The sequence below is a fragment of the Macaca fascicularis genome, chromosome 15, assembly GCF_037993035.2.
Source record: "Macaca fascicularis isolate 582-1 chromosome 15, T2T-MFA8v1.1".
NCBI classification, from domain to species: domain Eukaryota; kingdom Metazoa; phylum Chordata; class Mammalia; order Primates; family Cercopithecidae; genus Macaca; species Macaca fascicularis.
This window is the reverse complement of record NC_088389.1, coordinates 3,456,142-3,726,091: the sequence shown is the minus strand read 5'-3', so window position 1 is coordinate 3,726,091 and position 269,950 is coordinate 3,456,142. Positions and strand designations below refer to the sequence as shown.

At 54.6% G+C, this 269,950-nt stretch overlaps 4 protein-coding genes and 1 long non-coding RNA gene across 53 annotated transcripts; 3 read left to right on the top strand and 2 right to left on the bottom strand.

Annotated features, from left to right (window-relative positions):
- The first annotated feature begins 9,059 nt into the window (after positions 1-9,059).
- LCN9 (lipocalin 9) lies at positions 9,060-12,642 on the top strand. Of its 3 annotated transcripts, none has more exons than XM_065529869.2 (7): positions 9,060-9,168; positions 9,874-10,010; positions 10,432-10,505; positions 10,958-11,068; positions 11,361-11,462; positions 11,570-11,617; positions 12,106-12,642. In XM_065529869.2, the coding sequence occupies exons 1-6, from the start codon at positions 9,073-9,075 to the stop codon at positions 11,590-11,592; spliced, it is 543 nt and encodes a 180-aa protein (XP_065385941.1). In that variant the 5' UTR covers positions 9,060-9,072; the 3' UTR covers positions 11,593-11,617; positions 12,106-12,642. The 3 variants fall into 3 exon arrangements, with proteins under 3 accessions (XP_065385941.1, XP_005580513.2, XP_045230145.1); XM_005580456.5 differs by having other exon boundaries at positions 12,085-12,642; XM_045374210.2 differs by lacking the exons at positions 11,570-11,617; positions 12,106-12,642 and having other exon boundaries at positions 11,398-11,453.
- A 9,535-nt stretch (positions 12,643-22,177) lies between these two features.
- Positions 22,178-28,276, bottom strand: SOHLH1 (spermatogenesis and oogenesis specific basic helix-loop-helix 1). Its single transcript, XM_005580453.3, has 8 exons — positions 28,198-28,276; positions 27,786-27,920; positions 27,083-27,230; positions 26,265-26,386; positions 25,371-25,564; positions 23,800-24,013; positions 23,143-23,213; positions 22,178-22,585 (listed from the first exon to the last, which is right to left on the bottom strand). The coding sequence occupies exons 1-8, from the start codon at positions 28,260-28,262 to the stop codon at positions 22,368-22,370; spliced, it is 1,167 nt and encodes a 388-aa protein (XP_005580510.3). The 5' UTR covers positions 28,263-28,276; the 3' UTR covers positions 22,178-22,367.
- A 3,157-nt stretch (positions 28,277-31,433) lies between these two features.
- Positions 31,434-124,622, top strand: KCNT1 (potassium sodium-activated channel subfamily T member 1). Of its 20 annotated transcripts, none has more exons than XR_012424109.1 (32): positions 31,434-31,617; positions 44,402-44,545; positions 79,201-79,280; positions 80,038-80,137; positions 83,361-83,417; positions 84,366-84,414; positions 85,753-85,812; positions 86,546-86,620; positions 86,688-86,771; positions 87,653-87,747; positions 88,927-89,107; positions 94,605-94,769; positions 95,071-95,207; positions 97,757-97,820; positions 97,976-98,084; positions 98,870-98,978; positions 99,220-99,369; positions 99,774-100,012; positions 101,573-101,807; positions 104,418-104,523; positions 106,418-106,590; positions 107,756-107,827; positions 108,036-108,170; positions 108,890-109,001; positions 113,957-114,058; positions 114,456-114,539; positions 114,681-114,809; positions 115,258-115,511; positions 116,163-116,487; positions 118,052-118,114; positions 121,736-121,820; positions 121,967-124,622. XR_012424109.1 is itself a non-coding variant. In XM_045374206.2 (32 exons), exons 1-32 carry the CDS (start codon positions 31,508-31,510, stop codon positions 122,085-122,087), a joined length of 3,771 nt encoding a protein of 1,256 aa, XP_045230141.2. In that variant the 5' UTR covers positions 31,434-31,507; the 3' UTR covers positions 122,088-124,622. The 20 variants fall into 20 exon arrangements, 16 of the variants coding, with proteins under 16 accessions (XP_045230141.2, XP_045230140.2, XP_065385939.1 ...); XR_012424107.1 differs by having other exon boundaries at positions 97,667-97,820; XM_045374206.2 differs by having other exon boundaries at positions 115,258-115,278.
- Positions 124,623-140,170: 15,548 nt separating this feature from the next.
- On the bottom strand, positions 140,171-241,053 carry CAMSAP1 (calmodulin regulated spectrin associated protein 1). Of its 27 annotated transcripts, none has more exons than XM_074016023.1 (19): positions 240,800-241,053; positions 240,494-240,653; positions 215,392-215,654; positions 214,232-214,393; positions 198,791-198,871; positions 197,668-197,700; positions 194,819-194,960; positions 182,450-182,589; positions 182,266-182,362; positions 161,954-162,131; positions 157,706-157,797; positions 156,877-156,961; positions 153,466-156,019; positions 151,392-151,528; positions 150,792-151,000; positions 150,364-150,466; positions 147,980-148,095; positions 147,169-147,287; positions 140,171-143,306 (listed from the first exon to the last, which is right to left on the bottom strand). In XM_074016023.1, exons 2-19 carry the CDS (start codon positions 240,651-240,653, stop codon positions 143,004-143,006), a joined length of 4,974 nt encoding a protein of 1,657 aa, XP_073872124.1. In that variant the 5' UTR covers positions 240,800-241,053; the 3' UTR covers positions 140,171-143,003. The 27 variants fall into 27 exon arrangements, with proteins under 27 accessions (XP_073872124.1, XP_073872123.1, XP_073872127.1 ...); XM_074016022.1 differs by lacking the exon at positions 197,668-197,700 and adding an exon at positions 196,134-196,193; XM_074016026.1 differs by lacking the exon at positions 197,668-197,700 and adding an exon at positions 196,134-196,193 and having other exon boundaries at positions 153,466-155,887.
- Positions 241,054-241,301: 248 nt separating this feature from the next.
- LOC123569206 (uncharacterized) lies at positions 241,302-244,753 on the top strand. Of its 2 annotated transcripts, none has more exons than XR_010581327.2 (3): positions 241,302-242,264; positions 243,644-243,751; positions 243,954-244,753. It is a non-coding gene; the product is annotated as an uncharacterized lncRNA (long non-coding RNA). The 2 variants fall into 2 exon arrangements; XR_010581326.2 differs by having other exon boundaries at positions 241,302-242,341.
- The last annotated feature ends 25,197 nt before the right edge of the window (positions 244,754-269,950 follow it).

The following is a 269,950-nucleotide window of genomic DNA, read 5'->3' as shown; positions in this document are numbered from 1 at the left end:
ATATATTATAATATATAATATTTATATATAACATAAATATTATAATATATTATATAAATATTATAATATTAAATGATATAATATAATTATAATTATAATTAATTATATAATATATATTATATATAATTATAATATATATTATATATAATAAATATAATATATAATTATAATATTATAATTATATTATATATTATATATAATTACATATAATTAGTCCTTATTTTTTTTTTTTTTTTTTTTGAGACAGAGTCTCGCTCTGCCGCCCAGGCTGGAGTGCAGTGGCGTGATCTTGGCTCACTGCAAGCTCCGCCTCCCGGGTTCACGCCATTCTCCTGCCTCAGCCTCCCGAGTAGCTGGGACTACAGGCACCCGCCACCTCGCCCGGCTAGTTTTTTTGTATTTTTTTTTTAGTAGAGACGGGGTTTCACCGTGTTAGCCAGGATGGTCTCGATCTCCTGACCTCGTGATCCGCCCGTCTCGGCCTCCCAAAGTGCTGGGATTACAGGCTTGAGCCACCGCGCCCGGCCAATTAGTCCTTATTATACATACTTATATATAATTAGTCCTTATTATATATACTTATATATAATTAGTCCTTATTATATATAATTATCTATAATTAGTCCCTATGATATATAATAGAAAATATAATTATATATAATTATGTATAAGGACTAATTATATGTAATTATATATAATTATAATATTTAATTAATATTATATATTATACATTAATATATAATAAATATATTATTTAATAACAATTAAATATTATTAACAATAGTTATTTGCGTAAGTCCGATAAGAATTTATTTTCTTTTATAACAGGGCATAATTGGAGACACTGCCCTATAGAGCCAATAAAAGTCCCTTGGAAAAACTGGCCCCATGTCACTGACTTGTGACAAGACTGTCACTTCCTGACAGATCTAGGAACCCCAGAAACAGTCTGTGTTCTGTGTCTTTCTCCAGAGACGACTTTGAGGGCTTCAGTGGTTAAAGAAGAGAAGCAGGCTGGCCCGGGAAAGGCGCCCAGATCCTTCCTCCCACCCCTTTCCCAATGGCTCCTTCTACTCCCATCCCTCATTCATCCTTTCTTTCATATTGATGAGGCCTGTTATGCCTGTGTGTGCCAGACCCTCGGACTTTAGGGGTGCCCTGCCCACCTCTCCTGTGCGTTAAGTACCTGACAGGCTAGGGCTGAAGGCAGGTTTTGAGTAGGAAAATAGAAGATCTCTAAAAGTTCCTGAAACAGAGGCAGAGAAGGGGTAGTGATGGATTTGGGGAAGGACATGGGTGCCTAGAGAGGACAGCTAATGATGACTATCTCTTGGGTAGGAAAGGGGCGGGGGGGACTCCTCCACCAAACAGATCCCTGTCTGAGCACAGCATGGGAAGCTGCGGGGAAAAGTCTCCACCTACACCCCAGACAACATCTACTGTCACTTTAGCTGCAAATCCACCTGCCCGAAAACCTTCTGGCCTACCTCATGTGAAAAGGGAATTCATCTACTCAGATATGCCCTTGTAAGTTCCACTCTGTCTCAACAGAAGGGAAACCAAGCAAGATGCAGGAGGGCACAGCCCTGGGCCATCTAGTGCCAAGGCAGCTGCTCAGGTGGGGCCCTCTGTCCAGCTGGCGGGGACTCAGCGGCGGAGAAGGCCTGTCTGGATGGTGTTGAGGGCTCATCTTCCTAGCAGGCTGCTCAATCATGAACACCCTGTTGATTCTCCGGGAGGGCACAATCGGGGCAGCCGGGCAGGCTGGATCCAGCCCCACCTCTGAAATGCCCTGTCCTAGGGAGGAGTGACTCGGTCAGGACTGCTTCTCAGCAGCCACGGGCAAAGCTCAGGGCAGATTCCACTTCTCCACAGGCCTCTCGCCACACAGGGAATGAGAGGAAGCCCCTGCCCTGAATCTCTGCCCTCCACCTCTCCAAGCTTAGTGCTGACGCCGTCCCTGTCTCACTGGCCTCTGCCTCCTCTCTGTGCCTGGCCATGCACCTCCTCATTGCTGCCTCTGCAGCACTGCACCTTCCGTCCCTCTGCCTGGTCACCCTTCCCGGGTCTTGCCGAGGCTCCTTCACGCAGAGGCCACAGCACGAGAAGCATCCTCCCCTCTGACGTCTCCGGAGGAGGCTCTGCTGCCCCCCGAGTTCCTGAGAATCCCTCGCCCTCACCCAGACCCTCTGCCTGGGGCCCTCAATGCTTTCACCTCCCTCCTCTGTCCTCAGACTCAGAAAGCACAGCAGGGTGGGAGCTGGTCAGAGGCGGCACATGCTGCCCATCAGGTTTCCCCAGGGAACTTGACAAAAGAGGGCTTGGTGGGGGTGGGTGCCCCTCTCTAAGCTCGAGGGGTCAAGCAAGTAGATCCCAGATGGGAGGGCCCCAGGGTGCTGCGTGCAGAGCGGCCCCAGGCTGGACCCCCCAGCCAGGCTGACCACTGAGCACACCCTGTGTCCAGGGTTGTGAATGTCCATCCTCTGGGCCCCTCCTGGAACCAGGCTTCAGCCTCCCTCCTGGGACACTTGGAGGGTCCCCTCCAGAGCATGGCCTCTGCAGGTGTGGGCAGCATCATTTTCCTGGCCAATGAGAGGAGCTGGAGTTAGGGCAGATGTGGCTCCACGCTGTTGTGGCAGGGCCAGGTTTCACTGACAGCTGACCAGGCAGGTCCCCTTAACAACTTTCAGCACTGACTGAGTGATTACGTCAAATATTAAAAGCTGGCCGGGCGCGGTGGCTCGCACCTGTGATCCCAGCACTTTGCAAGGCTGAGGCAGGCGGATCACCTGAGGTCAGGAGTTCAAGACCAGCCTGCTCAACATGATGAAACCCCCATCTCTACTAAAAACACAAAAATTAGCCGGGCGTGGTGGCTCGTGCCTGTAATCCCAGCTACTTGTGAGGCTGAGGCAGGAGAATTGCTTGAACCCGGGAGGCAGGGAGGCAGAGATTGCAGTGAGCCAAGATCACGCCACTGCACTCCAGCCTGGGTGACAGAGCAAGACTCTGTCTAAAAAAAAAAAATTAAAATTAAAATTAGCCGGGCACGGTGGCTCAAGCCCGTAATCCCAGCACTTTGGGAGGCTGAGATGGGTGGATCATGAGGTCAGGAGATCGAGACCATCCTGGCTAACACGATGAAACCCCGTCTCTACTAAAAAATACAAAAAACTAGCTGGGCGTGGTGGCGGGCGCCTGTAGTCCCAGCTACTCGGAGGCTGAGGCAGGAGAATGGCGTAAACCCGGGAGGCGGAGCTTGCAGTGAGCTGAGATCCGGCCACTGCACTCCAGCCTGGGCGACAGAGTGAGACTCCATCTCAAAAAAAAAAAAAAAAAAAAAAAAAATTAAAATTAAGAGGTGAGAGAGCCAGCACCCTTCTACAAAGGTTAGAATGTAACAAAAGCCCACCAAGAGTTTTGCCCAGGCCTTTCCTGGGCCTTGAAGCATGACAAGATAATGAAGGAATTCTTAACGGGACCCATTTAGGATTTAACAAGTTTTATTGGGGTCTAAAGAAATGCCCCCAACCTCCATGATTTAGCAGGAGATGAGATAAGGGTAATCACCCCAGCACCTGGACCCCCCTAAATTAGGTAAATTTACTGAGGCTCCAGAGGAAGGTCTTTAGGACTCAGGCTTTAGTTATAGATTAGAAGGAATTTATCACGTATGTTTTAGGGGAATGCACACTTACACATAGACCCATAGCTTCAAAGGTATATAAGCTCTGGAAAACTTAGTAATTTTGAGTTGATCTGGTGCTATTTTCCCAGCCTGCTCCCTGTTCCCATTTACAGAAGCAAATTCCCTTCTTTCCCAGTTCGTCTGCATCTCATTATCAAGCCGTGAGAATTAGCTGCCCAACCCCAGTTCAGCCTGGGTACAATTTGGCGAGCCAGCCGGGAGAAAGCGGCTAAGCGGCTTCGTAGGTATGGCCGGATTTTGTCGGATTTGGATTCCTAACTATGGATTCATGGGAAAGCCCTTAGGAGCTGTGGAAAGGGGCCTAGCACGATCCTTTCGAGTGGGAAGAAAGGCACCAACATTTGATCAACAATTGAAGTGTGAGTGAATCTCCACCCCCGCCTTAGGGCTTCCAAATCCTCCTCAGCCCTTCCAACTGAATGTGCACGAGAGACGGTTTGACACTTGGAGTCTCAACGCAAAGGTGAGGCGAAGCGTTACAACCCAGAGCGTACGTTTCAAAGCAGCTTGCCTCGGTAGCCAAGGGCTGGCTGGACCCCCTGCCTTCGAGCAGTTGTTGCTGCTTGCCTGCTACTCGAGGGAGCCGAGATGCCGACCGTGTTAGTGTTACTGGAGCAAAAAGGAGGTTATTGGCTGACAGCAGGCCAACTGGGTAAAGCTATCAAGCCATACTTTTAGACGACCCCAAAGTAAAGCTGCAAACCACCGGAACTCTAACCCCTGTTCCATTATTCCCTCCCACCGAGGAGCCTGAGAAACCCTACATAACTGTCTAGAGGTCGTAGACCAAGTGATCTCCGGCCACCCCGACCTAAAGGCTGTCGCCCTCCCGTGCACAGACTGGACCTTGTTTGCAGACGGGAGTAGCTTGGTCACCGACGGGAAGAGAAACACCACGTATGCTGTGGTGACCTCCTCAGAGGTAACAGAGGCAAGAACTTCATCGGCAGGCACCTTGATGCAGAAGGTGGAGTCAATTGCCCTTAAAACTGTCCCAAGTTAAGAGCGCCAACATATACGCTGAGTCCAAGTACGCATTCATGATAGCTCACGCACACAGAGTTATCTGGAGGGAAGGAGCGTGGTTAAGGGCGGATAACCAAAGTTAAAAATGCTCAGCAAGTGTTAGAATTGTTAGAGGTGGGGCGGGAGCGGTGGCTCACGCCTGTAATCCCAGCACTTTGGGAGGCCGAGGCAGGTGGATCACTTGAGGTCAGGAGTTCGAGACCAGCCTAGCCGACATGGTGAAACCCCGTCTCTACTAAAAATACAAAAATTAGCCGGGCGCGGTGGTGCGTGCCTATAATCCCAGCTACTCGGGAGGCTGAGGCAAAACAATCTCTTGAACTGAGGAAGCGGAGGTTGCAGTGAGCCAAAATCGTGCCACCGCACTCCAGCCTGGGCAGCAGAGGGAGACTCCGTCTCAAAAAGAAAAAAAAAAAAAAAGAGTTAGAAGCGATAAAGGCCCCACAGGAAATAGCCGTAATGCATTGCCCCGGCCATCAACGCAGTAATTCCAAAGCGGCAAGGGGCAATGCTTTCGCAGACCGCACCACTGGGCATTCAGCCAGTGATAGCATCGAAATCCAGGCTCCCTTAATTCCCCAAATAGACTCCGTGGCCCTGGAGCCCCGGTACGCTTCTGAAGATGAAAAGGCTGCAGAAGATAAGGGATTCAAACTAAATGAGGAGGCGTGGAGGCATAGAGAGGAAACAGCACAGGCATAGTCTGGGCAGCAGTGCGTCTCGTCCGCCCGCTGTTAAAGTACGTTCACGATAGCCCGCACTTTGAGAGAGACGCTTCGCTGGCCTTTGTACAAAATTATTTGAAAGGGAAAGGACTAAAGGCCCACTTAGAGAATATCATTTAACACTGTCATCTGTGCGCCCGGAATGAGCCTAATAATCATAGCCAGGGGCAGCCTGGGCAACAAGAAAGAGGAAGGTACTCACTAGAAAACCAGCAAATAGACTTTACACAGATGCCACCAGCCCCTGGGGATGCAAATACCTCCTAGTTCTAGCGGGGACTTTCTCTGGCTGGGAGGAAGCGTGCCCATGTCGCTCTGAACAAGCAACTGAAGTAAAGTTTTGCTGAAGGAAAGCATACCACGATACGGGCTCCCTGACGTAATCCAAAATGATAATGGGCCTTCACTCACCTCTGAGATAACTCAACAAATGAACAAAGCATTGGAAATAAAGCGGATGCTGCACTCAGCATGAAGACCTCAATCTTCTGGACAAACTCAGAGAATGAACCGCAGCCTAAAAACATTCATTGCCAAGTTGTGTCAAGAGGCTCCACTGAAAAGGACTCAGGTACTTAGCATAGCACTGCTCCCTGTAAGTGGGATTAAAATAAGTCCCTGTGAAACTGTCTCTGGCAGACCCTTTGCAGCTAATCTGTCTCAGGCCACCAAAGTGCCCCTAGATAGGGAGTTGGCTGTTAAGAATCATGTTGCTGACCTTAGGACAAACTCTTAACGTTTTGCATAAGTTCGCTTCCAACAGGGATGCGGTGAATTCCACAGACACCTGCCACCCACTCCTACCTGGCAATCAAGTACTGCTGAGGGAATGGAAGGAAGCCACGACGGGAGAAATGGAAGGGCCCTACCACGTGCTCCTGACCATGGGCGCGGCGCTGAAGCTGGCAGGCATCAATCCTTGGGTCCATCACACGCGAGTGGAAAGACCCTTGCCGGCCGAGAGCTCTGCAGCAGAGGAGTCTCCCGCCGCGGCTGGGCAGCAGAACCCCTAAAAGGCCTGAAGTTTCCATTCAGAAAATACCAGGACTTTCTCTTCTAGCGCTCTGTCTTGCGATGCCTCTCATCATTCCTGCTCTTACCTCTCATCTTCCCTTACACTGGGCACAGGACTATGAGGATAACCTACAGCCAACCTCCTGCAGGGTCTGTGGCCTCTCACCCCTTTCCAGCACCTCAGGGCTGCCTTGGCGGGGGTCGCCCATCCAGGGGAAGGACTGGATTTACCGGCAAACCTTTCTGGGAAATCTAAAATCTCGGACTGGGTCACAAATGACAGGAGTCACCAGGGCAAATGTCTCAGAGTGGCCCATAAACAAAACTTTAGACGGCCCAGGGCACACAAGGCCATTCTCAGTAAACAAAACAAGGGATGATGCAACGGCTTTAACTATGCCCTTGCCGAGTCTAAAGGTGGATGTCCAGGCTATTGTACCACAAAATGTCTGGTATAAAAACTGCACTCTAGGCCTCCTGTGGGCACAGGGACCCTGGTAAAAACCATCCAGAATCCAGCCAATCTCCCACCTATGCTTAACAGATGGACCAGGTCAGTCTTTCACAGGGACGATCATCTGGCCGCAATCTTTATGCCCTCAGTAGGCTTAGAAAGGGTCATACGGCAGCCGGAGGCTAATTTTCCTCAGCGAGCCTTAAACGACAGTCTCCAAAGTGTTTCCCGTGTGAATGCTGAAATGCACCGTAGGTGGAAAGCTATCTCGCAAAATCAAACGGCCCTAGATATTCTAACAGCAGCCGGGGGGACCCTGCGCCCTCATCAGAACCCAATGTTGCATGTATGTACCTGATAATCCCGGGAATATTTCTCCGGCATTAAAGGCTCTGCATCCACAGATGCAGGTCACCTCCAGTCCTAGGCTATCGGTTAATGGCCGGATCGCATCATGGCTTAGCGGAGGGCCTCCCTAGGGGCTGAACATCCTTCGCAGACCAGGCCATCCTTGCAGGCACCGGCATCGTTTACGTTGCAGAATGTATTGCTGTTGCATATTGTTCCAAAACATCCCTCCAGTACATACTTTTTCAGCAGGTGCTGCCTCTAGGCCCCCGAAACAGAGAGTACTACTGGGAACAAAGCAACCTCCTTCACTCCAACACTGCATTCGGTGCCCCGTAACAAGGACCTCCTATCAGCAGGAAATAGCCAGAAAGACTATAATGCGGCCGGGCGCGGTGGCTCAAGCCTGTAATCCCAGCACTTTGGGAGGCCGAGACGGGTGGATCACGAGGTCAGAAGATCGAGACCATCCTGGCTAACACGGTGAAACCCCGTCTCTACTAAAAAATACAAAAAACTAGCCGGGCGAGGTGGCGGGCGCCTGTAGTCCCAGCTACTCGGGAGGCTGAGGCAGGAGAATGGCGTGAACCCGGGAGGCGGGGCTTGCAGTGAGCTGAGATCCGGCCACTGCACTCCAGCCTGGGCGACAGAGCAAGACTCCGTCTCAAAAAAAAAAAAAAGACTATAATGCCCCATCCCCCCATGATTCTCATAATAAATACATATACAAGCATGATAGCAATCATGCATAATTCGACAGTGGGGACTGCAGCAGGCCAGGTCTCACTAACGGCTGAACAGGCCGGCCTCCATGACAACCGTCTCAGCACTGACTGAGTGGTGATTAAAGATTAAAAGCTGAGAGAGCCAGCGCCCTTCAACAAAGGCTGGAATGTAACAAAAGCCCACCAAGAGTTTTGTCCAGGCCCTTCCTGGGCCTTAAAGCATGACAAGATAATGAAGGAAATCTTAACGGGACCTGTTTAGGATTAAACAAGTTTTATTGGGGTCTAAAGGAATGCCCCCAAACTTCCATGATTCAGCAGGAGATGAGATAAGGGTAATCACCCCAGCACCTGGACCCCCCTAAATTAGGTAAATTTACTGAGGCTCCAGAGGAAGATCTTCAGGACTCAGGCCTTAGTTATAGATTAGCAGAAGTTCATCACTTCTGTCTTTAGATGAATGCACACGTACACGTAGACATACAGCTTCGAAGGTATATAAGCTCTGGGAAACTGCAATTTTGAGTTGGTCTGGTACTATTTTCCCGGCCTTCTCCCTGTACCTAGGGACAGAAGCAAACTCTCTACTTTCCCAGCTCGTCCACATCCCATTACTGGACTGAGAGACTAAGGAGAGAATAAGCACCAGGCCCTCAGTTGAGTCTGGGGACATGGTGACTCACGATAGGCTCTGGCCCCAGATGCTGTGCTGGGGAAGGAGCGGGAGGGGGCGGGAGGGGAACAGGGACACCCTGTACTCTGCGGACACAGCCACCATGGGTCCTCTTGCAGGCTGAGAGAGAGGCTGTCCCCTGCCTTTGGGACAGGGTGCCTGCCTCCAGCGAGGGGACAGCAGGTCCCTTTGTCCACAGATCCAGGAAGCTCCCACAAGGGAGTGGGTGATCTTCCCACGGTGGACAGGGCACCAGCCTCAAGGCCTTTGGCTGCATGCCCAGTGGGCACAGGATGTGTGTGGACGGGCCAGGGAGTGGGCCGCCCCGTGGGGCTGGAAGCCACAGGGCAGCAGGGTATAAAGAGGGTGGGCCAAGGGCTGAGGCATCCACGGCAAGGATGGCTCTGCTTCTGCTGAGCCTGGGGCTGAGCATCATCGCGGCCCAGGAGTTCAATCCCCGCGCCGTTGTGCAGAGGAACTACAACATGGCCAGGGTGCGTCTGCGTTGGGGTCTGTGGGGAAGGGGCCAGACTTCAAGGCAATGGTCCTCCCCCAGCCTGGGGTCTCTGACCTGTGACCAGGGCGGCTGGTCCAAGGGGAGCCCACTTCTCCTCCCCAGGCTGTGACAGCAGCCTGGTAGGGCAGGGGTTACTCCGGGAGGGTCAGGCCGGGGAGGCCTGGGAGGGCAGGGGTTACTCTGGGAGGGTTGGGCAGGGGAGGCCTGGGAGGGTGACTGGGGTCCTGAAAGGTTAGAAGGGGCCCTGGGAGGGCAGAGGGGAAACCTGGAGAGTGGAGTGGTGGCCAGCAGGGAGATGGGGGCCCTAAGAGGACAGAGGGGTTCCTAGAAGTAGAAGGGAGACCTGGGGAAAAGAGGAGGACTTGGTGGGAGAGGGTGGAGAGGGGGGCCTTGAGAGGACAGAGGGGAACCGGGGGGGGGCAGAGGGGAGACCTGGGGTGGGCAGAGGGGGCCCTGGAAGGGCAGAGGGCATTCTGTGAGCAGAGGGGGGACCTTGGGGGCAAAGAGGGGGGATATGGGGACAGAGGGGAGACCTGGGGGCAGAGACGGCCCTGGAAGGGCAGAGGGGATCTGGCTGGGAGCCAGATGCTCAGGGGCCAGGCCCTGGGAGGGAAGACTGTGGGCACTAAGCATCCCCAGAGCTGTCCCACAGCCCCCACCCACTGGAACTCTTTGTCTTCAGATTTCGGGGGTCTGGTATTCTATTTTCATGGCCTCAGATGACCTGAATCGGATTAAAGAAAACGGGGACTTGCGGGTCTTCGTCCGGAATATAGAACATTTGAAGAACGGCAGCCTAAAATTTGATTTTGAATTCATGTGCGTGTTGCCCATCTCAGCTGGCATCAGGAAGACCCATGCCCCTGCCACCCCAACGCATACTCTCACTCTTGCACACACAGGCTCGCACACTCAGACTCACACTCTGGCGAGAGCCTGAGCCTGTGCGTGTGACCCCTGGGGGCGGGGTGAGGTGGGAGCAGGGACTTGGTCGACCTGGCGCCGTGCTCTCCCCTAAACATGGAGATGAAATCGCCCCCCTTCCGAGGCTGGGGTGAGGCTTGAGGAGATGAGGGTGTTGGGTGGGCTGCAGCGGGGCCCAGCCCGAGAACTCAGGGCTGTGGAATGAGGCCCAGGCACTGGGAGGGGGAGCCTGTGTCCTGGAGGAGGGGTGCACTCTGCCATCGCACGTCCAGGGGGCTGGAGCTCCACTCCCGGCATCTTCCTGGCTGGCTTCCAGGGTGCAGGGGGAGTGTGTGGCCGTGGTCGTGGTCTGCGAGAAGACAGAGAAGAATGGGGAATACTCCATCAACTGTAAGTGGAAGCCAGGCTCCTCCTGGCCTGATAGCCGGGGGTCCCCTTTCTCCAGGGCCTGGGCCATATTCTGGTGAGCACTGACTCCGGGGATTTTAGTTCAGCCTCCAACAGCTTGATCCTGAACTGGGGGGACCCATCCTGGCACAAACTCCAGGGGGGCTCCTGGCCCAGGGGAAGCAGGGAGGCAGGTGTGTCTTGCTGGGCTCTGGGGGATGGGCCCACTAAGGGACCACCAAGGTCTGCAACCCGATGACAAGGAGGGAGGGGGCTGTGTCGCTGCCACCCACACCCTGTACAGGGGTCTCCGTTGGGCAAGCACCCTGGGCACTTCCCTTCCCCCCTCAAAAGGCCACATGACCTGGTATCCTCGCTTGTGGCCACACAGCACACCTGCCACAGGACCCCGAGGGTGTCGAGGCCAGGCCACACTGAGCCATGTCTCCACGCAGATGAGGGCGAGAACACGGTGGCCGTCTCGGAGACTGACTACAGGCTGTTCATCACCTTCCACCTCCAGAACTTCAGGAATGGGACCGAGACCCATGCGCTGGCGCTCTACGGTACCTCCGCTGTCCCCCTCTGACTCCCTCGGGGACCCCACCGCCTCTGAAATCTGGCCCAACCCCGGGCCGAGGGTCTCGCCGTGGCCCTGGGGTTTGAAGAGGTGGTTCCCATTGGCCATTCCTTCCCACAGACACACCGTGAGGGTGCTGGGTGCTTCAGTCTGTCACCTCCCACCTCACTTGGCACAAAGCCCCTCTCTGGTCACGGCATGACCCCCTGCCCAGCCTCAGCACGGCCTGAGCACCCCCAGCAAGGCCTACCTTCACACAGAACCAACTCTGTTCCCAGCACGGGTCCCACAGCTGGAACCCGCCTTTCTGAGCAGATTTGAAGAAACCTGCAAAAAGTACGGACTCGGCCCACAAAACATCGTCGACTTGACCAACGAAGGTCGGCCCCGCTGCTCCCAGACCGAGCAGGAGCCGGGACAGGGTGGGATGGGAGGTGCTCCTGCCCGGTCCTTGTCCCTGCACTGAGAGCCCCCTCTGTCCTTCCAGATCACTGCTACTCCAAGCGTTAGAGGAGCCCGCCCAGGCCTCCCATGCGTGAGCTGCAACTCGGGAGGGGCAGGGGGCTGGATGGGGAGAGCTTGGGGCCAACATCAGAGGCTGGGGGTCCCAGCCCAGGAGGTGCCCACCCCTCCCCCCAGCCTGGGAACCGAACACAAGGTGCTTGGTGAAAGATGCTGCGAAAAGCATCCGGGAGTCAGGGCAGTGATGGGGCCTTCCAGGGTGGTAGGGTCTGAGCAGGAAGTGAGATGGGGCCCTGTGTGAGTCTCCAGGGGCTGCTGTCACCACAAGTGGGTGACCAGGACAATCAGGATTTACTTTCTCACAGCCTGGAGCCCGAGATCTGTAACCGGAGGTCTGCAGGGCTGTGCTCCCTCCGCAGGCTCCTGGGGAGGGTCCTTCCTGCCTCTTTTGGCTGCTGGGGGCTCCAGGCATCCCTGGCTTGTGGCTGTGTCGTTCCAGCCTCTGCGTTTGTCTGTGTCTCCTCTTTTGTCTCTTCTAAGGACACGTGTCATTGGATTTAGGGCCCATCTTCATCCAGAATGATCTCCTCCTGTCAAGATACTTAACTTCACACCTGCAAAGACCCTTTCCCACCAGACGCCCTCCACAGGCTCCAGGAACTAGGATAGGAGCATGTCCTTTGAGGGTCACCACTCAGGCCACCACAGGCTCCTTCTATGAGCTGCCCCTCCCTTCTCAGAAATGGTCCCAGCCCAGTAAAAACCTCCAGGGCCCCTTTCCCTACCCAGAGCCTGAGTCTCCCGGAGACATGCCTCTAAAGGCACCTCTGCATTTCTGCATGAGGGTCCCTGAGGGTAAAGGAGCGGATGTACCTGTGATGCGTGGTGGCCCCAAGATGCGGGTCAGACAGCAACTGGCAACCAAGGCCCTACCCTTGCCCTCCCCACCCTTCCCCTCCTTGTCCCTCCCCTCTCTGCCCCTTCCCTCCCTGGGCTCAGCCACTGCCTCTGGGGGAAGATGATGAACAATGTCACAGCGGAGGCAGGTGCCTGCGCCCCCCTCCATGTTTTGGTGAATAAAAGGGAGGTACCAGCCAATCTGCGGTGATTTTGTGGGTTAAAAGTGATTGTTGGTTGGGCATCTGTCAGAGAGATGTGAAAACGACTGCATATGTATGATGCTCTCAAACTCACAAAACCGCAGAGGGGCACACACGTCGGTGATTTCCGGAGGTTACAAATGGGAAGTAGGAATTCAGCCAGAAAGGGGCACCAAGAGGGGCCCTGGTGACGATAGACCACCCTGCACTGGGACCCTGGCGGTGGACACACGATGCTGCACGTGCAGCAGAAACGTGGCTCTGTCTGAGGAGCCGCTGGCCCTGCCCCCCGCCCAGGGGAGACCCAGAAGCGTCTGTGCTGGGGGCGTGCTCTGGGCGGCCCCAACTCTGGCGTCTGTGTGAACTCTGCAGGAGGGTCATCCTGCGGGTCACAGTCCCAGGTGCTCAGGAAGAACCTGTCCCCAGAGCCAGTGCCTGCTTGTAAAGGAGCTAACTGGAGCTGTCTTAGGATGAGGGTCCTGATGCCACCCCCCACCCCACCTCCACTGGGAACTCCAGGCTGTAAGGTGAGGCTGGGTTGAGCTTTAGTGCCCCCTGTATGGGTGCCAGGCCTGGGGAAGGAGCAGCTCCATTGGGATGGGAGGGAGTGGGAGGCACCTGGCATTCCCACGGCTACCCAGCTTCCGGCCCCGTTTGGATCTGGGCCCAGCCTGCTGAGCCGCAGCGGGAACACGCGAGAAGCTGCCCACTCGGCGGGGCCTGTTGGTGCAGAAAGCTGGCCTTGGAAGAGCAGAGCCAAGGCTGCCAGAAAGGGGTGCTGGGAGGCCACTGCCCATTGGTGCAGGAGGAGCCTCTGGGCCCCAGAGGAGGCCTGGGCATGGGGGTGGATGTGGACATAGGCAGAAGCCTTTAGCCCCACCCCGGAAGGTGGCACAAAGGGGAGCCGAGCCAGAGCTGAGCGTCCCCAGCACCCACTCCACCATCAGCTGCTCAGGCTGGCCCTGGCCTCAGACTCCTGCAGTCCCAACCCCAGGGGCCTCAGGTGGACTAAGGAACAGGGCGCTGGGCAGGGCATGAAAGAACCACCAAGAGACCACCCTCATTGTTGGCATTTGGGGTGGCACTCAGTTAAACAAAAGTCTAGTGAGGCCGGGTGCAGTGGCTCATGCCTGTAATCCCAGCAATTTGGGATGCCAGGGCGGGTGGATCACCTGAGTTCAGGAGTTGGAGACCAGTCTGGTCAACATGGTGAAACCCCATCTCTACAAACACCACAAAAATTAGCCAGGTGTACTGACAGGCACCTGTAATCCCAGCTACTTGGGGGGCTGAGGCAGGAGAATCGCTTGAACCTGGGAGACAGAAGTTGCAGTGAGCCAAAATCATGCCATCGCACTCCAGCCTGGGTAACAAGAGTGAAACTCCATCTCAAATAAATGAATGAATTAATTAATTTAATTTAATGTATTCAGACCGTGACTCCTCCTCACCCTCCACTGCTCCCTCCTGTCCAAGCACACCCTTCTTTCCCTGATGATGGAGGAGCACCCCCCCCAAGGTGGTCTTGCACTTCCATGCTGCATCCCAGGCTATTCTCCCCCATCAGCCAAACTGTCCCTGTTGAAACCGAAGTCAGTGTTCTGCTTCCTGTGACACAGAGAAGCTCTGAGCAGACCCCTCCCACTATACACACAGATAATAGCTAGGAAGTTTGAATCAAATATAAACAACTTTCGGGCCGGGTGTGGTGGCTCACGCCTGTAATTCCAGCACTTTGGGAGGCCGAGGTGGGTGGATCACGAGGTCAGGAGATCGAGACCATCCTGGCTAACATGGTGAAATCCTGTCTCTATTAAGAATACAAAAAAATTAGCCAGGCATGGTGGCAGGCGCCTATAGTCCCAGCTACTCAGGAGGTTGAGGCATGAACCCCGGGAGGCAGAGTTTGCAGTGAGCCAAGATCGTACCACTGCACTCCAGCCTGGGCGACAGCAGGAGTCTCTGTCTCAAAGAAAAAAAAAAAAACAAAAAAACTTTCTAAAGGTACTCGAGTGTGGAGGAAGGTTGACTCTCATGACATCTACAATGAACCCGCTTTCAAAGATGGACCCATTATGAGGTGCTGGGGGTTAGGACATCAACATGCATTTTGGGTGCTTGGGGAGCACCACTCAGTCACAACACCCTCCAATCACCATCCCTGCTCTGACAACCCCTGGGGCTCCTCTTATGGGTGGGGACACCTGTGGCACAATTTGGCATCATCATCTGGAGCCCAGAATCCCCTACCCTCCACCCCCTAACCCCAGTGCTCAGTCCCAGGCTGTACAAGGACAGGCTGCCTGCCCAGCAGAAATCGAGGGCTTTACCAGCCTCTGGGAGGGTTCCCCACACCCACTGTCCTCTCAGCCACCTCAGAGGGTGTGGCCAAGGGTGTCTCAGTCACCCCTTCTTGCAGGGTCGATTTGGAGCCTGGACATGCCCTGAGCAATCCCGGCCTTCCCTTCCCCACCCTGCCCCCCTCACCCCTGCCTGACGTGGGCCCCACCCCCACCTGACATGGGCTCACCCCCGCCTGACGTGGGCTTCACTGGCAAGACACATTCTTCCTCTCAGAACTCGGCTTTGGGGATCATGAGACCCCCTGCAAAGCCAGCACCCAGCAAAAGTTACAGATAAGCAATTCACCAAAGAAAACATTCCACAGCCAATAAAAATATGCAAATCTGCTCACACTCACCAGCCGAGAGCAGCTAATTAGAACAATCACAACAGGCCATTTTCCAACCACCAGATTGGCAAAAATTAAGGGAAACACAACAGCAATCTTACGACAGAATCAGTGACAATGTGATCATCACCACTACAGTTGAACAGATACAACTTCTCTGAGCTACAAGCCTCACTTCGGGAAAGGATTTGATAGAATTATCTCTATTTGTAGAAGCCAGAATGACAGAAATACCTTCCCTAACACCAGAGAAGATAAAAGTCATGAGCCCCTCCCCTCCCCACAGGTGAGCACTAGCCCCGCCCCTCCCCTCCCCACAGGTGAGCACCATCCCCTCCCCTCCCCACAGGTGAGCACCATCCCCTCCCTCCCCACAGGTGAGCACCATCCTCTCCCCTCCCCATCCCCAACCCCACAGGTGAGCACAGACACAGGGCAGTGAGGGCACTGAAGGGGCTGTCACTGTATCCCAAGGGCTTGGGAAAAGTGGCACATTTTTAACATGAAAAAAAAATTTAGTCACCTTTTTCAGTTGGATTTGACTCAGCAGAAACCCATCAAGCCTTCTCCAGTCCCTGAGCCGGGCATCCGTGGTTCAGTCCGGGGAGCCCCTGCTGCTGGGGACTGGGGTGTGAGGGTCACAGCCAAGGGTGAGACCCAGGGCCCAGCAGTGACCTGGGAACTAAAGGAAAACTGATACAGTGCTGGGCTGTGCTGGGGAGTGTGACCCTCCAGGGGAGGCAGGGACCCCAAGCCAGCATCTGCCCTCAGAGGCTGCCAGGGAAGAGAGGGTACGCTTGGGAACCCACGCCAGAGGCAGGCCCATCCCCACACATCCTCCCTGGCCTCCAGCACTTTCCTCTCTCCACCCAGGCCCCCAGCTCTACAGACTAGAACCAGGACCCCGGGTTGCCACCCCGTCTCTGCTGCAGCCTGCATGGGGGACCCCAGAAAACCACCCCCATCTCAATGTCCTCCTCGTGGAGGCCAGCGGGACTCCATGACAGGACTCCAAAGAGGATGTCAGAGCAGGCAGTCACGTCTCAGGACCCTCCCTCCAGCCCCGACTGGCCTTACAGCCCCTCTTCTCAGGCCCATCTCCCTCAGCAGCTGCCACCCTGCCTCCAACCTGAGGCCAGCCCCAGCATGTTGTATTTTTTCAGATATTTATTACGTTTATTCGTAATCTAATTGCTTGTTTTTCCAGTGCTTAGTGGATAGCACGTCTCAGGGAGCCTCAGCCCAGACCCCACTGCTGCCGAGGAAGCCTCCTCGTCCGCGTAACACCCTCCAGGGGCACACCTTGCCCTCCACGATGCACTCTGAACATGTGCTGGTGTCCGAGGCCCTGCCTCTCCTGCAGCCCAGCCTGGCTGTCCTTGTCTGCAGCCCCCAGTCCCCTGAGGGGCAGAGCTTGTCCTCAACCCCAGGCCTCTACATGTGCTCAGCCACCACGTCCCATCCTCTGTCCTTTGTGGGTGACTCTTAGCCTCAGCCACACCTCCCCTTCCAGGTAGCCTTTCCTGAGCCCCAAGTCTCACGAGGAGCCCCTGCCCAGGTGTCCACGGTCCCCAGTGTTGTGCTCATGACTGGCCCAGCCCTGAACCCCTCTCTGTGCATTTCTGGGAGGCTGCAGCCCCAAGCAAATGAATGAATGAAGAATGAGTGAATGAACACCTTCCGTTTGTGAAGCCTGAGGCAAGGGTGGGAAATGGGGAGGCCTGGGCAGCCTCCAACTGCCACATCCTCTGCACCTGTCCCCACCGGCCAGCCCACACATGGGCATGCCTGACCCAGAAAAGTGAGGTGGAGGAGAATGATGAGGAGAGCAAACGCACCTCCGAGCCCAGGCCCTCTGCGAGGAAGATGATGCTGGAGAAGCAGCTAATCTAGGAAGAGGCCAGGTGACCCCCATCTCCCCAGCCTCACAGTGAGCCCTGAGTGGGGGCCACCCTTGAATCTGACCCAGGAAGATGACACAATTCCGGGCAAGGCCAGCCAGGAGCTGGGAGTCCGGGGTGCAGCCAGTCCCTGCCCATTCTGTGGCTCAGTTTCTGCCTCCGTAGGACCAGATGCTTGCTGGAGTCCTTGCCAGCCTCAGCCTGGGCTGGACGGCGGCCCCCCAACACGGGAAAGAGCAACTCCAAAATGTGGAATGTAGAGGGTCTAGGGGGTACCCCTCACATCTCCCCGGTGGCCACTGCAGGGGAGCCGAGCAAGGGCTGAGGCTGGGCCCTCTGTGGGCAGGACCCCCGCCAGGCATCCACCAGACCACTGCCCGGGGCCACTCTCCTCTTCTGCCAGGGACCTGATGGGGACAGGGCCTATGCTTGGGATTTAAGAAAGCCACAGCTCCACACCTCCACCGTGCCCTCTCCCACCCCAGGCCAGCCCTGACAGGGAGCAGCTGTCACCCTGTCATCCAACAGAGCCCCACTTCCAAGGCCAAGGTGAGCACAGCATGGGGTTGGGGGGTGCCCAGGAGGGTTCATGTGGGGAGGCCAGGAGCATGAGTGAGTCATTAGCCCCAGCACAGTCTTCTTGGGGAGAGAACACACAACTGGGGGTGCCTCCCCCTCCCCTCCTCTGCAATGACAGTTCTTTGTCCCTGTGCCTGATGGGTCCTCCTTGGCATCAGCCTCCTGCCTCACCACACAGACCTGTGCACCCTTCGAGTAACCCCGCAAGCCCCTTGAAGGGGCTGCCCTTCTAGTTCCCTTCCTTCAGCCCCGCTCCCCTGCCCAGGGCTCTTATGTGGTTGGGGTCTGGCCCTGCTGGGGGATGGGCCCTTGGAGGAGAAGGGAAGGGACAGCCCAGCTTATGGACTTGGCAGTTCACCCCAAGAAAAACAAGTCCCCTCCCCTGCCCTGGCACCAAAGTGCCCTCTGAGCCCAGTTCCTGGGCTGAACCAGCTTCCAGACTGCACAGCCCGTTCCAGGTCCTGAAGCGCATTCTCTGAGAACATGCAGTGCCCAGGATCCTGGAGCCCCCAGGAACCCCCAGGGCTGGGCCATGAATGCAACACAGAGAAGCCCAGGGCTGCTCCCAGCCACCTGAGGACATGGCTGCTTGTCCCATCCTGGCAGGGAAGGGCCATGGCGGCCAGTGCCCAGGCATAACACAGCCTCAGCAGCCAGACCGCCCACGGCTCCATTCCACCCCAATTCCACCCCAACACTCTCCCGAGAAGGGGGCAGAAGAATGAGGGGAGATGGACCCCATCTCACCATCAGAGAGCTAGGGGCCGCTCCACGGCCCTGCTGAAGGTGGTTTCAGAAATCCTGATTCCAGAGACAGCAGCACCTGGTGAGGACCCGGGTGCACCTCGGGGAGCTTGGTCCCCTCTAGGGAGGAAATCGATCACAGAGCCCCCCCGCCTGGAGGGCACGACTGGTCCCCGCTTTACAAGAGGCAGCCGACTGGGGCCTCTGCATACCCCCCACTCGCTCCTACCTTGGTTCACCCATGTTTATGGCCATGTGTCACAGGCATGGGGGGGCCGGGCAGCGTGCCCTCACCAGCTAAGCTCAACCAGGTCGGGGCGAGGCAGGTGCTGTTGGGAAGGGCATTTATGAGACCCCAACACTGCATGCACGCCTTGGGCGTTTCCCGCCTGGGCCCACAGGTGTCTGCAGCGGGGATCGTGGCCCTATTCTGGGCATCAGACCCTCCCATAAAAGGACAGGGGGGCGATGGGCATGGCCCTTTGGTGAGTGCTGGGCCCTGACACCACGGAGACGAATCACCCCTCCTGGGAAGACCCTCAGGGCTGTCCTTTAACCACTCCCCCCAAGGTCTCAGCTCCCATTCCTCCCACTCGGGACCCCAGAACTGCACCAAAGATGTGATGGGGGTCAGTTTTACCCCTGACGACCCCACCCCATTTACAAGGCAAACGCCAGTAAAGTGGCCGGTGGTTCATAGGAGGGAGACCCTCCCCTGCCAACTCCCACCTGAACCCCCATCTTCCTCAAAAACGCTCCTGGAGGTGCTGGGGACCTGTGGTGCTGGGGACACATCCCCCAGGAAGCCTCTGGGCTGAGGTAACACCAAGTGCAGAATGGGGTGACCTGGGGCTGTGGTGACCGGGGGTGGGGTGAGCTGGGGGTGGGGTGACCCGGGGTGGGCCAGCATGGGGGGACTTTTGGGGAAGAAGGTCAGCAGGGCAGTGAAGGCGTGTGAGTCGGAGCTGCTCAGTGGGCCCAGCTACCAGGAGCCCTGGAGGGTCCCCGAGGGACACAGCAGATACATGCACACAGTGCAAACACAGGCATGCACACCAGTAGTCACAAGCATGCACGCATACCCACACACGGGAACACAAACGCACGCATACAAACCAACACAGTGCACATACATGCACATGCACCAGTGCACACACGCATACTGCCAACAGTGCACACATGCACATACCAGTGCACACATATGTACACACGAGAGCACAAATACATGCATACATACCAACACAGCACACACATACAATGCACACAGGCCAACAGTGCACAAACATGCATGCACACCACAGTGCAGACATTACATATATGCACACCACAGTACACACACATGCAGACACCAACACTGTACACATACATGCACACTAAGTGCACACTGCACACAAACATGCACACACCAATACCTAGCACAAGCACCCGTGCACACACACCAATGCAGTTTGCACAGTGCAAACACATGCATACCAACACATGGGAACAGAAACACGCACACAGCAACACAGCACACAAACATGCACGCATGGCAACAGTGCAAACGTGGACACACACCAACACATGGGACACACACAGATGCACAGCAACACATGGGCGCACAAACACCCGAGTACTAGCACGAAGCTGTGCATACCCACAGACACACGTGTGCACACACATGCACACACAGTAATACAGTCTGGATGTCTCCTCCAAGTCTCACGTCGAAATGTGATCCCCAGCGTTGGAGGTGGGGCCTGGTGCCAGATGACTGGATCATGGCGGCAGGTCCCTCACGAATAGCTTAGTGCCAGCCCCTTGGTGATGAGTGACTCCTCAGTCAGTTCACGTGAGATCTGGTTGTTGAAGAGTTTGGGACCTCCCTCCTCTCTCTTTTTTTTTTTTTTGAGACGGAGTCTCGCTCTGTCGCCCAGGCTGGAGTGCAGTAGCGCGATCTCAGCTCACTGCAAGCTCCGCCCCCCGGGTTCAAGCCATTCTCCTGCCTCAGCCGCCCGTGTAGCCGGAACTACAGGTGCCCGCCACCACGCCTGGCTAATTTTTTTTTTTTTTTTTTTTTTGTAGCTTTGGTAGAGACGGGGTTTCACTGTGTTAGCCAGGATGGTCTCGATCTCCTGACCTCGTGATCCGCCCGTCTCGGCCTCCCAAAGTGCTGGGATTACAGGCGTGAGCCACCGCGCCCGGCCGCTTCCACTCTTTCTATGTGATGTGCTTGCTCCCACTTTGCCTTCTGCCGTGACTGGAAGTTTCCTGAGGCCTCCCCAGGAGCAGAAGGCAGTACGCTTCCCATACAGCCTGCAGAACCGTGAGCCAACTCAATCTCTTTTCTTCTCAATCACTCAGTCTCAGGTACTGCTTTACAGCAGTGCAGCAGTGAACACACTAGTCTTCTAGGAGACACTCTTGAAATCTGGCAGCCTGAGTCGAACCCTAATGAGCAGGACACGGGAGAGCAGCCTCGTGCTCCCGGCTGGGCCCCGACCACCACTCTGTCCACCAGAGGTCTGAAGACGACTCCGCCTCTGCCCCAGGGTCTCAGCAACACGGGCCGTCAGCGCCCGGTGCCACAGCGTCCCGAGGATGCTGCTCTGCAGCCGACAGCCACGTCTCAGGCATCCAGCTGGACCTGGACCTCCTTCCAAGGGACCATGGTGGGTGCTCAGAGCCGGTCCTGATGGCCTTGGGCCCCTCACCCAAGCTCCCCACCCCCTTCTCCCCTGGGGTCTGCCCGCCACCCACAGCCTGGTGTTTGCACAGCACTTGCTCCCTGGAGCCTCCTAGCCTCCTGCCCACGGCAGGCGCTCCTCAGCCTTTGTCTGAATGACTCAGAGGAATGAATGGAACATTCTGGCTGGCTGCGGGGGCGGCTGCATGCAGGCACAGGGCTGCAGCCTGGTGGGGCTCTGAGCCCACGCTCAAACCTGTTTCCTCTACCTGGGGGACAGAGACCGCGCTGGTCCCTGGAACACTGCCCTGGCCGGTGGGGGGTCACACGGGACCTGGAGCCAGTGTCTCCAGATGGGGAGAGCAGGGTGAGGTCGAGCATCCGGGGTCGGAGACCAGCACCACCTGTGCTGTGGCTGAAAAACGGGCGGCCACCTAAGCACCATCCAAAGAGCTCGGTTCCTCCTCTAAGTAACCTGCCCCCACCCCCGAAGTAAACCAGCCCCACTCCAGATCTCAGGGTGGAGGGCTGGGAACAGGACCAGACATGGAGGCCAGGTGACCTCTGCCCAGGGTCCCCATTCCCCACGTACAGTGAGTGCAGCGGCGACCAGCAGTGGAGGTGGAAGCCAGCCCTTCCCTTGGAGCCCCCCAGGCCGGAACAGGACAGCAGGCTTTTCTGAAAGGACTCCCCTCCCTGCAACTCTGAGTGGCACCGAGCAGGAAAAGCAGCTCACACAGCAACCTCTAGGCAGCAAGACCGTGAGGCCACATCGCCTCCAGGGAGCAGGACCCGGAACGCCCCCACCCCAGGGCACCAGGACTGGGTTATTCCGGGATTTCACAGTGCTGCGAACTTTGCAGAACAAAATCTGCGGCAGCTGCCTGCACGCTGAACGGAGGTGGCGCAATCTGTCCGATGAATCGGACTAATTACACAGAAGCCACACGGGTTTTGCTTCCTCCAGGAAAACTGCTTTCTCTCTTTATTATTCAGTATCCTCTTGTCACAGCCTGTAAGCCTCGCTCAAATTAGGGTGCAGCTGCAACCCAAACCCAAAATAAAATGCCCAAGCACGCGACAGGGACACACGCGGCTCCAGATCCACCGGCCCTGCCTGCCTCCTCTCCACAGCCCGGCTGCTAGCAGGCGAAGAAGTCAGGGAAGATGCTTTCCACCTCGTCTTTCAGGGCCAGGCCTGCACAGTCCACATCCAGGCTCCACGGCTCCAGAGGGCTGTCCTGGAGCTCCTGGGAGCCAGGCTCAGGGTCCCCTAGGAAGCCTGGCTCTCCCTGATCCAGTGGACTGCTCTCAGCTGGAGCCCATGCAGGGCCACTGCCTCCTCGGCCCTCCAGAGACCCTGGAAGCAAACAGGACACGTCAGCAGGGCAGGTTGGTGCTCTGGGAGCCTGAGGCAGACAGGTGGGGTCAGAGGAGCAGAGCTCCCACCTCAGCCCATCTGCCCTGCCCTGTCCGTGCTACGCAGAGGCTGTGATGAAGTAGGTGAGCTCATACCTGGTGGCCCCAGACCCAGGACACCTGTTGGACCAGAACCAGGAAGGGGCTCCCCAACACTAAATCCTACATGGAACGGACACACGCCGTATCACAGGGCCATACACCTTTGCCGGCCAGCACGGGCTAGACCAGGGGCCTCACTGACACGAGGTCGAGAAGAAGAATACAGGGCTCCACACACCGCCAGCTCTCACGCAGGGTCGTCCACATCACGTTCACTCACACTCTCACCTATCACCTATGACACTCAATGCTAGACGCTACCCAATAGCTAAGCACCCAAGGAGGAGAAAACGGGGGCTCACAGACCCTGGGACCCCGCGTCACACACGCTGGGCCTGAGTCCCAATTCCCCAGTTCATGTCAGGTGACCAGCCCCGGACCCAGGGCCCCACTCACCCGGCCACCAGCTGGGACCGGCAGTCAGCAGGAAGGACGTCCCATCCTCCATATCAGACCCCAACACAGACCTGAGGAAAGGCAAGAAGCGCTTCCTTAGTGTCCACAAGTGGACCCAGGCCTTGAAGCTCAAGGAAACATTTGGGTCCCAAGTCCTGCAAAGGCAGCTTGAAATGCAAAGATCTAGACGCCACTCCTGACGGGCTCCACCCTGCCCAGTGGGGAGAAGTGCAGAAGCCACCGCCGCTGAGGACACGGGTCAGCGGCTCTCCCAGGTCCCGATCCGTCCTGCAGAGCATCTCTGCCGGTTTCTCTCCAGCCGCAGTCTCGCTCATCTTGTCCCCTCCCTCCCCCTCCCACACCCCAGCTGGTATGTGCTCAGGAAACACAAACTCATTTTACTATCAGCCAAAACAAATGACAATTAGGAAGACGAAAGTGTTTCCAGAAACACACATTAGAAAGCCACACGGCAAGGCTGGCTGGTCCCGTCCTGGGCTGCGGCCTTGGCGTCCCTCCCACAGGCACAGAGGAAGCAGGGAGAGAAGCTTCCAGATGCCAAGAAAGGGGGCCTAGGCAGGACTGGAAGGTGGGGCAGGCTCACACACACATGCTCGCTCTCGCACACACAGGCGTGCACACCGCCTGGGCACTCACCTGGCCTCTTGCACAGGCATGGGGGCCTCCTCAGCTGGCTCCCCCAGAGGTACAGCCCCCATGGCCAGGGGCCCAGCCTGGCCCAGCCAGCCAGGGGCCTCTCCACTCATCATAGGCAAAGTCTGCTGCTGCGAGAACGGAGGCCAGGACAGGGGTGGCCTCACAGCCTTAGGAAGACTCGGGCCTGGGGGCCACGGCACCAGGCTGGAAGGTTCTGGGAAAGAAGTCAGATGCGGGTCAAACTTCCCTGCCCGGCCCCACAGGCTTCCCCCGAGGACCTTGCAACTCAAGGGTTCGGTCCACTAACGCTGACCGAGTACTTACCCTGCTGCCTGCACCCTGCAGCAGGGAGACGCAAGAGGAAGCTCAGAAGCAGGTGGCAGAAGGGTAAACGGGGAGAAGATGAACACCCAGAGATGGGGTGCCCAACACCTGGGGGCTGAGGGCTTCCTAGAGTGGGTGCTGGCTTGGCCAGCTGCAAGGGGCTTGGATCTGGGGACCCTCTCAGCGCCCCCTCCCGGACCTCGAGCTCTACCCTCAGACCTGCTCCCTTCCCACGTGCCAGGCTGATGGGTTTCTGGAGTGCCCTGATGACCCCAGCTCTGCCACCAGCCCTGCCAACCGCATGACTGTTCCCGGCCACAGCCTCACTCACGGGGAGCCAAAAGGCACAGCCCTGCCTCTCATGGCACCTAGCGACTTCCAGACACTGGCACAGTGGGGGCCGAGGGGAACTCGGTCATCAGAGATGCCCTGCAGGGCCACCCACAGAGGGACCAGAGCTCAGCTGTGGGAGGCATTAGGGACAAAGGCCCCGGGTGGCAGCGGGAACAGCTGGGAGGCCTTGGGCCCCTGGCTCACCCCGATTACAGTTCCTGCCATGGGCAGGCAGCATAGGCGGAGGAGCAGATGGGGTACCCTGGGGAAAACAGATCTCTGGCCGCATCCAAAACACACCAGCCACAGGCGGGTGGAGGAAGCAGGGCCGCAAAGCTGGACGGAGCAGCCAGGATGGGGCCGAGTCACTCTGCATCCCCACAGTTCCCACAGACCCAGAGACCCAAGACAGGACCAAGTCCCTCTACGTCCCCACACTTCCCACAGGCCCACGGACCCAGGGAGTGACGAGGATGGGGCCAAGTCCCTCTATATCCCCACACTTCCTGCAGACCCAGGTACCCAGGGAGTGACCAGGATGGGGCCAAGTCACTCTACATTCCCATGCTTCCCAGCAAACCCAGGGACCCAGGGAGGAGATGGTCAAGCCCTCCCTTCCCTGGAGCACAGGGAGATCTCAGGAGGAGACAGGACGGAGGGAACAGCCCCAGGGTGGCCTCTGGCCCGGATTCTCCCTCCCGAGAGCACACATCCTCCTTTGCACAAAAAGAAGGCACAGCCCGGGGGCCTTGAATCGAGCTCAGCCCTCAATACATGGGTTTCTCACCAACACAAAAGCCTGGGAAAACTTCAAATTCCTGTTTGCAAACAGCCCCCGCTGTTCTTAGGACTAAAACACAGCCTGGCCGGGCTCCCCAGGACAAGGGCACCCCACACACACACCCAGGGCTCACCTGAGAAAGGGGGCGGCCCACCCCGCACCTGACACAGCCCCGACAGCACCTCACACTTGTCTGTGCCCAGGGACGTGCAGCTCGGAGGGTCCCAATGCCTGGAGGACTCAAGGACGTGGGGCAGGGGCTCTGGGCCGGCCGATGCCGGATCCCGGGACCAAGGACTTTCCAGAAACGCCTTCACATCTGGAGTTCTAAAAGGAGCAACGTGACAAGGATCCTGGGTCTACCCCCAGCCCCCTGGAGAGCTGCCCCCACCTACCTACCTCAGGAGCAGAGGACTGGACCCCTCCCCAGGACACCCCAGGCACCACCTACCACTAGCCCAGCCTCTGCCCGGGGGCCCTGGGCCAGCCAAGCTCCACAGCCGCCTGCCCAATTTCCCTCTGCCCAACTCCCCCGGTTCTAGATTCTTCCACAGCTAATTAGCCACCAGCCCCATGCCCCAGCCCACTGTGGGGTAAAATGGGTACATTTAAACAAATGATGCAGACAGTCCTTTAACCTGGGGAGCTGCCATTCTGAAAAGAACCAAATTATCTTGACTTCAGAAAACTCCATTCCTGAAGCTGCCCGTGGGGTGGAAGACGACACCTCACTGACCACCTGCAAATCCCCCACACACAAGCGCAAAAGAGACTCTTCCCGGGCACCTCCCACCTCCACGCCAGCCCAGGCCCTCGATTCTGCTGACGGTGCGCCCCTTCCTGGAGCTCGCCTGTGTTGGTCATCTCACGCCTGGCCACCTGAGTCGGCAGGGCCCTGGGCAGGTCACCACCTGCGGAGGCCAAGCCGGACCTCCAGGCCACACCCTCCCAAGGACATGCCAGAGGCTCTGGGTCTGCTGCTTCCAGGGTTACCCGGCCCTGCAGAGCAGCCCCAGGAGACACTAACCGAGTCCCGCCAGACGCTCCCGTCCCAGAGTCTGGCACGCCTGCTGGAATCTGACTCGACAGCGTCAACTGTAAGACGTCCTCCTGCAACGAGTGCCACATTTCCTTGGAAGAAGCAAGCATCTGAAATTTAAATAAACAAGTAAAACAAAGACAGACAGTCAACTGGGAAACCCAAGAAACTGTGGCCAGACTGCTACCCCGGGGCCTGGAGGATCGCTGTGAGCTCGGTCCCTGCTTGGGACCTGGGGGCGAGGGTACAGGCTGATGACGAGACTGAGGTTCCACCCCAAAAAGACCCCACCATTCCTGAATCAGGCTGTGCATACCTAGGGCCTCACTGCACATGCTGGGACCCCTGACCTCACAGATGACAACACTGTTTCATTCCCCAAGCAGGTTCTCAACCCCAGCCCTCACGGGGTCAGCCAGAGCCTCCAGGGCCTTGGAGAGGGGACAGGAACCTCTCTTGGGGACGTGCAGAGAAATGATCTAGGGGGTGCTCAGCCAGGGAGGATCAGGGGAGCCTAACTCTCCCCCAAATTGGCACAGAGCATCTGAGTAACCCATCAATGCACAGAACTCAGTGGCACATGAGGACTAGAAGAGAAGACTTGCTCCTTTCCAGGCAGAGAATAACAACAGGTAGGACTTGAACGAATCAGGAAATGCCCCGCCGAAAACGTGGCCTGCTCTAGTGGTGGAGGCCGAGGGGGCTGAGGGAGACGGGCATGACAGGGGACGTGCTGCCTGCAAGGTGGTGAGATGTCCCATCACCGTGATGCCAGAGGACTGATGGCAACTACCCTGACAACTCACAGCATGCTGCTCCTGGCTGGGCCCCAGGGCGCTGGCAAGCCGCAGAAACTGCACAGACATCTCCAGGACTGAGGCCATGTCCTCTCGCCGGCCATCAAACTGGGGCAGCAGGGCCCGCAGACGCTCACAGCTCAACGAGATCCGTTTCCTGGTTCCGGTCAAGAAACAGACATCTCTGGAAGCATCTCTGGGTCCTCCCGGCCTCCCCCAGAAGGGACAGTAACCGCTAGAACCTACCAGAAAGACCCTGGGGGCTTGCCAGGTAGACGAGGTTACAAGACAACTGAGAGCTGCCCCGGGGCAGAGTGGGCTAGCTGTCCCCGTGGTCTGAAGCCCCCAGATCCACATCAGAGTACAGCCTGGGCCTGACCCCTGGGCCCCGGTGACAGGCTGTCCAGCCCAGGCCCAAACCATGGCTGCTTTGCGGTGTGGAGAGGACAGGGAGAGTCAGAGGCAGTCAGCAGTGCAGAGGGTCACAGGTGCACAGCCTCACGAGCCCAAGGCTTCAGGCAAAGAGGGGCTGCGGGATGTCCCCCAACGTGGCTTTTCTGGTTTACTTGGAGGTGTGCAGTTTGTCCTTCCACCGGGCACAGGCCACGAGCCCCTCCCGGCTGCCTGACACCTGGTGGCAGCCACAAACCTAATCTCACCCGCTCCACCCCTTTACAAAGCGCCCCGACCTCTAGGAGGCACCGCCACTCACCTGCGCTCCCTCTCGCTGATCACGTTCCGCCGAAGGCAGGAGCTGGGACCCTCGGCCACCGTAAGGGCCTTGGGCTGGCCCGAGCCCTGGGCCGAGTCCTCGCAGCAGGAGAGGGCACCAGACAGGGAGGAGCCGCTGCCGAGAGAGCCAAGAACACCAGGTCCTGAGAACCCCAGACAAGGCCACCGGGAGTCCCAGATGCCAGAATGGGGGTCTTTGGGATGCGCGTGGAGGCCAAGACCTGGGTCACGTAGGGACACGACCCGGCCCTCTCTGCACCCCTTCCCCTCCCCCAGGGTCCAGGGCTCTGCCCCAGGAGGGCCAAGAGGAGTGGAGCCCGGCGACTTGCGGAAGCACCCCTGGGTACAGGGCTTGGGCCCCCACACCCTTGGCCCCCAGCCCAATTCCTCACTTGCATCCCCTGGCAGTGGGGACTCCGGAGACCTCCGGGTCGGGCTCGGAGCACCGGGACGCCATGAACTCGCAGCTGCGGAGCGACCCCACGCGCACGGCCCCTTCCGCAGGCAGCCCCGCCCCCTCACGTGTGCTCTGCCCACCTGCCACGTGCTTTCCACCCAGCCCGCCTCCACCCCCATTCGCAGTCCGCCCCCATAGCGCATGCGCTCTGGCCCTCCCCACGCATCCAGCCCGGGGCCCATGTGACCCGCGTTCCTCCAAAGGTGCTGGAAAGGGACTCGGAGGATCCACCCGCTCCGTGCCCCCTCGGTACGCCAGGGGAAGGGCCCCAGCCCAGGTGGCCCTGCCTCCGCCCTTACCTTCCCAGGGGTCGTCTTGGTTCCTACTTATGCGGGGGGTCTCGTTGCCCCTGGGCACTTTGGAGAGGCGGGCCCTGCCCTTAGGAGCCCAGCCCGTGGTGGGAGTGGGCGAGCTGGGCTGAGCCCTTTAGCCCAGGCCTGGGGGACCCAGACACACAGGGACAGGGAGGGTACCCACCTGTCCCCCAGTCGCCCACGCCTGCCTTTTCCCCCCAAATCTAGTGCCCTTGCGGGTACTGCGCCCCAGGATAGGGTCACCATCCACCCTGGTGGGTCGCCCAGAGCCAGGGGCATCCTGTCCCCACCCCCAGGCCACCATCGTCCGCGCTCTTCCTCCCGCTCAGCTCTGCCGGGCACCCTCAGAGCCGTCTGTCCCTTCCCCTGGTCCTGTCCGGGCACCGACCCCGCTTCGTGCCATGGGGCCCCAGCTCGACCGCTCATACTGTCAGCAGGTTTCTGCGGGGTCGCGGGGTCCTCCCCATCCAAACCCAGAAAGCTCTGGCGCCAGGTCTCTTTTCACCTCCTCGCTGAATTCAAGAAGCCGCCCTGCGCTGGGCTTGAGTCCCCCAGTAAATACTTTTGGGGGGATGACAGAGGGAAGGGGGAGGTGGAGACTTCCTCTTTCACGGAGGTGGGGGTGGCCCTCAGGGAAGCAGAAGGGACAAGGGTGGGGCTTGAGGCTGGACTGTCGGGAGGACATCACTGGCTGGGCTGGTGCTGAGGTCCGTAGCTAGAGGAGGTGGGGTGGGTGACCGGGCTCATGCTGAGGTCCGTAGCTAAAGGAGGTGGGGTGGGTGGCAGGGCTCATGCTGAGGTCTGTAGCTAGAGGAGGTGGGGTGGGTGGCTGGGCTCATGCTGAGGTCCGTAGCTAGAGGAGGTGGGGTGGGTGGCAGGGCTCATGCTGAGGTCTGTAGCTAGAGGAGGTGGGGTGGGTGACCGGGCTCATGCTGAGGTCCGTAGCTAAAGGAGGTGGGGTGGGTGGCAGGGCTCATGCTGAGGTCTGTAGCTAGAGGAGGTGGGGTGGGTGACCGGGCTCATGCTGAGGTCCGTAGCTAAAGGAGGTGGGGTGGGTGGCAGGGCTCATGCTGAGGTCTGTAGCTAGAGGAGGTGGGGTGGGTGGCTGGGCTCATGCTGAGGTCCGTAGCTAAAGGAGGTGGGGTGGGTGGCTGGGCTCATGCTGAGGTCTGAAGCTAGAGGAGGTGGGGTGGGTGGCAGGGGCTCTTTTCCTGAGAGGGGCGGCAAGAAGGAGCCCGGGCAGGTGCCACCACATAGGGGGCATCTGCCCGGGGTGCCCCAATCTCCTGTGGAGAAGGCGTCAGGCTGACATTCTGAACTTTGGGCCAAAGATGGGCAAAGGGTGTTTGGAGCAGAGGGAGGTTATGTAATATAAGGTGGTCTCTCCATCCCTGCTCAGCCCAGCCACCACTGCAGGTCAGACATGGAGGACCGGGTTGGAGGTAGGGCAAAAGCTCTCGGGGACCTGGGCCCTCTCCCAGCCCTGCCCCTGGCCAGGGAGGGGTGGACGGGCTGGCGATCTGGGGCTCCTCAGTGGCAGAGGGGGCCAAGTTTTTGTTTCCCTAAAGCCCTCGGAATGTCATCGAACCTGGGAGTCTCCTGCCGCTGACAACCCGTGTAATTACTGCTAGTTAATCACAGATGCAGACGGTGCGGACTCTCAGTGGTGATTTTTCTGAGTTCCCCAGGCAGGAGGGCATTAGCAGAAAGCCACCATCTTGCCCTGGCTGCACCCGCCCAGGGGTGGTGGGACCCCAGCAGCAGCACCAGCCTCTCTAGGGACGTGAGGAAAAACCCCCAAGATGCCTACAAGCTGTGTGGTGGGGGCACAGGCTGAACTTCTGCTGGGGGCTTAAGAGCATCCTAGACCTCCCTGAGTGTTCCCCACCCCCACCCCAAAAGCATCCGTGTTCAGTTGGCTGCCTCCTAGAGAAACAGGGAAGGACACTCCCGAGAGACACTGGGGAGGCCAGGGACCACGAAGTACATGCCATGCGCCCTCCCAGTGGACCTGGCCCTCCCCCTACCCCTCGTGGGCACAGTCCTGGCTTAGTGAGGGGCCTGGTCCGCACTGCAAACCAACAAAGGTCTGGGGACAGAAATCGCAATTCTCCAGAGCTCTGTGTGAGGCCATCTGAGCCAGGGTGACTCATGTGCAACAGTGTGAGCACGTGCACGGGAAAGGGGGCCTGCAGGGGGACCCTCTGCTTCCCAGTCGTTGGGCTGCAGCATCTTAAGTTGGAACCCTCCTCACCCGTCTAAAGGTGCTGTGCGTGCTGTGTGGGTGAGAGCGCAGGGTGGGATGCCCTCATCCCCCTCCCCCAGGCAGAGCCCAGGTTGTGGTGCCCACCGACAGATGCCGCAACCTGTGGGGAGTGGGGGAGAGTCATGTTGAATGTGGCTTGTCTTGAGTGACCAGTGTTGACCAGGGCAGAGCAGCACAGCAGGGAGGTGGTGACGGTGCCTGGGCTCGGCGGCCGGATGCTGGCGGTCAGAGCAGCGCATGTGCCCTGCTGCCTGCAAAGGATCCAGAGCCCCCCAAGCCGCTGCCTACCACGGAGCCTTTCCAGGGATGTAGGGCCGGGTGGCGGCGCGCTTGGTCTTTTCTAGCCATTAACGAACCCCGTTCCGTTCTTCGGAGTTTTGAGGGTTCAGAGGGCCGCAGTGGGGGCGGGTCCCTGGACCCTCGGCCTCCCTACCCTCGCCTACCCCCAACCCCCGTCCCAGCCTGGGCCAGAGCCGCCGCGGGTCCCGGCGCGGCCGGCAGGGGGCGCGCGCGGACAGACGCCCGCACCCGACCCTGGGACTGGCGTTTTTTCCTTGCTAATCTGCGAGGGGGAAAAAAAAAATGCTTTTCAGGGCAAAGCGAGGGAAGAAGGTGGCAGCTCCCACTCGGTTCTCCCTCGGGTCGGGTCCGAGCTGCCGGGCCGCATGCCGCTCCCCGACGGGGCGCGTAGCCCAGGGGGCGTCTACCGGGAGGCGCGCGGCGGGGGCTACACCAACCGGACCTTCGAGTTCGACGACGGCCGATGCGCCACCAGGTACGGTCTGCTGCGCCCTCCCCACGCGGGGAGACCCCTGTCTAACCTAAGACCCCCAAGTTCCCCCTCAGGCTCCCGCACCCTGCAGGACCCGCCGTTCCCAGGGCCATCCAACTTCCCCAGGACCCGCGAGTGCCCTCCCAACCCACCTGGGGGAACAGGGGCGCCCCTCAGGGTGGGCCTCGCTTTCTCTAACAAATAGCAGGTGCCCAGGCAGCAGCGTCCGTCCCCATCTGTCCTCCACCTGGTAGGAAGCTGGGGGGAGCGGCCGTGGCTAGATGGGGGTCCTGAGCATCTCCCAGGTGGGGGGAGTGGCAGGGAGGTTGGGGGCGGTGCAGGGCCTTCCACGTCCTCAGCCCCCTCCTCTACCCCAGCGTGGGGAGGAAGGTTCCATCCCTCTGGTGTGGCATGGCAGTGCTTGGTCAGGGTGGGGTGCCCGACGATGTTACCCCACACAGTAGGGGGTGTCCAGGGCAACCTTCCGAAGAACAGCCCCCAGTGGGAAGTGGGTTAAGTGGCTGTCAGATGAGGGCGGGGTCCTGGGTTCTGGTCACTGCTCTCTCCCTGCTGGCCCGTCCCTGGGAGGAGAGGGTCAGTTGAGAAGGGCATTCAGGTGACCTGGAGCCAACTGTTCCCTGTGTAGTGTACTGGGATGCCACATGGCTCCCACCCACCGAGTGACCAGTGCAGAGGCACAGACCAGCAGCCGAGTGGGACAGTCCTGAGCGGAGGTGGCCCCAGGGTCCTGGTTCCCCGTCCTCTCCCGCCTCCCTCAGCCCTTAAAAACAGGCAGGTCTGCCCCTCCCCCTGTCCCCAGAGCCAGACTCCAGGGAACCCTGGGCAGAGCTGGTCTCTGTCTTGGGCGAGCCCCTCCCCAGCAGAACAGAGCCGTTTCTTCTGGATTCTGCCCAGTCTCAGGCTGTCCTGAGGCCAGAGAAGGGGCTGGAAGAGCATACCTGAGAGCAGGAGGCCTGGTGCTGCTGCCCGTTTGTTCTGTGGGACTCAGTTTCCCCATGAGTAAATGAGGGGGTGGGGTGGATAGTCTTTAAGGGCTGCCTCTGGTGAGGGACCAGGCTGGAGAGGAGGTTCCCAGCATCAAGAGGCAGGCACAGCACCCGCCTGGCACCTGGGGGAGTCCGGGATACAGCGTGGGTGAGGAGCAGGTGTTCTGAGGGTGGCCAGTGACTTGACGATGTCCTTGGGAAGTGGGCACAGCCTGGATGTGCCCTGAGGGGCCATCCGGGGGTTGCCTGTCAGGCACGGAGAAAATGACCCCAAGGGGGTCGTGGATAGTCTTTGTCTTTGTGGGCTGGCCGGCCCCTACCATCTCCCGCCCTGGCCTAGTGTTGCCCTCTCTGGCCATTAGTACCTGCCCTGCTGGGTCTGACTTTCTCTAGAAGACGCGGCGGGACTGTGTCCTCAGGATCTGGCCTTTAGCTCCAGGCCTCATCCACTGGGTCCTTCCAGACACCTGTGTCTCCCAACTGGCCCTGCCCACCCGCCCGGGACAGCTCCTCCTCCCCGCTGGACTGAGCTGCCCTCCGTGGCAACAGAGATTCCCTATCACACTGCAGGTGGAGCAGCTGCCAGCACTGGGGGAATGTCAGGCGGGCCAGGTGAGAGCCTTCCAGGGAGAGTCAGGCTTGGGGAGGGAGCAGGACCTGGGCTTGGCTGGGCTCGGAGGGGAGCTAAGCTCCAGGTGAGGCCAAGGCTTGCGGCCCAGGCAGGTGGCTTCAGCTGCAGAAAAAAAGAACCTTCGTGCCGCCTGGTGGTGGGGGAGCTCCACGGGGCAGGTTTCCGCACCAGCTCTCAGGCGGGGAGGTGGGCGCCAGGCAGCAGCGTGGTCAGAACCCAGGCCCTGGAGTCCATTGGCTTTGGTGCCAGGCCTTGAGCAGGCCTCCGTCTTTCCTGGGTGCTGGAGGATGCCAGCCTTGGTGCTGTGGTTCAGAGAGGGCAGGAGGTGCTGGGACACCCCACCCCACACCAGTGCCCCAGCTCAAACCCCGAGCTCCATGCTAGTGGCGTCCCAGAGTCAGCCCTGAGGCCGCCAGGCCGGAAAGTGGGGCTCCAGAGAGGAGCTCCTGGCCCTCCAGGTGGCAGGGATCTTCACCGGCCTTTGGCCCCCTTTCTGGCCTCCAGGCGCCCTGCTCCCACCCCCATGCCATGGAGTCCCGAGCCCTCAGCTGTCTCCCCACAGGCCCTGGGGATGACAACTATTATAGGAGAGGGAGGGGCTAGTGGCCCTGTTGGCCCCAGAGCTGGCAAGTGGCCACCCCCTGCCCAGCGCGCTTTGCATCAGAGCCCCAGCCAGGCCTTTTCCTGGAAATACCAGTTCCCAGCAGCCCTGCTCCAGGGTGGGCCTGGGACCCTCTAGGCCCTGAGGGGATCAGGCCCTGGCATCCTGCCAGGGTAAATGCCTGGCCCAAGGTCCTGGCCCGCCTTCCAGGCCCATATTAGGGAGCAGTGCCTTCAGCAGCAGGAAGTAGCTCAGGGCCCATGGGAAAGGTTTGAAGGCCCAAGGTACCGCCCAGCACTGGCCGGCAGGAGGGACGGCTTGGGCCACGGGGAACTCAGGCGTCTGCTGTGGCCCTGGAGTGGCCACAGTAGCAGCTCAGGAAGCTACAGAGGTGAGTGAGAAGGGAGGAGGCGGGGTCCCCACAGGGGCCTCTGCTTCTTTTCCTGTGGCTGGCCTGTGTGTGGCCTGTGTCCTTGCACCCGGCAGCCTCCAAGTGTGCTGGTCTGGTTCACCCACCGCACGGGGAGCTCTAGAGTAATACAGAAAATTACTTGGGACGAGCCTGGCGTGGCAGCAGCGGTACCTTGCTGTGGGGCCGTCTCATGCCCTCGGAGGGTGTTGGGGGGCGTCTCAGGCTCTCCCCTGAGGCTTTGTGTCCTGCTTCCCAGGGATGCCAGCTTGCAGGCTTTGCCCCCGGTGCCACCGGCCCTGGGAGGGGTGGCACTTCTGTGTCTCCCACAAACAATCCCAGGTTTCTCTGCAACAGGAAAGTTTATCCGAGTGTGTCCCAGCCCTGCATGGGTGAGGGGTACTGAACGGGTATATCGTGTACCCAAACACAAGTGCTGTGTGTGCCGGTGAACCTGGATGCGCCGTGAGCCAGGCACGCACACCCTGGGCACGTGTGTGAGAGCTGGAGGAGGATGTGTGGGGCCCGCCAGCCCGATTGTGTGACCTCAAAGTCACCAGTCATGAGTCTGGGGAAAGGCAGGCTGGACTCGGCATGCCCATGCCAGGTGGCTGGGTGCCAAGGCCTGGTTAAATGGGCATCTTTCAAAGGTGTCTTGGGACCTCTCCCAGCTGTGTGTGGGTAAAGCCACTCATGTTCACCCAGACCCGCTTCCACCTGTGAAACTTGGAAGTGAGCCAGCGGGGCTGGAACTGAGGCCAGGCTGCGATTGGCCCAGGGAGGTGAGACCAGTGCTAGTAACTGGCAAGTGTAAAAGGTTTGCAGGGGACAGTGGCAGGGCAGAGGCCGCGAGCTTCCTGGGGTATGTCCCTGGGAAGGCCCTCCTCGAGAGGGGGCCTCCAGCTGCTCCCTAGATCGGGGCGGAAGGTGAGGAGGTGGGAGAGGACGGTCGCCTCACTGGAGCAGAGGTGGGGGCATCAGGAGATGAAGGGCATTGTAGGACCAGGGTCTGGACTGGCACAGGGCGGGCGCCCTGGGAGGAGCAGAGGGCCTGGAGGAGCCTCTGGGAACTGTGTCTGTGAGGTTGGTCCATCCCAGCACCGAGATGCAGTAGCTGTGTCAGCTCTGACTAGTCACTTCACCTCTCTGGGCCTCAGTTTCCTCATCTGTAGAATGGGAGCGCTAGCATGGACCTTACGAGGTTGTGTTGAGCCCGTGTCGACAGCACGGACGCAAAGCTGTGTTGGCGTGCTGTTGAGCTAGCATGGACCTTACGAGGTTGTGTTGAGCTGTGTTACAAAGCTGTGTTGGCGTCGGGAGCTTGCACACCGGTCAGTTCGTCTGTTCCTTGTTACGCACCAGCTATGTTGACACATCAGAGCTAAGCATTTGTCCAGTTACTTCCCTGAGATGGATTTTTAAAAGTGGAATTGCCCGGTCGAAAGATTCCCACGGTGTTAATGTTTGCCATATGGCCCACGGGCCGCAGGGGTGGGACTGGCTCCCCCTCGCAACAGTGCCGGGGTGCGGCGTGTGCCAGCTGCCACTGTCTCCTCCTTGGCACCGTCCCCCTGGGGCACCTGTCTGTGTCCTGCCAGGCACCACTCAGGCCTCGGAGGCTGAGACACAGCTGGCCCCTTGGTGCCCAGGAAAGGCACACAGGTCTCTCCTTTGTGGCCACTCTGGGGCACTCCACCAGAGGGGCAAAGGGGGCTTCCATCTGCCTGTGACCCCCTCCTGGGGCCGGAAGTGGGTCCTTGTGCTTCACAGGTACCAATAGTGCTTTTGCCTAGGGCAGACCCAAGCGGTGACGGACAGCCAGGGCTCAGACCACCACACACAGTGGCTTTCCAGTGAACTTCCCTGACTCCAGCCACATTGAGGGAGGCGGCTGGGGCTGGGGCAGGTATTGGGAGTGCCAGTGAGTTGGTCATTTTCTAAGCATGATGGCAGCTCAGGGTATGGGACCCTAGATGGAGCAGGGGCCCTGTGCCTCGGTCTTCCTAAAGCGGCCCAGCCCCCCCAGAGTTCATTGGTGCTGAGGAAATGGAAGCCCCACTTCTGCCTCAGTTTCCGGAGAGGCCCAAGGCCAGGCACGGTGGGTCATGCCTGCGATCTCAGTGTTTTTGGAGGCTAAGGCGGGAAGATCGTTTGAGGCCAGGAGTTTGAGACCAACCCAGGCAACATGGCAAGACCATTGTCTCTACAAAAAAAAATAATAATAATAATTTTTAAAAAATAAAAAAAAATTGCCGGGCGCGGTGGCTCAAGCCTGTAATCCCAGCACTTTGGGAGGCCGAGATGGGCGGATCACGAGGTCAGGAGATCAAGACCATCCTGGCTAACACAGTGAAACCCCGTCTCTACTAAAAAATACAAAAATCTAGCCGGGCGAGGTAGCGGGCGCCTGTAGTCCCAGCTACTCGGGAGGCTGAGGCAGTAGAATGGCGTGAACCCAGGAGGCGGAGCTTGCAGTGAGCTGAGATCCGGCCACTGCACTCCAGCCTGGGCCACAGAGCGAGACTCCGCCAAAAAAAAAAAATAAATAAAATAAAATAAAATAAAATAAAAATTAAGACTAGATAAGGCCCAGTGTACTCCTACAGGCCATGCCAGCCCTCAGGTGCTCAGCATGGCCGGCACAGGGACCTGGCATAGCTCTCTGGGGGAATGAGCAGGGGTATGGTTGTGCCTCCCACAGCTGTGGGAGAGGGGCGGTTTCTCCTCCAGGTGCAGCCCCCACCATGGCCTCCCCACCCTCAGGCTGTCCATCCTAGCAGGGCTGTCCCCAAGGGTCCCCTGCCAGCTCCAGGCTGTGTTCCTTGCTAGGATCACCATTGCCTCCAGCAGCCAGCTCAGCTCGAGGGTACTGATAGCTGATGTGTGCAGTCACCAAGCACCTCCCAGTAGCCACAGCGTGGCCGGGGGCAGGGGCTGTGTGGGCTGATACAGCTGGAGAACAGGGTGTGGCCTGTGGGAAGGACCAGCCAAGGGTCCCAGGCACCCAGGACCCTGAGATGGTCTTGCCATCTGCCACTGAGTGACCAGCACACTGCTGGCTGCTGCATGGGGCGGGGACAGCAGAAGAGCTCCCTGGCATCTGGCCCAAGCCCAGGCTTCTGCTTCCCCCGACAACGTCGGGCACGGGTCCAGGGGTGATGGCCCCCACAGCCTCGCCGGGGGCCCTGTGTCCGCTGTGCTGCTGGCCTTCCCCTCTTCCCTCTGGGCTGGGAGAAAGCTGCTCTGAAGTCTGTCTGGATAAATCTACAGCTTGATTTCGGCTCATCCACGTGTTCTGAGCTTTCACTTTGGATCTTAAAGCATCTCAGGAGATGGCGCTGAGCAGCCACCCTCACATGGGCAAGAAGCCCCTCCCCTAAAGAGAGATGTCACCCAGGACACTTGCCTGCCCAGCTGCCTGGGCATCTTGAGCAGCTCTGACTTTTTAATCATTGTGCAAAGGAAGCATTGAGTTGTTCTGCCACGGTCAGCAGAGGTTCTGCAGCTTTGCACTTGCTGGGCACTAAGCCCAGCACTCAAACGCCCCCACCGCGGTGATGCTATGCCTGCCTGGGGGACTCTCCTGAATGCTGGGTAGGGATGCCCACGCACAGGCAGGCACATGCACACAGATCCATGCACATGCACACATATGTCCATACGTGCACATGCATACACATGCCCACATACATGTATGCATACACGCACATTGTACATGCATGCATGCAAACCCATCCGCACAGGCATGCACATATTCGCGCACATACCTCTGCATGCACGTACATGCTCATTCACACGTCAGCATGCGTGTGCCTATTTGCATGCTTACATGTGCTCATCTCCCTCCTCCCTGACGTCTCTGTCAAACATGGCTCGCCCAGCTCCTGGAAATTTTGAACTGAGTGTGAACAAGAATGTATTTTAGGAGAGAAACCTCAATCCCTTAGCCAAAGACAGTCACAATCTTTTTTTTTGTTGTCTTTTGAGAGACAGTCTAGCTTTGTCACCCAGGCTGGAGTGCAGTGGCGCAGTCATGGCTCACTGCAGCCTCAACGTCATGGGCTCAAGTGATCCTCCCACTTCAGCCTCTTGAGTAGCCAGGACTACAGGCACCATGCCCAGATAACTTTTCTGTAGGGCAGGTTTTTGCCATGTTGCCCAGGCTGGTCATGAACTCCTGGGCTCAAGTGATCTGCCCACCTCGTGCTGGAATTACAGGGGTGAGGCACCATGCTGGGCCACAAGGAATGTTAAAAGAAGTCTTTGTGGGGAAGGATATTTTATCCAGGACTTCCTTCGCTAATCCTGAGAGGCAGGCTCCTTGCTTCTTTCTGAGCCCCAGCCGGGGCAGAAATAAGGGCCTGGTGATGCTAGAGTTTGGGGGAGGATGTCTTTAGCCCTTAGTTGTTCCGTTTGCCGTAACACACGTCGTGCATGATATATTCACTTTGCAAGGTACAACGGGTGACACACTGCCCTAGAACCCCATCCTGCCCCCCGCACTGTGGCTGCCAGTGTGTGGGGACCGTCTCTAGATCACCTACAAGCTGGGTGCCCAGAGAAACCCACCTCCTCTTTAGGGTTCTGTGGAAAGAGGTCGTGTTTAGTTTTTAAATGGGGTTCGTTAAATGTCATTCTGTGTGTGTAGTGTTGCATCCACACGGGCTGACACGGGCTCACAGAGACCTGTGCCTTCACAGAGCAGTGTTGGCTGTAGCTGTCAGCCGCTCCTGAATTCATGGACGTGCAGGCTGTTTGCAATGTTCACCTTCATACATGAGACCGTAATGAAAATCCATGCCTGGGCCTCCTCGGACACAGATCAAGGATGTCCCCGGGTAGAGGTTCCAAGTTGGAGAGGACCCATGATTCCGCCATAATTAATCCACTACTCCCAGCCAGCTGGACACTGCACAAGAGCCGTGGCTTGCAGAACCCCCCGTTCTCTAACCACAGCCGATCGCTGGCGCAGGAGTCTGTGCAACTTTCATCTCTCTAATTACCAGCCAGGTGGCTTGTCTTTACTTGTGCGTTGTTTTCCTTTCCTCTTCTTTGAACCTCACTCATGCGTCCTTTGTTTTCTTTTTTGAGACGGAGTCTCGCTCTGTCACCCAGGCTGGAGTGCAGGGATGCCATCTCAGCTCACTGCAACCTCCGCCTCCCGGGTTCCAGCGATTCTCCTGCCTCAGCCTCCCGAGTAGCTGGGATTAGAAGTGTGTGCCACCACATCCAGCTAATTGTAGTATTTTTAGTAGAGATGGGGTTTCACCATGTTGGCCAGGCTGGTCTCAAACACCTGACCTCAGCTGATCCACCCACCTTGGCCTCCCAAAGTGCTGGGATGACAGACTTGAGCCGCTGCACCGGGCTGTATTTTCTGCTAGATTGTTTTCCTTTCCACGGATCCTGTAGGCACAGGGCTGTGTTCTGATAATTATGCTGTTGCGAATATGTTCTTCCTGTTGGTCGCTTGTTCTTTCCTTTTGCCAGTGATGTCTTTTGTTAAACAGCAGTGTTTTTGTTCAGATGTAGAAGCATTTATAAATCTATTCCTCTTGGAATAGATGATTTTTGGGTTTTGTATATTAAATAAAAGGTCTTCTCAGCTCTAAACACTTTTTCCTGTATTTTCTTTCCATCTTGTCCTTGGTTTGGGGCTGCAGCGTGGGGTCTAATGTTATTTTATCCAACAGAAGGCACGTTGGATAGCGTAGGCTGGAGCCGGGTATTGGGTTCAAGCACTGGCCCTCCTGAGGCAAGGGGACAAGTGATAAAGAAGGATAAATAGGCCGGGCGCGGTGGCTCAAGCCTGTAATCCCAGCACTTTGGGAGGCCGAGACGGGCGGATCACGAGGTCAGGAGATCGAGACCATCCTGGCTAACACGGTGAAACCCTGTCTCTACTAAAAAATACAAAAAAACTAGCCGGGTGAGGTGGCAGGCGCCTGTAGTCCCAGCTACTCAGGAGGCTGAGGCAGGAGAATGGCGTAAACCCGGGAGGCGGAGCTTGCAGTGAGCTGAGATCCGGCCACAGCACTACAGCCTGGGTGACAGAGCGAGACTCCGTCTCAAAAAAAAAAAAAAAATAAATAAGGAACAAGGTCAAGTGTGTTTCTGAAGTTCTCCGGCCTCCATTTCTCCATCAGCACAATGGGGAGGATATCACTCCTCCTGATATTTGCAGCCATAACTTGAGTCAGGACAGTTGGAGCTGCACTTATCCCAATACCATGGGACCAGTGAGTGCCCCTGCCTCCTTTCTCAAGCCTGGATGCCAACGTGGGCTTCAGCCGGTCGAGGTATTCTGCTGTGTCTCACCGCTCTGTCTTTTCTTGAGCCAGACCGTGGAGTGTCAGCTGCTGTGGCTGGACATTTGTGCTGGCAGCAGACGACAAGGGCCCTCTCTGTTCCTCTTCACAACCGCTGTGCCTGTTCTTGCACGTATATTCTTCAGGATTAATTTTTGAAGCAATTCATCAAATTCTGAGAAAATAGGGATGCGCTCTTGATTGGCAGCGATTCCCTTTGCCCGTGTGTTTGGAGAAGGGACTGTTGGACCGTTGGGAGGAAGACCTCCGTCTCCCGCCAGCGACAGCTTCCAGTCCATCTCTCGGGAATGCCGTGTGCCCCTGTGGGTTTGGGGCAGGGTGGAGCCCGGGTTCAGAGTTCCTGCACCTGCTGTGAGCAGGTGGTGCTCCTGGGTTGGTCGCTGTACTAGGTACCGTATTTGCTGTAGTAGGTTTTCAGCTGATTCCTCTTGGGTTTTCCAGTAAATAATCATGCCAGCTCCAAACAAGCCCCCTTCACGACTCCCTCCTTCTATCCTTTTCCTCGCAGCAGTGCACAGGTAAGGCCTCCATTATGGTGGCACGGGCAGCCTCGCATTCCCAACTGGAACAGGAATGCCCAGGGCCCTTGGCGGGAGAAGCTTGTTTTTAAGCAGTTTGTCAGACAGCCCTGGCTCCATGGCCTCTGGGGACAGATGCAAGGGGAGTGAGAAGCAGGCACTCGCGGCTATCAGAAGAGCCCCCAGCTGCCCAAAGGTAGCACAGCCCAAGGTGAACCTGGACCTGGCCCCGACCCCAGCGTCTCTGCCGGGACCTCAGTGATGCTCCTTGGGCTCCGGGAGCTACTTGTTCTTGCCAGGCACTAGGCATGGAAACTGTCCTGGCTTCTGAGAACTGTTCTCAGGATTCCATGCCACCACCTGGCTTGCCAGGGTGCCTGGCGTGCAGCTGGCTCTCAGTCCATGGCAGCTGGCACTGAGCACGGCTGCCGGGCTCCCCTCTGACAGGGTTGTCGGGGTCAGTGCCCGTGACTACCTACGCACCAAACAGCTGGCGGGGACTTCCTGTTGCCGTGCCCGGGTGTGCACTGCCTTGCTCATTCTTGGCCTCTCCAGATGGATTCCTAAAGTCAGTGTCCCAAGCCTGAGCTCCCTGATGGGCCTCGACTGAGCGGAGGGGGCACACTGGGCACCGGCCATCCTGGGTCATAGCCTTTGTCCATGAGAGCTCAGCCAAACTGCTGGCCACGCTGCACCTGCTGTAGCTGAAGCCCTCACGTGCCCGCCCTGTTCCGAGTGCCTCAGGCGTGCTGTCTGGTTACATCTTCACAGTCGTCCTATAAGGGAACGGGCATCAGTATCTCCCTTCACACATGAGCAAACAGGCTCAGGGAGGTGAAGTGCCCAGCCGGGAGCTGCCCAGCCAGGACTGATGGGCCAGGACTGAGTCGTGCTCATGCCAGCAGGACTCTTGCCATGCCCTGGGCCTGCAGGGTGTGTACTGACAGCCCAGAGAGTCCGCAAGAGGAATAAGGGATGCTCTGAGCCCCTGGGCTGCCCTAGCCTTGCCTAGGGGGTGTGCTCTGTCCTGTCACCTCAGCCCTGGCTCCAAGGGCCGTGTGAGTCCCACAGGTTGAGCTCCACACCTTGTCCAGAGAGTGGTGTAAGGGCTGAGGAGAGGGACACCTTCCTTAAGCCACCAAAGCACAGAATTCTTATGGAAATTGGCAATTATTTGGCACAGCCGTCACTCAAAAAGATTATGGATGTGTTCTTGGGGGTCCTAGATTTCCTCTAGGGCCCTTGGGTCACACAGGGAGGAGGGCACAAGAGAAGAGGGGATGCAGAATCTCGAGGTGGGCCCCGGGGTCCCTGTGTCTGGCTATGCCAGGCTTGTGTTCCAGTTCCACCTGAACCAGCTTCGGCAGGGACCGGATCCCCCAACACTCCCCTATCCCCCTGTGCCCAAAAAAGCTGACCGATGTAGGCCTTCCTGCTTGGGAAAAGTCTCAACCAGACCCCAAGGACATGGGAAGCAGCTGCTCTGCCGCTGTCCTCCTGCGATGGGCACCTTTCCCAGAGACCCTGTAGCCCCGGCCCTCGGCCAACACCACAGTCAAGTATTTTCAAGGTTTCTGGCTCTGTGGGGGGAACAAGGCAGGATGCCAGGAGGCCTGCGGGACACCTGCTCATGGCCGTGTGCTCACTCAAGTGTCAAAGCAGCTCCCCGAGGGAGGAAGGGCAGCTTGTCCTTGTCACTCTCCCCAGGCCGCATCTGGGGAGCAGGGGTGGGGCAGGTCTCTGGACTCCTGGTGCACTTCCTTCCCCCAGTGACCCCTGAAGCAAGCCAAGGTCCCACCCGCTGAGCTTGTCCATGGGCCCTGCTGAGACTGGGTCTTGAGGCCAGGAGGAGGAACCAGAGCCGCTCAAAAGGCAGACGGGGCGGGGCGGGAGGAGGCAGCCACGCCTGAGGTGCTGGCAGTCCCTTGGGGTTTTACCACTGAAAGGGGCTTTCAGTAAGGAAGGCACAAAACCAAGAAAATATAGCCCCGACCCCTGGCCACGTGGTTCCCCTGCCTGCTTGCACCTCCCCATGGCCCCAGCCAGCTTGTGACTAAGGAAAAACATGCAGCTACGCTGATGCAATTAGGAAAATGTTATTTTTCAAACGCTGCCAGATCCTGGGGGTTGAACCTGTGGCCTCAGAACAAGGAGCAGGGTTTGGGGCACGCACCTGCTGCCTGCAGCTTCGGCCTGGGGCGCCCATAGCTCCTTGCCTGCTGAGAGTTGGGGGCCCAGGAGAGGCACTTGGTGGGGGCTCAAGGAATGTGCCCGTCCGTCCCGACTTAAGGAGAGAGAAGAGAATTTTGTAGGGTCCCTGGACCTGGTGTTCCAGGTGAGTGGCCTCTGTGCGGGGCCTATGGGCACAGCACAGGGAGCTGTGTGTGATCACAGCCTCCTGCCCCTGCCTGTGGGGGAGCCAGTCCCCTCCATCCCCCTATCTCTCCTGCTGGCCTCAAAGCTTTGAACAAGGGTGGGCCTGGGCCAGGTAAGGAGCTCCCTGCCCCTCAGTTTCCGCTTCTCCTGGAGCAGCCAAAACTCACTTCAGTGGGGGACATGGGGACAGGAAAGGTGCAAGACCCCTGGAAGACACCTGCCTGGGCACCCGAGAACTACAGACCACCAGAGATCCTCCCACTCTACCCAGTGTGCCACAATGCCCCTACCCTGCACTGCCAACTCTCTGTGTCCCTTTGATCCCTCACCTGCTGACAGTGGCAGTGCAGCTTAGGGCCCAGAGGGCCTGGCAGCCCCCCCAGGGTTCTGACCTGAGCTGAGCCGCTCCTCCTGGTCCCTCCACCCTCACCCCTCAACAGCCTGAGGGTCATAAATGGCGGTCGGGGGCTGGGATGGGTGTTCTGGACCCTGAAGGACCCTGAAGGAAGGTTGAGCAGCCAGCCTTGGCAAAGACCCTGGGGACACGGAGGGGAGCTGGGGAGTTGGGAGGGCTTGCAGGAGTCTGGCGGGGCTTCAGGGCAGGGGGAGGGCCTCCCTCCCGGCTCCTGGGGAATCAGGGAGGAGTGCTGCGCGCCTGTCCCTGAGCTGGCCATGACAGCTCCCGGCCCCCTTACCTCCTGCCAGGCCCCAGGGCCGCTTTGGAGGGAGCCCCGCCCCCTGCCCCTGCGCAGCCCCCGCCCTAGCCCCAGCCCGGCGCAGCCGGTCCCGCGCGCCCCCGCCCGGCCGCCCGCCCGGTGGGTCGCGGTGGCCACGGGCTGCGCTGCGCGGGCCGGGGGCTGCGCGCGTCCGCGAGGGTGCCCGGCGAGGGCTGAGGGGTGCTGGCGTGTGCCCGCAGGCGGCCCTGCGCGGGGGACGGCGCGCTCCTGGACACCGCCGGCTTCAAGATGAGCGACCTGGACTCGGAGGTGCTGCCCTTGCCGCCGCGCTACCGCTTCCGGGACCTGCTGCTGGGCGACCCGTCCTTCCAGAACGACGACAGGTAGGGGCGGGGTGGGGGGCCGGGGTCGCAGTCCCGGGGCCGCCGCACGCCCGGAGCTGTCCGCGGTGCTGAAGGCCGGTCCCGCGCGCCCCCGCAGCCCCCGGTGCCCTTCAACTTTTTCCGGCTTCTGGGGACACAGAAGTTTCGGAGGGGGTGGGGGCAGGAGGAAGCATCTTCTTGGGAGGGGGTCTGGAGGAGGGCGCGGGATGCTCGGAGCTGCGGAGTCTTCCAGAGCCCGACTTGGGGCGCGGAGGCGGAGGGCAGCCTGGCCTTCCGGTGTCTGCTCCCAGCCCCCAGCACCCCAGTTTTGCTGTTTTGGGGGCAAGCCAGGGCCGGAAGCGCCCCGGTGGCGGAGCCTGCAGCCTGGCTGAGGGCTGGCGTCCTCCAGGCTCAGGCAGCGGTCCTTGATTAATTATTCAATGAGGGAGCGTGTCCTTCAGGTTCATGACCTGGTCACTTATTCCGAGTCACAGTGTCCCCGTCCCCTCAACATCTCCTGGGCTCAAAAGGCAACATGGATTGTGTCTTTCAGTTAGGGACCAACAGGATGCGCCCATGGGAATAATTCATCCGCTGAGGGGGTTGGCAGGAAGCTGGAAGAAATGTTGCGTTTCTCTCCTCCTTTTCCCCAAATAGCTATCTTGGGTAAACACCCAGCACTTTAGCTCTGCCAGGCTCCGGGGAGGCGCTTTTTTGCCCGCAAGCGAAGGCGAGTGCTCTGAGGACACACGTGGGGCTGGAGCCCGCGGGGGCTTCAGGTCAGGAACCGCTCCCTTTCCAGGGTTGGCGCTGTCACTGTCTCCAGGGCTCCATCACCGCCCAGCCCTGGGCTTAGCTAGCAAATCCACAGTGTCCTCCAACAACGCAGTTATTCAGGTTAGCACACACCAGCCAGGCTGGTCCCAGGGTGGCGTGCGTGGCTGGGAGGCTGTCCTGCCCCCTAGGATCCACACAAAGCTTCCCTAGGCCGAATCCGTGGACTCAACATTTTTCTAAGCTAGCACCAGCCCCTCAGGTGCCTGCTCAGCTGGGACTTGGCTAATTCTTGAAAACAGCAGCCCTGGGAGATCCTTCCGATACTGGGCAGGAAGTGGTGTCCATCCCCCTAATGGTGCCTGGGGCTCCCGGATGACTCAATAACGCCTGTGGCTGTGGTTGATCTAATTGTAATGCCGTATTCCTGAGTGTTCAGAAGTGGACAGCAGAGATTTTTGCTATCTGCCTAGAGAGAACCATCCCCATCCCTGGGAGAGGAGAAGCGGGCATGGGTCATCACAGTGAGTCCCTGATCCTGGGTGTGGTTTTTTAAAATCGTGGTAAAATACATAAAACAGAATTTACCATTAGTGACATTTAGTACACATTGTGCCACCCTCACCACTGTAATTCGGGAACATTTGTATACCCTAGAAGGAAGCTCCTTACCACTGGGACTCACTCCCCAAATGCTCCCTTATCCCCCAGCCCCTGGCAGCCGCCGATTTGCATTCCAGTGGCCTTGGCGTGCTGTGCCCAGCGGCCGCATGGGTTGTGTGCCAATGGTGTTAGGGGGTGGACCGCCAGATGTGTGTGGCTGTGTGTGTGCTAGCTGGTGCGTTGCTGTGGGTCCTCTCCAGGAAAGGCCTGTGGGGTACAGGGCATCTGTGCCACCCTACAAGTGCCCTGCTCTCTCTGGTTGGAAATGAAGTATACAGTGAGGTTCTATTGGAGGGAGAGTGGCCAGGGGTGTAGAGCATCAGGGCTGTGTGGTCACCGTACCTGTCCTGTGACACTGTCCCTCAAGATGGCCTCAGATGATGTGCTGCATACCTTTCCTCGTGTGTGAAGGATGGAAGGGGACCTGGCCCTGTGGTGTTGGTGTCTGTAGGACGGGAGGGAGGGGACCTGGCCCTGTGGTGTTGGTGTCTATAGGACAGGAGGGGAGGGTACCTGGCCCTGTGGTGTTGGTGTCTATAGGACAGGAGGGAGGGGACCTGGCCCTGTGGTGTTCGGTCTATAGGACAGGAGGGGAGGGCACCTCGCCCTCTGGTGTTGGTGTCTGTAGGACAGGAGGGAGGGGACCTGGCCCTCTCGTGTTGGTGTCTATAGGACAGGAGGGGAGGGGACCTGGCCCTGTGGTGTTCGGTCTATAGGACAGGAGGGGAGGGGACCTGGCCCTTTGGTGTTCGGTCTATAGGACGGGAGGGGAGGGGACCTGGCCCTGTGGTGTTCGGTCTATAGGACGGGAGGGGAGGGGACCTGGCCCTGTGGTGTTCGGTCTATAGGACGGGAGGGGAGGGGACCTGGCCCTGTGGTGTTCGGTCTATAGGACGGGAGGGGAGGGGACCTGGCCCTGTGGTGTTCGGTCTATAGGACGGGAGGGGAGGGGACCTGGCCCTGTGGTGTTCGGTCTATAGGACGGGAGGGAGGGGACCTGGCCCTGTGGTGTTCGGTCTATAGGACGGGAGGGAGGGGACCTGGCCCTGTGGTGTTCGGTCTATATGACGGGAGGGAGGGGACCTGGCCCTGTGGTGTTCGGTCTATAGGACGGGAGGGGAGGGGACCTGGCCCTGTGGTGTTCGGTCTATAGGACGGGAGGGGAGGGGACCTGGCCCTGTGGTGTTGGTGTCTATAGCACGGGACAAGGAGGGAGGGGACCTGGCCCTGTGGTGTTCGGTCTATAGGACAGGAGGGAGGGGACCTGGCCCTGTGGTGTTGGTGTCTATAGCACGGGACAAGGAGGGGACTTAGCTTCCTTCTGAGAGTGGTTTCCCACTTCTCATCCCTGAGAGGAAACCTGGGCCTGGTAGAGATGGTGGCCTTGGGCAGCACGAGATCCGGAAGGTGGGGGTCTGCTGGTCGGCTGGTCTCCAGCCCAGTTCCCAGCAGCTCTGCCCGGCTCGCCGTGGAGGCTGCGGGGGCTGGTGAGGTTGGCTGGGCACAGTACAGGAATAGGCAGCCTTCTGGGGACGCGGGGGCAAATGAGTTGGGGGCTCCTGCCTGAGTCACCTGCCAACTCACCAGCCGCCCTCTGTACAGCTGAACCCATTCCTCACACGGACTCAGGTCTTCCTGAGAAATTGCCTCGACTGGATGTAGGAGAGGGTGCCCTAGAGGCCTGGGAGCCTGGGGAACCCCCACTTCCCCCACCCAGGAATGGTAGCTCCTTGGTCTCGGCAGCAGCCTGGGGGCCTCTCCTCTCAAAGGCAGCTCAGGGAGCCCGGCCTGAAGGGTTTCTCTTCCCTCAAACCTTCTTTGCCCAAAGGTGCCTGCTTCGGCCTCCATGGCAGGGTTGGGTGAGTCTGGCCTGGCCTCTCTCATGACCCCCGATGCTGGAATGGGTGGGCAGCAATGAGGGAAGTCAGGATGCTGTCAGGGGTCCTGAGGTCACCCAAGCCCTCTCCTATCCATAAGGACACACACGTGGGGACCCCGGCCCCTGGCTCTGTGGAAAACCCAAGCTGATCTGGAGGAGGGGATCGGCCGCTTGGAGGACCCGTCCGGGTGCTTCGGGTGGGATCTGATGCCTCTACCTGCCATTAGAACCCACCCCATCTCTCATTATCTTCCTCCTCATCCCTAGTGCCTGTGCCTTCCCCCTCCTGGAGTGGAGATGGGGGGATCGTCTGCCTGGCCTGGTGGGACCCCCTTCATGTGTACCGCAGTGACTCACAGGGGCTGTGTGAGGTGGGAGGACGTGCTTATCTGAATGTGGGACGGAGCACAGGCGGGGGTCTGGAGGCCATGGGGGCCCAGGTCTGAGAGGGCTGAGCCCAGCAAGACCTACCTGCCAGCTCTGGGCAAGACAGCCCTTAGGTGGAGGGGAGGGGACACTGGGATGGGGTCCTGGGCTGCGGATGGAAGGGCTGGTATGCCCGGACATGGCAGCAGAGGTTCCGCCCGGGCCCCTGAGGGACCAGCGTGGTGGCCTTTGCCATGGCGGTGTCTCAGGTCTGGGTAAGGTGGAAGTGCCGCTTGGCCTGTCTCTGCACCGAGGAAGAGGCTGGGGGGCAGGGAGACCCAACCACCAGCACAGGGCAGGTGCACTGTGGGGGCTCAGCACAGACCGGCACCCCTCACGCCCTCCCTGTTTCCACCCCGGGGCAGGCTCTGTGAGGGGAGCGGGTGCTGCTGCCAACCCCTGGCAGGCTGTGAGCGAGCAGGTGGGCGGGCAGGACTCGGGCTTCCTGTTCGCCCAGGGAGTAGAGCCTCTGGCAGTGAGTCACTGCAGCCTCCATCGCCTGTGGCCTTGGGCAGGGAAGAGCCCGGCTGGCCACGTGGGCAGAGGAGGCTGTACTGCTGGGCAGGCCGCTCCCAGGGGGGATGACCCAGCCCGTCAGTACCGCCCAGTGGGGGAAGTGGGCAGAGTTGGGAGCTCACTGATGAGGTCCTGGGTAGACCCTCACCACTGCCTACCAGATGGTGTCTTGGGTGCTCCCGGGGAGCAGCATTCAGCCACAGTCCACCTGGGCCTGGGCTCTGGAGCCCCTTGAGCCACGCTGAGAGTCTCACTGCCCCTCTGCCTGGGAGCCTGGGGGCAGCTAATGGAGGCCCTGGCCCTCCCAGCCAGAGCCAGCTCTTGAGAGTATCCCAGAAGCCTAAGTGAGCGTCACGGCCCTTGGAGGACACAGACTTGGGCTCTTCTTCTGCAGCGGGGTTAACAGCCCCCAAAGGGCAGCTTGAGGAGCCAGCGGGACAGGGGCTGCCTGAGGGCTTGGATCCTGGCGGTGCCCCCGAGCTGGGCCCTGGGCATCTTGTGCAGACCCTGGTTTGTGGCGGTGGAGGTGCAGCTTCCATCCTGCCCTGCACTGAGGCTCGGGAAGATGCTGTGTATGTCGGGGGATGCATGCTTTGGGGACACTTGGGGCCGTCACACCACAGGCCCATCTCCAAAGGGGCAGATTCCAGACAAGGAGTCCCAGTGGGGAGGGATGGGACAGGCGCTGCCCCCCGCCATGCTGCACCAGGACCCAGCCCACCGGGGCCACTGAAGCCACCACTGGAGGGGACGTCGGGGTCGCCAACACTCCCAGGCACTAAGCACAGGCCAGGCAGGACATGAGAGGTGCCAGGAAGGCCCTGCCCACTGGCTGGGGCTCCCGGCAGGCAAGAGGAAGCTTCGTCCCTGAGCATGGCCAGGGCCACTGCCTTGGCTCCTTGGGCCACCCCAGGCTGAGCCCAGCACCCCCCACCATGGGGCCCAGGCACCAGGGTCACCTGGGAAGGGAGCGGCTGCCTTGCCGGGGAAAGGCCAGCCTGAGTGCAGGCCTCCCGGGGTCAGAACACTGCCCCAGAGGGGCCTGACCAGGCTGTTTTCTTAGCTCCTCTGACAACAGATAACGGAACTTGACTTGGTTCTCTGGAGTTGAGCAACACCAAATATTTTTTCACACAACAAGCTGAGAAGTGGACCACAAACAGGGCCCAGCATTGTTGGGAACACGGGGCAGCGGGCCTGCGTGGAGGATGGACCCCTGCCGGCCCCACAGGCAGCAACTGTGGACAGGCCAGGCAGGTCCAGCAGGGACCCGGAGGTGGCCTCGCAGGAGCAGGGATGGGTGCAGAAGGAGGGGGCAGCCCTGGCCCTGCTGGATGCAGCCCTTCCATTCACGCGACCCTACCCCACAGTGAATCCGGCTGCCCCGTAGGAACAGGGTGGCTGGAGACAAAGAGAGGCTCCTCTCACAGGGTAAAGGCCCCACCAGGCTTCCAAGCAGCAGTTGAGGTGAGGATGTCTCTAGAACAGCCCCGCCCTCCCAGCACTCATCTGTCATCCTTAATAACTGAACAGTTTCCCAGCTGGTCGGGGAAGTGCCTGAGCCCCGGGTGACTGGGTGTGCTGAGGGCCTCCTAGAATCATCCCTCCTGCAAAGAACCTGGGATTGCATAAGTGCCCTCCTGCTGCCCAGCCCTCCTGGCTCCATCATCTCTTTCTGTCCCCTCCCCACCCCTATCATCCTGCCCTCACCCACCGGCCCAGCCCCTGCTGAAGAAGCAGGGGGCCCCGGCAGCCTTTCTCCGGAGGGAGCTTTTCTCCGCTTCTCCGGGGGCCAGGGGCGGGGGTCCTGCCTGCACCCCCACCCCCACCTGCTCTCTGAAGGCCACTCTGAGACCCTGAGCTGAGAAGGCAGGTCTGGGCCCCGGAGCCAGACCTAGCTGCCTGAAGGGCACTGAGCCCAAAGTTTCTGCGTGAAGGTGTGAGTGGCCTGGGCAGGACCTGGGGCACAGGTCGGCTCTCCTTCGGGGGTGCTCTGGGGAAGCTGGGGCTGGGCTGCGCCTGCCTTAGGGCCCCAGGTCCCCATGTGACAGACTCAGGTGTAGCTGGAGCTTTGAAACAGAGGAGGACAGTCAGGAGGAAGGGTGTGGCCAGGCCTGATCCAAAGGGGAGGGTGGGGCATGGGGGACACACGGCCGAGTCCGAGGGGCAGTGGTGGTTTAGGGGCAGTGGTGGTTTAGGGGCAGCGGTGGTGGTTTAGGGGCAGCGGTGGTGGTTTAGGGGCAGTGGTGGTGGTTTAGGGGCAGTGGTGGTTTAGGGGCAGTGGTGGTGATTTAGGGGCAGCGGTGGTTTAGGGGCAGCGGTGGTGGTTTAGGGGCAGCGGTGGTGGTTTAGGGGCAGCGGTGGTGGTTTAGGGGCAGTGGTGGTTTAGGGGCAGTGGTGGTGGTTTAGGGGCAGCGGTGGTTTAGGGGCAGCTGTGGTGGTTTAGGGGCAGCGGTGGTTTAGGGGCAGCGGTGGTTTAGGGGCAGCGGTGGTGGTTTAGGGGCAGCGGTGGTTTAGGGGCAGCGGTGGTTTAGGGGCAGCGGTGGTGGTTTAGGGGCAGCGGTGGTTTAGGGGCAGCGGTGGTTTAGGGGCAGCGGTGGTGGTTTAGGGGCAGCGGTGGTTTAGGGGCAGCGGTGGTTTAGGGGCAGCGGTGGTGGTTTAGGGGCAGCGGTGGTTTAGGGGCAGCGGTGGTTTAGGGGCAGCGGTGGTGGTTTAGGGGCAGCGGTGGTTTAGGGGCAGCGGTGGTTTAGGGGCAGCGGTGGTGGTTTAGGGGCAGCAGTGGTGGTTTAGGGGCAGCAGAGGTTTAGGGGCAGCGGTGGTTTAGGGGCAGCGGTGGTTTAGGGGCAGCGGTGGTGGTTTAGGGGCAGCGGTGGTGGTTTAGGGGCAGCGGTGGTTTAGGGGCAGCGGTGGTTTAGGGGCAGCGGTGGTGGTTTAGGGGCAGCGGTGGTGGTTTAGGGGCAGCAGTGGTGGTTTAGGGGCAGCAGAGGTTTAGGGGCAGCGGTGGTTTAGGGGCAGTGGTGGTTTAGGGGCAGTGAAGGCTCAAGGAGGAGTCAGGGAGCCATGCAAGGTGAGGGCTGCGGTGAGAGAGGCCTGGAGCTGGGTTTGGGAAGCGTGACCCCTGGACTGGGGGACCCCCAGAAGGGGCTGAAGTGGCCCAAAACACTTTCGGCCTGAGCTGCTGGGCCGGCCCCAGTCTCGAAGCCACTCGGCTCCAGCACCGGCCCCCTGGCGTGCCTCCTGCCCAGAGCTGCTGAGCTCAGGGAAACGCCAGCCCGCTCATTCCCCGGGGTGGCGGAGTGGAGGAGGTTATATTTAACATTCTGTCCGGGGCCATCCTGCTGTGTGCAGGCGTGCTGATAGGGCAGGGAAGGGCCCGGTGGGATCCCAGTCCTGCCCCTGGCCCTTCTCGCCCTGGGGCCCTTTCCAGAGCAAACACCCACAGGCTTGGGAGGACACAGCCGGCCTGAGAAACAGCCTTGGCCAGGCTGGTGGGGCCCAGACAGGCTGGGGTCTCCTGGCCAGGGGAGGGTGCCGGCCATGCGCGTACCAGGAGCCATTCCCAGAGCCGGGGGTCCGCCCGTCTGTTTTTCCTGGACACCCTTGGTCTGCCACCTGAACGACTGAGTCAAGGTCTGGTTTAGTGGAGCAGGAAAGGCCCAGGATGGTTTCTGAAAGTTCTGGCAGGTTCCACTTGCTTTACGGTGTCCTGAGTGAGTGAAATGCTTGTCATGATTTTTCCAGTCCCTTTCCAGCTCAGGGATGGTTTGCCTGTGTCACCCCCACTCGACTGTGGACAGGGCTGGAGGCCAGGCCTGCTCACCCTTGTCCCCTGGGCTCCCTACCAGGAAGCAGGGTCCTGGAAGGTGGGCCCGAGTCAGGGTGGGGGAAGGTGACACCTCTGCTGTGGAGACTGTGGCCCCTGGGGTGGGCTGCCCCTTCCTCCTAGCCCTGTCCCTCCCTCCGACCGTGGGTTCCAGGGACTTGGGTCGCCTCCAGCCCTGGGTGGCCAAGGAGTGGGCAGGATCAACAGGAGGGCCAGAGGCCCACAGAGGCCGTCGGTGACCAGGGCCCACCACATGTGAGCGGTGTCTTGTGGGGCATCACCTGCCTGCAGAGGGATGGAGGAGGGTCTGTGATACCCCTGGGCCCAGGGCTGGCTCAGTTCTTGGGAACGAGGCGGCACATCGGACAGTGCCTTTGCATCTTTATGACTTAAGAGCGGGGGACTCTGGCTCCTCCAACCACAGCCCAGGAATATCCAGGGAGACCCCTGAGAGGGCAAATCCCACATCCCCGGGGGCTGCATCCCCCATCCCACCCCTGAGGCTGGCACAACGGGACACACGGCTTCGTCACCAAGCCCATGTCCCAGGGACTCATGTGCGTGACACAAAATGAAATTCCTCCCGAATTAGCGTGAAGCAGAACACAGATGCCCAGTGGGAGGGGCTGGCATCCTCCGCGTCAGGAAGCCACCATCCGTTTGGGCTTCAGGTTGTAATTCCCAGTGCGCTCCCTCCAGTGTTCCATTTCCATCATCCGGCGCATCCAGCTGAAATGGAACGGGTGTAAGTGTGTTTACGCCTCGTCTCAGTCTTCCCAGCTGCTATGGAAAAGCACCACAGACCCGGCAGCCTCAGCAACAGAGATCTATTTCTCAGTTCTGGAGGCTGGAAGCCCAGGATCGAGGTGCCGGCAGACCGGGCTCCCGGTGAGAGCAGGTCCCAGGCTTGCGTATAACATCGTTTCGCTGCGGCCCTTGGGGCAGAGAACGCAGGCTCTCTGCTCTCCTCTTGTGGGGCACTGATCCCATCCCGAGGTCCCAGTCTCATGACCTGGTCTAAGCCTAATCACCTCCCGAAGGACCTGTCTCTAGATACCGTCCCCCTCAAGGGTGGGGGCTTCAACGAGGGGATCTGAGGGGACACAATTCAGTCTGGAGCAGACTTGGAGGGAAAGAAGGGGATGCTGCAAAAGACTTCATGGGAAACCCTCTGGGGTGTTAAGTTGCACTTTCTTTTTTTTTTTTTTTTTTGAGACGGAGTCTCGCTCTGTCGCCCAGGCTGGAGTGCAGTGGCGCGATCTCGGCTCACTGAAAGCTCCGCCTCCCGGGTTTACGTCATTCTCCTGCCTCAGCCTCCCGAGTAGCTGGGACTACAGGCTCCCGCCACCACGCCCGGCTAATTTTTTTTTGTATTTTTAGTAGAGACGGGGTTTCACCATGTTAGCCAGGATGGTCTCAATCTCCTGACCTTGTGACCCGCCCGCCTCGGTCTCCCAAAGTGCTGGGATTACAGGCGTGAGCCACCGCGCCCGGCTAAGTTGCACTTTCATTTCAAATTCCTTAAACTTCAAGGGCATCTGCCAGGTCTCTGGAGAGAGCCTCCTGCGTGCAGCTTCCCTCTCCTCCCCAGCGCTCGTCAGGTCCTTCCCTGCTGTCCCCCGCTAGCCTCGGGCCACTGTGTGAGTGAAGGCCGAGGCCACGCTGCCTGTGCTTCCCCAGCACTCGGTGACGGGCGTGGCTCTCCAAGGCGGTGAACTTGCAGAGCGCAGGAAACTGGGGGCTGCAGAGCTCGCCTGCAGGGCAGCACCGCAGAGGCCTGGCAGGGTGGGTGAGCTGTCCTGTGACCTGTCACCCCTCCACCAGGTCTGAAAAGCAAAAGCATTGGTGGGGTGTCAGGAGTTCAGTTGTACCTAGAAATCGTCCTGCATCCTGTTCCAGGAGGTATCGTCCATCTTGGGGTCAGCACGGAGTGCCGTCAGCATGAACAGGGCCGGCGCCGGCATCCACTGCCATTGCCCAAGGCTGGGCTCCGCAGGGTGGCAGGCGGGGAGGAGAGGCTGCTGCTCCCTGGCGGGACGTTCTTGTGCACCACGTGAGCGTGCAGCTCCCGAAGGGGCATTTTGTGCCTGTGCGACCGACAGCCGTGCCCGCAGGTCTGCTGCATGGCTGTGTCTACACAGGGCCTGCTGTCTCCAGAAGGACCCCGGAGCTCGGGGGGCCTCAGAGCCCTGTCAGTAGGAAGGGTCCCTGGCTCTCCTGGTGGGTGTCTGGAGCATGGAGGGCTGTCCCGGGAAGTGGCCTGTCCCAGGGACCTTGTTCCTGACGATTCTGCCAGTCCGGCAAGTCCATCAGAGGCATCACCGCCTTCAGTGCTGGGCCACCCCTCGGGGCTTACAGGCCTGGCGTCCGGCTGACACCGGCCCAGCACAGGTGCCTCATGTCCTTAGACACCCCCTCCTCCATCCAGTCTGAGAGCCATGGCTCAGGGCAGCCCTGTCCCAGACCAGCGTCCGCTCTCCTGAGGGTGCTGTGGGCTGGGGAGGCCCAGGTATCCCTGCCACCTTCGCGCTGGGCCTGCCTCTTTCTCTGCAGGTTTTCCTGAGGGGCCCCGGGAAGCTCCAAGCCCCCCTCCCAGCGCTCCTGCTTTCCCCTCTGAGGTTTTATCCATCGTGGGCCCCTGAATAAGAGCTGACTGTGGGATCCAGGCTCAGAGGCTCAAGAGGCACGGGGGGAGGGCACCAAGGGCCTCGAAGTCCAGGTCAGCCCCGGGGCCAGGCCTCCAGGGGCCTCAACTTCGTGTCCTCCCTATGGGGTGCTCTTCATCCCCAGAAGCCAGGCTGGGGGTGGCTCAGGGGGCACTATCTGCACAGGTGGGGGCAGCCGTGGGCCGGTAGAGACAGCAGGCCCTGCGTGCACTCCCATCCTGAGCCCCCGATCCTCAAAAAAGAGTGAAGGCAGTGCCCAGGGAAGCACAGGCCAACGGGGGCAGGCACAGCCTTGTGGGGGCCAGAGAACCAGGTCCTCGCCTGCAGGATCCAGGCAGGCCGGCGCTCAGCAAGGGGCGTGGCCGGTCTGCCTGTTCCTTCCTCCACGTATGCAGTCATTCATTCATTCAGTCGTGCAACAGAGGTCGAGTTGAGTGTCTGCTGTAGGCACCAGATTCAGCAAATACAAACACAGGATGCCGGGTTAAATACGACTGTCAGATAAACAGTGAATCATTTCCCAGTGGAAGTGTATCCCATCCAATATCAGGGACGTGCTTACACAGAAGACGATTATTTTTCATCTGACATTGAAACCTCACCAGGTGTGTCGTGTAGTTCATCGGGATCCCTAGCTCCTGCCGGGTCGGCTGGGCTGAGATGAGAGAGTATGAGGCTCCCTGCACCAGGCTGGGCTGCCCTGAGAGGCCCGACCTGCAGGCCCTGGCCACCCACCTGGATTGGAGCTTCCTCTGCCCAACCAGAGCCTGGGCTCCTGCAGGCACAGATGGGACCCCCATCCCTGGCTTCAAGGATGACCCTGAACCTTCCCTCCAGCAGACAACAGATCTGACAGGGCCATCCCTCCATGAGAGGGGGCACCCCTGGGCTCCCGCGTGTGATCCTGAGGGTAATCAGGATCCGGGGGACTGTCCCTGCCCCTCCCAGGAGGCAGCTGCATGGGGGTCATGTGGTGGACACATGACAAACCCAGCCCAGGATCCCTTGGTGGCTCAATGGCCCAACCCCCTCCCTGCACAGACAGGAAAACGGAGTCCTAAGAAGGGCGGGGCCTGTTGAGGGCCACACAGCTGCCTGGGGGCTCCTCAGGAGGAGGGTCTGTGGAGAGTACTCCAGGCCCCCCTGTAGTGTTTGAACAGGGCCTCCGAAAGATTCCTGTCCTCCCAGAACCCCAGAATGTGGCTTATGTAGAAGCAGCGTCTTTGTAGATGTGATTAGTTGAGGATCTCAGGGTGAGGCCATTCTGGACCGAGGGTGGTCCCGGATCCAGTGACTGGTGTCCTTATACGAAGAGAAGGAACAAACCCAGAGACACAGAGAAGCCACGCAGGGACAGACGCAGAGATGAGAGTGACGCTGCCACGAGCCCAGGGCCACCGGGAGCTGGAGGTGGCGGAGGACCCCCTACGCCTGTGGGGAAGGGTGGACCTGCCGGCACCAGGATTTTGGATTCTGGTCCCCAGAACGGAGAGAAGAGACCTCTGCAGTTTGGGGCACTCGGTTTATGGTATTGAGCCCCGGACACCGGGTGCAGGGGTCACTCTGGGGCAGCACTAAAGCCGGGGGGCCCCAGGGGCCACTAAGGAGGTTCTCACGTGGGGCTGTGGCTGCCCTTGCTGGGTTTGGGACCCTCAGCCAGGTCCAGGTGGACAGAGTCTGTTTCCAACACAGCCCCGTCCTTTTACTGGGCGGTTTGCCTGGGCGTGTCCTAAGTTGAGGGAATATATGCTGGAAAGCAGAAATGCCAGAAAAGAGGGCCTGTCCCACCCGCCCTGGGAGCCCAGGTCTGGCAGGAGGGACCGCCTGGGCGATAGGGGTCTGGGGAGGAAGAGGGGTTGGTGGGCAGCAGCCTCCCAGCCCACCCAGGAGCCACAGCTGTGGGGACTTGGGACCTGCTGCGCGGGCTCTAAAGAGGCCAGCGAGGGAAAGATGTTGCAGTACGGAGGCCATCCTGGCCTGAAACGCAGTCACGAGGTCCTTAAAGGAGGGCAGCAAAGAGGATTAAAATGGTAATGTTTGTGTTATGCGGCGTATTTTACTACAAAAACAAGCTTGCCTTAAGAAAACTCAAAAAAGGAAAGGATGAACGCAGGCAGAAGGAGATGGCCGTGTGAAGGTGGGGGCAGAGACCGGAGTGATGTGGCCACTGCCAACCGGTGCCTGGAGTTCCCAGGAGGAGGAGGCACAAAGGACCTTCCCTAGAGCCTCCCCAAGGAAGCGGAGCCTTGTGACACTGGACTTCAGCCCAGGGACACTGATGTCCATCTCTGGCCTCCAGAACTGTTGCTTCAAGCCCCCCGCTGTGGTACTTGGTTATGGCAGCCCCAGGACATCCTGACACCAGGAAATCCCATCGTTGTTTGGAGGGAGAACGTCGGGGCAGACTCACCTGGTGTCTGTGTGGGGTAGAAAACAGCCAGCGGCCAAGCCACCCCCAGGCCCCTCCTTGGGAAGTGAGACCCCCACAGCCCTCACTGAGGATGTAGCAGCCACCCACGGCCTGCCAGGGAAGCCCAGATTTCACAAGGCCCCAATTAGGTCTCCAAAGACTCACGCCCAGTGCCGGGGGGGAAAGAAAGGGGGAGGCGTCTCCCCACAACGCAGGGAGGCCAAGACCACGCCCACAGAGGGGCAGAGTGCCGGGGGCCGGAGAGTGAGGGCCGCAGCCACGGGCTGGGAAGGGGAGAGGGCTGGGCAGGGGTCCTGGGAGAGGGGCGGTCCAAGTCCATCTTGGAGAGACGTCTCCCCAGCAGCCCTGGCATGTCCTCACCAGCTGGTGTGTTCAATCCAGGAATGTTGTGTCCGGTCTGGTTATGATGATTCACAAACCCCTTTTTAATCTGGAGCAGCTCCCACCAGGCGGGCCCCCCAGGATTTCCCACCCTACCCCCGGGATTGTGAATCTGAGACATCACACCAGGATCGTCACGTGACGTGGTGTTCGGGATTGAATTGTGTCCCCCAAGATTTATATATCAAAGCCGCAACCCGTGGTACCTTAGAATATGACTGTATTTGGAAATTGGTTCTTTAGAGGCAATTAAGGTGAAATGAGGTCATTCCGTCGGGTCCTAATTCAACAGGACTAAGACCCCTCCTTACACAAAGGAGGAATGGGGAGACAGGTATACACAGGAGATACAATTAAGTTTGCTGATCAGTCGAATTTGAATTAATCAAAGGGCGATTTTCCGAGTAGGCTGCGTCTACTCACACGTGCCCTCTGAAAGCAGCATTTCCTCTGGCTGGTAGTGGAAGAGTGAAGTGACTGGAGGCAGCAGGGAACTGAACACATCCTTGCTTGCTTTAGAGATGAGGGCATATGCCAAGGAAGGAGGCAGCCCTCGGGAACTGAGAACAAGCTTCTGCTGGCGGCCAGCAAGAAAGGGGGTCCTCTGTCCCACAAGTGCAGGAGGGGATTCCGCAGATGGCAGGAATGAGCCTGGGAACAGATTCCCGCTGAGCTCCAGACGCGGGCCTAGCCCTGCGGATGCCTGGATCTCAGCCTCACGGGACCCTCAGCAGAAAACCAAGCTCAGCTGTGCGCGGACGTCTACCCTACAGAACTGAGAAGTGGTAAGTGGGTGCTGCTGTAAGCTTCCAGGCTGGTGGTGGTTCGTTACGCAACAGAGGTAGCACATACACCAGGCCTCGCGTCCTGCAGAAGGTTCCACCATCTGCATGTGTCCAGTGGCCTCTCTGTGGGTGGTTCAGCTTGTTCTGCCTCCAGTATTTTTTGCAAAGTGGAAGTTGGGTCTGCAGGCCTGCTGGAAGAGCTTACTTGATCGAGGATGGAAAATGTTGCAGGTGCCCTTGGTGTCTGCGTGTGGCCTCGGGTCCTGGTCACCCGTGTCAAAGATGGCCCGCTGGACCTGCTGGGGCCAGCCCAACCCCACCACTGGGCAGGAACTTCCCCCAGTCACCTCAAGGTGGCCTGTGGCTTTGCGAGCACCCAGTGCCTGCTCTGTGGCTCTTGGCCCCCTCTGAAGGCCTGTGCCCAAGTCCATCCTTCTGCTGGGGCCTGGGAGGTACTGGCTGCCTTTTTGTCTTCCTCCCTCCATCAGCATTACCCACATTCTCCTCTGCACTGTGCTGGTCCTTCATCCATGGGAGCTGTGCACCCCCAAATATAATTCCTGCCGGAAACACCCTCGATCCTTTCTCTTTAATGACAGATTTTCACAGTAAGGCAGTGTTGAATTGCAACCTCTAGTGGTGACAACAAGGAGAGGGGTTCCCTGACTCCCCATTCAGAGCATCAGGTGCGGAGCCCTGGAGTTCCGTGGACCTGCCATGTGTGCTGGGCCAAATAATGCTCCCCTGAAGGTGTCCACATCCTGATCCCAGAAACCTGACTATGTTACCACGTGCGGCGAGGGAGACCACACGCGGCGAGGGGGATTAGCAGATGTGATGAAGTGGAGGGCCTTGAAGGTGGGTAATTACCGTGCATGATCTGGGTGAGCCAAGATCATCACAGATTCCTAGGGGAGGGAGGCAGAGGCTCAGAGTCGCCGGAGAAGGAGATGAGCGGCGCAAGCAAGGACGGAGCGATGGGAGGAGGGACCCAGCCGGGGATGGTGTCGCTGGAAGCTGAAAAAGGCAAGGAAATGGACTCCTTCTTGGGGCTCCAGAAGGAGCCAGCCCTGCCGGCACTTTGGGCTTGGGATTTCTGACCTCCAGGACTGTGTGCTTAAAACATTTGTGTTGTCCGGGTGCAGTGGCTCATACCTAAAATCTTAGCACTTTGCGAGGCTGAGGCAGGCAGATCCCTGGAGCTCAGGAGTTCCAGACCAGCCTGGGCAACATGGCAAAACCCCGTCTCTACAAAAATATACAAAAATTAGTCAAGCATGGTGGTGTATGCCTGTAGTTCCAGCTGCTTGGGAGGCTGAGGCAGGAGGATCACTTGAGCCCAGGAGGTCCAGGCTGCAGTGAGCTATGTTCATGCCACTGCACTCCAGCCTGGGCAACAAAGTGAGATCCTGTCTCAAGGTTAAAAAAAAAAAAAAAAAAGTGTGGTTTAGCAATTGAATTTGTGGTCATTTATAACCATAGCAGCAAGAAGCCCATACACCATGTCTAAATCATTGTCCCTCTGAGATCGCACTGTCTCTACTTTGACCAATGGGAGCCCTTCCCACTGGCTTCTGTACCCTTGGACATGACCCCATGCCTCTTTGCAACTTCCTTGTTCTCTAGCAAAACTAGATTTTCCACACTCTCGAACCTTCTCTGCCCTGAAGTCAGTCATTCTCTGGGGATGGGTCTTTCAGTGCAGCTTGCATTAGAATCTCAGTCGCCTGGCGTGTCTTCATTTCGGATTACAGTGTCCTGCATACCCACAATGTTACTAATTTTATCATCGTTTTTACTCCACCAAGGTTTAAATGCTTACCTGTTCTATAACCATATTTTGCGTAATTCTCTAATGCTCTGTAGCCACTTCAGTGGGTTTCCCGCTGCCCACCCACCCTTTCATACGGCCTCTTCATGCTGGAATTCTCTTTGGTATTTCTTTTAGCAGCTTCATTTCATGTTTGAGGTGGCTGTGGTGGTTTTTCTCCCAACAAGGGCGTCTGCATTTGTGCCGCGTTCTGTCACATTCCTTTGCATTGGAGGATATCGCCCCTGTGTCTCCAGACTCGAATGACATTTTGGCTGGGTATAATAGTCCTAGACCTCATTTTTCCCCGTTAGAACTTGATCAACATGGGACCATCATCCTCTGGTGCTTAGTCCATTGCAGAAGATCTGCAGCCAGCTCACTTCACCCCCTTCGTGGTGACTCACTGGTTCTGTCTTGGGCACTTGCAGAATCTTCTTTACCCTCAGCTCAGGAGGTAGAGTAGGATCCATATCTAGGTGGAAGGCATCCTGCGTCTTGTTTTCCTGGGACTCTGTGCACAGTTCTTTCTTTGCTTTGTCATCACATATCTAAATACTTTTCAAATATACATATATATATAGAGAGAGAGAGAGAGAGAAAGACAGAGAGAGACAGAGACAGACAGAGAGAGTGTCTCACTCTGTCACGCAGGCTGGAGTGCAGTGGCGTGATATTTCAGCTCACTGCAACCTCCACCTCCCGGGTTCAAGTGAGTATCCTGCCTCAGCCTCCCCAGTAGCTGGGATTACAGGTGCCCACCACCACACCCAGCTAATTTTTGTATTTTTAGTAGAGACGAGGTTTCACCATGTTGGTCACGCTGGTGTTGAACTCCTGACCTCAGGTGATCTGCCCGCCTCAGCCTCCCAAAGTGCTGAGATTACAGGCATGAGCCACCACACCCGGCTTCAAATATATTTTAAATACCAAAAACTGGTTGAGGCTTCTACCCAGGGGCACAAGCAATCCTCCAGTGAAAGGATCCTCGACGCTTCCTCCGGTGCCTGGATCTTGTTGTGCCTTCGCTGTGCTGGTCAGAGCCGGCTGTCTGTGTTGGTAATCCGATTTCAGCCATGCCTTTCCTGTTCCTCCTGGCTTGGGTTCATTGAGTCGTAACTGTATGGCGTGTGGGCTCTGCACTTGCTTCTGGAGTCCTGCGGTCTACCTCTCTGCCACTGGCTGCTGAGATGAATGGGCTCATCTCATCTTCGAGTGCGGCTTCCATTGCACCTTGTCCCTATCAAGTTGACCCAGTGCCCAAATTCCTCCTGGGGAACTTCCTTCTTCTCTGGGTTTTATTTTTGGCCGGGTTCTTTGCCTGCTGAAGTCCATTCTCTCTCTCTCTCTCTCTCTCTCATTCTCTCTCTTTTCTCTTTTCTTTTTTCTCCTTTCCTTCCTTTCCTTCTTCCTTCCCTCCTTCCTGGGGCTCCATGCCCTTCTCCCGCTGAGGGGCAATCAAGAAGTCTCACCTCAGTCCAAGGGTCAAGCCTGGTGTCTCCCCAGTTAGACAGTGACCAAAGTTAGGATACACCCCTTGGTTGCCTCCTGATGGGGGCTAAGGGTGAGGATTCCTGGCACTCCCAGTTTGGACTCAGAAGATGGGAGCAGTGTGGGGAGCAGCACCACCTGTACCTCCTCTGTGACTCCCCTGGACACTCTCCAGGAGGTCTGTGACGCTGGCTTGCCCTCTCCTTGTCAGCTCTAAGTCATTCATCTCCAGTTCTTACTATGCTTGCTCATTGTCCTGGGTTGGGAAGGCTCCTGGTGCAGCCCTCACACCTGCCCCCACACCTGCCCCCACAACTGCACCCCATACCTGCCCCTGCACCTGCCCCCACAATTGCCCTCACACCTGCCCCCCACACCTGCCCTCGCACCTGCCCCCACACCTCCCCTGCACCTGCCCCCACACCTTCCCCCACACCTGCCCCCACACCTGCCCCGCACCTGCCCCCACACCTCCCCGACACCTGCCCTCACACCTGCCCCCACACCTTCCCCTGCACCTGCCCTCACACCTGCCCTCACACCTTCCCCCACACCTGCCCCCACACCTGCCTTTGCACCTGCCCCTACATCTCCCCCGACACCTGTCTTCACACCTGTAGATGTCACACTGCCCAGTCCTGCAGTCCTGTCCCACTTGGCCGGTTTCAGGCTGCACCACTCCACCGAGGTGACCCCAGCTGGTTTGGGGCTTCAGATCCCACTGCTGAGCCAGAGACCCAGATGGCAGCCCCCCATAGCACCAGGCGTGGATGCACACCCACGAGATGTCACCTGGCAGGCACTTTGAGAATGTCCAGAATAGGTGTCAAAATCCACCCCCAACCTGCTGCTTTTGTCTTCCCCACCTTGGGGTGTCGCCACCTGCCCGTTCCCCCCTCTCCCCGCCAGCCTGGGTGCTGTCCCTCCCCCCAGTCCTTCAGGAAGTCTAGCCAGTGCCACCTTCAAAACACACTTTGGGTCCACCTGGTCCCCTGTCCTCTGTCCAGCCCGCAGTCCCACTCAGCTTGCAGTAGGCGAAGCGAGGCCCCGCCCTCCCCGCAGGGCTGCTTGGACACATGTTTGAACCACAGCGTCTGCGTGCTCCCTAAAAGGGCAGTTATTTATTCCTGAGTTTCCGGGATGTCTGCCCCTGTGTAGCCATGGGGTCGAGTCTGTCCAGGCTCCATGGGAGCGGAAAGTGCTGGGGACACCTCAAGGCTCACATGGCTCTGTGGACCCTGAGCCTGGGGCCCCAGCCCACCCTCCCCACCTCACCTGGCTCTGGCCGTGTGCCCTGCACCCGTCCTGGTGCCCTGAGGCCAGGAAAGGGGGCTTCTGGGACCGCTGCTCGATGCCGAAGGAATTGTCCTCCCCACATGGGAATCATCTCACTGGACTTCCTGTGACAAGTGTAGACAGTCATTTCAACGTAAATCAAACTTCAGACGTGGTGCCGCAGCAAGTTGCAAAGGTCCTCCTCCCCTCCCCCACCCCAGGCTGCACCTGCTGCAGCCGGCTGTGGGCACTCCACGGACACCACCACACAGACATTCTCTTGTCACCTAACTCTGATCCTGTACTTCAAAGGCCATGAGTAAGTGAAGATCCACTGCACTCTCGAAAAGCAGGAACCTCCTGCCCCCACTGAGCTGGCTTCGGAGCAGCCGGGCCTCCCGGTGCCAACACCTCCCAGCTGTTACCTGCCTGTCACCTGGGCGAGTCACCTGGAGCCTCGTCTGTGACATAGAAGGGAATGATTACAAAAGCCACATCATGTGAGATGGGCAGGCCCAGCCAGGCATCTGGGGCGGACCAGGGCTGCAAACGCACAGCACTGCATCATGGAGCAGCCGCCCAGGGTGGGAGCGCGCATTTGCCACCGTGTAAGGCTTCCCCCGGCACTGTGGTAGGCTGTGGGTTCATGCCCAGGGAATGTAAGCGAACCATTTGTGTGTGAAACCACAGCATCCACAGCCCAGACACGCTCCCTCCCAGCTTCCTCCCCGCTCCAGGGTGACCACGTATGGGCAGCCCTGATGTCCATCCGGCCCTTTGTGCGGTCATGGCGCCGTGAAGGGTCCTGCAGGCGGCGCCCAGGGGTGGTGCGGGGGCTGTGTTTACACACAGCACAGCATGGGTCTTACTCAGCAACGTGCCCAGGAGAAGCGCCCAGCCTCATTCTTCACAGCCGCTCTGGGGCACTCCACAGGAGGGGTGAAGGAGCCTTCCATCTGCTGCTGCTGCCCAACACCAGGGCCTGGCAGAGGGTCCTCATGCTTTGCAGGTACAAACAGCGCTTTCCCCTGGGGCAGACCTGAGCCACGACAGGCAGCCAGTGCACAGGAGTGTGTGCCCAGACCACACACAGTGGCTTTTCAAAGGATTTTTGCTTACTCAGCCACATCGGGGAGGGCACTCAGGCAGGTATCCAGAGTGCCAGTGACTTGGTCATTTTCTGAGCACGATGGCGGCTCAGGGTTTGGACCCCCAGAGGGAGCAGGGCCCTGTGCCTCGGCCTCCCTCAAGCAGCCCAGCCCTCCCTCAGCATGGGTGCTAAAGAAATGGAAGCCCACGCTGCCTGTCACGGACCTGCGGCTGGACTTTTACCCCACCCCATCTGCGTCGGCCACCCAGTCCCCTGTGGCATGGGTGCATGGAGGCCTAGTGAGGTCAGAAACGGTCCTGCCAAGGGTGGGGGGATTCAGGGTGGGGGAACGGGCAGCTGGCTCCGGGAGGGCTTCTGGTGTGAGTGTGGGGCAGGCCGGCCCACTCCCTCAGCTGGAGTTGGTGCTGTCTGGGGGTCCTAGGCCCACCTTCCTCCCACAGGCCTGTGTACTCGCTCGGCCCTGACTGTTGGTTGGGGCACGGTTCAGGGAAGAAACAGAGGCAGACCCCTGGCATGCAAGCACTCCAGGTCTGGGGTCAGAGTGTGGGCGGGTCCTGAGGGCCCTGCCACCCGGCACTGCTGAGGACCAGTGTGCATCTGACAGCCTCCTGCCTCCACTGAGCTGGCTTCGGAGGAGCAGCCGGGCCTCCCGGTGCCAACACCTCCCGGCTATTACCTGCCTGCCACCTGGGCGAGTCACCTGGAGCCGTGTCTGTGACACGGAAGGGAATGGTTACAAAAGCCACATCATGTGAGATGTGCAGGTCCAGCCAGGCATCTGGGGCAGACCAGGGCTGCAAATGCACAGGTGGGATCTGTGCCCCATGCCCAGCCTGGCATACAGGCACCATCCCGGAGCGCCCCCGTGGGCTGTTCCCTGACAGCTTTGGAGGTAGGAAGTGGGGGGTGAGGACCCTGGTGTGGACAGGCAAACTCAGCTGTCATCCCCCTGGCCGGGGTACTACACTCACCCCACACCAGGGCTGGGAGCCAGGGATGGGCACAGCTTGGGCAGGCCATCCTGAGCGCCAGGCCTGGTCCGCAGGCCGGCTGGAGGGCCGTGGCTTGGACCCTGCCAAGCGGGATGCCGGCTCCTCTCCAGCACCTGCCGCCGGGGGTGGGCGCCCTCGTGGCTCCTCCCCGCCCCCCCGTGCGCGACTGTCATTGTTACCATTGCTTGGCTTCTGCCAAAGCAGCCGCAGGACCGCCGGGTGCTTGAACCTTCTCCATGGGGCGTCCTGGCGGTGGTTTGAGCCTGGCGGTCCTCGCCGTCCTCCCCAGCCCCCCAGCCCCGGCTCCCGGCCGTTCCACTGCGCGGCGGCGGGGAGGGCGCGGCGCGAGCTGAGATGGTTCCGCCCGGCGCCGCCCCCGCCGCCCGCCGCCAGCCGCCCGCCGCGCCGAGCGCTCCCGCAGGATGGCGCGGGCCAAGCTGCCGCGCTCGCCGTCCGAGGGCAAGGCGGGCCCGGGGGGCGCCCCAGCCGGCGCCGCGGCCCCCGAGGAGCCGCACGGGCTCAGTCCGCTGCTGCCGGCCCGCGGCGGGGGCTCCGTGGGCAGCGACGTGGGCCAGAGGTAGGGGCGCGCGGGCCTGGGACCCCGCTTGGCAAATCGTGCTTGCATCCTGCTTGAGCTGCGCTGGCTGGGCTGCACCTGCGTTGCCTGCAGCCCGGGGAAGGGGGGAGGCCAGGGTCTCCCCTCGTAAGCCCACCACAGCGCCCTGCTTCCTGCTGTGTCTCCAGCCTTTGGGAGCCTGCGGGACCCCCACTCCCTCTACTTAGCGGCTGAGCACGGCGGGGCTGCAGGTGAGACTGCAGGGGAGGGAGGAAGTGGACCCGGCTCTATGCCAGGCACTGGGGACCCCTGCCCGAGCCCTGTCCCACAGGAGCCGCGATCTTGTTGGTGCCAGCCCCACTTTGGGGGAGACAGGGCCGGCATCTGTGTCCCCACCCCAGAGGTGAGTGAGGCTGAAGCCTGCACAGCAGATCGGGGCTGGGACACAGGGCTCAGGCTGCCCGAGGAACCCCGCTGTGGGGTATGCCTGGTCTGGTGTCTGGTGCCTGTGGCAGGTGGGGTGCAGGAGGCTGTCCTTTGGGGATGGTTGGGCAGGTGGAGCAGCGCCTACCCCTCCTCGGCCCTTCTGCAAGCTCAGGGTGGGACGCAGCACCCCCATTTCACGGATGAGGACATCGAGGCCTCATCTGCAGCAGCAAATTCCTAGCCAGCACCTTTCCCGTGCCAGGAGCCATTCTAGATGCTGCGGGGGAAATGAGGATGATTCAGACCTGGCCTGGTGTGGGCACATGTCGTGGGCACGGAACCTGTTCCTTGGAGAGAGAGTTGCAGGCCAGGCTGGGACAGAAGAACCAGGGCCTCCTGGGGTGCTGGTCCTTCTGGGACAAGCATGGGGAGATGGGCAGGGGCCTTCCACGTAGCGGGAGCAGCGAGGGCTGAAGCTCCATCAGGGCTGGGGGGCAGGGCTGGCAGAGCCAGGCCTGGCAGATGGCAGGGCCAAGGGTGCCCAGGAGGCTCTCCCTTGCCCCTCCCACCTGGCCGTGGGCTGTTGGGCCCCTCCCTGCACCCCCATTTCTAGCTCTTCACAGCAGCCCTGGGGGGGCACTGCCCAGCTTAGTCCCATTTGTGGAAGAGGCTGTTGAGGCTAAGGTCAAGAGCCTGGCTATAGCCTCTTGCAGCTAATGGGCAGCCTCCGCCCAAGAGGCGAGCACTGATCAAGGCCCTGGGGACCACAGTCTCCTCCCCCTTCTCTTCCTGGATGCTGGGGTGGGGGGAAGGGGGAGGGCAGTGATCCTGGAAACCTTGCTACTGCCAGCCCTGGAGGGGCAGGCTCCTTGCCCCAGCCCTGTTCCTGCAGGGCCCACAGAGATAGCAGGTTCTGCCTAGGCTGCGTCTGAGCCCGCAGTGCAGTACAGCATGGGAGCTGCAGCCCAGGCCCACCTCCTCCAGGAAGCCCTCCAGCATGTTCATCCCAGCCCTTTGGGCTATGCACTGTGCTGATGGTTCCACGTGCGTGGCCTCGCTTATCCCCCGGCAGACCCTGAGGTGCAGAGTCCTTATAGCCTCCTTTTGCAGAGCAGAGGTAATGGAGCTGCTGCCCAGCTGAACTGAGCAGCCCCTGGGCCTGGAGCGTTCACACCGCAGGGCTTGTGCTGAGATGAGTAGGTCAGGCTTCTGGGCAGAGGAGGACTTGGTGGGTTTGTTCTTCTGGAGTGTGGATCTCACGGAAAACGCAGGTGAGGCCAGAGCCGAGAGGCAGGTGCGGTCTTGCCCCAGGGAGCTGGGGGTCACAGTGCCCGCAGCTGCCTCATCCTGCAGGCCTGAGCTGCCTTCATGGGCCAGCCAGGGTCTGGGCTCCCTCAGCACTCTCAGCCTCTGCCTGTCCCATTGCTGAGAAGATAGTGAAGCATTCTCCACTGCCCCCCAGGGACTGAGTCACAGGAGGCGTTGGGGGAGGAGGGCCCTTGCTTCTAGTGCCCTTGCCCAGAGCTCCCCTAACACCCTGTGCCCACTCATGGGTGCTGCAGGCCGGCGTCTGTCCCTCCTCCCACCCAGTCGAGCTCCCCTGGCCCTGAGCTCCAGGCTGTCCTCCTTCGTTCTCACTCCGCTGTGTAAGGCTGGGGAGGGACTGGGAGCTGATAGGACAGCATGGCCTCAGTGGTGGGGTCAGGACCACCACTGGAGAGTTTTTGAGTAAAAGTGCCCAGTAGGGGGACAGGGCCACTCAGTGAGACCCCACTGGGTCAGGAGGCCCTGGGCCCCCTGTGTCCCCACCACCCCTGGACCTAGGCGGCCTTGCCCCTCCCAGCCTCATGCCTGACTTAAGGCACCAATGCAGTCCCCTCCCCACATCCTCTCCGGGGCCGCTCCCCCCGCCCCATCCTACTCCTCTGCTGGCCCAAAATCCTGAGGCCCCCACACAGCCTGAGGTCCAGTGTGGTCCAGTTCTCCTGCCACTGTGCCCCGCACCCCAGTGTCTGTGGCAGCCACAGGCCTGTCGGAGTCCAGCTGTGGCACGCAGAGCCCCGGCCCCACCCCAAGCCCCTCGTCGTGGTGTTCTTTGGCTCAGGAGATAGTCCCGAGCCCCCCGACCCCGGACAGCCTTGCTGGGATCTCCCTCCCCCTGCAGATCCAGACCTTCATGGTTGCCCCCTCTTCTCTCCAAGAACCTGGCTGCTCCTCTGTGTCCCCCTCACCCCGGGCACACGCCCGGCGCCCCGCCCTCTTCATGGTGTTCACACCAGCTCAGCACACCCCTTACCCTGGGCCTGAATCCCCCCTTGGAGCTCGCCCCAGATGGCCTCTCGCTTAGGAGGGCCCCTCCTGAGTATGGCCCCGTCACCCCTGAGGTGCCCCCGCCCTCTTCTGGCTTTGCCCCTGTCCGGGCTGCGCACCTTCTTTCCACACAGGGCTCTGTGCTGTTTCTCCCCCACCCTAGAACGCACCTGTTTGGGCGGCTGGTTTATCCTTGACCCGGGAGCATGCACAGGGAGTGGCCAGCCACAGGGGTGGGGCTGTGTTCCCAGGCCCTCGGGGGACACCCGGCCCTGTCTTTCAGGGGTGAGTTTGCTGGGCCCATACCTCGTTTATTTTCTCACAGTCCTGGAGGCTGGAAGTCTGAGCTCAAGATGTGGGCAGGCCTGGTTCCTCCTGAGGCCCCTCTCCTTGGCTGGTAGACACCATCTTCTCCCTGTGTGCTCTCCTGGCCGTCCCTCTGTGTGTGTCTGTGTCCTGATCTCCTCTTCTTATAAGGACACCAGTTTTGTGGGATTAGGCCCCACCCTCACGGCCTCACCTTAATGACTTCTTTAAAGACCTTGTCTCCAAACACAGCCGCACGCTGAGATACTGGCGGTCAGGACTTTAGCATGGTAGCCTGGGGGGACAAAACTCCGCCCGAGATAAGGGGGTGCCCTTGTTGCATGTGGGACCCTGCTGGGACCTCGCAGCTCTCAGGATGGCTGTGCTCTGGGCATTCCCCCGGTTTAGAACACAGAGGCTCCCGAACTCCCCCAAGCAGGGAACCCCCTCTTCCCTGAAGCATCTTACGGGACTTGGGGTTGTGGGGTGCAGAGGGATACCCCACTCTTCCCCCAGTCAGCCCAGAGGGCCTCCTAGAGAGCCCAGAGGGTCCCTCCCTCTCGAGGCTGGCAGCTGAGACTGCTCCTTATGGGCACAAGTCAAGTGGGGACGGCCCATCCTTACCTGGGCTCCTTCCCAACCCCAGCCCCAGGCTCTACAGGACACAGCAGGAAGGCAGGGCTAAGCCCAGACCCTTCCACTGACCACTGCTACCCTAAAAGCAGGGCTGAGACCCTCTCCGGGGAGGGAGGTGACAGCTTCGGGTGCAGGTTCTGTTCGTGTGTTGACAGCGAGCCTGGCCATGGGAAGAGGGTGGGCCCAGGGATGCGGCCCTCACCACCTGGTCCCGGCAGCATTAGGGCTGGCAGAGGCGTAAGTGACACCCAGGCCACCAACCGCTGGGACAGGCGAGCGTCAGGGTCCCGCTGGAGCGCCGTGGGTTTGGATGCTTCGGATAGAGGCCCAGCTTCCTCAGCTCCCCCCCACCCCCACCCCTCACCCTGCGGTTCACCTGGCAGGGTTTGTGCAGCCGACGGACCTTGTCTGCACAGGGCTCCAGTCCTCAGCCGGGTTCTGCACAGGCCGGCAAAGCCCCAGGTCCCTTTGCCCATAGGCTGCTGTCCTCCCCTTGGGAGCCCCTGGGTGGGTCCTCTACACGTGTGCTTGGTGGCCCCTCCTGAAATCAGCAGGGACGGCTGTCCTGGGCCTCAGGCTGTGGGACGTCTGACAGGCGGTGGTTTCCTCAACACTCAGACAACAGGGCCTTGGGCAGAGTAGATGGGAGGCCCCACGCACAGCTCAGTACACTTAGCTGGGGCTCTATCGGGAGATGCGGAGGGACGCGGCCAGGGAGCACTTGGGAGAGAGGACACAGTGGCCACCAGCAGGGAGAAGCCCAGCCAGGGCCTGGCCACGCCGGACCTGACCCCACAGGCCAGGCAAACCCACTGCCATGGGCCGAGGCACTGCCAGGCTCCTGCCAGCCTCTGACACAGCTGTTGCCCTGGCTCAGAGCTTTGGGCAGCACCGGGGTCCAGTGAGAGGAAACCTGAGCTGGAAAAACACACAGAATCTGCCAGAAGCTCTGAGCAAACCTGAAGATCAGACCCTTTAAGCCTGGGGTTCCGCCTGCTCCATGTGGAGCGTGCTGACCCGGCCACCATGCCCTGCCGGGACCTCGACTCTCCCAGGGGTGTGTCCAGCTTCCGCCACCCCAGAGACCAGCAGCTGCTAGCGCCAGGGGCACCAGGAGGGTGCCTGCCCACCCAGCGGGCCTGGCATAGGCGGGTGAGCGTGTGCCTGTGACCCCAGGCCGGCTCCCTCCTTTCTCCCTGTGTGGCCTCAGAAGACAGTGGTCCTCTCTGAACTTTTGTTTTCTTTTCTGAAAAATGATTGTTCTGAGGATTAAAAGAGAGAGGTCCCTCTGAAGTCCTTTAAGGAGGAGCTGGTCCAGGACAGGCACATAGTCAATGAAGGCAAAGACCCTCAGCACTCCCACCCTCCCAGCCCCCCACCAGGCCAGTCCTCCGGAGCCCTCAGCTCCCACCGGCCTCTCCCTCTGAGCTTCACACCCAGGGCAGGTTGCAACCACCTTGGTGTCAGCCGCCTGCTGGCCAGTCTGGGACAACTGGGGCCAGGTTGCCTGGGGCCAGGCTGAAGGTGTAGCAGGCGTGTGGTTGCTGGCCTAGTGAAGTGGGGTGTGTCCAGTCCCCTGAGAGGCATGAGCTGTGAGCCCTGGCTTGTCCTATCTCAGGAAGCCTTGGGGCAGGGCTGGCGGGTGCCTCACCCACTGGCCTGTGTGTAGGGCGGGGGAGTGGAGACAAGGGACAGCCTCGCAGACCTCGGCATGAAGTGGAGCTCACCGCGCTCGCTCCTGGATGCTGGGGACCCCTCATGGGGCCTGGGCAGGCTTCGTGCTGAGCAGGGCCAGGACGGGTGCCCAAAGCATCATCACCTGCTTGCGTGGCTGAAGGGTGGCCCTATCCTCGAGTGCGGTTGTCACCCGCTATCTGGCCCAGGCACAGGAGGGTGCATGCGTGGGGATCTCCCAGCGGGCTGTGCTGCTTTCTCGGGCCCTGAGGGGGCCAGGCTCGGCTCAGTGCCCCCACATGGCTCTGCCCATGGGCTGCCTCCTACAGGCACCTCTCCCGTGCCCAGGGGCGCCAAAGGTCCAGGCCCCCCAGGGCCTCCCTGCGTGTCTGTGCCCCACCTGGTCCCAGAGCCCAGGCTCTCCATCTGTCTGTCTGCCACCTTCATCCTTCCGTCTGTCTGTCTGCTGCCTTCTCCATCTGTCCGTCTGTATGCTGCCTTCCGGTTGATGCCCCTCTGGTTGTGTCCCCAGGCTTCCTGTAGAAGATTTCAGCCTGGACTCCTCCCTGTCTCAGTAAGTGTTTTCACGGGAGGGACTGTCTTGGTGGCAGACAAGGGCTCTTAGAGGCATGAGAGCCCTTGTATCTGGGACCCCTCAACCCAGCATCCCCTGCAGCTGGGCCAGGGCCACCAGCACCTCCCAGCACCTCAGGAGCTGGGATGCACTCTCAGAGGCTGTGCCACTCCCCACTGAGCCGCTGGGGCTCTGCCGTTGGTGTTTCCTGACTTCGGCTAAGATGTAGGTCAAAGGGAAGAGGCTTTGAGGCCAGGGCAGCCAGAGCCCCTCAGAGCAGCCAGGCCCTGTGCACTCCTGGGAAGCCCCCCGCTGCCATCCACCTTCAGCACGGTCTCCAGGAGGGGCCCCAGGCTTACTGTTCCGTGCACAGCACCAGCAGCAGAAACCACCGAGCACTCAGCACTCACGGCTGCTGAGCATCCAGGGGCCGCCTGTCGCCTCTGGTGGGGCCTATTATTATCCCGAAAGAGTCCTGGAGGCTGGGAGGCCAGTGGCCACCCCCTGGGCCTCCATCTTCCCAGCCCGGGGCCCATGGTGCAAAGGGTAACGGGTGTGAGACAGAAGGCGTGCCCACCACCCAGGGCTCTCCTGGCACCGCCCCAGGCTCCGAGGAGTCAGGTCTCAGACCTGTGGGGGAAACGGATGCGTCTGCGGCCACCCAAGGGGCCGAGGCTATAGTGTGTGCCCTGTGGCACTGTCTGGACACAGCAGATGTTCCTGGACCCTTGGAGGCCCAGCTGGACTCACCCTTCAACCCTGAGTCAGCCTCACCTGGGCCCCTGGCCAAGCCATGGGGGGCCCCAGAGGCCCAAGGGTGTCAAAACAGGGATCCCAGGGGGGACGGAGCCATGTGTCTGCCCTTTCTGGGCCCTTGGGCGTGTCAGATGCTCTGTCCAGGCTCAGAATAGCTGGCCCCAGGGTTGGCAGTGGGCCTGCCCTTTCTTCCTGCCTGCCTGGTGCCGGGAGCAGAGGCCTGCGTGGAGCTCCCAGGCACCTGCCTAAGAGCCAGCCGGCACCCAGCCACTGACAGAGAGGCAGCTCGGACCTCGGCCCCATGTGAGTGCAGGGCTATGGTGGGCCCCGAGGCGTGTGCCTGGCAGCCTGGAGCTGGTGTGGAGCTTCCCGGCATGGCCATCTGTGCAGGGCCACCTGCCAAGAATCCCTGGAAGGCCAGTCCCCCAGCCTGCAGCTGGCCTGCCGGTCAGCAGGGAGAAGCGTTTCCATCCGGCCTCTGCCGACCGCATTTGTCACAGGGCAGCCGGCACTTGCCTCAGAGGGTCCTGTCTTGCTGTGGGGGTGGGCACTGTGAGAGCCCCTTTGTAGCACAAGGGCCTCCTCAGGCAGAGCAGTGCTGAGTCCCCGGGCACCGGCAGGCAGTGGGCATGGGTGCACACGGGGCCCAGGCCTGTCTCAACACCAGCCATGCCGGACTGGGGCGGAGCCACCACCTGGGGACAGACTCCCCTGCTGCCCCGACGGGGAGCCCTAAGGACCCAGGCCCGGCACTGCCTCTGACCTGCTGAGTGATTGGGGCAAGTGCGGGCCTCAGGGAGCCTCGGGGGCTGCAGCGGGCCTCAGCTGACTGGGAGCTGCCCTGTCCTCACGGTGCCAGGGACAGGCTATTCGCCACAGGCCAGTGCCGCTGACGGCTCTCCTAGGGCCAGGGCCAGGGTTTGGCCTGTGGATTCCTCAGGGACCATGGCCTCACCCCAGGGAGTGCACAAGGGACTGTCTGAGGCTCCCTGCTGCGTCCGGGACCCCCTGGCCAGGCCTGCCTGCGCGTGCCCGTGAGTCCCACCAGCCGTGTGCCTTGTTGCTGGGCTGTAGGCCGTGGGCAGTGGTGGTCCCTGGTGTGGCCCGTCCTCCCCGCCAGCCGAAATGCAGACTGGCAGAGGTCAGACGGGCCCAGCCCCCTGTGGTGCGTGTGTGGCTGCGCCCCTGAGCCCGCCTCCCAGGGTGGGGGTTGGGACCTGCGGCCGGGGGTCCAGGAGTGCCAGGTGTGGACTCTGCTTGGGAACGGCGATGTTCCCACACAGATGCTGCCGTGAGCACTCGCATGCTATCTGCCTGGTGAACAAATGAGTGAACTGATGAGTGGATGAGAATGGACGCAGGAAGTAGATTATTCTACCCTGTGCTTGCCCATTGGCCTGGGAGCCCACATTCATAGGCAGGTTCTTCCCAGCCCTGAGGGCGGCTCCCCGTGGGAGTTCTCGGTCGTCTCCCACCTCTCGGGGCGCTCCACTGAGCCCACGCCCGGCTCCCAGGAGCAACTTGCCATGAGCCGGTCCCTGCTTTCCCACAGGCCGGGCCCTGACAGGAAGCGGAGAGTGTGGCTCCACCCGGGGTCCCATCTCTGCCCGTGGTCCACCCTTGTGGCTTCATAGCCTGGGACCCACAGTGAGTCGAAGGCCTGCACTGTCTCTTCCGGCCGACGTGGGTCCTGATGGTTTGAGCAGACGGGCGCTGGCCCCCAGATGAGCACCGGGGCACTCCAGTGCCTGGAGCCTCCGAGCAAGGGCATCGTCCCAGGAGAAGCCTGGGACACAGAGGCCATTGTTTCTCTGTCACCACAGGCAGAGCTCCTCCACCTGTCCGCTGTCCTCGGGACACCCCAGGAGTTGGTGCCTGTCCTGGTTCCCCTTCCCCAGGGAGGAGGCCCAGGCGCTGGCAGGTGGAGGGGAACGGCCGGGCAGAGGAGCGGCCGGGAAGAGGAGCAGCAGGGCCTGTGTAGCCTCAGAGGGCTCACTAAGTCTCAGCCCTGGGCCTCTGGCTGCCAGGCCAGGAGTATGCTGTGACTCTGAGGAGCTAGCAGAACCCTCCAGGCTACCAGTGTCCGTGAACCTCTGGCACAGCAAGGAAGCTTGGGCCACTCTGGCTGGAACCACCAGGCGGGTCTACACCAGCCGGGTCGGCCTGGAGCTGACCCCAGCCAGGCCTCTGCAGCCACAGGCTCCCTCCCCAGGTGCCGCTGCGTGATTCGTTAAGACAGATCACACCAGTCACCTGAAATACACTTCAGGGGAAAATAGATGGTTTTTATCTCCTTTTTGTGGTGGTGCTAGGAGAAGTGGGCGGCCACAGTTCATTAAAAATTAAAAGCAGAGGAAGCTTCATTAATTTCTCTGGCATTGCAGGCTCCGGTTTCTCAGGGAACAGGCCTGCCAGGCCCCAGCGTTTCTCTGGGTCCACGTGGAGGATGCCTTCCGTGCGGGTGGGCACTCCCCGCTGAGCACCGTGGGGGGCTGCCCAGATTGGGGCCCACGGCCTCTGGGTGAGGGGACCAGGGTCTGGCTGGGCTGTCTCCCTAAAGAGCTCAGTGCTCCGTTTCCGGGGTGCCAGGAGGAGACCCAGGGGCCTCAAAGAGAAGCTGTTGGGGGCAGGAGACCCAGGGGCCTCAAAGAGAAGCTGTTGGGGGCAGGACTAGTCCCAGGTCAGCAGTCCTCAACCCCACTGTGTCTGGGGAGGAACTTGGCTGTCCGGAAGCCAGTGAGGCCCTGGCGATGGCCAGGGTTGCATTTCTCTGTTTCCTGGCTGTGGAGGCCAACAGGAGCCCAGTGGGACGCACTGGCTGCGTGGTCTTGGCAGGCAGTTGCAGAGGCCCAAGGCCCAGAGTCCCAGCTGCCCCAGGTCCATGGGGAGGTAAAGGGAGGAGCAGGAGCTCCTGGGAGGCCCATGACCACTAGAGGGCTGGGGGTGTGGCCAGAGCTGGCTGGAGAGATGGAGCTGACTGGGTGTTGCCTTGAAGCGGAGTGTGGGACGATGGTCAGGGTGGAGCTGGGCACCCCCGCCTAGGAGGAGTGGTCAGGCAGGAGCCCCAGGCCCGGAGGGAGGTCAGAGGGAGAAACATTCTGAGGGCAGAGCTGCGGGACCTGCTGATGGCTCTGGTCTGGGGGAGAGGATGGCTCTGCTCTAGGTCTAGGGGATGGCTCTGGTCTGGGGGAGAGGAGCCTGAGGTTGGTGGGGGGTAGCTGGCCTGGTGCCATCAGGAATGAAGAATTCTGCGTGGGTGGGGCGGGGGGTGGATGCCAGAGGGTAGAGTGGGACTGGACGGCTGCCAGCAGAGCCAGTTGGGAAGTCACCCCTGCGTGGTACTTAATTCCTGGGCTGGGTGGGGGAGAGGCACCTGTGGCCAGCCCTGGGGTCCCCCAAGGAGAACGGAGTGGAGAGGAGAAAACCAGAGCTCTGGGAGGCCGTGCTGAGAGGCCCGGGGAGGAGGGGAGATTCTGGGGCCTGGTCACCATGAAGGGCATGGTGAGGCTCCCTGCCAGACAGGGGAGGGTGGGAGGCAGTAGGGGCAGGTGAGGTGGGCAGATCCCCCGCATTGAGGCTTTTGCCGTGGAGGGCAGGACGGTGGTGGGGAGGCAGGCAGGGTGGGTTCCTAAGCTCCATGCTTTTAGGATCCGGTGGTCCCTGGGTACCCCTGGCAGTGAGGGGAGGAGGGCCTTAGGAAACCCTGGGCTCAGCCCCCAGGGGCAGCTCCCCCCTCAGCTCTGCCTCCCCACCGACATGGCCAGACCAGGCCCAGCACAGCCTGGACCTCCAGCATCGTGTCTGAGCCTCTCATTCAGAGAGAAAGACAGTGGACAAGCCCCCCAAAGAGACCCTCATGCAGTGAGGGCCCTCCCCAGCCAGAGCTCCAGGCACACAGATGAGAGGCGTGGGGCAGGAGGAGGGGCTGGGGGACCGAGCAGAGCTGTCTGCGCTGAGGGGTTCCAGGGTGAGAAGCGTGGGGCAGGAGGAGGGGCTAGGGGACCGAGCAGAGCTGTCTGCACTGAGGGGTTCCAGGGCATGGTGGGGCACTCTGGGGGCAGACTGACCCCCGATTAGCACCGGGTTCAGACCCCACTGGTCTGTGGGAGGCTTGTCCCACCGCCTGGCTCCAGAGGCCCCAAGTATGCCAGGTGGGGTGACCAACCTGCCCCAGGACTTGGCCTGAGTCTCCTTTTCAGCATGGGACAAGGGCACCTTGTCCATGGGACAAGAGCCACGCGCCTCTTCCTGGGCCCTGACCCTTCTTTCTTTCTTTCTTTATTATTTGTTTTTGAGACAGGGCCTCGCTGTCACCTAGGCTAGGGTGCAGTGACGTGTTGAAGGCACACTTCAGCCTCAAACTCCTAAGTTCAAACGATTCTCCTACCTCAGCCTCCCGAGAAGCTGGGACTACAGGCACGTGCCACCATGCCTGGCTATTTTTTATAGAGACAGGGGGTCTTGCTATGTTGCCTGGGCTGGTCTCAAACTCCTGGCCTCGAGCGATCCTCTCACCTCTGCCTCCCAAGGTCCTGGGATTACAGGCATCTGCGACCGGCCTCTGGCCCCTTCTTGAGCTCTGTAACCAGCAGAGGCCACGGTGGCCACTGGGGCAGATCAAGGCAGGTGCTGGGACTCCACCAAGGCCCCTCCTGCCCGCCCCACGGCAGCCCCACCACGAAGGCTGCTGCACACACCTGGTCCACATCACTTACCCTGAGTGTTGTGAGCTTTGGGAAACACCGAATATTTTAATCACTTTTGGAGATGTTGGGGTCACCAGCCCCGGGCCAGGTAGTGACATCAAATTCTCAGATTCGATTGATGGGAGCCAGTGCCTGCTCGGAGGGGAGGTGAGGCTCACAGCTCGCCCACTGAGTGTCACAGCCTCCTGCCCTGGTGGACGGTCACAAGGAAGGGGTTGAGGCAGGAACAGGGGTTGGGCTGGTGTGTACCTCCCCCTACCTCTGGACAGCTGCCCTGGGACCTCTACTTGAACGCTGCCTCCTCCACGCAGCCCTCCAGGATCCTTCCAGGCAGCACAAGTCTTCCTCTGGGCTCCCCTGTCTGTCTGCCCTACTGTGTTGTGGCCCTCGCACTGCACTGGGCAGGGGGCCCATGCTGAGGAGCTCACCTGGACTGCGTGTTCTGCCCCCATACCATCCCTGAGGGAGGCAGGGCACCTCTCTTTGACCCCAGGGAGCAAGGCCAGGCACCAGAGGCAGCCCCCGAGGGCTAAGGCAGCCGAGTGATAGGAGTAGACATCATGGAGGTCACAGTGGCCATAGCTGGGAGCAGTCGAGGGCCCCATGGAGGACAGCCCAGCACCCCAGGGCACAGGCCGTTTAGTGGGACACGTGCTCCGCCTCCCCAGAGATGGCTGCGCCTGCTGCAGGAACCCTGGCTCCGGGTCTCACTCCTGTCTGTCCTGCAGGCTGGCAGCATTGGAGTTTTCATCTCAGGGGAACATTAAACCCTGGCCCAGCCTGGCCTGCATCCCGGCACAGCCGGGCACAGGAGGCCCTGTGTCCAAGGCTGGGGCAGTGGGGGCAGCAGCCATCCACACCCAGGCTCCATCCTACTCTTGGTGGCCGGCCTGGGTCATGGAGGTGGTGGCCACAGTAGGTGAACCACACAATCTCCCCACTCCACCTCACCCCACCTGCCACCCTCGGTGACTGGCACACTGTGGTCTGTCCTCAGGACCTGGAGGCCAGCAGACTGGCTGACAGGCCCCATGTGCATGGGGGTTGAGGGGTGTCTGGGAACTGGTGGCTGGAGCAGTAAGTGAGCCTGAGGGAAGGGGAGCAGCCCTGGCTGGAGAGGGCCCCGCGGCTGGCCTGTGGGCTGGGTGCAGGGATGCCCACTTCCCACCAGCCCATCTTCCCCGACAGCCCTTGAGGCTGCAGTGCTCCATAGCCGTGGAGCACAGCCACCAGCAGCCTCCAGACAGAGCAGCTGACCATCAGCTGTGGACGTCCTGTCTGACGCAGGTCCTCCGGTGTGCTCTCAGCACTCGCGGTGTCCTGAGCACCGTGCCCAGAGCCATATGGGCAACTTTACCTCCTGGCAGCTGCCCTGCAACCACGGAGGCTTGGGCGAGGGTGTGTGGAGTGGGTGCCGCACCCTAAGCCCCAACAGGGCGGCTTGGAGGGCCCAGACTCACAGCAGTGAGTGCCCAGGGGTGCAGTGAGGACTCTTGAGAGGAGCCGAGGCTGGGTCAGCTGTCTGCTGGGTGTGACGGACACCAGGGCCCTCCCAGGTCTGAGATGGAGGCCCCTGCTGGGCCCCATCTGTCTTCTCAACTCCTGCAGTTGGAAAGTTGGAAGCAGTCAGTCGGACTGGGGCTTCCGGCGTGTCCCCAGCCTGAGCCCCCACTGGTCCTGAGCCCCCACGCCCCTCTCTGCCCCTCCAGGGTCCAGGTGGAGTTCTACGTCAATGAGAACACCTTCAAGGAGAGGCTCAAGCTGTTCTTCATCAAAAACCAAAGATCGAGTGAGTGGGGTGCCTGGAGGGCCACTCCCAGGCAGGGAGGTGTTGAGGGCGCTGGGAGCAAGGCTGGCAATGGCAAAGGCTGGGGCTGTGAGCTCAGGGAAGAGTCCATGGGGTGGGAGCCGCCTGAGTGCTGCGGGGGGATTTGGAAGCAGGGTGGGGGTGGGTGTGCATGGTGAGTGGGGCACCGGGTCGCCCCCTCTTAGCTTCACACTATCTGAGACCAGGACCTCTCCAGCGGGACCCATGGGGACACTGCCCTGCGTGCTGGACACCGGGCTGGGTGGGGCAGGACCATCCACAGGTGCCCGCAAGGTCTCCCCTGTGGACACGCCCTGCCCCCCACCCCTCCATACAGCCGCACCCTCCCCAACAGCTCCCTGCCCCGTTCCCAGCCAGAGCTTGGCCTCATGGCCCCCCAAGGGCCACAGGGTGAGGACTTGGGGGTTTTCCCAGGGGCTCCACATTCACCTGCCTGCTCCCCAATCCTCATCCTGGCCCCCAAGAAGTGGAGTGGCCTCTAGAAATCTGCTGCACCCCACGTGCTGTAAGGTGGGGCCAGGGATGGAGCCTCTCAGAGGCTGACCCGGGAGCACCGGCCCCCAAGCAACACAGGGCACGCAGGGCTCTGGGTGCAGCCGGGTGTGGGAGGGGAGCCCAGCTGGGGCCATCCAGAGAGCCCAGTCAGACCCGGGTGCAGGCCCTGCTCCCCGAAGCCCAGGGCTGGGTCAGAGCCCTGAGGCCGCTGCCCTCCCCGCAGGCCTAAGGATCCGGCTGTTCAACTTCTCCCTGAAGCTCCTCACCTGCCTGCTCTACATCGTGCGCGTCCTGCTTGACGACCCGGCCCTGGGCATTGGATGGTGGGCCACCTGCGCGGCTGGGCGAGGGGTCGAGGGTCCCAGGGCTGAGCTTTCCTGCTGGGCCATTACAGAGGCTGATGGCGTCCCTGAGGGAGCTCCTGTGCCCGGGGCCTTGGGGAGTCCTTCCTTCTCCAGCGCCTGTCCCAGGATGGAAAAAGCCAAGGACTCAGTGCCCAGGTTCCCACAGACGGCTCAGCGTAGGGAGAAGGGTCCCCGTCGTAGACTTCCAGCTGTGCCCTTAGCTGCTAGTGAACCCCAGAAGGTCCACAGAAAGGCTGGAGCATCTAGGAAGCCCCTCCCTGCCCCCACAAGTGTCTTCGTGCTCACTTGAGCTTCTGCAGGTCAGGGGAGGGGGCACCCAGCCCCCCGGGAAAGCCCTAGCTGTTTCTGGGGGTGTCTTCTACCCTCCTGGGTCCCAAGGAGTCCCCTTCCCAGGGCCCATCGTCCTGGGGCCAATGCTCCAGGGACTTCCGGGAGAGGTGCTCAGGCAGCCGTGTGCACTGTCAGGTCCTCACCAGCCTCGCAGCAGCCACCATGAGGGTGCGTGGGAACTCGCTCTCTCTGAGTCCTGTTCCGTCTCCTTCTGCTGTTGCTGCTTCGAGAAGTGGCAGCTGCTGGGACCTACTCTGTGCCCAGGGCGCCTTGGTGACTCCTGCTCCCTCTGTGTGGGTCCCAGGGGACATCAGCAGGGCCCTGCGGCCCTCAGTGCCGGATTGTCCTGAGTCATGTCTTTGGGGACCAGCCCCCAACCCCAGTCCTCTCGCTCTGGCTCCCTGGCACTTGGATGCTGTGCTCTGTGTCCTGTTTCTTCTGTCCCCTCTCCTGCCTCGTTCCCTCATTCCCTCATTCACTTGTTCTGTCCTGCTTCCTGGTTTCCAGAAATCCTTCCTCTGAATGTCCTTCCGAGGATGGCATCTCCAGTCCTTTCCTGTTTTATAGTTTCCCCATCTGCTGGGCCCTTTTCTCCCGAGCTCACATTGGGCCCTGATTTTTTCATACCCGTAATCACCTCAAATGTCTGGTGCTGTTTATGCATAAGAGTGCTCAGGCACCGAGGGGCTCTGCAGCCACATGTGTGGTGTGGTTGTCACCATCCAGCCATCGGGGTGAACCCTGCCAGGATGCTGGTCCCCTCTCTGGCTGTGCAGAGCAGGTTCTTCCTTGGAGAGGAAGGCCTGACTGCCGGGAGCCTGGCTTCTGGGGCCTAAAGGTGTGCATGTGAACTTTTGCTCAATCCCCTTTTAACCTGTTACCCCATCACGGGGTGCCTGGCATCCCCAGGCCAGAGACATACCCTCTCCTAAGAATCAACCTTCTGTCTTTGTCTAGGTCGGAAGAGGGCAGAACCCACTAGGGTAGTTTGAGAAGGAGAACTGGGCCCTAACTGACTTTCAGGCTACTTTCCTGGGTCACCCCCCACCCCAAGTCCCAGGGGCCCCGGGGCTTCTGGTTTCACCTCCCCACAGGGCCCAAGTCTGTTATGTTCACTGCCCATGAACATAACATAGGGCAGACAGCGAGGGTACATCCCACATCTGCGGGATTGGGGGTAGCCCCGACTCAACAGCAACACACTGGTTCTGCCTGTGTTGACAACAGGCTCCCAGGGAGGGGCACTACATGGCCAGAGAGAGCACTTGGGAACACTCAGGGCCTCCCCAAGGCCAGAGCTGCCTTGAACAAGGCTGGACAGTGCTCAAGAGACAGGGAGAGGAAGCTCCTATCCCTAGGTGCTGAAGCCAAGAGGCACGTCCCTAAGCTGCTTCTGAGGACAAGCAACCCCCAAGTCACCTGGAACCAGCTGCTGCGACAGTGACCAGGGCATGGCCAACATGCTAGTTTTGTCCCAGACCATCACCAATGCTCATGCCCTAGCACAGCATCCAAGACGTGGACGGGGGTGGGAAGATGGGTTGATGATGGATGGATGGATGGATGGATGGATGGATGGATGGATGGATGGATGGATGGAGTGGATGGAGTGGATGGAGGAATGAGTGGATGGGTGGATGGATGGATGGAGTGGATGGATGGAGAGATGAGTGGATGGGTGGATGATGGATGGATGGATAGAGTGGATGGATGGAGGGATGAGTGGATGGGTGGATGATGGATGGATGGATGGATGGGTGGATGGGTGGATGGGTGGAGGAATAGATGTTGGATGGAAGGATGAGTGAATGGGTGGAGGAATGAGTGGATGGGTGGAGGGATGAGTGAATGGAGAGATGAGCAGATGGATGGATGGATGGACAGATGAGTAGATGGATAGATGAGTGGATGGATGGGGAGATGAACAGATGGATGGAGGGATGGATGGATGATAGATGGATGGACAGATGAGTAGATGGATAGATGGATGAGTGGATGGATAGACAGTGAGTGGATGACTGGAGGATGGATGAAAGGATGAGTGGATGGATGGATGAGTGAGTGGAAAGATAGATGAGTGATGGATGATAGATGGATGTCCAGATACTTTTGTGGGCATTGAGTTTGCAACAAGCCTATTAAAAATCAGGGGAAAGTGGGTCAGTTGAAAGAAAAGACAAAAGGAGCTGGCCATCGCCAGGGGCCTTGTGAGCAGTGAGGTCTCCTTGGTCAGTGACGCTGGCATTGGTGATGGTCTGGGACAAAACTAACGTGTTGGCCACGCCCTGGTCACTGTCGCAGCAGCTGGTTCCATGCGGCTTGGGGGTCGCTTGTCCTGAGAAGCAGCTTAGGGATGTGCCTCTTGGAGTCAGCACCTAGGGATAGGAGCTTCCTCTCCCTGTCTCTTGAGCACTGTCCAGCCTTGTTCAAGGCAGCTCTGGCCTTGGGGAGGCCCTGAGTGTTCCCATGTGCTCTCTCTGGCCATGCAGTGCCCCTCCCTGGGAGCCTGTTGTCAACACAGGCAGAACCAGTGTGTTCTGGGTCAGGGCTACCCCCAATCCCGCAGATGTGGGATGTACCCTCACTGTCTGCCTGCTGGGCTGAGCAGAGACCACCCCAGCCTTCCTCAGTTAGAGGCCCTCCTCCAGGATCTCTGCAGTGGGTGGGGAGGGGGCAGACTGCCTTGTCTCCCAGATGTGGGAGCTCAGACCCTTCCAGGATGTGGGGGGTAGCCCTAGGTGGGTGAGTAGGAGGCCCCCATGAACCTGAGCCTGTGGCAGCCCTCGGGCAGCAAGTCCTTGCAGTGGTGCTGGAGGGGCCTAGGCCAGGCCAGTGCTGTGTCTCTCCACAGCTGGGGCTGCCCAAAGCAGAACTACTCCTTCAATGACTCGTCCTCCGAGATCAACTGGTAAGTCCACACTCCAGCTCCTAATAGCCAGGTGCTCAGAGGCTGGGGACCAGGGTTGGGTGGGATGGCCAGAGGCTCACACTGCCTGGTCCCCGAGAGACAATGCCCAGCTTCAGCCCAGCAGCCACCCAGGTTCCCCAGAACACATGTGCCCTTGGCCCTGGCCATGGTCAATGCTAGGAATGTCTCCTTCAAGAGGAGCAGTTTGAGAATCATGAGTTCCCAGCCAGTTCCACAGCCTCCACACACTCTTCCTGAGCCCAGTGAGAGATGCAGGGAAGCCTGTCTCCTGGTAAGTTGGCAGCTTCTCTTCCAGTTCACCGTCTTATGGCCAAGGAAGGCGGCTGCCCTGGGCAGGCAGTGGGAGGTGACCGCAGGGCAGCCGGGGTGTCTGGTCCAGAGGTTAAGACCTGTCTCCAGACCCTGCTAGGCGTGTCCCCAGTACCTGAGCCCCTGTCCACATCAGGCGAGGAACTGAGGCTCAGGGAAACCCAGGGGGCTGTCAGTTAGATAGCCCAACCTCCCTGCTCTTAGGGACATTCATGGGAGCCTGGCTCCAGGGACCCAGGTGAAAAAAACAGGACACCCAGGCTGCTGTTGCCTGTCATTTCCAGAGAGGAGAAGCTTTGCTACCCTTGGCAATGTCATGGGCTGCAGGCCAAGGCTCCATGGGAACTCAGCCATGGGCCCCAGCCTCATAAGCACTTCCTGGGGGGCCAGCCCACTGCAGTCCTGCTCCCTCCTCTCTCTCCTTTGCTTCCCTTCTCCTTCCCTTCCCTCCTCCTTACGTTCCCCTCTAAAGGCAAGGTAGGCTCCTTTGGTCCAGCCTCAGTGAATAGCACATGCTTGGGGCCAGTGGAGGCCAGTGGTTATGGCCCCAGCCCCAGGGTGGCTGGGGGACACTAGTGGCTGTGGTGCCCTACTGTGCTGCCTCCTTTCTCTCCCCAGGGCTCCCATTCTATGGGTGGAGAGAAAGATGACACTGTGGGCAATCCAGGTGAGTGCCCCACCCTGCCCTCCTCCCCACTGGAGTGGTGCTCAGTAAGCACTGAGGACCAACCCAGGCTCAGTGAGCAGGGGACCTAGACTCAGTGAGCACTGAGGACAGACCCAGGCTCAGCAAATGCTGGGGACAAACCCAGGTTCAATAAACAGGTGACTCTGGCTCAGTGAGCACTGAGGACAGACCCAGGCTTAGTAAGTAGGGCATCCAGGCTGAGTGAGCACTGAGGACAGACCCAGGCTCAGTAAGCAGGGAAACCAGGCTCAGTGAATGCTGAGGACAAACCAAGGCTCAGTAAACAGGTGACTCAGGGTCAGTGAGCACGGAGGACAAACCCAGCATTTACTGACCCAGGCTCAGTACATGCTGAGGACAAACCCAGGCTTAGTGAGCACCGAGGACAGTCCCAGGCTCAGTGAATGCTGAGGACAAAGCCAGGTTCAGTAAACAGGTGACTCTGGCTCAGTGAGCATTGAGGACAAACCAAGCAATTACTGACCCAGGCTCAGTAAATGCTGAGGACAAACCCAGGATCAGTAAACAGGGTACCCAGGCTCAGTAAGCATTGAGGACAGACCCAGGCTCAGTAAGCAGGGAAACCAGACATTAGTGAACGCTGAACACAAACCCATGCTCAGTAAGCAGGGGTCCCAGGTTCAGTGAGTGCCGAGGACCAAGCTCTACTGCTCTCCACACAGTTTTCCCAGGGATCCCTGAGGGCTTCATGACCCCCTCTGTCTGCTTCACTGTCTGAATCTCTCCCTCCGCTGACCCATCTGTGTCCTTGCTGTTTTCCTGGGGTGGAGAGTGCACAGGCCAGGTCCCTGGCGGGCTCCTGGGTGGGTGACCTAGTTCATGACTAGGTCCCATGTCTCCATCTGAGACCAGACCAGAGAGGGTCTCCCGTGCCCACCCCTATCATATTCCAGAGGGGTCAGCAGATGCCTGTGCTGAGAGGGGGTTCCACTGAGAAAACCAGGTCCACTGAGCCTCCATCTCCATCCCCCCCCACCGGGGCAGCGGGAATAGCCACTCTCTGGTGTCTTCCTGAGTCTCCTGCCTCACCCACTGCACCTTCCATCCCACCCTGGGCCTAGAGTGGGCGGCCCGGAAGGACCAGGGTTTCAAGACTCCATCTGCCCTTGGCCCTGGTGGGGGTCAGCCAAAGGCCTTGGCAGCTAAGACTGTCCTGACATGGGAGTGAGGGTCAAGGCAGCCCCCCCAGACACACGCCTGGCTTTGTGTGGTACCTGCCCACCGAGGCCTGTGGGATCAGGGCCTGCGCCGCAGCCCCGGCCTGCTCCAGAGCTCCTTCCCTTTCCTGCCTCCCAGGTCATCGTGGCCATAATAAGCTTCCTGGAGACAATGCTTCTCATCTACCTCAGCTACAAAGTGAGTGCCTGTCCGGGGTGGCACCTCACAGGGGGTCCCCACCCTTCCCCACCTCCCCTACCTCCCATACGTCCCCCACCTTCCCCCACCTCCCCCCACTGTCCCCTACTTACCCCCTTCCCCACCTCCCCACCTCCCCTACCTCCCATACGTCCCCCACCTTCCCCCACCTCCCCCCACTGTCCCCTACTTACCCCCTTCCCCACCTCCCCACCTCCCCTACCTCCCATACGTCCCCCACCTTCCCCCACCTTCCCCCACCTCCCCCCACTGTCCCCTACCTCCCCCCTTCCCCACCTCCCCTACCTCCCATACGTCCCCCACCTTCCCCCACCTCCCCCCACCTCCCCACCGTCCCCTACCTCCCCCCACCTCCCCACCGTCCCCTACCTCCCCCCCTTCCCCACCTCCCCCACCTTCCCCCACCTCCCCCCACTGTCCCCTACCTCCCCCCTTCCCCACCTCCCCACCTCCCCTACCTCCCATACGTCCCCCACCTTCCCCCACCTCCTCCAACTGTCCCCTACCTCCCCCCCTTCCCCCCCTCCCCCACCTCTCCCACCTTCCCCCACCTCCCCCACCCTCTCCTATTTCCCCACACTTCCCAGCCTCATCCCCTGACCTTCAGGCTCCAGGGATTGGCTCCTTGCCCTCTCCCCATCCTGCCCCTCCCCTGCCGGGCCCCACCCCCACCCTCCATCGCCCCCCCTGACACCCCCCGTTTGGCCCCCAGGGCAACATCTGGGAGCAAATCTTCCGCGTGTCCTTCGTCCTGGAGATGATCAACACTCTGCCCTTCATCATCACGGTGGGTGAGCCCCGGCCGCCAGGAGTGTGGCCCCTGGAGCCCCAGCCCTGACCTGTCCCCTTCACAGATCTTCTGGCCGCCGCTGCGGAACCTGTTCATCCCTGTCTTTCTGAACTGCTGGCTGGCCAAGCACGCGCTGGAAAACATGATTGTAAGCCGGGGCGGGGGGTGCAGCTGGGACCTGGGGGGGCCCCCCTCAGCCTCACCGGCCCTGGGAGACACTGTGCGACGTAGCCTGCCACGCCCGGCCCTGGCGTGAGCTGTAGAGGACCAGGAGGCCAGGGCAGCAGAAACTCTGTTTCTGCTCCTGGAAAACATCCAAGCCAAGCCCCGAATGTCCTCTTTCCAGGAAGAAACTCAATCCCAGAGCTTTTCCTAACCCTGGAAATTAAATGGCTGGTGGGAGGAGAAGGGACAAAGTGAAGAGTGTAACAAACCCAGGCCACGAGGACCAGGGCCACAAACACCAGACCACACGCGCCACGGGGCCACAGACAGGCCCTGTGCTAAGTGTCTCAGCAAGGTCCCTGTCGTGGGAATGGCAGCAGCCGGTTCCCTAGGCACCCACCCTCTCCAAGCCAGACCCCTTGATTCACAGCCCCCATTCCTGCCCCGGTGGTAAAGCGGCATTACCATGCTGGGTCCAAGCTGTACACACTAACCAGCCCTCTGACCTGAGACTTAAGCTCATCCCCGGGGACGTAGGCAAGATGGGGACCTGTCCTGAGAGAGGACAGCAGAAGGGGGGCCCAGGTGCAGGCTGCTCCGTGGGCCTCAGCGGAGACGCAGGTGTGGCCGGGTGCAGGCTACTCCGTAGGCCTCAGCGGAGACGCAGGTGTGGCCGGGTGCAGGCTGCTCCGTGGGCCTCAGCCGAGACACAGGTGTGGCCAGGTACAGGCTGCCTCGTGGGCCTAAGCGGAGACGCAGGTGTGGCCGGGCTGTCTGCTTTCCATTGGCCTTCTAGTTTCTATTCATTGGCTCCTGGTGGGGTTCACAGTCCCTGCCCGCTGATGGCCACCGCTCCTTCCACAGAACGACTTCCACCGTGCCATCCTGCGGACGCAGTCGGCCATGTTCAACCAGGTCCTCATCCTCTTCTGCACCCTGCTGTGCCTCGTTTTCACGGGGTGAGTGCCGGCCGTCAGTGCAAGCACCCCAGAACGTTGGGGAGGTCCTGAGAGGCAAGCAGGGCCGGGCTAGGGGATGCAGACGCCTGTGTCCAAGCAGTCAGGGGCAGAAAAGCCACGGTGCCTGGGCTGCGGGTGTCGGACCACCCAGCTGGGACTGAGGTCAGGAGGCAGCTCCAAGCCCACGTCCCCAGTACACAAGCAGCCCTGCAGCCCGGCTCCTCCAAGGCCAGAGATACCCAGACCTGGCTTCCTGGTCTATGCCGTGGATGTAGAGAAAGGGACTGGTCCCTGGGCCAGGTGGGGGTCTCTTGGCTGAGGCCCAGCTGAGAGCAGGGTTTGGAGGCAGCCAGGGTAAAGGTGGGGACGCCCAGAGCTGCGAGGGCCTCCAGCCCACCCAAGCATATCCACTGTGCCCACCTGCCTGTGTCCTGCTGATGGCTCCATGTTGCTGCTCTGTCTTGGTTCCCAGCAAGGCCTAGTCGCCACTTCCCGTCCCCAGGCAGGGATGTCAGGCAAGCACTGTGCCCTGGGAGCAGGGAGAGTGCCCCGTGTTTCCCGCCTCCATTCCCTCACTGTCCCTCATGACAGACACAGAGCTCAGTGGGCAGATTGGGGCATCCATGGGGATGGCATCTGGGACCTGGCGGTGACCCCAGCCCTGCCCATTAGACCTCCCAGCCTTGGACCTGGGTGGCTTGTCTGGCTGTGCCTGGCAGAGGCCTGAGTATGGTGGGTAAAGGGGCAAGGCTCTGAGATGGGGGTGGAGAGCCAGACCCACCCCCCCCCCCCGTGTCACTCAAGGCCACACTGATGACACAGCCCTGCATCCCCTGCTCCCAGAGAATTTTCCAGAGGCCTAGGAGAGAGCCACCGGGCAGGCAGGGAGGCTCCGGGGAATTCACCGTGAACAGAGGCCGCCATGCTGTGGCCGAGGGGTCAGCTGCATTGTCAGCCAGCGTCCGGCAGGAGGTGGCTCTGGCAGAGCCTGGGGACAGATGGGCAGGGCTGAGGGCCTGACACCACCTAGCTGTTAGGAGGGCGGGGCTCACCCGGTGACCAGGTGATGAACAGCTCAGTCTCCTGGGCAGTGAGGGTCCCGTGGGCAGGCAGAATCTCTGGGGCCACGGCCCCCCAGCTCCTCGTCCCCAGGCCGCCCCTAACTGCCCGGGGTTGCAGGACCTGTGGCATCCAGCACCTGGAGCGGGCAGGCGAGAACCTGTCCCTCCTGACCTCCTTCTACTTCTGCATCGTCACCTTCTCCACCGTGGGCTACGGCGATGTCACGCCCAAGATCTGGCCGTCGCAGCTGCTGGTGGTCATCATGATCTGCGTGGCCCTCGTGGTGCTCCCACTGCAGGTGGGTCCTCCGGGCACCAGCACTGGGTGGCACCAGCAAAGGGACAGGCGGGCGCCGGCGGAGGGAGGGGGCTGCTGGGGCTATGGCACAGTGCAGGGGCCACTCCCAGGCGGGGACAGCGAGGCCAGCCGGGCGGTGCCTGCTCCGTTGCACGCCCCCACTGAGGGTCTGTGGCGGGTCTGGTGGTGCTCGGCGTGGTGGGTGATGACGGAGTCCCGTGAGCCGGCCTTTTCCCTCTAGGGAGATGGTGGGTCTCTGGTGCCAGGGTGACCTGCCCCTCCCAGGCCCCAGGCAGAGTGCAGAGAGGGCTCAGGGTGGACAGCCGGCCCATTTCCCATCCACAGGCAGGTGCAGCAGCAGCTGCCAGGCCCACAAGGAGCACACCCCCTGGGCCACCCCAGCAGCTTCCCTGTCACCACTGCTGAGGCCCATGCCCACTGAGCAGAGGAGGGGCCAGACCTTAGCGGGAACGGTGGAGGCCTGGAGAGGGCAGCTGCCCAGGGTGTGAGTGCTTGGGCCTGGACTGCCTCTGACACCTCCTCTAGGCACCCCAGCCCACCCTGGAAGGCCCCTGCTATCGGGGAGATGGGAGAGGGAGGGGCCTCCTGTGGGTGGTAGAACATTTTCTAGGAGCCTGGGTGGGAGGAGGAGCCCGAGGAGGTGGCCAGGGCCTTCTAGGAGTCAGACCCTCAGCTGGCTGCAGATGCCGGGGAGACAGGGCAGTGATTCCAGGAAGCCTCTGCGGAACCCGGACTCAGCCCCAGCTCCCTCCCCCTAAACAGCAGCGGGCATGGCACAGGTGTGGGCCCAGGCCAGGCCTGGCTCTTCCCCTCACTATATCCGAGTCAAAGCTGTGGCACCAGCTGTACGGCCCTCAGCGTGGGCCATGTTCTCCACATCTGCTGGCTTCCTTTCCCCTAACTTCAGATGGGGGCGTGCGCGTCCTTCTACCTGGTTGTCGGCCACTCCACCACCGAGTGCCGCGAGTCCCGTTCCTGTGAGCTGCCCGCTCCTCTTTGGTCTGCCCCCAGTTTCCGCTGATGAGCGAGTCTCTCTGTGTTCTAGAAGAAGCCAGCTGTGTGTGGCTTTCCCATTACTTCCCGCTCCATCGCCGCTTCTGTCACTTTGCCTACAGAATCTTCCATTCACAGATGGTCTTGACTTTATTTTTTTAATTAGAGATGGGGTCTCACTCTCATTTTGTTGCCCAGGCTGGCCTCGAACTCCTGAGCTCAAGCGATCCTCCCGCCTCAGCCCCAGAAATAGCTGGGATTACAGGCAGCCTGGCTTTGATTCGCCAATCTTTCCCCTATGGTTTCTGTTTTCCTGTCTTGACTAAAAAGATCATTCCTTCCCTCGATCATAATCCTGGCTTCCTATTTTCTTCTAAAAGTGTAAAGCTCGCCTCTCACCTGGAGGGTTTCACCCACCCGGAACCACCGTGTGGGGTGGGGATGGAGCTGGGTTCTCCCCTCTGAGGCCTGCTCCCCCACACCCTGCACTCTGTTCCTTTCTCTGCACATTTCATAACCAGGCAAGGGCGGGAGCGAGGGTGGGAGCGAGGCCAGGAGCACGGTGTGGGGGGCACTCTGTGCGGTGACACTGCCTCCCTCCTCGGCCCACTTGCCCCATCCATAAATCTCACCTCAAATTCTTTGCCTTCCCTCCTCGGCCCTCCTGCCCCAATCCATAAATCTCACCTCAAATTCTTTACCTTAATTACTTCTGCAAAGACCCTTTTGCAAATGGGGTCCCATCCTGAGGTGCAGGGGGACCTGCTTTCAGGGCCACCCTTCACCCTGCTAGGGGCCCCCAGCCTCTGTCCCTGGTCCTCCCCGGCCGCTGCACCTGCTGAGGCTGCTGCACCCGGATGCTCTACAGAGGCCTTGGCCAATCCAGTCTCTGAATTCCCCAGAAGCCCTTCCAGAGACATGTCCGAGAGGCCCCTGGGCCAGCTGAGGTCAGAGGATGGGTCAGCAGGGCCAATGCGTCCCCCTTTGCCCCAGCCACATGCAGCTCCACCTTCATGCTCCATCTGGCTCCTCTCCCCACCCCAAACACCCCAGAGTGAAGAGGAGCCCCAGCCTCAGCCAACCCCAGGGTCGTTTTCAAATAAAGCAGGAGCGAAGTGCTGTCTCTTGTGCTTCTCATGAGACCATGGCACCCACGGGTAGGGGCCAAATCGGGATGTGTGGCAGGCCTGTTCCGTGTCCCTCTGCTGCGTCCACAGCCTCCGGGCTGGGGCCACCTTCCCATTCTGCTCCTGAAGCATCAGGGGAGCCCCCACCTCCCCTTATCTCCATTAAGAAGAGAAGGCCAGGCCGGGCGCGGTGGCTCAAGCCTGTAATCCCAGCACTTTGGGAGGCCGAGGCGGGCGGATCACAAGGTCAGGAGATCGAGACCATCCTGGCTAACACAATGAAACCCCGTCTCCACTAAAAATACAAAAAAATTAGCTGGGCGTGGTGGCGGCGCCTGTAGTCCCAGCTACTCGGGAGGCTGAGGCAGGAGAATGGCGGGAACCCGGGAGGCGGAGCTTGCAGTGAGCCGAGATCGCGCCACTGCACTCCAGCCTGGGCGACAGAGCGAGACTCCGCCTCAAAAAAAAAAAAAAAAAAAAAAAAAGAGAAGGCCAGGTGCAGGGCTAACGCCTGTAACCCCAATACTTTGAAAGGCCAAGGCGGGAGGATTGCTTGAGCCCAGGAATTTGAGACCAGCCTGGGCAACATAAGGAGACTCCCATCTCCACCAAAAAATATGAAAATTAGCTAGGTGTGGTAGCGTGCACCTGTAGTCCCAGCTACTTGGGAGGCTGAGGCAGGAGAATCGCCTGAGCCCTGAGGTCGAGGCTGCAGTGAGCTGTGATCTTGCCATCACACACTAGCCTGTGCAACAGAGAGCGGGACCCTGTTTCAAAAAAAAAAAGAAAAAGAAAAGGGCTAGGCACAATGGCTCCTGCCTGTAATCCCAGCACTTTGGAAGGCCGAGGTGGGTAGATCGCTTGAGATCAGGAGTTCAAGACCAGCCTGGGAAACATGGCAAAACCCCGTCTCTACCAAAAAATAGGAAAAATTAGCCAGGTGTGATGGCACACACCTGTAGTCCCAGCTCCTCGGGAGGCTGAGGTGGGAGGATCACTTAAGCCCAGGAGGCAGAGGTTACAGTGGGCCAAGATCACACCACTGCACTCCAGCCTGGGTGACAGAGCGAGATGCCATCTCAATGCCATCTCAGAGAAAAAAGAACACAGGACAAGGTGACTCCAGGTGCACAGAGCCCTGCAGGCATCACACCTGCACTGCTCTTCAGGGAAATTCATGGAACAAATGTGCCGTCGTCACACGAACTGATTGCATCGATGGGTGTGGCCGTGGTGACAAGTGACCGACACCCCAGCAGCCTGCATGCAGAGGCGTCCCTGTAGCTCGGGCTCCATGTCCGCAGTGGGGTCCTTCAGATCAGCTGCCGCCTGCCTGCCTTGTCTCCTTTCTCCCGTGTGGGGCAGGCAGAGCAGACCCTGAGTGGGACAAGCCCTGAGCAAGGCAGGGAGGAAGGCGGGGGCAGGGCCTGGGGGCTGGCCCACCCTCCGTCCCATCAGCCCTGCCAGGCCTGGTGCTCAAACCTGACCCAGGGTGGGCCTGTGGTGTCCCTGGCGGGGCTGGAGGTGATTGAGACAGTGATGCCACTGGCCCCACTGTCTGAGCCGCTCCCTGCCTCCTCCAAATGACTCTGGAAAGACGGAGCCTCTCCCTGGCGATGGTAAGGGTGGGCTGCGGTGCCCTTGCTCTTGGTCTCCACTGAGCTGAATTTACCAGTAAAAGCCCTTGAAGTAGGGCGATGGCCCCAAGGCACTCGCTTACGAGTGTACCTTCTGGAACATAGCAACCTTGGCTGGGATCTCCTGGAAGCATCCCTCCAGGCTGTTTGATCAGCAAGGCAGACAGGTGACCTAAACAGCAGACATGTATCCTCTGCCAGCCCTGGAGGCCAGAATCAGAAGTTGAGGGGTTGGCAGGACTGGCCCTGTCAGGCCACTTTGCGGGAGATTGTCCCACGCCTCTCTCTGGTGCCGCAATCCCTGGGCTCTGTGGCTGGAGAAACCTCAGCCTCTGCCCCGTCTACACTTGGCCTCTTCTCTGTACCTCTCACTGGATTTAGGTCCCACTCTAACCCAGGGTGACCTTATCTTAAATCATTACGTCTGCCGAGACCTATTTCCAAATCAGATCACATGGCAAGATTCTGGGCAGACAGGATTTTTAGGGTCACTATGGAGCTGCCGTCATTACCTCCTTCATCCTCACGGCAGCCCTGGAGGCAGGTGCCATGCCGCCATCTTGCAGGTGAGGAAGCTGAGGCTCAGAGGTGCCGCGAGCCCTGGGGTGTCTGACAGCAGAGCCCCCGCCAGCACTATCCACAGGGAAGCCTCTGTTTCAGTTGCCCTGGAGTGTTGAGCACCTCCCAGCTGTGGAACCTGTTTTGTGTGGCAAGGCAGTGAAGCCTCGTCACCAGAACAAAGCAGGCGCTGGATAAGTGCAACGAGATGGTCTCATTTAGACCAGATGATAGCACATCCCCTGTGCAGGTCCACAGTCCATGGGAGCTCCTGCCATTGTTCATTTGTGTTCAATGAAGCCGGGCACCATGACTCAGCCTGTAATCCCAGCACTTCAGGATGCCAAGGCAGGAGGATCGCTTGAGCCCAGGAGTTCAAGACCAGCCTGGACAATGTAGTGAGACCCTATCTCTAGAAAAAAATAAAAATAAAACTAGCTGGGCATGGTGGCGACACACCTGTAATCCCAGCTACTCAGGAGGCTGAGGTAGGAGGATGGCTTGAGTCCAGGAGGTCGAGGCTGCAGTGAGCTGTGATCATACCACTGCACTCCAGCCTCGGTGACAGAGCGAGACTCGGTCTCAAAAAAAAAAAAAGAAAAGCCAAAGACTTTCGCCTACAGGCAAGTAGGGCCGGTGCTGAGAGGCCCTGGTGAACTCTGTTTTGGATCTCTCCCCTTTGAGTCTCAACACTTGAGACCTTGCATCTGGGGAGCATGAGCCGGGGCAGGTGGCGTCCTCAGACCCGCAGCCTCGAACCCCCCGCCCCCTGGACATAGGCTCCTGACTGTGAGGCCCGTGAGTGCCTGGAGGGCCGGGGTCTGAGGCCTGATATGGCCGCCCTTACCATCAAGAGAGTGATTCCCCAATTCCAGGGGCTAAGCCTCCCCACCCTCAGTTTACTCCACAGTCTCCAGCCACCCCTTCTCCCTTGGTCCCTACACATCCTGCCAGTTGGGCCTACATCCTGCTCCGTGTCATCTGGGGCTATCAGCATCTACAGCTTCCATGTGGGAAAGGCCCCCCTAATGTAGGCATCACCCCCTGGCCGGCCCTGCCCCAGGCCCCCAGCAGACAGTGGTGTGTCGGGCCCCAGGTGCTTCGCCGGGAGCCCTCATTCCCCGGGCCTGGTCGTTGGTGCTCACCTGGTTCTCACCTGCAGTTCGAGGAGCTCGTCTACCTCTGGATGGAGCGGCAGAAGTCGGGGGGCAACTACAGCCGCCACCGCGCGCAGACGGAGAAGCACGTGGTCCTGTGCGTCAGCTCCCTCAAGATCGACCTCCTCATGGACTTCCTGAACGAGTTCTACGCCCACCCCCGGCTCCAGGTGAGGCCCCTGACCACGGCCCAGCAGACGCCTCCCTCCTGGCCCCCAGAGATGCCATCCTCTCCCCAGGACTGCTTGGCAAGTCCCTCAGTCCTCAGCCTCAGTTTACCCCTTCAGTGAGGATGGCAGTCCATGCTCAGGTGGGGGGCCCTGCGGCGGCCTCTTTTCCCTCCCGCCAGATGCAAGATCACAGTGAGCCCCAGGGCTCAGAGGTGGTGGCACAAACACAGTCCTGAAGGCAGGGCCGCCCGGGTTGGGCAGGGGCTGGCTCAGAGGGTCTGACCCTCTGCCTGGCCGGCAGGACTATTACGTGGTCATCCTGTGCCCCACGGAGATGGATGTCCAGGTACGCAGAGTCCTGCAGATCCCTCTGTGGTCCCAGCGGGTCATCTACCTCCAGGGCTCTGCGCTCAAAGACCAGGACCTCATGCGAGCCAAGTGAGTGCTGGTGGGCAGAGGGGGCGGCATGGGGGCACCTTCCTGAGACAGGTCGGCTGCTCAGGGCTAGGGCATTGGCCACCACTCTCATGGCCAAGGGTCCTGAGTCGGCCTGCCCAGCGAGCTGATCAGAGCAGGGGGTCCCGAGGGTGGGTGCCAGGAGCTCTTGGCCCAATATGAGTTGGTCCAGCTGGAGGTGGACCGTCTGGGGTGAACCATCCAGAGTGGACCGTCTCGGGTGGACCATTCAGGGTGGAATGTCCAAAGTGGAGCATCTCAACATCTTCCTGAGACAGCTCAGCTGCTCAGGGCTGAGGCATTGACCATTGCTCTCATGGCCAATGAGAGCCATTAGAGCATTGTAGACTATCCTCAGGGTGGACCATTTGAAGTGAACCATCCAGGATGGACATCTGGGATGGACCATCTAGGATGGACCCTCCAGTGTAGACCATCTGGGGTGGATCGTCTGGGCTGGATCATTCAGGGTGGACGTTCTGGGCTGGACCATTTAGGTTGGACCATCCAAGGTGGATCGTCCAGGGTGGATCATCTGGGATGGACCATCCAGGGTGGGTCGTCTGGTGTGGACCATTCAGAGTGGACCATTTAGGGTGGAACATCTGGGGTTGACCCTCTGGGGTAGATCATCGGGGTGGACCCTCTGGGGTGGATTGTCTGGGGAAGACCATCTGGGGTAAATTGTCTGGGGTAGATCATCCAGGGTGGACTGTCTGGGGTGGACCCTCTGGGGTGGATTGTCTGGGGTAGACCGTCTGGGGCCTGTTGCAGCTTTTCCAGCTTAGGTCCCAAGCCCAGATGAGCAGGACCCTGCAGCCAGGCCCTTGTCCCTGTACTACCCACTCTGGAGCATCCCGGGCAAGCCCACCCCAGCTGAGTGTCTGTCTCCCTTTTGCAGGGTGAGGGGCAGCTTTTGCGAGCTCCACCTTTCCCTGCTCCAAGTCTAGGGAAATCTTTGTCAAGGTCTAGGGAGGCTCAAAATAGACCAGGGGTGGGAGAGTCGGCTGCTGTGAGTCAAGGCAGGAGAATAGGGGTTGTAGGTAGAGCTTCCTTTTAAAGACAAATTGACAGAGTGACAGGGTAACAAGAGTGTATTGTTACCTGGAACTTTCCACAATGTGTCGGTGCACTTTCTGGGACACTCCCGGAAACCCCTCTTGATGACGTTTTCATTCCAGGAGCCTGAATGTGTCCTTAGTGGCATAGTGTGGGTGGTACGCCCAGGGTCTCTCCCCATCGCTCCCCCTCCCCCACCACGTCCAGAGCCCCAAGCTGGGGCCCATGGTCTATGGAACGCCACCTCTTTTGTGGTCCCGTCCCCAGCACGTACAGACCATGCACCTGCTTGGGCCTGGGGAGTGGGGAGTGGGGAGAGGGCAGGGGCGTAGGCCATGCCCAGCCAGGCAGGGATGAGCCCAGGGCTATGAGTACAGGGCCTGGGGCCTCTGCGGAGCAGGCAGTGGTGTCAGTGATGTGGTGGGGTTCCCTGCCCTGGGGCAGAGGCAAGTTTCTCAGACAGCATCTCATCAGTTTCTACAGTTTCCGCAGCTGGGCTTTCGGGAGACCCAGGAGGTGCTGGAAGTGACCACCCAGGGTCCCAGACCGTAGACTAGCCAGGCCAGGGAGCGGACAGGGTCTCTGCCCCCAAGTTCCCCCCTCCCTCCTGCACCCCAGCCCAGCCCTGGGTGAATGTCTAATGGCAGCATGCCAGATGGGTATCCGAGAAGCCAGTGCCCAGGTCAGGTTAGCTCCCCTGGTGCCCAGGTCACTGGCACACACTGAGGTGGGGTCTCCACTGGGCCTGCTCCTGCCAACCCCGGACCCCTAGCCCCTGCCACCTGGGAGTATGGACAAATCCAGGCAGCAGAGCCCCTCGCACGACCTCCTGATGCCCCTCCTACCTGGTCAACCTCAGGGACAAGCCGGGAGGTTGCTTCAGAGAACAGGGCCTGGGGGAGGAAGGGCAGGCACTGCCCTAGGAAGCACCGTGGCCAGAAGAAGCTGTCAGCTGGTGTCTCCAGGACACACCGTCTGCGGCGTCTGACTCCCTTGCCCCCACCCGTTGTCAGCCTGCACACGCTCGGGGGACAGGCATGGCTCCTGTGCCTTCTTCTTGAGTGTTGGAGCTTGAAGTCTCCCTAGGGTGTCCAGGAGTCCTGACCCAGCTCAGAGCCTACCAGGGAGGGTCCAGGGAGTCTGGAGAGGCCCAGGATGTCTGTGGCGGGGGGCACAGGGATGCCTGCTGGTGGAGGACAAACAAGGATGCCTGTCAGGGGCGCTGTGATGTGGGTTGATGGGGGGGGCAGTACAGGGATGCCCACTGAGGGTACACTGCGATGTCTGACCAGCAGAGAGCAGGGGTCTCCTCCTACCTTCCATCCTCCCCGCCTTCCATCCTCCCCGTCTTCCATCCAACGGTCCTCCCAACCTCTTCCCAGGGGAGGTCCTCCTCACCTCACCTTCGCACCCCCCAGCTGCACTGCCCACCTCCCCTGTTCCACCCGCACTCAGGCCCTGGTGCATTGCAGGATGGACAATGGGGAGGCCTGCTTCATTCTCAGCAGCAGGAACGAGGTGGACCGCACGGCCGCGGTGAGTGAGGCGGAGGCCCTGCCCAGGCGGGAAGGACACCGTGGGGCTGGGGAGCGGGGGTCCGCAAGGGAGGAGACCTGCCCCAGGCTGCTGGTGCCGCCCAGCAACCCACAGAGGCCAGCCCGTCTGCACTGACCAACCACTCACCCCGCCAGGACCACCAGACCATCCTGCGTGCCTGGGCCGTGAAGGACTTCGCCCCCAACTGCCCCCTCTACGTCCAGATCCTCAAACCTGAAAACAAGTTTCACGTCAAGTTTGCCGGTGCGTCTGGGGCAGGGCGGGTGCGCACGCGGGTGACGGTGCATCTGGGACAGTTGTGCGTGTGTGCGCGCGGGTGACAGTGCATCTAGGGTAGGTGTGCGTGTGCGTATGGGTGCCAGTGCATCTGGGGTAGGGCGCAAGTGCGCACGCGGGTGACAGCGGGCCTGGGGCAGGGCGCGTGTGCGCGCGTGGGTGAGCTGTGCGGGGCAGCGGGAGGGGCCGGCCCTGGAGCTCCACACACAAGCACACCAGGAGGTGCTGGAGGGGACGGCAGACCCCCATCCTCACCGCATCCGAGAAGGGACCTAGGGGTTCCGACCTCTTCAGATGAACAGTCTTACGCTGGGGCCCTGGGGTCAGTGAAGGCAGGGTCAGAGGTCAGGTGGGGGCAGGAGCACCATCTGATGAGCACCTCTATGGGCAGGGACCATGCTGGGTGCCCAGGGGACAGGGGTCAGGCCCCATGCCAGGTGCACGGGGGACGGGTCAGGGCCTACATGGAGTGCCCAGAGCACAGGGGCCAGGGACTGCCCAGCCCTGGAGCTCCTCACTGAGCTGGGAGAGAAGCATAGGAACGATGGAAGGTCCATGGAGGCTCAGACCAAGGAGGGGGTTGGGGTCCAGAGACTCTGGGGGTAGTGCTGCTGGAGCTGGACAGCAGGGGGTCCAGGGGGGCACCAGGCGAGGGTGCGTCTGCACAGCACCTTCAGGAAGCGAGCAGGTACTGTGGGGAAGGAGAGAGCCGGCAGGGCAGCAGGTGGACCGGCCTACCCCGCTGCCCGCAGACCACGTGGTGTGTGAGGAGGAGTGCAAGTATGCCATGCTGGCGCTGAACTGCATCTGCCCGGCCACCTCCACCCTCATCACCCTGCTGGTGCACACGTCCCGCGGCCAGTGAGTGCCCCGTGCCCCGCGGGACCGACCTCCGTGGCCCGGCCGGCGCAGGGAGACAAGGCAGGGCCTGCGTGGGGGCGGGGACGGGCTTCCCGGAGGAGGGGCGTGTGGTGGGCAAAAGTCCTGCACAGGGAGGGGGTCCATGCCAGGGGAAGCGGAGGGGCCACCTGCAGACCCGGCCGGGCAGAAGGGGCAGCCACGGCTGAGGGTGACACTCCCCTGGCCCCGCTCCGGCCCACAGGGAGGGACAGGAGTCCCCGGAGCAGTGGCAGCGCATGTACGGACGCTGCTCGGGCAATGAGGTGTACCACATCCGCATGGGTGACAGCAAGTTCTTCCGCGAGTACGAGGGCAAGAGCTTCACCTACGCGGCCTTCCACGCCCACAAGAAGTAAGGCCGGGTCGCGGCCATAGGGCTGGCACTCCGGGGCTGCTCCGTGCCCTCCGCACCCACCTGGTCAGGCACAGGAGTGGCCCTGGGGCGGGGCTGCACGGGGCTCGGGGGCAGGACATCAGGGCATCCTGCCTGGCGAGGGCAGCCACAGGACTGGGCTCCGGGTCCACATAAAAACCTGCCACGCGGCTCCTCCCTGAGGCTCATGGGCTGACCCCAGCTCTCTGGTCCCCAACACCTCTGGGACGGGAGGGCTCAGCCAAGGTCCCTGACCCCAGATGGTCCCCAGGAGGAAGACGTGGAGCTCCAGTGGGGACTCTGGTGATTCGCAGGAAGGGCAGGCAGGGGGCGGGATGGGGCGGGCGAGCGGCGGGGTCTGAAGTGCTGGTGCCCCCCCCCAGATACGGCGTGTGCCTCATCGGGCTGAAGCGAGAGGACAACAAGAGCATCCTGCTGAATCCGGGGCCCCGGCACATCCTGGCCGCCTCGGACACCTGCTTCTACATCAACATCACCAAGGAGGAGAACTCGGCCTTCATCTTCAAGCAGGAGGAGAAGCGGAAGAAGAGAGCCTTCTCGGGGCAGGGGCTGCACGAGGGTCCGGCCCGCCTGCCTGTGCATAGCATCATCGCCTCCATGGGTGAGCCGGGGCAGGCGCGCAGGACTCCCTGGGGCTGCTCCTCTGGTGAGAGACCGGGCGGGACAGGGCAGGTGACCAGTTGGGACAGGTGCGGGAGACCCGGCGGGGCGGGGCAGGGCAGGGCAGGAGACCAGGTAGGGCGGGAGACCAAGTGGGACAGGGCGGGAGACCAGCCAGGCAGGGCAGGAGACCCGGCCAGTGTGGCCTCCAGACCCAGCTCCTCTTGGCCTGTGCCTCCAACCTTGAATAAGTGGCATCTCTCTGGGCCTATTTTTGAATCTGTCAAACAGGGGTGTCCCCAACTTCCTGTGGCCACCTTTGTGGGCATTACTCACTGTGTTCAAGTGGAGCGGCCCACAGGCCTGGTTGGCAGCTCAACTGGAGGCTCCTGGTGGTCCCACCAGCTCAGAGGGTCTGCTTCACATGTGTCCCTCAAACAGTCGGGGACCCTGACGTCCAATGGGGCTGGGAGTTGGTGGGATGAGGTCGCAGCAGCCGAGGGCTTTGGCCTCTCATCGCGCCCTCAGGGATCTTCCCGGGGTGTCACGTGCCAGACGGGGTCAGGCTACCTCTGAGCAGGTGCAGGCCTGTGGCCCCGAGGGCAGCACCTACAGTGCTGTTGCCACCCCCCCAGCCAGGCCTTCCTGGGGGTCAGTTAGGGAGCAGGGCCAGGCCAGGAAGCCACTCAAGCCACAGACCCACGGCCGGGCCAGGGCATTGTTGCTTCCGTACAGTGGCCCAGGCAGAGGCTGACCCTATGGGGCACCCCTGCACACCCACCCTGGGGGTTGTTACACGGTGGCTGCTGGGGCACCAGGTGGTTCAATGCAGTGGGGTACAGTCTCCAAGACCCAGAGGGCCCTGGGGTTTGGAGACGTGCTGATGCAGAGCCTGCCGCCTGCCAGACCCCACAGGTTGCCGGCCCTCATCTACGGCAGCTCACTCGGGGGGCCGGGCCTGGCCACAGGGCACTGGGGAGGCAGGCTGCTGCTGCCTAGCCACACCTCCACCTTTACCTGCACGGTGGGCACTCTGCCCCCAGGTGGCTTCCAGGAAACCAGGGTGACTCGGGCAACCCTCACTGCACCCACAGAGGCCCTGGGCCATACCTGGAGGTCCACAACCCCCACCTGGCAGCCTGGGGGTGGTGCAGGAGTGACAGTCTGCTCCCACAGGCACTGAGTGACCCGGCTGCTCCCCACCTGGCCCTGTCCGCCAGGCAGCCTGACCAGCTGCCCGGGCCCCCAAGGCTGGGACCCCGACCCTAGGATCAGCCAACCCCCTCCTCAGGCAGCTGGTACTGAGGCCACAGCAGCTGGCCTGGGTGGTACCGATGGGGCACTGAGGTCCCCTGGGTCTTCGCTCAACATCATCACCCGAGGCTGCTGTCCCTGTTGTATGGAGGGGGAAACTGAGGGATAGATTGACGCTCACCAGCTGGAGCACAGGAGCCAGGCCGTGACAGGTTCTCCAGAGATGACTGTTTGCCTGAGCTCTGGGAACTCGCCGCCCCTGGAGGGTGGGAGTCGGGCTGCAGCCAAGCACAGGGCTCTCTTCCAGGGACGGTGGCCATGGACCTGCAGGGCACAGAGCACCGGCCCACGCAAAGCGGTGGGGGGGGCGGGGGCAACAAGCTGGCACTGCCCACGGAGAACGGCTCGGGCAGCCGGCGGCCCAGCATCGCGCCCGTCCTGGAGCTGGCTGACAGCTCGGCCCTGCTGCCCTGCGACCTGCTGAGCGACCAGTCAGAGGACGAGGTGACGCCGTCGGATGACGAGGGGCTCTCCGTGGTAGAGTGAGTACTGCCTTGGAGATGGCTCCCAGTGCGGGGAGGAGCCGCCGTGAGTGCGGGGGAGGGGAGCATCAGAGCCGCCTCGGTGGTCCCCCGTGCTCTGAACTGCAGCTTCTGCAAGGACAGCTCCGTGGAAGTCCTTGTTTGACAAATGGAACCTTCAGGGGACGTGACACAGACATCAGAGCCACAGCACTCTTGTCCCCAGGGAGCACTTAGAGTGTCACTGAGATGGGGGTGTGCTGGGCTGCACCCTTCCCAGTTGGGGCTGGGGGTGCAGAGCTAACTGGGGTGAGGCAGCGCTCACTGGGGCAGGGGCTGTGTGTCAGGCACCGGGTAGCACCATCCTCAGAGAGGGGCCCGTTCCCACCCACCTCACCAGCCCCACAGTGGTCCAGTCACTCTCTGAATCAGGATGGAGCCGGGCGGTGACCCCAGACCATCCTCATCCACCCAGTGCCCTAAGTCTCCCCCTGAGCACCACAGAGCACAGAGAGGCACAGCCCGCCTGACCAAGGGTGGGCATCCTCTGAGCAGGGTCCCTGTGCAACCCCTGGGCAAGGCAGCACCACAGCCTGGAAACCACAGCCCATCCTGAGCTGTTGTCCTGGCCTAGGTTTGGAGCCAAGTCCTCCGGCTTCGAATTAAAAGACAGGAGGCCCCACTCTGTTCTCAGCAGCTTCTGCCTCTTGGCCTCAGCCAGGACAGACAGGTGCCCCAATGCCAGGGCCCAAGGGCCGTCCTCAGCGGGGCTGCCTCACTCTGCCGTGGCCTTCGCCTCTGGGGTTGGGCCAACGCACCGTAATGACAGCCCGTCATTTCCCAGCTGCTGGGAAACAGCCCTGAACCATTGCGTGTGTGTGTTGGGTGCTGCTGAGGACGGGTGGTGGCTGACTGGGGACAACAGCCGGGCTGGAAAAGTGTGTGGATAAGAGCCTAAGGCCAGAGTGCCTGCCCCACCAGCCTGGGGTGCTGGGGACGTCAGGGAGGCGTGGCAGGCGGGCAGAGCCCTGTGGGTTTGGCCTGTGGCTGCAAAGCCTCGTCTAAGCTGTGGTGGGGGGAGAAAGACCACGCAGGGCATGGGGGTGGATGTGTGAGGGGGGTGTTCTGTGTGTGTCCATGTATGTGTGGTGTATGTTGTGTGTGGTGTGTCAATGTGTGTTGTGTCACATGTGTGTTTGTGGTGTGTGGGTGTGTGTGGTATCTGTGTCCGTGTGTGGTGTGTGTTGTGTCTGTGTGGTGTATGTCTGGTGTGTTGTGTGTGGTGTGTGTGTTTTGTGTGGTGTGTGGAGTGTGTCCACGTGTGGTGTGTTTTGTGTCTGTTGTGTGTGTGGTATGAGTTGCGTATTTGTGTGTGTGGTGTGTATGTGTGGTGTGTGTCTGTGTGTGGTGTGGTGTGTGTGGTATGTGTGGTGTCTGTGGTGTGTGTGGTGTGTCTGTGTTGTCTGTGTGTTGTGTGTCCGTGTGTGGTGCATGTTGTGTCTGTGTGTGGTGCATGTTGTCTGTGTGTGATGTGTATGTTGTGTGTCGGTTGTGTGTGGTGTGTGTGTGTGTCCGTGTGTGGTGCATGTTGTGTGTGTGTGGTGTGTGTTGTGTATGTTGTGTGTGTGTGGTGTGTGTGTGGTGTATGTTGTGTGTTGTGTCTGTGTCTGTGGTGCATGTGTCTGTGTGTGGTGTGTGTGTGTCCGTGTGTGTCTGTGTGTTGTGTCTGTGTGTGTCTATGTGTGGTGCATGTTGTCTGTGTGTGGTGTGTGTGGTGTGTATGTTGTGTGTCCATGTGTGTGTGTTGTGTGTGTGGTGCATGTTGTGTGTGTGGTGTGTATGTTGTGTGTCCGTGCACATGGTGCGCGTGTGCATACGTCAGCATGTGTTCATTTCTGTGTGCATGTGTTGTTTGTACGTCCTGGTGTGTCCATTTCCGTGTGCCTGTATGTGGCCATGTGTTGTGCGTGCATGTGTCTGGATGTGTCCATCTCCATGTGCACATGTGTGAACGTCTCCACTGTGAGTGTGTGTTGGATGGAGGCTCACCCCAGACCCTCAGGGAAGCGTGGGCCCAGGGTACAGCCTGCCTGGTCCCACCCCAGAGTAGCTGAGGGCTGACCATGCAGGTTCCTGAGCTGACTAGGTGAGGGGCGAGCCCCACCGCCACCCCTTCCCACACCTGGGTGAGGGCAGCAGCAGTGAGGGCCCTGCCCACGCCGCAGTCCCCTCCAGTCCCCCAAGGCCCCGGTAGGGCCAAGTCCATGCCTCCCCAGCCCTGGCCTTGCAGCCGCTGCTGACCCGTTAGGCAGGCACGAATCTTTAAGGTTTGGCACCTGTGTCGGTGCCCTGGGCACTGCCCTGACTGCCCTGCAGGACACACAGGGTCCTGGGTGCCAAGGCTGGGCAGGCCCCGCGACATGGTGATCACAGGCTCAGCTGGAGGAACATTGGCTGATGCACAGGTGGTTGAGGGAAGAACAGGCCACCTTGGACCAGCTGTGCGTGACCCCGAGCAACGTGGCTGTGGGGGGCGTGGGTGCCCTCGAGTCCCCCAGCCCGGGGGAGGGGCCAGAGCAGACCCAGCCACCCGTATGCAGCTGTGCTGAGGGTTCCTGTCTCCTGCCCCAGGTACGTGAAGGGCTACCCTCCCAACTCGCCCTACATCGGCAGCTCCCCAACCCTGTGCCACCTCCTGCCTGTGAAGGCCCCCTTCTGCTGCCTGCGGCTGGACAAGGTAAGGCTCTGCGCCCCCTGACGCCAGCACCGGGCCAGCACACCTGCCCTGGTTTCTCTTTGGTCACTTTACATTTCAATATCATTGCAAACTTCTAGCAAAGCTGCAAGAATACTACAAGGGAGAGCCGCAGACTCTTCACCCAGATTCAGCAGACGTTCCCTTCCCGTCCCGTGTGGGCTCTCCCTCTCCCAGTTTCTATGTTAGAGGCCCATGTTTTCTGAACCATTTTGAGAACAGGTTGGAGCCACCACACCCCTTTCCCCTAATACATCCACATGCCTTCCCAAAGATGAAGAACCATCTTGTAACCACAGCTCGTGAGGACAGGGACCCTGGCCCGGCATGAGTGTCTGATCCACTGTCCGGGTTCAGATTGCGCCGAGGGCCCCGACAGCCTTCAGTATCCTGCGTGACAGTGTTTTCCCCGCTGGGAGCCTGTCCTGGCTGTGTCTTAGCACTCCTTTCTCATTACTCTCCGTTAATCTGGAATGTTCCCTGGGGTCTCTTGACCTTAATATTTTTGCAGAGCGGGGACCAGTGACTTGTTGGCAGGTGGGTCTGCCGATGTTTCTTGGTGGTGGGACTCTGCCTGCATGTGGGGCCAGCCCTCCCTGGAAACTCGGGGGTCAATTGTCAGGTCACTGGCGATGTTAACTTGGATCTGGTGGCAAACTGGGGTCAGCAGGTTTCCCCACTGTGAAAATCACTGTTTTCCTTCTGGAGTTAGAGCTTCTCTGTGGGGGACATGTTGAGATCAGGAAAGCAAACCACTGGACCAAGCGGCTTCAGCATCCATCAGTGGGTTCTTTTTTGTTTATTTGTTGTTTGGTGTTTTTTTTTGAGACAAGGTCTCACTCTGTCATCCAGGCCTGGAGTGCAGTGGTGGGATCATAGCTCACTACAGCCTCCACCTCCCAGGCTCAAGGGGTCCTCCCACCTCAGCCTCCTGAGTGGCTGGGACCACAGGCATGCCCCACCACACCTGGCTAATTTTATTTTTATTTTTGTAGTGATGGGGTCTCCCTATGTTGCCCAGGCTAGTCTCGAACTCCTGGACTCAAGTGATCCTCCCACCTCGGCCTCCCAAAGTGCTGGGGTTGCAGGCATGAGCCACTGCGCCGGCCATCAGTGGATGGTTTCCAGCTCCGGAATCTCTCCAGCTGTATGTTAGGGCTCAGCCACAAAGGGGACCTGCTCTTCCCCATGTGTGTGACCTTCACGGACCACAGGCTCCCAGCGTATTCTGTGGGTTGTAATCTGTGGCTGGTCATTGCAGCAGCAGCATCCTTGACAGATCGTTATTGATTCTGATGCTCAGACCCCCTGGGTTCGCTGGGTGGGGTGGGGTCCTTCAAGTGGCTTCTGGCACGACCCCCTCACCCTTTGAGCTCATCTGTGCTTTCCAACCGGAGAGGTTCCAGCCACATCTTGGCCTTCCCCTGCTCCAGTCTGGAATGAACCACTTCTCCAAGGAAGCCCGATTCCTTTTAGTGGAAAATGATGATTGGAAACCAAGATCTGGGCATGTGGTGTGCTCACGGCTGCTGGTGTCCCTGCTCTGAGCCTCGTGGTGGACAAAACAAGAAAAAGTGTGTGCACACACACGACACGTACCTGTGCTCATGCCTAGATCTCCAGCCACGTGCCAAAACCACATGTTCACATGGACACCGCCCTTTCCACCGCTGACATGGCTCTGCTCTGTGCCGCCTGTGGGCACAGCTGTAGCATCTGGTGGTGCCTGTAGCTCCCACCAGGTGCATGTAGGCCATGAAAGGGCCATGGGCCGAGAGGCTGACGGCTGGGTGTTCAGGGGGGTTGTTTGGTGAGGGGTCTGGGAGGGTGCCAGTGGCCAGCAGGAGCCAGCCCTGATTCCAGCATCTGCCCCCAGGGCTGCAAACACAACAGCTATGAAGACGCCAAGGCCTACGGGTTCAAGAACAAGCTGATCATCGTCTCGGCAGAGACGGCCGGCAACGGGCTGTACAACTTCATCGTGCCGCTGCGGGCCTACTACAGATCCCGCAAGGAGTTAAACCCCATTGTGCTGCTGCTGGACAACAAGTGAGGCTCCTGGGGCTCTGCCCACCCCGCCCACCCGGGCCCTCAGACCTGCAGCCAGCAGCCTCCCCAACTGGGCCCACCCTTCACCTTTGCAGAGGGCACGGGAACATGGGGCCTCTGGCCTGGTCCTCTCAGCTTTCCCAAAAAGGGGGGCTCTCCTCCCTGCTCCCAACTCCTCCTGCTCCCAGCTCTTCCCCACTCCCAGCTCCTCCCCACTCCCAGCTCCTCCGCCTCTCAGCTCTTCCTCACTCCCAGCTCCTCTGGCTCTCAGCTCCTCTCCACTCCCAGCTCCTCTGGCTCTCAGCTCTTCCTCACTCCCAGCTCCTCCAGCTCCCAGCTCCTCCGGCTCCCAGCTCCTCCGGCTCCCAGCTCCTCCCCACTCCCAGCTCCCAGCTCTTCCTCACTCCCAGCTCTTCTGGCTCTCAGCTCCTCTAGCTCTCAGCTCCTCCCCACTCCCAGCTCCTCCAGCTCCCAGCTCCTCCTCACTCCCAGCTCCTCTGGCTCCCAGCTCCTCCCTGCTCCCAGCTCCCCCAGTTCCCCCAGTTCCCAGCTCCACCCCACTCCCAGTTCCTCCTTGCTTCCTGCTCCCCCAGTTCCCAGCTCCTCCCCACTCCCAGCTCTTCCCCATTTCCAGCTCCTCTAGCTCCCAGCTCCTCCCTGCTCCCAGCTCCTCCTTGCACCAGCTCCTCTCCACTCCCAGTTCCTCTGTCTCCCAGCTCCTCCCTGCTCTCAACTCCTGTGGCTCCCAGCTCCTCCCACTCTGGTCATCTCTCTCCCTTTCCCCCTCCTCCCTTGTCACTCCTTCTGTCCTATTTGCCTCCTGCTCCACTCACTCTGAGCCCCAGGATCTTCCAGGCACCATTTTGCCTAGGGGACCCCTTTTTGTACCTTTTTGCCGAGGGGACCCCAGGACCCTGACAGCTGAGCCCAGGGTCATCTTGGCTGTGTGACCTCAGCAAGTCCCACCCTCCCGGGCCTTGGTTTCCCCTTGAATAAAATAAAGAATGGCCTACTGGCCTTAAAGCACCCCCCAGATCCCATACACTGCAGTTCTGGGGAACCCCTGCCTGACCCAGCTCTGCACATGGAGGGTAGGGCCCCCCTGGGCCTGGGGAGGGCGGGCCTTGGAGCCGGGTGGGACCCTCCAGGACCGCTGTCCCCACAGGCCGGACCACCACTTCCTGGAAGCTATCTGCTGCTTCCCCATGGTCTACTACATGGAGGGCTCCGTGGACAAGTAAGGCGTGGCTGGCCGTGGCTCGAGGGGGCTCCACACCCACCCTTCCCCTCCTCTCCTCTCCTCTTCCAAAGTCTGGGGCGGCCCCGACTGCAGGTGGGGTGGGGGGCTGAGGTCCTCCTGCCTTCTGACCAAATCACGGGGGCCCGTGGGTGGGGAGTGGGCCGCATCCTCAGCTACGGGCTCCCGGTCCCGCCCCCGCCACCAGCCTGGACAGCCTGCTGCAGTGCGGAATCATCTATGCGGACAACCTCGTGGTGGTGGACAAGGAGAGCACCATGAGCGCTGAGGAGGACTACATGGCGGATGCCAAGACCATCGTCAACGTGCAGACCATGTTCCGGTGAGCCCAGCGTCCGGGGCTCGGCTCCAAACCACCCCACAGCCACGACCACGGGCCCCCGCCCTGAGACCCCCACAGCCACGACCACGGGCCCCCACCCCGAGACCCCCACAGCCATGACCACGGGCCCCCGCCCTGAGACCCCCACAGCCACGACCACGGGCCCCGCCCTGAGACAGCCACAACCACGGGCTCCCACCCTGAGACCCCCACAGCCATGACCACAAGCCCCCACCCTGACACCCCCACCCTGAGACCCCCACAGCCAAGACCATGGGCCCGGCCCTGAGACCCCCACCCACAGCCACACGATCATGGGCCCCCACCCTGAGACCTCCCACAGCCACCGTGGCCCCGCCCTGACACCCCCACAGCCACCGTGGCCCCGCCCTGAGACCTCCCACAGCCACCGTGGCCCCGCCCTGAGACCCCCACAGCCACCGTGGCCCCGCCCTGAGACCCCCACAGCCACCGTGGCCCCGCCCTGAGACCCCCACAGCCACAACCACAGGCCGCCACCCTGAGACCCCCAGAGCCATGACCATGGGACCCCACCCTGAGACCCCCACAGCCAAGACCATGGGCCCTGCCCTGAGACCCCGCCCATAGCCACATGATCATGGGCCCCCACCCTGAGACCTCCCACAGCCACCATGGCCCCGCCCTGAGACCCCCACAGCCACCGTGGCCCCACCCTGAGCCGCCTCCGCCTCCCCCAGGCTCTTCCCCAGCCTCAGCATCACCACGGAGCTCACCCACCCTTCCAACATGCGCTTCATGCAGTTCCGCGCCAAGGACAGCTACTCTCTGGCTCTTTCCAAACTAGAAAAGGTGAGCAGCCCTGCCCCGTGCCAGCTGCCACGCCAGGAGCCCAGAAAGAGTGGGAGGAAGGGGCTCGGGGAAAGGGGGCCAGTGCCATGGGAGGCGGGGCTCCTGCCCCCTCCTGCTGGGGAGCTTAGGAGAAGGGGTGGGGGCCCAGCGTGGACAGGGGGCTCTTCATGGTGGAGCTAGGAAGTGGAGGCAGGGCGTTTCTCTGACCTCGTGTGGGGCACTGGGAATGTGGCCCGTAGCAGCCCTCTATCTCCCTGAGCAGGGACCGGGCCCGGCCGTGTGTAGAGGCCAAGGCCATCTGTTGTGGGATGGTCAGTTGGTCAGAACCCCCGTAGGGAGCCCTCAGATTGGTGGTTCCACATAGTTGGGCCGGTAGCTCTTAGTACAAGTAACACACACAGCTGCGCCCTTCCAGACTCCTCCGCTGCCCCGGCCGCTACGCCTGACCTTGAAACAGGTTCACTGTAACCAGTGCCTCCTTGTATTGACAAGGGACCGAGGGCCTGAGAGGGAAGGAGCCTGCCCCGGATCGCACAGTGTAGCAAGTGGCTGGGCCGGAACTGGCTTTCCGCCCCGGGAGCTCCATGATGAGCACCACCCAGGCTCAGGTGTGGAACGCAGGGGCGCAGGCACTGTTGCTGTTGTCTAGATGTTTGGCTGACCCCAGCCCCACCCATTCCCCGCCTGCTGAGGCTGGGGCAGCACCACCTTGTCCACACGGGGGCCGGCGCCCGGGCAGCCCTAGGCTGAGACCAGGGAGCAGGCACCTTGATCAGGAGCAGCAATGCTGTCTGTTCCACACAAACCCCGAGCTCACACGTCGGGGCTGATGTCCTCATCCGCGAGCTGCTGGGGCCTGCGTCGCTGGAGGAGTGTGACACCGTGGAGGAACTACTGAGCCAGGCCAGGCCTGACCACCGACACCAGGCAGAGGACACACACGGGCACTGCCTGCAACATGGACACGGCTTTGTTCCACCTGAACCTGATGGAGAGTGAAAGTGTTCCGGCCAGCCACGGACCAAGAGCCCATAGGGATCCTGGAGTCGGTTCTGCCCCAGAGAGACACGAGGAGGCCGGGCTGGTCAGCCACCAGGTCAATAGGGGCACCTGCCTCAGAGATGCCAGCCTGAGGCATAGGGGGACGCTCGGGCAGCTGGTCTCACCACAGGAGAGGGCTCTGTCTGCACTGCCCGCCACCCAAGGCCACCCTAGAGCCCGCCCTGCCCGGTGTCGGGAGCTCCTGGCCCCAGTCCCCGGCTCAGCCGGCAGAGGGGTGTGCTCTGCAGCTCGAACCATGCAAGGGGAAGAAGTTTGCAGGATTCTGTGTTCAGGGGCCCAGCCGCTCCCCAGGGCTGGGAGGACTCCCTGGATCTGGAAGACTGAGTCTGACCCAGTGTGGACCGGGAGGCTGCCGTGCAGTCGGGGTCCAGGTAGTCATCCTGGCGCGGTTCCTCTGGCTTCAGCCTGGCACCTCTCTGTCCCACAAGATGGCTTGAAGGTTGGGTTAGCAAGCACGTGGCCAACATGCTCCTACCTGCCTTCCCACCAGGCAGCCATCGCCAATCACCCCCCCCTCCGCCCGCTGTGGAGCCCCAGCTCCTTCCCCAGCTTCGCCGCCGCCACCGGGGCCCTGTGCTGCCAGGGCGGGTGCGGCCAGCTCTCCATCTCAGGGCAGTGAACAGTCCTGGGCTCCAGCTCCAGTCATGTGGTTCTGCGGCAGTTGTGTGACAGGGACCAAGGAGAAGTCAGGGAGAATTCCTCCAAGGAGAAGTCAGGACGTCAGCAAAGCCCCTGGAAGCAGCCGTGAGTTCCTCTGGGCTGACATGGTGCTGGGGTCCACGTGGGACAGACATCCTGGGCCCTGGGCAGGGCCAGGCATATACAGAGACATGGGGCCAAGGGAAGAGAGGGCGCCGTGGACCACCTGACCCACCACCCTCTGGGGAGGCTGGGATCTGCCTCCCTGGCATGCAAGGATCCTGTAGAAGGAACCAGGGCCCGCGCCTTCTCCAGCCTGGGTGGCCTTGGCCCCAGCTTCCCCGTGGGTCTCTCTGACAGGCCAGCATACGGTGACCTGCTTCCAAGAGGGACACCTGTGGCAGCTTCAGACCCTTATTTAAAAGACATTAGGCCGGGCGCGGTGGCTCAAGCCTGTAATCCCAGCACTTTGGGAGGCCGAGACGGGCGGATCACGAGGTCAGGAGATCGAGACCATCCTGGCTAACCTGGTGAAACCCCGTCTCTACTAAAAAATACAAAAAACTAGCCGGGCGAGGTGGCGGCGCCTGTAGTCCCAGCTACTCGGGAGGCTGAGGCAGGAGAATGGCGGGAACCCGGGAGGCGGAGCTTGCAGTGAGCTGAGATCCGGCCACTGCACCCCAGCCTGGGCAACAGAGCAAGACTGCATCTCAAAAAAAAAAAAAAAAAAAAAGACATTAATGCCAATTTATTATTATTATAAAAATGTACATGTTTATTACATTATGTATTTTTTACTTCAAAGAATACTGAAAGTAAAAAAAAAAGAAAAGAAAAGAAAAGTCACCCCAAATCCCTGCAGCCAACATCTTCTACATCCAGGCACAGTGGAAGGATAAAGACAGGATTCCCGGCATGACTCAGGAAGGAAAAAGGGAGGAGGTGGAGATGGCATACACGGCCATCAGGGAGATGCTCTGCCAGGCACGGCGGCTCATGCCTATAATCCCAGCACTTTTGGAGGCTGAAGCAGGAGGATCACTTGAGGCCAGAAGTTCGAGACCAGCCCAGGCAACATAGCAAGTCCCCATCTATACCAAAAATTTAATGGCCGGGCACGGTGGCTCATGCCTGTCATCCCAGCACTTCGGGAGGCCAAGGCGAACGGATCACCTGAGGTCAGGAGTTCAAGACCAGGTTGGCCAACATGGAGAAACCCCGTCTCTACTAAAGACACGAAAAGTAGCCGGGCGTGGTGGCGCACGCTTGTAATCCCAGACACTTGGGAGGCTGGGGCAGGAGAATTGCTTGAACCCATGAGACAGAGGTTGCAGTGAGCCAAGATTGTGCCACTGCTCTCCAGGCTGGGCGACAGAGTGAGACCCTGTCTCAAAAAACAAAGCAAAAGAATAAAACTATTATTAAGGATGCTGCTGGCGGGCTGACATGCATCCCCCCTTGAGGGCTGGCTCCGGAAAGTTCTCAGAGCCCCAGTGTGAGAGAGGAGCCTCCCTGCCCCGTCCACCTCCCCTGGTCTCCAGCACCCAGGACTCCTCTGCCACTTCATTGCTTTCACATGGTCAGCTTGTGTGATCTCTCCTCACCAGGAACCTTCCTTCAGGCTGGCTCTGCCCGCCCCGGGGCTGCACGGTGCCTGCCCTGCTCCCTCTGACCGGGGATCTCGTTCTCAGGAAGGGCTCATCCACCCCTGTGTGCTCCTGTCTTCGCTGTCACTTGTGAACGGGACCCGCTCAGCCCCTGCTGAAGCCCCTCCTGTCCCTCCAGGGCCGCCACCTGCCGGGCCTTCAGCAGCACAAAGAAGTGGGTTTCTCGTCCAGAAAGCAGGAGGAAATCTCTGGAAGGTCCTGAAACATCCAGCTTTTTCCTTCCTTCCACGTCTCTCTCTGGCCCTGTCGTGGTTCTTGTTTCCTGTTGAGCGTTGTTCTGAGTAAAGGAAAATTAAAATGGCAAGTCGTTCAGGAATTTCACGTTCATCGCCATGAAGTGCAGCTGGAATTCTGGATGCAAATCACCGTGATTGCAAACTCACACGCCCGTCGCAGCTCATCGCACCTGGTTCTTGCTCCAACAGCGGGAACGCCGCACGAAACTAACTCCGCTGTGTCTCACGCCCCAGCCTTCCCGCCGGCCACTGAGTAAGGGCGGACCCGGAGGAAAAAGGGCTTCTGCCTGATTGTCCCGTCGCCGTCATTTCTTTTATCTGTGAATCGAGTTCTGGTTCCAGGGGGAAGTGTGGCCTCCGTGGGCGCACACGCCTGCCTGTGCACACTTGCTTGGAGGCCGAGCTGCAGGGCTGGGGCTCTCCACTGAAGAATGGCCCGAGAGATGGCCACGGCCGAGTCCGGAACCCGTGGATGTACCATCTCACGTGGCAAAAGGGCCTCTGCAGATGGGATTAAGTCACGGGCCTCAAGATGGGAGATTCCCTTGGAGCATCTAGCAGGTTCATGCCATCAGAGTCCTTCTAGGGAGAGGCCGGAGGTCCCTGTCCGGTGGGAAGCAGCTGCACAGCCAGCTCAGAAGAGGGAAGAGGGAGCCACGAGCCAAGGCAGGCAGCCTCCAGGAGCTGGAAAAGGCGAGAGGAGGAGCCCCCCAGGCATCCAGAGGGAGTAGGGCCCTGCCTGGGCCTGGATCCAGCCAGAGACACTTCAAACTCCTAAATTCAGAACCGGGAGAGAGGAGACAGGTGCCGTTTTAGCTGCTAAGTTTGCAGTCATCTGTTACGGGAGCCCCAGGAAACTCACACAGCGGGTCCATTGTGAGCCTGGAGCATCGGGACAGGAGGCCAAGGACAGCAGGCAGCCCGATGCTTGCTCCTTCTCAGCCCAGGCCCCACGCGCCCTCCGACACCACTTAAAAAATGCCAGGGCAGGAGGGGATTATCAGGAGGATCTGGAATTTCGGGATGGCAAGAGCAGGGCACTTGACCAAACGCAGTGCCTGTGGCAGCCGCTGGGAGTCCGTCTTCTCATCAGAGCCCCACATCACTCCGCCTGGGCTCTTGTCCTGAGTGTGTCTGGGAAGATACAGCTGGTTCAGGCCTGCTGGTGTGTGCACACATGCAGACACACACCGTGTACACATACACCATGCACACATGTGCACACAGGTCCCACGCACACACATGTACGGTGCACACGTGCACACACACACAGTGCCCTCGCCTCTGTGGCTGCCGTGCCACTGAAGGGGACCTCAGCACCAGCCCATCTGAGGCCCCTCCTTTCCCACAGAGGGAGCGAGAGAACGGCTCCAACCTGGCCTTCATGTTCCGCCTGCCCTTTGCCGCCGGCCGCGTCTTCAGCATCAGCATGTTGGACACGCTGCTCTACCAGGTCAGCTGGGAAGTGGCAGCAGGAGGGTGGCGCCTGGGTGGGACCCCCGTCACGCCCTCGTGGGTGGGACCCCTGTCACGCCCTCGGCTCTGCAGCCTGGCCCCCACTCGGAGGGATAGGCCTCCCTCTGAACAACCTTCCCTGGATTCCAAGGAGACCTGTGGGCCCTGTCCTTGCCCCCGGGGATTTCTGGGCCCTTTTTGACCTATGAGTGCCTGGCAAGTGCGTTTTCCTAGAAAAGGCGTTCCAGAACTCTGCCTGTGGGTCATGTGGTGCTTGGGTACCTGGTGGTTGTGTGTGTGCATGAGGGGGGCGAGCCTGTGGCCGGGGGAGTGTGGACCTGTGTCCTACGTCCATGCTCATGTGCCTCGCTGTGGCCCCCTCCCTCCCTGGCCAGTCCTTCGTGAAGGACTACATGATCACCATCACCCGGCTGCTGCTGGGCCTGGACACCACACCGGGCTCGGGGTACCTCTGTGCCGTAAGTGCCCCCAGCCGGGCCGGGCTGGGGTGTGCCGGGCTGTCCCGAGTGGGTGGAATGGGCACCTGCCCCTGATTCAGTGGCTGGGAGGCTCTGGGTGCTGCCACGTGCCCCAGCCGACTCAGGGCTCCTGCCCTGCAGATGAAAATCACCGAGGGCGACCTGTGGATCCGCACGTACGGCCGCCTCTTCCAGAAGCTCTGCTCCTCCAGCGCCGAGATCCCCATCGGCATCTACCGGACAGAGAGCCACGTCTTCTCCACCTCGGAGGTTCTGGGGCAGCCCCTGTCCTGTGCAACCCACGCCATCCCCACCTTCCGGGGGCTGGGACCGTGGCAGCCCCTGTTCTGTGCGACCCACGCCATCCCCACCTTCCGGGGGCTGGGACCGTGGCAGCCCCTGTCCTGTGCGACCCACGCCATCCCCACCTTCAGTGTCGGGAACTAGATCAGCTTTGCCCCTGCCAGCAGCTCTTTCCGTCTGGTCTGTGTGCCCACGTGCAGTGCTTCCAGCTGGAGCAGCCATGACCCCTACTGGGGGCAGAGAGGCTCAGGGGAGGCTTGAGGAAGAAGATGGGCAGCCCCTGTGCTGCAGCCCACACAGCGGTGGGCACCGTGCCTGCCCGCCCTAAGCGTGTTCCATGCAGACCCCAGGCTGAGGCGGCGTGGGGGGCAGGGGCACGCCCACAGGTCTCAGACTGTGCCTATTTCCTTTGCAGCCGCACGACCTCAGAGCCCAGGTAAGTACCCGCTCTGCGCCCACACAGCCTCTGCCGAACACCAGAGCATCGCAGCCTCACGTGGAGAAGCCTGCCAGGCCCCACCCACCCACCCACCCACACACAGGGCCCTGGGGAAGCCGAGGCGGGAGTGGGTCCTGTGGATGTGTCGGCCCCAGCGTGGCTCAGAGAAGGCTCTTGACAGTCACTCCCTCCTGCACTGGTGGGGAAACTGAGGCCTGGGGGAGTAGCCTGTGAGTTTGGACACCAGTTGCACCCCCGCCCCTCCCAGGCCCAGCCCTGGCTCCCCCAGGCCCCACCAAGGCAGGCAGCCCCATGCCCCTCTGGCCTGACCATCCAGCCCCCAGCCTCCCAGGCCCTTCTGAAGGTGCCGCCCAGGTCGGGGGGGCCCCGCCTCTTCCCAGCACCCCACACCCCACAGGCCCTGGCACCTCACGTTCTCCCGGTTTGGGGCCTCCGAAGGGCATGTTTGCAAGAGGGACCAGGGCCCATCTGCAGATGGAGAAGTTGGCACGCAGAGGGGGTGACCCCCCAGGGCAAGGCCAGGATGTGCTGGGGTCCAGATGGGTCCCCAGCCGGACCCACAGAAAGAAGGGCCCAGAGAGGTGAAGGGAGCTGCCCTCAGTAGCCTGGAGAATCCCTTGACCAGGCCCGGGCAGGGTGGGTGGCCCGGCAGTCTGAGCTCAGAAGGAAACCTCGGACCAGGCACGTTCTTTCCAGAGGAGGGAGGCACATGTACCCTAGGGTCTGTCCTCGTACTCTTCCCTGACACCCCCAGCCACTCCCACGCGGGCCCCAAGCCCCAGAGCCCACACCTCCTCCTAAGCCCCTGCCCCAAAGCCCATGCCCCTCCCAGCAGCCTCACCCCTCCCCGCCCTACCCAGTCCCAGATCTCGGTGAACATGGAGGACTGTGAGGACACACGGGAAGCAAGGGGGCCCTGGGGCTCGCGCGCCGGCACCGGAGGCAGCTCCCACGGCCGACACACGGGCGGCAGTGACCCCGCGGAGCACCGGCTGCTGCGGCATAAGAGTCTGCAGTGGGCCCGGAGGCTGAGCCGCAAGGGACCCAAGCAGGGAGGCCGGGCAGCGGCCGCAGAGTGGATCAGCCAGCAGCGCCTCAGCCTGTACCGGCGCTCCGAGCGCCAGGAGCTCTCCGAGCTGGTGAAGAACCGCATGAAACACCTGGGCCTGCCCACCACCGGCTACGGTAAGGGCGCCCGGCGTGGGTCGGGGCAGGACGGACAGACTGGGCCAGGAACAGTCGGCCACGGCATCCCGGGGCCTGGGCCATCCTGTCAGTCAGCCTTTCTGGCCACGCGCTGCCTGCCCCTACTGTGGGGTCAGCTGTGGGCACCACCACCACGGCCCAGCAGAGGTCCTGTGCAGAGGAGGGTGGAGGAGGGGAGTGGCCATGGCCCACCCTGGTACTGGGAGGCCACAGGACCCTACGGCATCCCTGGTGCTGAGCCCCATAGGGAGGCACTCTGTCCCACTGCCCTGAGGCCTCAGTTTCCCTCTCTGCCAAATTAGAGACAGGAGCAGGCTGAACCCTTCAGCCAGGGGAGGCAGCTGTGGGGTGGAGAGGGCCAGGCTGGGCTCCCCGAGTCAAGGGCATCAGTTAGCGATGGGCCAGCAGGCTGCAGCTAGTCCTGCTGGACAGCGGATACCCAGGGCCCCTGAGTTCTCGCAGAGGACAAGACTGTGTTGGGGACCGCCTCCCGGAGCCCCCAGCCCTCCCAGCAGCCAGGGTAGGGGGGACCTTGTCTTTGGGGAAACGACTGGGGGAACAGCCCATAGCAGGACATACCTCTGTCCACCATGAGCCTGCTGCCACTCCCACGGCACAGCCCCTCCTGCGGTCCAGGGAGCCCGGTGTCCGTCTTCAGCAACAGATCCACACAACCCCATCTCTCTGCGCCTTGTAGTGGGAAATGTGCTTGGGCTTGGGGGCCATACATGCCCTGCCTGGCGAGGAGAGAAACTCATCCCCTCCCTCCCTCTAGAGACGCTACCTCCATTGATGAAGCCACAGGCCCCAGCTCCCCGGCACTGGGCCGCTGCCCAGTGACATCCACCCCTGGGCCGTGTCAAGGCTCCACCCTCCCTTTGTTCCATCTCGGGGACGTGCCCGATGCTCAGGGCTGCCTCTGTCCCTTTGGGGTGCCTGGTCTCCCAACCCTGCTTCCTGCATCTGTCACCTGGGTCGAGGTCTTGAGTCCTCTGAGCAGAGTCAGGAGCTCAGGGCTGGCCCAGGAGATGCTCACAGGTCACTGGGCTGGGGCGGCCTGTGGGCCCGAAGGAGACTCAGAGGCTAGGGTTTGGGGAACAGGTGGCCCATGAAGACCTTTCCCGGGCCCCAGCCCTGTGGGCGCTGTGGAGGACGCCCCCCGTCCCTGCCTTGAAGCTTCCCTCCGTCCCCACAGTGTCCCTGTCCCGGGAGGGGCTTCATGCCCTTTCAGGGGTGGCTCCCAGGGCTGAGAGGGGTGCCCGGCGTTCGTGTTCGTGGCCCCCCTTTGTTGGCAGAGGATGATCCAGCCCGGTCCGGCCACCCCCAGAGCTGGTGCCTGCCTCCAGAGCTTGGCAAGGGAGGAGCAACTGCGTTTCTGGTGACCGACTCGCTTCCGGTGGCTGGCGCTGGCTGCAGGTCCTGGGGTGGCCGGCCTCCCGTGCAGCTGCCCCCGCACCCGCCCGCTGTGCCGGCCGCCCGCACCTCGCTTGCTGACACTCTCTCTCTCTGTTTCTGTCTGTGCCTTTTTCTGTGTGTTCTGTAGAGGACGTAGCAAATTTAACAGCCAGTGATGTCATGAATCGGGTAAACCTGGGATATTTGCAAGGTAATTCTGCTCTGGCGGGTGCCGACCGCTGCACCACAGCGCTCACCAACCTTTCGCCGCCGGCAGCCTTGCCGTGCCCCGTCCCGGCCAGGCAGGTGGACGGGAGCTGTGAGAGCACGTCCCAGGTGTCAGCCCGGGCAGCCCTGTTGGGCAAAGCCTCGCATGTTGACAGTGTCCCCTGGCTGGGCGTTGAGGACGGGCCTGAGGCTGAGGTCCGGGGCTTGTGCTGGTCAAGGTGCTGTTGGCCACCAGGCAGAGTGGCAACTGCCCAGCTCTTGGGCTCACTCTGGTGCTTCTCCTGCTTTGCTGTTTACGATGGGACCGGTAGGCCACCCTGGCCTACAGCCAGCCCCTCCCTGTGGCTGGCCCCACAAGCGGTCTGAGGACCCCAAGCCCCTCTGCTCTCAGAAAGCACCCACATGGTCCCAAGCCAGGGCCCCGGGAGGAGCTCAGTGAAGCCTGGGCTGGACGCAGGGGTGGGGAGTCCAAGCCGCTAGGAGTGGGCAGGCTTTGTGGCTGCCCAGGCGAGGTGGATGGTAACCTTCATCCCCCAGCTGGGGCTCCACCAGGGGATTCTTCCTGCTCGGCTGGGGCAGAGCCGCTCCACACCCCATTCTCTTCTGGGTGCTCAGCCGCCCAGCACCCCGTTTCCTCCAAGAACATGCTGTGCCCCGTCAGTGCTCAGAGCAGAGTCCCGGCCGGGGCGCTCCCCGGGGTCCTGGCAGCCTCAGGGGAGCTCAGAGCCTGCCCCTGCTGCCTCTCCCTCAGGGTAACCCAGGAGCTTGAAGGGCCTCCTGAGCCCAGGCAGGTGTTAGCTCGAGGGGGACGTGTTTGCCAGGATGGCCTTGCAGCCAGAGGCAGGGCCAGGCCTGGAGCCGCCACGGAAGTAAAGCGTCGGCCTCTCCCGGTTCCGTGCTTTTCCCTACGATGGCGCTCATGGAAGACCCTCGCTCTGCCAGGCACTGTGGCGCTTGGACCCGCAGCTAGTGGCCTTCGTGAGCCTTCATGAGTGAGACGCCTGCATTTCCCGCTGCCCTCACCCGCCACGGCTTCCTGCGGCTCCTGCTGCGGCTCCAGGGCAGGCGCGGCCATGGCAGGCTTGGGGGTCGAGGGCTCACAGGACTCGCGCGGCACTTGGCCTACATGCCTGGGACGGTGAAGGTGCTGGGGCTTTGGGGCTCGGGGGCTGCACCCCGCTGTTTGGATTCAAGCAGACCCTAGGCCAGGATGCAGAACAGGAGGAGTCACTGTCTATGCAGGGAGGGTGGGCAGCATCCCGGGGCCCCTCCAGCGTGCAGCCCCCACCCCACACACACAGCAGGAGGAGCCACCTCAGCCCCGATACACAGACCCCGTCTGCACGCCTCCTCACGGCTGCCTTGGGGGTAGGCACTAGTTACTCCCAGTTTACGAGGAGGAAACTGAGGCTCGGGTGGCGGCAGCTCTGGCCTGGCGTGGGGGATTCAGGCAGGAGTGACCGTGGATGCCAAGGGCCAGGGGTCTGGAAGTTCTGGGGCCTGCATTGTCAGGAAGTGGGTGAGGAGCAGAGGTACCACTGAGGCCTGGAGTGAAGGTTGGAGGGTCTGGGTGGAGGCGTCAGGTAGCCCTGGGGACCAGGGGTGAGGTGGCCCTGCCCCAGGACATTCACCAGAAGGGCCAAAGCCAGCCCCTGCCTCACCCCAGGCCCCCAGGCACACCTGCTGCCAGCCTTCACCAAACACAGTGGACACGCGAAGCTAGTCCTCTGTGCCCATCCTGGGCAGCCAGGACCAGTGCCACGTGACTGACCACAACCCAGCCCCTGGCACTGCAGCTGGGACCCAGCATCCCCACCCACCACCCAGCCCAGCCTAGCTCAGCCTAGCTATGTGCTCTGCTCACTTCAGAAGCGTGTGGTCCAGGTACCCCAGGGGGAAAAGCTGAGGCCTGGGGGCCAGTCTGTGCCTGCCGGAGTGAAACGAGCTGGTGGCCCCTTGTTCTTGGTGTCCCACTGGGTGCTCATCACAAAGCCAGTCAGGCAGCGGGGGCAAGTACTTACTGGAGCCGCCCACACCACTGCTCCCTGTACCACCTGCCATGCGGCCACCCCAGAGGTGTGTGTGGGCACAAAGGCGGGGAGGGTGTGCCTCCCTGCACAGCCCCAACATGAGGCCCCCGGGCCTCTAGCAAAGGCCTGGGGAAGACCCTGCCATGGGTTTTGGGAAGAGAGCCAAACAGCTGTGAGGGGCAGGTGTCAGGCCGTCCCATCCCGCAGGCATGGACACAGGAGCTGGCACCAAGTGACCTGCCGCCGTGTGCGAAAGGCCCGAGGCAGAGCTGTCCAGGTCACGCCCCAGGTCCTAGCCTGTGTCCCTGCCTCCCTGGCAGCAGCTGTGCTCACACTGTGGGACCTCTGAAGCCCCCACTGCAGGGGGACCAGCGTGGCCCCCACCTGGCTGGCCAGCAGCCTCCCTGACTTTTCTCAGGGGCCATGGCAGGGCTGCCCCAAGGGGAGAGGACGGGCAGAGAGAAGGGAATGGCGGCAGCCAGGGTGGAGGCTCCCTGGGGTTCCCGTGTCCTGGGTCACCTTTGTTCTCTGTCCTTGGAATCCTGGAACAGGAATCCAGGAGGTTCCCTGAGACACCGTCAGATGGATAAACTGAGGCTACAGGCCCTTCCCTCCCGGCCAGTGAACCCAGGGCCACTGCTGTGATGGTGGGGACTCTCCCTCCCTGTGCTTGGCCCCGCGGAGACTGTGAGATGGGGGGGGGGGGGTGTTTCTCCAGGACTCTTTTCACCCCGTGGGACACATCCGCACTCCCACGCCATGAGCCAGATGCCAGGCTGTCTCCCATGAGGGGCAGGGCCGTGTTCTCAGAGGGATGAGCTGGGGGCTGTTCTGGGCTGATGCCACTTGGGACTTAAGTCTGAAGCAAAGGGCTGAGCACAGCGAGTGGGAGTGGCCTGCCCAGGCCCAGGATGGCGGCAGCTGCAGGGCCCTGTGGGAGGGACGGGGCTGAGCAGCCTCTGGAGGCCGAGGTGGGTGTGTGTGAATGTGGAGGACGGCATGCAGGTGTGTATACGAGTGAGTGTGCAGGGGTCTGTGGATAGCATAGGTATGGGTGGCTGTGAAGATCTGTGCAGATAGACACAAATGTGTGTGGGACACAGAGGTGAATCTGCAGGTGTGTAGGCGTGTGCGTGTGTGCACAGGTGTGTGCAGGTGTTAGGTGTGTATGGGGGTTGGGGTGTGTAGTGGTGTGTGCACAGGTGTGTGCAGGTGTAGATTAAGGCATGCATGCGTGTGAGGTGAATAGACATGTCTATCGGTAGACGTAGGTGTGTGCTGGTGTGTACAGGTGTGCTTCGTGCCTCTGCTCAGGTCCACCCCTTTGCTGTGATGCCACCTGGCACCGGAGGAGGGTGCAGGTCGGAGCTGGCTCCCGGCTGCCCTCCTGGCTGCCCCCTGCCCAGTGTGGGGATGGGCCCTGGCTGGGCTCACCAGGATGAGGTGCTGGAGCAGAATGGTCAGGAAGGCCGGAAAGACTCAGCTCATCCTGGACCCCCCACACCTCCGGGCCCCTGCGGAGCTGGGAGGGGAAGGGCTGGGGAGTGACATCTGCCTGGCTGTGTCCTTTGCAGACGAGATGAACGACCATCAGAACACCCTCTCCTACGTCCTCATCAACCCTCCGCCCGACACGAGGCTGGAGCCCAGCGACATTGTGTGAGTAGCACCTGTGGGCTGTGTGGAGACCCCCCTGAGCACCAGGTGGGCACTGGGGAGACGAGGCCACAGGCACCACAGTGGGGGTGCTGGGCAGGGGCTGCCCGGCCCACGTCCACTCCAGGGTCCCCTCTGCCCCCCCGCAGCTATCTCATCCGCTCCGACCCCCTGGCTCACGTGGCCAGCAGCTCCCAGAGCCGCAAGAGCAGCTGCAGCCACAAGCTATCGTCCTGCAACCCCGAGACTCGCGACGAGACGCAGCTCTGAGCCAGCCCTGCACGGAGCTCGGGCCACCAAGCCCAGGGTCCTCAGGAAGGACGTGGAGGAGCGTGTGAGGACACAGTGGCACTAGCGTGACCCTGGGGATGCCACACTCTGCTCACCGTGGCTCCTGGGACTCCACCCTGGAAAGGAGCGCCTCGTGCGGGGGGAGGGCCAACTCGGGTACCTGAAGGCTAGTGAGGAGAGTTTTTTAACCTATTTTTACAGACCGATGCAGTCCACGTCTCTTTACACAGATGTACCGTAACTCGTGACCAGGGCTGGCTGGGAGGGCAACGCGGGGACCAGACGCCCCGCAGGGCCGAGCCCAGGCTGTCCTGGAGGGTGGGGCTGGCTGGGGTGCATGGGGAGGGGAAGAGAACCCAGGAGCCCTGCATGGGCCACACCCAACTCAGAGCCAGCCTGAGCTTTCATGGCCAAGCGGCCTCACTTCCTTCCAGCCAAGGCCTGAGGCCCGGGGCTGCCGTGCCGCACTCTGTGGGGCCGGTGAGGGGCACCCTCTGCTCTTTGCTGTCCTGAGTCCCTTCTGGAAGTCAGAAGCAGCAAAGGGCCCGGGGAAGCCGGGCGTGTGTGAGGGGTGCATCCCCAGGTGCCCCAGAGGGCCCTGTTGCCAAGGACCTTTCTGAAGGTCACGAGCAGAAGCAGAAGACGCCATTTCCTCTACTTCACACTGAACTTTCCCGGCCACTGCGTCTGGGCGGCGTTTGGGTGGAAGATGGTGCATTTCCACGGACCATTTTACACTTACCTTTTAAAGCAAAGCCTCGTTTTCTAAACCCCTGACTCGTGAAGCACAATTCAGCCTCCGGGCTGGGCCATGTGGAGGGAGAGGACCTTCTCAGCAAGGCGAGATCCCGGGTGGCGGCTGACATCGGGAGCGTCGCCCTGCGTCCTTTGCTGCTGGTTCCTTACTGGTTGGTACGGTCAGTGCTGGAACCTTCTATTAAACGGATGCATTCTGGAGGCATGAAGTTACAAGTTGCCCCACTCGTGGTTCCAAGGCTCTCACCCCTCCCAGCCACCCCCTTTTAAGGGTTAGAAACACCTGCTGGGGTCCCCACCCCAACCCCACAGGCAAGCTCCCATTCCCCAGCCAGACCAGGACAGTCCTTCCAGAACTCGGGAACCAAATTGTATTTGGCGACTGAATCCTGGTAGCCAGGAAACTCATCTGGTGGTGGAGGTCCCAGAGTCCAGGAGGGCTCTCTGGTGAGCTGCCCATCAGCCTCACCCCTGCAGCCAGGCGTGTCACTGGGGTGGATACGGAGACCCCAGGCTCCGCCCACAGTGGCACAGAACTCACCTGAGGTCAGCAGCTGCTGGGGATCCCCTACACTGGGGGTCAGGGCTGCCCCAGGCAGGGATGTGTGTGTACCTCACCACGTTCATTTCAGGGTACCCCAAGAGGCTGAAGGGGAAGGACCAAAAGGCTGAGGTGCAGCCCCTCCCCGGTGTCAGGGCAAACAGCACAGCTGCTAGAGGGGCGGCCCTGGCCACACGACTAGCTAGTCCCTTACTCCTGGCCTGCCTGGAACCCTCCTGCTCAGAAGGTGCCCACTAGCCCTCGGTGGGGGACAGAGCCAGATATGGGTGGTCAGGAAGAGACTGTGTGGATTCAGGGGGCCAGAAAGTCCTAGGACCTTGATGGAGTGGCAGGGGTTGATGTTGGGCTAGAGTGGCCAGAGGCTGTCCCAGCAGGGCTGGGGTCTATCAGGTTCCCGGGATCCAACCAGCGGGCACGCCCTGCCCTGCAGTCACCCTGCAGCAGGCAGGTCCAAGCCTGCCTCACCTAGGCGGCTTCTCGTGTCACCCACACCCTGGCCCCCAGGCAACAGCGGCTGCACAGCCCCTGCAGGGAGGAGACGGGAGAGAAAAGCCGGCCTAGCAGCTGGGATGGGAGGGCCACAGCTCCAGTGGTGGCGGGGGAAGCTGTAGCCCCTGGAACCCCACACTGGGAAGAGCTGGCCTCTAGGAGGCACCATAGGGGAGTCACATGACTTGCTGGGGATTGACTTGCGATGTGGACGGTGTTCCTGGAGTCCCTTGTGGCCACTCCACCACCGGGAGGCCGGGAGGCCTCTTGGCCTTTGAGCCTCTCTCCACAGGTGAGTGGAGTCCCCCAAAGAGGGCTGGGGGCTTGCTGTCCAGGTGGGGCTGGGTGGGCACTTTGGGCCTCGGAGAACATCAGTGGTCCGTTCCCTCCCGCACGTCGGCGGCAAGTGGCAGCAGGTTCATAATCTCCAGTAGCGAGGCCACTTCAGGTCCAGCCCTGGACATCTGAGGAGGAGGCGGGCAGTCCCTGCTTTTTCACTAACCGCAGAGGATGCCAGGCCCGTGGCCCCCTGCTCTGCCTGGAGCTCATGCGGGCAGCCACGGACACAGGTGGCACCCAGCGCCCAGCGGCCTGTGAATCCTCCCGTGGGCAAGGCTGGGAGCCAGGGGCTGGAACCAGGCAGGTCCATGACTGTGAGATGCCAGCTGCCAGCCCAATAAAAGCTGCCTGAAGCATCTGGAACCTTCTGTGCTCTCCTTGGCCTCCATGTTCTTCATCCCCGGGTTTAGGGAGTACCTGGGGTACCTCTCTGCTTGTCCCGAGCCCACTCACCAACAGCCCCGGCTGGCACAGTCAGACATCAGGAAGGTGGGTCCCTGCTCCCCCAGCCGTCCTCGTCCACCATCACTTCTCCCAGCCTCATGTCCGGCTGACCCATCAAAGGTCCCCCTGCAAAGCCTACAGCAAGTGAAGCAGGATCTGAGCAAAGGTTGAGGAACTGAATTCCCTAAGTCATCACTGCCTAGAATGAGCTAAAAGAATTTGTTTTAATGCTTTACGGTAGAATTATTTGAAACACACAAAATTAGTGACAAACCTGCTATTTTCCTTATTCCTTTTGTTTGTTTGTTTGTTTTAATTTTCCTTATTCCTCATCCATCTAACAAAAACCTGTTTGGGCAGGGCGCGGTGTCTCATGCCTGTAATCCCAGCACTTTGGGAGGCCAAGGCAGGTGGACTGCTTGAGCCCAGGAGTTTAAGATCAGCATGGGCAGCCGGGCGCGGTGGCTCACGCCTGTAATCCCAGCACTTTGGGAGGCTGAGGCGGGCGGATCACGAGGTCAGGAAATCGAGACCATCCTGGCTAACATGGTGAAACCCCGTCTCTACTAAAAATACAAAAAAAATTAGCCGAGCATGGTGGCAGGCGCCTGTAGTCCCAGCTACTCGGGAGGCTGAGGCAGGAGAATGGCATGAACCTGGGAAGCAGAGCTTGCAGTGAGCCAAGGTTGCACCACTGCACTCCAGCCTGGGCGACAGAGTGCGGCTCCATCTCAAAAAAAAAAAAAAAAAAAAGATCAGCATGGGCAACATGACAAAGCCCTGACTCTATGAAAAAATACAAAAAAAATAAACTAGCTAGACGTGGTGGCATGCGCATATAGCCCTAGGTACCCAGGAGGCTGAGGAAGGAGGGGTCACCTGAGCCGGGGAGGCTGAGGCTGCAGTGAGCTGAGACTGCACCACTGCACTCCAGCCTGGGCGGCAGAGTGAGACCCTGTCTCAAACAAAAAAAGAAAAAGAGAAGAAAACTGCTCAAAATCAGAATACTAACAGTGTATTGGGTGACTCTCACTTATGGGTGAGTAAAATGTAAGAGCAACATTAAAAGGGACAGGCGACAGGAAGCCGGGGTCATCAGTTACAAGTTACCATGTGACCTGAGAAGCAACACAGTGTAACTTACAGGTGGATTTGGATTAACTGCAAACTCTACAGCAACCACTAAAATATATATACTTATTTTTTTTTTCTCTATCTGAAAGTGTAATTGATATGCTACAAAAGAAAAGACTATGGAATCATATAAAATGCTTAACTGAAACCAGAGAAAGCAGAGAACAAAGGGAGATAGAAACTAAGACCAAGGGCAACAAATAGGAAAACAGTTACTAATGTGGCAGATGTTAATCCCACGAAACCCATTATCACATTACATGGCAATGCATTGGTCTAAATATACCAATTAAAAGACAGAGACTGGCCAGGCACGGTGGCTCACACCTGTAATCCCAGCACTTTGGGAGGCCGAGACAGGCAGATCACCTAAGGTCAGGAGTTTCGAGACCAGCCTGGCCAACATGGTGAAACCCAACTCTACTAAAAATACAAAAATTAGCTGGGTGTGGTGGCGGGCACCAGTAATCCCAGCTACTCGGGAGGCCGAGGCACAAGAATCACTTGAACCTGGGAGGAGAAGGCTGCAGTGAGCCGAGATCGTGCCACCGCGCTCCAGCCTGGGCGACAGAGCAAGACTTCGTCTCAAAAAAAAAAAAAAGATGGAGGCTGATAGTGGATTTGTTAAGTCCCCAAGTTATGGAGAGTCACATGACCAGCACATCAGCCCAGCTTCAGCAGTCCTCAGCCCTGTCCTCCTCCACCTCGCGCACACACCTCAGGCCTGGATGTGTGTCCAGGCTGGAGGGCTTTAAAGAGACCCCTCGGTGGCCCATGGTTTTACAGCAGGCAGTGTGGCCAGCCAGCTCCCCGCAGCCCCAGCTCCTGGAGGGCCCCTGGGGACAGGAAGGTGTCCCGCTCAGCAAACAGATGCTCTCTGTTGGAGAGGTCCAACCTGGTCAGGTGCGCAGGCTGCCAAAGGCACCCACGGCAGGTGGCACAGCTGGTTGGAAGCCAGGAAGAGCTCCTCCAGGCAGGTACCTGCTGGAAGGTGACAGGTGACAGGTGGGTGATGCACTTGCCTGAGGGCGCATGTACCTCATTTGGTGGGAAAACTGAGGCACGGCCCCTTCATGGCCATGCCGCCTGTCAGGTATCCAGGCATTGCCTACCATGATCAGCCCCTGCAGTGACCCCAGGTCCCAGAAAGCTGCTGTCTCCGCCCCACAGCTGCCTGGATGGTTGTGTGTGAGGGCCAGGCTCCAGAGGCCCCCACCTTGCCTGCGTGGAAGGTCCACTGCGTGTGAGGAGCACTGAGGCACGGCCACTGCAGAGCAAGGGCTTCTCTGTGAGCAGAGGAGTCAGGCAGGACCGAGGACAGAGGACGCTCAGAGAGCAGCCGGCCCAGCCCCTCCACTTGCCCTGGCATTCCTGAAAGCAAGCTGCAGGGGGGCCACAGGGCACCAGGGGCAGTCCCACGGAGCCACCAACTCACACACTCTGTCTACTGCTGTGACTCCCAGCCCGCCCCAGAGGACAGCAGCCAGGAGCCCTCCTGACCCCCGGGGAGCCCAGATCCCCGGGGGACTGACAGCGGCTTGGCCTCCTGTCTGCTGAGCACCGCCAAGCCTCAGCCCCAACGGTGGAGCTCTGCACTCTCCCAGGATGCCAGCTCCCATCCAGCTGTTCCTGGGCCGCTGCCCTCAGCTCAGCCCGCCCTCTGGCACCACCTCCACACGTGAGCTCACGCTCTTTCTCTTCCCCTCTGAGTAGCTGAGCTTCTCCAGCCTTCCCCACGTGCCGTCCTCTCTTCCTCACCCCACTCCCAGCACCCCCCAAAACGCACCCTGAGTCAGGCTGACTCCTGGCCACTGAACCCGAAGGGTGCTGCTGGTTCTCACCTCACGTGACCTCCACGGGACACTCACCCCACCCGCCCTCCGCAGAGTCTGTCTTGGCGCTCCTGACTGTCCTCACGCGGCCCCAGACTACTGAGGTTTGCCGGTGCTGACCCGTCTACCAGCCCCTCCAGAAGTCCAGCCCCACTCAAGCCTGGAAACTCATCAGCCCACTCCACACTCCAAGTGGCTGTCCTGGGGGCACCTCCACTCCCCGTGTCCAAGCCGATCCGTCTGTCACACCCTCGAGACCCCATGTCCTCCTCGGTGTCCCCCACCCACACCCTGAGGCCACCCGCTGTCTCTCACACAGGCACTAGGGGGTGCCTCTGCCCTCTGTTCTCTGCTCCCCAAGCAGCCTCTGCCCTCCCCGGCATTGCCCCAGCCGGGAAACCCACCCCTTCCTGTGCCTTGGGCCCTTTGTCTGTTCTCTGTAACCAGAGCTGACCTTCATCTACCCTGCCACTGTCTAAAATCCTGGGGTGCATGACGATACAGTCCTAAACTCTGAGAGTGGCTGTGAGTTCCTCCTGGGGTGGGCCCTGGGGCCTTGGCCACAGCCCCTGGCACCCAGGATGTTCATCAAAGACACTGATGGCTGCTTGGGACCAGGCTTTCTTTCAGGCATGTGTCAAACATGGCCACCCCTGGAAGGCCCTGGGAACAGCCTGACCCTGGCCATGCTCCAATCTATATCCCCACAGGACCTGTCCAGGGCAGGCCTTGCCCCCTCCCTCAGTTCTTTGCTGCAGCAAAACCAGCCCTGCAGAGCACTGCGTGCTGCAGGCAGGACAGGTTTGCAGGAAGCAGCCCATGGTGGCACCTCCACACACCAAAACACCAGCTCTGCACCACAGTCTCCAGTACCACCTGCCCGGGCAGCGTGCATTGTCCCCACCTCCCACTGCCCTCCACCCACCCTGCTCGGGCCCTGCTGGGTGGTGGACAAGCTTGCCCGGTCTCAACCTCTTCTGAGGCTGTGCCTCCTCCTCCCTGAGGACACCCTCCTGCCTCCTCCTGCCCCCCTGGGGCCCGCACGCTCCAGTGCCTCGCCTCTAACTTCCATCCTTAAGTCGTGAGCCGCACCTCCTCTCTCCACCACCCCTCCATAGTGCCACAGCCTCAGGGTCACATCTCTGTACTATCCATGAACTGCAACGCCCCCCAAATGCCGTGAATTAATGCAAGCCACCCTGGCTGGGACCCCTGTCTCTAACCCTGCATCACACCCAAGAGCATGCCCAGCCCTATTCCAGAACAAGTGAATGAATGAATGAGTGAATGAATGAGTGAATTAATGAGTAAATGAGTGAATGAGTGAATGAATGAATGAGTAAATGAGTGAATGAATGAGTGAATTAATGAATGAATGAGCAGAAGGACAAGTGAATGAACAGATAAGTGAGTGGAGGAGTGGGTGAGTGTGTGGTCATTCTGCTCAAAATACAAAGTTCCAAAGGCCAGATGGCAGCTTGTGGCCAGGGTCCTTGACAGTGTGGCCCTGATTACTCCTTACAGTCTGGTCCTCCATCCCCCACCACCACCTCCCAGCCTGAGAAGGCCACCACTCTAGTAACAGAACAGTGAGCAGCAGGCACTGGCCGTGATTCCCAAGCCACCTGCCTGCGGCCACCTCCCTTGGGTAGCAGCTGCCGTGGTCCTGCTCAGTCCACCATCATGTTGCCACATGGCCAACCGGCCCAGACTTCCACAGATGGTGCTTGCACTTGAGGAACAAGATGTCAGTAGGACTCGCGGGTCACTTAGCCCAGAAGGCATACCCACTGCCCTGACCATCAGTCCTGGGACCTCCCATTCCTGCATCCTTCCACAATCAAACACCTGCCCAGACCAGCTCCTCTGACCTCCTGTGTCCCACAGCAATGGAGGCAGAGGATGAGAAGTCACAGACAGGCGGCACCCACACAGAAGCTGGGCCCTCGGGGAGAATGCCCAGTCACTTCCAGCCACCCGCTCAGCTTCCACTTGCTGCTTAGTCCATCCACGGCTCTCCCTCCCTGCGCGTGTCAGTAGCAAAGCCTCACTTTACCACACAGTCCTACTGTCCCATCCCCTCACTTCCCCCACGACCTTTATCCCTCTGAGCACTCGCAGGGGATTCACTCTGCCTGGTCCTGGCAGCTCAGTTCTCCTAAGGTTCACGCAGGAGGCCCCTGAATGGTCATCACCCCAGGACATGGCCCCAGGGACCTCGGGTCAGCTCAGTTCTCCATTTCTCGCTCATAGTTCTCAGGAACGACTGCAGCCTGTGCTGGGAGTGCCACATCCTCAGATGGGAGGGGCTGGCTGGACAGTCCCCCTGGAAGCAGGACATCCTTCCAGGCTTTAGCCCAGTGAATAATATCACCCTGGGGCATAAAACCCAGGGCGGCTGCTTTTGGGGGCCGTTCAGCTGCAGTGTAAGTGGGGCACACACAGAGGAGACTCCGTCCTCCTCAGGCAGTTTTCCTGGGCCTGGGGGACAGGCTTGTGGTGAATCTGAGGCTTCTGTTGCCCTTTGCTGCCTGTCTATGGTCATACGCCTGTTCATGCAGCTTCTGTGTGTTGGGGGGCGGTGTTCTATCTCACCACAATCAGACTAGTTGGTAATCAACACACAGCAAACCTGTTTTGCAATCGCCACCATACAGATGAGCAAACAAGGCACAGACAGATCTGTCACTGGGCCGGTGTCTAGCTGCAGAGGGAACCGACATTCAGTCCACGCTCACCACCTGCCGTGACCCAGTGGGCCCTCCGCTGTCACCCTGCCAGGAGCCCCTCAGGAGCCTGAGCTCCTCAGCATCGCATGCTCCTTGGCTTCTGCAAAGACTTCTTCATCACCTCCCAACCAACCCTGGTCAATTCTTTGGGTCTGGAAAAGGTCCTGCCCAGTCCACCTGCCTGACCTTCCTCCACCAGCCTGCAAAGCTCAGACACACCGGGCTGCGTGCTCAGCGCCGCACGTCCAGCCCACAGCACCTCACTCCACGGGTGCTTCCAGTATACACTTAGGGATGACCAGGAGAAACGCAGACTTGCCATGTGCTGCGGACCCAGGGAAGTGATGTCCCAAGTCCTGGGGAAGTGAGGCAAGGGCACTGGCCTTTGTGACTCCTTCCATCTCTAGAAATCACATTATAAAATTATTAAAATGACTGACAAGAGTCGCCGGCACCCACTTCATTATTTTGCTTCGTGACTAACATAGGCAACTCTATTCCTTGGATGGCTTTCAAATATTTCACTTTTTATTTGAGACTAGGTTTAGCTCTGTCGCCCAGACGGAAGTGCAGTGGTGGAGTCACAGCTCCCTACAGCCTCAACCTGCTGGGCTTGAAAGATCCTTTTACCTCAGCCTCCCGAGTAGCTGGGACGACAGGTTAAGTGCCACCAAGCCCGGCTAATTTTTGTATTTTTGGTACAGATGTGGTTTCACCATGTTGCCCAGACTGGTCTCCGATTCCTGGGCTCAAGCAATCCTCCCACCTCAGTCTCTCAAAGTGCTGGGATTACAGGTCGAATATTTCATAATAAAAAACAGAAATCCCACGAGGTCCACCTACCTTTGGCAATGTAGCTCTCCAAGCAGGGGACGTGCTGCCTACACGCGACCTCAACGGTGTCCCTCAAAACCACAGGTGGACGTTCTATCCCTGGTGACGTCTGTTATGGGCTGAACGGTGTCCCCCAAACCCACAGGTGGACGTCCATTCCCTGAGGATGTCAGAATGTGATTGTCTTTGGAGACAGGGCCTTTAAAGAGATAATTAAGTTAAAAAGAGGCCACCGGAGTGGACCCTAATCCAATCTGACTGGTGTCCTTATAAGAAGAAGAAATTAGGCCGGGCGTGGTGGCTCACGCCTGTAATCCCAACACTTTGGGAGGCCGAGGCGGGTGAATCACGAGGTCAGGAGATCGAGACCATCCTGGCTAACACGGTGAAACCCCGTCTCTACTAAAAATACAAAAAATTAGCCGGGCGTGGTGGCGGGCGCCTGTAGTCCCAGCTACTCGGGAGGCTGAAGCAGGAGAATGGCATGAACCTGGGGGACGGAGCTTGCAGTGAGCCAAGATCGAGCCACTGCACTCCAGCCTGGGCGACACAGCCAGACTCCGTCTCAAAAACAAACAAACAAACAAAAGAGCAAAAAAACTATTAGACCTCTACGGGAAAAATTATCAAGCTTCAAGAGTTAAATAATGAAGCCGCACCAAGTTCACGGATCAAGGACCCAATACGATAAAGATGTCAAATCTCTCTAACTTCAAGGCAATCCCAAACCAAATCTTAATTACTCAGGGTCGGGGAGGGGAGGCTGGAGGTAGAACCTGACATGCCAAGGGCCAAGAATATCCAAAACACTCCTAGTGGAAGCAGCTGGTTTACCAGAGAGCGAGTCTCATTATCAAGCGACAGGAATCCGGACCCTGCCTGTGTGTTGCACAGATAGACGAGTAGACTGATTTGCTTCCTGTTGCTCCTGTGACAAACGTAGTTGACTTCAAACACCACAAACTTAACAGCTCTGTAGACCAGGAGTCCAATAAACAGCTGAGTTGAGATCCAGGTTATCAGCAGAGCTTCCAGCTTTCTGGAGACTCTCCAGAGAATCTAGAAGCCTTTCCAGCTTCTAGAGGGCATCTGCATTCCTTGGCTCACAGCCCCTCCCTCCATCTGGAAAACCAGCAATCTGCAGCTCTGTGCTTTCTTCCGTGCGCCCAGTCTTGCTCTGTCCTCTGCACCCGTCCCACACTTGAGACACCCTTGTGATGACACGGGACTCCCCTAACAGTCTAGGCTGATCTCCCATCTCAAAGATCATGTGATTAGCAACCTGAATTCCATCTTCAACTTTTTTTTTTTTTTTTTTGAGATGGAGTCTCGCTCTGTCGCCCAGGCTGGAGTGCAGTCGCCGGATCTCAGCTCACTGCAAGCTCCGCCTCCCAGGTTTACGCCATTCTCCTGCCTCAGCCTCCCGAGTAGCTGGGACTACAGGCGCCCGCCACCTCGCCCGGCTAGTTTTTTGTATTTTTTAGTAGAGATGGGGTTTCACCGTGCTAGCTAGGATGGTCTCGATCTCCTGACCTCATGATCCGCCCGTCTCGGCCTCCCAAAGTGCTGGGATTACAGGCTTGAGCCACCGCGCCCGGCCCATCTTCAACTTTGATTCCCCTTCCCTGTGTAACAAAACACCCAGAGGTCAGAATATGGACATCTCTGAGGGTGCAGGGAGAGCACTGCTCTGCTCACCAGAGACCAATGGACTTGAAGTATGGAAACAAAACCACAGCAAAACTGGCACTGTCAAACAGTGGAGGAGGGATGGCGTATCCAAGAAGTGGCTCTGGGATCATTAGATACCCTCATAGAAAACAAATTATATGGACCGTCCACCTCATTCACAAGCCCGATAAAAGCCAAATCCAGGTGCGTAATAATAGGCTGAAATACAAAACCCAAAGGAAAAAAGAAAAAGGTTTAGAAGGTAGTTTCAAAAATACCTTCATGACTCCACGGTAGGGAAAGAATTACTTTTTTTCTTCTTCTCTGACAGGCAGTCTCAATCTGTCGCCGAGGCTGGAGTGCAGTGGCACTGTGTCAGCTCACTGCAAGCTCCGTCTCCTGGGTTCAAGCAATTCTCCTGCCTCAACCTCCTGAGTAGCTGGGATTACAGGCGCCCACCACCACGCCTGGCTAGTTTTTATATTTTTAGTAGTGATGAGGTTTCACCACGTTGACCAGGCTGGTGGTCTTGAACTCCTGACCTCAGATGACCCACCTGCCTCGGCCTCCCAAAGTGCTGGAATTACAGGCGTGAGCCACTGCGCCCGGCCTAGATTTCTATTTTTTTTTTTTTTCTTTGAGACAGAGTCTTGCTCTGTTGCCCAGGCTGGAGTGCAGTAGCATGATCTCAGCTCACTGCAAGCTCCGCCTCCCGGGTTCACGCCATTCTCCTGCCTCAGCCTCCCAAGTAGCTGGGACTACAGGTGCCCACCACCACGCCTGGCTAAGTTTTCATATTTTTAGTAAAGATGGGGTTTCACCGTGTTAGCCAGGATGGTCTCGATCTCCTGACCTCGTGATCCGCCCGCCTCGGCCTCCAAAAGTCCTGGGATTACAGGCGTGAGCCACCACGCCCGGCCTAGATTTCTTAAACTCTAATAAGAACACTGACAATCTGGCCACATAATCTTAAAAACTTCTGTGTATCGCCAACAAAAAAATTGAAGAGCCACAGAATAGAAGATACTTATACCTTCTGTATATTGTTTTTCAGAAATTTATCTTCTGTAAATTAATTAGGAAAAGATGACTCAGGAGAAAACCAGGCAAAAAGCTTGTACAGACGTTTCACAGGAGGAAACTCCATGACCATAAAAAGATGTAAATAGGCTCAACTTCTGTTGCCATCAAGAAACTGCCAATCGGCCGGGCACAGTGGCTCATGCCTGTAATCTCAGCACTTTGGGAGGCCGAGGTGGGTGGATCACCAGGTCAGGAGTTTGAGGCCAGAGCCCAACCAACATGGAGAAACCCCGTCTCTACTAAAAATACAAAAATTAGCTGGACGTGGTGGCGGGCACCTGTAATCCCAGCTACTCAGGAGGCTGAGGCAGGAGAATCGCTTGAACCCAGGAAGCAGAGGTTTCAGTGAGCCGAGATTGCACCACTGCGCTCCAGCCTGGGTGACGGAGCGAGACTTCGTCTTTAAAAAAAAAAAAAAAAAAAAATGCCAAAGACACTGGGCAGCGCGTGGTGCATCTCAAACGCCAACACCACATAGAGGAGCCCCAGCTTGGCACGTCCGCTGCTCACAAAAGGAGAGGTGCCCTGTCATCTTGATCGCTGAAAGAAGTTCTACGAATCAATAGGGAAAAAAGCCCACCCAATTAAAGCAACCTCATTAAAAGTGGGCCAAGGAAATGAATGGAAATCTCCTAGAAGCAGCAGCGTATTAGGCCCATCCCTATTTGAAAAAACAAGTCAACCTCCCTAGTGCCCGGACCTCCCCAGTGCCCGGGAAAGGAACAGACAAAGCAGTGACAACCCACACCACACCCACCAGTCCAGGAAAGTCCAATCCTGGGGCCCCGAGAATCCCACACGAGCCCAGTGCATCCCAGCCCCCAGCCAGCGCTCCCAGGACCTGGGCTCAGGGCTGGAGACAGGCTTGGCAGAGCAGTGACGGTGCCAGGAGGGGCCTGGGACAGGGCACGCTCTGGGCAGATCCTCCCCCACCTGCCGAGACCCAAGCGCGTCCAGGCTTGCTTCATGAGCCATGCGGGGAGGACCCCGAGTCATCCTCAGGCCCTGGACTCCACCCCAGCTGGGCAAACAGCTCCTCTCCTCCTTCCACTTTCTCAAATGGCCACTCCCATGAGCTCCACCGAGGCCCAGACGTACACCCCCACCGGTGCTGTACACACTTCAACATCTTTGAAAGCAGAGCGTCTTAACATCAACAGCGTGGCATAGTTTCATGGGCAGCATTTCTTTCCTGGTGACACAAAATCATGATGCATCTTAAAATAAAGGACATCTTAGATTCCGTGAAATACGAAGTTGTCACTGGACGCTGCTATCCTCATCTGCCTGTGCACTGGCCGGCCCGTAAGCTCCAGGAGGGCAGGGCTGGTAAGCACTGGTGCAGGTGCATCTGCTCACGTGGTGACGCCGGCGTGGGGTGCACGGTGTGGAGAGGGGTGTAGCCACTCAGAGAGTCTGGAGACACCAACAGCCACGTGCTGTGGAGAAGGGGCAGGGCAGCTTTTTGTTCTGTTCTCTCCTGTGCACTTCCGAACTGTTGGCACAGCTGATACTTTCAAGGAAAGCATATATATATATATCTCAAGGGCTGTGTATGCAATCAATTCACTTCCAGTGCAGGGCAAGGATATTAACCCCGAAGGAGAGACTGCAGCCCGGAGCTTCCTGCGGGGCACCCACCTGGGTGTGTTCCGGGAACAAAAGAGGCGCCGGCGCCCACCACAGCCCCAGCCAGGCTTGTGGGAAACCCCCCTCGCCCCTTGCCTCGCACTTCAGAACGAGGCCTTTCCTTTGTACCATAAATCTCCGAGGCTGACATGCTACTTCTGTAGGGCTTCTAAAACAAGATCTACATGACCAGTTTTTATTTGAAAGCACAGAAGTCGGGCCTGCAGCTTCTCAGTAAATAGAGGAAAACCCATTTGCTTCTGAATTCTCAGACAAAAAAGAAGATGCAGACCGGGCTTGGTGGCTCACGCCTGTAATCCCAGCACTTTGGGAGGCCGAGATGGGCGGATCACCTGAGGTCAGGAGTTCGAGACCAGCCTGGCCAACATGGTGAAACCCTGTCTCTACCAAAAATACAGAACTCAGTCAGGTGTGCTGGCGCGTGCCTGTAGTCATAGCTACTCGGGAGGCTGAGGCAGGAGAATCACTTGAACCTGGGAGGCGGAGGTTGTAGTGAGCTGAGATCGCGCCACTGCACTCCAGCCTGGGCGACAGAGTGAGAGTCCATCTCAAAAAGAAAAAAACAAAAAGCAGATCCATCTTCAAAACAATAAATGAACCCTCTACCACCCACTTGCCAGCTGGGTCCACACCTTGCCCAAGTGCTCTGCAGGGAGGGCGTGGCTGGTGCTGTCTCTAAGGGACGGAGTATGGGGAGGTGATCCTCAGACTAACCGCCAATCGTCTGCTGTCGCCCCCTCCCAGCACCAGGTCAATGTCTGCACACTCACAAGACTGCTCCACCCACAACAGGCTCCCGGGGACGAGGTGCCAAACACAAGAGTGTGTTCACAGGCAGCGTTTGTGACACGGCTGCTCTGCAGGAACTGCCAGCCTGGCACACTGTGGGCTCTGCCCTGTGTACCCCGTTCCTCGCTTGACGTAGCTCCTGTGCCTGCCACCCCCCCCGCCCCCCCCCAACACACACTCCGCCCAAGCCTCCTCCTGAGGAAGTCAGTGGGAGGCTGACTGGAACAGCCCTCTCCAGTGTGCCCAGCCCAGGACTAGGACTCAACCACGAGGCTCAGGGTGCCACCGCCTCACCCCATGTCTGGCCTGCTGTGTGTACCGGAGCCCTCCAGAGGGCGCTCCCGAGCCACTGGGCACTGGGCGTGCACGCAGCCCACGGGCCCTCACTGCTCCCGGAAGGCAGGGCTTAGGCCGGGAGCCCCACGGTCTCCACCGTTCAGACACAGTCTTTGCACCAAAGGACTTGAAGTTTTGCAGCTTAGTTTAAAAACCCGATTTGTAGCCAAAATAGTCACGTAAGTGGTGATCTCATTTCTTTTCTTTCCCTAACAGATAGGCCCACAGTTATTAAGGCTAATTTTATCTGACTACTCCGTGGCTACCATTCCTCCCTGAAAAATGTTCCCCCTTCCCTTGAGAACATGGTGGCATTCTTACAGCAAGCGGGCTTCCAGGCAGAGCCTCCACCAAGACCCGGGCCCAGGGCGGCATCCTCACCACGCACTGACTGTCCCGTGTGCCGGCCACTGGCACTCACCCAGCACCTGCAGGGAAGATGGTCCGGCCTCTGCCCACTGGCCCACGGCTGCTCTCTGACCCGAACTGCAAAGCTCAGGGTGGTCGCACCCTCCCCTTCGCCTTCCGCGGCCGCCACCACCACATCACCACATCCTGTGGGCTGCACGGGACGCTGATGTACACAACACAGGCTTCCTCTGTTGGAGGAGTGAGGGCAGTGTCGCTGACCTCACCCCAAAAGGAGGCTTCACCGGCCTTTACCAACACCTCCTGGTGCAGCCACCACGATCTAAGAGCCAAGCACGGCCCACCAAGGAAAAGGCCCCGCTGTGCTGCCTGCGGATGTGCATGGGTGGGTCCCCGCGTCCCTCACCTGGCTGTGTGCCACCTGGGGCTACACTGTCCACCTCTGGCCCTTGAAGACTGTCATGGAAGAACGACAGCAAAAGTCATCCTCAAGGAAAATAAACATCAAATGCCCAGGTCTGCAACCGGCAGGTCTGCTCCAGGACCGAGCGTGCAGCCAGCCAGCAGTCGGGAGTGTCTTCCCCAGGAATGACAATGCTTGTGCCCCAGCAAGTTGATTTCCTGGGATGAGGAAACACTACCCAAGAAACAACGCGGCGACCTGCAAGCTGAATGAGAGTCCGACCTGAAGAAACATACACAGAAATAATGTCAATAATGGAACAGAAACCCGCGTGCCCACCAGAGGCCCAACACTCTGCCTCCACAGCACCTCCAAGGGGCCACAGGGAGTGTCCAGCTTGTCAGTCAACCTTGCCAGGCCGACTTGTACTGGCAGTCAAATGTCTACTAAAACAGTGCAAAGATATGTATCGAGAAATATAATTTAGGAGCCAGATGTTACAGGGGGGAACTTTGGTGACAAATATTGGGAACCACTGATTTTAAAACCAGAACACGTACTTTGCCAAAAGTTTATTGGGCTGGATGCTGGGAATCTGCTTTTCTCTAAGTATGTTCTACTTTAAACTTTGAAAGAATAAGGATTGCATTGTAATGAAAACAAAAATTTACCACCTAGCATAAAAAGAAAAAAAAAAAGTCTCCTGGAAAAAATGGAAATTAGAGAGATTTATCAGCTCAACTAACAAATCAGTTTTTAAAAAACCCAAGATGTATTTATTTATTTTTGAGACGGAGTCTCACTCTGTCACCCAGGCTGGAGTGTAGTGACGCGATCTCAGCTCACTGCAAGCTCCGTCTCCCAGGTTCAAGCGATTCTCCTGCCGCTGGGACCACAGGCGCCTGCCACCGCACTCGGCTAATTTTTGTATTTTTAATGGAGATGGGGTTTCACCCTTTTGGCCAGGCTGGTCTCAAACTCCTGACCTGTCAGGTAATCTTCCCACCTCAGCCTCCCAAAGTGCTGGGATTACAGACGGGGGCCACCACACCCGGCCTGAAAAAACTCAAGACTTTAAATGCCCGTCCTGAAGCGTCAGCACCCCATGGTGCACACCGACGCAGGCCCAGGGGCTGCCTGGGGAAGACATAAAGCAAGCACCCACTGGGGTCCTCTGGGCCCAACTCCAACAGCTGATGCCTCTGCCAGCACGCCCATCGTACAGGAGTCTCCGTCCATCCAAACCCACCTTGTTATTAATCATTTCAACTATAAAGCGAACTTTTCATGATAGCATAAAACTAGAAGGATGTGTGTCATTCTTGCCACAATGAGAGAGAAAGGACGTGAGATCTCCAACTGGGAGTAAGCAAGATGGGTGCCACGTGGGCTTTTCTCGACCTTGCCCTGTGGCAGCAACATGGATCCTGCAAGCATCATCCCCGTGTGCCCCCGACAGCATGTCTGGAGCCCCGTTAGTGGCAAGCCACACTCAGAGCAGGATCATCCTCCTCCTGAAGGCTGTGTGCACAGATGAAGCCAACACGCTATGCACATCTGAATGGCAGGCCGCACCCTGAATCTCAGGCTGTCAGAGCTAAAGTATCTTAGTTTGCAGTTCGGGAGCATCATTTACCAGATGAAAAAAGAGAGCTACTGAGAAGCGGCTCCAAGGCCAAACTGGTTAGTTGCTGACCATCATCGTGATACTAGCGTAGAAATTCATTTGTATGGGAAATGTGGTTTAATACTTTTGAACCAGAAGCAACCCAAATTTTTCATTGCAAATAAATGTTCTACCCTGAAACAAATCACTCAGCAATTCATTCACAAGTTTTGTGCCTGGGCTTGTCTACGTGGAGTCTGCTAATCTATTCCTTTCCCCTGTCATTCATTCCCATTATATGTTGCTTTGGCAAAGTATTGCTACATGAGAAGTAACTGGGGAAATTTAACTTGCTCTTTCTAAAGGAGAAAGAACAAAACGAGGCATCTGCAAACAGCTTGCAAGTGGAGATCACCCCTCTTCTAGATGGTGGAGGGACGAGGGCACTCACTTCCACAGCTGAAATTTACTTTCCTAGTTCATAATCCTGAAAAATGGCACGAGGAGGAAGGAGAGGAACTTGCCATCTGTACGGCGAGATGCTCCCCGGAGTCCAAGTTTCTTACAAGAGCAAGTTCAGCTCTCTGAAACCTCTAACAAACCCCACAGCCTGGGCCTTCAAATGTGATAAATTGTAGCAAATGGAGACTGTGAATGACAGAGTATCCTACATGGCTCCGCTGGTGACCTCCGAATCCGCTGGTGACGTCAGAATCCCCTGGACTGTCCTTAAAAATACACCTCCACCTTCCACACCAGAAAAAACTCTAGACAACAGCAAGGCACCCACTCAAGCCCTATAAGAAAAGGCAGGTGTGAAAGTCAGAGATGCAGTCCTGGGTGTGTCTGCTTCCCAGTAACACAGACAGACTTGACCAAAACAATGATGGAGAGATACAGCTACTGTCCTTTTCAAAAACATTCCCAGAAAAGGTGAAACTCAACTGCTGTAGAGATGCCCGTTGGCACTTCTCACAAGTCAAATCCCACTGCACAAAATAAATCACAATCAATTGTAAAACATTCTCCAAGTTGATGAATTTTTAACAGAAAATTTTATTTCAATAAATATTTTGCCCTCCAAGTGACAACTACAATTTCAGGGAGGTAAAAGTATAACCTAGAAGTAATTTAGAATTATTCCACTTTTCAATTTTGCCTGAGTGAAGAATACAGTTTGGGCCTGAAGTCTGCTAAGAGACTGCACCGCAGTGACACGCGTAGAAAGTCAAAAGGACACATGGAAAGCAGTGCGTTTGGTGCACGCACACAGCCATGTGCATGCACACGTGTGGGTAGAACGTATCTGCACATACACGTGTAAAATAATAGGACTCACACAAGTTTCATTTCTCTTTCAACCCTTCTGGGCTCCCAGAATTCTAGCATACCAAGGATTTACACATAAACTCCGTCATACATTGAATCATTTGGTTTACACTTTCTTTACAAAGTGATATCCTAAATGGGTAGAGCAGCTTGTCTTAAATAACAAGGTTAGAATTCTGAGAGGCAAGGAAAGATGTGCAAGCTTTCCGCTGAAAGAAATTTGCAACGAGACACAAATACCACTGCAGAGGCTTTGAAAATGGCAGACATTAATAACAGAGCTATCGGTCAGTGTTATCAACTGCAAAATCATGACTTTACCACCACCCAAGCCAGAAAGGCCCAAAAGCACCACCACGAAAATGAATCCTGTGTCCGAACCTTTTCAAGACAAATTAAAAGGGTTGCTGTGTCCAAGCATGAAGAATGCAGGGACGTTTCTGTCAACCATTAGGCAAACAATGGCCTGGGGACTTGGGACATCAGGAATGTCCATGCCATGTTGGTGCTTACTCACAACAAACAGTGAAAAATCCTACATGCTCAAGGACAAGTTTCAGGATGTTCCACAAACTGACTCATTCCATGGAGAAAATCCAGAATTGACTCAGAAGTCCCATGGGAATGCAATTTTCCAGCTCTATGACAGACATTTTCTAGCTCTTCATTAAAAATAATCCAATTCCACTGACTTCAATAGGGCCATGGGAAAAAAAAAAAAAAAAAAAAAAACACACAACGTGAAACTCCTATAAAGCAAGGAGTTGGTGTCGCCTGGTCAGAGAAATGAGCCACAGCAACCTCACACATACGATTCAATGTAAAGCAAATTAGTTCATCACTTTATTACATCTTAGTGCTTTCTTAAAATAAATACGGTAATATCATATCAAACATACAGTGAGAAATAAAGCCCACGTGTGAAAGTATGGTAACAGAAAGCTCACTCAGGATGTGTAACTCAGCACTTGAGAAATCATACAGCCTTTAGTTCCCTATTTACAGGACAGAGAGCGGCTGTGTTGAACACGATATATACAAAATCGCAAGAGACCGTCCTTTTCTTCAAAGGACTGAGGAAAGGGGAATAAGACCTGTAATTCCTTCTAGCCTTCTGTACCACGTTCCCGCCTTCCTTATGTACACGACTCACGTTTCTTATCTAAAATTATGTAACAGTTACACTTGTCTCTAACTTTTTCTCCCTATTGATCTTTAATTTTTTCTGCAGTTCGAGATAGATTCAAGTAACACTCCCAAGAAAATATGTGCAAAACTAATGTTAGTGGCTCCAGAATCTTCTGGCAGCTGGTCAGTCGCTGCAGTGTCTGGCAGCTGTGGCTGGCACGCACCTGCTCCCGGCAATGTCCGCTCCGCAGAAGCATCAACACCATTGGGACCAAGGCAGAAAGCACCCAAAGCCATCCACTTACTTGGAGTTCTGAAATAACTGCAAATAACCACTTGTTTTCAAATAGGCAACAAAACAAAACTATCCATCTACACGGAAAAGAGCATGCTCCTCTGAGAGCACGCAGCGCTTCCAGATGCAGAATCCAGACAGGACAAGCCGTGACCTAACAAAACCACTAAAGGGACTGTCAGCTTAAGTGCATCACCTTATGGGACAAACATGCTCAGAATGAAAAATATTCTACTTCACCAAAATCTGTCTTTATTACAGTGAACAAATCATTAGAGTACTATCCGAAACTTAATTAATGATGGCTGAAGTTGGCTCGGCTTGCCCACTTTAAATGAAGCAAACATCAGCTCCTAGTGCCATTCCCCATCCTCATGACTGTGTGCCAGAAATAATCATCTTCACATTTGTAAACGTTATTTTAGCAGAAGACAGACTTTGCAGATTTCAGTGCTTTTAGTGAACTGGTATTTTCAGTAAACTTTTTCTGAGCAGCAAGGGATAAGAATTTTTTTTCAGAAATCTTAGAATTGAATATAAATGTTGGCAGTAGACACAATCAATAAGTATCATACAATTTCTCAAATGAAAAAGATTTCCCATTATGAATTCCTTTGCTATAGACATTCAAACACCCCAAGCCAAGATTGAGCCTCAGTCCTACAGTCACATGAGATTACAGCTGGCCAACATGAGGGTGTCAGGCAATGTGCAAGGGGGTGAGGTGAGAAGCGAGAAAGCAAAGTGGATCGCATCTAATCTATGCTGAAGGAGAACTTCAAGTAAGGGAGCTCCGTGGCCTGGGACCTCGCTGTGAACACCCTCCTCCGGGAGCCTCAGTGGTCAGTGGTGGCCACAGCAGTGCGAGCCACTGCAAAGGCGGCATCTACTCCCCCATCCTCGCCCTGCCTGGCGTCCTCTGCGTGAGATGAGCGCTGAGAGAAGGGTTTTCTTCTGTTGTCTAGAAACGTCTTTGCAAAAGGTCTGTGACTTTGCACACTTCGTACCCAAATAGATGAAAACAATAAATAAGGACCCCGTGGCACCCTCTGGATGCCAGCCACGAGGGCGTCATTTACGAGTCTGGGTCACCCTTCGGACACCGGCTGCACCGGGGTCATTTACGAGTCTGGCCCTTCTTTGGCACTGCGGGCCGCTTGGGCTGCCACAGGTGGTTGTGGATTGTGAGTGCATCCACACTGACAGACATGGTTTTGGCTGGGATCAAGTTAAACTGTTTTCGGTCTGAGCTGTATTTATACAGCTTGTCGATCATTTTCTTGGTGATGTTCTTTGGCCCCGTGCCAGTGAGTTTGTAGATTTCCTCAGTGTCAGGATAGTAGCAGTAAAGTGCCCTGAACTGGCAGCCAGCATCACGAAACAGTATGATGTAGTGATTGGCGTCACACTTCTCCAGCTCCTGTGTGGAGAGAGAAAAGAGAAAGAGACAAACACTTCAAGGCCACTCCAATCGCCATGAGTTAGGCTCCCACAGCCGCTCAACTGGCACTGCTCCGTGGGAAGCTCCCCCACCTGTCACCTACAGCCTGCCTGTTGTACACAATTATGGCAGACCCGTCCTAGAGCATTACGTGCCACTGAGACTTGACTTAAGAAGTCTAGGCAAGCAAGCGGAAAAAATGCTTTTACAATTAAGTGGAAAAGTCTATGAAAAGATGCTCATCATTAGCCACCAGAGAAATGCCAGTCATAGAGACGCCGCGTCATGCCCACAAGGCGGCTGGAACCCAGAAACAGGCGGCAATGAGTGCTGGCGAGCCACGGGGCTCGTTCACTGCGGGAGCATGCAGAGCACAGCAGCTGCTGTGAAAAACAACTTGGCCGCTCTCCAAACTGTCAGGCAGTTACCGTGGGACGCAGCAATTCCTCTCTCATGTATGTACTCAAGGGAAATGAAAACACACATCCGGCCGGGCGCGGTGGCTCAAGCCTGTAATCCCAGCACTTTGGGAGGCCGAGACGGGTGGATCACGAGGTCAGGAGATCGAGACCATCCTGGTGAACACAGTGAAACCCCGTCTCTACTAAAACTACAAAAAACTAGCCGGGTGAGGTGGCGGGCGCCTGTAGTCCCAGCTACTCGGGAGGCTGAGGCAGGAGAATGGCATGAACCCGGGAGGCGGAGCTTGCAGTGAGCTGAGATCAGGCCACTGCACTCCAGCCTGGGCGACAGAGCGAGACTCCGTCTCCAAAAAAAAAAAAAAAAAAAAAAAAAAAAAAAAAAAAAAAGGAAACACACATCCACACAAAACACTGCATACAAATAACAGCACCATCCCTCACAGGCAAAAAGCAGAAACAAAAACATCACATGTACCCCCAAAAACATGTACATCTGTTCTGTATCGATAAAAAATGTTTTAAGTAGAATCAACCCAAGTGTGCATCAGCAGATGACGAGATGAACAGTACGGGGTCCGAGCATGCAATGGAGCATTACCCAGCTGTGAAAAGGAATGGAGTCCCGGTACACATTACACTGAGAAACCTCAGAGCATCATGCTAAGTGAAAGAAGTTCAACCCAAAAGGTCATATAAATTATGATTCCATTTATATAAATGCCCAGAACAGACAAATCCATGGAGACAGACAGCAGACTGGTAACTGCCAAGAGCTGGGGCGCAGGAAGACTAAGGGAGTGACTGTTCACGGGGGCGGAGTTTCTTTTTGTGAGGATGAAAATGTTCTGGAATTAGGCGGTGGTGATGGTTGTGCTATTCTATGAATGTACTAAAAACCAATGAATGGTATAGTTTAAAAGGGTAAATTTTACGGTATATGAATGATATCTCACAAAGCTGTTTGGGCCGAGCGTGGTGGCTCACACCTGTAATGCCAGCACTTTGGGAGGCTGAGGTGGGCGGATCACTTGAGGTCAGGAGTTCAAGACTAGCCTGGCCAGTATGGTGAAACCCCATCTCTACTAACAATACAAAAATTAGCCAGGCATGGTGGCACATGCCTGTAGTCCCAGCTACTCAGAGAATCACTTGAGCCTGGAGGGGTGGAGGTTGCAGTGAGCTGAGGTCGCATCACCACACTCCAGCCTGGGCGACAGAGCGAGATTCCATCTCAAAAAAAAAGAAGAATCTGAAGTAAATATGACAAACCGCTGATGCCTGTCGCAGTGTTTGTTGATTGTATTCTAAAGTTTAAAACATATCTTCAAGTGTTTTGGTAACTTTTAAAAACAGACCCTCCACATGCCTGGGAATGGGAGCACATGGGTCTGCCCCAGCAGTTCTCCACATGTGGCCCAGGCGTCCTGAGGCCTTCCCAGGAATCTCAGGGTCAAACCCTTGACCTCGAAAGGCTATGGCCTCATTGCCTCTCACGAGTGTGCGGCGGAACCTTCCCAAGGTCCTGGGCCGTGTGGCTGTAATGGACGGAGGGCACGAGCGGCTGAGATGTCAGCCCTCTTATGTCAATGCCACTCTTCTATTTATTTGCCTTTAGAAAAGTTACTTTTCATAAATACACAATGTATCGGCATATAATGGGGCTTATTATTTTAAATAATATATATATTTTAAAAGAATCCAAAAGTATATATATAATACTGATTTCAACCCTACACACACTGTGTTTAAATATGAACAGAATTAGATGCCAAAAAGAAAGAAACATTTAATTTGTAGCGGCAGTGGGACTGTGGGGAGTGGGGTTCATCTTATTTACTTATTGCTGCCTGCGCGGTAAGGAAGCATGTGGTGCCTACAGCTTACGTGGCACAGCTGAGATGGCTGCTGTCCTGCCTGCTGGGCAGCCCTCAGCGGGCGCCTGGGAACTTGCTATCTACAGAGCTCCCAGTCACTCACTGGCTGACAGGAGGGCCTCCCTGAGTCTCAACTGCTGGTCCGCACGCTAACGCTGGTTTCCTCCCAGGCATCAGGCACACTGCTGCACACTAGGCAAGGGGTGTGCCTCGTGACCAGCCCCCAGCGAGAGCTCAGGGCATCCAGTCTCAAAAGGGCTTTCCATGGCCCACAGGCTGCTGTGGATCTGCTGCTGGAAGAACGAGAACAGAGGGAGCTGCGCAGGGTCTGGCCCTGCCTCTGTCTTCTCCCTCTTCACCCCGTGGCTCTGGCTCCCTCCACAGTGCTGGGATAAATCTAAGCCATGGGTCGACTCCACACTGAGGGCCATGAGTCCTTCCAGTGCATCTCCGCATGCAAGGCGATCCTGGGGGCCACTGATACAAGGGGCCAACCACCTCTCCATGTGGAAATCTAAGCAGGAAGGGCATGACCATGGCCGCTTCTGTCCCCAGTCCCATGAGACCTGCCTAGGTCGGGGCCATTCTTAGTCCAGATGATCTTCTCTCCGTGTGGAAATCTAAGCAGGAAGGGCATGACCATGGCCACTTCCGTCCCCAGTCCCATGAGACCTGCCTAGGCTGGAGCCACTCTTAGTCTAGATGATCTTCACTACCAAGAAGAACACATCCGTTTTAAAGTGGGTCACAAATTCCGTATGTCACTTTAATTTTTACAACCAAACCAACTAAGGACCAGGGGTTAGTCTTAATTATTAAAAAGCAGAATTTCTGGTGGGTGACAGACTGTTGCATAATTTTCATTCACAAGCTGTTGTATCCCAAGGTCAGCAACTTAAGGCCACACACAGGCCTGAATCTGGGGCGGGTTCCAGTGGCTCTGCCTCCTCTCCCCTGGAATTCCAGTCCTGCCCCTCAGGGGCCAGCCTAGACCCCACGCAGGACCCTCAGATTCCAGCTTCCAATCCCCTCCCTGGGCATGCACACTGTGTGCTCCGGAGTCCACACGCTCAGCAGGTGCATGCCTCCTCCCGCCCTCCCTGCTCCGTCCTCCCCACCCCACCACTCCGGTCCTGGCCCCTGTTCCTCACTCACCACCAGGCTGCCTCCCTGGCTTCCCTGCTGACTGCTCTGATCTACTGGGAAGGGCAGGTGGGTTCCTGGCTCTCCTCTGCCCACACCTGCATCCACTGTCTCACTCTGAGTAAAGCTGAGTCTTTCCTCAGCCCACAGAGGCCCCACACAGGGATGTAGCCTCTGAACCCCGCCCCGTCCTCCTGGGTGTTCCTCCAGCACAGGCTCGCTGCAGCCCCTGGACCTTGGCACGCCTCACTCCCACCTGCCTGGAACGGCCTTCCCTGAAATCTGCATCCTCCCTAGCAACTCTCGTTCATCAAAGATTTGGGGTGTTTTCTTGTAGAAGGAATGCTTAATTTATAAACATTTTTTACTTCACATAAAAACAGGTTGAAACGTGATACTTGCCTCCAATATGGAATTCTTGTGGGGTTCATTCACTTTTCCAGCCAGGCAGCAATGGGATATGGCATTGTGAATAATCGGCTTGTTTGATTTGCTACTGGGCTCCTTAAAGAGCTTGGGACCTAAGAAACGAGGCCAGGATTGGCAAAATTATTATTTCAAGGCACGAACACGCACACACAAAAAAACCCAAAGATGTCTTAGAAGCAAGCAATGGGTAGGCTGAATTACAGATATTTATGATTATTTAAAAATGGGAAGTAAAAGTCACTTAAAATTTATTCAAAACAATTTTAAGTTATAAACTTTTAGACAACTAAAGACGAAAGTAATCAATAATTTATCCCCTTTCTAAATTCAGTGTCTTAACTATAAAAAAAAAGACAAAACCAGGAAAAAAACTTGTAAAAAGTCTAAAGTTCAAAGGCCCCAGGACAGACTCCTCAGCCACAGCAGCACCTCCAGTTCACCGTGCCCTGAGCCCACACCTGCTCCAAGGGCAGCTGGTGAGAGCCAAGCACTCCCACCATTCCCGGGCTCTGCCACTCCCGGGCTCTGCCGCCCCCAGGTCCGCTGCCCCCTACACAGCAGACAGCAAGGCATATGGCTAGGAGGGAAAGGCAGGACTAAGAGCTTCTACTAAACTACATGCCAATTTCAGTACCAAAGAGCTAAAAATAGCTCTTTCACTAAATAAAACATCTCTGCTAGAAAAATACTTTTTAGACCAAAACAGAGAACAGACATTGAAAGAGCCACGCAAAGGCATGCGGCCATGCCCACGATGACCTCTAAGGAGGGCGAAGGCTGTCACCTGTGTACTCAGCCACCGAGGCCAAGGAAGACGCTGCCGATGCGGTCTCCCAGTCTCGGTCTGTGCTCCTGCTCGGGTTACGGCTCAGTATGGGCAGGGCTTCCATCGATTCCACTCTGCGGGCAGAAACAGACAAGAGACAGGCAGGTGAAGCGCTGGCTTCCTCTCACCACTGCTGGCAAGGGGCCGGCCCGCAACAAGGACAGGAAGCACATCAGCAGGGGAGGAGGCTTCCAGTGACGGTGAGGGCTTGAGTTGCCACAACCCCCACACAGTACAGACACTCCGAGCAAAATACAAAAGCAAACACTTCAGGTACTAGGGAGTGATGAGGACAGAGGGGAGTCAGTCCTTCAACAAAGGGGTTCACCTCCACGCAGCCCTTGCTCGAGGCACCACCCCCTTGAGCAGGGCACAGGCACAGAACAGGGCACAGTGCTGCAGGCTCAGGAAGCCAGAGGATGAAGTTTGGACCACTTGTGCTGCTGCCCAGCCAGGGATGAGGCCTAGGGAAGGAGGGGCCACAGTGGGCCGAGTCTGAAAACCTGGGCCCCAGTGACTCTGATCCCTGGAAGGCCTGAGCTCCACCCTGCAGGGAGTCTCCACTGAGCAGCAAAGATGCCAAAAGGCTGAACACAGCTGCTCAGAGATGTCGGCTGCTGCTCTCACAAAGCAGGCAGACAGCGCTGGAGTCTGAATCCAGCCACGGTAATTGACCACCAGAACAAAAACCCAAACAGAATCTGCAGTCCCTCGGAGGGATCCGCCACAAAGCCCAGAGACAACAAGGAGCCACGAGTCGGGTGAAGAGACAAGAAAACATGGTCCATAGGTGCAGACAGAACAGGGGCCACACGGTGTGCACATAAAAATAAAGGGACACATGGGCGGGGGAGGCCCTTGCTCCCAGGGGAGCTGACAGCACACGTGGAGGAGGCAGTGAGCAGGAGCTCCACAGTGACCACTAAAGCCCTTGAGGACAGTTTGTGAGGTCCAGAGCAGTCCCCAGCCTCTCTCCCGAAGTTACTTCCTCACCACAGGAGCAGTCCCGGGCCCACCTGAGAGGCCGCGCTGAGAAAGACACACGCTCACTTCTGGGCTGCTCAGTCAGAAGCGTGAGGCCCCCGTCTCATCACAGGAAACCGAAACTGAGAGGCAGCCAGAAGGATAACTGACCTGTGGTTACCAAAAGTCAAGGTCCAGAAAGGCACAGAAAGGCTAAGGAACTGCTCTGGATGGAAGGAGACTAAAGGGACATGGCATTTCAAGGCCATTCGTCACCCCAAACCAGATCCTAGACTAGGGAACACCACGGTTGTCAGGGACACTCTTGAGACAACTGAGGACAGCTGAATGGGGACCGCAAATTGGATGAAAGTGCTGGCTTGGTAACTGATTACACGAGAAAACTTCCTCGTTCCAGGAAATACACACTGATTTTTTTTTTTTTTTTTTTTTTTTTTTGAGACGGAGTCTCACGCTGTCACCCAGGCTGGAGTGCAGTGGCGCGATCTCGGCTCACTGCAAGCTCCGCCTCCCGGGTTCCCGCCATTCTCCTGCCTCAGCCTCCTGAGTAGCTGGGACTACAGGCGCCCGCCACCTTGCCCGGCTAATTTTTTGTATTTTTAGTAGAGACGGGGTTTCACTGTGGTCTCGATCTGCTGACCTTGTGATCTGCCCGCCTCAGCCTCCCAAAGTGCTGGGATTACAGGCTTGAGCCACCGCGCCCGGCCCACACTGAAGTATTAAAGCAAAAAAGGCCCAACATCTCCAACGGAGTGGTTTTTTTCTGTTTGGTTTTAGGGTTTTTGACAGCGTCTCACTGTCGCCCAGGCTGGAGTGCAGTCGTGTGAGCATAGCTCACTGCAGCCTCAACTTCCTGGGCTCAAGTGATGCTACCACCTCAGCTTCCTAAGTAGCTGGGACTATAGGTGCATGCCACCACACCCAGCCAACTTTTTTTGTATTTTTTGTAGAGATGGGGGTCTCACTCTGTTGTGCAGGCTGGTCTGGGACTCCAGGGCCTAAGTGATCCTCCTGCCTCAGCCTCCAAAAGTGCTGGAATCATGGAGGTAAGCCACCATGCTTGGACTCCAAGGGACTCATAATGATGAAGAAGCAAGCGTGCATGTGTGGGGTGGGGGAAAGGGGAGGGTGGTAAGGCAAAGGCTGCCAAGTTTAACCAGTTGGGGAGCCCATGTGAAGGGCACTGGAATTCCTGATGACATTATTGCAACTGTTCTGTAAATGTGAAATTCTATCAAAACTAAAGTTACAAAAGCCTTTCTCATTGTTTTTAATCAGGAAGTCCCACCCTGGCCCCCGCCCACCCCCCCCACCAACGTGCTCCAGCCTCGGGCCTGCGGCCGTCTCCAGTCCCTTACCGCTGAGAGGGTGTGCCCCCAGAATGAACGCTCTCGGGTTCTGTCGTTGCCGCAGAGGCCAAGGACAGGCTGGAGCCTGACTGAGTCCGGCTCAAGTTATCAGCTGCCAGAGACAGAAACAGATGATGGTTCATGAACAGATTCCGACAGACACGTACCTGTCCTCTGTACCTTTACCCCTCACCTGGCTCTGCAGAGCTCGGCCAGAGAGGCCACGACCCCACCCTGCCCCAGGGAGCCAGGCTGTGCCTGGATGTGCCGCACATCTCAGAGCCTCTGGTCTCAACACTGTCATCCGTGAAACAGGGAAAATCATCCCCACCCTTCCTGTCTCACACCACTCTTGACAAAACTGCAATGAGCTAAAGAACATGAGGCCGCCGCCCATGGAAGGAAGCGCTGCCCGCTTGAGGGCCAGGGCCACTTACGGGTGGAGGAGCACTTGGTGCCGGAGTCGCTGCACGACTCTTCCCGGTGCACCGACTTCGGCCGCGGCTTCTTCGGCTTTGACTTGGGCTTGCCGAGCCCCTGCTCCTCTAGGATCTGCTGCTGCTTCCTCCGCAGGTACTCCTGCTTGATGAGCTCGCGCCGCGCCTTCTCCTCCTCCTTCCGGACCCGGTCTTCCTCAGCTTTGCGCCTGAGAGAAACACAGGCTCAGACACTGCTCGGTCACCGGGCTTCTTCTACGACGCCTGCGCAGCGGCGCTCTGTCCAGGCGCGTTTCTCGGGTTCTGCCCGGCCGCTGGGACCAAGGGTGGCCAGCCTCCACAAGCGGGCGCAGAGGCTGCAAGGGCAGTCCTGCAGATGAGCCACCAGGCCACACAGCCTCACTGGCCACCGGCAACGCACATCCTCACTGCAGATCAGCAGGGGCCGTGAAAGTTCAGGGAGGCCACCCATGGGAGGAGTACGACCCTCAGAGGCACTCACTGCCATGGTCCACGGCCAGTGCCAGGAACGGGACGGGGGCCGCCAGGGACCCACCAGGCTCCTGCCCAGTCTGCTTTCCGCCGCCGCGGGAGGCTTACCGGGCTTCATCACGCTTGAGCTCCACCTCTGCTTCCAGCTGCTGCTTGCGCACGCGGGCCTCCTCGGCCTTGCGCTGCTGCTTCAGGAGGAAGGCCGCCCGCTTCTTGGCGAGCTCATCTTCAGCTTTCTGTTCGTCCTGCAAGACAGAAGCCACACAGAGCATGACAGGAACCCCCTCAGACGCCCGACACGGCCGCACTCGACCCAGCAGCCGACTGTCACTACACCTTTAAAAGTTTAATGCATAAAGACTTCTACACTTTTCTGTAACCGTTACAGACTCTAAAATACGAATGAAGACAAACCAGTGCATTTCAAAGGCGCTCCGCATCAAACCAACTTTCCAAACATCTCACGTGAGATCCAGTTTGCCTTAAAAAGTACACGTTGCCGGGCGCGGTGGCTCACGCCTGTAATCCCAGCACTTTGGGAGGCCGAGGCGGGCGGATCACAAGGTCAGGAGATCGAGACCACGGTGAAACCCCGTCTCTACTAAAAATACAAAAAATTAGCCGGGCGCGGTTGTGGGCGCCTGTAGTCCCAGCTACTCGGGAGGCTGAGGCAGGAGAATGGCGTGAACCCGGGAGGCGGAGCTTGCAGTGAGCGGAGCCGAGATTGCGCCACTGCACTCCAGCCTGGGGCACAGAGCAAGACTCCGTCTCAAAAAAAAAAAAAAAAAAAAGTACACGTATATTTCCAAAATAAGAGCGAGGCTGGGCACAGTGGCTCATTTCTGTAATCCCAGCACTTTGGGAGGCTGAAGTGGGTAAATCACTCGAGGTCAGGAGTTCGAGACCAGCCTGCCTAACATGGCGAAACCCTGTCTCTACTAAAAATACAAAAATTGGCTAGGTGGGGTGGCTCACACCTGTAATCCTAGCACTTTGGGAGGCCAAGGAGTGTGGATCACCTGAGGTCAGGAGTTCAAGACCAGTCTGGCCAACATGGCAAAACCCTGTCTCCACTAAAAAAAAAAAAAAAAAAAAAAAAATTAGCTGGGTATGGTGGCACACGCCTGTAATCCCAGCTACTCAGGAGGCTGAGGCAGGAATCGTTTCAACTCGGGAGACAGAGGTTGCAGTGAGCCAAGATCATGCCCTTTTACTCCAGCCTGGGCGACAGAGCCAGACTCTGTCCAAAAAAAAGCAAAAAAGAGAATACTGAAATTGGTCACTAATTTGTTTACATTTCAGAAGTGCAACCACCAAATAAAGCTTGCCTCTTTTGCTAAGATCCGCCTGATGATTTGGTATCCTCTCAGTCAAATTCATAATTACCTGGAGGCAAAGCAGAAACAGTTGCGTGTCCCTTGCCAAGAGAAAACATTCTGAGAAATAGGTCCTTAGGCGACTTCGCTGTCCTGTGAGCATCACGCAGTGTGCGCGCACCTGGCTGGCAGCGCCCCCCACAGGCCTCAGTGAGGTCAGCCACTGCTCCTAGGCCACAGACCTGTACGGCACATTACTGCACCCAATACCGTAACTGTGTATCAACATCTGTCTCAACATTGAAAAGCTACAACAAAAATATGGTCTTATCATCTTAGGAGATGAATGTCACAGCGAAACATCATGTGATGCACTGACTATTAAAACAGTTCAGTTTACGCTTCCCTTCATCTCTAAGAAAAAAAATTACAAGACAGACATATAAAAAATGTTTTTTGAAGTTGCTATATCAGAGGTTGGCAAACTTCAGCTCACATGCCAGGCCTGGCCACCGCCAGAGCATTCTAACGATGAACGCTTTTTACACTTTGGGGTGGGATGGGGCGACAACAGGGTTTTGACTGGAAAACCAGCAAAGCAAACAATGTTGAAAATCACAGGAAATTCCAGTTTTAGGGCTCATAACAAAGTCATCTCAGCCACGCCACGCTCCCTTGCATTCGTACTGCCCAGGGATGCCTCTGGCCAAATGGAGTCCTCGGGACAGAGACTCTGTGGCCCATAAAGCTAAACACACGCATCCCTTGGCCTCTTACAGGAGCGGCAGGCCAGCCTGGCGCAGATCTGTGTTTTCTAACTCACTCACAATCACGAGTGCCTGAAACAGATGCTACTGATCCCTTACCTTGAAGAAGAAGCCGACCCCCGGCTTCTGGTCGCCTTCGCTGATGAGGTCCGCCGAGCCGTCGAGGCTTGCCAGCTCCCCGTCCTCGTCGGGGGCCTTCAGGTCAGAGAGGTCCACTTCAATGAGGCTGGCCCTGCTCCTCAGAGGCTCCTCCACGGGGATGCTTTCTTTTCCCGAGACATCTGAGGAGCTGGGCCCCGCCTCCTTCACACTTGCATCCAGAACTTCTTTGAGGCTCATCTGCTCCGAAAGAATGTTGGTGTCTTTGGAAGAGGACAGAGTAAGTGTCCGCTGGTTGCTTTCATCGTGGAGCCTGTAACTATCGAAGAGACACTTCCCATGTGGGTCACCGCTGGGCTCCAGGGCACCGTCCAGGCCAGGGTCCGTGGGCGTCCGAGGGTGGCTGCTGGCAGGGAAGGGTCTCAAGTGCGGGAGCGTCTCTACACTGGGCGTTGGGGTTTTACTTCGGGAGGAGCCCTGTGGCCTGTCTTTTGGGACCTTCAGCTCCGCCGGCCTTCCGGAACGGGAATTCCGGCCCTGACCCAGCCTGGGGGCTTTGCGGTGGCCAGCCACGCCCGTAGGAGAGAGTGGCTCCACGAAGTGGACTGGCGCCTTCCCTTTGTGGTCCTGCGAGTTACTCTTAGAGCCCGGCACTGGGACTGTGGGAGACTTCAGGAGAAGCTGCTCCTGCTGCTGAGAGATTTTCAGGATGGCCTGCTGCAGTGCACTGATGGTTTCGTTGAGCTTCTCGATGGAAAGGTCGCATTCATTCACGTCCACCACCTCCCCAACGGTGTCCTCCAGGAGGGCGGCGGAGATCACCTTATTTCTCTCCAGCTCATGCAGAGCCACGGGGTCTTTGGCTGTATGTTGCTGAGCAAAGGCCAGGCTCTCTTTGTCCACATCCTGAGGCTCGTGCAGGAGCTCCTCTCTCTGCTCCTCCTTCACGAGAAAGTCTTCAGTTTTGGAAACGCCATCCCCACAGTCCTCCCCATTGTGCTGAGAGTACTCCTTTGAAAAGTGCTCCGGCCTGAGGGACAGGGCAGCCTCGGCCTTGCCCTTCTTCACCACATGCAGGAACGCAGCCTTGCCGAGCTTCAGGCGCTGCCTTGCCGACAGCGCCTCCATCTTCTTCTTCTGGGCCTCGATGGCCCTGCGCTTCTCCTCCAGCTGCATGTGCAGCTGTACCAGCTCAGACGCCAAGAGGCTGGCGGGGTCCCTGCCATGCCGGCCTGGGCTCTGCTCCCTTTTCTGCCTCCATGTCGTCAGAGGGGCCGGGCAGCTCTCAGACGCATCTGGTGTGGTCTTTTGGGAGCTGCTGGTGCTGGACTTGGTCTCGCAGCTGTTGAGTCTCTGGAGCTTCCTCTCTGCAAAGCTGGTCATCTTCACACTCCCACTCGCCACAGAGACGCTGCTCATCTGAGACGCTGTGCTCAGGCAGGGGCTCGAGCGGCCACTGGCGTCATCTTTGTCTTCATGTTCCTTCACCTTCATGTCCTCCTGCAGTTTAGCCGACTCTTCCTCCCCGATGTATCTGCTGAGAACCACAGGATGGGCCTCACCCAGGAAATCATGCTCGGCTTCCTCTATGTCCACCACATCCGAGTCAGAATCCTGCCTGAGGAGAGTCCACGGCTCTGAATCGTGGGAGTTGGGGCTTTTTGAACAACTAACATACAACCTTCCCTCAGTGTCCTCATCAGCCCTGTCTACATGAAGGAAGAAGCCATCTGTGGATGGTCCCTGGGGGAACGGATCGAATCCGCCAAGGGCCAGAGGCCCTCCACACACCTCTCCCATGGTCTCCACTGACTGCGGTCCTGTCTCGGTGGGGTCGATGCCCATGGGAAATTCTGAGCATGGAATTGGGGTAAAAGTCCTATTCAAGTCACGACTACCAGTCACTTTCCTTCGTACCAAAGGCTGGGGGCCCTCGCTGGGCCTCCTGGACGTGATGCTCCTTGGTCTCCCTTCCCCCCGTTCATCCTCCTTGGTGATCACCTGCTTCTCCTTCGCTGGCTTAAGCACCGCTGGCATCAAAGGCTCCAAGAAAAAACTGTCAGGCTTACTTTCTGAGGTGTCCAGTTGTCCTTGGGGAGACCGGGCACTTGCTATAAGGCCTGAGGCCCGGGGTGAGGCCCTGGGGAACTCCAGGTCAGCCTGCTGGGGAGCCACATCTGCTCTAACGATAGCCACAAGCTCCTCTTCCTCATCCTCAATACTGACATTGTTCAGGAGGCTCTTCCCATGGGTCTTCACGGCCGTGGGGTGTGGCTGGTTCTGTGGGGTCAGATTAACAATATTGGATGCCAAACTGTCTTTGCTGATGGAGCGGGCCAAGCTGATGCTGTCGCCAGAGCTGGGATCCACTTCACAACTCGCAGCATGATGGAGAGCAAAAGGTGTCGGCTGGGACGCGGGCCTGAAACACAGGGAAGGCCCACTGGGTGCGCTGCTGTGTACACCAGAGACCCCAACACGGACCGGTGGGGGGGAGTGCCGGCCATGCAACGAGAATGCGCCTCTCATACGCAGGAGATTTAAACTCATTCTTCTGCGAGGCAGAAGAAAATCAGAGATCACTTCAGCTTTGTGATTCTCACTCTAGTCCCAGGACCTCTTGATACCCTTAAAAATTACTGAGGACCCCAAAGAGCTTTTGTTTCTATTTATCAGTATTAATCTCTATTTATCATCCTAGAAATTAAAGCTCAGACATTTTCTAAACATTGATTGAAATTACAGTAATTAGTCCATTCCATGACAAATGACTATATTCTCCAGAAGGGAAGTTTCCAGTGTAAGGCCAGGCACTATTTGACACCTGTATAGCTCTGGGATCTGGCTGGACCCTCATACCTGACTCCACCTGCTGCCACACCACATGGCGTGCAGACTCCGAAAAATCCCACGGCACACTCACGAGCGTGAGGCTGCAGAGAGGCAGTAACTTCCTAGTGTTGTTATAAAAATAATTCTGATCGCAGGGACTCCCTAAAAGGGTCTCGGTGATCCTCAGGGGGTCGGGGCGACATCTTAAGAATTGCTGTTTAGGCCGGGCACGGTGGCTCAAGCCTGTAATCCCAGCACTTTGGGAGGCCGAGACGGGCGGATCACGAGGTCAGGAGATTGAGACCATCCTGGCTAATATGGTGAAACCCCGTCTCTACTAAAAATACAAAAAATTAGCCGGGCGAGGTGGTGGGCGCCTGTAGTCCCAGCTACTCGGGAGGCTGAGGCAGGAGAATGGCGTAAACCCGGGAGGCGGAGCTTGCAGTGAGCTGAGATCCGGCCACTGCACTCCAGCCTGGGCGACAAAGCGAGACTCCATCTCAAAAAAAAAAAAAAAAAAGAACTGCTGTTTAGTATAAAAAAATTCCAAACAGAAACATCGCTGAAACAGAGACTCACCTGGTTTTTTTTTCTGGCCATGCTATTGCTGCTCCTCGAGGCTGACCATCAACTCGGGTCAAAGAATTCGATCGATGTCGCTGATCTGCAGTTCAGAGGAAACAGACAGTGTTGAGTAACCAATTTTCTATCACTGGAAATTCTTTCAGTATGACCATTTCTCCAGAAAAATGCCTCGCAAGTTAGTACACTAGAAGGGCCTCACGGAAAGCAGAGAGGCAAAACCACGCACTTGTCCCACATTTTGATGGTCACACACGGTTCAACAGCGACCGGCCCAACGAAGTAACCAGAACTGTGAAAGAGCTTCAGCGTGAGTGAGCTCCTGCTTATGTCGCAGTTACTCTGTGTCTACTACACAGAAGGTAATCGCTCTCAACGATAGTTTCACAGCAAGACTCTAAATTCTGAGATACAACAACACAAGTTAAAATTTATCTGGCCACAGTCTTAACTAAAATGACTACATTGGCCAGGCACAGTAGCTCACACCTGTAATCCCAGTACTTTGGGAGGCCGAGGTGGGCAGATCACAAGGCTAGGAGATTGAGACCATCCTGGCCGACATGATGAAACCCTGTTTCTACTAAAAATACAAAAATTAGCTAGGCATGGTGGCATGTGCTTGTAATCCCAGCTACGTGGGAGCCTCAGGCAGGAGAATTGCTTGAACCAGGGAGCCTGGTTACAGAGCAAGACTCCATCTCAAAACAAAACAAAAAAAACACTACATCAGAAAAAAATGAGTTAATTTTGAGAAATATGATTGTACTAATCTATAGTCACGAGAAATTAAGGAAAAAAGATGAGGAGGAAACAACATTCTTACCGGGGATGTCCTCTCCCTGTATGGATTTCTGCTGTTTCTGTCGCAGTGGCAATAAAGGATGGGATGGGCTGAAGGCAGCAGTTCCTTTCCCACTAAATGGAAAAAGAATTACGGGAAAATCCTTCCTTTATCACACTTCAAGGTCAACAGCAAATGCACGAGTATACAGGACCATCCTGAATTCACACCAAGTTTTGAGAAACTCGGACTGTTTGGGAAAAATGAGCCAAGAGTACCAGGAACTTCCACCTTGGGATGGACATCCACACACCGTGAACAGGGGCACACCGACCCTCCGATGTGTCTACAACACAACCAGCTTCCCACAGGAAAAGCAAAACCCAAGCGTGCAATTAGAGTGATTTTTTGAGATAAGCAAAAGTAAAAAGAAAAAGTGATCCTTTGACAAGCAACAGTTTTCAAAAATGCACATTATTGCCTCAATAAAAAAATAAGAGAGAGAGAACTTCAGAGATAAAACAGACCACAAGGATGATGCCCACTGTACTAAGCCACAACTGTGAAGATACTGATGAGTAACTTAAACCCATCACAGACAGCAGCAAGAACATTCCCACACTGCTGGTGGGAGGGTAAAAATGTACATTTTTAGAGGACAATATGGCAATATCTATAAAAACCTCTTAAAATCACTCACACCTTTACCACTCCTTGGATTACAGCTTAAGGGAGAGAACGATGAGGGGTGCACACAGACGCACGGGTGTGAGAAGGATGAGAGGTGCACACACACACAGACACGGGTGTGAGAAGGATGAGAGGTGCATACACACACAGGCACGGGTGTGAGAAGGATGAGGGGTGCACACAGACGCACAGGTGTGAGAAGGATGAGAGGTGCACACACACTCAGAGGCACGGGTGTGAGAAGGATGAGAGGTGCACACACACACAGGCACGGGTGTGAGAAGGATGAGAGGTGCACACACACAGGCACGGGTGTGAGAAGGATGAGAGGTGCACACACACAGGCACGGGTGTGAGAAGGATGAGAGGTGCACACAGACGCACGGGTGTGAGAAGGATGAGAGGTGCACACACACTCAGAGGCACGGGTGTGAGAAGGATGAGAGGTGCACACACACAGGCACGGGTGTGAGAAGGATGAGAGGTGCACACACACAGGCACGGGTGTGAGAAGGATGAGAGGTGCACACACACTCAGAGGCACGGGTGTGAGAAGGATGAGAGGGGCACACACACACAGGCATGGGTGTGAGAAGGATGACAGGTGCACACACACACAGGCACGGGTGTGAGAAGGATGACAGGTGCACACACAGGCACGGGTGTGAGAAGGATGAGAGGTGCACACACACACAGGCACGGGTGTGAGAAGGATGAGAGGTGCACACACTCAGAGGCACGGGTGTGAGAAGGATGAGAGGTGCACACACACACAGGCACGGGTGTGAGAAGGATGAGAGGTGCACACACAGGCACGGGTGTGAGAAGGATGAGAGGTGCACACACACACAGGCACGGGTGTGAGAAGGATGAGAGGTGCACACACACAGGTACGGGTGTGAGAAGGATGAGAGGTGCACACACACACAGGCACGGGTGTGAGAAGGATGAGAGGTGCACACACACAGGCACGGGTGTGAGAAGGATGAGAGGTGCACACACACACAGGCACGGGTGTGAGAAGGATGAGAGGTGCACACACACACAGGCACGGGTGTGAGAAGGATGACAGGTGCACACACACACACAGGCACGGGTGTGAGAAGGATGACAGGTGCACACACACACACAGGCACGGGTGTGAGAAGGATGAGAGGTGCACACACACAGGCACGGGTGTGAGAAGGATGAGAGGTGCACACACACAGGCACGGGTGTGAGAAGGATGAGAGGTGCACACACACACAGGCACGGGTGTGAGAAGGATGAGAGGTGCACACACACAGGCACGGGTGTGAGAAGGATGAGAGGTGCATACACACACAGGCACGGGTGTGAGAAGGATGAGAGGTGCACACACACAGGCACGGGTGTGAGAAGGATGAGAGGTGCACACACACACAGGCACGGGTGTGAGAAGGATGAGAGGTGCACACACACACAGGCACGGGTGTGAGAAGGATGACAGGTGCACACACACACAGGCACGGGTGTGAGAAGGATGAGAGGTGCACACACACACACAGGCACGGGTGTGAGAAGGATGAGAGGTGCACACACACAGGCACGGGTGTGAGAAGGATGAGAGGTGCACACACACAGGCACGGGTGTGAGAAGGATGAGAGGTGCACACACACACAGGCACGGGTGTGAGAAGGATGACAGGTGCACACACACACACAGGCACGGGTGTGAGAAGGATGAGAGGTGCACACACAGGCACGGGCGTGAGGGCCTCAATCCCAGGAAGAACAGCACGTGCAGGAAAGGCCGAGGTCACACGTGTGCGGATCGCACAGTTCTGACAGAGAAACACCTGTGAGACCGGCACCCAGCAGCCCCTGCCACCCCACAGGCACCAGCTCCCGAGAAACAAGCACGCTCACACTGCAGGGCAGCTATCTTGGTTGTTTCACTTTGGGGAGAATTTGGTAAAGGGATAATTTGCCAGGTGCAGACGGGCTGGGGAAATCGCAGGGGACAGCTCAGCACCCTGGACCAGAGTTGGCACACCTAGGCCTGAAGAGGCAAAGACGGACAGAGGACACCAGAGTTAGGACACAGACACCACAGAGACACAGTGAGAGCACGTGTGCAGGAGCACATAAGCGAAAGGGCTGCGAAGAGAGGGGCTCAGGGCAGGGAGACCGGGGAAGCTGGGCAGAGCATGAATGGCACAGGGACCTGTGTCAGGGCCACAATGCAAACCCTGCAGCCTGGACAGCGTGGGGACAGCGGACGCTCACAGCACACCCGTGACGTGAAAGACTGGGTAGCTGTTGAAACTGTGGCAGAGGAGGATGCACCAAGTGGGAAAATTCTCACCACAGGCTGCTGGGTGCAAACAGCAGGTCACAGAGCAGTGTGTACACGGGCACCAGCTTCTTGTGCGTGTGCGCGCGCGCACACACACACACACACTGGGCTCAACAACAGACACGCAAAGACCAGAGAAAGGATGCCAAGTGTCCGCGCTGGCCCATGTGAGGGATGGCTCAGCCTCGAGGCATTCTCCTCACTCAGTGACCCCGCCTGTGCCCGCGGGCAGAGTTACCGCCCCACCTCTGCTCTGAGCTCTGGGGACACACACCAGTCTCAAAGCCCCCCAACACAGAACATATCCAAACCCCTCCCTCAGCTAAGCCCCGCCCCTGGGTGTGCACCCGCCTCACTGCCTGTATCACAAGGCCTCTCAACTCCTTCCTCCCGGCTCCGGCAGCCCCGGCATCCCAACCCTCAACACGGTCGCCGGTTTTAGCTCCTCTCAAACAACCTGAAACAAATGAGTTCGTTCTATGCCATGCTGTCCCACTGAACCATTCCTTTATGTGACTATTTAAAATCACTTTTAAGTAGTGTTTTCATCTGAAATCGCCACATGTTAACATTGTTTATCCACTTTAGGTGTGCTAACTGGCTCCAGGCTGGAATCAGCTGTGGGCCCTCCTACCACACGAAACACAAAGCTCACTCTTACTCCAAGCGAAGGTTCCTTCATCCCCTCCCCCAGTTCTGGGACAATCACTCTATCTCAGATATGGTTATCCAAATTAGGTCTTCGTGATGAAAATTCATTTTCCAAAAAACGCTTTTTAAACAACTCTTTTTCTAGAGTTGTTTAGCCTTTAAGCAGCTCTATAAACTTTTTCACTAGAATCAAATTAATTCTTCCCCGAAGTTAATGAAGCAAACAAATACTCTTCTTTGAAGACTTCACAATATTTGAAATGCAAGAGGATCTCACTCTTTATGTCTATCAGACCATAAACAGCACATCTAAACCGTCAATTCAACTTTCTAATCTTTAGATCATTTCTTAAACAGTGTAACACATGGTGGAAAAGAGAATAGAAAAACACCTGTTCCATAAACAATGTTAGAATTAGGTACACATCCTTGAAGGAATTTCCTGCTAGTATCATTCCCGGCCTCTGCAGAGGGGACCGAGTGGCCAGAAGGGCAGTGGCAGAAAGAAAACCTTTCATAAGCTACTACAGATTGCTTATGTTAAAAAAGGTAACTTCAATTAATATTTTAAAGTAACAGAAATAGGGACACACGATGGTGAATTGATTCTGAAAGCAGACAGACAGACTTACAGGTATTCAGGTTCTTCAGGGTGCAGGTAGTGCCTGTGACAGCCGTCCGCCGGCAGCTGCGCGGGGGGCTGCAGGTCAGCCGGGGTCCCTGCAGCAGGGCTGCCTAGGAAACTGCGTTTGGTCGCATTGGAGATAGGTACAGGAGGCCGGCTGCTTTTCTGGTGTAACACTGTTTTAGCTGCAGAAATAGTGTTTTTGCATCGTTACTTACAACACTAACTGAAAGCACAGAAAAATCTTGCAGCTTTTATAAGCACCAACTCAACCTTTTCTTGAAACCAAACTTCTGCCAAAAAAAAAAAAAACTGGTTTCAAGTTTAACAAATGCATTCTACAATAATAAGTACTGTAAATATTGTACCAAAATAAATACTAAAATTAAAAGACACAACACACATGAGGAGAAGAAGAACTGAGAGGAAACGTAAGCCCAGCTGATGGGCTCTGTCTTGGTCATCGTCTAGCACCCGCACAAAAGTCCTCCACTCCACTGGTGAGCTGCTTCCAAAACCACATGCCACCTTCACTAATCCTGGTGCTAGACAAGACGCCACCACCCAGGCTCCTGGGAGAAGGCTTGGGGCTCAGCTCCAGAGAGCCACCCAGTCAGCAAGGGGCCGAGGCAGGGTCTGAAGGGCACTTATCTAGGCCCAGCACGTGGGCAGCTGCTCTGGCGGGTCCCTTCAGCCCAGCCCCTGGGGGTCAGGTGAGGTGCTGAGCCTGGCTTGGGCGCCATTCCCTTTCTTGGCCCATGCCTGCTCACCCACCTCTCTCCCAAACGGTCAGCCCCAAACAGTGACTCTGTCTCTAAGGTTGCTTCCCAGAGAACTAACCTATGGGAGGTGGTGCCAAGAGCAGCTCAAGAAGGCAAGAGGTGGGGCCATATGGTGGGGACCAGTGGTGGGGACCAGTGGGAGAGCACCCACTAGGTGATGTGTTGTGAACATGGAGGCAGGAAGTGTAAGGACGAGGGGGTGGCGGCTGCACTGAGCTCTGCAGATGGTCTAGGGAAAAGACAAAGAAGGCTGAGAGGCAGCAATGTGACCAAAAGCCAAGGGCACTGAGCTGTGCTCTCTGGCAGCCAGGGGCCGGAACCAGAAATGAATGGCTGCCAGGGAAGCTAAACCCCCAACCCAAGAAGGCTGCAAGGCCAAGGTTAGACCCTAGATGGGAAGGAAAGAGACTATGACTCGTGGCATACAAACTTCTAGGCCTGGAGAACCTCAGATTCTCAGATTACCTAAAATTCTCTGAGCCTACAGAAGAGGGCTCCCCTCCCTGTTAAGGGCCAGCATCCCTGCTGGCCCCATATTTAGATGATACAGAGCCCTCTCTCTCAAGATGACATGTGCCCCCCGAAGCACGTATAATCAAATTGTCAAAGACAAAAAGAATTCTGAAAGCAGCAAGAGAAAAGTGATTCATCACATACATGGGAACCCTCATTAGACTATCAGTAGATTTCTCAGCAGAAACCTTCAGGCCAGAAAGAAATGGGATGATATATTCAAAATGCTGAAAGGAAGGGAAAAAACCCTTCCTTTCAGATGGGTGTTCAGATATAATGTTCCAAGAACATTATATCTGGCGAAGCAATACTTCAGAAACACGGAAAAAAAACATTCCCAGACAAACAAAAGTTGAGGGAGTTCATCACCACTGCACCTGCCTTCCAAGAATGACTAAAAGGAATTCTTCATACTGAATCAAGAGAACACTAAATAGCAACACAAAAGCATAAAAAATATGAAACTTACTGGTCAAGGGACATATACAGACACAAACACAATACTGTATTACCCTAACAGTGGTAGATACATCACTTTTAATTCCATTATAAAAGTTAAAAGAGGCCAGGCACAGTGGCCCATGCCTGTAATCCCAACACTTTGGGAGGCTGAGGTGGGAAGAGCACTTGAGCTCAGGAGTTCCAGACTAGCCTGGGCAAGACAGCAAGACCTCATCTCTACTAAAAAAAAAAAAAAAAAAAAAAAAAGGTAGCTAGGCGTGGTGGCACAAGCCTGTAGTCCCAGCTACTTGGGAGGCTGAAGTGGGAGGATTGCTTGAGCCCAGGAGTCTGAGGTTACAGTGAGCAATGATCAAGCCACTGCACTTCAGTCCAGCCTGGGCAACAGAGTAAGACCTTGTCCTAAAGAAGAAAAAAAGGTAAAAGACAAAAATATTTAAAATAACAATAAATTGGCCAGGCATGGTGGCTCACACCTGTAACACCAGTACTTTGGGAGGCTGAAGCAGGTGGATCACCTGAGTTCGGGAGTTCAAGACCAGCGTGGCCACGTGGTGAAACCCTATGTCTACTGAAAATACAAAAATTAGCCGGGCGTGGTGGCAGATACCTGTAGTCCCAGCTACTGAGGAGGCTGAGGCAGGAGAATCACTTGAACCTGGAGGCGGAGGTTGCAGTGAGCTGAGATTGTGCCCCTGCATTCCAGCCTGGGTGAGAGTGAGAATCTGTCATTCATAAATAAATAAATAAATAAATAAATAACAAGTTATGTTAACGATCACATAAATAGCTGTGAATGGTGGCATTAACTGCACACCATGTAGAAGGGGGAGGTAAAAGCTGAGAGGTCTAGCATATAAGTGAAGGTGAGTTGCCATCATAAAACAGACAACTGTATTTTATGTAAGTCCCAGGTAATGACTATGCAAGTTACACAAAAGGAAAAGAGAAGGGAAAACAAAGACCATTAAACACAAAAACAACAACAAAACACAAATGAAGACAGCAAGAGACAAAGACATGCAAAAGAACTGTTAGATAGACAAAACAGTTAACAAAATAGAAAAAGGAAATCCTTTCCTATCAATAATTACTTCGAATAAAAACGGATTCAACTCACTAATCAAAAGACAGAGAGCAGCTAAACGATTCAACAGTATACTGCCTACAGGAAACTCACTTTTGAGTGAAGAACACATACAGGCTGAAAGTGACGGGATGAAAAGATATTCCATGTGTAAGAATGGTAACCCAAAGAAAGCAGGAATGGCTATACTTACCTCAGACAAAACAGACTTTAAGTCAAAAACTGTCTCTAGAGACAAAAAAGTCGTTACGTCATGACAAAGGGTCAATTCAACAGAAAGCTGTAACAACTGTAAGTATCTGTGTTCCCACATCAGACCCAAATATATAAAGCAATACTGACAGATCTCAAAGGAGAAACAGAAATACAGTAATAGCAGAAGGCTTCAATACCCCACTTTAAATAATGGATGGAATACCCAGACAGGAAATTTAACAGTGACAAAAACAAAGAACAGAAGGCTTACACAGCGCTCCAGACTAAACGACCTCACAGAGACACACACACTTTTCACCCAACGGCAGCAGAAGACGTATTTTTCTCAAGCACACGTGGCCCGTTCTCCAGCACAGATCACATGTTAGGTCATAAAACCAGTCATAAAAAATTTAAGAAGATCAAAATCATGTCACGTATCTTTTCCAACCACAACGGAATGAACCTAAAATTAATTACAGCAAGAAGGCCGGGCGCAGGGGCTCACACCTATAATCCCAGCACTTTGGGAGGCTGAGGCGGGTAGATCACTGGAGGTCAGGAGTTCAAGACCAGCTTGGCCAACACGTTGAAAACGCTGTCTTGGCCGGCGCAGTGGCTCACGCCTGTAATCCCAGCACTTTGGGAGGCTGAAGTGAGAGGACTGCTTGAGGCCAGGAGTTCAAGACACATCTGGCCAACATAGTGAGATTCCATCTCTCTTTTTTTAATTTAAAAAAAAAAGGAATTCTGTAGCAATCAACACCTCCATTAACAAAGAAGCAGGACTTTAAATAACAACCTAACTTCATACCTCAAGGACTAGGAAAGGAAGAACAAACTAAGCTCAAAGTTAGCAGAAGGAAGGAAATAATAAAGACCAGAGCAGAAATAGATCAAATAGAGAAAAACAATAGAAAAAAATCAACAAAACTAAGTTGGTGAAGATAAAATCGACTAATGAAGAAAAAGAAGACTCAAAATCAGAAATAAAAAAGGAGATATTATAATAGATGCCTCAGAAATAAAAATGATTACAAGGGCCTATTACAAACACTTACATGCCAACGAACTGAATAATGCAGAAGAAGCGGATAACTCTCTAGAAATATACAATCTATGAAGACTGAGCAAAGAAGAGGTCTAAAGCCCCAACAGATAGTAATAAACAAAGAGATCGAAGCAAGGTCTAAAGCCCCAACAGATAGTAATAAACAAAGAGATCGAAGCAAGGTCTAAAGCCCAAACAGATAGTAATAAACAAAGAGATCGAAGCAAGGTCTAAAGCCCAAACAGATAGTAATAAACAAAGAGATCGAAGCAAGATCTAAAGCCCAAACAGATAGTAATAAACAAAGAGATCGAAGCAAGATCTAAAGCCCAAACAGATAGTAATAAACAAAGAGATCGAAGCAAGATCTAAAGCCCAAACAGATAGTAATAAACAAAGAGATCGAAGCAAGATCTAAAGCCCAAACAGATAGTAATAAACAAAGAGATCGAAGCAAGATCTAAAGCCCAAACAGATAGTAATAAATAGATTGAAGCAATAATCACAAACCTCCCAACAAAGAAAAAGCCCAGGACCAGATGGCTTCACTACTGAATTCTACCAATTCTTCTTAAATCCTTCCAAAAAAGAGAAAACGCTTTGAAACTCATTTTATGAAGACAGCATCACCCTGATACCAAAGGCAGACACAGACACCAGAAGGAAAGAAAACTACAGGCCAATATCTCTGATTAACACAGATGTAAAAATCCTCAATAAAATACTAACAAACCAAATTCAACATTACATCAAAAGATTATACGCCATGATTAAGTGGAATTCCTCCCTGGAATGTCAGGTTGGTTCAACACAGGCAAATCAATGCAGAACACATTAACAGAATTACAGATGAAACCACAAGATCATCTCAATGGTATGCAGAAAAAGCATCTGACAAAGTTCAACATCTATTCATGATTTACAAGAAACAACTCTACACGAAACAGTTATAGAATGAGCTTACCTCCTCACAATAAAAACCACTTATGAAAACCCCACAGTCAGTACCATAATAAATGGGGGAAAACTGAAAGTTTTTCCTCTAAGATCTGGAACAAGACAAGCATGCCCACTCTTACCTCTTCTGTTCAACACAGTACTGGGAATTCTAGTCAGATAAATTAGTCAAAATAAATAAATAAATAAATAAGAAAGAAAAAAGGAAATCCAAATTGGAAAGGAAGAAATAAAATTGTTTCACTGCAGATCCAAGGTCCTATACACAGAAAACTCTAAAGGCTCCATAAAATAAGTGTTAGAGCTAATCAACAAATTCAGTCAAGTTGCAGGATACAAAATCAACATTAAAAAAAAATTGTAGCATTTCTATACACTAACAATTGACTATCTAAAAAAGAAATCAAGAAAACAATCCAATTTTTAATAGCATCAAAAAGAACAAACACTTAGGAATAAATATAACCAATGACTAAAAGATCTGTACACTGAAAACAATAAAACACTGATGAAAGAAACTGAAGACAACAAAATTAGTGTAAAGATATCCCATATTCATGGATTGAAGTAATATTGTCAAAATGTCCATACTACCAAAAATGACCTACAAATTCACTGCAATCCCTATCAAAATCCCAATGGCATTTTCCACCAAAACAGAAAAACAAACCTAAAATCTGTATGGAACCACAAAAGACCCAAAATAGCCACAGTAATCTTGAGAAAGAACAACAAAGGTAGAAACATCACACTTCCTGATTTCAAATTATACTACGAAGCTATAGTAAAACAGTATCATACTGGCATAAAAACAGACACAAGCCAAAGAAACAGAATTGAGATATATGGTTAACTAATCTTTGACAAAGGTGCCAAAAATACACCATGGGGAAAGGATAGTAGTACCTCCAATAAATGTTGTTGGGAAAACTGGATAACCAGATGTAGAAGAATGAAACTGGACCTTTATTTCACACCATATACAAAAATCAACTCAAAATGGACTGAAGACTTAAACTAAGAGTAATTAATTTAATTAAGACCTCAAACTGTAAAACTCTAGAGAAACAAGCTCCTTGACATTAGCCTTGGCAATTATTTGATTATCACACCAAAAGCACAACTAATGAAAACAAAAATAAACCACAGGAACGACACCAAATGAAAAAGGTTCTGCAAAGCAAAGGAAACAAACAAAACGAAATGGCAGCCCACAGACTGAGAAACTATTTACAAACAGTATGGCTGATAAGGGGTTAGCATCCAAAATACATAAGTAACTCAACTCAACAGCAAAAATACAAATAACCCAAATAAAAAACAGGCTAAGGTCTTAAATAGGCATTTTTTCCAAAGAAGACATACAGGTGGCCGATAGGTATGTGAAAAGCTGCTCAACATGACCAATCAAAGGGAATGCAAATCAAAACCACAATAAGGCATCACTCACGCCTGTCAGGATGGCTATTATCAAAAAGACAGGAGATGAGTATTGAGGAGAATGTGGAGAAAAAGTGAACCTTTGTATACTGTTGGTGGGAACACAAATTGGCATAGCCATTCTGAAAAACATATGGAGGTTACTCAAAAAACTGAAAATAGAATTACCATATGATCCAGCAATCCCTCTTCTGGGTATATATCCAGGAAATGAAATCAATGTCGCTAAGAGTTATCCGCACTCCCATGTTTACTGCAGCACGACTCATGATTGCCCAGATACATAATCAATCCGTTTGTCAACAGATGAATAAAGAAATTGTGCTATACAGAGACATACAATGGAATATTACTCAACCTCAAAAAAGAAGGAAGTCTTGTCATTTGTGACAACACAAATGAACCTGGAAGATACTATGTACAGTAAATAAGCCAGACACAGAAAGAAAAACACTGCTTGATCACAAGTGTATGTGGAATCTAAAAAGTAGAACTTAAGCAGAGAAGTGTTTGCCAGGGGCTGGAGGGTGAGGGGAATAAGGAGATGATGGTCAAAGGGTACCAGGTTTCCATTTTAAGGTGAGTAAGGCAGCATGGGAATATAGTTAGCAGTACTGTGTTGTATACTTGAAATCTGCTGAGAGATTGTAAGTGTTCTCACCACATACAAAGGTAACTATGTGAAGAGATAGACGTTAACTAGCTTGACTGTGGTAACCAGTTCACTTTGTATACGTGTATCAAAACATCATGCTGTACACCTTAAATATATACACTTTTAATCTTCAATAGGACCTGTGCCCATCTTCCCTCCCGGTCACCAGGCCTATAACCAGGGTGATATCCAACAAAGCCCTTGCCTGGGAGAAAAGGGCCACACACCCACCCACCCTGTGGAGTTGCGGGGTGTAGCCAGCCAGTTTCAGCAGCCAGGGGAGGCTGTGAGGTGCTGGACTCAGGGCCTCTGTCAAGGGAGCGGGTTGAGGAAGAATGTGTCCATTTGGGAGGACCCCTGAGCACAGGATTTGGCAGGAACGGAGTGATGATGGCCCTTACCAAGTAAGGGAGAAGTACCGTAACTGCCACGGGACAGCAGAGGAGGGGCCAGGACCCCCCGCACCCCCCAACACACACACACACAGCAGAAGCATGGGGAGCGTGCCCGTCAGAAGGGTACCCACAGCAGCACCAGGCAGCCCTGCGGTCGCCCCTTTCAGTACACCAGGGATGTCTGAAGCAATGATTGGATGGGTGGGGAAGCAATCACTGTGGCAAGAGGGAGACAGAGTTCCAAAGTGAGAGGCTTCACGGAGGTATCAGAAACCAGGTGGCCGCAGTGACTATGGTGAATGGCAAGGCTGGAGGGGCAGCCATGGGGCCTGGTCAGCAGAGTCACAGAATTGAGAACTGTTTCACTAGGCACAAAATGCAGAGCCAACAAGGGCACTGGTGTGCTTATCCCATGAGAAGAAACCAAGAAAGGATGACTGGATGCTAAGGGCCGCTGCACCCCCACTGGAATTCAGTATGCCATGCTGGATGGATCCAAATTACACCCTAGTGGCATAAAAATTATTTTGATGGCCGGGCGCGGTGGCTCACGCCTGTAATCCCAGCACTTTGGGAGGCCAGGGTGGGCATATCACCTGAGGTCAGGAGTTCTAGCCAGCCTGGCCAACATGGTGAAACCCTGTCTCTACTAAAAAATGCAAAAATTAGCCAGGTGTGGTGGTGTGCACCTGTAATCCCAGCTACTCAGCAGGCTGAGGCAGGAGAATCACTTGAACCCAGGAGGTGGAGGTTGCAGTGAGCTGAGATCATGCCACTTCTCTCCAGCCTGGGTGACAAAGCAAGACCCTGTCTAAAAAAGAAAAATAAAAAAATTATTTTGACATTTGCTATCCAACAGACTCAAAAAACAGCTTTTTCAGAGCTTCTCTTATCTGACCAGGGGCAGAAACTTCGGAAGGAGAGGTGCCAAAATCCCCTCTGGGGCAGACTTCCTGCCCAAAAGTACCCAGAAAAGCCCATGTGCATCTACAGACACATGTCACCACGTCCCTTTACCCATTCGGCAGCCACACATCGCCAGGTACCTTCTACCCTGTTCTACAGAGACACACGTCACCATGTACCTTCTACCCTGTTCTACAGACACACGTCACCACGTCCCTTTACCCATTCCGCAGCCACACATCGCCACGTACCTTCTACCCTGTTCTACAGACACACGTCACCACGTCCCTTTACCCATTCCACAGCCACATCGCCACGTACCTTCTACCCTGTTCTACAGACACACGTCACCATGTACCTTCTACCCTGTTCTACAGACACACGTCACCATGTACCTTCTACCCTGTTCTACAGACACACAACACCACACACTTTCTACTGGTTCTATAGACACATGTCATCATGCACTTTCTACCCATTCTACAGACACACATCATCACACACTTTCTACTCCGTTCTACAGACACACATCATCACTCACTTTCTACCCCATTCTACAGACACACGTCATCATGCACTTTCTACCCGTTCTACAGCCACACATCAACATGCACTTTCTACCCATTCTACAGCCACACATCAACCCGCACCTTCTACCCATTCTACAGACACACATTCTATAGACACACATCAAGCACTTTCTGCCTGTTCCACAGACACACGTCATCACACACTTTCTACCATTCTGTAGCCACACGTCACCACGTACCTTCTCCCCTGTTCTACAGACACACGTCACCACGCACTTTCTACCCATTCTGCAGAGACATGTCACCACACACTTTATATCCGTTCTGCAGACACACATCACCACGCACTTTCTACCCTGTTCTACAGACACAAATTGTCATGCGCTTTCTACCCCATTCTACAGACACACATCATCACGCACTTTCTACCCCATTCTTGAGACACACATCACCACACACTTTCTACCCGTTCTGCAGACACACATCACCACGCACTTTCTACCCTGTTCTACAGACACAAATTGTCATGCACTTTCTACCCCATTCTTAAGACACACATCATCACACACTTTCTACCCGTTCTGCAGACACACATCGCCACACACTTTCTACTCAGTTCGGCTCCCTTCGGTTCTGCTACCCTACGAACCTATCTGCCTTTCCTGAGGAAACTGATTTGTCCTTCCCATACAAGCTTCTTCTCTCCCTGCCTCTCCCTGCTGACGCAGGGTGTATGAGTCCCTATTTCCAGTTATTCAGCAAGTCACTGCTTCTGTGCCTGCCACATGCATATGAATAGCTGTGAGACTGTTTGTGTCTGTATTTCCTCCCAACAATGCCGTCTCTGGGACCAGCAACACTAAGGTGAGCATGCATGGCAATGGTTCCCCAGTCATTCCCAGAGGGACCACCAGCTACGTTCACAGATGAGTATGCACTGGGAAAGGGAGGGGACATCACACCCCACGGCCTTACAGGTATCAGTGAAGGGAGAACACGCCACAGGAGTCTCTGGCAAGTCAGGTGGGAGAGCACGACGCAAGATTCTGGGACTCTAGAGCCACAGAGAATCACGTGACATTAACAACAGCCCCTGATGTGCACAGGGCACTGCACGCCTGCTGACAGTGTGTTCAGAACTGCCCATCACAAGCTGGGTTCTGCCACTCACTCCAGGGCATAAGGCCAAGTGCACCTGTAAGACGGGGTTGTGCCTTGGGACCGAGCCTGCAAGAGCCGCCACCAGGGCACCAGCAGCCCACTAAACTCCTCTCTACAGCCACACAAGGGCCCCTGACGACCACAGATGGAAAAGGGGAAAGCCTGGGCACAGTTAACAGTGGGTCAACTGGGAATGCAGACAAACTCTGCTATCAGCCACTCTCAGGCCAGGACAACAGGCACACACATGAAGCAGCTAGAGGTAGGCAGGTATGGAGACTAAGAGCACAGACCTGCCAAGACCAGTGCTGACTCCTAATATGGCACCGTCCTTGAGAAGACCAGCCAACCACTTGACAGCAAGGTAACTACAATAGACCCCTTGCAGCCTGGAAGGGCCAGCAATTCACTTTTCCAAGAGCAGACCTGCATTCTGCATCTGAGTATTGGCTTCTCCTGGCCATAGGGCTTCAGCAGGCACCACTACCCAACAGCTGGCAGTAGGACCCACTGCACAGGGCCCCACGTAATACTGTATCAGACCAGAGACACTCCCCAGCCTCAGAGGTACAGAGCGGGCCCAGGACTACTAGGCCCCCCTCCCCGGCTATGTCTCATCCCAGAGTGAACTGGAGCTACAGCTGCTTCCTAGCACTCCTGACTCCTCATTCCTAAGGACCAGCAGGCAAGAAGAGAAGCCCCGCAGGAAGAACGGGGCTCCAGCCACGACTCACAATGGGGTCCGATGGGAAGAGGCCTTTCCCACCAGGCAGAACAGGTGAAACTGCTCTGTAAGCAGCAGGAAAAATAAGACTTCCTTCTTAAGCTGGACACTATCATGAAAAAGGTGAAGAAAGCAGGAGGAAGGTGGCTGGCAAGATCAAACAGCTCAATCTGCAGCTCCCAGCAAGACCAACACAGAAGACGAGTGATTTCTCCATTTCTAGCTGAGGTACCCGGCTTATTTCACTGGGGCTGATTAGACAGTAGGTGCAGCCCACCGAGGGCAAAGCCGAAGCAGGGTGGGGAATCACTTCACCCAGGAAGCACAGTGGGTCGGGGAACTCCCTCCTCCAGCCAAGGGAAGCTGTGAGGAATGGTGTATTCTGGTCCAAATACTATGCTTTTCCCACAGTCTTCGCAACCCGCAGACCAGGAGATTCCCTCAGGTGCCTACACCACCAGGGCCCTGGGTTTCCAGCACAAAACTGAGCAGTCATTCGGGCAGACACCGAGCTAGCTGCAGGAGTTTTTTTTCATACCCCAGTGGTACCTGGAAAGTCAGCGAGGCAGAACTGTTCACTCCCCTGGAAAGGGTGCTGAAGCCAGGGAGCCAAGTGGTCTAGCTCAGTGGATCCAACCCCCACAGAGCCCAGCAAGCTAAGATCCACTGGCTTGAAATTCTCGCTGCCAGTACAGCAGTCTGAAGTCTACCCGGGGTGCTCGAGCTTGGTGGGAGGAGGGACGTCCACCATTACTGAGGATTGAGTAGGCGGTTTTTCCCCCACAGTGTAAACAAAGCCTCCAGGAAGTTCTAACTGGGTGGAGCCCTCCACATCTCGGCAAAGCCGCTATAGCCAGACTGCCTCTCTAGATTCCTCCTCTCTGAGCAGGGCATCTCTGAAAGAAAGGCAGCAGCCCCAGTCAGGGGCTTATACATAAAACTCCCATCTCCCTGGGACAGAGCACCTGGGGGAAGAGGCGGCTATGGGTACAGCCTCAGCAGACTTAAACATCACTGCCTGCCGGCTCTGAAGAGAGCAGTAGATCTCCCAGCACAGCACTCGGGCTCTGCTAAGGGACAGACTGCCTCAAGTAGGTCCCTGATCCCCGTGCCTCTTGACTAGGAGACACCTCCCATCGGGGGTCAACAGACACCTCATACAGGAGAGCTCCAGCTGACACCTGAAGGGTACCCTTCTGGGATGAAGCTTCCAGAGGGAGGAACAGGCAGCAATCTTTGCTGTTCTGCAGCCTCTGCTGGTGATACCCAGGAAAACAGGGTTTGGAGTGGACCTCCAGCAAACTGCAGCAGACCTGCAGCAAAGGGACCTGACTTTTAGAAGGAAAACTAACAAACGGAAAGGAATAGCATCAACATCAACAAAAAGGACGTCCACACAAAAACCCCATCCGAAGGTCACCATCAAAAACCAAAGACAGGCCGGGCGCGGTGGCTCAAGCCTGTAATCCCAGCACTTTGGGAGGCCGAGACGGGTGGATCACGAGGTCAGGAGATCGAGACCATCCTGGCTAACACAGTGAAACCCCGTCTCTACTAAAAAATACAAAAAAAAAACTAGCCGGGTGAGGTGGCAGACGCCTGTAGTCCCAGCTACTCGGGAGGCTGAGGCAGGAGAATGGCATAAACCCGGGAGGCGGAGCTTGCAGTGAGCTGAGATCCGGCCACTGCACTCCAGCCTGGGCCACAGAGCGAGACTTCGTCTCAAAAAAAAAAAAAAAAAAAAAAAAAAAAAAAAAAAAACCAAAGACAGATAAATCCACAAAGATGAGAAATAACCAATGCAAAAAGGTTGAAAATTCCAAAAACCAGAATACCTCTTCTCCTCCAAAGGATCACAACTCCTTGCCAGCAAGGGAACAAAGCTGGACAAAGAATGTGTTTGACGAATTGACAGAAGTAGGCTTCAGAAGGTGGGTTATAACAAACTCCTCTGAGCTAAAGAAACATGTTCTAACTTAATGCAAGGAAGCTAAGAACCTTGAAATAAGGTTAGAGGGATTGTTAACTAGAATAACCAGTCTAGAGAAGAACATAAATGACCTGATGGAGTTGAAAACCACAGCACGAGAACTTCATGTAGCATACACAATTATCAATAGCCGAATTGATCAAGCAGAAGAAAGGATAGATTGAAGATCAACTTAATGAAATAAGGCATGACGACAAGATTAGAGAAAAAAGAATGAAAAGGAACAAACAAAGCCTCCAAGAAATATGGGACTATGTGAAAAGACCAAACCTACATTTGACTGATGTACCTGAAAGTGACGGGGAGAATGGAACCAAGTTGGAAAACACACTTCAGGATATTATCCAGGAGAATTTCCCCAACCTAGCAAGACAGGCCAACATTCAAATTCAGGAAATACAGAGACCACAACAAAGATACTCCTTGAGAAGAGCAACCCCAAGACACATAATCTTCAGATTCACCAAGGTTGAAATGAAGGAAAGAACGTTAAGGGCAGCCAGAGAGAAAGGTCGGGTTACCCACAAAGGGACACCCATCAGACAAACAGTAGATCTCTCTGCAGATACCCTAAAAGACAGAAGAGAGTGAGGGCCAATATTCAACATACTTAAAGAACATAATTTTCAACTCAGAATTTCATATCCAGCCAAACTAAGCTTCATAAGCGAAGGAGAAATAAAATCCTTTAGAGAGAAGCAAATACTGAGAGATTTTGTCACCTCCAGGCCTTACAAGAGCTCCTAAAGGAAGCACTAAACATGGAAAGGAAAAACCGGTACCAGCCACTGCAAAAACATCCCAAACTGTAAAGACCATCGACGCTATCTATGAATAAACTGCATCAACTAACAGGCAAAATAACCAGCTAGCATCATAATGACAGGATTGAATTCACACATAACAATATTAACCTTAAATGTAAATGGGCTAAATGCCCCAATTAAAAGACACAGACTGGGCTGGGCGTGGTGGCTCACACCTGTAATCCCAGCACCTTGGGAGGCTGTGGCAGGTGAATCACCTGAGGTTGGGAGTTCAAGACCAGCCTGACCAACATGGAGAAACCCCATCTCTACTAAAAATACAAAATTAGCCAGGCATGGTGGCACATGCCTATAATCCCAGCTACTTGGGAGGCTGAGGCAGGAGAATCACTTGAACCCAGGAGGCAGAGGCTGCAGTGAGCCAAGACCACGCCATTGCACTCCAGCCTGGGAAACAAGAGCAAAACTCCATCTCAAAAAATAAATAAATAAAAAGACAGATTGCAAATTGGGTAAAGAGTCAAGACCCATCAGTATGCTGTATTCCGGAGATCCATCTCATGTACAAAGATACACAAAAACTCAAAATAAAGGGATGAAGGAATATTTACCACGCAAATGGAAAGCAAAACAAAGGCAAGAGGTGCAATCCTAGTCTCTGATAAAACAGACTTTAAACCAACTAAGATCAAAAAAGACGAAGAAGGGTATTACATAATGGTAAAGGGATCAATGCAACAAGAAGAGCTAACTATCCTAAATATATATGCACCCAATACAGGAGCACCCAGATTCATAAAGCAAGTTCTTAGAGACTTAGAAAGAGACTTAGACTGCCACACAATAATAGTGGGAGACTTTAACACCCCACTGTCAATACTAGACAAATCAACGAGACAGAAAATTAACAACGATATTCAGGACTTGAACTCAGTTCTGGACCAAGCAGATCTAATAGACATCTACAGAACTCTCCACCCCAAATCAACAGAATATACATTCTTCTCAGCACCACATAGCACTTATTCTAAAATTGACCATGTAATTGGAAGTAAAACACTCCTCAGCAAATGCCAAAGAACGGAAATCATAACGAACAGTCTCTCAGACCACGGTGCAATCAAATTAGAACTCAGGATGAAGAAACTCACTCAAAACTGCACAACTACATGGAAATCGAACAACCTGCTTCTGAATGACTACTGAGTAACTAAATTAAGGCAGAAACAAAGAAGTTCTTTGAAACAAATGAGAACAGAGAGATAATGTACCAGAATCTCTGGGACACAGCTAAAGCAGTGTTTAGAGGGAAATTTATAGCACTAAATGCCCATATCAGAAAGCTGGAAAGATCTGAAATTGACACCCAAACATCACAATTGAAAGAACCAGAGAAGCGAGAGCAAAGAAATTCAAAAGCTAGCAGAAGACAAGAAATAACTAGGATCAGAGCAGAACTGAAGGAGATAGAGACATGAAAAACCCTTAAAAAATGCAATGAATCCAGGAGCTGGTTTTTTGAATTAACAAACCAGACTGCTAGCCACACTAATGAAGAAGAAAAGAGAGAAGAGTCAAATAGACACAAAAAAAAATGATAAAGGGGATATCACCATTGATCCCACAGAAATACAAACTACCATCAGAGAATACTACAAACACCTCAGTGCAAATAAACTAGAAAATCTAGAAAAAACGGATAAATTCCTGGACACATATACCCTCCCAAGACTAAACCAGAAAAAGTCAAATCCCTGAAAAGACCAATAACAAGTTCTGAAATTAAGGCAGTAATTAATAGCCTACCAACCGAAAAAAGCCCAGGAACAGACGGATTCACAGCCGAATTCTACCAGAGGTACAAAGAGGAGCTGGTACCATTCCTTCTGAAACTATTCCAAACGATAGAAAAAGAGGAAATCCTTCCTAACTCATTTTATGAGGCCAGCATCATCCTGATGCCAAACCCCGGCAGAGACACAACAACAAAAAAGAAAATTTCAGGCCAGTATCTCTGATGAACATCGATGCAAAAATCCTCAATAAAATACTGGCAAACTGAAATCCAGCAGCACATCAGAAATCTTATCCACCACGATCAAGTTGGCTTCATCCCTGATGCAGGGCTGGTTCAACATACACAAATCAATAAATGTAATCCATCACATAAACAGAGCCAATGACAAAAACCACATGATTATCTGGATAGATGCAGAAAAGGTCTTCAATAAAATTCAACACCACTTCATGCTAAAAACTCTCAATAAACTAGGTATTGATGGAACATATCTCAAAATAGTAAGAACTATTTATGACGAACCCAGAGCCAACATCATACTGAATGGGCAAAAGCTGGAAGTATTCCCTTTGAAAACTGGTACCAGACAAGGAATGCCCTCTCTCACCACTCCTATTCAACACAGTATTGGAAGTTCTGGCCAGGGCAATCAGGCAAGAGAAAGAAATAAAGGGTATTCAGATAGAAGAGAGGAAGTCAAGCCTCTGTTTGCAGATGACATGATCGTATATTTAGAAAACCCCATCGTCTCAACCCAAAATCTCCTTAAGCTGATAAGCAACTTCAGCAAGTCTCAGGATACAAAAATCAACGTGCAAAAATCACAAGCATTCCTATACACCAATAACAGATGAACAGAGAGCCAAATCATGAGTGAACTCCCATTCGCAACTGCTACAAAGAAAATAAAATACCTAGGAATACAACTTACAAGGGATGTGAAGGACCTATCAAGGAGAACTACAAACCACTGCTCAAGGAAATAAGAGAGGACACAAACAAATGGAAAAACATTCCATGCTCATGGATAGGAAGAACCAATATCGTGAAAATGTCTATACTGCCCAAAGTAATTTACAGATTCAATGCTATCCCCATCAAGCTACCATTGACTTTCTTCACAGAATTAGAAAAAACTACTTTAAATGTCATATGGAACCAAAAGAGAGCCCTCATAGCCAAGACAATCCTAAGGAAAAAGAACAAAGCTGGAGGCATCACACTACCTGACTTCAAACTATACTACAAGGCTACAGTAACCAAAACAGCATGGTACTGGTACCAAAACAGATATATAGACCAATGTAACAGAACAGAGGCCTCAGAAATAATGCCACACATCTACAACCATCTGATCTTTGACAAATCTGACAAAAACAAGCAACGGGGAAAGGATTCCCTATTTAATAAATGGTGTTGGGAAAACTGGCTAGCCATATGCAGAAAACTGATACTGGATCCCTTCCTTACAGCTTATACAAAAATTAAGTCAAGATGGATTAAAAACTTAATTAAACATAAGACCTAAAACCATAAAAAACCTAGAAGAAAACCTAGGCAATACCATTCAGGACACAGGCATGGGCAAAGACTTCAAGACTAAAACATCAAAAACAATGGCAACAAAAGCCAAAATTGACAAATGAATCTAATTAAACTAAAGAGCTTCTGCACAGCAAAAGAAACTATCATCAGAGTGAACAGGCAACCTACAGAATGGGAGAAAATTTTTGCAATCTATCCATCTGACAAAGGGCTAACATCCAGAATCTACAAGGAACTTAAAATAAATCTACAAAAACAAACAAACAAACAAACAACCCCATCAAAAAGTGGGCAAAGGATCTGAATAGACACTTCTCAAAAGAAGACGTTTATGCGGCCAACGAACATAGGAAAATACTTCATCATCACTGGTCATTAGAGAAATGAAAATCAAAACCACAATGAGATACCATCTCATGCCAGTTAGAAAGGCGATATTAAAAAGTCAGGAAACAACAGGTGCTGGAGAGGATGTGGAGAAATAGGAACACTTTTACACTGTTGGTGGGAGTGTAAATTAGTTCAACCATTGTGGAAGACACTGTGGCGATTCCTCAAGAATCTAGAAACTGAAATACCATTTGACCCAGCAATCTCATTACTGGGTATATACCCAAAGGATTATAAATCATCCTACTATAAAGACACATGCACACGTATGTTTACTGCAGCACTATTCATAATGGCAAAGACTTGGAACCAACTTAAATGCCCATCTGGATAAAGAAAATGTGGCACATACACACCATGGAATACTATGCAGCCACAAAAAAAAGGATGAGTTCATGCTCTTTGCAGGGACATGGATGAAGCTGGAAACCATCATTCTCAGCAAACTAACACAGGAACTGACAACCAAACACCGCATGTTCTCACTCATAAGTGGGAGTTGAACAATGAGAACACATGGACACAGGGAGGGGAACATCACACACCGGGGCCTGTGAAGGGGTGGCGGGGGCTAGGAGAGGGAGAGCATTAGGAAAAATACCTAATGTAGGTGATGGGTTGATGGGTGCAGCAAACCACCATGGCACATGTATACCTATGCAACCAACCTGCAGGTTCCACACAAGTATCCCAGAACAGGGGAGGGGAGGGGAAGAGGGGAAGAGAGGAGGGGGGAGGGGGAAGGGAGGGGAGGCGGAGGAGGGGAGCAGTGAAGGGAAGCCAGAGAGGATGGAGCAGTGGAGATGGTGCAGCAGTCATGAAGGCATCAAACGAGGAAAGCCTATTCTACCTTAAATGCAAGAAGGATAGAAACTAATCTGAAAAGAGGAGTTAGCAATAGCCTTGACTTAGGGCTAACCTCAATGAAAATGAAGGAAGCAAGTTTAACAGCACTACAGTGTTTCTTGCTATAAGATGGAATTGTTAAGGCAGAAGAAGAGTTGGGAAAGAAAGTTAGTCCAGGGATGAAAAATTAGTTCAAGGTCACCCATGAGGAAATGAGGTGACTTAAAAACATTCTAACAGCAAGGTAACCCAGTTCTAAGCTTTTTGCCATTACTCTTTCTTACTGTAAAATAGCACGCACACACACACACAGAGAGAGAGAGAGAGAGAGAGAGAAACTGCATAAAACATACATAGAGCTTAACAAATAATTATAAAGCAAAATCCAGGTAACCACCACTTGGGTCCAGAAGAGAGAAAGTCACCAGTCTGCCAAGAGCACCCAACATGCCCAATTAACCACTGCTTTTTACCCCCCTACACACACACACGCACACACACGCGTGCACGTGCATGCACACACACACACACATACACACCCCCTGGAAAACACAGTGGAGCTCTGCCTGCTCTCCAGCCTGTCCATGTGATTCTGTGCCTTCATTATCAGGAGAATCTTCCTTGCAGCTGCTCGTGGCTGTGGCTCACACATGCCCAGTGCTGTACAGCATCTTGTGGCATGGACATAGAACAATGCACCCCTCTGACTGCAGAGGCACATTTGGGAGCTTCTTTTTAGCTATTATGAGCAGAGCTGCTCTGAGCATCCTTTCCCTGTGTCCTGACGCACAAGTACCAAGTTTCCCTGGGGATACACCAGAGGAATGGGCTTGCTGAGCTAAAGGGCAGACAACCCACAGGACTGGGTAACACACTCAACAGCTTCAGAGGCTGCTCCAAGGAACACTCTTGCCAGCAGTGGTGAAAGATGCACTCTCAGACACTATCCCATACCTGGTCCCGTTCTACCATTTTGCCACAAATAGATCGGGAGGATACATACACACACAGATGCTGCTCAGCTTACAGTGTGGTAATGACCCAATAAACCCATCGTAAAACGAAAATATCGGTGAGTAGAAAACACACTGAATACACTTAACCTAGCAAACATCATGGCTTAGCCTAGGCACCTTCAGTGTGCTCAGAACACTGACATTAGCCTACAGCCAGGAGAAATCTAACACACAGCCTGTTTTAGAATAAAGTGCTGAATATTTCGTGTAATTTACTGAATGCTGTACTGACAGTGAAAAACAAAATGCTTGTAGGACACGGGAAGCACGGTTTCCACTGAACACGCATCGCTTTTGGACCACTGTGAAGCTGAAAAATCTTAAGCATTATAAGCTGCAGGCCGTCTGGGTGTCATCTTTAATTTGCATATCCTTGATGAGTGATGCTAAGCAGCGTTTCATAAATCAGTTAGGCACATGGGGTCCCACTCTCATCAAGTGTTTGTTCTTTTGCCTTTTTTTTCTGTTGGTTCTTTTTTCTTATTGCTATGAGCGAGCTCTTTATATATTCTGGATCCTAGCTCTTTACTACATGCACTGCAAGTACCTTTTCCCCCTCTATGGTTATTAATAGTTGGGTTTTTTTTTAATTATCTTTATCATCTTTCAAGGAAAAGAAGGTCCAAACTTTAACGTGGCTGAATTTGCAATCTTTTCCTTTGTGGCTAATACTTTCATATTCTTTGTAAGAAATAATTTCTTAATCCAAGGTTATAAAGATATTCTTCTATACTATCTTCTTAAAACTTTCCAGATTGTCAAGCCTGGCAGATTATTTTAATCTGTAGTAAACAGATTTTTTTTCAGTTTGTTCATTCTGGCAGTGAGAACAGCCATTCTGGAACTTTTAGAGTTGTGCAATTTTTAGAGCTGTGATTCGTAACTGAATAGTTCATCAAAATCACTTAGAAAGTCTTTCCCCAAACTCTCAGGCCCATCCCTGGGATTCTGACTGCACAGGGCAAGGCAAGGCCCAGGGCTGTGCAGCTGTACAGAGCTCTTCCAAGAACTCTGCTGTGCGAGAAACAAGGACCCACTGGAGAGCACTTTCGGATACTCTATCTGGGCTCGCAAGGAAGCCGCTGCCAACCTGAGGAATGTCTGTCACTCACCGTCTTTCAGCTCCTGAACATCCCTGGGCTGAACAAAATCTGGCTTGACATTCTCAAACCACCAAAAGAGCTCCGCAATAAAAACCATAACATTCGGCTAAAAGACAAAAACAAAAACCAAAGTATGGTAAGTAGTTTATCCACACACGGTTTTAAAACTGCATGCCAAATAATTCGTTATTACCTTCAACACTAAGGGCGCATACAGCATATCTTCCAAGGTGAGATAAAAACATTTATTAAGATATTCATTGGAGAATTCTCTCAGAAGCCGAATATTATACAGACTGTCAGCCATCGACGTTACCTCCTTTAAGCATATATCTAATAGACGAAAAGAAAATCACAATTTATTATAAAGGTATTCTGCTTCAAAAGAGAGAGAGAGAGAGAGAGGGAGAAGCATTCTGAACTGAAAACCATTTTATATAAAGGTAGTAACGAAGGTAATGACATTGAGAAATGTAGGGAGTATAGGATGTATAACAAGGAACACTAAGTATAAAAAGAAAACACTCAAGACAAGTCCAGGAACCTCTCAAGTCTGAATTTGATGGTGAACATCCAGAAAGCATAATAGAAATCGCTCAGATCTCAAGAGTGGGCGTCCAAAACAAACAGCAACAATCACCTTTCGGTTTACAGCAGAGCCCCTGCTGCATGTAGCCAGTAAATGTTGAGCCAAGTTTCTTCCACCCATCAAAACCCTCTGTTTCCGTGTTTGTAAAGAGCAGGGGGAAGGGAAATGAATAAAATGTAAAGCATCAAGCTCATCCACGCCCACTCAGTGATAACACAGGAATGTGACTAATCACAAAGATCAAGGACGATGCATAGCCCAAGTCTCCTTCCAGGAAGAGGTGGAGACTGGTGGCTATAAGCATCTGCAGGGCAACTTTCCACTGCACAGGACTTTGCAGACCCTCCATGGAGGAAGCGCCAGTATGGGCAACAAGTCACAGGACCAAAGAGAACGCCCCTCCCCAGTCTCGGCACCCTGGTGTGGACTCGGGCGGCCCTCCGATAAAGAGCCCTGCGGAGAGCAGGGTGCAGCTCAGGACTCCCTGGGAAGTGACTTGACTTTATTTTGCTTGTAAATATATACATAGTGGAAAAAAAATTTTTTCAGAAATAACTTTTTACATAAATTTTATTTCTAAGGAAAAAACCATTTTCAAGGCTTTAGAAGTGTGCACAAACTGGACCCACAGCATCCAGTCATTCATGAATTCTGTCCTCCTCAGTCACCTAAGCAGATTCATTCTCAAAAGAAACCTTTAAAGCGGAGGAACTGCGCACACTTACACCGCTAAGCATGTTTCCTTTGCTGCGGTTCTGACCATCAAATGTTAACGTCTTATGGGCTTCAGATCTTTTCTTTTAGACATAAAACAGCCGACATCATCTCCATCTCCAAAGGGAACCACTCTCCGAACGCTGCCGCGAACCCTTCCCACTCCTCCTGAGTATTCTACACTGTCTGCATCCACAAGTAACACAGTGTTGTCTCAGCCTTGAGAAACTTACATTAATGGTATCAAGCTATGCCTTATTTTAGCAGCCAGTTTTTCCCCCAAAACTCATGATGTTTGCAAACAGATCTATATTGCTATGGGGAGATTTCTGTCACTCATCTTGACCGCTATGTGGTCCTCCATGATTTCTCACGATTATGACAAATGCTGCCATCACAAAGTTTACGTGTGCTGTCTATGCGTGTACAGACGGGTGTTGCCCAGGCACACTCCGAGAGGGTACTCACTGGGCCATGAGCTAGGCATGCCCTCCTGCGTCACCTCGCAGCGCCCTTCTGCATGGTTGTGCCTCGCTCCAGTCCCATCAACGGCACTCCACAGCTTGTCCCTTCCCACCTGCACCTCAGAATGACCGACCTGTCCATGTCTGCCAGGTGGAGGGCGTGAGCACCTCCTTCTCAAAGAGCATGCCTCTGACGACTGGTGTGTTTTACTTCTTCATGGTTACTGGCCATGAAGGGTCCTCTCCTGTGGGCCCTGTCCATATCGGCCTTGGGCTGTGCATCTTTTTCTTACCGATTCTGGAATCCTTTCTGGATTGTGATTACGAAAGGACTGGGTGACAGTCCTTCATCAGGCCACATGTGCTGCAAATATTTTCAATGGGTACAGTTTTTCATTTCGTTTATGATGTGCTTTTGTCACAGGAGAGTTTTACATTTTAATATGGTTGCATTTAACAATCTTTTCTATTTGTGCTTTTTATAATTTCGGCAATCCATCTCTACACGAATATCATAAGAGTATTTTCCTTTATCTTCTCAAAATTCTTAACTTTTACTTCTCAGGTTCGCATCTTTACTCCGAGGAAGGGGTGTTTCTGGCTCGGGTGGGGTGGGGTTTTACGGCACTTTCCCACAGAGACGTCAATGCCGCCATGTGCTTGGCCAGCCAGGGTGGCTCCCCTCGGTGAGGCCACCTCAAAGGCACCAGATTCCTTGCAAAGCATCTCTTTTCTCGGTTCTACATGTGGTTCATTCATCTGGTCCACGTGACTGTCCCGGAACCAAAACCACACTGTTTTTGGTAATGTCAAGTTAAGCAAAACTTGGTATTTTTAGGGCACATACCCCGCACATTCTTTTTTTTTTTTTTTTTTTTTTTTTTTTTTTTTGAGACGGAGTCTCGCCCTGTCGCCCAGGCTGGAGTGCAGTGGCCGGATCTCAGCTCACTGCAAGCTCCGCCTCCCGGGTTTACGCCAATCTCCTGTCTCAGCCTCCTGAGTAGCTGGGACTACAGGCGCCCGCCACCTCGCCCGGCTAGTTTTTTGTATTTTTTAGTAGAGACGGGGTTTCACCGTGTTAGCCAGGATGGTCTCGATCTCCTGACCTAGTGATCCGCCCGTCTCGGCCTCCCAAAGTGCTGGGATTACAGGCTTGAGCCACCGCGCCCGGCCGCACATTCTTATTCTACAAAACTACTCAGCTAAAATCCGGGACAATTTAAGCAACAAAATAAAAATGAAAGTAATGAATTATGACCTACTGAATAAAGTAAGATCCATGATGCCATCCGGATATAAACAAATACATGAATAAAGAAGCAAGCAAGCGGGGCAAATGCTGACAAGACGGGAAGACGCACTGAGGCTGGAAGCCATCCACAGGTGGAGACCAGCAGGTGAGAATCTGATGAGAAACATGATATTCATAGTCCAAAGCCTCTCCCCACAAATTACTAATGCATTCTAAAGCAAAAACAGCAAGCTTAGAAGCGGGGAAGGCCAGCACATGCCACCTGCACCAAGGGGTGAAGCTAGAGTCACCAACACGGAGATGTCCCAGTACTATGCCCCTGAGGTGACACGCTGGGAGGACACACCGCAAGGAAACTCCAGACAAACACACCAAGGGCCACTACTCACAACCTTACTCTTCGAAAACATCAAGAGTCAAGAGAGGTAAAGGCTGGAAACGACTCCAGATGAAGGGAAACTATGAGGGCATGCTGGGCCAAGCAGGTGCTCCTGGGTAGCTGAGCGAGTCTGGACCAGGCTGGGGATCTGTGTGCCAACGTTAGCTTTCCCAACTTTTGCTGTGTTACTCTCAAATGGTTGAGAGAGACAAAGAATAACACAATCCAAGAGAATTTCTGCATTGCCTTGTTAATATCTGTGAAGACAAAAGTATTCACTGGACTGGCAACAAGTTTTCAGAACAATCTGGAGAAAATACAAGTTTTAATACGGACTGGGGATCTAAGAACACTTGTTTTAGTCTTCTCCCAAGAGAAATACAAAAGCGTATGGATTTTCCTCACCTCTTTTCTGCTGCATTCACTCCCAAGTGCCTCCCAGTTCTCACATGACAAGAGAATGCTCATACGGAGTGGGCACTGAAGTGCAGCGCAGGGGTACAGGGCAGCCCTGGCTACAGCTCCCGCTACCTGCCCCCTGCCAGGCTCGGAGAACCCGCTCTGTCAGGACACAAAGGCACTGCTGCTCCTCGGCCTTCACTGGAACTGCACCTGCCACGGGTGGGGTCAAAAGTCTATGAGGTCCCATCACGTCCCTACAAGGCCCAGAGCCACCATCAGAAGGGGGCGGTGACTGCCCACAAGTCACTGCCACAGAAATGTGTTCAATTTGTTCTAACATTTTACATAGGATTTTCAATCTATACGAACATAGAAAGCCAGCCTAGAATCTCCTCTCATAGTCTACTTGGTGTCAGGGAATAATCCCCCGCTTTCGGGCCACTCCATCTTTTCCTATTATCTAGGACAGGGGACATAACACAGGAGCTGACAATTCCTTGAGAGTCTGGGAAATGCCCCAGGAAGAAGCTGGTCCCTGTGGATGCATTTGTTGACTCCTGAGTCCGTTTTCTTTGTAGTTATAGGTCTATTTAGACTGCCCACCACTTTTGGCTTCAAAGAAGATTGCCCATTTTGTCTAACATTTCAAACACATATGGCACACAAATATTCTCAGTATTTTTATTTTAGTAGCTGCTATACATGTATTCTTGATCAATCTTTCCAGATTATCTATTTTGTTAATTCTTTAAAACAATAAGCTTTTAGTTTTACATATTCTCTAGAACTTTGGAATTTTTTCTACTTTATTCACTTTTTGCTGTTAAATTTGCCAAAACTTTTTTTTTTTTTTTTTGAGAGCAGGTCTCACTCTGTCATCTGGAGTGCAGTGGCACAATCACAGCTTATTGTGGCCTCAGCCTCCTGAGCTCAAGTGATCCTCCTGTCTCAGCCTCCTGAGTACCTGGGACTACAGGTGCACGTCACCAGGCCAAGCTAACTTTTTAATTTTGGGGGTCTCATTATGTTGCCCAGGTTGGTCTTGAACTCACTGCCTCAGCCTCCCAAAGTGCTAGAATTACAGGCATGAGCTACCACATCGAGCAAATCTGCCAATTTTTTTTTAACTTTTATTTTAGGTTTGGGAGGGTACATATGAAGGCTTGTTACATAGGTAACCTCACGTCACAGGGGTTTGTTGTACAAATTATTTCATCACCCACGAATTAAGTCCAGTACCCAATAGTTATCTTTTCTGCTCCTCTCCCTCCTCCCACCCTCCACCCTCAAGGAGATCCCAGTGTCTTGTGTTTCCTTCTTTGTGTTCTTAAGTTCTTATCATTTAGCTCCCATTGTTTTTACTGAGACAGAGCCTCACTCTGTCACCCAGGCTGGAGTACAGTGGCATGATCTCAGCTCACTGCAACCTCCACCTCCCGGGTTCAAGCAATTTTCCTGCCTCAGCTTCCCGAGTAGCTGAGACTACACGTGTGCATCACCACGCCCAGCTAATTTTTGTATTTTTAGTAGAGACGGGTTTCACCATGTTGGCCAGGCTGGTCTCGAACTCCTGACCTCTGGTGATCCGCTCACCTTGGCCTCCCAAAGTGCTGGGATTACAGGCGTGAGTGACTGCGCCTGGCCTTAGCTCCCACTTCTTAAGTGAGAACATGCAGTACTTGGTTTTCTGTTCCTCTGTTAGTTTGCTAAGGATAATGGCTTCCAGCTCCATCCACATTCCTGCAAAAAACATGATCACAATCTTTTCTATCGCTGCATGGCAAAATTTTAAATTTTTATTTTACTTTAAGAAGCTGGCTGGGCTCATGCCTGTAATCCCAGCACTTTGGGAGGCCAAGGCTCCCGGGAAGACCACCTGAAGTCAGGAGTTCGAGACCAGCCTGGCCAACATGGTGAAATCCCATCTCTACTAAAAATATTTAAAAATTGGCCGCGTGTGATGGTGCGCGACTGTAGTCCCAGCTACTTCGGAGGCTGAGACACAAGAACTGCTTGAATCTGGGTGGTGACAGAGGTTGCAGTGAGCAGAGATCGGGCCACTGCACTCCAGCCTGGACAACCAAACAAGATTTCATCTCAATTTAAAAAAAAAAAAAAAAAAAGCCAAACCATTTGTTTTGAAAAGCTTAAGAGAAATAGGTCTCTGCCTATATTAGTCCATTTTCACACTGCTAATAAAGACATACCTGAGACTGGGCAATTTACAAAAGAAAGAGGTTTACTGGACTTACAATTCCACATGGCTGGGGAGGCCTCACCATCATGGCAGAAGATGAAAGGTACATGTCACCATGTCACATGGCGGCGGCAAGAGAGAGAATGAGAGCCAAGCGAAATGGGTTTCCCCTTATTAAACCATCAGATCTCATGAGATTTATTCACTACCACGAGAACAGCAGGGGGGTAACCGCCCCTGTGATTCAATTATCTCCCACCAGCTCCCTCCCACAGCGCATGGGAATTATGTGAGTACAATTCAAGAAGAGATTTGGGCGGGGACACAGAGCCAAACCTTATCACTGCCCGTTCCACTCCTTCTGCCTGTGGCCTTGGTAACAGAACATGCAGGCCCATCCCCTACCCTATCACTAAGAGGCTACAGCCCACTGTCACAGCAGACAACCACCACAGTGTGGGTGGTCCTCTGTGTGCCTCCCCAGCCGCCACACAGCCAAGGATGTGTGATTAAACCCAGACTGAGTCTCTGTACACCATAACTATGTAACCATCTTCCACAGCTGGGCTACACAGTATCTCTACTTACACTCCTTGGACAACTCTTCATTTTTCCTGGATTTAATACTTGGCTCAGTTATTCACCTATGTTACTGCCTCTGGGCCAGACAGGCCAACTGCCTTCTACTGATCTGTGCCTCTGTCCCACGTTCCTGGCCCATCCATGGGAAGGCTGGCACTGTGGATTTCGGCCCGAGCCTCCCTCCACCTCCTCTTCGGGATGGTGTGCGTGGGCACGCTCCCCGGCACTGGGAAGGCACCACCCAGTCATCTTCCTTCCAGGACTGTGGCTGAGGAATCTGGTGTCATTGGGGCTGCCTGCCTTGTGTGTAACCCGCTTGGTCTCTCCACAGTTATTTGGGATCTCCTCTTTCCCAGGGGTTCTGGAGTTCATCGTGGTATGCTTTGCCATGGCCCTTCTTCAGGAATCCTGCTGGCCACCCAGTGGGTCCTTCCTACTTGCCACTCATGTCCTTGGGACATTTTTCTGCATTTTATGTTGACTGAGTTCTTTTCTCCTACTTTCTCCTCTCTTTCTTCGTACACTGATCCTTATTTTTCTATCTTTTTTCCCTTATTTCCCATCTCTTTGCTTTTCTGGTTCTACTTTCTGGGAGATTTCTTCAACTCTGTCCTCTAGCACTTCAGTGGCTCTCCCATCTTAGCACCAAAGATTTCCTTCCCAAGAACTGGTTTTCAGGGGCTCTTCAGACTTTGCCAGAGAATTCTAAACAAGCTGTAGCACTCCAACAGCTGTTCTGAGCCTGATGATTCTGTACATACTTACGTGCCACTACCTTGCAGACATCGTTTCCAGAGTCCTGCTGTTGGTTCTGAGGTCCAAACCCTCTCATCTCTAACATTTTCTGCTGCTCACTTGCACCATCTCTGTTGATTTGGGTTCTCATTCAGGTCAGTGGTTTTCCTCAAATGTCAGGAATCTTTGGCTGCCGCTCTTAGTAAGGAGTGAGTCACTGTGGGTCTTTTTCCTGAGGCCGATTTCTGCAGAGAAGAATCCTTCCCCGTGCTGCATGTGGGGCAGGTCTGCATCATGGAGTCAAGCAAGAGAAATGGTGGCTTCTGGGGCAGGGTGCACTGGGAGGAGAACCAGTCTCATCTGGTTTTACACAAAAGCCCTGATTTCAGTGTCACCTCATCCCCGCCTGCACCTGGGGTCTGAGGCTAGAGTTTATCTGGCTCAGTTCTCCTCAAGAGTGTCCCGCATCTACTAAGGGTGTGTGAGGAGAACGGCACGAGAAGCAAAGTGAACCGGAGCTCTCACTGCTGGAGACCAACTTTCAAAGAATCCACCCCAGGTACTGCTGTCCACCAGCATCCTTGGTGCTCCATTCTGCTGTCCAGGGTCCTACAGGATGAGCCTCTTTGCTTCCCCAGCTTGACACCCACCCCTCCTCCGCTTTGCTTTTTTTTTTTTTTTTTTTTTAATTACTTCTCCATTAGTGGACTTGTTCAGAGTCCAGATATATCCTAGTTTCATCCAAAATGGAATCTGCAATTCAGTTCCTTATTCTCCTTGTTTGGGAGTGACTTCTGACTAACAGAAATGGACAGAAAACTGCCCTTCATTTCTCCTTCAACTTTTTTTGGGTTTACTTCTATGTTCTTTTTCTGATAACACACACCTACTCAACACCAACTGGCCCCAAACACTACTTCAGATGACTGGGATACATCAGTGAGCAAACCAGGTAAAACTCTGCCCCTGCTGAGCTCACGCTAGCAAGTACCACTACGTTTTCCCCTACGGTCCATGAAATATTTAAATGTCTTCTCTGGCTTCCAGGCACTCAATCTTTTAAGATTTTAGAATAACTGTGCATTTGTCAGGGTTCTCCAGACAGACAGAACCAATAGGACATACGAGAGAAGTTTGCTCACAAGATCACAAAGACAGAGCAATCCCACGACAGGCCAACTGCAAGCTAGGGACTCAGGGGTGGCAGCATGCCTGGGTCCAAGTCTGGAAGCCTCAGAACCAGCGAAGCTGATGTGCAGCCCCCAGGCCAAGGCCAAAGGCCTAAAATCCCCCAGAAGGCCATGGTGCAAGTCCCAGAGTCTAAAAGCCAAAACACCTGGAGTGTGATGTCCAAGGACAGGAAGAGAGAAGGTGCCCCACTCAGGAAGGGAGAGAGAGCAGAGAGGGAGAGTCCCCCTCCTCCACCCACACTGAGGGCAGGTCTTCCTTTCTCAAGCCACTGACTCACACCCATCACCCCTGGAAAAACCCTCAGACACACACCCAGAAACAATGCTTCACCAGTCACCTAGGCATCTCTCAATCCAGTCAAATTCACACCTGAAATGAACCATCACTAATTCACAGGCAGGAAAAGAGGCTGCATCTTCTAGCTGGTGAGTTCTCACTTGACCTTACTGTGGAGAATGTACTGGTTCTTTGGGATCTGCTGCAGTCTCACCTGTGGCCTTAATCGACTGCACGTTTTATAAAGGCTCCAGTGCTTGTCTTTAATGTCTCTAAGTGAGCAGATTCCACAGTGGCTGGTGCACTGGATAAAGCCTGAAGTCCTCTATGGCCTTACTAAATTGTCTGCTTTATCAATCAGTTTCTGCTACAAAAGTCAGCAATGTGGCTCTGTCCATTTCTACTTGTAACTCTGTCATTTTTGTTTGTTTGTTTGCTTTTTTGAGACAGAGTCTCACTCTGTCGCCCAGGCTGGAGTGCAGTGGCGCAATCTCGGCTCACTGCAAGCTCCGCCTCCCGGGTTCCCGCCATTCTCCTGCCTCAGCCTGCGGAGTAGCTGGGACTACAGGCGCCGCCACCTCACCTGGCTAGTTTTCTGTGTTTTTAGTAGAAACAGGGTTTCCCTGTGTTAGCCAGGATGGTCTCGATCTCCCAACCTCGTGACCCACCCACCTCGGCCTCCCAAAGTGCTGGGATTACAGGCGTGAGCCACCGCACCTGGCCATAACTTTGCCATTATTTAAAATCCATTTTGATGTTCTGCTCTTACATATAATGAGTTTCAATACAGTCACACCTTCCCGTAAACCGTTCACATGATTATAATTGGTAATGAGCCTGTATCCTTAGCAATTCGCTCTGTCTTAAGATCCCCAACAGACATACAGGGCAGGCCGCACACAATGAAGGAAAAGTCAAATTTATAAACTAGAAGGTAGACTTCAGAAAGCATCCAGGACCAGATGTGGTGGCTCACATGGAATCCCGGCACTTTGGGAGGCCAAGGCAAGCAGATCGCTTGAACCCAGGAGTTCAAGACCAGCCCGGGCAACATGGCAAAACCCTATCTCCACACACACACACAAAAAATACAAAAGTTAGCCAGGCATGGTTGTATGTGCCTGTAGTCCTGGCTACTCAGGAGGCTGAGGTGGGATAATCACCTGAGCCTGAGAAGTCAAGGCTGCAGTGAACCATGATCACACCACTCTACTCCACCCTGGGTGATAGAGTGAGTGAGACCTTGTCTCCAAAATAAATAAATAAATAAAATAAAAGGCATCCAGAACTCAGCAGGGAGAATATAAGAGATGAACACATAAAAGAAGGTCCCATGGCCAGGCGTGGTGGCTCACGCCTGTAATCCCAGCACTTTGGGAGGCCAAGGCAGGTGGATCACCTGAGGTCAGGAGTTCAAGACCAGTCTGGCCAACATGGTGAAACCCCATCTCTACTAAAAATAAAAAAATTAAGGCCGGGCGCGGTGGCTCAAGCCTGTAATCCCAGCACTTTGGGAGGCCAAGACGGGCGGATCACGAGGTCAGGAGATCGAGACCATCCTGGCTAACACGGTGAAACCCCGTCTCTACTAAAAATTACAAAAAAAACTAGCCGGGCGAGGTGGCGGGTGCCTGTAGTCCCAGCTACTCAGGAGGCTGAGGCAGGAGAATGGCGTGAACCCGGGAGGCGGAGCTTGCAGTGAGCCGAGATCTGGCCACTGCACTCCAGCCTGGGCGACAGAGCGAGACTCCGTCTCAAAAAAAAAAAAAAAAAAAAAAAAAAAAAAAAAAAAAAAGCTGGCTGTGGTGGCAGACACCCGTAATCCTAGCTACTCAGGAGGCTGAGGTGGAAGAATCGCTTGAACCTGGGAAATGGAGGTTGCAGTGAGTCGAGATCACGCAGTTACATTCCAGCCTGGGTGACACAGCAAGACTCCGGCTCAAAAAGAAAAAAAAAAAAGTGCCAAGATAAGACCTGGGGGATGAAGAAAATCGCAACACAGCTCAAGACTCCATCCCCCATCCCCAGTCTTCTTTAATTTGTCTAGTTCTCCTTTTATGTCCATCATTTTAAACATCCTGTTATCTTTCACCCATGTCCTGGTGCCAAATTAGCTGCAGTACCTGCTTTCCCTGCATGGTTTCTGATTTCTCAGAGTTCGTCTTCCAGCAGGGGCTCTTCTCAGTGGGCAGCCAGCATCCCCCGGCTCATGGAAATGTCCCTGTATAGCCAAGCTGTGCTTTATCCCTGCCAGGGTCCATGAGCTTCACTAGTCCTAGACTACTTGTTGCACTAACGTTCAACTGGCATTCCCACGCCATATGGGTGACACACATCTCAACCATCCTCTGATCCACTGTGTACCCAAGAGCTGCATTTCCTCCTTAAAGAGCTTCTCCTCCACATCCCCAGAGCCAAGGGCATCTGTCAGACCTCCTTGGTTCACTCCTGGGCAGTAGGTGGAGTTTTCCAGTTCTCTTCCCAAGAGGTCCCAGTCACAGCTCCTGACAGCACACAGGCCCAGGGCCAAACGAACATGGAAACTCAGGCCCAGGGGCCCCAGGGCACCTACCTGCCCTCCACTGAGGAGTTTTCACTCAATGACAGATCATCTCCTGGTACCTGAGGCTCTCTCCTTTTTTTTTTTTTTTTTTTTGAGACAGAGTCTTGCTCTGTCACCCAGGCTGGAATGCAGTGGTGCAATCTCGGCTCACCACAGTGTCTGCCTCCCGGGTTCAGACAATTCTCCTGTCTCAGCCTCCCGAGTAGCTGGGACTACAGGCACGTGCCACCACACCCGGCTAATTTTTAGTAGAGACGGGGTTTTGCCCCGTTGGTCAGGCTGGTCTCTAACTCCTGACCTCAGGTGATCCACCTGCCTTGGCCTCCCAAAGTGCTGGGATTACAGGTATGAGCCACCGTGCCCAGCCTCTTCCTTTAAGTGCAGCTATATATTTGTGAAACTATTTTGTCTAAAAAACTGTATTTTCTAGCACTTTTACGCTCAGCAGGAACAAGATCAATGTCAGCTCAATGCACCCAGCGCCTGAAGTCCGACACAAATGCTTCCATATTAGTTCGGGGGGCACCTCTTGACCTGGTATCTGCCTACTTCAGAATGAAGGGTGCTTAGCAAAACCTAAATCAGAATTCATGCTCCCCCTGGCCCCTGTCCAGACACCCACTGTCGTGCTGGTGATAGTCATTCACTGTCTCTCTCCTCGTTGTTAGGTTGTAAACACCTGGAGGGAGATATGCTGTCATCGGAATGTCCCCAACACCAAGCGTGTGGCGGTTGTTCATAAATGGTTCATAAACAGACTCAATTTTGCATTAATTTTCCCATCCTCAAACTAAGTTCTAGATGATTTAAATCAGTTGAGGAAGGATTTACAAAAGCTACCCATTCTGAGACATAGGTAAAGTCACAAATACTTTCACACATCACTCAAATACTTTCAAGTACGATTTCTCTCTCCCTCTCCACCACCCCCCGCCCCTGCCCCGGGCTAAGGTGATCATCTCTCCTTAGCCTCCCAAGTAGCTGGGACCACAGGCGTGCACCACCACACCCGGCTAATTTCAAAGTGCAGTTTTGTCATCAGATAAAATGCAGGTTAAGCATGAGCACATCATCCCCCAATTTTTTCATCTATAGGCTAACATCCCCATTTATATTAAGGATTCCATTTTCTTTTTTTTTTATATATGTGGATTAATGTACACTATAATTTTCTTTTAACCCTTTCGGGTCTGTTTCAGGGAAGCGTTCTCCACTCACCATCCAGTTTCATCTGCTCTGGGCAATAATAGTGAATCACAGCTAAGAGAGCAGCACCATCACTGCCGTCTCTCATCAAATCCTCCAACAACGGGAAGTAGGGTGACTGCCTAGCAGAAAGGTGCTCTCGTCGATAGCGGACCTGCAGTTGATAAAAGGAAAACGGTCTCTGCATGTGACGTCTCTTCACTACCATATATGTTACAGGCACACTGTTAGATCGAGAATTAACATAACGCCTAACAGACAACATAGAGAACAATTGCAATCATCTAGAAAAAGTTAGAAACGTCTGGATTACGTACTTTGCCTGGAACATATATGTCAAGATCCAAGGAGCTGGGCTTCATGGCTACACTGGGTAACAGCAACTACTTGCCAGCAATACCAGAGCCAGTCTACTCTAAACTGACCTGGAAGCAGAGGCTGCCACTAGTGCAGGCACACACGGGAAAGGAGACAGAACACACACCTACACTACCAAAAGCTGACGTACTAGACACTAACGAGAAACAAGTTAAATGGTGAACATCCTGACGCTAGGAAGACCCAAGTTACTGTTACTTTTCTAAGTAATATCACTAGCCTCAGTCATTAAGAAAAACACAAAACAGCATTAATATTTAGCTTGAGAAATTTCAGAAGCCAGGTTAGACAAAATTTCTCGTAACATCACCACCACCACTCTATTAACGGCAATGAAGCATCAGGAGACGAAATCCATGCAAGGTGCTCCAGAAGACAAGTGTCTGCTCAAGGATTCTGTGTTTCTGCATTCAGAGGAAGCCCCATGTGTGGCCTTCTGCGCTCCATTGAACCCTCAGAGCCGCCCCGTATCTGCATGTCAGCGTATGAGAGTACAGACACAGGCGACTGAGGACAGGACACTCAGCCCCAGCCCCGCTGCCAAACAGCCTGCAGTACACTCGTGTTTTCTGCATTAACAGCCACAACACAGCTTCAAAATATGGCATTTGTTGCCAACCACATTTTCTCCACAGGAGGAAAATACACGATGCAAACTAGAGGAAAAAACCAGCAATCTACAATAAAAACGACTGAATTCTGAGAGTCATGCAGCTGAATCAACTTGAGGAGAAATTGTCTAAAATCAATAATTTCAAGTTGTTATGTCAGTAAGTACATCATACAGAATAATCAATACTGATGTTTAGCAAAAAACATGTGTAACACATTCTCAAATTTAGCAATAAGGCTTATTTTATGTCAGTAAAATCCGTTTCAGCACACACTTTAACTTGTTTCTCGGAGCCCACGGCACACTCTACAAAACGTGACCCGCCTCATACTGTACCACGCGTGCAAACTCCACGGGTTCCAGCATGCAGTGCACCACAGCATGCGCCAGGCCAGGCTTCCACACAGACAGCAGACACGTGAGGGGTGGCCATAGGCATGCGGGAAAGCACATGGTTTCTTGATTAAAGATGGATGGGGTGGGCTTAAGGTCAGGTGAAACACTCCTGAACTACGAGAGTCCAGGAACTTGTATAGCTGCCTTGCAAATCAGGTGGTTTGAACCTCTAGGCTGTACAGTGTTGAGGTTAGACCTCTAAATCTGTCCGTCTTTCCCAGGCCTTTCCACGCTTCTCCTCACTGACCTACTTACCGAACACTGGGGTCAGAAAGTTAGGGTTACGAACTATCTAATAAAAAAGCATTAAGGGACCTACTGCTCTTGGTAACACGTTTCTGTTTTTATAAAACTCCCAAGTGAAACCTCACTTCCTGTAGGACAGATGAAGTCTGTGAGCCCTTGACTAAATCACATAAGTGCTTTGATATTTAGCTCTTCAGTCTTCAGGATTCAAAAAGTTAAAAGATCTATACTGATTTAAAATGCTTTCTTCTTCCGTCTTATTAACATATTTCAAGAGAAGCAAAACGATCTGTGAGCTCCGCAGCAGAATCTACCGCTGCTCAAAGGAGCCCTGTCTCCCAGCTTACTCCCACTGAGGACGGACTTCAAAGGAAAATAGGGGCCCAATAATGACACTGAAGGATGCAGGCAGTTAATGGAGTACGCATAAAGCCCTCTGGAAGATCTGCATCCAAAATTCCCGAGACAGGCACCACTGGCACCAAGTACTCTCCCCAGGGGCCTGGGTAACAAACTGGCTCTGCTTCCAGAATGGGCCACCAGGTGGAGCATAACTAGGGTTGGAAAACCAAATGCTATTTTCACCTTTCTTTTTATGTGAAAATTCACACTTAACTACAGAAAGCCTGTGGCCAGGCTGACCTAAACTCAGACCCTTTCCTGACAATAAGGAAATGTCCCTTCGCCACTCCATGCAGACCAAGGCAGCAGGAACAGAGGAGAACAGAGGAATCTGACACGCTGGTGAGAGCCCCTCTCTGCAGCCCTCCAGCCCTAGTCTACCAGGTGCATCACCCGCATACCTGGACCACTCAGCTGATGGCTCCTAATAGATGTTATGTTAAATACCACAGTCAGGCAAGGTAACATCAGAAATAACAAAATATAAAGAGTAACTTGGGCAACCAGACCACTTCTCATTCTCTCTGTATCTATCACAAAAGAGAACGCCTTCTCATTACGTGCATGTTGATCACTTAAAGAAGTAACTAGGAAACTGGGTGAAATGTAACTTAGAGTTCCAAAGTGCCATATTACAAGGCCTATTCGGCTCAGAATCAGGCCAATTCTTGTACTATATAAATAACTCCAAGGTGGGACATTTAAACAACAACAACAACAAAAAAAAAAAAAAAACACTTTTGGGTGCGAGCAATTTTTAATGGAAGCAAGTGATCGCGACAGGATGGCTCTGTAGATGGCAGCTGGAGGCTCGGGGTTCACTTACAGGCACTAACTTCCAATACCACTTGGAGGGAGACTGCTCAGGAAGCGAGAGAAGGAAGGCAGGAGAGGAGCATCAGCAGAGCAGGTCCACGTGTGGACGAGGTAACACACACTTCCCCACGGCGTTTACACGGCAGAGGCGGGAGGGCCTCTGGTAAGCAAAGTCTTCCCAGTGTGCGTGGCCATAGGCATGGTGTATTAGCAGATGATTAAAGTGGAAGATCACGAGTCACCTCCACAACACTATTCTTTGCAGTAGCAAAGAATACTTCGGAAACTTGGTATGGGCTGGGTACCAAAAGGCAAGAAGTCAGCTCTGACGCGGGAAGGGCCTAGTGCTTAGTCTGTACCCATGTGTTAAACATGACCATCTGAGGAACAGGGAGGAAGCTCGATGCTTAAGATCCAGACGAGGGAGGCACACCAGGCAGCCTGACACACCCGCCCACCCAGCTAACAAATGCATGGCCAGGGGCCGGTGCCCCTGGACGGGGAAAAAGGAACAGGGGAAGGCGGCACACTGCCCTCCAAAGCCGAGAACTTATAGATGGTCGGGCTGCATCTTGTGTGCACTGAACTGAGTGAATTTAGTCACATGTGCTTGCAAAAGAGAAAATAATGTCAGAGGAAGAAAAAGGCTAATGGCTGGAAGGTGCAGCCCAGCCATCACGCCACTTCAGGAGGCATGTAGGGTTCATCCAGCAGAGTGATGGCACAGGCACACAGGTATGCCACCAGCTACGCTGCACCTCACGGGCCATTCAAGGACTTTCCGGGGGCATCTTTAGCAATGGGCAATTTTCCCCTTGTTTGTTGACTTGTGGAAGCTAGCGCCCAGGTGGGCCCTACGTCCCTCACTCAAGGTTCCCAATTCCCCCAAATACCCTCACCCACCATAAAGTTCAATACAAAACACCCCTTCCCAGGGAGAGACGGGACAGGCTGCCATGGTCACATCTCACTGAGGTGTGGAGAATCAGCCCACCAGGTGAATCCAAGAGACTAGCTGCTTCTTTGGTGAGTAAAAATAGAGAATAAGCAAATGATGGGAACTAACAGAATTCTTTAAGATTGGGAGCAACATTAACTTAGCGCATTCCAGAGAAACTAAATTCACCCTTTACCTTTTGATGAGCTGGACTCTCCAATAACTGCTGTTTTAATTTCACTTCTTTCTCTGTTATCTCTCTCATTTTAAGATTTACCTAAAGTAGAAGAGAAATGCATTAAAGAGGTAATTGCTGTCCCGCACCACTGTATCTCCACAATTATCCCCCAGAAACCCCCACTTCACCTGATTTACCTCTGACTCCTAGACATGGGCATTGTTTAGGCCAATTACACAGACACAGAAGTACATGGATTCCCTGTGATCCACAACAAGGTCCACCTGTTACCACCAGGAAACCACCTGCCCCGACCCCCACTCCGACGCCAGCTCAGTGCTCCCCCTTCACTGTGGGGCGGAGTCACTGCATCTTGGCAGTGGTCACCCACCAAACAACTGCTGTCAAACAGCTCAGCTTCTCCAACACGAACAGCAAGTGCCACTTACAAAACAGTCTGGTGGAGACATCTCACTGAAGAGCCTCACTTGTGACAGGATGACCAGGTCACACATCCCAGACCATGCAAAAATCATACCAAATCAAATCTAATTATAAAAGTTTAACTATAAGCCCCTTACAAATTACTTCAACTTCTTAGAAATTTAAGTATTCTCTCCTATAATTCCTAACTCAGTATCAAAATTGCAATTATGAAGTATGGAAAACACACTCAGCAGTGCTTAAAGGGAGGAGGTAAAAGCCATGATCAGACGAAAAGGCACGGAGCTGAATGCTTCGTCATCAAACAACACAGACAAGGGAGTCCACCATGCACATCAAATCAGGAGAACGAAAAGTGTCTTTAAAACTAAAAAAAAAGACCGAAAAATCAATATAGATAATGTAAAATTCAATCAACGAGAAAGTAGAAGAAAGGATATTTAAATCCACAACGAAGTTTTGTATGCATGATTGAAAGAGTCCTTTGCAAAGGACGAGTGTGGCTGCTCACACGTATAATCTCAGCTACTCGGAAGGCTGAGGCACGAGGATCATTTGGGCCCAAAAACTGGAGGCCAGCCTGGGCAACACAGCAAGACCCTGTCTCTCTTTTTTTTTTTTTTTTTTAAAAAAAAGGCCTTTGGAAAATCTAATCAAGAAAATGAATGAAAATACCAATACATAACATGAAACAAATAGTCACATTTTTGGAGGAAAGTCAAAGCCACTAAAAAAAGCACCATGTAAAAACACACCCTTCTTAAAGTGCAAATTAATTTGAAATTTTTAATGAAACTAACATTTTAAAGGAAAATATAATTATACATTACCAAAAAATCAAGAAGACTAAACATAGTAAATCAAACATTTGCTTGTAACTCTGATCCCTGTAAAAACAACACAGAAAAGAAAATCTAAAAGCTGAAAATCCACAGGACAAAGAAGGAAAGAGGGGAACCCTATAAGCAAGGGAAAGCTACACAGAGCAGAGTCAGTGCAGTCCCAGTGCTGGGGAAGAGATGCCAGGCAGGGGCCGTGCAAACACCCCCAAGATGCCTCCCATCCTCAGACCAGAGACAAGGCTGCAGACAAGACAACGGTTGAGAGTCAGTGTCTAAAACAGTTGGAGCAAGAACTGTCAGCCCAGTCCCACCTCATCTCACAAAGCAACCCCAGCAGCACCACAGAATGGAGCCACATTTTCACCTGAAAGAAAATTCAGACAACCTAAAATTTTATATCCAGCCATATCTTTGGAAAATGAAAGCAAAATAATGTCTTTTTCAGAAAAGAAAAAGCTGAGAGAATTCAGTAGAACTGCCTGTAAAAAAAAAAAAAAAAAGCTAAAAGAAGTTTTTTGGGCTGAAGGAAACGATACAGATGGAAAACAGTTTTATTAAATCTCTACCTTATCGTACAACTTATTTTGTATTCCGTGACCACATGGTCAGCAGGCACCAAGCACCTCTCCTGTGGACCAAATGACAACAGTGACCTTGGGACATGCATCTGTGCACCTGACTTGAGTTACAAGCTGAGCCACTAGCAAATCAGTTACTCATATTTGCAAATGTGTTAAGACATCAACAAAAAACCAAAGAAGTGTTTTTTTTTTTAAATGAATGTCTGTCACTAAAGGAAAACTACTTGTTTCCAGTAATAAAATATGAATTTCAGGAAAAAAAAAAATTAAATTTTGGAAAACTTATTTCTGCCACCAAAAGCTAGATAACTTCCTAATATATAGGCTTTTCTGATGAGATTGACGAATTTTTTTTTTTTTTTTTTTTTGAGACGGTGTCTCGCTCTGTTGCCCAGGCTGGAGTGCAGTGGCACGATCTCGGCTCACTGCAAGCTCCTCCTCCCGGGTTCACACATGGCAGGGTTCTCCTGCCTTAGCCTCCCGAGTAGCTGGGACTACAGGCGCCCGCTACCATGCCCTGCTAATTTTTTGCATTTTTAGTAGAGACGGGGTTTCACCGTGTTAGCCAGGATGTTCTTGATCTCTTGACCTCGTGAGCCACCTGCCTTGGCCTCCCAAAGTGCTGGGATTACAGGCATGAGCCACCACGCCCGGCCGAGATTGGTGATATTAAAGAATATAAGTTTTGATACTGTAACATGAAGTGTGACAACATTTGGAACATCTACATAACTCAGTGAAACAATTTTCCAAATGACCAAAGCATGAAGGTGCAAAACCCTGGGTGGGTAAAAAGTACAGGAAGAATGCAGGAACCAGAAAATTATAGCAATAATAGGGTATAAAAAACTCATGATCTAGTACCCAGAATCTACAAAAGAGCAATGCAATAATAAAAAGGCAATCCAATTTTTAAATAGGCAAAGGGTATGAATTCCTCCAAAGAAGATATACAGCCAGGCACGGTGGCCCACACCTGTAATCCCAGCACTTGGGGAGGCCAAAGCAGGTGGATCTCTCAAGCTCAGGAGTTCGAGACCAGCCTGGGCAACATGACAAAACCCTGTCTCTACAAAAAATACAAAAATTAGGCGTGGCGGCCCACACCTGTAATCCTAGTTACTTGAGAGGCTGAGGCAGGAGAACTGCTTGAACCCAGGGGGCAGAAGTTGCAGCGAGCCGAGATCACATCACTGCACTCCAGCCTGGGCGAAAGAGTGAGACTCTGTCTCAAAAAAAAAAAAAAGCCAGAAAATAACAAATGTTAGCAAGGATGGGGAAAACTAGAACCTTCAGATGCAGCTAGTGGGAATGTAAAATGGCACAGCTGCTGTGGAAGACAGTCTGGAAGTTCCTCAAAAAGCTAAACACAGAATGAATACATGACCCAGCAATTCCACCCCATGTACATACCCAAGAGAAATGAAAACATGTATTCACATAGGAAACTTGTACATGAAAGCAGCATTATTCACAACAGCCAAAACGCAGAAACACCACAAATGCCCATCAATTGATAAATGAATAAACAAAATAAGGTGTAAGCACACAGTGGAATATTATTCAGGCATGAAAAGGAGTGAAACACTGACACCCGCTACAACACGGATGAACCCTGGAAACATGCTCCGTGAAAGATGCCAGGCATGGAAGATCACATACTATATGATACCATTCATGAAAACTGTCCATCCAGACTGAGCAAACCCATGGATACGGAGTAGACTGGTGGTTGCCAGGGGCTGAGGAGGGAATGAGGTCTGGCTGCTAATAGGTACAGAGAGTTTTTCAGGAGTGATAAAAATGCTCTGGAATTAGCCAGTGATTCTGACTATATAGCTGATACGGTTTGGCTCTGTGTCCCCACCCGAATCTTACCTCAAACTGTAATCCCCATAATTCCCACATGTGGAGGGAGGGACGAGGTGGGAGGTGACTGGATCATGGGGAGGTTTTCCCCATGCTGTTCTTGTGATAGTGAGTGAGCTCTCATAAGATCCAATGGTTTTATAAGGCAGTCTTCCCCACTCTTGCTTGCTCTCTCACACCTGCCACCATGTAAGATGTGCCTCTTTCCCTTCCGCCATGATTGTAAGTTTCCTGAGGCCTCCCCAGCCATGTGGAACTGAGTCAATTAAACCTCTTTTCTTTATAAATTACCCAGTCTTGGACAGTTCTTTAGGCAGTGTGAAAACAGATTAATACAACATCCTTATGAATATATTAAAAACCACTGACTAGGCCAGGCACAATGGCTCACACCTGTAATCCCAGCACTTTGGGAGCCCGAGGCAGGCGGATCACTTGAGGCCAGGATATCAAGACAAGTCTGGCCAACATGGCAAAAACCTTGCCTCTACAAAAAATAAAAAAATTACCCAGGCACAGTACCACACACCTGTAATCTCAGTTACTCGGGAGCCTAAGGCAGGAGAATCCCTTGAACCCAGGAGGCAGAGGTGACAGTGAGCCACGATCACACCACGGCACTCCAGCCTGGGTGACAAAGCCAGAGTCTCTCTCTCTCTCTCTCTCTCTCAAAAAAACAAAACAAAACAAAAATCCACTGACTAGTACACTTTAACAATAGTGAAGTTTATGGCATGTGAATTATCTCTCAAATTTTTAAAAACATTAATTGATGATTGTTTCAAATTCCACATAATAATCTTTGAGAAACTATTGTTTGTCAAGTTTTGGTGTAACAGCAAAAACAGATTTGCATACTTCTCAGAAAAGACTGAAAATACTATCCCCTCTTCCAATTATATATCTACATGAAGCCAGATTTTGTTCATGAACTTCAATAAAAACAACATATTGTAACAGATTAAATGCAAAAGCAGATAGGAGAATCAGCTATCTTCTCGCAAGCCAGATAGTAAGACACTTGCAAAACTGTAAAATACTGCCATCTTCTTTATTTATTTCCTTAATTTATTTTGAGATGGGGGTCTCACCCTGTCACCCCGGCTGAAGTGCAGTGGCACGATCATGGCTCATTGCAGCCTCAATCTCCCTGGCTCAAGCAATCCTCCTGCTTCGGTCTCCCAAGTAGCTGGGACTACAGGTACACACCACCATGCCTGGTTAATTTTAATAATTTTTGTAGATGGGGTCTCACCATATTGTCAGGGATGGTCTTGAACTCCTGGGCTCAAGAAATCCTCCCACCTCAGCCTACCAAAGTGCTGAGATTCCAGATGTGAGCCACACACAGCCCCTTCTAATTTGTTTTGAAAAATAGTTATTTTTCACTAAAACATTATTAGTATTAATATGAAATCAACTTATTGTTATTTTTAAATAAGTATTTTTAAACTTTCTGATTTTTAACTTCTAGTATGGCAAACATTGATAGATTAAAATTGTCTTTACAACTTCAGCAAGATGCATTAGCTCACACCTGTAATCCCAGAACTCTGGGAGACCAAGGCAGGAAGCTCGCTGAAGGTCAGGTGTTTGAGAACAGCCTGGGCAACACAGCAAGGCCCCATCTCTATCAAAAAAAAAAAAAAAATGTAAGTTATCTGAGGTCCACAGCAATTTAAGAGTATAAAGAGGTCCTGGCGAGGCGCGGTAGCTCACGCCTGTAATCCCAGCACTTTAGGAGACCAAGGTGGGCAGATCGCCTGAGGTCGGAAGTTCGAGACCAGCCTGACCAACATGGACAAACTCCATCTCTACTAAAAATACAAAACTAGCTGGGCATAGTGGCAGGCGCCTGTAATCCCAGCTACTCCGGAGGCTGGCAGGAGAACTGCCTGAACCCAGAAGGGGGAGGTTGCAGTGAACCGAGATCACGCCATTGCACTCCAACCTGGGTAACAAGAGCGAAACTCTATCTCAAAAAAAAAAAGAAATAAAAAGAAAAATAAAAAAGAAAAGGTCCTGAGACCAAAATGTGTGAAACTCTTGATGTATGCAAAGGAATTAAGAACAACAAGAATGAAAATTATATGGATAAATATTAATGACTTTTGTTCTCAATTTTTAAATACTTTAAAAGACAAAAGAAAGCCATAACAGCACAGCTGGGGTTGCAGCAAAATGAATGACAACAGTGACACAAAGGTCAGCAAGGAAAAGACCCATCTTCTATTTGTGCAGTGGCATCACTTTGACTTGCAGGCAGCCTGCGATGGTCTAAAGATGCAGACAGGAACCCTAAAGCAACCCCTACACAATACTGGAGGATAAAAGGGAATACTAAAAAAAATCCAAAATGAGCCTTAAAAGAGGAAAGAAAAAGAAAAGAGATAAACAGAAACAGACCAGATGGTAAAACCAAGCCTTATGGATAATCACATTAAATGCAGTTGGTCTAAACACTCCAAGAGATTATCAGATGAATAAAAAAGCAAGAGCAACTATACAGCATCTACAAAAAATTCACTTTAAAGAGAAAGACAACGAGAGGTTAAAAGTGAAAGGAATGAAACACACCGTGCAGCCACTATTCACAAGCACTCTTGAATCCACATCCACATTAAATGAAGTAGACTTTTGGGACAACGATTATCACCAGTGATAAAAAGCGACATCTCATAATGACAAAAGGGTTAATTCATCAACTAATATCAAAAACATGAATATGTGTAAACATAACAGACTTTGAAAACACACAAAGCAAAAACTGACAGAACCAAACGGCAGGTTACAAGCGCACAGCTCAGGACCTTCCACCCTCCTCTCAGATTAACCTACTAATAGGACCAAAAACAGGAAAACGGTGAAGGAGACGCAACCACCACCAGCAACCAATCTGCACTGACACTGAAGACACGCTACCTTCAAACAGCAGAATATTCTTTTCAAACGCATATTAAACATTCTGCAATGGAAGGCACGTGGCGGACCCTAAGTCCCAATAAACTTAAAAGGTTGAGAATCACACAGAGTATGTTCCCTGACAACAGAATTAAACCAGAAATCACAACACAAAAAGCTCTCTAGAACCTCTCTTTAAGTGTTTGGAAGTTAAACATCCGACTTCTAGATAACCCAGTGATAAAACAAGAACCCACAGGAGAAACAAAATATTTTAAAGAGAATGATGAAAGACATGGCCTATAAAAATATATAACGCACAGCTAAAGCACTGCTTAGAGAGGAATCAACAGCTTAAAATACCTGTCTTAAAAATGAAAAACGGCTTCAATAACTAACTCCTCCCTTAAAAAATTAGACAAGGAGAACAAATTAAACCCAGAATAGAAAATAATAATAAAGGTAAAAGGAAATTAAGTATTAAATAGAGAAAATAAAAACTAAAAGCAGATTTTTAGAAGATTAATCAACTTGATAAATCGGATTAATCAACGTAAAGAAAAATAAAAGAAATTGCCAACCTCAGGAAACAAACAGGACTCTGTCACTAGAGATCGCAGGTATATTAAAAGGAAAATAAAGAAATACAAACCTTATGCCAATGAATTCAACTACTTAAATAAAACTGACCCCCTTGAAAGTCACAAATTACCAAAGCTGACACAATGCTAAATAGAAAATCTATTATCATATGCATATTAAAGAAATTAAATTCATAATTAAAATCTTCTAGGAAAACTCCACTTCCAGATTGCTTTACCAGTGAATTTAATATTTAATTTCCTTTTACCTTATTAATACTTCCCAACTCACTTTTTTAGCCCAACATTACTCTGACACCAAAACAAGAGAAATACATTATGAGAAAAAAAACTGCAGACCAGTATCTGCCAAGAACATTGACACGAAAATCATCAACAATACATTAGCAAATAGGATCCATCAATATACAAAACAAATAATAAACACAACCAATTTGTATCTGTCCTGGGGATGGAAGGGCTGGTTCAACATCTGAAAATCAATTAACATAAATCATTGTATCAACACACTAAAAATGAAAAGCCATATAATCATCTCAATAAATACAGAAAAGGCATCTGACAAAATTCAATATGTATTCGTGAAAAAAATACCCTAAGCAAACTCAAAACAGAAGGGAACTCCTGGCCAGGGGTCGGAGGCCGAGGTGGGCGGATCCTTTGAGCTCAGGAGTTCCAGATAAGCCTGGTCAACATGGCAAAAATCCCCTCTACAAAAACTGTTTTAAAACTTAGGGCTGGGCGCGGTGGCTCAAGCCTGTAATCCCAGCACTTTGGGAGGCCGAGACGGGCGGATCACAAGGTCAGGAGATCGAGACCATCCTGGCTAACATGGTGAAATCCCGTCTCTACTAAAAAAATAGAAAAAACTAGCCGGGTGAGGTGGCGGGCGCCTGTAGTCCCAGCTGCTCAGGAGGCTGAGGCAGGAGAATGGCGGGAACCCGGGAGGCGGAGCTTGCAGTGAGCTGAGATCTGGCCACTGCACTCCAGCCTGGGCGACAGAGCGAGACTCCGTCTCAAAAAAAAAAAAAAAAAAAACTTAGCCAGGCGTCGTGGTGTGTGCCTGTAGTCCCAGCTATTCAGGAGGCTGAGGCAGAAGGATTGCTTGAGCTCAGGAGGATGAGGCTACAGTGAGCTATGATCATACCACTGTACTCCAGCCTGGGCCACAGGGTGAGACCATGTCTCAAAAAAAAAAAAAAGAGGGGGCACAGGGGCAGGGAACTCCTAATAAAGGGCACCGATGAAAAAAAATTACAACCAACATTCATCATTTCAATGGTTAATACAGTAAATCTTTATTCCCTAAGATTAAGTACAAACAAAAATGTCTTCTTTCACCAATTCTATTCAACATTCTACCTGAGGTACTAAACAGTGCAATAAGGGGAAAAAAATCCTTTATAATTAAAAAAGAGCATACACCTTAAATAGCAATACAAATGACTTTATACACAGACAACATGATCACATACGTAAAAAATCTTAAGGAATTTTCTCAATGTCACTAGAACAAATAAGTTGAGCAAGGTCACAAAATATAAAGTCAATATACAAATTATTAATTACGTTTCTACAGACTAGTAAACTGGAAAATGAAATTAGGAGAACACCATTTATAACAGAATCCAAAACACAAAAGAGAATAAAGTTAAACTATACACAAAACGTTACCCTGAAAAACCATGAAACATGGCTGAGAGAAGCTGTGAAGCTGTCAAGTCTACACAAAATGAGCGATACAAGCATGTCTGTGGGGACCTAGAATAGTAAAAACAATTTTTTTTTTTCCCCCTGAAACGGAGTTTCACTCTTGTCACCCAGGCTGGAGTGCAGTGGCATGATCTCGGCTCACTGCAACCTCTGCTTCCCAGGTTCAAGAGATTCTCCTGTCTCAACCTCCCGAGTAGCTAGGATTACAGGCATGCACCACCATGCCTGGCTAGTTTTTTGTATTTTAAGTAGAGATGGGGTTTCACCATGTTAGGCAGGCTGATCTTGAACTCCTGACCTCAAGTGACCCACCCACCTCAGCCGCTCAAAGCGCTGAGATTACAGGTGTGAGCCACCACGCCCAGCCAAAAACAATTATTTTTTAATACAAAGGATATGGCTGGAAGACTTAACATTGTCCAATTACAAGTATTCCTATAAACCAGACACAAACATCAGCGGAACAGAACAGAATCCAGAAACAGACTCACATATATGTGGTTTACTGATTTTCAACAAAGCTGTCAAAGTAATTCAATAAGGAAAGAAAAATCTCTTCCATAAATGGTTTCAGAATTGCTATCTATATAAAGAAAAAAATGAATCTCAACCCTTCCCTCACATCATTCATAAAAATGAACTCAAAATGGGTCATAGAGGCAAAAGTAAGAGCTAAAACAATAAAACTTCTAGAAGAAAACATAGGAGAAACTCCTCACAACCTTGGAGTTGGTCAAGATTTCTTCTCTAAGACACAAAAGGACAAACCATAAAAGGAAATACTGATAAATCAGGCTACAAAGAAAACTTTAAAAGCCTTTGCTTGGTTTTTGACACACAGTCTTGCTCTGTCGTCCAGACTAGAGTGCAGTGGCATGATCTCAGCTCACTGCAACCTCCACCTCCCTGGCTCAAGTCTTGCCTGCCTCAGCCTCCCGAGTGGCTGGGATTACAGGCGCCCGCCATCACGCCTGACTAGTTTTGTATTTTTAGTAGAGACAGGGTTTCACCACTTTTGGCCAAGCTGGTCTTGAACTCCTGACCTCAGGCAATCTGCCCGCCTCGGCCTCCTAAAGTGCTGTGATTACAGGTGTGAACCACCACACCCTGCCAACCTTTGCTTTTTAACAGACACTGTTAAGGAAACAAAAAGGTGGCCAGCCTGGGAGAAGATCTTCACGATACACACATCTGACAAGGCACTTGATTCTCAATATATACATTTCTAAAAACTCTTGCAACTTGATAAGACAACCCAGTTAAAAACTGGGCAAAATATTTGAAAAAGCACCTCACAAAAGAATGGAGACAAGCATCTTAGGAAAACACAAATTAAAACGACAATGAGAGACAGTTATACATCCACTCAAAGGGCTAAAGAGAAAAGACGGACGATAACAAATGTAGAGCAACTGGAATTCTATCTTGCTAGTGAGGTTCTAAATGCTACAATCACTGGAAAACATTTTGGCCATTTATTCTGAAGATTGAACTTACACATACTTATATTAAGTTATATACACTCATCACATGACCCTAAATTTTACTTAAAGAAATAAAAATATGGCTGGGCACAGCAGCTGACACCTGTAATCCCAGCACTTTGGGAGGCTAAGATGGGTGGATCATCTGAGGTCAGGAGTTCAAGACCAGCCTGGCCAACATGGTGAAACTCCGTCCCTACTAAAAATACAAAAATTAGCCAGATGTGGTGGCAGGCAACTGTAATCTCAGCTACTCGGAGGCTGAGGCAAGAGAACTGCTTGAACCCAGGAGGCGAAGGGTGCAGTGAGCCGAGACCTCGCCACTGACCCTCTAGCCTGGGCGGCAGAGTGAGACTACGTCTAAAAACAAAAAAGAGAGAGAGAAATAAAAATATATCTGCACACAGAGACTTGCACACAAATGTCCCTAGTCGTTTTATTCAAAATCGGCAAAAACTGGAAACAACCCAAGTGTCCGTCAACAGGTGGACGGATAAACGAACCAGGGTATGCACACGACGGAACTCCACCAAGCTCCAGCAGAACTTCCGACAGACGCAGCGCCACGCGCCAGTCTCAGAAACACTTGGTTCACTGGAAGAAGTCAAACACAAGAAGAGCACGTGCCACACAACTTCACTTTTATCAAAACCAATCCACAGTGAAGAAGGCAGATGAGTAGTTACCTGCATTGGGGTAGAGGATTAACTGCAAAGGACCATGGAAGAGCTTGTTGAGGGTGATGGAAACATTACCTTGATCGTGGCAAATGCTAAACAAACGACTGCTTATCAAACCTCAAGGAAACAGATCCACTGACTTCATATAAAATACATCTCAGTACAGCTGTCTTTAAAAAAAAAAAAAAAAAGACAAAAAGAGGCCAGGAGTGATGGCTCACACCTGTAATCCCACCATTTTGGGAAGCCAAGGCAGGAGAATTGCTTGAGCCCAGTAGTTCAAAACTAGCCTGGGCAATATAGCAAGACCACGTCTCTAATTTAAAAAAAAAAAAAAATTTAATCAGCCAGGCACTGTGGTGCATGCCTGTAGTCCCAGCTACTCAGGAGGCTGGGGTGGGAGAATTGCTTGAGCCTGGGAGGTCAGGCTGCAGTGAGCCGCAATGGCACAACTACACTCCAGCCCGGGCCACAGAACGAGACTCTGTCTCCAAAAAAAAAAAAAAAAAAAAACAGAGAGAAAGAGACAACAACTGGCTGGGCATCAATAAAAAGATAAAAAGAGCCCCTGCAAGGTGGTTCACGGTGAAACTTCAGAGCACCCAGGAAGGAGGAGAACCTGAGTGAGGTCATCCGGGTCACACACAGGACAGGGAACCCACACAGTAGCGGATTCCTCAGCCTGGAAGACAGAAGACATTTGGGCAACCCCCTCAAGCTGGGGAAAGGGCTTCCATCTAGTTACACAATCACCAAGGAAAGGTGGAGGAAGGCTCCTTCAGAAGCTCTCTCAGAAATGGTCACGGAAATGCACAGCATCAGCCTTTCCTCAGACGGCAGGAAGGCTCCTGCACCCGGGGTGGGGACCCCGGCCAGGAGGAGGCGGGTGAGCGGCCTGGAGCAGAGGTGAAGGGAGGAAAGTTCAGGATGGCAGACACGCAGGTGGCCGGAGCAGAAACCATGCAGGCAGGGGCAGGACACAGTCCCAGAGGGACGCCACAGAGACTGAGAACGTGGCCATTCCCCCACAGCTGCTGCAGAGGACGCCACAGAGCCAAACCCGAGGAGGGAGGGACCCGGGTGTGGCTGTGAGAAGCTGAAGCCCGCACTCAAATGCAGCTGCGCACAGCAGGCATCCTGGAAACACGGCACCTACGCCCACAAGGAATTCAGACCTTATGCATCAAAGAATTGACGCTGGAGAAAAAACTCACCCTTATGGAAATCATACCAACCGCCCCAAGCTTATTAAACGTGCAGCGATTTCCAGTGGGGAGAAAACCCACCTGCACAGTGTAAGCTTTGGGGCACAGCTCAAAGCCAGTGAAGCATCTGAGAACCCATCACGGAGAGTGCCTAGGAACACAGCGCGGGTGAGAGGCTGCTCGGGGAACTGGTGCTTCCTACACACCCGGGCATTCACACTGCAAAAGGTGCTCTGGAAGCATTCAGCCGGCATCGCGTCCTGCACTGAGGACTCACACCCAGGAGAAAGTCACACAAGCAGAAACCACTAACGTAAGAAACTTAAATTCATATGGAAATGCCAAGAAAACAGTAAAACATGGAAAACACTGAATACAAATGTAACTAATGCATGAGAAAAAAGAAAAGGTCATGAAAACTAAAGCAAATATTAACTCCAGGAAAAACAAAGCATAATACAAGGAAAGGCACATGAGCTGTGAAAATGGTGCCTGACCACAGGAACATCAAGTCTGACCGTGAATGTGTCCAAAGCTGTCAGTGCAACCACAGGGGAATGAGGAGGAGGGCAATGGAGGGCCACTGTAACTGCTGTTTGTCACAATCCTACCTCAGTAGATCATGTCCACAAATGAGGAGTCAGGAGCCGGAAATACAATGTATTTCTTTAAAATACGGAGGTAGAAACAGTAGAAACGAGAATAGCATGGAAGGAAAATGATGCCTCTGGGTTACAAGGAGACTACCTTCTATTTATCTGCCAAGTCCACAGAAACACAGAGGCCAGCAACAGCCTGAAAAGTCACTTATAAATGCACAGCAAATATGAAAAACGTGACCAAGCAAAGGAAAAAGAAACATACCCTCCTGCCCAAAGAAATACGGCAAAGAAAAATAAACATACTCTCCTGCCCAGAGAAACACGGGCAAAATAACGAACAAGTGATTCACCAGAGAAGTAGGGTAAGGAGTCAGACAGATGCTCTATTTTCTAAACTGCAACTTTACCCAGAATTAAGTTTTTCTATGCCTTTACCATAGAAAAAGACACTATTTTTAACCTCTCAAATGGGCAAGTAATTTTTAATAATGTCCAAGATATGGGAAGACATGGGAAAAGACAGCTACACAAACTAATAGGAAGGAAAATGTTACAATCTTTAGGATCAGATTTGGCCAAAAAAAAAAAAAAAAAAAGCAAGCAAACAAAAAAAAAAGTCCTTAAATAGGAACAACCATTCCCCTCGCACGAACGCGGCCTGAGGGAAATCATCGTGGCTGGACAGAGACTACTGCACAGACAGAGAAGGGACAACTTGACCTCCAGCAACACTGAGATCACAGAAGGGCCACGGGGGAGTCACTGGAACGGCTGGCATCAAGTATCTGGCCAATGGGCAGAAACTCACTGCACCGTACCGCACCAAGTAGAAACGTGGCTCACGACAGAACGTACAGTAAGCTCCCCACTGGGCTGCAGGCCTATATAACACATACAAAAAAAGAAAAACTACCAGAATTTTTACCAAAATGTTAACCATTTGCATAGGTGGTAAGATTATGGGTAATTTACATTTTATTCTTTTTGCTCATCCATAGTTTCTATATTTTCTATAACTATGTCATTTCTAATATAAGGAAAAAATCGATAAAAGATGTTAAAGAAAAGCTAAAATTTGACTTTTGATCACAGGAAGCTTCGGCTAGGATACAGGAGCGTCCCCAAAGCTCAGGGTCCTCTGGAAACGTGAACTAGTCCTGAACACCATTTTTCACAGAGTTCTTGCAAGCACTTCCCACACGCACGCTGTCAGGTGAGAGCCAGGGATGAGTAAGACACGGCGCCCGCCACCAAGAGGCGTCCTCATGGGCAGAGGCAGAGTGGGGCGGAGATGGTACTGACTGGCACCCCAATCTGAACTAGGGCCCAGAGGCTCCAGTGAGTCCCAGAAAACCCTGTGGCTTTCTGTCCCCACCTCACTGCAGGATAAGCAAATGTAAGACCTGCTTCCCCAACCCCAAGCTTGGGGAGGAAAACAGCTAAAAAGCAGAGCAACTGTCTTAGAAAAAGTCAAAGCACAAACCTCTGCCAACTCCTGACAAAGACCCGCCTGTCACAGAGACAGAGGGGCCTTCCAGGGAACCAGCAGATGGAGCACTGGCCTGGCTCTGCGTGTGCAAGCTAACCATCAGTAACTCCAGAGCCATCCCGCGTGAGCCTCTTACTCAGGTGCACTAATATAGCCTTACACAGGCCACACAATCCTCTAGTTCCTTCGCTGTGTTAACACACAAACTTCAACACCTTTTTACATATATAACAGGATGCTTACTAACCAAAACCTCTGGTAAAGTAACCCTATAAATAATTACACTACTAAAAATAAACATTCTTCACATATATTGTATTAAAAATTACACTATGAGCTTCTAAATGTAAAAGGAGAAAATAGCGTTTGGGAAAATGCCATGTTTTTTTCTTAATTATCAAAATGCCTTTAGAAGGCATTTTGATAATTTCCTTTATTGCATGTAGGTGCATACTATGAAAATAAAAAGAAATTATTCACTGGCCGGGTGTGGTGGCTCATTCCTGTAATCCCAGCACTTTAAGAGGCCAAAGAGGGAGGACTGCTTGAGCCTGGGAGTTCAAGACCAGCCTGGGCAACAGAGTGAGACTCCATCTCTACTAAAAATAAAAATAAAAATAAAAAATAAATTAGCCAAGCATAGTAGCACGTGCCTGTGATCCCAGCTACTCAGGAGGCTGAGGCGGGAGGATCACTTGGAGCCTGGGAGGTCAAGGCTGCAGTGAGCCACGATTGTGCCACTGTACTCCAGCCTGGGGGACAGAGTGAGACCCTGTCTCAAAAAAAAAATTTTTTTAAGGCACTTAAATCACTGACATGTGCTGCATTTTCAGACACAAACGCATCACCCTCTACTCTCGGCCTGCGGGAACAACGTCTGCTTGCTTTGCTTCTTTTTAACTACAGCAGACACATTTCTGGACACAAAATATGATTTGTCCCGAATGAAGAGCTGGGTCTCAGCATGACAAAGTGTGCTGCTCTCAAGTGAAAAGGGGACCAGACACAGGAGCAGAGTCACACGCCACATCTAGGCAGGGCACTCACCTTGTTGATCCAGAACACCATGGCGTCCTCGAGGTCGTACGGAAGTTCTTTCGAGGCACTGAACGTTGAGAAGCGCTTGACACTGGCCACCACCTTCTCGATGCTGATCATCTCCACAGTGTAGGCCATCATCAGGGCGTCCACCATCGCCATGTGGGCACTCTAGGGGCAGAGGCAGCAGCTATAATCCCTCAAACCCACCCCTCTTACCAGGTTCTGATGCAGAGAACCTGCTCACACTCAGAATCCTGGCCTAATTTCTTCATCCCTCGCCCTTTCCATCTGAAGAGATACTCAGATCTGAGACCTGCCTCCCCCTCACCATCACTATTTCAAGCCTGGCATTTCTGGCCAACCCTCGAGACCGCTAGGAAACAGAAGTCCGTTCTCAGGCAGGCAGGCCAGCCCTGCGGCCCATGGTGCACTGTCTCACACTGTCATTTATTATTTCCTCGACAGCCCTGTGGGACTCCCAGGAAAGGCAATGCGATTCCCACGTCATGGCTGTGGGAAGGCAGACAGGAGACCTGTCCCAGGCCAACTGCCCATCAAAGGGCTCAGGCTCCTAGTCCAGAGCTCTACCTGCTACAGCTGCACCACGACTTAGTGCAGCTTCCTCACGACAGGAGTAACACTCTCTTCACCCACCGCATGGCACCCGGTCTCAGCCGGAATGCCATGGGAGCAACCAAACAAAGGCAGTGCAGGAGGCACCGAGAATGGCCCTGACCCAGGCAAAAGGCACACCAGGAGCAAGCCTTCAGAGAAAGATGGGGGCGGGATACTTGGGGGAGAAAAAGGCAGACTGAGTTATTTTAGCATGAAACAACCTAACAGAATGGGCGCGACAATCACATTTCTCACCTGTATAGAGTCTGCCTCAAGTATCTGTATGAATACGCCTCACTCCAATCTCAGCATTCACAGAGCATTCCCAATGAGAAAAAGGGCTCAGTGGAAGCTCTCTTCTCCCCATCCTCCACAACAGTCATGTGCTTTAAAAGAGATGCAGTTTCCTAAGGAACGACAGTGTGCAAAAGCACGGGTCTCCACCACCTCGCTGCACACCGTGTTCACACCATCCACGCGCCAGGTGCGCCACACGAGAGCCCACAGCTCCAGAGGATGGCCCCTGGGGGCGGCCACCGCAGACCACTCACCATTTTTATGGGTGCGCGACTGAGGTCGGACTCTGTCACGGGGGTGTCATCACTCTCCATCACATAGATCCCTTTCCGGGACAGGGCCTGGATGACAGACTGGTGTCCCTGTAAGGCGGCCACCTGGTCCCCTTTCAGGATGAGGCTGCAGACACGGCAGTACAGCTCGCTGGACAGGAGAAGCTTGATAACAGGCGGCTTAATGTGCTCCTGCTCATACTGGTCAACGTAGAAAGGGTCTCTGAGGTCCTCGGGGATGTTATCTAAGACAGGGAGGGGATGACCAGGTGAGCATGACATACAAGATCCACATGCGTCCTGAGCAGCACCACGACAAGGGCCCACATGGGAGCCCCTTCCAGTGCAATCCCAGACAAAAGGCACAATCAAGAAAAGGAGAATGGCTGGGCGCAGTGGTGTGCCACTGTAGTCCCAGCACTTTGGGAGGCTGGGGCAGGAGGATTGCTTCAGCCAGGAGTTCAAGGTTGCAGTGAACTATCACTGTACCACTGTACTCCAGCCTGGGCAACAGAGGGAGACCAAGTCTCAAAAAAATTAATTGATTGATTGATTGATTAAATGGGCAACTAACAACATGAAAAGACTCCAGGTGTCTCAATAATTCTGTTGTCTTCTGTGCTTACAAAGGCAACTGTAGCATCTCAGCCTACTCTGTGAACACAGACAACTGAAATCATTTTGTGACCTCCACCACTTGACCTCAATGGACAACTGTCCTAACTTAAGAGTAGTAAGAAGGTAGGCATGGGAGCCCTGAGGGTGTTAATGGGGCTGAGGGGAAACCAGCACAGGCGAGGACCATGTAGTGCCTGGTGACACCAGCAGAGAGGGCATGTGGGCATGGCCAGCATCAGCCCAGGGAGAGAGTCCAGCATCCTCTTTCTGACATGAAAATCGGAAGTAATAACAGAGGCTGGACACCCATGGTCTTTACAGAAGAGGCAGCCAGGCAGGCGTGGTGCCACTGTAACCATGACAACGACACAGCAGCAGCAGCAATCAGCCTTTTTCCATTTTTGGACCAGGCAGCATCAAATTCTTGACATGAACTATGCTACTTAATCTTGCCACTGCAGTGCCCTCAAATGAGGACTACCATCCACACATTACAAATGAGAAACTGAGGCACAGAGAAAGTAAGTGACTTGCTGAAGGCCACAGGAGGCAGAGACCAGCCTGAACCTACACAATCTGATCCAGAGAGCCTACTGTATACTTCCGGCTGCAACATACGCCACCTCCCACACAAACACCACAGGAGCAGCATACACACAGGACACTGAATGTGTCATGGCTGGCCTCACCCAGTTTTCTAGCCGTGCCACTATGCCCCTCACACTGTCTCACAAGACGTCAACGGCTGTCCCACTGAAGACGGAGGACGAGGGACGTCTCTACGGTCAGATGCCTTTGGGAAACATGTGACCCCCAGGTCTTTAATGTGCCCCATGCTCAACAATCTGCCAGGAGGTGCAGACACTCCCACCTCCACAGAGTTTAGAAAGGACTACCATCTCCACAGAACAGCTCGTGAAGAAACCCCACTGATTCCTCGTATTGAGACAACCGGTAACACTAGAGGCGTTCAAGGGGACACTAACAAACCTGTCTTGAGCTCAGAGCCAAGCTCTCCTAAGCTCTTCCCCGGGGAAGAACCAGCTGTGGCCATGGTCCCCACAGCACCCCTCTCTCTCTCTGCTGCCATCTCTTCTGGCTTCCTTCACTGTTTTCCTGAGCTCTGAGTCACTTCATTATGGTCCCGTGGAGTCTGGTCATTTCCCCACAATCTGAGCACCTCACAGCTGGTTTATTTCTAAATGGCAGCAGCCACCGTTTACACAGCATTTTTGTTTTAAGCACCATTGTACACGATGATTAGGTCACCACGGCAACCCAGGGGCGGACAGGGCTCCAGCTATGGCAGGCTGGCTTAGCAGACGTTAACAGACTCACATCCTATACTTGCTGACCACGTCGAGTAGCCCCCTAGTCTGAAATCGTCGGAACTTTGGAAATACAACAGAGCCCAGCAGTGACACAAGGAACAGAACCCCACGCCAAGCACAGCGGGAGACTTCTGCTTCCCTTACAAACTGCTCAGGGAAAGCCGACCAGCAGAGGTGCGCACAGAGCTGCCCTGCACACGCCTCAGACGTCCCAGGAAACAGGAGCAAGGTGGCCAGGGACAGGCGCCCTGTGGAGCGTGCACCCATGGGTCGTGGAGGGAAGTCAGGGGAGGGCACTGAGCGAGGGATCCCATAACCTGACAACGTTTGCAGCAGTTCACACCGGCTGCTGGGGGAAAGATGCAACAGTCACTCTCAGCCTTCCTCTTACTCAACTGACCACACCAGCAGCCCACCTAGTCAGGGCTCTTGGAGGGAGCTGCCTTTCTCCTGACTTTCGGGACACCTGGCCTCTGTCTCCTGATCTCACTGCCCGCTCCATCCCCATCTCCTAGGCCAGCTGCCCCCCATTTCCCCAAATACTGGAAGGGGCACTTCCTATCTCCTCTCTAATGACCTGATTCAGTCTCATGGCTAGAAATACCACAGACACACAGTCATCCCCAAATGTACAGTTCTGGCCCCGACCACTTCCCTGAACTGCCTACCTGACATCTTCATGCAGATGTCTGGGGGCACCTCAAGCCTAACCAGCCTGGTCCAAGTCACCCTCTCCTCCCACTTGGACAATTGTGATGCAGCCCCCCTAGGAGACCAGAAACTGGCACAGCTGAGGAGAAAGTCCCCCGGGGACCCCTCAGAGTGATGGCTCTATGCAGAGGAGGCACGTAAGTGGAGGGCTGGCCTTCGATGGAAACAGAGTGAGCCCCAGGGAGAATGGCGGAGCCTACGTCACAGATCCAGAAACCTGGCTAGGCTGGAAAAAGCAACCACGGCTCTGATTTAAGTTTCTCTTTTACAATCTACCAAGTAGAAACGTTTGCCATAGGGTGGCCCACTTTTAAAATTAATCAATATAAAGTGATTCATATAATCACCTTTTTGAATCATATATGAATATGCATAACACAACTAATTCACATCAATTTCAGATGTAGGAAAATGAGAGTTAAAGGCAAACGACGCACTTCCTAAAGATAAAAGCTTCAGACAGTGGTGAAGCTAACTCCTAACTGTATGTCACTCCTTCCCATCCGACCTAAGGAAGACCCTGGCCAGACCCCCCACAGGGTGACAGTGGCCACGCTCCTCCATGGCCCTGCCCATGGCAGTTCTGCCCTCAGATACTGAACTTGTCCATGAGTAACCGGCTTCAATGAAGGCAGCTACTGCAAGAGTTGGATGTGCACAGTTCTAGAACGTTTAATGTTCTATCAAAATCAATACCTACTAAAAAAAAAAAACCTTCTAATGCCTTCAATGTACTTCTAGTAGTTTCTTGTTGTTGTTGTTGTTGTTGTTTCTACAAACTAGTAAGACTGTCAGAATTAATACACATTCATTCGACAATTATAAGTACCCATGTTAGCCAGAAAATGCACAAAAATGTCACGGAGTCAAACAGAAAGAGATAAAGTCAGTGTTCTCAGGCTGAGCTTCGTAAGACAACTGAAAAGTCAACAGGTAATTTCCACGCAATACGGAGGGATGTCACACAGGATGAGTGCTGGGGGACTGAGGTGCAACAGACACCAGTCCTGCACTGAGGAGTAGGGCAGGGGGGCAGTGGGATGTGCAGATGGATAAATTTCTTAGGGAAGGAAGCAGCCAGCAGGGGGGTGGGTAGGAGAGAGGGAGACAAAAACATGAAAATGAACCTGTTAAGAGAATTTTAGCAAATGACAACAGTTCAGAATTGCACAGGAGAGGCAAACTGGATGTTTCATTCATTAACTCACCAGGTTTTTATGCATGCCTGCACCAGGAGGAACTGGACACTGTGGGATCTGTGAGCAGAGCGAGACAGGCTTAGGCAGGCACACAAGGAATGGAACGAGACCACGTCAAGTAAGGGGGTCAGAGAAGCCAGAGGACAAGGAGACCCCATCTGCTAGAGTTCCCTGTAAACAAGACTGGAGAATGAGCCTGGACTCAGGAGGCTGCTGTGGTCATCGCCAGGAGAGACAATGGAGGCTGACACAGGCAGGCAGCCCCGGGAAGGGGCGCCACCACCAAGGAGGCGTTAGCAGCAGGCCTGTGCCTGATGCAGTACGACAAAGACACCAAACTTGTAATTCCTGCCAGCCTGGAGCAGGACGGTCCCTTTTCCTAATACAGGAAACCAGCAGCGTGGAGGAGGAGGGCAGTCGGGGACAGGAGAGATGAGCCTGTGGGACCCAAAGGGAGCTTTCCAACGGGGAGGCGTGGAGACTGGAAGCACTAGAGTAAAAGGACCAGCTGGAGACGTGGTTTGGAACCCATTACATATACACAGCCATTGATGCCCAGGGGGACGAGTCATCCAGTGAGAGCCGGGCACGGTGGGAGAAGCTGGTCAAGGCAACTTGAGGACACCAAGCCCACAGGACAGACGTCGGGAGAGAAGCCAAAAAAACAGACAAGTGAACCAAGAGCGGGGCGGGGCCAGAACATGGTGCTGCCAAGGCCACAGGAGAAGGTTTTGAAGGGGCAGCGAGCAACTGGGAAGGCTCAGAAGGATGCATGCATGAATACCACAGAGCCCGCCAGACTCAGCTGGCAGCCTCAAGAAGAGCATTCTGAGAACTGGTGAAGAGACGGCCGCAGGCACACAAGGAAGGAAGTGAGGATAGCGGGAATTATGCCTCTGCTCTGAGAGGAAAGTGTGGTCAAAAGAGATGTGTCTGTTTTAAGGATTGGAGAAATGTTGACGAAAAGAAAACCCAATCAACGGGAGCGGCTGAAGAGGAGGGGGCTGCTCCTGAGGAAGGAGGCCCCTCGGGAGGCGGAGGGGAGGGACACGGGGCCCAGGCGGGGCCGCGTCTTCCACTGGGTCAGGGTACAGACGCAGGGAAGGGGTGGGCGGCCCATCAGCACCTGCAGTTTGTCTTACTACGTTAAGCAGGAGACAGGGCATCTGCTGAGTGGGAGGGCCCGGCTTGGAGGAAGTAGGGAGAAGTGTGGCTACAGGGGGCAGAGTGAAAGTCAAACAAGGACACGGGCAGGGCAGGGACCCACAGAGACTAGAGACTGAGTCGGCAACGGCACTGTCAGGGTGGCAGCGCTGTCTGTCACTCCTCGGACTGCTGCATCAGTACCCATGAGCAGCACATTTGCGGTGGCTGCCGGACTGCTACGGGGCAGGCCTCAGTGGGAGCTGCAAAGAAAGGCCCCTGGGAAGGGGTCAGAAGACTCTAACCAGTCTGCAGTGGGGTCAACACCAAGTGCAGGAGGAACTCAGAAGGGTGGCAGCTGACGGAGAGTAGGAGGTGGAGCGCTGGGGTCTCCCAAGGGCAGGGCCCAGCAAAGCCACCTGGCCCAGAGTCCTAGCTCGGCCTCCTACTGGACCCTCTGAACCTTGGCCCCCTACCTGTCCATTCCGAACTATGAAAGGGTCCATCTCCCGCCCTGCGCCAGCTGAGCCTAAGCTCCATGGACGCAAACGGGAGTCTCAGCTGTTATTCCTTCCGTCACTATTATTGCAATGAGGATGAAAGGGCAGGTGAGGAAGTGGCCATCTGTCGACGGCAGCCCTCCCGCGGCACCTGCACAGGGCTCGGGAGGAGGTGCCCACGCCAACCGCCGGCTCTTCCATGGCGGCACACGGCAAAGACCCCTCTGGCAGGTGCCACAACTGTGGCCACGGCCCAACCTAAAGCCAGCTCCTCCCGCAGCCTCCAACTCAGCCCCAGGAAAAGAGATCAGACCACTGCAAATGCCAGGCACAGCCCCGAGATGTGCAGGACAGTGAGTCTCTGCTCTGCTGCTTGTCTGAGCCACCTGGGAGCTGAGACCAACTCACCCAGAATGTCCCCATGGGCGGACTGGCTATCAGCATTTGACACTGAGAGAGTCACCTCCACAGAGGCCCCAAAGGTGGCTGTGAGCATCTACACCTGGAAAACGTGGATACTCTTCCTGTTTGGATGTAAGGAGCCAACGGAAATAATTCCAACTCGAGGTAAAAGCAACCAGTGGTCCATGCCCCAGCTCCATCCTGGAGGGGCCAGACAGAAGGATAAGAAAAGTTGATGTAATGGTCCCCACAGGGCCAAGACCACCTGACCCCCACCCAGGGACAACCAGTCACAAACGGCACCTCAACAGCGGAGCACCAGGTGCACAGACAAGCGCGCACCCCACAGGGCGCTGGCCCGGCCACGCCACACCAGGCTCAGGTGCAGACCTGGCTTCCAGCCAGAAGGCCAGGAAGGGAGACCCTCAGGAACCTTCAGGTTCCTCCCCTCCCAGGGAGGGGAGAGGGTCCCAGAGAACAGGGGGCTGGAGAGAGGGACCCTTTAAATCTGCGTCACATCCTGGCCACTCCTGAAACAACTACAGTGGCACAGCAGCCACTCTGAGAGCCACAGCCTGCAGCCCAGCCAGAGCAGCAGGACAAAGACCGAAAATGAAACCCACGCTCAACTGTAGCCCCCAGAAGGCAGGCCGGGGCCTGCAGACTCGACGTAACTGGGTGGACTACCTGCTGGAACAAACCAAACCAACATCTCAGGCTTCCAACAGGACCCGTGGCCTCCAAATACAATATTCCAAATGCCCAACACACAACCCAAAGCTCCTTGACAAAAAAGAAAGACCCACAGGAAAACCTGCAACACCCAGGAGAAAAAGCAACATCCCCAAGGTTGGGACTGACTGACAAGGAATCCAAAGTGACTGTGGAACAATGCCCCAAGAAGCACATGCAGAAGCCTGAACGAAACAAAACACTCCCAGAAACTCAGAGAACTCTCAGCAAAGGGAAGCCCCAGTGTGGAGAAAGACCAAGCCTGGAGCAGAGGCCATGTGCTGGTGAGGAGAGGTTGGAGGGGCCGCAGAGCCCGCCTGCCAGCAGCCGCCCTAGGCCATCTCATGAGCACAGTGGCAGTGACTCCAATGGGCCGGGAGGCAGACACTAAGGGGCAACCCTCATAGCCCCTCCTCCTCCTTCCCCTGAGCTCTTCTGAGAGGCCGTGGGAGGGCATGGGATCGTAAGAGCGGAGCACAAACTCTTAAGGCCAGAGGTTCTGCACCTGAGGCCTGGCCGGCCATCCTCATTCACACCTCAGAAACCCATCAGGAAAGGTGCTGGCACCAGGTTCTCTCCCCATAAGCTCCCACCCGTAGCTCACTCCCCCAAGCTCACAAAGAAATCTCGAGACCCCCAAGGGGCACAGCCACTGCAACTGAAACACAAACTGCACAGCCTGAGCCTGGAAAGGAAGCACGGAGCAAATGTGGGCAAAGGAGCATGGGAGGCCCCTCGGGACGGGGTGGGAGGAAGCCTCCTTCCAGGCACAGTGGACCCCACGCTAGGCCAGCAAGCCCCAGTGGCAGACACAGCAGGACGGTGCACACAGCTCACACCCGCGGAGGCTCCACACGCCCAACCCACACCCTTGGAGGCTCCGCACGCACAACTGACACCCATAGGATGCTACACACACACAGCTCACACCCACAGAGCCTCCGCACACACAATCCACACCTGCAGGAGGCTACACACACACACACACACACACACACACACACACACACACACCTCATACCCACAGAGCCTCCGCACACACAATCCACACCTGCGGGGGGCTCTGGTCGCCCAACCGGGTGGTGAGGAATCACCAGGCCAAGTTCAGGAAGAAGACGCAATCCAGAGAACCCGCCCCGCTTCCTGGACCACGCTCTCCCCCGAGGGTGCCTGGGAGGAGTGGTCCATCCCCGGAGAGGTGGTAAAGATGGCAGGCTGCGTTTCTGGCACCGCACCTTTCTAAGGACAAAATCTGGACTCCGGGGCCTGCCCAGTGACACCTACCGCACACTCTGGGTGGGAAACTTGAAGGGCCGCACCCAGGAGCAGGAGCGAACTTGAAGCAGCCCAGCCTCAGGGGGACTAGAGCACAGCTCTGAGGCACCTCCACCAGGGCCTCGCGTGGGATGACCAGATCTGTTCCTGTCTCTAAAAGGACCACTGAAAGTCGACGGACACTGCCCCTGGGAAAAGAGGACATCTTAGGCCTCAGATTATTTCCAAATCTTTCACATACAATGGTCAGTTAAGCAAAATGACAAGACATCATGAGCAAACGCCAGCAGAAACAGTAATAGAAGCAAGCTCCCAGACTCCTGAAGTCTGCCAAGATGAAGACAGTTCAAGACAGCCCCTCTGTCCCGCTGACGACAGCTAAAAACTCTAGGCAAGAGACAAACACTTACCTAAGGACTCTGGAAAGTAAGCCACAGCAGGCACATTGGGGAGGAGGGTCCATCCTAAAGACGGAACCCGAAACGGGGGACTCCTCAGGTTCATTTTCTCTTTCCTGCCCTGGCTGGACCTGAGGGCAGCCCCAGACAGCCAGGCTCGGAGAGAAACCCTGTCTTTCTCTGGCCAGAGGACCAGGAAAAGGGGACCCTACAAGCTGGAGGGGCAATCCTGAGGGCTCCCACTTTTCTCTCCCAGCCTGACCCAGCCGGTTGCAGTCACAGAGCTGTGCAGTAGCGGCACAAGCAGCGGAAACAGGGAAGCCCAGGCGTGGGGTGAGGAAGGAGAAAAGCCCCATCTTTCTAGGCAGTGGCTGAGGAAGAAGGGTTCCTCGGAGCCAGAAAGTGTGGAGGGAATCCACAAAAGGAGAGCTGGAGAGGGATCCCCAGAGACACGCCATGAGCCTGCACGATCCGGGCTGACTCCTGAGCTGTGTGTGCCCTGGGCAAGCCTGGGGCCACAGGCCAAGGCTGTGAAAGCTGAACCAACACTGCAGCCACCACCCATGACAGCAAAACGGACTCCTGGGCTGAACCCAATGGGCTTTATTGCAACCCAGCTGCAAAGCAAAATCAACATTATCCAAAGGACTTTAACAGGACCCAGAAACCGGTCTCACAGCATGATGTTCAAAATGTCCAGAGCCCAATCCATAATTATTCAACAAAGAACAAGGAAAATGTGACCAATTTTCAAGGGAAAAGAAAACCAACAGAGGCCAACCCCAAAATGACCCAGATGTTAGTTATCAAAGACTTTAAAACAGCTATTATAAGTTCCATGAGGTAAAGCTACATACACTCTCTTAAAATATATGAAAAAATAGAAGTTCTCAGTAGAGAAATTAAAAACTAGAACAAAAATTTCAGGACTAAAAAGTACAATGGCAACCTAAAATTCACCGGATGCGCTCAACAGAATGGCGACGACAGAGGAGTCAGTGAATCTGAAAATAGATCAACAGAAACAATCCCAATCTGAAGAACAGAGAGAAGAAACTGATGGGATAAAATGGCAAGTATGAGATGATGTCAAAAGTTCCAACACTGTGTCAGTAGAGAAAAGGTTGGTGCAAAAAAGTATATGAATAAACATGGCCCAAATCTCCCCAAATCTGGTGAAAGACAACCATTTACAGGCTCAGGAAGCCTAGAAAACCACGTGCAGACACTTCATAACAAACTGCTGGAGACCAAAGGTGATGAAACAGGCCCGCAGGACCCTACAACTTGAGATACCAGCCATAAACTTTCAGTTACCATGCTTCAAACAATGGCAACAAAAAAGACACAATTAAAATTTTGGACAGAAAAGTAGAAATTACAAAAAATCAAAAGAAGAAGAAAAAAGAACTTGACAGATTAGAAAAAGAACAAAACAGGCTGGGTGTGGTGGCTCACACCTGGAATCCCAGCACTTTGGAAAGCTAAGGCAGGTGGATCACTTGAGCCCAGGAGACCAGCCTGGGTAACATAGCAAGACCCAACTCTATAAATAAATTTTTCAAAAAAGAACAAATCATGGACAGGTACAGTGGCTCATGCCTGTAATCCCAACACTCTGGGAGGCCAAGGTGGGCGGAACACGAGGTCAGGAGTTCGAGAACATCCTGGCCAACGTGGTGAAACCCCATCTCTACTAAAAACACAAAAATTAGCCAGGCGTGGTGGCACGCACTTGTAATCCCAGCTACTCGGGAGACTAAGGCAGGAGAACCTCTTGAACCCGGGAAGCAGAAGTTGCAGTAAGCCAAGATCGCACGATTGTACTCCAGCCTGGGCAACAGAGAGAGACTCTGTCTCAAAAAAAAAAAAAAGAACAAATCAGAAATCCTAGGCTGGGCACAGTGGCTCACATCTATAATCTCAATACTTTCAGAGGCCAAGGTAGGAAGATCGTTTGAGTTCAGGAGTTTGAGACCAGCCTAGGCAACACGGCAAGACCCTATCTGTACAAAAAGCTTTACAAATTAGGCGGGCAAGGTAGAACCTGCCTGTTGTCCCTGCTCCTCAGGAAGCTGCGGCTGGAGGATCACTTGAGCCCAGGAGTTCAAGGCTACAGTGGGCCACGACTGCACCACTGCACTCCAGCCTGGGAGACAGAATGAGATCCTGTCGAAAGAAAAAAAGAGAGAAGAGAAGGAGAGAGAAAGACAGTGAAAGAAGAAAAGAAGAGAGGAGAAGAGAAGAGGGATGAGAAGGAGAGAGGAGAGGAAAGAAAGAAGAAAAAAATGAAAAGAAAAGAGAAAAAGAAAAGAGCAGGAAAGGCAGGAAGAAAGAAAAGGAGAAAGGAAAAAAGAGGGGATGAGGGGTGTGGGTGTGCCTTGTGGTAGGAGGTGGGCTAGGGAGTTTTTGGTTTTAAAGCGAAGTCCTACTATTACTGTGCCTGCTCATAGGGGGATTGCTATGGCTAGGTTTATGGAAAGTTGGGTGGTTGGTGTGAATGAGTAAGGCAGAAGTCCTAAGAGGTTTGTTATAGCAATAAATGTGATTAGGGATATTAGTATTAAAGATCAGGTTTGTCCCTTAGCGTTGTGAGTTATTATTATTTGTTTTAGGGTGAGTTGAGTCAGGTTTTGTTGAATGGTAGCTAGTCGATTATTAATGGGGTGTTTAGAGACTAAGACCAGCATGGCGGGGAACAGGATAATTGGGATTGTGGCGGGTTGATTTAGGACTGTTGGGGTTGAGAGAGAGGTAAACAAGTTTTCGTTCATTTTGGTTGTCAGAGGAGAAAGGTAAAAAGAAAAGAGAAGAAAGAAAAGTTATAGAACAGAAAAACATAGTAACTAAATTTAACTTTATACAATGGACTGATGAACAGATTAGATACAGATAAGAGAATTAAAGCATCCTGAATGAAGAACAATGAGATAGAAGAATGGAAATTAAGAGTAGAGAAGATAAGTAACATACCCTATGCCACTGAAATGTAACTGGAGGCCCACGAAGGAGAAGAAAAAATGGGGCAGAAACAGTAAACATACAATGGATGAGAATCTTCCAATACTTGTAAAACTCATGAAACCATAGTCTCAAGAAGCACTACAAAATGCCAGCAGGATTCAAAAAAAGACATCTACAGACCAAAGAACTCACAGGAATACTGATGAAATCCAAAGACAAAGAGAAGATTTTTCAAGCAGCCAGAAGGAATTTCTGGCCAGGACAAAACGGCACAGACTTGTCTCTCCCTGCTCCCCTCCTCTAAGCACAATCACAAACCCTGGAGAGGACCCAAGAGACAAAGGAGGACTCTGAAAGGTGGAAGAGGAAGGCAAACTGGCTTGGAGCCCCAGGACTGGAGGACCAACACAGCAACAGGGTGTTCTTATGACCCCCATCCAATAGGAGGTGACCCAGGCCTGGTGCTTCCTGACTCCCTGCCTAGCAACAGAGGCAACCCAGGTACACTTATTCTGGCCTGCATCGAGTGGGAGTCCCACCTACCACCCCAGGTGAGCCCAAGCCCTACTAACAACCAGCAGGCAGGGACAACAGCAAGAGAGCACTCAGCCCAGAGGCACTCTCCTTCCCCATCGGGCGGACCTGAGACACCCTCCCACAAACTAGACACACCCTGCACCAGGGTAATCCAGCAAGTGGGACCACCATCACCAGCATCTGGCTTAGGAGGCACTCTCCTTCCCCACTGGTCATGGGACTCCTCTCCCCACTGAGGGAAGCCATCCAGCTGAGGGGAGGGGTGGACACCAGCACAGGAGCCACACTCCACACACCTGGTGGTGATGCTGAAATGTTCCACCTCTCAGAGGCAGGGGTATAAAACAAACACCCAGCCTGGGAAGCCCTTGGTCCTGTGTGCAGAGACTCCCACGTCCACCCAGAGGCAGCATGCTGCCCAGCCTAGGAAGTTGCTTCTGCCCTCGAGCAACATCAGCAGGGACCCGCGGGAGCCCCAGGGGAGAGGCTAAGTCAAGCGACTGAAAAAGCACCACAAAGGCTAGGAAGGTCAGACTATCACCAGAACCACGGTCACAAAAGTAGGACAGGCCTGCATGCTAAACCTCAACAAGGTGACTGCTGCTAAAATAAAACCAGTACCCAGAGCTTCCTAACAAAATAGCCAAAATGATCGGGAAGCCATCAGAAATGACTTTAACCAGAGGACAATGAACTGGCACAAACACCATGATAAATCAAACGTTGGAACTATCTGACAAGGATTTTAAAGCAACTAGCATGAAATCACTCCCAAGTAATCACAAATTCTCCTGAAACAAAACCAGAAAATTTCGGTAATGAGAGCCAAATGAAGAACTGGAAAATATAGTAACAGACATTTTAAAACTCACTGGATGGGCTGAGCAATAGCTGAGATGACAGAAGACAGAATCACTGAACTTGAGGTCAGATCAAGAGAACTTACCCAATCTGAACAACTGGCAGAAAATGCAATGAAGAAAAGAAGAACAGAGCCTCCGAGACCTGCGGGAGAATAACAAAAGACCCAAGGGTTCTATCACCCGAGGCCAGATCAAAGTGGAGAAAGAGCAACAGAAAGAGAGAAAATCTTCCCAAACATGCTGAATGACACAAATGAATGAAATGTTTTAAGAAACTGAGTGAACTCCAAAAAAGATAAACTTCTTTAAGAAATCCACACCAGGACACATCATGACTATACTTCTAAAACTAAAGACAAAATATTTTGAAGCAGTCAGAGGGGAATGGCACGATACATACAGGGGAACACCAACTCCAATGACTATGACTTCTCATCTGAAGCTATGGAGGCCAGAGGGAAGTGGCACAGTTTTCAAGTGCTGAAGGAAAATAACTGTCAACCAACCACAAATTCTACAGCCAGCAAGAGTATCCTTAAAAAAATGAAGAGGAAATAAAGATGTTCTCTGTTGAAGGAAAACAAAATAATCTGTCAAACCTTAAAGAATGGCTAAAGGAAGCTGTCCAAACAGCAAGAAAATAAGGAATCTTGGAGGACCAGAAAGAAAAAATAATGGAGATATGTGAGTAATGAGTAAACACAACAGACTACCCTCCTGATGAGTTTTTTAAATTACACACAATGACAAAAATTATAACACTGTCAGATGGTCAAGACAGTGGTATTTAAAAGTGGGGAGACTTAAGGGCAGCTAAATGGAAAAAAGGTCTTCGCATTTCACTGACAACAGTAAAAAAAAGGGTATCAGTAAACTGTTCTAAGTCACATAAGTATACTGTAATACCCAGAGCAATCACTAAGAAATTATACAAAGAGATACACCCAAAAACAATATAAATAAGTCTAGATAAAAATCCTAAAAAATGGTCATTTAACCAATAAGAAGTCAAGAGAAGAGAAACAGGAACAAGAAACAGAGGAAACAAACAGAAAACAAGCAATAAAATGTCAGGCTCAAGTCCTACATATCAATACTAATTGTTAACAATATAATATTATTAGTAAATGTAAATACTCTAAATACACCAATCAAAAGACAGACTGGTAGAGGGTAGATTAAAAAACATGACATCATTACATGCTCTTTACAAGAAATACACTTCAAATTCAACAACTTAAGTAGGTTAAAAAATAAAAGGAGGGAAAAAAGATATGCCATGCAAACACTTTAAAAAAAAAAAAAAAAAGCAGAACTACATTAATAAAGTAGAAAAATTATGAGAAGCAAAAAGGGACATTACATAATGATAAAAGGATCGATCTACCAGAAAGACCTTAAAATCCTGAAAGTTCATGCACCAAACTATAGAGCCTCAAAGTACATGAAAAAAGTTGACACAGCTAAAAAGAGGAACAGACAAATCTACAAGTATAGCTACAGACTTCAACACCCCCTAGACAGAATTACTAGACATAAAATCAACAAAGATATAAAGTAGAACACAACCAACTAGCAGAATACAACTGATAAAGCACTCCACCAAACAGCAGAACACTCATTTTTTTCCAAATGCCCATGCAACATTCACTAAAAGAGACCATAACCTAGGCCACAAAACAAACCTTAACAAGTATAAAAGAACAGAAATCAAACTAGGTTATCTTACTGAAATCATATGGGAAATAATAAGACAAAACAGGAAAATCTCTCAACACTTGCAAATCAGAGTTTGAAATCACTGAGGAGTGCTGTGGTCTAAGTGTTTTCTGTCCCTCCAAAATTCATGCTGCAACCTAATCCCCAATGTGGCCGGGTTGAGAGGTGGGGCCTTTTGGGGGTGATCAGATCACCAGGGCCTCACTCTCGTGAATGAGACTAAGGAGGCTTGAGGGAGACTCTCCCTTCTGACATATGAGGACGCTCAGAAGGTGCCATCTATAAGGAGCGGGCCCTCGCCACACACCAAATCTGTTGGCACTTTAATCTTGGACTACTTAGCCTCCAGAACCGTGAACAATCAATTTCTGTCATTTATAAATTACTCAAAAGTACAGCAGTCCCCTCTTATCCCCAAGGGATAAGCTCCAAGACCCTCAGTGGATTCCTGAAACAAAATACATACATATTGGGCTCAGTACTATACTTTCCCACACACAAAAAATTTTTTGAGACAGGGTCTCACTCTGTTGCCCAGGCTGGAGTGCAGTGGTACTGTAATCTCAAATCCCGACTCAAACGATCCTCCCACCTCAGCCTCCTTAGTAGCTGGGACTACAGGCACCAACCACCATGCCTGGCTAATGTTTGTATTTTTTTTTTTTTTGAGACGGAGTCTTGCTCTGTCGCCCAGGCTGGAGTGCAGTGGCCGGATCTTAGCTCACTGCAAGCTCCGCCTCCCGGGTTCACGCCACTCTCCTGCCTCAGCCTCCCGAGTAGCTGGGACTACAGGCGCCCGCCGCCGCGCCCGGCTAGTTTTTTGTATTTTTTAGTAGAGACGGGGTTTCACCGTGTTAGCCAGGATGGTCTCGATCTCCTGACCTCGTGATCCGCCCGTCTCGGCCTCCCAAAGTGCTGGGATTACAGGCTTGAGCCACCGCGCCCGGCCTGCTAATTCTTTTTTTAATGTGGAGACTATGTCTTGTTATGTTGCCCAGGCTGGTCTCAAATTCCTAGACTCAAGCAATCGTCCTACCTTGGCTTCCCAAAGTGCTTGGATTACAGGTGTCAGCCACCACGCCGGGCCCTCAAAACATCTTTTATTGTACTATACTCACACTTCTTAGGAGGATGTGAGATGAGAAAATGCCTAGATGATGAGATGAAGTGAGGTGAACGACATAGGCGTAGTAGTGACCTAGCTTTAGGCTACCCCCAATCTTCTGACAATAGGTCAGACAGAGGACTGACTATCTACTTGGGGAGATCCTGGGTCATCAAGCCATGACGATGTCCACAGTGGGATGTCAGGAGCAGATATCATCAATGACTTACGAGGACAGCATATACAGTGTGGACATGCTGGACAAAGGGATGAGTCACGTACCAGGCAAGATGGTGTGAGACGTCACCATGCTACTCAGAATAGCATGCGATTTAAAACTTATGAATTATTTCTGAATTTTCCATGTAATATATTCAGGCCACAGTTGACCAAAGGTTACTGGTAAGAGGTGACTACTCTATTTTGTTATAGCAGCCCAAATGGACTAAGACAATGCATCAAAGAAGTAGTTATCAAAGGAAATTTTTTAAAAATACCTAGAACTGAATGAAAATGAAAATACAACACATATGTGGGATGCAGCTGTGGCAGTAGTAAGTGGGAAATTTATAGCACTAAACTCTTCCATCAGAAGAGGAAAGGTCTCAAATCAATAATACGAGTTCCTAGCTCAAGAAACTAGAAAGAGAACAGCAAAATAAACCCAAAAGAAGCAGAAGGAAGGGAGACAGGCATGGCTAGAAAAGGGCAACAGAAGAGGTCCTCGTGGGATGGAATGATCTATACTTAGATTAGATAAATGTCAATATCCTGGTGTAATATTATGCTATAATTTTAGAACAAGTCATCATTAGGGAAACTGAATAAAGGGTACCAAGGATCTCTGTGTTTCTTTAAAATGCATGTTAATATACAATTGTCTCCAACTGGCCAGGCGTGGTAGCTCCCGCCTGTAATCCTAGCACTTTGGGAGGCTGAGGTGGAAGAATCACTTAAGTCCAGAAGTTCCAAACTAGTCTGGGCAACACAGTGAGATCCCATTTCTACAAAAATAAAAATTGTTTAAAGAAAAACATATACATACACAATTAACTCAAAACTAAAATTTAATTTTTTAAATTAGCCAAGGATTTTAAGATACTTCATAGAAAAGGTACTCGAATGGCCAATAAACATATAAAAATGCTCATCATTAGTCATCAGGAAATGCATACAAAAACTATGGTGAGATATAACCCACCCACTTAAATAACTAAAATCAAAAAGACTGACATCATCAAGTGTTGGCAAGGACGCAAAGCAACTGGAACTCACATACACTGCTGGCCAAATAAATAAGTCAATTTGGAAAACAACTGGGCACTTTCTAAGAAAGTTACACATATGTATCTTATTATTACCCAATAATCCCAAGCACAGCTGTTTAAGATAAATGAAAACATCTGTCCACATAGATGAATGTTCACAGAAGCTCTATTCATAATAGCCAAAAGCTGGAAATGTCCCCAGATAATCACCAACAGATGAATGGAGATATAAAACGTGAGCTAGCCATACCACGGAATATTATTACTAAGCAAAAAAGATCTACACAACATGAATTTCAAAAATACTATGCCAATCGGCCGGGCGCAGTGGCTCAAGCCTGTAATCCCAGCACTTTGGGAGGCTGAGGCGGGTGGATCACGAGGTCAGGAAATCGAGACCATCCTGGCTAACACGGTGAAACCCCGTCTCTACTAAAAATACAAGAAAATTAGCCAGGCGTGGTGGCGGGCACCTGTAGTCCCAGCTACTCGGGAGGCTGAGGCAAGAGAATGGCGTGAACCCGGGGGATGGAGCTTGCAGTGAGCCGAGATCGCGCCACTGCACTCCAGCCTGGGCGACAGAGCAAAACTCTGTCTCAAAAAAAAAAAAAAAAAAAAAAAATTCCTCAAACTATGCTCTTAAAACATGTGTGCTTTACCACATGTAAATTACACCTCAGTAAAAGTGGTTCTCTCAAAGGTCCAAAATGGCCGGACGCGGGGGCTCACACCTGTAATCCCAGCACTTTGGGAGGCAGAGACAGGAGGATCGCTTGAGCCCAGGAATTCGAGCCCATCCCTGGCAGAACTTGTCTCTACTTAAAAAAAAAAAAAAAGGCCAAAACAAAAGTCAAGTCTTTACTTTATGCCTTACAATGGGCATTAACCATTGTATTCTAGCAGGGACTTCTCTGAAAAGCTCAAATTTCATATATCTCTCCCCTCCTCAGAAACCTTCGGTGGTTCCCCAATTCATCAATCAGCCCCTCAAAGCATTCCACGCTCTGGCCTCAGTACTTTCTTCAGTCTAATTTTGCCTTCCAACTCTGCAGCCTCTACCCCTATGAGGCCACCAGCCTTTCCTACATCGTGTGCTCTTCACGCTCTCCCCTCCACTTCCCTCTGTCTTTGCTTCTCTTAATTCATTCCCTTACCGCCATCTGATTCTCACACACCTAGACTACAAACTCAGTTTTCACTCTAATGGAACATTCCAGATTCCCTCAGGGGAGTCTCCCTCCCTCTGCTCCTCCCCTGTTCTGCCAGTAGCATCTGCCCTTTAGAGAACCAGCCTCCTCAGCCTGTCACTATGGGTCTCTGTACATGCGGACACTTCCATCACTACAGGAGGCCTGAAAAGGATACTAAGGGCCCCACCGTTCAAAATGTAATGCCCAACTGAACTCATGTAAGTTTAATTCTTTTTGAGACAGGATCTTGCTCTGTCACCCAGGCTGAAGTGCAGTGTGACAATCATGGCTCACTGCAGCCTCGATCTTCTGGGCTCAACTGATCTTCCCACCTCAGCCTCCCAAGTAACTGGGACCACAGGCATGCACCACCATGCCCAGTTAACTTTTACGTTCTTTGTAGACACAGTCTCACTCTGCTGCCCAGACTGTCTCAATCTCCTGGGCTCAAGCAATCCTCCCACCTCAGCCTCCCAAAGTGCAGAGATTTCAGGTGTGAGCCACCACATTCTGCCCCCAGATACAAGTTTAATTTTGACTAGTTGAGTATGAAGTGATGGGAGGAGAGTGACTGGGGAATAGCAAACCACTCTAAGAAAAAGAGGGCCAGGCATAGTGGCTCACGCCTGTAATCCCAGCACTTTGGGAGGCCAAGGTGGGCGGATCACGAGGTCAGGAGATCGAGACCATCCCGGCTAACACGGTGAAACCCCATCTCTACTAAAAAAAATACAAAAAATTAGCCGGGCATTGTGGTGAACGCCTGTAGTCCCAGCTACTCAGGAGGCTGAGGCAGGAGAATGGCGTGAACCCGGGAGGCGGAGTTTGCAGTGAGCCAAGATTGTGCCACTGCACTCCAGCCTGGGCGACAGAGCAAGACTCCGACTCAAAAAAAAAAACAAAAAAAAAGAAAAAGAAAGAAGAAGAGGACTAGGTGGGAGCTCAGGAAAGCCAGAAATAGAAAAAGCTCAAAGATCTTTCTTTCTTTTTTCTGAGACAGGGTCTCACTCTGTTGCCCAGGCTGGAATGCAGTGGTGTAGTCTCGGCTCACCACAGCCTCCGCCTCCTGGGTTTAAGCAACTCTCCTGCCTCAGCCCCCTGAATAGCTGGGATTACAGGCGCCTGCCACCATGCCCGGCTAATTTTGTATTTTTAGTAGAGACGGGGTTTCACCATGTTGGCCAGGCTGGTCTCCAACTCCTGACTTCAGGTGATCTGCCCGCCTCAACTTCCCAAAATGCTGGGATTACAGGCATGAGCTACCACGCCCGGCCTCAAAGATCTTTTCTGTAGTGATAACAAAAGTTACGAAAGCAGAAAAATACTATGAAATAATGACTAAATATTCTTGTCAAGGGCACCATCGTTCCTATGTCTGGGCTCCCCATGGCAGTCCAGCTGACCGTAACTCACCCTTGGCTGCCTCCCACACCCACTGTCAATCAGTCCAGCTCCATGGATTCAGCGTGTATATCTGCTGCTCTGTGTACCCTTCCTATTTCCTCTGCCGACAGACAGGCAAGTCCATCCGGGCACAGTGGACTCACTCACTCACTCAACTCATACCTGTGATCCCAGCACTTTGGGAAGCCAAGGTGGGTGGGAGCACTGCTTGAGCCCAGGAGTTTGAGACCAGCCTGGGCAACACAGGAAAACTCCACCTCTACAAAAAATAATAATAATTAACCAGACCTGGAGGTGCAGGCCTGTGGTCCTGTGATCCTAGCTACTCGGGAGGCTGAGGTAGGAGGATCACTTGAGCTCAAGGAGGTCAAGGCTGCAGTAAGCTATGATCATGCCACTGCACTCCAGCCTGGGCAACAGAGCAAGACCTTGCCCCAAAAAAATACAAAGAAGAACAGCCAAGTCTTTGGCATTTCCAGCCTAACGACATCAGCTCTCAGGTAGTACACCTGTCTATGGCCTCTACCCACTCCAACCTGCTAAAAACATCTTCCCAGGCTCGCTCTCTCAGCACGACATCCCCCTACTTAAAAACCCTCCCAGGCACACATTATCAAAGAAATCCCCAGCCAACCTGAGCACCACAAACAATCTGGCCCCAGACTATTTTCCGAACTAATCACTTACTATTTCAGTCCACAAATCCTCCACCTCAACAAGGTCAATCTGCTCAGCACACGCGAACACACCTCTCCTCTGACAGGGCCGCAGCCAGCCGCCCTCCCCGCTGCTCTTGGGGCTAACCATTCAACCAGTGTTTGAGCACTCTGTGCTGTGGACACAGCAGTAAGTGGGACAACCATAATCCCTGGCCTCACAGAGATGCACACATAACTGGGCAGCAGTGGTTCTCAGGACACCTCTGCAGAGGAAAGGTCATGCCAGCTGGACCAACCAGCACCTCCCACAGCATCTAGTACCCCTAACAGGCGCTCAGGAAGCATTTGAAGATGCTCTGTAACCTCCATCTTGGAAATACCCAAATCCCTTATCAAGAACAACCAAAGACGATGTAAATATACAATCTAAACTCAAAAACCAATCATCCGAACAAGTCATCACCTTCAGAAATGTGGCAATGTGCTCACAAGTGTGCTGCCATCCAGAGCAGGCTCTTCACACCAAGACTCCAGCCACTGCTGCCCTCCTGCCAATGCAGGGAGGAAGAGGCACAGTGGCTTCATAGCCAGTTCTGGAGTTGGAAAGGGGCTCTGAGTACAGATTTCATTTTAACCCAAAGTCACTACAACGAAATATGGCGACCCTCCGGAGTTGATTACAAAGGGGTTTTGCTCATCACGTCAAGTAAGCAAACCGGAGTCTGAACTCTTCTTGTTGCCTACATAATGAAACTGCTGGTCCCTGAGATGGGGACTAAAACCCAGGCTTCACAGGCCACAGCATCCTCACACTGATTTCTTATTTCATAACGTAGTTTCCAAATCAGTAGTTCAAATTACTCTAGCAAGACTGAGCAAAAAAGGAGGAGGGGACCAGACAACTCCTCCCAACAGTGTGCCTCTGGGCAGGCCATGTGGCTTCTGGGCAGGGCCATGTGCTGTCAGTAAGGTGAGGAGATGAACTCCCGAACCCTAAGCTCCCATCCAGTGCCCTAGGGTTCAGGGCAGCTTAGCTCTGCAAGCAAAGGGAAAACCTGGTTTCCACTGAGCTACACCACAACATCCTTGCAAAGAATGGAGTGCATGCTAGTACTTGCCCCGGGTTGTTTTTTAACATTGTCCTTGAGAGATAATAAAAGCTTGCTCTCCACATTGTCCCCTGAAACCAAGGTCTAGATACCTGAGTTTCCTAAGGGCATGTATAAAATGCACAGTGGCCAAGAACAACGCCAGGACTGCACTGCTCTAGTCCAGCATGCTATGCTGTAAAATAAACGGAACTTCAGCCACCCTTCTCAACTTCTTTCACCAATTTATTACAACTTTCACTCAAACATCATCACAAAATGTACTGACTAAGCAGGTTCCACACCTTCTTACAGACATTTTTAACCAGACCATTTTCAACATGTCCAATACATTATTTCTTAAAAAAAAATGAAAACACTGTCAATGAAACAAGAGAGTTACCAAAAGAAAGGGAGAGGGGACCTAAAAATAAAAGCCTAAGGCGGCCCACAATTCTTGGCTGTGGCCCCAGAGACAAATGAAACTGGAGGAAGTGTTTCTGCACAGCCATATGCCACAAGGCCTCGCCAAGGGCAAGCTCTCCTGAGCCTACCCACTTACTACAATGGCAGACTGGTGGCCCCAGGAACACCAAAACTCTCAAAAGGCAAATGCAAAGCGAGACAGCAGCCAGCCCTGGAGTTTCAGCATGCTTTCAATCTTTATACAAATGGAAGACGGGCCTTATTTAGCAACCTAATGAGCAACCCTCTAACAAGTTAAACATTTAAGCCACTTTCACCATCACCCCCAAAAGCGATTTCCGATTAAAGCATCCATATTGAAAGAACCATGTCCGACTAACTGAAAACTAAGCTGGAGAGGCACATGGAGACATTCAAAAGAAGAAACAGAGCAAAAGGTGCTGGATTAGAAGTAGTGTTGGGGGGACACACACTATCCTACCAAAACCCCCTCGCCACTCAGTCTCACACAAGCACACTGGGTAACAGCGAATCTCACACCCAGGCTGTGACCCCCCCCAACAACATAAATCACTTCAGCTGAGCTGAGGCAAGTCTTTCGGTCATCTGAATTGGGATCTCTTCAACCTGTAAATTTAAATAAAGATTCTCAATTTTTACACAGTTTTACACAGGACGGCCAAGCGCGGTGCCTCACGCCTGTAATCCCAGCACTGTGGGAGGCCGAGGCAGGCAGATCACCTGAGCCCAGGAGTTCAAAACTAGCCTGGGCAAATAGACCCCATTTTTACAAAACTAAAAATTGTTTAAAGAAAACCCCCATGTCCACAAAAAAAAAAACAAAAGTTAGCCAGGTGTGGTGGTGACTACTCGGGAGGCTGAGGCGGGAAGATCACTTGAGCCTGGGAGGCAGAGGTTGCAGTGAGTCGAGGTCACACCACTGCACTCCAGCCTGGCCGACAGAGTGAGACCCTGTCCCCTATGGAAAAAAAAAAAAAGTAAAAAAGAAAATTACACAGGAAGCTGAAGCAGGAGGATCACTCCAGCCCAGGAGCTGGAGACCAGCCTGGGAAACCCAAGCAGACTCCATCTCAAACTCCTGGCCTCAAGTGATCGTCCCACCTTTGTCTCTAATTCACTAGAATTATAAATATAAATCACCACACCTGGCTTAATTTTTTTTTTTTTTTTGTAATTACACACGCTCCCCTGTTCCCTCGGCAAAAAGAAGTGGAAACCAGACAGGCGCGGTGGCTGACACCTGTAATCCCAGCGCTTTGGGAGGCCAAGGTGGGCGGATCATGAGGTCAGGAGTTTGAGACCAGCCTGGCAATACGGAGAAATCCCGTCTCTATTAAAAATACAAAAACTGGCCGGGTGTGGGGGCACACACCTGTAATCCCAGCTACTCGGGATGCTGAGGCAGAAGAAACACTTGAACCCAGTAGGCAGTGGTTGCGGTGAGCTGAGATCGCGCCACTGCACTCCAGCATGGAAGATAGAGACTCAGTCTCAAAAAAAAGTGGAAACGAGACCTCCTGAAATCAGGGTCTGATGTGCAAAGGCACTGCCACCCACCAGGAAGGGGCACTCCAGTCTCAGCTCCTAAGATGGTATCCAGTCTTCCCCAGCTCCTGTTCGTGTTTCTTTTCTTTAAATGCCCACCTTTTAATAATTCCAAAACTCGAAAGCCCATTTTAGTATAAGATTCTGAATTCATCATCTGATGAGTCAACAAGTATTAAAGAGTGATCTGGTACCGGAACTGAAACTAGACGAACCCAATACTAACACAGAGACATGCATATTTATTGCTGGATGGCTGACAAATTCCATGCTGAATGCCAAAACTAAATGCAACGACATAAAAATGCATGCACCTTGCTGAAGAAATTGGGAAGCAGATCATAAAAGTTCTTTTTATAGCAATTTGTCTAACATCCGCTGCCTGAGCCCTCAGCCCTCTCCACATATAAAATCTTAAAAAAACATGCAGGAGTAAAACTTTGTGCTCGGACCCCAGGAGCCATGCCCAAGAATGCCCTGGGCTCCACACTGCATCTGCGGGAGCCCAGCCAGCGCCCACAAGCAGCTGCGGTGGACGGGCCTCGGTGGGACACTCCCACAGCAGCGGAAAATACAGTGGAAAAGTATAGATGAAGTCGAGAAGAACCTAAGAACACAACGTGGGATAATGGAATAGCAAAAGCCAGTCTCAGAAAGAGACGCCACTGGCAAAGGTGTAAAAACTATAGTGGTGTAAGCACATACGGCAAAATACAAAGAAAGGCAAAACAGTGAGCAACACAAGGTGTGAGGCAAGCGAGCTCATGCAACCGGCAGTGACTGCAAGATAACCAAAGTCTGCTCTCGGATTGTTGTTTGCACCTGACTCAGGTTTTAGACATACATCTTACCAATTCCGTTCTCAAAAACTCGTGTGAAGTCTTGGATGTAGCAGTGTTTCTTCATCATTACAACACAGAAACTAAGGTTCCACTGAGCCAGTAAACAAGAACTGTAAAACTGAAAACTATCAAAGAAAGGAAAAACTCTTTCCCAATTACTACTGACACAGTACAAAAACCAGTTTGAAATAAGGCGAGGTATTTAATCCCTAAAACTTACAAAACGCGTTTGTCCTTATGACTAACTAGAGTCTAGCTGGGGCACAGGCCACTGTCAAACAGGGTAACGCCTGCTCAGCGTTTTCCAAACTGGTCAACTGAACTCCTCTCTGGAATGGCTCTCTGTCTCCTTTAGTCTTACTCTAAAAAGGTTAATTTTTCACCAGGACAAAGGCAAATTGTTGAAGAATGCTTCAAATGAAAAGAGGATTACAGAAATATTAACCCTTAATATGGTACCTGAAACAAAGCACCTGAAATTAATAAAGAAGTCAGCCACTTAGGAGAATCACCAGGTCTGTCCTGTTCCCAGGGCACGAAACAGAAGCGCCTTAATCCACTAAGCACATTAGGGCCTAACAAATTGGACTCAGTAACAAGGTTACCTAGTTCTTCCAAACAGGAATTAAGCAAAGGGGATCATTATGATTAAGCACAATCCGCCGAATACGCAATTTCTAGTTGGGGAATTCAACAGCTGATGGATGGTAAGCATCAAAATTCTTAACAAGTGAAAGGCTCGGAATCACAGGTCCAGGACTTGGCGATGCCCGGCGCGCTGGGAAGCGGCGTCTCAGACAGCGGCCCCGCGTCCCCATGGTCCCTCCCTGCGCCCAAAACCGGGCAGCTCCCTCCCGCCGCCGCCGCCAACGGGAGGCTGGGGGCACTCCCGAAATAGGAGCGGAAGCCCCGACCCACGCCGCCCTCCGCCGCGGGGACGCCCACTCGCCAGGTGACCGCGTCCCCACGCTCCGCGTTGCCCGGGCGCCACCGGGATCTCGGAGGCGGCCAGCCCAGCCCCGATCCAGTGCGGACGCGGCACAAAGGCGCGGCGCGCGGACCCCGACCCGGCCCGACCCCGGCCGCGTCCCCCGGCCCCGGCCCGCGCCCCTGCCCCCCGCCCCGCGCCCCCCGCCCGGCCCACCTCGGCCGTAGGCCTTGGCGCAGATCCACTGCAGGTTGGCGGCGATCTTGGCGCGCGCCGCGTCGTAGCGGTCCAGGGGCACGAGGTCGGCGGCGCCGTCCGGCGGGGCCTCCATCTTCCTCCAGCCCTCGGCGGCGGCGCGGCCGCCCGCGTCCACCATCTGCAGACAAAGGGCTGAGGCGGCGGCCCGGCCGCAACAAAGGCGCCGCCGCCCCTCGCCGCGCGGGGCCCGGTGCGCCCCGAGCCCCCACTCGGCCCCGCAGCCGGCCCGCCGGGAGGGGCGCCCGAGCGCGGCCCCCGCCTCACCTCACAGCCGCCGCCGTCGCCGCCCCCGCGGCTGCTGCATGCTGCGGGCGCCGAGCCCGGGCGGAGGAGGAGCCGAGCCCGCGGCCCAGAGAGGCGGTGGCAGGAGGGCGCGGGCCGGGGGCGGAGGCGGGGGCGGGCGCGGGCCGGGGGCGGTGGCAGCGCGTGCGCGGCCCCGGGTGAGCGGCGGCGGCGACAGCGGCTGAGGCGGCGGCCAAGAAGCAGGAGCGCGCTCACCGCCGCGGCCTCGCACAGGCGCAGTAGGCACCGCCCGCCACCCCGCCCTCGACCCCGCCCCCAGCTGCGCTCCCTTCTCGCGCCCGCCCCGCCCCTTCCCGCAGGCGCACTAGGCACCGCCTGCAAGCCCGCGCCGGCACCGCCCCTTTCCGCAGGCGCAGTAGGTGGCACCCGCCGGCCGGTGCCCGCCCCGCCCCTTTCCGCAGGCGCAGAGAGCGTCGACCCGCCCCTCTCCGCCCCCTTTCGCAGGCCCAATAGGACCCGCCCCGGTCCGCGCCTGCTCCGCTGCTTCCATCACGTTCTGAGGCCTGCGGTGCGGGGCGCGGGATCGGCGGCGCGGGGTGGGCGGAGTGGGTTGGCGGCGGGGACCCTGCTGAGCCTGCAGCAGCCAACCCTCCGCGCCGTGCCTCCTCCCCGGCCCTGGCTCGTCCCGCCTCAGCCGCAGCCCGGCCCCCTGGCCTGCCGAGCTCTCGCCGCCTGCGCCCTGGAGACCTCGTGGGTGTGGCCGGCGGCGACCTCGGCAGGCGACAGCCCGTGGACGGGCACCAGGTGGACGTGCCACGGTCTCCAGGCCCCAGTCCCGGTGCAGGGAAGATGGGCGTTTGGACCCCTGAGGCAGAAACAGGTGCAGCGCAGCCGGCGCATCCCCCGGAAGGGACGCTGACTTCGTTCCCCTGGAGCCTGCGTCGGGGCCCGCGCTGGGCTGAGAATTACGGGAACGCCGTGAGAGTTTGCATTCCGAGGATTTGGTCTGAGAACCTCATGGCCGGAATAGAGAACTGCCCCCGGGAGAGCCGGTCCACGTGCCGCCCACCGGCGCCGTGACGGCAGGGAGAGGTGGAGCTTCCCGGGAGCAGGCACCCGGCGCGGGGCTCCCAGCCTGTCTGTTCCTGGTCGAGACACCCTGTGCCAGAGTCGGAGCGTGTAGGAAATGCCGAGTGCCCAGAGGACCCGGGCAGTCCGTCATTCACATACCAACCCACGTGCAGGCTTCAATTCAATGTTGAAGCCGTTTGGGGCTAGGCTTTTTTGATGACTTATTCGAGTTGTATGTAGTTTTTTGGTTACTAATTGAGACTCTTCACTTGTTATAGGTCTGTTGAGATTGTCTATTTTTTCTTGAGTCAGCCGTCTGAAAAGAACACGAGGTGGACAGGGCGGAACGGTCAAGGAAAGCCACAGGAGGAGGGCACTTATTTGAGCAAAGACCGGCGGGAAGTGGGCGTCGAGGGTGAGGATATCTGCAGAAGAAGTGTCTTAAGCAGGGGGCACGGCAGACAGAGCCTCTGAAACACGAGAGCCTGGAGTGTAAGAAACAGCAGAGGCCGCTAAGTCGAGAACCCATAGCTGGAAGGACTGGTGGGAAGTGGGAGGTGGGGACATGGAGGGATGCGGGCAGGTCCTGCACAGTCAGAACTGTGGCCCCTTCTCTGCAGGAAATGGGCAGCCTTCGGAAGACTGAGCCCAGGGAAGGATGTGACTAAGCCTTTAAAAGGGTCATTCTGACTCCTGGGTGAAGAACAGACTAGGAAGGACTGAGGAGGAGGCAGGAGGCCATCCACTGTCAGATGGGATGTGGAGTGTGACCTAGAAAGGTCAAGGGTGACTCCAAGGGCTTTTTGTATATTGATCTTTTATCCTGCAACCTTGTTAAACCCGTTTATTAGTTCTTCTAGTCTTTTAGTGGCATTTATTAGTTCTTCTAGTCTTTTAGTGGATTCCTTGGGATTTTATACAAAAGCGTGTTATCTGTGAATAGAGATCATTTTACCTCTTCCTTTCTAATCTGGATGCCTTTTATTTCTCCTTCTTGCCTAGCTGCCCTGGCTAGAACGTCCAGTACAATATTGACTAGCAGCAGCGAGAGTAGACATCCTTGTCTTGCTCCTGATCTCAGGGAGAAGGCATCCAGTCTTTCGCCATTGGGTATAATGATAGCTGTGGGTGCTTCAAAAATAGGTTTTATCAGGCTGGGCGCGGTGGCTCACGCCTGTAATCCCAACCCTTTGGGAGGTCGAGGCGGCCGGATCACTTGGGGTCCAGAGTTTGAGACCAGCTTGGCCAACATGGACAAATCCCATCTCTACTGAAAATAGAAAAAGTTAGCTGGGGGTGGTGGCAGGTGCCTGTAATCCCAACTAAAAGAGGGAAACTCCGTCTAAAAAAAAAAGGTACTTCCTCAACCTGATAAAACTTATTTCTTGTTTGAGACAGTGTCTCACTCTGTCACCCAGACTGGAGTGCAGTGGCTGGGTCTTGGCTCACTGCAACCTCTGCCTCCCAGGTTCAAGTGATTCTCCTGCCTCAGTCTCCCGAGTAGCTGGGATTACAGGCACACACGGCCACATCCAGCTAATTTTGTATTTTTAGTAGAGATGGGGTTTTACCATGTTGGCCAGGCTGGTCTTGAACTCCTGACCTCCAGTAATCCACCCCCCACTCGGCACCCCAAAATGCTGGGATTATAGGCATGAGCTACCATGCCCAGCCAAGGAAGTATCTTCTATTTCTAGTTTGTTGAGTGTGTTTATCACGAAAAGGTGTCAGATTTGGTTAAATGATTTTTCCACGTCCATTGAGATAATCATGGGTTTTTTTTCTTTGTTCTAGGAATGTGGTGTGTTACATTAATTGACTTTCAGATATTGAAAAGATATTTATCCCCTGCATTCAGATAAATTCCAGTTGGTCATGGAGTATCTCTCTTCCTGGATTCAGGTTAATCCAGTTTTTTTGGGTGATTTTTTTTTTTAATCCATATTCGTCATAGATACTGGTCTGAAGTTTTCTTGTGTTGTCTGTGTCTGGTTTTGGAATTAATGTCCTACTGGCCTCATAAAATGAGTTGTAAGTGTTCTTTTTTTTTTTTTTTTTTTTTTGGAAGAGTTTGTAATTGTTATTAATTTTTTTTTTCTTTTAGAAGATCGGTGTTCACTATACCATCCAGGCTGGTCACCAACTCCTGGCTTCAACTGATCCTCCCACCTCAAGCCTCCTGAGTAGCTGGGATCACAGGCACAAGCCAGTGGACCCAGCTTTAATTGTTTAAGTGTTTGGTAGAATTCATTATTGAAGCCATTTGGGTCTGGGCTTTTTTGATTACTAATTCAATCTCTTATTTGTTATAGGTCTTTCCAGATCCTCTGTTTGTGTCTTTAGAGGAATTTGTCCATTTTATTTAAGTTACAGTGTTTTGGGCCTAAGCAATTTTAAGGAGAAAGTTATCCTTAACCAAGATGGGAAAGGTCAGGGCAGGGTAGTGCAGGGATTTTACCTCCCACCGGGTCCCTCCCACAAACTCCCCGTAATATAATACCAGCGGAGTTTGGGCTGTGGCTTTGGATGTGTTGAGTCTCAGATGCCTGTTGGACCCCCTCATGGAAACGCTGGTGGGTGGTTGGATGAACAACTCACCGGCGTGGCCCATGTTGGAGACTGGGAATTGTGACCACAGAGAGAGCCTTTAGAGCTGTCAGACAGGAAGAGGCACCAAGGAGCCATTGCTGAGGTGGAGGGGAAGTTGAGGCGTGGTGCTTGGGCCTAGGGGCAGCACTTGGGAGTAGCCAGCCTGAAAGGTGAGAAGTCAGGAGAGGGGTCTCCAGCTTACGGCCTGGGAGCTGACTCAGATTTGGCGAGTGCAGGTTTTTGTGGAATGGTGGTGTATTAGTCCGTTTTCACAATGCTAATACAGACACACCCGAGACTGGGCAATTTACAAAAGAGAGAGGTTTAATGACTTACAGTTCCACATGGCTGGGGAGTCCTCACAATCATGGTGGAAGGCAAGGAGGAGCAAGTCACATCTTACGTGGATGGCGGCAGGCAAAGAGCGAGAGTGGGCAGGGAAACTCGCCCTAATTGAATACTGCCAGATCTCGTGAGACTTACTCGCTATCATGAGAACAGCATGGGAAAGACCTGCTCCATTATTCAATTACCTCCCACCGGGTCCCTCCCACAACACGTGGGAATTCAAGATGAGATTTGGGTGGGGACAAAAGACAGGCAGGAGTTCTGAGGATGAGTATTTGGATTCCATGCCTGAGTTTGCTGTAAAGGAGAGCAGCGAGACAGGCATGGGGTGCAGAATGGCGTGTTTAAAATGGGAGTGATGACAGGTTCCCGTTGGAGTGATGCAGTAGACAGGATCTGATGATGGGGAGCAGGTGTCGTGTGCCCTTGAGCAGGAGCCCAGCAGAGAGACCCTTTTTCCTCTTGTAGCAGAAGAGAAGGCAGCAGGGTGCAGGACTGAAGGAGGGTTGGGCTGGGCTGGGATGGGAGCCTGGCTGGTTTTCCCCTGGTGGCCCTGGAACTGGTTAAGGGCAGGGCAGGGCAGGGCAGAGGCACGGCAGGTTGGAGGCACAGAAGGCCCGGGATAGTTATCTGGGCTGGATGTGGGGCAGTATTCTCACCTCCTTGGGGACATCCCTTAAGTGGACAGGAAGGCCGGGTGGTACAGGTATATGTCCACTCACCAAGAACACAGGATGAAGGTGGGGCCTAGACAGTGGCTGGTTTGACCAGGGCAGAACAGTTGAGGGCGCATGTGAGGATGCATGCTGACGCCAGACCTCAGTGGGGAGTGAGAAGAGGGGAGAGTCCAGGGACCAGAAGTCCCCCTAGGCTTAAAGAGCAAGCCACAAGGAGAAGAGGAAGAAGTCTCGATATCATCGAAGTTTCATTATCAGGGCTGCTATAATGCTTCTCATTGCTTATTAAAACCCAGTTCTGCAAGACCAGCCTAGCCAATGTGGTGAAACCCCGTCTCTACTAAAAATACAAAAATTAGCTGGGCACGGTGGCATGTGCCAGTAATCCCAGCTACCCAGGAGACTGAGGCAGGAGAATTGCTTTAAACCTGGGAGGGCGAGGTTGCAGTTAGCCAAGATCGTGCCACTGTACTCCAGCCTGGGAGACAGAGGGAGACTCCGTCTCAAAAAAAAAAAAACTAATTCTGGTCCAGCATGGTGGTTCACACCTGTAATCCCAGCACTTTGGGAGGCCAAGGCAGAAGGATCGCTTGAGCCCAGGAGTTCAGGACCATTCTGGGCAACAAAATAAGACCCCACCTCTACAAAAAATAAAAATAAATAAAAAATAAAAAGCAAGAAGCAATAGTGTGCACCTGTGGTCCCAGCTACTCAGGAGGCTGAGGTAGGAGGATCACTTGAGCCCAGGAAGTCAAGGCTGCAGTGAGCCAGGATTTTCCTGCTGTACTCCAGCCTAAGTGACAAAACAAGACCCTCTGACTCAAAAAAAAAAAAAAAAAAAAAGGAGAAAAATATTTTTGTTAGAGCAAAACCGGCTGACCTTTTTTTCTTTTCTTTTCTTTTCTTTTTTTTTTTTTTGAGACAGAGTCTCGCTCTGTTGCCTGGACCGGAGTGCAGTGGCATGATCTCGCTCTGTTGCTGGGGCTGGAGTGCAGTGGCTCACTGCAAGCTCCGCTTCCCAGGTTCACACCATTCTCCTGCCTCAGCCTCCCGAGTAGCTGGGACTGGGACTACAGGCACCCGCCACCACGCCCGGCTAATTTTTTGTATTTTTAGTAGAGACGGGGTTTCACCATGTTAGTCTTGATCTCCTGACCTCGTGATCTGCCCGCCTCGGCCTCCCAAAGTGCTGGGATTACAGGCATGAGCCACTGCACCTGGCCCTTTTTTTCATCTTTAATGTTGAGACCAAGTTACAGCATCATTAGACATGATGAAGGTAGAGGGAAGGTGCTCAGAAGTCTCCTACAAGCATAGCACCAGCTCAGGCACAGCTCCAGTAACTCCAGGGCCCAGTCTTCTGGGGAGGAGTTGGATGGGCACATACCTTGAGGGGCTCCTGCCTGCCCACGCAAAGCACAAGAGGAGAACTCATCCTGTTTGCCCTGCTGTTCCCCTCTTGTTCCTAGACACATCCTGAGGGTCCCACCAAGTGGACACTGGCTTATGATACAAGCAACAGGATGAGGCCCCTGGACTTCCTGTTGCAACCTCACTAGCAAAATAGTGCAGTAACAGCAACGGCGCCCCCCCAAAGATGTCCACATCTTAATTCCTGGAACCTGTGAATGTGTGACCTTACCTGGTGTCTTAGTTCATTTGTGCCACTATAACAAAATGCCACAGACTGGGTGATTTATAAACAATATAAATTTGTTTCTCATGGTTCTGAAGGCTGGGAAGTCCAAGATCAAGGCACTGGCAGGTCCTGTGTCTGGTGAGGGCACCTCGTTGCTGTTTCCTCTGGGGGGAAGAATGCTGTGTCCTCACAAGGTGGGATGAACAGAGTGGCAAGAAAAAGCCAAACTCCACAGGAAGCCTCTTTTATAAGAGGAGCCCTAGTGACCTAGTCCTAAATGGCCCTACCTCTTCTGTCACCACAGTGGGTACCAAGTTTGTTGTTAGTTAACCTAAATAACAGAGGAGCTCTCTAAAAAGATATTTATTCAGGAAGAGGGCCTTGCAACGGGAACACGCATATTACAGTAACTGTGCATGTTCAAGGACAAAGGTTTTTTTTTGTTTTTTTGTTTGTTTGTTTGAGACGGAGTCTCGCTCTGTTGCGTAGGCTGGAGTGCAGTGGCCGGATCTCAGCTCACTGCAAGCTCTGCCTCCCGGGTTTACGCCATTCTCCTGCCTCAGCCTCCCAAGTAGCTGGGACTACAGGCGCCCGCCACCTCGCCCGGCTGGTTTTTTGTATTTTTAGTAGAGACGGGGTTTCACCGTGTTAGCCAGGATGATCTCGATCTCCTGACCTTGTGATCTGCCCGTCTCGGCCTCCCAAAGTGCTGGGATTACAGGCGTGAGCCACTGCGCCCAGCCGGAAGACAAAGGTTTTAAAGGAAAAAAGGAGGATGACATAATCATTTTGAAATGATTACCCTTGACTGCAAAGATTAATCGCAAGGGCGACACCAGTCCAAGTTTGGAAGGTAGCTGCTGGGCAGGTATCCTTGCAGAAGTATTTTCTTGTGTAAGATTTCAATGACCTTGGCCAGGCGTGGTGGCTCACACCTATAATCCTAGTACTTTGGGAGGCTCAGGTGGGCTGATCACTTGAGGTCAGGAGTTCAAGACCAGCCTGACTAACATGGTGAAACCCTGTCTTCACTAACAACACAAAAATTAGCCAGGCATGGTGATGGGCACACCTGTAATCCCAGCTACTTGGGAGGCTGAGGCAGGAGAATCGCTTGAACCCGGGAGGCAGAGGTTGCAGTGAGCCGAGATTGTACCACTGCACTCCAGCCTGGGCGACAGAGCAAGACTTGGGCTCAAAAAAAAAAAAAAAATACAATGACCTTTGTGCAAGGTTGTGGTTTTTGCAGTCTTTTGTGATAGTTTTTGTTATCGGGCATACAGACCCTCTCTTCGTGGCCTTCCCTAGCTGTATTTGTTAGGGTTTTCTCAACATTGGTCACTCTGCTTTGATTCTGACAACTTTCAGTTTCAACATGAATTTTGGAGGGGATGACATCTTTTAAATCATCGTACCTGGTAAAAGGGACTTTGGAGATGGGATTAAGTGAAGGGCCTTGAGAAGGGGGTTTGTCCTGCATTATCCAGGTAGGTCCCATGTAATCATGATCATAAGAGGGAGGCAGGAGCTTCACAGTTGGACAGAAGATGTGACCACAGAAGCAGGGGTCAGAGGAGAGAAGATGCTGGCTTTGAAGGCAGAGGGTGGGGCCACAAGCCAAGGAATGTAGAGACCCCTAGAAGCTGGAAAAGGCAGAGACAGATTCCCCCCTACCCTAGAGCCTCCAGAAGGAGCCAGCCCTGCCAACACCTTGACTTTACCAGAGAGATAATTTAGACTTCTGACCTCAGAACTGTAAGAGAATAAATGCTTGTGTTTCAGCCACTGAATTTGTGGTAATTTGCCACAGCAGCTGCAGGAAACGTATACACGTGGTGACTAATTACTGAGTTCCTTCCCCAAACACACTCAGGAGCATGTAACCACCCCAGCCTCCTAGTGGAAGCACAGGTCCTGCAGAGAGGCCATGCCTGTGCACCCTAGGAGCCAAGGCCACCCTCCTGCATAGGGCACCAACCCTGCACCTACGCACTCCAGCCTCCACATGGCCCTTGGTCAGGGCTGGGTACACCAGTGAATGTTTCAAAGTAAAACGTCCCTTACTGTGGTAATTCTCAGCATTTTTTTTTTCTGGAAAGATATAACAGAATATGTTCATGTGTGACATGGGCCCATGGGGGTGTTTGGGATAGTTGCCATACCCAGCACACCAAGAAGGTTGATACTGAGAACTGGGACAGAAAAAAAATACCATCTTTACCATCACTGGCCGTTAATCAAAATTTAACATTTTCCTGAATTATGAATCTAGGCAACCAACTGCTGCAGCAGCATCAGCAGTGTCTGGGACTCCACCTCCTACAGAAGTCATGGATGTCTCACATCACATCACCATTGCTGCAGATGCCACAGAATACCATTCTGCTCATCATCGCTTCAAAATTACCATAACTCCTAGACCAGCTGCTCGATTACATTATTTAATGCATTTGTAAAGAAGCACATGCAGTGCTGTACCACCATTTAAAATTTGCAATGAAAGTCTTTTAATTTCATTTTTAATCTTTATAGGCATTAAAAGCATTATCTGAATCTCAAAGAAAAGTCTAAGACCTGATGGTTTCCTGATGAATTCTACCAAACATGTAAAGAAGAACTAATACCAGCCTTTCTCAAACATTTCCAAAAAACTGAAGATAAGGGGACACTTCCTAACTCATTCTGTGAGGCCCACTTTACGCTGGTACCAAAGCCAGACATACACACCACAAGAAAAGAAAACTATAGACCAATATTCCTTGTGAACGCTGATGCAAAAAACCTCAACAAAGTACTGGCAAACTTCAGCAGCATATTAAAAGGGTTATACACTATGACCAAGGGGATTTATTCCTGGAATTCAAGGATGGCTTAGCATACAAAAAAATAAAAATAAAAAATCAATGTAATACACTATACTAACAGAATGAAGGAAAAAACTACATGATCATCTCAATGCAGAAAAAGCATTTGACAAAACTCAACACCCTTTCATGATAAAACCACTGAACAGATTAGGAATAGAAGGAAACTTCCTCAACATAATAAAAGCCATTTATGCAAAGCCCACATCTAACACTGCTCAGTGATGAAAGGCTGATAACTTTTCCTGTAAAATCAGGAATAAGAGGCCGGGTGCAGTGGCTCATGCCTGTAATCCCAGCACTTTGAGGCTGAGGTGAGCATATCACCTGAGGTTGGGAGTTCAAGACCAGCCTGAGCAACATGGAGAAACCATGTCTCTACTAAAAATAGAAAACTAGCCAGGCATGGTGGCACACACCTGTAATCCCAGCTACTCGGGAGGCTGAGCCAGGAGAATCACTTGAACCCAGGAGGCAGAGGTTGTGGTGAGCCGAGATCACACCATTGCACTCCAGCCTGGGCAACAAGAGCAAAACTCCATCTCAAAAAAAATTAAAATCAGGAATAAGGCAAAATATCCACTTTTGCCCCTTCCATGAAGATCTAGCCAGAGCAATTAGGCAAGAAAAGTAAAAGGCATCCAAATGGAAAAGGGAGAAGTAAAATTATGAATATTTTTAGATTATATGATCCTATATGAAGAAAATCCTAAAGATTCCACATAAGATCTGTTAGAACTAATGAATGAATTCAGCAAAGCAGTAGGATACAAAGAACAATCTGAAAAGGGAATTATGAAAACAGTTCCACATACAATAGCATAAAAACAAAACAAGAATTAAGGAGGTGAAAGACTGATACAACGAAAGCTACAAAGCACTGCTGAAAAAAATTAAAGAAGACAGATAAATGGAGAGACATTTTGTGTTCATGGGCTGGAAGACTTAATATGGTTAAGATGTCAGTACTACCCGAAGCAATCTACAGATCTAATGCAATCCCTACAAAAATCCCAATGACATTTTTTGCAGAAAGAGAAAAGCATCTTAAAATTCATTTGGAATCTCAAGGGACCCTGACTAGCCAAAACAGTCTGAAAAAGAACAAAGTTTAAGGACTTTTACTTCCTGATCTCAAAACTTTCTACACAGCTATAGTAAGCAATGTGGCACTGGCATAAAGACAGACATACAAACCAATGGAATAGAATAGCGAGCCCAGAAACAAACCCTTGCATACATGGCCAAATGATTTTTAATAAGGGTGCCAAGACCATTCAGTGGGGAAAGGACAGTCTTTTTCAGCAAATGGTGCTGGGAATAGTAGATATCCACACGCAGAAAAATAAAGTTTGGCCCTTACCACAGATAGAAAGATTCAAAATGGATCCAAGACCTAAATGTAAGATCCAAAACTATAAAATTCTAAGAAGAAAATAAAGGGCAAAGCCAGGCACAGTGGCTCACACCTGTCTGAGAAAGGAGGACCCCCCTCCCAACCCTGAGGCCAGGTGCAGTCGTTCACGCCTGTAATCCCAGCACTTTGGGAGGCCGAGGCAGGTAGATCACAAGCAAGAGATCAAGACCATCCTGGCCAAAGTGGTGAAACCCTGTCTCTACCAAAACGACAAAAATTAGCTGGGCATGGTGGCGTGCGCTGTAGTCCCAGCTACTCAGGAGGCTGAGGCAGGAGAACTGCTTGAACCCAGGAGGGAGAAGTTGTAGTGAGCCGAGATTGCACCACTGCACTCCAGCTTGGCAAAAGCAAGACTCCATCTCGAAAAATAAGAAAGGAGGACCTCTTGAGCCCAGGAGTTTGAATCCTACCTGGGCAACAGAGAGAGAGAGCCCGGCTCTACAATAAATTTAAAAATTAGCCAGGTGTGGTGGTGCACACCTGTAGTCCCAGCTACTCAGGAGGCTGAGGTGGGAGGATCACTTGAGTCCAGGAGTTTGTGGCTGCAGAGAGCCGTGATTGCACCACTGCACTCCAGCCTGGATGACAGAGTAAGACCCTGTAGCAAAAAAAATACATATATGTATATATGTGGCAAAAGCTTCGTAACACTGAATTTGGCAATGATTTCTTGGATATGACATCAAAGGTACAGGCAACAAAAGAAAAGATAAATTGGACATCAAGAAAATTAAAACATTACTTGCATTAAAAGACACTGTCAGCAGAGGCTGGGCGTGGTGGCTCATGCCTGTAATCCTAGCACTTTGGGAGGCCAAGGCTGGTGGATCACTTGACCTCAGGAGTTGGAGACCAGCCTGGGCAACACGGTGAAACCCTGTCTCTACAAAAAACACAAAAATTAGCCGGGCATGGTGGCTCATTCCTGTATTCCCAGCTGCTGGCAGGGCTGAGGCAAGAGGATTGCTTGAGCCCAGGAGGCATAGGTTGCAGTGATCCAAGACTGTGCTACTGCACTCCAGCCTGGGTGACAGAGTGAGACTGTCTCAAAAAAAAAAAAAAAAAAAAAAAAAACTCAGCAGAGTACAAAGACAGCCTACAAAATGGGAGAAAATCTTTGCAAATATTGTATCTTAAAAGGGATTAATATCCAGAAAACATGTGGAGAACTCCTAATACTCAAAAATAGAAAACCAAACAACGTGGTTAAAAAATGAGCAACAGGCTTGAATAGACGCTTCTCCAAAAAAGATACACAGATGGCCAAGAAGCACATGAAAAGATGCTCCACATCACTAGTCAGTAGGAAAACGTAAACCAAAACCCATGAGAGACCCCCTCCCAGCCACTAGAATGGCTGCTACCAAAAAACGAGAAAATAGCAAGTACCGGGGAGGATGTGGAGAAACGAGAAGCCCTGTGCACCGTTGCTGAGAATGTAAAATGGTGCAGCCACTGCGAAAACCAGCATGTAAGTTCCTCAGACAATTAAACAGAATGACCATGGAACCCTGTAATTGAAAGCAGGGGGCCGGGCGCGGTGGCTCAAGCCTGTAATCCCAGCACTTTGGGAGGCCGAGACGGGCGGATCACGAGGTCAGGAGATCGAGACCATCCTGGCTAACCCGGTGAAACCCCGTCTCTACTAAAAAATACAAAAAACTAGCCGGGCGAGGTGGCGGGCGCCTGTAGTCCCAGCTACCCGGGAGGCTGAGGCAGGAGAATGGCGGGAACCCGGGAGGCGGAGCTTGCAGTGAGCTGAGATCCGGCCACTGCACTCCAGCCTTGGCGACAAAGCGAGACTCCGTCTCAAAAAAAAAAAAAAAAAAAAAGAAAGCAGGGTCTCCAAGGGGTGTTTGGACACCCCTGTTCATGGCACCTTATTCCACTTGGGTGGCAACAGCTGAAGTGTCTGTGGACAGATGATGGACAAGGAAAATGTGGCCTCGCCACACAAGAAAATACTACTCAGCCCTAAAAAGGAAGAAAACTTGGACCCACACTACAATACGGATGAGCCTTGAGAACATTATGCAGAGTGAAATGAGCCAGTCACAAAAGGACACATCCTGTGGTTCCGCTTATTGACAGTCCCCAGAGTCATCAGGTTCATAGAGACAAGAAGGTGAAAGGTGGCTGCCGGGCTGGGGAAGGGACGGAAGTGAGTGTTTCATGGGGACAGAGTGGGCAAATGGAAAGTTCTGTGGATGGAGGGAAGTGACGGTCCTGCGTTGCAGTGACTGCTTAGTGCCACTGACCTGCGCACCTGCAATGGTCAATCTCTGCCCTCCAGCGGGTGCCCCGTGGTGCCAGGCCCCCCTCATCTTGAGGTGCACAGCGCAGCAACTTCTCACCAGGTTGGGATCCGCTGAGGGTTGGAGCCTCAGCTCAGGCCAGGGCCCTGCACCTGCCCCCACCACACCATACACACCTCCCCCACTCTGTTCCCCATGGGCCCCCTCCTCGCTCCACCCGTGCCGTCTGGCCCCTTCTCCCCTAGGTTCTGCACCACCCCCCGAGAAAAATAGAGTGGTTGTGGTGGGCCCACTTGCAGTCCCAGCTCCTGGGGAAATGGCAAGGGCTGCTGGAACCCAGGAAATCCCAGCTTATTGGGCATCTTGAACCTACCAAAACACACCCTCAGCAGAAAATGAGAGCAGGAAGGACATTGGCAGAGCCCCTGTGGACTCTTCCACGGGAGGGAGGACTCTCATGCTAACTTGCAAGAAGGCGTCCCGGAAGCTCCCAGTCCAGGAATGACGTGGGAAGGGTAGTTCGGAGGCAGATTTCTGACCCCTCTGGCCTCCATCAGAGCCAACGCAAAAACTCCACCTGTTAAATAAAAACGGACTGAGGCCGTGGTGCACTCCTGTAATCCCAGCCCTTTGGGAGGCCGAGGTGGGAGGATCGCTTGAACCCAGGAGCTCAAGACCAGCCTGGGCAACATAGCAAGACCCCACCTCCACAAAAAAAGTAGCCGGGTGTGGTGGCGTGTGCCCATGGTCCCAGCTACCCAGGAGGCCGAGGCGGGAGGATTGCTTTGGCCCACTGGATTGTTCTGCCAGGAGGGGGTAGTTTACAGCCTGTGAGCCACAGCAGTGAGCACTGCGAGCAAGAACAATGGGGGCTGGGGTTGGGGTGGGCTCCACGAGCGCTGAAAGCTGAGCTATCACCTGGGAGGTGCCCCTGCGGCTGCCGAGTTTCTCTCTGGATGCGCACCATATCTATGAACCCTAAGGATGGATCCCCACTTCGCTGGGAGCCTTGGAGGCTGGGGGCACCATCCCCAGTCCCTCGGGGCAGGCTCAGATCCTGGCACACTGACATTGCCAGCCACTCCTGGGCACTTGCTGTGTGCCGAGTCAGGACTGGGAGCTGCACCCAGGCCCCACGATGTCCCCTAGTTTGCAAATGTGGAAACTTGAGTCTCAGAGACTCAGGGACATTGGCCTCTGTGAATCTCAGGGCTGCTTCTCCTGAGGCCTGAACCAGGCCTGGCACTGTCTGCTGGGTTTTGGGCCCAGCCCTGGGAGGACCCAGCAGGGGTGCTCACAGACCTCCCATCCCACGGCTAACCCACCGCTGGGGAGAAAACCTGTGGACGCTTCCATTGAAAAATGTCGCTCTCTACAAGTATGCAAGAGAATCGGACCGTCTCCCATCAGACCTGGACACCCACCCAATACCACAGCCCCTAACACTCCCACCAGGCCGCTCCAGGCTGGCACAGGTGGTGCCCAGGCAGGCACACTTAAAGCAGGGCTTCCCGGCCTCACCACATCATCACTCCCCCAAGGAGGAAATGCTAATTTAATTAAGTGAATTAAATGCTAATTTAATTAAGTGAATTAAATTCAATTTCTCCCTTGTGAGAGAAATTAAATAGTAAGGAATGCAATTTTGCCAGGTACGGGTGAGCTTTGAACGGCCACGCCATGGAACAGCTAAGAGGTCTGTGCCACCCGAGACCTGGTGAACGCCCAAGTTTCAGCCTCACACATGTTCCTTTCCCCAAGAGCGGCTGTGCTCTTCTCCCACGGGAGAAGCTGTCTGCTCTTGGTGCTCCCAGACACCTCCTGGGTTTGCCCGTCCTGCACTGGGCTCTGTCCTCTCTCACACTGCTTGGCCGGCCATCGGGCTCCTGGGACAGGCGAGCCCAGGACACCCCCGGGCCTCCCTCCACACAGGTGCTCTCTGAGGCCACCTCGGGCTCCCCGGCTCTAGCCCTGCTCCCCTACCCTGCTTGCCTGTCCTCATGCTGCGTGGATCATCCCCCCGTGTTTCATGATTTCTGGTGGTCAGCGACCTGAGAAGTGGGGCGAGTAGGCGCTGTTTCCTTATGCGTCAGGAATCTGGGGGCCTTGCAGGGAGGTGCCATCACCCTCACCAGCCCCAGGTTCCCACCTCCATGGGGGGAGGTAGAGGGACGAATGGGACACCCTCGTGTGGATTGTGGCACATGGACCCAGTCCCTGTCACCCTCATCCAACACGGTCAGGTGCCAGCCCTTTCTGGAACCCTGGCCTCTGGTCACCCCACCCTCCTGGGTGACCTGATCCCCAAGCATTTCAGACCCAGCTGCTGGGGAAGGCAAAATGCACCATCACGCACACATCCCCTCCCCTCCTTCATGACCCTAACCCTAACTGCACACCTGCCTCCTGGGGCTCTTCCCCCTGAGCCTGCCTGCCTCCCTTTTGCTCCCGTGCCCCCAGCTCAGCTCCCACTCTGGGTGGTGACCCAGGTGAGGCCTTCTGGCCCTCACAGCCTCTGGGCGGCCCCAGGCCAGCCCTGCAGATGCCCCTAGGCATGGACGGAGAAGTGGGCAGTGATGAGAGAGGAAACCCCGGCCTGGCTGAGCTCTGCGCCCTTTGCCTTCTCAGTGGCCCCAGGATGACCCAGCTGGTAGCCCAGATATCCCCAGCGGGCCAGCCCATCAGACCTTCCCCTGGCAACAAGGTCACACAAGCTTGGTAAAGGTGGCAGTGTCCCGCCCTGGACCCAGGCCTTCCAAATCGGGCCCTGTTCCCCCTCAGGAGGGGCACAGGACTTTTCCCCACCTGGCCTCCAGCCTAGTTGGAAGTCAGGGCAGGGTGAGCCCATGCTCCTGGGCATCTGGCCTGCAGGCTGACGCTTGCTCACCTCATCCTAAGGAGGTCTTCTTTCATTAATAATAATAATAATAATAATAATAATAATAATAGAGACAGGGTCTTATGTTGCACAGCCTGGTCTCGAACTCCTGGGCTCAAGCAATCCTGCCACCTTGGTCTCCCAAAGCACTGGGATTACAGGTGTGAGCCACCATGCCCAGCCTTTCTTTCTTTTTTTAATAATTTTTGTAAAGAGATAATTTCAACATATTATCATCTCCCCTAATGACAGTGGTTTGTTTTGTTTTGTTTTTTAGGTGTGTTTTTTTTTTGTTTTGTTTTGTTTTTTGAGTCTCCTTCTGTTGCCAGGCTGGAGTGCAGTGGCTCAATCTCGGCTCGCTGCAACCTCCACCTCCCAGGTTCAAGCGATTCTACTGTCCCAGCCTCCCAAGTAGCTGGGATTATAGGTGCCTGCCACCACGCCCAGCTAATGTTTATACTTTTAGGAGACAGTGTTTTATCATGTTGGCCAGGCTGGTGTTAAACTCCTGACCTCATGTGATCTGCCTGCCTCAGTCGCCCAAAGTGCTGGGATTACAGGCATGAGCCACCCTGCATAGACTTTCTTTTTTGAAATGGAGTTTCCCTCTTGTTGCCCAGGCTGGAGTGCAATGGCGTGATCTCGGCTCACCGCAACCTCTGCCTCCCGGGTTCAAGCAATTCTCCTGCCTCAGCCTCCCAAGTAACTGGGATTACAGGAGTGCACCACCACGCCTGGCTAATTTATTTATTTATTTATGTGTGTGTGTGTGTGTGTGTATTTTCAGTAGATGTGGGGTTTCACTATGTTGGCCAGGATGGTCTCGATCTCCTGACCTCGTGATCCGCCTGTCTCGGCCTCCCAAAGTGCTGGGATTACAGGCGTAAGCCACTGTGCCCGGCCGACTTTCTTTTTTTAATTTTTGCAAAAGTAATTTCAACATATTACCACTTCTCCTGATAATAGGGTTTTAACAAATATTATTAGGCAGCTTCATTTTTGCTTTGAGTTGTGCTTTTAAAAGAACTAAATTAGGTCGCTGGAGATTAAAACATTTACCATTTAGCGGGCAGGGCCGGTCAGGAAAACGGGCTAAACAGCTGGCTTAGCTTTAGGACTTCCCTAGTTCCCTCCTCTCCCTCCAGTCCTGGGGACGGAGGCCTGGTGTGGGGGTCAGCGTGGCCACTGCCCACTCATGCATGGGAGTGCGGCACAGCCCACTCCCCTGCGACCTCCAGGCTGGGCTCCAGGAGTTGGCGGGGAGCCCCGGGTTGGGGATCTCCGTGCCCCAGCCCTTCCCGGTCAGGCTAGTAGCGCAGCACGCACCTCTGTCTCCACTGACTTGCAAGGCTAAAAATGTGCAGAACCCAAACCAAAACGTGCCTGCCCGTCATGTTTAAAATACCACTGTCGGCCGGGCGCGGTGGCTCACGCCTGTAATCCCAGCACTTTGGGAGGCCGAGACGGGCGGATCACGAAGTCAGGAGATCCAGACCATCCTGGCTAACACGGTGAAACCCCGTCTCTACTAAAAATACAAAAAACTAGCCGGGTGCGGTGGCGGGCGCCTGTAGTCCCAGCTACTCGGGAGGCTGAGGCAGGAGAATGGCGGGAACCCGGGAGGCGGAGCTTGCAGTGAGCTGAGATCGTGCCACTGCACTCCAGCCTGGGCGACAGAGTGAGACTCCGTCTCCAAAAAAAAAAAAATAAAAAATAAAACAAAATAAAATAAAATACCACTGTTACAGATGTATTATCATATAACGTCTGGCACGGTAGCTCACGCCTGTAATTCCGGATCACTTGAGGTCAAGAGTTCGAGATCAACCTGGCCAACATGGCAAAACACCCCCACCCAGTGTCTACTAAAAATACAAAAATTAGCTGGGCATGGTGGCACACGCCTGTAATCTCAGCTACTGAGGATGCTGAGGCAGGAGAATCGCTTGAACCCGGGTGGCAGAGGTTGCAGTGAGCCGAGATCACGCCATTGCACTCTAGCCTGGGTGACAGAGCAAGACTCTGTCTCAAAAAACAAACAAACAGAAAAAACAAATGTATTACCATGTGGAAATTATTTTATGATGAAACATGCATATTGGTTTGCTTAAATAAACTGTTCTGATTCTTACAGTACTTCAGACCCAGCATGGAAATTTTGAAAAATCACAGTTGATAAAAAAACATGAGACTAGCTTGGGTCTCAAGTTTTTCTTCCTTGGAATTTTGGTTTTTCATTAACTTTCTGGGAAATGAAATTTAGTAGTTTGGTGGCATTGGTTAGTTCATAGAGGATGTAAAATGGAGGGATTGGGTTCAACGCCTTAAAAATCACAAAAGTTACAACTGGAAAGAAAGGTGGAGGCAATTTTTTTTTTTTTTTTGTATTGAGGTGAAATTCACGTAACGGGCCGGGCGCGGTGGCTCACGCCTGTAATCCCAGCACTTTGGGAGGCCGAGGCGGGCGGATCACGAGGTCAGGAGATCGAGACCATCCTGGCTAACACGGTGAAACCCCGTCTCTACTAAAAAATACAAAAAACTAGCCGGGCGAGGTGGCGGCGCCTGTAGTCCCAGCTACTCGGGAGGCTGAGGCAGGAGAACGGCCTGAACCCGGGAGGCGGAGCTTCCAGTGAGCCGAGATCGCACCACTGTACTCCAGCCTGGCAACAGAGCGAGACTCCGTCTCAAAAAAAAAAAAAAAAGAAAGAAATTCACATAACAAACGCAGCCATGTTAAGGTGCACAATTCAGTGCCGTCTGATCCATTCCCAATGCACCGCAGCCAGCACCTCCACCTAGTTCCAGAACACCGTCATGCCCCCCGAAGGAAACGCTCACTCCCCATTCCTCCCTCCCCCAGCGCCTGGTAACCACCCATCTTTGTGTGTCTGTGGATTGGCCTGTTGTGGACGTTTCATAGAAATGGAATCAGACAACACGTGGCCCTTCGTACCTGGCTTGTCCTGCTCAGCATGATGCCTTCAAGGTTCACACCTGTCGCTGCATCAGGACTCACCTCCTCGCGTCTGGTCGACCACACGTTGCCCACCCACTCCTCCACCGGCGGGCTTCGTGTTGTCTCCACCTCTTGGCTGCTGTGAACCCCTTTGACTTTTTGAACTAACTTTCAGATTCACTCTTGTAGTTTCAAGGTGTGAAACACCAAGCCATGTCGAATCTACAGAGGGTGAAAGAAACCCGCAGGTTCAGGAACGGTGCAACCAGTGGCCTGGCAGCTGCAGGTCCCCTATGCTGGGGGCCTTTTTTTTTTTTTTTTGAGACGGAGTCTCGCTCTGTCACCCAGGCTGGAGTGCGGTGGCGCGATCTCCGCTCACTGCAAGCTCCGCCACCTCCCGGGTTAACGCCATTCTCTTGCCTCAGCCTCCCTAGAAGCTGGGACTACAGGTGCCCGCCACCACACCCCGCTAAGTTTTTTGTATTTTCAGTAGAGACAAGGTTTCACCGTGTTTGCCAGGATGGTCTCTATCTCCTGACCTCGCGATCCACCCGCCTCGGCCTCCCAAAGCGCTGGGATTACAGGCATGAGCTGTGATGGTTTCCCAGATGCCCGGGATTACAGGTCTTGACTGCCCGCCCAACCTTTTGACAGTTCTTTGGTTCTATTTAGGTGCCAACCAGCAGCACCTCTTCCTTGCAGCACCTAAAATGTTCTGAGCATTGGTGCCAGGAAAAACTACAAATCTAAATTCCAGATCCTGGCCAGTACCGTGCAACCCTACAGACACCACCAGACACAATGACAATTTCACTTAAATAAAAAATTCAGGCCGGGCGCAGTGGCTCACACTTGTAAACCCAGCACTTTGGGAGGCTAAGGTAGGAGGATCACGAGGTCAGGAGATCGAGACCATCCTGGCTAACACGGTGAAACCCCATCTCCACTAAAAATACAAAAATATTGGCCGGGTGCGGTGGCTCAAGCCTGTAATCCCAGCACTTTGGGAGGCCGAGACGGGCGGATCACAAGGTCAGGAGATCGAGACCATCCTGGCTAACACGGTGAAACCCCGTCTCTACTAAAAAATACAAAAAATTAGCCAGGCGAGGTGGCGGGCGCCTGTAGTCCCAGCTACTCAGGAGGCTGAGGTAGGAGAATGGCGTAAACCTGGGAGGCGGAGCTTGCAGTGAGCTGAGATCCGGCCACTGCACCCCAGCCTGGGCTACAGAGCGAGACTCCGTCTCAAAAAAAAAAAAAAAAAAAAAAAAATATTAGCTGGGTGTGGTGGCGGGCACCTATAGTCCCAGCGACTTGGGAGGTGGAGGCAGGAGATTGGCGTGAACCCAGGGGGCGGAGCTTGCAGTGAGCCGAGATCGTGCCACTGTACTCCAGCCTGGGCGACAAAGCGAGACTCTGTCTCAAAAAAAAAAAAATTCAGCTCCTCCAGTGCTCAGGAGTCTCATGCAGCCTGTGCTCCAGTACTGGACAGGATGCCCGTGGAGCACTTCCCTCCAAGAGAAAGTTAACTGGACAGCACAAAAAGAGGCAAAAAGAGAGAATTCGCATACGTGCACTGTGTGTGCCTGTGTATATACATGTGCAAACACATGCGTGCGTACAGGCATGCATGTGCACACACATGCACATCTGTGTTCATGCATGTAGGTGTGAGTACAGGTGCATGCATGTAGACGTGTGTATGCATGTGTATGTGTATGTAGGTGTGTGTGCATATGCCGGTATGTTCATATGTGTAGGTGTGTGCTTGCATCTATGTAGGTGTGTGCAGGCATGTGCATGGATGTAGCTGTGTACATGCATGTAGGAATGCATGCAATGGATGTAGGCATATGCATGTAAGTGTGCACACAGGTACATGTATGTAGGTGTGTGAGCATGTGTGGGTGTGCATGCATGTGCATGTGTGTATGTGCATGCGTGTGGGTGTGCATGCATGTGCATGTGTGTGTGCACATGCATATAGGTGTGTGAGCATGTATGTAGGTGTGCATGCATGTGCATGTGTGTGGGTGTGTGCATGAGTGTGGGTGTGTGTGTGCATGCATGTAGGTGTGAGCATGTGTGTAGGTGTGCGTGCATGTGCATGCGTGTGGGTGTGTGCATGTGTGGGTACATGTGTGTGCATGTGTGTAGGTGTGAGCATGTGTGTAGGTGTGTGTGCATGTGCATGTGTGTGGGTGCATGCATGTGCATGTGTGTAGGGGGCGTACTTGCGTGCTCTCAGGAGGTGGATGCTCTGACAAAGGACAGTGCCATCCTTCCCACGATGACCCAGTGCAGGCAGAGGCAGTGCGCTCATGAAGGCATCGGAAGCAGCTGAGAGCTGGGGCAGCCAGGTTTGGTTGCACTGAGTGAAGTGAGTGGGAATCTGAGAGCCATTTTCATGGGGGTTACACCTGGGCACCCTTGTGCAGTGTGTCACGGGATGCAGGCTGGACAGCCAGTGTCAGAGCTGGGGAGAAAGAACAGGTGAGGAGGGCACAGTCCTCCCTTCCGGTGGGTGGCAGCAACCTCCTCTGCAGTAAGTGCCTCCAGCAGGAGCACCCACAGGTGTAGCTCAGGGCTTGTGTGCACTTTTCACGAAAATCCCCAGCCCTAAGTGGCACGCACGGAGTCGCCCCTGTCCTGCCCCCCGTCCTCACCACCCTCGCAGGGCCCTGCTCAAACCCACCAGCCCAAACCCGTTCCTGCCCCTGGGGACTGCAAATCAGCCATAGTCCCTCCCCACCATGCACCACCTGCTCCCCAGCCTCTGAGAGGCCAGTGACACAGCACACAGCTCCAGGGCTGGCAGTGGCGTGAGGGCAGCCGCATCACGGATGTGGCGGGGCCAGCCTGGATAGGAGGGAAGCAGCCAGAGCGTCCGCCGTCAGCGAGGGTCACCTTGGCCCCAGATTCACTCCTGGGCAGGGCCTGTGGGGTCAGATCCCCTCCCTCAGCGAGCCCCAGGGGTCTGACGACCTCCATCTCGGGACTGAGTTTGGAGGTCTCAGTGCTTGGCTGGCAAGAGCAGCCACCTGGGGACACGGTGATTAATTCAGCATCAGAATGCAAGTGTGGGCGTTTCCAGGAGCGCTGAGGTTCAGGTTTGGGGACGGAGGAGAAAAGCAGCTCATTTTCTTTTTTTTTTTGAGACGGAGTCTTGCTCTGTTGCCCAGGCTGGACTGCAGTGGCCGGATCTCAGCTCACTGCAAGCTCCGCCTCCCGGGTTTACGCCATTCTCCTGCCTCAGCCTCCCGAGCAGCTGGGACTACAGGCGCCCGCCACCTCGCCCGGCTAGATTTTTGTATTTTTTTTTTTTTTTAGTAGAGACGGGGTTTCACTGTGTTAGCCAGGATGGTCTCGATCTCCTGACCTCGTGATCCGCCCGTCTCGGCCTCCCAAAGTGCTGGGATTACAGGCTTGAGCCACCGCGCCCGGCCTGCAGCTCATTTTCAAAAAGCACTGAGAGGCTGGACCCTGTGGCTCATGCCTGTAATCCCAGTGCTTTGGGAGGCTGAGGCAGGACTGCTTGAGGCCAGAGTTCAAGACCAGCCTGGGCAACGCAGCAAGACTCCCTCTCTAGAGAAATTTAAAAAGTGGCTGAGGGCAGTGGTGCACACCTGCGGTCCCAGCTACCCTGGAGGCTGAGGCGGGAGGATGGCTTGAGCCCAGGAGTTCCGGGCTACAATGAGCCGTGAGGGCTCCACTGCACTCCAGCCCAGGTGACAGAACGAGACCTAGTCTCTAAAGTAAATACATAAAACCTAAAAAAAAAAAACGGCCAGTTGCGGTGGCCCACGCCTATAATCCCAGCACTCTGGGAGGCTGAGGCGAGCGGATCATGAGGTGAGTAGTTAAAGACCAGCCTGGCCAGCATGGTGAAACTCCGTCTCTACTAAAAATAAAAAAATTAACTGGGTGTGGTGGTGGGCACCTGTGGTCCCAGCTGCTCAGGAGGCTAAGGCAGGAGAATGGCGTGAACCCGGGAGGCAGAGGTTGCAGTGAGCGGAGATCTTGCCACTGTACTCCAGCCTGGGTGACGGAGCGAGACTCTGCCTCTGTGTGCAAAAAACAAAAACAAAAACGAACAAACAAAGAAAAAACAAGGAGAGCCCTGCAGGCCCTCCTTAGGCTGGCCTCAGAGGTCTTCAGTGGTCAGAGGGTGCGAGGAACTGTGGCACGTGCTGATTGGGGCGGCTCCCACCACGCCCTGGGATGCACCCTGGCTGGGACCAGTCTCCAAATTCCCCTGCATCCGTCCCAGGCTGGGAAACTCTCCAACAGAGTTGCCTCCAGTCACTGCATGGGAAGCGGTGTCTCAGCTGAGCCGGACCCTCTCGCCTCCAGCTGGTGCTGCGGTGACTTCAAGTGACCAGTGACACCAGGTGTGACAGCTTCACACAGCATTTATCATGCTGCACTCAAGGGCTCTCTGAGTGGCCTCTCCACGTGGCCTGGGCTTCCTGGCAACGCAGCCGCCTCAGGGCAGTGTGACTTCCTGCGTGGTGGTGACTCAGGACAACAAAAGCAAGAGGCAAGCAGGTACCACAGGGCCTTGCTGAGGCAGCCGGGGATCTGCTGACACCATTGGTGGCCAGTGAGTCAGAGGCGGAGGTGCCAGAGACCCCGCCCGATGGGAGGAGATGTGAGAGCCTGCAGCCACAGGCTCCTCCAGGACTCGAGCACCAGGGCCACACAGAGAGCCATTTCTCTCCAGGGCAGGCCAGGCCGGGATCCCCCAGTGCCCTAACCTGCTCTGTGACCACAGGGATGTGGCCGTGGGATGTGCCCTGCCACGCTGGGTTCCAGTGCAGGACTCAGGGCTGGCCACCTGAGAAGCATCTCCAGGACATTCCAAACCTGGAACACAGACAGCATTGTGGCCCTGCTCTGGAAGGCCGCGTGGAAGCCAAGAAGTTGTCCTGGCCTGTCCTGCCGGTGCCTTTGGCCTTGCTTCCTGTCCTTGTCCCCAGGGGCTGCGCCCCTCCTACTGCCTTCGCCAGCAGTGCCAGCCCGGTCCCAGGCACCCTGGAGCTGCTCCATCCCCATCAGGGGCCAAGAGCTGCCGGTCCACACCAGAGGCCCCGGTCACACAGGAGCCACGGGACAGCCGGAAGGGAAGCCAGGAGGCCTTGTTGGGGGAGTTGGGCACATGCCTGGCCTCCCCGTGATGCTCCCCCACACAGAGCACACAGGCACACACACACACACCTGTGCATGCACACACGCATGCCACAACACCACACACACACCTCACAGGCCACACACGGGCGATGCCGCAGGCAGAGTGTACCACAGCCCCACAGCCAACACCCCTGCCCTCTGGGCGAGTCCGCTTCCGAGCTCACTTCGAGGAGGATCTTTCTGGTGACAGAGCCAGTGCTGTGGGCGGGAAGGCCCCAGGCCCTGGAGCCAAGGCCCCACCTGACCATACCTCCTGCTCTGTGGCACCTGTGTCCCCCCAACCCCGAGCCCGAGTAAAATTGTTTCTCTAGACTCTGAGGCTGGGATCAGGATCTGGAAGTCAGGATCACCTCGACCTGCCACGGCAGTGGCTGCTGCGGCAGAGCCAGGATGCCGGGTCTCCTGTCTCCATCCATCTCCACTCAAGGACGGGGGTGCAGATCCCAGAGCTTCTGTCAGGACCCTGTCAGCTTGCAGAGCCGCTGCGGCCACAGGGCTCCTGGTCCAGTGCCTGCTCCACCACGGCCCTCGGCACCCCTGGCTGCGGCCCTGGTGCCCCAGACTCACACCGGGGCAGGAGCGTGCTCTTGGGTGTGGGTGGGGTCCACTCTGACAGGGAACTGGAAGGGCCCTCACAAGTCTGGGATCCAGGCCCTTGTCATTCAGGAGCCCACGAGGGGTCAGCCAGGTCCCCAGAGGGGAAGGGGATATGCCTGGGCTGTGCAGTCCACAGCCTCTGGGTGAAGCAGAGGCCAGCCCAGGATGGGGCTCGCAGTTCTCGGGAGCCTGGGAGGCAGCAGTGGGAGGATGGACGTCCCCGCCCGCCCCACAGAGAAGCCAAGTGCAGGGCAGGAGCGGGGCCCCACGGCCCAGGGGGCGCGTGGTTGCTGAGAGGAAGAGCGCAGCTGCCTGGGGGAGGCTGGGCACGATGCAGGGCAGACAGAGACCCACTGCTGGGGGAGAGCCAGGCTCATGCCCCGCTGGCACCAGAGCCTGCCCACAGCCCGGGGACTGCCTGGGAGGTGTGGGAGGACCACACTGGGGGCCCTACACAGGCTGGGACTCATTTTGAGCCCCTAAGGACAGGTTGTGGGAGAAGGGAGCCTCTCTTGGGAATGTGGAGAAGACAGTGGGGCACCTGCTGGCCAAAGAAAGCCCTGGGCCCACATCCAGTTGTGTGGCAGTGAGAGTTGGGGTCAGGGCACTCAGCCATGCTCCCCGGCGACTGTTGGGTGATGAGCAGCCCGACTGCAGGCCCTGGCCCTGCCAGCCCTGGGCTTAGGCTAAACCCAGCAAAAAAGGTCCTGTCTGGCCTTGGAGAGCCCACCGTGCCCTGCGGGGTATGAGGCTGGCAGGCCCTTGAGGACCAAGCCAGGAGACATCCCTGGCGGAGACTCCATCCCAGGAAGGTGCCGGGAGTGCACTGGCAGGTTCCTCTGCAGGGAGCCAGCTCTTGGCTCTTGTGTGCCAGGCCAGGGAGCCCCCCTGGGAGTGGGGCAAGGGTGGACCTCACTTAAGTGCAGCTGTTCAAGGGGAGACTGTGCGGCGGGAAACCAAAGCGAGCTCTGAGAGCACCTCAAAGAGCCACTCACTGCCTCGGACCCCCGCCCCCCAGCCCTGCCCAGTCTGCAGCATCCAAACCCTTGTCTCCCAGAGCCACACGGCTGTGTTCTCCTCTGAGGAGCCAGTCCCCAGCCAGGCACCAGATGTCCTCACCTGGAGGCGGCTGTGCCTTCCAAGCCTCCGCTGGGCACAGAAAGTTGCTTGCAGGTGCCACACCTCACCCCCAGTCCTAATCTGGGAAAGAGCCCCTGGGTGGGTGGGGGCACGCCGGGCACACGCTGTCTCTGGGCGGCACTCTCATGGCTAGGAGGCTCTCATGGCTAGGAGACTCGGCCACGTCTGCACATAGGGTTCCTTCTCACCAGCCTGTGCTGGGCCCACAATGCCAACCGTGCCCTTCCTCTGGCTGAGGCTGTGCCCAGCACATGAATGCTCTGCCCCCCACCCCACACCCCACAAATGGCAGCTCATCCTCCTGCCTTCCTGTGGGACCGAGCACGCCTCCAAGGGCAGCGAAGGGCACAGGTGCGAACCCCACGGCTGGGCTGAGGCGGACCCAGGCAGTCCCCGCCTGCTCCCTGGATGCACAGAGGCCCCAATGGTGCTGTCCCCACACCCCCAGCAGGACTGTCCTCTGGGATTCAGGCTCCTGCGGTCTATGGCTCCCACGCTCCCCGTCCCAGCCCCACCTCCCACCCGCCTGTTCCAGCTAGTGTTGTCCCAGTGCCGCCACGACCAGCCAGCCCTGAAACGGGACAGAGCAGGGCCCTGACCTCGAGAAGGATGCGGGCTGGTGGACCCCCAGCCTGTCCCACAACCGGTACCTCCTGGAGCCCCCCAGTCCCCACCAGCTAACAGTGAGCCCCACCCCTGCCTTCAGACTCCTCACTCGGGGTCCCACCACCATGCCATCTCGCTATAGTGACCCAAGTGGCTGGGCCACCTCGCTCTGTGCCTAGGGGGAGGAATGCCCTGCTTGCGTGGACGGCGCCTATCAATGTCTTGAGCACACCATCTCAGGGGAAGTCACCCCTCCAGCGGCTGACCCACGCTGTCCTGGAATCTCAGCGTGATCCCATTCCACGAGGAAACACGTGTGTCATCGCCGAGCTCGGCCGCCTGCGCAGGAGGGAAGCTGGCCAAGTGAGCACTCCAAATCCCTCCACCTTCCCTGCATACACGTGACCTGCCTCAGCGCCACCCCCTGGTCTAGAGCCCTGAGCATGGCCACGGGGGCCTGCCCGGAAGAAGAAAAACAGCTTAGCAGAAGCTCAAACTGACACCGGTGGCCCTTAGCTCAACAGAAGGCTGTGCACTGGCACATTGTGTGGGAGCACCCATGCCCCCCCAGAGCCGGGCAGCCTGGCCCAATGGGCTGAGAAGCCAGTTGGCCCTCAGCATCTGGAACAAAACTGCGCTCAGAGCCAGGGTTGGGCAGCTGCCTGCCCCTAGCTCATGGGCCACTGTGGCAAAGGCACACGCGGACAGCGGCGTTACTGGTCATGGAACTGAAGTCCACGTAAAGGAAGAATTTCTAGAGTTTGCCAGCCATTCTGTTTCACCTTCAAAGATACAACCTCAGCCCTAAAATACGCGCGCCGGACACAGGCTTTGTTCACAGGGACGGTGTCTCGCCCATGTGTGTGCTGATGGCCTGGCCCAGGGAAGCGGCAGGACCGTGACCAGGCCCAGAGGGCTCCCCACCCCGCCAGCAGCCGGTGCAGGAGCAGAAACCACATTCACCAGGGCAGCTGCGACGTGCCTTCCAGAACCCACATGCGCACGGCCCACCGCCCCGGGGAAGGCCTCGGTGGCACAGGGTGTTCACTCACCGCCGTGGCTCTTCCCAGAACTCCACGACTGCAAGCAAACCGCCACCAGGTTAACATATGGATCCACGCTCACCAGAGGACAGGGCTGAGTGAGAACGTGCATCCCCAACCCCAGGGCCCCGGGGGGCTGAAAGGTGGGCGCAGCAGAACACGGGGCCAGTGGAGGAGGCGCACCTGGGGAAGCTGCGTGTGCAGGACCAGCCAACGGCAGCAAACTCAGCATCTCTGAGGAAAGGCACACGCTTCCCTCCTCACGGCCGCCACATCAGGCAGGTGTTGGTGTGACCCCTTGCCCACCTCATGGACGCTCAGGCCACAGCAAGAAGATGAGCCGGGCAGCCATCGAACCCCTGGAAAGCGCGGCTCCGCAGCCCGCAGTACCAGGAGCCGCCCCGAGGACACACCTGTCCAGAGGTTCCTGGGAAGCAATTTCCAACCTCGACTCTTAAACCCACTGAGGAGAACATTCTCTTCCGACTCGCAAGTTTGCCAAAAGAGGATGGCGGGCGAGGGGGGCACTGTGGTTGGCTAGACCCTGCTGGCATGGGACGGGCCAAGGGCCTGTGGCCTGGCACGAGGGTAGGGGACAGGCATCTCTGCACCCAGGTCCTAGAGCTGGAGGCCCAGGGCTCACAGGCCCATAGCCCTGCCCACTTCTCCTGAGCAGCACCTGCATCGAGCAGAGCCATCTAGACGGGCTGACCGCGGACAAGGGTCTCGGGTGCTTCCTCGCCTCCGCCACCTCCCTGACTTCAAACACACTTAGAAAACCAAGTCCCCAGCGTTTGGTGGGGAAACACCACTGGGTTTCCACACTGACTGCATTTTGTTGAAAGTAACACCCATCAAGCTGGGTTACATGTGAAGCTTTGAGGGAAAGGGCTCTCCACAGGCCACGTTTAACTGCCGGCCTCATAATCGGAAAATACAGGGGATCCATCTCAGACCGACTGTGCCTCCCAGTGATCCCCACAAGGCCACACAGCCACCTGGCCCGTGCATGCCCACTGGGGTGAGGGGCACGCGGGGGGCGGTCTGTGGATGCGGCAGAGCCGCTGCGCTGCTCGTTCTTGTTTCTCCCGTCACCGGGACCCTCAGCAAGCCCAGCCCTGCCCCGAGGGGGACTGTGGGCCCAAGCAGCTGGCAGGGGACGGCCTTGTCCTGCCCAGCTTTCCCAGGGCCGGCCCAGCCCTCAGCAGCTGAGACCGAGAACGGGGCTGCCTGAGCCTTGAAACAAATGGTTTTAAACAGTATTTCTGGCATAGTCTTCGTTCTCGCTGAGTTCTCCAGGAAGGCTGCTACCAGGTCACCTGTCCTTTGCTGAATTTGGAACTTCATCCAGGACAGGGGCCCACTCCTGAGAATCACAGCTGACGGCCACATCCCACGGGCGCTGTCACTGAGCCCATCCCGGCCTCAGCCCGAATGCGTCACTCTCAATGTCAGAGTGAGTCCACTCACAGGGATAAGGGACTGACGACTATACTCTTCCTTCCCCGGTGCTGCCGCCTGAGAATCCACACACTCAAATGCACAATTTGTTAACATTGCTACCTTTTCTCTTCTATTCCTGTATGGTCAATGGACTTTTTGTTTTATTTTTGAGATGGAGTCTTGCTCTGTCGCCCAGGCTGGAGTGCAGTGGCATCATCTCAGCTCACTGCAACCTCCGCCTCCCGGGTTCAAGCAATTCTCCTGCCTCAGCCTCCCTAGTAGCCGGGAATACAGGCACCCGCCACCACGCCCAGCTAATTTTTAATTTTTTTTGAGACGGAGTCTTGTTCTGTCGCCCAGGCTGGAGTGCAGTGGCATCATCTCAGCTCACCGCAACCTCTGCCTCCTGGGTTCACGCCATTCTCCTGCTGCAGCCTCCCAAGTAGCTGGACTACA

Coding starts and splice junctions, on each gene's coding strand:
- LCN9 (XM_065529869.2), top strand. CDS start 9,073: ATGGCTCTGCTTCTGCTGAGCCTGGGGCTGAGCATCATCGCGGCCCAG. Junction 11,069..11,360: donor CCATGCGCTGGCGCTCTACG/GTACCTCCGCTG, acceptor CTCTGTTCCCAG/CACGGGTCCCACAGCTGGAA. Junction 11,463..11,569: donor CGTCGACTTGACCAACGAAG/GTCGGCCCCGCT, acceptor CTGTCCTTCCAG/ATCACTGCTACTCCAAGCGT.
- SOHLH1 (XM_005580453.3), bottom strand. CDS start 28,262: ATGGCGTCCCGGTGCTCCGAGCCCGACCCGGAGGTCTCCGGAGTCCCC. Junction 26,387..27,082: donor CCAGCCAGGAGCAGCATGCT/GTGAGTTGTCAG, acceptor TTTAAATTTCAG/ATGCTTGCTTCTTCCAAGGA. Junction 23,214..23,799: donor ATGCCTGTGCAAGAGGCCAG/GTGAGTGCCCAG, acceptor GCCTTTCCTCAG/GTCTGTGTTGGGGTCTGATA.
- KCNT1 (XM_045374205.2), top strand. CDS start 31,508: ATGCCGCTCCCCGACGGGGCGCGTAGCCCAGGGGGCGTCTACCGGGAG. Junction 85,813..86,545: donor TCATCTACCTCAGCTACAAA/GTGAGTGCCTGT, acceptor TTTGGCCCCCAG/GGCAACATCTGGGAGCAAAT. Junction 94,770..95,070: donor ACGCCCACCCCCGGCTCCAG/GTGAGGCCCCTG, acceptor CCTGGCCGGCAG/GACTATTACGTGGTCATCCT.
- CAMSAP1 (XM_074016022.1), bottom strand. CDS start 240,653: ATGGTGGACGCGGGCGGCCGCGCCGCCGCCGAGGGCTGGAGGAAGATG. Junction 156,020..156,876: donor TGGCCAGAAAAAAAAACCAG/GTGAGTCTCTGT, acceptor TCTGCCTCGCAG/AAGAATGAGTTTAAATCTCC. Junction 147,288..147,979: donor CTCGGTGGCTGAGTACACAG/GTGACAGCCTTC, acceptor CTCGTTTCTTAG/GTCCCAAGCTCTTTAAGGAG.